The sequence below is a fragment of the Paroedura picta genome, chromosome 2, assembly GCF_049243985.1.
Source record: "Paroedura picta isolate Pp20150507F chromosome 2, Ppicta_v3.0, whole genome shotgun sequence".
NCBI classification, from domain to species: domain Eukaryota; kingdom Metazoa; phylum Chordata; class Lepidosauria; order Squamata; family Gekkonidae; genus Paroedura; species Paroedura picta.
Genome location: NC_135370.1, coordinates 105664076 through 105952433, shown reverse-complemented (window position 1 = coordinate 105952433; position 288358 = coordinate 105664076). Strand labels below are relative to the sequence as shown.

The following is a 288358-nucleotide window of genomic DNA, read 5'->3' as shown; positions in this document are numbered from 1 at the left end:
TGGACGGTTTAAATAAAACATCATAGAACAGTTACATAGAACATATTACAATATAACAGATAACAATCATGACATAACATGCCAATCAGAACAATATTTTAACAGAATATAACATTGACAATCCTGTGATAGGTTCAATTTTTCAGTCTGAGAGGCGGGGGGGGGGGAACCTGTTGATGTTTTAAGTCGGTCGGCCTCAAGCAAATGCCTGGTGGAGGAGCTCCCTTTTACAGGCCCTGCAGAATTGTGGAAGTTCGGGCAGGGCCCTGAACTCTTCAGGAAGCTCGTTCCACCAGGTGGGGGCCAGGACCAAGAAGCTGTGGCCCTTGTTGAGGTCCAGTCTGTTTCTTTGGGGCAAGGGATCTGCAGCCAGTTGGAGGACATGAGTCAGCAGTGTGACTTGGTGGCTAAGAAGGCAAATGGGATTTTGGGCTGTATCAAACGGAGTATAGTGTCCAGATCATGGGAGGTGATGGTACCGCTGTACTCTGCTCTGGTTCAGCCTCTCTTGGAGTACTGTGTTCAGTTTTGGGCACCCCAGTTGAAGAGGGATGTTGACAAACTGGAGCGTGTCCAGAAGAGGGCAACAAAGATGGTGAGGGGTTTGGAGACCAAGACGTATGAAAGGTTAGGGGAGCTTGGTCTGTTTAGCCTAGAAAGGAGACGACTGAGAGGGGATTTCATAACCATCTTCAAGTATTTAAAAGGGTGCCATATGGAGGATGGAGCAGAATTGTTCTCTCTTGCCTGAGAGGGATGGACCAGAACCAATGGGATTAAATTAATTCAAAATAAATTCCCTCTAAACATCAGGAAGAAGTTCCTGACAGTTAGAGCGGATTCTCAGTGGAACAGGCTTCCTCGGGAGGTGGTGGGTTCTCCATCTTTGGAAATCTTTAAGCAGAGGTTAGATAGCCATCTGACGGAGAGGCTGATTCTGTGAAGGCAAAGGGGTGGCAGGTTACAGTAGATGAATGATAGGGATGTGAGTGTCCTGCATAGTGCAGGGGGTTGGACTATATAACCCATGAGGTCCCTTTCAACTCTATTATTCTATGATACTATGATTCTATGCAAGAGCCCTAGCATCACCATGGCTGACACCAGGTGCAGTCCATTGCCAGAGGATGGCAGTTCGGTATGGACATTAAAGTCCCCCAGAATTAGTAGTCTAGAGAACTGTAATGTCCAGGTGGTGGCCACCTCAAGCAGGGTGGGCAGGGCATCTGGAGGTGCATTGGGCATGCAGTACACCAGCCAGATGGCCATACTCTTGGTTGTGCCCCACCCGAGGCAGAGTTGTTTTCTGTCGCTCCAGAAGGTCGGACCAGAACCAGTGGGTTGAAATTAATTCAAAATAATTTTGGCTTAACATCCAAAGTTCTTGACAATTAGAGTGGTTCCTCAGTGGAACAACTGGCTTCCTCAGAAGGTGGTGGGTTCTCCTTCTTTGGAAGTTTTTAAAGCAGAGGCTAGATAGTCATCTGAAAGAAATGCTGATTTTATGAATTTAGGCAGATTGTGAATTTGTGGGCAGAAAGGGATGTGCCAGTGTTTGTCTCTTGTGGCCCTCCCTTGCATATCCAGGAAGTTGATGATCACCACTATAGGATGGTAGGTGAATTTCCTCCAGGCCAGGCTTTTGTTGAAGGAATCACTTGGGCATGAAATTGTGAATGAGCTGGTAGTTGTGAGTTCCTGCATTGTGCAGGGGGTTGGACCAGATGACCCTGGAGGTCTTTTCCGACTCTATGATTCTTTGACTCTATCATGACAATCAAACTGGTATAAGAACAATGCAAGATTGTGGCAGGGGGTTGTTCCATCTTGATAGGACAACTTTTCCCTTCCCAATCCACATACATGAATTATTATTATTTTGTTCTGAATGTACAAATTACAGGGGGGGGGAGTTTCTATGTAACTAAAAAGTATTTCCAGCATTATAACACTTGCAGCTTATCCCAGGTTGCAGACATAAGCAGTTCTGTAATGAAAATGGTGGTTGTGCTGCATTGATTTTTTCCCCCTTTTGTGGGGAGAATGGATCCAATGGGTTACTTGGCTAATTTCCAATAGTTTTCATTAGTTTCCCTTTTACTGAGGCTATTTTACATGAGAATGTACTTAACTTGCATCATATTAATAGGACATGTAATGTTAAGTACGTGCCCTCCCTGCACTGCCAGGCTGTCTGTCTGCCTAGGGAAGAATGGTTGACTCATGTAGGATTACAGAATTAACTGGCTGGGGTTTTATTGCTAATATATGTAGTCCTTATAAACAATACCATATGCAGCACTGCTAAAACATGCAATAATTTAAGAAGCCTGATAGATGAAGACAACGTATCTCATTGAATCACATGAAAGCTTTCAGATGAAACTGAACAATGCAAGAATGGAACAATACCAAGTCAGACACTTTTACCATCACATTAAAATTAATTATTACATTATGAAAACACATATTTTGTGAAAATAAAAATTGAGGCTAAATGTTACCAGGATTAGGATCATTTGCTATGTAAACCTATGGCATAGCCATTGCCTAGGTTATGAGAATGTGCATGCCCTATCCAATATTTGTGCTGGGCAGATACCTGCTGCCAAAACAGCAATTTTATAAATCTGCACATCCAATCAGAAGCCTTGCTTGGGGAAAGGTAGCCCTGACTACTTTCTAAAAAACACTCGACAGGCACGAGAAAAGGTGTTAGCAGGTGCTGTGGCGCCTAAGTGCACCCTGATCTAGACCTATTTCAATCCAGATGCATGGCTGCAAAGGTTACAAACATGTACGATAAACAAAGAATAATCACTGCACATGGACAATCTTTGCATTTTTGATCTTTATTGAAAGACAGATGAGATCAAATCCACTCACATGTTATCAATGTATTGAAACACTCTTTATAAAATGATTAGCCAGACATTGCAGAATTCTTGTCCCTGATTATATGTTTATCAGTGATAGTGGGCCACACTCAAGTGGTGCCTCTGGAAGAAGGCAAACATCTCTCTCAAGTTCAAAGTTCATCTCTTCCAGACATTAATCCTGCCAATCCTCCTATATGGATCAAAAACATGGACTTTACTAAAACCTGACAGAAACAAACTCAAGACCTTCCAAATGAGATGCCTGTGGCAGATTCTGGGTATCTCTCTATGTGATCATAATCGAAATGAGACAATTCAGACAAAAACGTGACAACCAGCCAAAAATTAAAGAACAAATCCAAAAGCGCAGACTGCAATGGTTTGGCCATGTCTGCATAATGAACATTAGCAGACTGCCTCATAAACTCCTCTGGAGAGAATAACCAACTGAATGGAAGAGCCAACAACTTGAGTCCAAGAAAACATGGCTTAAACAGATCAAGGAAGACCTTAGAAACCAGTGATTGACTATCCATATGGCCAAAACTACTGCCACCACTTTCCAAGAGTGGAAACATATTATAAACGGCAAAAAATCCAGCGGCACCTACAGCAGCATATTGGCTGAGAAGACAACCTGCTCCCCCAATCTCCAGCTAAAGGATAAAAAGAAGAAAGAAGAAAACAGGAGAAGTGATACTCTAATAATGTGACATAAGTTTTGCCTAAGAAACATCCTCTTTACAAGGGTAAAATTCCACTGATGAAAGAAGGCTACACTGAAGGCTACTTTGTTCAAGGATGCCCCCAACAAGGAAATGCTCAAAATGACCAGTGCTGCAGCCTTAACCATCACAGCTTTCCTGTCTAACTGAATATTGGGTCTTTGAAAGTGCTTTTTGAGGGGGTGTATATAAGGGCATTTCTATCATGAAAATTAATAGTTTCACCTTAAAACGGATACTATGGTATTATATAGAATTGACTGTTGAGTTAATAGCTCTTTACTGGCTTGAATTTAAGCTATATGTTTAGCCCAAGGGGATTAACAATGCAGAGTTGTGGGAACCTAACATAGACACCAGGCAGCTTTTTTAGACAGGAGAGTGTTCAGAAATACAGCTCTTCCTTGGCAGTCAGAAATAGAACAGTCTAGAATTACTCCACCTCACTCCACATAAAACATACAATAGCCCTCAAACTTGTGTCTCTCTCAAAGGTCACAAAACAACTCAGTGCTCACAAATGATTAATGTTGTACATAACTCAAAAGAGGAGGCACCAACTCATTGTAAAGGTTAAGAAGAGGTCACTTGAAGCAAAGGAGTTGGTAAAAGGATATTGTGTACTAAATTCTTGCACAAAAAGGGAGCAAGATGGAACCTTGCCTTGTAGCTGTGATCATATAAGTCAGAAAAACTCTTTACGGAATTGTGGCCAAAGATTTACTAGCATTCTTTTAGTGAAAGAACTGAGGCCAACAATTGCCAAACAAAGACAGTACATAGCAAGAACAATTCTTCCAAATTATATCAACTTCATTAGCCTCCTAAATTTTACCTACATTGCCTAAGTGAACTGATAGATATTTTATGCAGGCTGCTAACAAATAGACCAAATGTTAAGCTCAGAAAGAAAACTTAAGTAGAAATGAATGTATTATGAACATTGCCAGAATTGTTCAGGCTCCCCAGAAAGAAAGCAAGAGTTCAGGGTGTACACTCAGAAACATATGATAAGGGGAGGGGGGGTCACCATGGACTTCTGAAAACTCAGTATCAGCCTCAAATATTGCAGACTCATACATCTGAAAGAAATCACATCTTAAGATATAATGACATTTTGTGGCATAGGATTTTAAATTTGACCCTCTCACACTCTTAGTAATGAAAGTTTCAGAAGCAACATGTGTCCAATCCCTAACTGTTAACCCTGAAACACACAATAAATGCTTGGAATTTCTAACTACATATGAATTTGTGGTTTTATGCTTTTATATCTATACAGTTATAAGATTTACAGTGAAATATTTTAAATTATTAATGTAACTATTATATTAATACCACATATGTGAATAATTATCCTAATTCTTCAATAATTAGCTGGCAACAAACTACCAGCTCATTTGCTTTGCATCTGAGTTCACAGCAAACCTAGCTAAAGGTACTTGGTGATCCAGAGGTGTGAGGGTGGTTCATTATGACCTTGGAATTCATGCTTCCTTCCACAAAAAAAAAATCCTTTGCTTGGGTTTGTTTGTATTGAACACAAAATTAATTTTCTTAATATTCTCTGTTTAAAGAAATGTTTCTGGAATTTATGACTGAACAAGAGGCTATACCTCAGTGTCCTGCATTGCTCCTTGCCTCTCTCTGGGAGTAACAGAAGTAAAATGAACATGAAACAATAGTTGCAGCTTACAGGACAAATTGTTGTTAAATAAAATATAAACTGTGTGTAACTTAAATTTTAAGTTGTGCAGATCAAGAGAATTCTCTTTTTCTTGGTGCAGAAAAATTATATAGATTCAGATTCAGAGTACCTTTATTGGCATAAAATTGCAAAGCATAAAACGAAAATTTCAAACAGTTTCAGATGTAAAATCTATCGTAAAAGATTTTCATTTAAAATTGCCAGTAAAAACTTTGCTACTTTTATAATAGTTGCTGAGTCCCTCACATTTAGTATCATTTTAATCCAGTGTTTCTCATTAACACAGCTGAATTTCAATTTCTTCAGATAATTAGTTAACGGGCAACAAAATACTTCAAACTTAGGGCACACCAGAAGTATATGGTACAACGTGTCAGGGACACTACATCCATGTAAACAGTATCTCTCCTGAGGAGGGATCTTCAAAAATCTATGTCGGGTGACATTTGAGGGAAAGATGTTTAAGTGAGCTATTAGAAATGCTCTTCTTAACTGGTGTGTCTTCAAAATTTGAAGATACATGGGCATGGATTTGTAAGCTAAGGGAATATCCCAGAAGTGGGGAGAACATACACTGTTGTTAGAGGAGCCCAGAATCTGTGTATCCTGATCTTCTAGTCTCTGTGATATTAGTTTTAGTATCGTCCTTTTGTCTTGCATGCTAAGGGATGAGATGTCCAGACCCATAATTTGAAGTTTCTTTGACATTTTGCCCAACCAGCTGAAAGAATAAGGGTCACTCAAAAGGTTAATTAACTCAATTAACTCAAAGGTTAATTTCACTCAATCATGGTACGTAAAGCCTAGGCCATTTCTTCATGGAGGGATAAAACATGAGTGGCTTCCTGCTGACAAATGTGAGATGGTAAATCTCGCATTTGCAGCTCTCCTCATGGGGAGACCCCTCTCGTGTTTTCCCTCTGCCCTATCAAGGCTTTTTGCCTCCAGATGCTGCTGCACGGGAAAGCAACATGAACTTCTCCTTCTTCTCCTTGGCTTGTCAATCACAGCAAGCCACCAATCACCACACAGCAGGTTTCTTCTAGACTGAAACTTTCTTCCCAGCCGCAGCCCTGAAATTTAATTTTTTTAAGCTACTTCCACGTTGCTATATGGTAATGCCATAACACAGATGCATCTTTAATAAAATAAACACTGCCCTGTTTCTATGGAGAAACACCAGAATGATATAACGTTCCCCCAAACACACACACTTTTTTAGATTTGTATTTTTTTTTTGCACTTAATTTCTGTCTGGGTGGATTTCTGAGATGCAGCCTATTGTTCCTGGAGCCCACGAAGACATTTTGTGCCAATGCCTGGCTTTAAAACAAGCTGCTCAGACCCCTGTATGATCGGCAGAAGGCAGCCAGATCACCCACCCACTCCTCTTTCCCAGCTTATTTCCCACCTCCAGAAGATGTAAACGGGACTGTTGTTGCCTGCTAAAGTTGTGAGAAGGCTGGACAGGTAACTGAAGCCCAAAAATACATTGACTAAAGAGTAATCAAAATGATAATTTGGTCCTTCTGAACTAGAGATCCTGAACTGCTAAGGATGAAGCTCTCTCTTCTAAACAGTCCACAGCCAGACTGGCTGCTTGTGTTTTTTCCTGTACACAAAGGTAATCATCACTTTAAATATGCAGTTTCAACTAAGCAAGGAGAACCATGAGCCCAAGATGTGAAAATTTTATTTCCATGCCATGTTCTTTGGAATGTGTTGGACTCAACTCGAAGGATAATTTATACAAGGAAATCAGTTTCTGAATCCAGATTGCCTTGGCTGGAAAATAATAATACCATTCGTGTTGAACAAGATACCAGGTATATTTAGTAGACATATATTACACGTCTGTATGGGAAATGAACAGTTTCCAAGGAAACTCACCACAAGCACAAATATGTTGTGCCTTGGCCCTTGCTGGGATCATGTTTGAATTATAATGTATTCTACTTTCCTGATACCTTGAAATATTTCACCTTAGTATACTTTCTGCCCACTCTTTCTTCTTCTGTTTTCCCCTCCTGCAGACTCTGGTTCCTCATTTATAAGAACATTCTTTAGTTGACAAAAAGTACTGTATGATGCTTTGGAACAAGTCATTGTGTACCTCAAAGTATGCCAAGGAGCACTAATAGGAGGAAATGTCAGCTCAACAGTGATTTGGAAGTGACATTGTCAGTATGCAACTCGTAACCAGAGAGCAGATCCTTTATTGGAAACATGTTTTCTTCCAGAAATATATTTCATATTTCCTTCACTGCTGTTATAGTTCTCTGTGTGAATTCCTGAAATGACTTCAAGAAATGCTCAAGCCATTTAATGCAAGATCTTCCAGGTACGCCATTGGCATTACAAGTTTTTAACCCTATACAAAGTTACTCTAATCCCATTGATTTCAAAAGATGTAGGCTGAGGTACACTGAATTTTGCTCTCAGAATACTAAAAAACATTCTAAAAATATTTAATCAGCATTAACTACTTTCATACAGGGCCTGTGAACACTTGGCTTCAGTATGATGGCAGCAGCAGGGCTGTGGGTAGTAGTGGTATCCACATGCTCCATCACCATTCACTTATTGCTACTGCTACACTCTCTTTATCCCATCCATCCCCCTTTCCATCTGTCATAGCTGCACAAAAGCACAAATACAGTGGTCAGTGCTAAACCCCTAATGGCCAGCAACCCTCCTTTTATCCTTCCCAGGTAAAAAGGAAACAAATTCCTTGTAAGGCCAAAAAGGGAAGCAGAAAAAGCAGAGCTTAGCTCTACCCCTCTCCTTCTTGGCTGTAGACAGGGTTTCCAGCAAGCCTGTAGGAAAAAAAAAACTGTCTCCTTAATGCAGACTTAAGGTGTGGGGAAATGAGCAGCTGAAGCTCTTCATAAGTGGCAGTGTGCACGTTCGGTCTGCGCCCCTCTTCCCACACAGCCCTCTAGGAGATGTTTATTGGGGGAATAAGAATAGCTGAGTGAGTTTTTCCACCATATTTTCATCTTCTTGATTAATGAATTGTGTTATTTTTATGTCTGCGGTTTTAATGGGGTTTTTAATGGGGGTGGGGGTATTCAGGCACATGTAACCCACCACAAGCCGTCTGGTAGTGGCAGGTAATAAATCAAATTAATAATAATAATAACTTGGAGGTAAATAATATAACCTGGCAAATAATGTCCTGCTAAAGATGCAGGACATATTTTTTCACCAGGCACTGGCAACCTGGTAGAGAATTCATATGGATGCTTTTTCTGCCTCTACCCTGAAGCTTATCCTTGAAAGTAGGGGATTTCCCACACATTGGGCATTATCTTGTGAAGCCTGCTGTATGGCAAAGCGTGAGAAATAATCATGACTCACCAGCACTCCATATCTCTCAAGCTGTCTTGAATGTTTCTGGGCTCTTTTTGCACAACTTGCACTCCTCACTCGCTGCTGGAAATGTGAGAAGAGAGAGCAAGGTGCTTTAGTCTTGTCTTGATATGGCCTGCCTACCACTGTCACCAACCAATCCCCTCCTGGCATGGCTGATTGACAAATGAACTTCCAGAGACCACCGAAGTTTTTAAAAAATAGACTTATTCGTCTAAACGCCTATCTGAATATTCATAGAGGCACAGACAATCACAGCCGAGTCACATGTCCGCCTATTGATTGCTCCAGGTGGTTCTCTATTTTTAAAAAGAACTTCCCATCCTGGGAAGAGGTGAGAGGGATGTGGGTGCAAGGGCAAACATTGGAGGCGGATGTAGTGCTTCTTCACCTCCATACATTTCTTGTGCTGGTGGCCTGCTGGTTGTCCATCAGGTGATACCACTCTTTAAGTTGGTGAATCTACTTTTTGGGATTCACCAACTCGCACGTTAAAATGGCAGATGTAGCGAGCAGTTTGCTGGCCAGACGTGGGAGCTTGGTGACATCATGCATAGCAACTGGAATATAGTGTCTTCAGATGGTAAGCATGACACTAAATTTATGGCATGCAGAAAAGCCCTAAGTTTTCCTTTGATCCAATTTAAAGAGGAATGTCTCAAAGATATTCCCCCCATAAGTTGTGTTGAAAATAAGCATGACATCATGTGAATATTTTAGCTGAAATTGGGTTTCTATGACGACAGATTCAGGTGGTGGGCTGTGTTGATCTGAAGTACCTTTGAGTCCAGTGGCACCTTTAAAACCAACAAAGTTTTATTTGCAATATAAGCATTTGTGTGCAAGTACACTTCTTCAGAGATGATGAAATGAAATTTCCTCAACTATACATATAGGTGGGGTGGAAGTTAATTGCCAGGACTGAGACAGGATTGAGGCAGTTCTCAGAATTTTGTGAATGGTCAATCAGCATAGGAATAAAACTTTGGTGGTCATAAAGGTGCCATTGGACTCAAACTTTGTTCATGAATTTCCATTGTTTTATGTGTATGGGAAAATCCCTGTGTGGAAGCAGCCAACAAGAGAAATCTAACATCCAATGTTCAGAATGTCTCAAAATGTTAGAAGGGTCACAAACTGTTGTTAGAGGAAGGGTTCACATCAAACCATTCCCTTGCTCCAAATCCAATTTTGTATATGCCTAGAGAAAGTTAAGCAGCAAACAGTTCCAGAAGCAGAATTCAGCCAAGTTGGAGGTGAGAATGAGCATTAGAGACTTAAGGTGTTTTGTAATACTTGATTTATTTATAAAATGTACAAGTAGCACACGGGTGAGAGGTAAAGGAGCATTGTTTCAGAGCAGCAAATAATACATCATCTTGGACAGAAGGGCAACCAAGGTTTACTCAAGCAGCAGCAAAAATAGGTCATGCAGAACTTAAAGGATTCCTACTCAAAGTAGGCATCTCAGCAAGATGGGGCTGTCTACTAGGAAAGCAAATGGAGAAACAATCCCATGTGTTTTTACTAAAGTTGTTAATTCACTCTTCACATCTCTCATTCAGGTCATCAATCACGATGTAACCAAAATAGAGCTCAGAGCACAGCTGCTAGCATGCCACTGTAAATGAACCTTCTGCCAATGGAGTCCTGCCCCCGCCAAGTCGGCGTCACAGCAGAGGAAAAAAACTCAGCTTGAAAAATAAACTAATCAGGTACCACAAACCCTCTTCTCCAAAGAAAAAAATGCTACTACCTTTTAACTGTCTGTTGGGATATTAAATACTAAATACTTAGGTAGACCTTGGCCTATGAAGAAATGTGACATGGAAGAGGGGGGCATTAGCCAAGCCCAGCTGCAGGGAATATCTTGGCCTTAGTATAATTTTCTGTCAACAACACATTATTTAAAAACACATTGCAAATATATGAGAAGCCACTGAAGCAACTATACAGTTACTGAAAATGAGAAAGGGAAGGGAAGTTTCTGTACTAGCAATAACGTTTGCATGGATGTGATGTTTGTTATGGGATTTGTCAACTGAGGGGGAGCCATGCAGGACACTGTCCCTGTTTCTATAGCAATAGGCAGAAGACAGGATTTGGGTAGGTTCACATTACTATGCAGGAATGAGAAATTTGACAGTTTCCAAAATTCCTTCTTTTACATGGCTACCTGCTAGAATTGTGAATAACCATGGGGGGGGGAAATAAATTATTGGGCAATCTCTCCCCATCTAAATTCTTTTATTTTATGATACTATTCAAGCCATGAAAAGAAGATCCAAAATCTCCCCATCACTCTTGATTCCCATATCTCTTCTTTGACTAATGGACTAATTATCTTTACTATTCCAGATCTCCTAGAAGCCAATGATCATGCTTGATCAGTATCCTTTTTTAGAATTTACAAAAAAATTCCAGCAAACTTCTAGGAACCCTTTAAAAATGCAGACTCCCCCCTTACTTTGTTTGTAGCCCCATTTCCCTGCCCTATTTGCAGTGTCTACTTAAGAACACTTTCCTGGTGGGGCTACAAACAAAGTAAGGGGGGAGTCTGCATTTTTAAAGGGTTCCCAGTTGCAAACTTAAATGGACTCCGGGGAATGGTAGAGGACAGGAAGGCCTGGAGGATCATTGTCCATGGGGTCACGATGGGTCGGACACGACTTCGCACCTAACAACAACAAAGAAGTAGACCAGAGTAGGATTCTGGCTACTAGGATTCTACAACCATTAACTTTATTATCATACTAGTAATCAAGCCCGCTGCAGGGGAATGCAGCGGGCGCTAGGACCTGACCTTAGTCGTCTGCGGCGGCGGCGGGCTGGTCGGCGGCGGCGAGCTTGTTTCGTTGGCGGCGGGCTGACGCGGCGAGAGGCGCTTTGCGCCTCTGGCCGCGTCAGCCTGCCAGACAGGGAACCCCTGGCAGCCGCGCTTCGCGCGACTGCCGGGGGCTCCCTCAGGCAGCTGCCTGACGCGGCGAGAGGCGCTTCGCGCGACTGCCGGGGGCTCCCTGGGTCGGTGACCTGACACGGCGAGAGGCGCTTCGCGCCTCTCACCGCGTCAGGCCAGGAGGAACTGCGAGCCGCGCTGCGCGCGGCTCGCAGTTCCTGGAGCTGGGAATCAGGGGCTTCCTGGGTCGGCGGCCTGACGCTTCTTCTTCTTCTTCTTCTTCTTCTTCTTCTTCTTCTTCTTCTTCTTCTTCTTCTTCTTCTTCTTCTTCTTCTTCTTTTTCTGTTTTGCACCCCAAAGGAGTTTCAAAGTGACTTACCTTTCCCATCATCTCCCCACAACAGACACCTTGTAAGATAAGTGGGGCTGGGAGAGCTCGGAGAACACTGCTCTGTGAGGACAATAAGAGAAGTATGACTAGTCCAAGATCATCTAGTTGGCTGCATGTGGAGGAAGAAGAAGAAGAAGAGTTGGTTCTTATATTCCACTTTTCTCTACCCGAGGGAGTATCAAAGTTGCTGATAATCCCCTTCCCTTTCCTCCCCGCACAACAGACACCCTCTGAGGTAGGTGAGGCTGAGAGAGCCCTGATATTACTGCTCGGTCAGAACAGTTTTATCAGTGCTGTAGCAAGCCCAAGCTCACCCAGCTGGTTGCATGTGGAGGAGCGTGGAATCAAACCTGGCTCACCTGATATGCATTTCTGCATATTGAAAATATCCAGCACAATGGTGCAAAGCTAAAAAATAACACGCCTCCCGCCATTCCTCACCTCCTGGCTCTCTTGCTTCCCTCTGCCACTTTCTCACACTTCTAATCACTCTGCACCTGTAATGGTGGAGAAGAGGAATGCTATACATGTGCTTCTCTGCCTGTCAGTCACACAAGTCAGCCAATCAGCTCTCTCCCTCTTTTAAAGGGGCCACAAGGCAAGCTAATTTTTTTTTAATCAAACTTCTCTGATTAGATGCCTATGCATATAATCAAAGATGCATAGTGTTTCTTTTTAATGCCACTCCTTTTGTATTCATAAGCCCTGTAGCCCTGTATTGGGGGGGGGTTAGAGAGGCATGCTTCGTGTATTAACTGTAGGGGAAAACGTTTTTTTTTTCTTTGCCTGGACTATTGGTGGATAGAGTTGGTGGATGAGGTGAAGGAGGTGGGGACCCTAGGGGGAAGTGACCATGTCCTCATAGAATTCCTTTTGAGATGGGGAGCCAAGGAAGCTTGTAGCCAGACGCGGATGTTGGATTTTCGTAGGGCAAACTTCAATAAACTCAGAGACATGATGAGTGTCATACCACGGACGAGAATGCTGGAAGGGAAAGGAGCATGTGAAGGGTGGGCGCTACTCAAACAAGAGCTATTGCATGCTCAATCAATGACTATCCCAGAAAGACGAAAACACTGCAGGAGCTCTAAGAAACCTATTTGGATGAACAGAGAACTTCAAGAGGAACTAAGAAAGAAAAGGAAAATGTTCAGGAAATGGAGGGAAGGACACAGCTCTAAAGAAGAGTACCTACAGGTTACTAGGCACTGTAGATCAATCATCAGAAAGGCCAAAGCTGAGAGTGAGCTAAGATTGGCCAGGGAAGTCCATTGTAACAATAAAAGATTTTTCAGTTATGTGAGGAGCAAACGTAAAGTAAAGGAGGCAATAGGCCCACTGTTGGGTGCGGATGGACAAACTCTAACGGAAGATGCAGAGAAAGCAGAAAGGCTTAGGGCCTATTTTACATCTGTTTTTTTCCCACAGGTCAAAGTGTTTAGGCACATCTAGAGATGACCATAGCCAAAGGACAGTGTCTGGGTGGCAGGTTAACATGGATAGAGAGGCTGTCGAGAGGCATTTAGCTGCACTGGATGAGTTCAAATCCCCTGGTCCGGATGAAATGCACCCGAGAGTACTCAAAGAACTTTCCAGGGAACTTGCACAGCCCTTGTCCATCATCTTCGGAACCTCTTTAAGGACTGGAGATGTCCCGGAGGACTGGAAGAGAGCAAATGTTATTCCGATCTTAAAAAAAGGGAGGAAGGATGACCCGGGAAACTACAGACCAGTGAGTCTGACCTCTGTTGTGGGGAAGATAATGGAGCAGATATTAAAGGGAGCGATCTGCAAACATCTGGAGGACAATTTGGTGATCCAAGGAAGTCAGCATGGATTTGTCTCCAACAGGTCCTGCCAGACCAACCTGGTTTCCTTTTTTGACCAAGTAACAGGTTTGCTGGATCAGGGAAATTCGGTTGTTGTCATTTACTTGGATTTTAGTAAAGCTTTTGACAAGGTTCCCCATGATGTTCTGATGGATAAATTGAAGGACTGCAATCTGGATTTTCAGATAGTCAGGTGGATAGGGAATTGGTTAGAGAACCGCACTCAAAGAGTTGTTGTCAATGGTGTTTCATCAGACTGGAGAGAGGTGAGTAGCGGGGTACCTCAGGGCTCGGTGCTTGGCCCGGTACTTTTTAACATATTTATTAATGATCTAGATGAGGGGGTGGAGGGACTACTCATCAAGTTTGCAGATGACACCAAATTGGGAGGACTGGCAAATACTCCGGAAGATAGAGACAGAGTTCAACGAGATCTGAACACAATGGAAAAATGGGCAAATGAGAACAAGATGCAATTTAATAAAGATAAGTGTAAAGTTCTGCATCTGGGTTAGAAAAATGAAAAGCATGCCTACTGGATGGGGGATACGCGTCTAGGTAACACTGTGTGTGAACGAGACCTTGGGGTACTTGTGGATTGTAAACTAAACATGAGCAGGCAGTGTGATGCAGCGGTAAAAAAGGCAAATGCCATTTTGGGCTGTATCAACAGAGGCATCACATCAAAATCACAAGATGTCATAGTCCCATTGTATACGGCACTGGTCAGACCACACTTGGAGTACTGTGTGCAGTTCTGGAGGCCTCACTTCAAGAAGGACGTAGATAAAATTGAAAGGGTACAGAGGAGAGCAACGAGGATGATCTGGGGCCAAGGGACCAAGCCCTATGAAGATAGGTTGAGGGACTTGGGTATGTTCAGCCTGGAGAAAAGGAGGTTGAGAGGGGACATGATAGCCCTCTTTATGTATTTGAAAGGTTGTCACTTGGAGGAGGGCAGGATGCTGTTTCTGTTGGCTGCAGAGGAGAGGACACGCAGTAATGGGTTTAAACTTCAAGTACAACGATATAGGCTAGATATCAGGAAAAAGTTTTTCACAGTCAGAGTAGTTCAGCAGTGGAATAGGCTGCCTAAGGAGGTGGTGAGCTCCCCCTCACTGGAAGTCTTCAAGCAAAGGTTGGATACACACTTTTCTTGGATGCTTTAGGATGCTTTGGGCTAATCCTGCATTGAGCAGGGGGTTGGACTAGATGGCCTGTATGGCCCCTTCCAACTCTATGATTCTATGATTCTATGATTCTATGATTAAATGAGTACTCGTTGCTCCAGGCCCTTAAAAAAAAAAGAAAGCCCATCCCTGGGGTTGGGGAGGTAGGGGCGGGCACTGGAGGTGGAGATAGCACTACATTGACCATGCACAGTTCCTCTTTTTTTTTTTTTTTTTTTTTTTTTTTTTTTTGACAAAATAAATTTTATTCAATCTTTGATTATTGACAATAGTTGTTCATGTTATAATTACATTTCTCATTTTCTCCCTCCCTCACTCCACCCCCACCCTCCACCCTACCTGCCGTTTCCTTATAACTCTTTCAACCATGTACACAGCTTCTTGATCCCGCTCAAGGCTTTATTCTTACTCTCCCTGTTCCCAGTCGACCTCAACCAATGGAAATACTTTGTCCAATTACTATTTATCCTTTCCTTTTTCTCTTCCCATAAGGCCTCCCCTCTTAAACAGATCACAATTTCAGAGCTAACATCCTCATAGAGATACTGAAACCAGCTTTCCCATGTCCACTTTGATTTATCTTTCCATCCCCTAGCAACAGCGGCTTGTATTGCAAGTACCATGGCTTTATATAATTTGAGATCCTTTTTTTCCTTTAAATCGTATCCCAAAATACCTGCAAACAGCATATTTGCTTCTTTCACTATTGTAATTCCTAGAATATTTTCCATTTCCTGAATTATATTTCTCCAATATCCAAAAACTTCGGTACACTCCCACCACATATGTATATAATATCCCTTATCCTTTCCACAGTGCCAACATTTTGGGGTCAGCCCTTTTATCATATACGCCAACTGGGCCGGCGTTCTATACCATTTCCAAATTAACTTTCTAGTCATTTCCTTATATTTGTCTAATTTTATCTGTTTATTTCCCTTTATAATTTTATGTACTACTTGATCAGGCAATTGGATGTCCCTCTGCCATTTTATTTGAATCACACGTCCTATATAATCCTCATCGCTTACCATTAGCTTATATAACACCCCCACTACTCCTTTTTTTGCAGTTTCCATTCTTTGCATAGTCCCCTTCATCCGACTATCCTTAGATAATATCCCTAAGCGTGAGAGTTTACTCATTGCCTCGTATAGTCCGTGGACCCTCAACCAATTCCTTTCCCCCAACAATTCCATACATTTTTCTTTTGATATCATTACTCCCGATTGGTCTAATAAATCCTTTACTCTATTCAACCCTTTCTTTTTTAAATTTTCCCACCATATAGGGTCATCTAGTTCTTGTAGTAATTCTACTGGTATCCATTTCACGAAGTCTGCTGACCATACTCCTTCCCATCTTTTCCAGGCTCTGAGGGCAACCGCCCTCGGCCCTGTTGTTTCTTTAGTTTCTAATGTTAAATTCTTTGTAAACACCCCCCATTTTCCTTTCCCCTTATTTACTTCGTTTTCTATCCTTACCCATTTTCTTTCTCTGTTTATCTCCGCATCCAATAAATGTTTAATTTGAAATGCCTCAAAGTATCTCTCTAAATTTATTAGGCCCCATCCCAACTCCTCTTGTGGAATATAAATTAATTTTTGTTTAAACCTAGCTATTTTGCTTCCAAAAGTCCAATCCCTCAGCTGTCTATTCCATTCCTTAGCTTGTATTCTTGGTACTTCTGATGGGAGTACCTGGTATAAATAGCTAAGCTTTGGAATTAAAAACATTTTAATTGCTCTAATTTTAGTTAATATATTCATTGTTTTAGACTTCCAAGCCTTCATGTTTCTGCGTATCTTCTTCCATATTTCCTGGTAGTTATTTTTTCCTATTTTGTTTATTCTTTTAAAAATTTTTATGCCTAAGTATTTTAACATTTTACATCCCTTTGGTATATCTGTTTCTTTCTCCACTAATATCTGGTCCCCCTTAGGTATGTTAAAATATATAATTTCGGATTTCCCCATATTGACTCCTAACCCTGAATATTGTTCAAAGTCCTTTAATATTATCTTAATTTCCTTGGCTGCTGTTAGTGGATCTTTAAGTATCAGAAGAATATCGTCTGCAAAAAGATTAAGTTTAACCTCTTCCTGACCCACCTTATATCCTTCTATTCTAGGGGAGTTCCTTATTCTATCTGCCAAGATTTCTATAGCCATTACAAATAATAAGGGTGACAATGGACAACCCTGCTTTACCCCCCTTGAGATTGGAAATTCTTTTGATCTGCCTCCATTTATCCATAGTGTTGCGATTCCTTGTTTATAGAGCTCTTTTACAGCTTCCAAGAAGCTCCCTTCTATTCCACTATCCCTTAGTGTTTCCCAGAGAAAATTATGTTCGACGGTATCGAAGGCTTTGAATATATCTAGTTTCAATAGTGCCAATTTTTTTTCTTTATGTTGCTGTTTATGTGCTAGTACATTTAAAATATTCCTTATTGGGTGGAAAATTTGTCTGTTTTTAATAAATCCATACTGGTCCTCCCCTATTATTTTTGGTAATATTTTTTCTAATCTGTTAGCTAAGACCTTGGCGAATATTTTGTAATCTTGATTCATCAAACTAATAGGCCTATATGAGCCAACATCTTTGGGATCCTTAGACTGCTTTAGTATCACCACCATCTCTACCTGTTTCCATGTATTGGGGATGTTTCCGCCTGTCATTATATCGTTAAACAAATATGCCATTTCTGATATTAATATTCCACTCATTTCTTTATAATATTCGGCCGTATATCCATCTGTCCCCGGGGATTTTCCTATTTTTAATTGTCTAATTACCCCTTCTATTTCGGATGCACTTATATCCTTATTAAGGGATTCCTGATCTTCTTTAGTTATTTTTGTGTACCACTTCTCCTTGAGTTGCCCTTTTCCTGAGGACTCATATAAACTTTGGTAATATTTGACAAACGCTTCTCTTATTAGGTGCGAATCCACCAGCTCCTTCTGGCCCTGTCTTATGCTTTTTATTCTCTGTTTGTCTTTTTTCCTCTTTAAATATTTGGCTAATTTCTTTTGTGAGTTTATATTTGATCTATGCCATTCGCTTTTAATTAGGGTTTCCCTTTTCCACACTAATACTGAATCTTGGGAGTCTAAATCATTTTTTAAAATCTGGATTTGTCTTTGCCGTTGTGTGTCAAATTTATTTTGCTGGTGTGCTTGCAGAATTTTTATCTGCCCCAATTTACTTTCAATTTCTTCATCTCTCTGACGTTTTAATAACTTTTCCGTCCAGATTAGGTGTCCCCTCATAACGGCCTTCGCTGCGTCCCACACAATATGGGGCTCCGCCGATCCTATATTTTCTTTAAAATAATATTTTAGCTGTTTCACTATATTTTCCCTGTTTTCTTTTTTACTTAGAACTATGTTTTTGTATCTCCACCTCCCTTCCGATTTTTCCTTTTGTATCGTCAAGTCCACAATAATTGGAGCATGATCCGAGATCAATATTGGCTGTACTCCTGCGTCATTAATCTTCAGTTCCTGTGAATCTGAGATCAAGACATAATCAATGCAAGTATATTTTTTATGTCTCGCGGAAAAAAAGGTTGGTCCCGATTTTTTGCCCATTGCTTCAAACACTTCGATTAGGCCCCATTTCCTGACCTTCAATGCCGAGAGATCCATATTAAAGTCCCCTGCCATAACTATTTCTCCTTCGCTATAAGCCTGTATTCTTTGCAGGATTCCCCGCATGAAACTCTTTGATCCCACATTTGGTGCATACACATTAACCAAAGTAAATATTTTTTTATCTATCTTGCACTTCAAGAAAATATATCTACCTTCCTTATCCACTTTACGCTCCAGTACCTCCAGATTCATATCCCTTTTTGCCAAGATGGCTACCCCCCTTGCCTTTGCCGTTCCCCTTGCCTCTGCCACTACTTCCCAAAGTGGAGAGGAAAGAATTGGTTTAGTATCTTTTCTGGCCTTATGAGTCTCTTGAAGGTATATTAATCCTACCTTTAGTTTCCTAGCCAGAGCTATGAGTCTATATCTTTTCACGTTTGAGGTCAGACCGTTCACATTCAGAGTCAAAAGTTTGACCATGACCCGAACTGTACCTTTTATAGTTGAACAAAGTAACAGCAGTAATCCCCACCCTGTGCAAAGAGTTCGTACACACAGAAAGAACCTTCCTGTTCCCTTTCCACTCTTCTAGGTTCCACTGGTCCTTTCCCTCTCCCCCATCCCTACTTATCTATTTTTATTTATTTTTACTATTGAAACCCAACACTTTCTCCCCCAAAATTAGTATTACAGCTTTGGACTAGTTTGCACTCGACGTTTTTTACCCCTCCCTCCTGAAATGGGAGAGCTGCTGCACTCTTCTTCTATCATTCCCTCCTCTTCTTCCTCTTCTTCTTCGTCAGGGGGCTGAACCCCCAAATCAGCTAGCATTTTTGACGCTTCCTTCTCGTTTCTTGCCATGTATCTTTGTCCGTCTCTGAACACTATCAGAGTAGCCGGATATCCCCAGGAAAAGAGAATGCCTTTTTCCAAAAGTTTTTGAGTCCATGGCTGTAGCCTCTTCCTTTCCTGGAGTGTCTCTGGAGAGAAATCTTGACGTACAATCACTTTCCGGTCTTTATACTGAGGCTCCTTTTTCTTTTTAAGTTCCTTGAAAATTGATGCTGCTTGCTTCTCCCGTGCAAACCTCACTATAATTTCCCTTGGAGTCCCAGAAGCTCTCCTTTCTCTCGCCCGATAGGCTCTTTCTATATCGTTCTCCTGCAGTTCCAAACCTTGGTTTTGCAGCCATTTTAACAGCTCTTTCTCCACCTCTTGCCGTGGGATATCTTCTGAGAAGCCCGTAAATCTCAAGTTTGATCTTCTTGTTCTATCACTCAGTCGCCCCATCTGGGCAGTAAGTTGATTTATCCTTCGGTCATTGTTATCTGCTTTCCTCTTTGCTTCCGCCGCCACCTTTTTTGCCTCTGCCATCTCTGCACCGACAGAATTCACTTCAGCCTGCAGGTTACTAAGGTCCCCTCTTATATTCTGTTCCATTTTAAACAGCATTTCTCCCACTTCCTTTAGGTTTTTCGGTGGATTGAATTGTGCAGGTGTGGCCATTTCCACGCTTGTTATCAGCAGCCTTGAGAGCAAGAGAAGCTAATTAGCAGGCTTTTTAGTCTTCACTTACAGATTCTGAAGTTTTCCTTGGCAGCCGTCCAGATGAGGCTTCCGAAGATAACAAATTTATTTCCCAAAAAGCTGTTTTGTTAATTTGTTGGGTTATAATCTCTTCTGTTGTCGGAGCGGGGAAAAAGGCGACCTCTTCCTTCTACCGCATGCGCAGAACCCCACCATGCACAGTTCCTTGGCATGTTGCTTGCTGGGTGCTTTCCTCCTGCTCGCGCTACATGGCTGGAGGAATCGACTTTATGTGATTTCCCAGCTAGTGCTTAAAAATGGAGGGTGTAGCTGCCAGTTTGCTGCTGGGACATCAAATGTTGGCAACGTCGTGCAAAATGCCTAAAATATGGTGTCTGCAAAAGATAAATATTTCACTACATTTGTTGGGTACAGAATTGCCCTAGAAGTCTGCACTCCTAATCACTACACCAAGCTGGATTGGGGAATCAAACCATATTCTCCAGATTAGACTCCACTATTCTTTAACCACTACACCATGCTGGCTCTTTGTACTGGGGGAGTTTCTGAACGATATTAAAAACCTTACAGATGATCTGGCTTTACAGCTTCTTTTGTGGGAAAAGCTACCTACTGTACTATCAGACACAGAAAGAATGGTTAAAGATTCAGGGAATCAAATAGAAGAATTTACTGACTCCTGGGAACCTTTCTTAGAATTTGTGGAAAGATAATGTTAATATTTCCTAGTGCTTGGATGCTATAAACCATGATTATTTAGAATGTGATTGATTACTAGAAATCAATTCAGTCTTGGGATTTGTTGGGGTTGAATATACTGTTTATCTATTAATTTTATTGTGTTCTGAATGTTGTCATACATATTTCATATATAATCTATTTTCTTTCTGTATTTCTTTCTTATTTTTGAAAATAAAAAGTGTTATAAAAAGATTCGTGAAAGCATGCAATGTTAGGAAATAAGGATGACAGGGGGCTACAGAAAATTCTGTATGTGCAGGGTGAAGATAGTGGAATGACATCCAATGAAAGGAATGACAAAATCAGGTCATATCACCCCTGTCATGAAAGCTGACTTTTTTACACCCAATATCATTTATTTGCAGAGACCTTTACTGAGAATGACTTTGTCCCTCTGACAGCAGAGATCTTTTTGCCTGCAATGGATTACAAAATTTGTAATTGCTTACAGAGATGTTTAAATTCACCCAAAGATGGGTTTCAGTGAAATAACATCAGATTGAATTAAGTTTATTTTCCACAGAACTTGCACCATACCATCAAGTATTACATAAAATTAACCCCCTAAATTTGCGGTTTAATTTAATTAACCAAAACTGTGGAGACAGAAAACCTCAAAGACAGGGGACTTTTCAGCGGTCTAGGTCCAAGTCTCTATCAGTGGTATCCTTTAGGCCAGTGGCAGGAGGTGGTCATCATTTAAATTCACAGGTCCTCTTTTAAAAGAATGGTGTGGCAGGAGAGGAACATGTACTATTCCCACCCTAAGTAATATGTGAACACTGCAATCATGATCATGAAGGTATCTGTCAGCCTTTCATATCATGCTTGCCACTTTTGTCCACGGTGCTATTCTATATATTTGCACTAGTTCCAGTATAAATAGCATAAGAATTTTGTACTCTGATTCTAAAATCGTTTATGTGTATGCTGCCCTCTAAATAAAAAAAAATATTTCTAAGGATTTCCATCAATAGAAAGCCACTTCCTTGCCTCCTTCTGCCTGCTGCAACTCCAGTGCTCCTTGGAATGCTGCTCCTCAGGGTAATGGGCCCCAATAATAAGATGGGGGAGCTGGAGGCCCACAATCAGAGGGGAAAGCTACAAAAAATTTTGTTTTGTTTTAGGGCTGGGAAAAGTCCGTTGGTTACCAATGGAAGTGACGCCTCAGAGGGGAGGGAACAATGTTGGACACAGACCTGAAAAGACAGATTGTCCATATGTCCTCAACTCAGACCATATTCCCTCCCAGTTAAAAAAGTCAGAACCAGATTTTTGAGCATCCCCTTGTTGCAGGCCAACTGAGGAGGCAAGTCAGTTCTGCATCCGAAAAGGGGAATTTCAACGTCAAAATGGAGGAATAACTCAATCCTATGCCAGTAGAAATACCAGCCAAAAACCCAGTGTGGAAATGGTCTCAGTGGCAATTCATGTGCACACAGGAGCTCACATTTTAGACACAGCTCACAGAAATCTTTGTCTGCTAGGGTTGTCACACCAAGACAGATGTTTTGGATGCCCACATAGACACTCCAGGGCCTTAGGACATCTTCTTAACCAGTTTTGTCTTAAGCTGCCTGTTTGAAATAACATACCTCTGTATGTGTTTATTTTTTTTCTTTAAGGTATTACATATTTTCCCCATGAGTAAATGCATAAATGTTTACGTAACTTGAATATCCTATTTTAAATTCTGCTATTGATATTTTAAATAGCTCCATAATATTCTAGGATCAGTCAAAAGAATTTTAAGGGCATTAGAAAGAAGCATTGTGAATTACTGAGAATGTTTTATGATGACCTGTTAAAATATGGCACATTGTTATGAGGGGGGTGGGATGTCAGATCATATCTGAGATATGGATTTCAGTCTGCTTTATAAAAATAGGATCTGTGTTTCCTGAAGTCTGATCTCTCCCAAGTCCGGATATGAAATGTGTAGGATGAAACAGGGAGTCTGTGAACATCCTTCATTTCCATACTCAAGTCAGCGTGAACTAAACCAACTCTACCTCTGTCTTCTCCCCCTTCTCTCACAGACCAACAACGTTTCTTCATTTCCTTCTTGCCTATATGTGGCCTATTACCCATTAGGACCAGATTTAAATTCCAACTAGGGGCAAAGCCTGTTGTATCCAGGAAAACAACGGGCTCTAGAGCTTGGCTGTGGAAAGAGGAAGGGGAGGAGTTGTCCAGTCTGTAAGGGCATGGGGTTGAATGTGTGTGTTGTGTGGGAGGTTGTGGTGGCGTGGTGGCAAATGAGGACATGGGTGTGGAGATATGGGTATCAAGAACCTGTGGTGTGGAATGTTCGTTGAGTGTGGGAGAGGACTGACCTTTGGGAATTGTGGCATAGTGGTTACAGATGAGCTTTCCAGAGCCATGTCCTCAGATATGTGAAGGGAAAATCAGACTGGAGACTCTTCTTAGGGGGAGATTACATGGCAACCAATTCCCCCCAGTTCTGCGTCATTTCCCTTCTTGTGTGAATTAGGCCACAGACACCAAAATGTACCCCTGCCCTAATCCACATGGGGTAGTCACAGCACACAGGTGTCCGTCCTCCTTCTACCACCATTTTTTTTTACTGTTGATAAAATGTTATGTGCCCACATGCTTCTTTCACAGTTGCTCCTTAGCAGAAGAAGAGCTGGATTTTTGTACCCTGCTGTTTACTACCCAAAGGAATCTCAAAGCGGTTTACAAACACCTTTTCCCTTCGCCTCCCCACAATAGACAGCCTGTGAGGGATGTGGGGCTGTGAGAGATCTGAGAGAACTGAGAGAACCGCAGTAACCCATCAGGCTTCAGGTGTCTCAAAGCAATTTCCAATCACCTTCTCTTCCTCTCCCCATAGCAGACTATCCACGAGGGAGGTTGGGTAGAGAGCCTCACTTAGAAGATGGCAGCCCTAAGTGGAGGTCTCTCTGTGCACAGCAGTCTTGACCTTAGTCAGGTTTATGCACACCTAGGTAGTATGGAATTCTAGAACATGAACCTACACCAACCTGGCAATCTTACCTCCTCTCTGTAATGTTTTCTTGACCTGAAATAGGTCAGGGGTGCTAGGTGGCTACAGGGACATTACACACTATTGAGGCCCCACTTCCAGACTTCAAGAAATATGCTCAGACCAGGGACAGCAAACCTCCAGGTGTTGCCTGGAGATCTCCTGAAATTGCTGCTCATCTCCAAACTATAAAGATCATTTCCCCAGGCAAAAGTGGCTTCTTTGGAGGGGTGACTGTGTAGTGTTGTATTCCACTGAGGTTTAGGGATGCCAGGCTCCAGGTGAAGTCTGAGAATCCCCTGGAAGTAAACAGCCAAGCCATGTGTATTTCTTCTGCATGACCCTGCAGATTTGAGGCCTACTGCATAGGGTTGTTGTGCAGATGAAACAGGAGGCAAAGGAACATCTGCAACAGAATCCAGTTTCACCTGCACAACAATCCTGTGTGGTAGGCTTCAAATCTATACAGAATTGCTTGGCTGTTTCTCCCCTCTAGCAGTGAGGCTGGCCAGAGCAGTATTTTAAGTGAGAAGGGGCTTTTCTGTCAGCCAACAGTTAGGCAGAAGGGGAAAGGTTCCTCCCCCAAAAGAAAGCACAAGTAACCCCACAGACTCCTCTGCATTACTCTTGGAAACGCCTCCCTCGTCTCAGTCAGGGGCTATTAGGGGTTCCACAGCAGGCTTGAGGGGAGGGGGGAGGGAAGCCATTCACCAGCCACCTGCCAGCTCTGTGAGGCAGTGTGAGGGCTTCACGGCCTAAGGGGTAAAGGAGGCCCCCCCCCAAGGAAATCGGGGGAAAAAAACTGTGTCCCTGTCAGCAGCCAGGGATAAACTGGCTGTGATCGTGCCAGATTGCCCCAGGCCAGGCTGGGGGCAGGCTGTGTCACGTCCCTATTGGCCCAAAGTCCAGGGGAGGGGCCAGTCCGATTTGTACTTTCCAATTGGTCCAAAAATCAGACTGGCCACACCCACTCTCTGCCCACCTAAGCCTTAGCTTTTTATATTATACAGCTAAGTTGATCCAGATATTATACAGCGAACCTGCTCCAGAAAGTTGGAAACTGCAATCAATGCTAAACACAGTCATACCCTTCTAAGTGTTTGATGGACTTAGAAGGGAGTAATGCTGTTTAGAATGCAAAGTTTACTCTTCAGTATGCAAGAATCTTTGTCTCTAGCAAGAAATATAGAGATCTTAGTGTTTTACCCATTTACTCTAGGGAGTATTCAACTTTCTTTGCACTGAAAGAAAGGTTTTACCTGTTTCGTGGTTTGACCGCGATGTTTATATTCTTCGTTCATTGGCTGAAGCCCTAAGAACAGTCTCCTGAATGAATTGAAAGTTTGAACCAATTTTAGTAGAAAACTCTCATGACTATAATTCTTTTCTGAAACTGTATCTCCATCTGAATGCTGCTTATATCATTCAGGTATTAATAAAGCTTTCCATCCACTCCTTGGCTTATGGAGAAGTTGCTAGCAGATGTTTCTTTATCTACAAACACTTTCTATAAATGATGACGACTATTTTCATTAATTTCCTCGCCATTTCCTCTTTTGGAGTAAACATAGTTTCTAGGAATGTGGTACTATGCAAATACTATTTGCCCTTTAAAATGCTCATGGGATGTTCAGGAGCTGCATAGAACACAAATAAATTGAGGCTTTACATGTTTATAAGTGGAGTGAGGCACATGTGTCATCTGTTTCAGCCCTTAAGAATATATTCACAGGTGATGATCTGAATGTATGTTCGTCCAGAATCTGTCACTTTAGGATGTTTTTGAAGTGATAAAGAGGAATAAAAACATTTTTGAACTGAGTTCATATTATTTGCAGTCAGATGAAGCACAAATTCCAGTTTTAGAATGTTTAGAACATTCTAATCAGAGCCAAACTAGACGAGATGCTGGGAAATATGTTAATGACTCCCTGGAGAGGTTTTGTTGGTAAATAGCAGGTGCAGGGAGACCCAGCTTGGATCTGGGCTGTGGCTAGGGAGGCGGAAGGAAAGAATCCTTTCCTTCTGACCTCAGCATCCTGTTGTTATTTGCTCCATGGTGGAAAATGTATGGAAAGCATACTGGCAACCTGTAGGTTTTCCCTCAGAGGACAAATATAAGGAACTGTAGAGGGCAGTTTGAAGACAGTGAAATAGCTCACTCATGTGCCATGACCCCAGAGGTCACTCCAGTCAATGGAGATGTTTCAACTTTACACCAGCCCTTGCTCTAGAAAAGTCCTACTTTATATACAGAAGAACATTATATGAAGTGAACTCAGACAATCCGTTTAAGGCAGGAGGACTGTGATGTGCAAAGTCTTCTTCATTTGCTGAACAAATTTAACATCCAGCAGCACCATTAAGACCAACAAAGATTTCATGTGCACCTTGATATTGTATCTGAGGAAGTGTGCATGCACATGAAAGCTTATACCTTGAATCAAACTTTGTTGTTCTTAAAAGTGCCACAGGTCATTTGTTCTGCTGCTTCAGACCAACACGGCTACCCACTTGAATCTTTCTTCATTTGCTGTAAAGGTACATACCTCAAGAAATTAAAGCAGAACTTGTGCATAATGACCTCCTCCATTGAACTGAAATGGAAGCCTACTCTTGTACAGATTTTATATGCATGTCACAGTGCCCAAAAGTTTCTGGATCAAGATAAATATATTTGGTGTTTTTTAAATGGAAGAACAAAAATGAGCATGTGCTACTTCTCTCCACCCCACCCTCCAAACACATTTTTTAGATTTCCCATGACACTTCTAATTTTTCAGACTTCTGTCTAAACCAAAATGCATTAAACTTTCCAAACATCTTTTGACTGGTTCAGGCTTGTTCCCATTACTTCACATAATTTCTGCACATATAATATATCAACTTGGTTAAACAAAGATGACATCCAAGGCTAAGAGTCTTGCTTGCAAGTTATTAAAAAGTCATTAATCATTGCTTTGCTTTTTCCTAAGATCTGTCTATAAATAGCTATTCTGTTGACTCAAGTCCAGGCAACAGCCAATAATACAAATTGACACAAATTAATAATGGTAACAACAATATGGTAACAAAGCAAAAATATGGTTCTCCAGAAAATGTATATGTCGCCTTTCCAGAGACCTACCCCAGGCTCTCTCTTTTTTTGTTATAAACACTTGACACAATAAATTATTGTCAACTGTTCTTAATGAGATATTTTTTCTAGAATTAATTCAATTATGCCAATGAATATTTTACAATGTAGGAGACAAATGAGTGCATCGTTGCAAAGCTAATGTAACAAATGGACATCTAATTGCATTTGTATCCCATTATTTCACAAAGGAGTTCAGGTGGCATACATGGTTCTGCCTCTTTCTACTTTATCCCCAGAGCAACCTGTTAGGTAGTATTGCCATCCTTTTCTTAACACTAATCCTTACCTCTTGACTTATGTCCAACTCAACTTTCAAATATTTCATCAGATATTTGCTGAGATAATCATGCAAGCCCTGGTAGAAGGATACTTGCAGAATGAGGGGGCAAGTGGGCAGAAGAAAAAGCAGGAGAAAACCACTTTGCATGATTGAATAATAGCCATGAGAATACAGAGGATACAGTACTTTACCCATTGTGGCCAGGCAGAATATTGAAATCTCTCAACAATAGAGGGTCCAAAGAGAAAATGGATCCTGTTAGACAGGCCCTACCTGTTCTTGGGTTATTATTCTATACAGTTCAGCTCAAACAAGGTGCCTTTGGATACAGCACTCTGTTGTCCTTCCAAACTAGCCTGTAACTTAATCAGTTTTACTCCTTGAAGCTGAAATCTTTCTCATCTCTAACATGCCTTCATCCTAGACACTTTAGTTCAGCCTGGAGAAAAGGAGGTTGAGAGGGGACATGATAGCCCTCTTTAAGTATTTGAAAGGTTGTCACTTGGACGAGGGCAGGATGCTGTTTCCGTTGGCTGCAGAGGAGAGGACACGCAGTAATGGGTTTAAACTACAAGTACAATGATATAGGCTAGATATCAGGGAAAAAATTTCACAGTCAGAGTAGTTCAGCAGTGGAATAGGCTACCTAAGTAGGTGGTGAGCTCCCCCTCACTGGTAGTCTTCAAGCAAAGGTTGGATACACACTTTTCTTGGATGCTTTAGGATGCTTAGGGCTGATCCTGCATTGAGCAGGGGGTTGGACTAGATGGCCTGTATGGCCCCTTCCAACTCTATGATTCTATGATTCTAGTTAGAAAATTTTCCATCATGAAAGTACTTCCTGATTACATCTCTTCTTCAGCTCAGGTGTTTCCTTGTACCAATTGGTAGGCTTACTTCCAATATCCCCTGTAATTTCCCTGCCTCTCTCCCAGCCTGGGGAAAATATCAGAACTGGAAGGGAAGGTGTCATGGCATAGCTTGATCTTGTCAGATCTAGTATGCTAAGCAGGGTAGGTACTTGGAAAGGAGGCCACCAGGAAACACTTTGCAGAAGAAGCCAATGGCAAACCACCTATGCCTTGGAAGTTCCTTGTTGGGGTCATCATAAATCAATCCAAATTGATGGAAATCATGTATATATAGCAGAATTAGCTAGGATCTCCCCCAAAATGCTCAGTTTGGGATTTTGAGTTCTGACATATTATAATCTGAAGGCCGTTGCAATTTGGGGTGATTTCCAGGCCCTACCTGGAGGTTACCTATCAGAGGCACTAGTAGTTTTGACCAGCTTGGTGGTTCTGCAAAGCACTTGATGAGTAGTAGTATGAATAATTGCATGGGCTTCTGAACTAAATATATATGGTGAATATACAAATGACTTTCTAAAGAAAAAAACTATGATCACGACCTGTTGTAATAACAAATACTGTGAGTATTAGGAGGTATAGCAAAACGCCATAAAGTTTACCAGTTGCATTTGTTGTGCTATCTAATCTTGAATATCTCCAAATGAGCCCTGAGCTGCACTAAGAATTTTCCATCTTCCATTGAACTCTCCCCTCAGTCACAGACATATATTTACACAATGAAATCTGAAATGGTACCTCTTCCAGTGATATTGCTAATATCCTTTACTTATTAAGATGGATTCAGGCTATGCCGTTATAGATCTTAAATGGATAAAACATTGCTATATGTCTGCATGCATTTCCAACTTGCAAGAGACTTACACTAGAGAACCACATTTGAATTTTCTACCTCAGACATCAAAATGCTTTGGACTGAGCCTTTCTGTACATATCAACCAAAGCTTGTTGATGGTAATGGATGAATCCAATGGTTTCCTTCCACTGCGAGGAATCTTCTATTAGCGGAAGAACATTTCCACTGAATAGTGGGAGGAAACCATTGGTACTGACACAGCAGTTCTTTTGGTTCAACTTCAGTGGGTTTTGCTTCAGAGCTCTAGTCCTTATAATGTGCTCAACTATAATGATGATTCAAGTGAATGGGAATTTTGTATACAAGATGACAGAGGAGTAAATCATACATCATTTGTATGATTTATTAGAGAATATTAGAAGCAACTGGAAATGGCTAATGAGTTATGAATCTGCTCCAAAATTGTGGGTCCAGCATGTACAGACCTACAAAAATAAAAACAGAAGCATGTGGAAGGTATCAAACTTACAATTTTCAACATGAGCAGCACTAATAGACCTTTTCCATTGCCAGGCACAACCCCTGTAATTCTACAAATTAAGCCAAGCCCCTGGGAACGGTGTGCTTGCAGCTGCTGAACAGATGTGGGGATGAAAAGTGAGGCAGATTCATCCAAGTAAAACTAGATGGTTTTGCAGTTAATAAAATTACCACTAATCTGGTGCTAACTGACTAGAGTCCCTTATAACAAGACCAGGCATTTCTCCTTAAAGCAAAACATAAACAGGGGTAAACTAGCAGGGAAGAAGGACTCATTTCAATTTAACAGTAATTTCTGCATTCTAATTAAGGACATGGTGCTTAACTTCCCTTGACTGAGAAAAGGAAGAAAATCTGTTACAGCAGGGTATCAGAACAGGGTGGAGAGGTAAATGTTAGCACTTGTCAAGAGTCAATTATCTACAAAAGGCCCTAGTGACATATATTAGCCCTGTATATAAAACCAGGAAATGGATAATTTACACAATTATCAAGCACAGGCAGATCCTCTCGTCAATCTGCTAATTTACAATTGGAATAATTCAAAATGTATATCAGAAGTTTGGAAGAAACACAACATCATCCCTTATTAGGACTCAAGTATGGGAAGAAATAGTTCAGTAGTACCTCAGAGTTTTGGGAAACCATATCACATTCTAGACCTAGACAATGTGCTCCTCCTGTCAGGGAATGAGGCTAGGAAAACCAGAAAGAAACCCACATAGAATCATAGACTGACAGAGTTGGAAGGAACCTCCTGGGTCATCTAGTCCAACCCCCCGGACAATGCAGGACACTCACAGTTTGGTGTAGTGGTTAGCAGGGCGGACTTCTAATCTGGCATGCCAGGTTCGATTCTGCACTCCCCCACAAGCAGCCAGCTGGGTGACCTTGGGCTCTCCACGGCACTGATAAAACTGCTCTAACTGAGCAGTGATATCAGGGCTCTCTCAGCCTCACTCATCTCCCAGGGTGTCTGTTGTGGGGAGAGGAAAGGGAAGGTGACTGTAAACTGCTTTGAGCCTCTTTCAGGTAGAGAAAAGTGGCATACAAGAACCAACTCTTCTTCTTCTTCTTTTTCTTCTTCAAACTAATTGCTTATCAATTGTAACCTGGCACCCCCTTGAACCTTCACAGAATCAGCCTTACTGCCAGATGGCTATCCAGCCTATGTTTAGAAATATCCAAAGATGGTGAATCCACCACCTCCTGAGGAAGCCTGTTCCACCAAGAAACCGCTATAACTGTCAGCAACTTCTTCCGGATGTTGAGACGGAATTTCTTTTGAATTAATTTCACCCCATTGGTTATGGTCCATCCCTCTGGGGCAAGAGAGAACAACTGCTCCATCCTCTATATGGCAGCCTTTTAATTACTTGAAGATGGTTATCAGATCCCCTCTCAATCCTCTCCAGGCTAAACAGACCAAGCTCCCTCAACCTTTCCTCATAGGTCTTGGTCTCCAAACTCCTCACCATCTTTTTGCCCTCCTCTGGACATGCTCCAGTTTGTCTAAATCCATCTTCAAATGTGGCTCCCAAAACTGAACAAAGTATACCAAGTGAAGCTGAACCAGAGCAGAGTAAAGCGGTACCATCACCTCCCGTGATCTGGACACGATACTCCATTTGATACAGCCCCAAATCTTCCTCTCCCCCCCCCAATGAAATAGGAAAGTGTTCTGCATGTGGTTAGGGTAGTTCAGAAGGGGGTTGGGGAGCCAAGGCTCTTTCTTTCTTTTCTTGAAGGGGGGGGGAGGAGCCAAGCAGGGAACCTTTTTCTTTTCTTGGTGGGGGGGAAGAGGATTGAAGAAGGCAGAGGAGTAAGAAAAAATCCAAGACCAACAGAAGTTGAGAGAAATTAGGAGCTTCTCCTTTAAGGCAAGCTTGTTACATGGCCACCTTTGGCCAATCAGAGCGTCTTTACCATGGAGGTAATCCAAATCTTGAAATATTGAGCATTAAAAGCACTCTAAGATATTGCACAATAAAGGTAGGGTCACTCCGGATCAATCCTTCTTGCTGCAGAAGAAAAAAAAATCGCCCCAAAACGGAAATCGCATTCTGTATAGACGGCAGGGACTGAATCGACCTGGGATTGGAATAAAAGCTCTGTGCAGTTTACACCCTAGATCCTTTTGGCCCACACTACTGCCAAAACAAGTCTCCCCCATCCTATATTGATGTATATGGTTTTTTCTACCTAAATGCAGAACTTTACATTTGTCCCTATTGCATTTCATTTTATTCAGTTTAGGCCACTTATCAAACCTATCAAGATCATCCACTATTCTGATTCTGTCCCCTGTTGTGTTTGCTACCGCTTCCACTTTAGTATCATCTGCAAATTTAATAAGTACCTCCTCTAATCCCTCAGCCAAATCATTTATTTGGCACAATAATCTCCAAAGTAAGGTTCTTAGGTAGGAGTAAAGTAGCTCGTTATTAAAATAGATTTGTGCATCTTGAACTTCACTCTGCTAGAGAAACTGAGTCACTGTAGTTTTGCTTGATGGAGTCCTTAACTTGAATATTTCACAGGAGCTTTTAGGTAACTTTTTTGGTCTCTAAGAGCTTCCTGCAAATACAGGCCTTTTCTTTCAGCTGTTGAGTTCAGTTTCCAGTTAACTCTAATCAAATCTTTCCTCCCTAGTTCCTTCCCTTGTTAAAAGTGATGTGTATCTCTGCTTCCTGTTGGAAATGGCTGTGATGCTGTGCTAAAACAGCTGGCGTTGTCCCTTTACAAGAGCCTGCATTCCACTGATGGCTGGACAGAGGAATTATATAATGTGTTGCTTGAAAATTTCCCGTTAACAAATGCAAGACAGTTTAATTACTTATTAGCTTACGAATTATGACACTTGGGCTCAGGGGAAATGCACACACAGCAGGAACTTAGGATACTGTTACAAGGCATGATTTGGACCTTGGAGGCCACTGCAGGCACTGTGTGTGGCTCCTGTTGTACGCAGAAAGATTAGGTTGGAAGCAACATTTTTCTTACATCTGCTATCATATATTTTAGGGCACAGAGAGTGTGTCTTGGCTTCGACATAGTCGCCACACCCCATTTCTGCTTCCTCCCCACAGGAACCATAATAACTAGGTTGGCCCTGGACTGACAATGACGCTTAACATATGGTGCAGCTGCTGCAGCCATTACACAGCTGATCACAGCACAGCAAGATGTGCTGAAGGTCACATATGAAATATGTAGCACAATGAGTACAGGAGCGTGTCCTCTGGCAACTCCCCAACCAATTCTATTATAATGATTCTTCTCTCATAAAGTAAAAATTCTGATTCAAATCTGCAACAGAATACAAGAATCAAGCACTGACTTAACATCAGATGGCCTAATTATGAGGAGAGCAGGGGGAGTCATATGTATCCCTCACTCCTCGTGGCCGTATTTGATAGCCAAAAGAATCAGTTTCCTCCACAGAAGTGTGTTTCCTGTTTCACTTCTTTGAAACCCCAAAGAAATCTGGAAGTTGCACTCTGAATATGTTAATAACAACATTCAAAGAACCAAGACTAAAAAAAACACTCCCAAGTCTGTTCTGCCTTTTCCAATTACCTCAGCAGAAAAGAAGGGGAAAGGCAAAATAATTATGGCCTAAATGCAGTTGCCTTATGTTCCAGAACCTGGCTATACTGGCTTGTCAGAAAGTACTAGGTTTTTGCTTTGCAATTTTGTACATGGCCTAAATTTATCACAGGTCCTCAATTAGCTATGACTTCTCCTGTTATTAAAAGTGTTGCAGCAGATGGTCACCAAACTTGAAAAATGGGATATGCTTAAGGTATCATAATCATCCCCCTTCAAGGATCGCTGCCTTGTTGTGGCAAGGGGGCTTGCGTAGCTCAGTGAAGCTATGAGCTATGCCGTGCAGGGCCACCCAAGACGGACAGGTCATAGCTGAGAGCTCTGACAAAAGGTGATCCACTGGAGAAGGAAATGGCAAACCACTCCAGTATCTTTGCCATGAAAACTCTATGGACAGTTCCAAAAGGCAAAACGATATGACGCCGGAAGATGAGCCCCTCAGGTCGGAAGGTGTCCAATATGCTACTGGGGATGAGCAGACGGCTAGTACGAGTAGTGCCAGAATGAATGAAGCGACTGGGCTAAAGCCGAAAGGACGCTCAGTTGTGGAAGTAACTGGTGGTGAAAAGACAGTCCGATGCTGTAAAGATTTTTATTCCATAGGAACCTGGAACGTCAGATCCATGAATCAAGGCAAGCTGGACGTGGTTAAACAAGAAATGACAAGACTGAACATCGACATTTTAGGAATCAGTGAACTAAAATGGACAGGAATGGGTGAATTTAATTCAGATGACCATCAGGTATACTACTGTGGACAAGAATCTCGCAGAAGAAATGGAGTAGCCTTCATAATCAATAAGAGAGTAGAAAAAGCAGTCTTGGGATACAATCCCCAAAATGACAGAATGATCTCAGTTCGAATCCAAGGCAAGCCATTCAACATCACAGTGATCCAGGTCTATGCCCCAACCACTGCTGCTGAAGAGGATGAAGTTGATCAGTTCTATGAAGCCCTACAACACCTTCTAGAAGCAACGCCAAAAAATGATGTGCTTATCATCATGGGGGATTGGAATGCTAAAGTAGGAAGCCAAAAGATAACCGGGATAACAGGCAAGTTTGGCCTTGGAGTACAAAATGAAGCAGGGCACAGGCTGGTAGAATTTTGTCAAGAGAATACAATGGTCATAGCAAACACTCTTTTCCAACAACCCAAGAGACGACTCTACACATGGACATCACCAGACGGTCAACACAGAAATCAGATTGACTATGTGCTCTGCAGCCAAAGATGGAAAAGTTCTATCCAGTCAATAAAAACAAGACCAGGAGCTGATTGTGGTTCAGATCATGAGCTTCTTGTTGCAAAATTTAGGCTTAAATTGAAGAAAGTAGGGAAAACCACTAGGTCACTCAGGTATGAACTAAATCATATCCCCGACGAATATACAGTAGAGGTGACAAATAGATTTAAGGAATTAGATCTGATAGACAGAGTGCCTGAAGAACTATGGACGGAGGTTCGCAACATTGTACAAGAGGTAGCAACTAAAACCATCCCAAAGAAAAAGAAATGCAAGAAATCAAAATGGCTGTCTGAGGAAACTTTACAAATAGCTAAGGAGAGAAGAGAAGTGAAAGGCAAAGGAGAAAGAGAAAGATACACCCAATTGAATGCAGAATTCCAGAGAAAAGCTAGAAGAGATAAGAATGCCTTCTTAAATGAACAGTGCAAACAAATAGAAGAAAACAATAGAATGGGGAGGACCAGAGATCTTTTCAAGAAAATTGGAGATATGAAGAGAACGTTTCATGCAAAGATGGGTGTGATAAGGGACCAAAATGGTAGGGACCTCACAGAAGCAGAAGAGATTAAACAAAGGTGGCAAAATTATACAGAAGAACTATACAAGAGCGAGCTTAACATCCCTGATGACCACAATGGGGTAGTTACTGCCCTGGAGCCAGACATCCTGGAATGTGAAGTCAAATGGGCCTTAGGAAGTCTGAGCAACAATAAAGCTAGTGGTGGTGACAGCATTCCAGTTGAACTATTCAAAATCTTAAAGGACGATGCAGTAAAAGTGCTACACTCAATATGCCAGCAAATTTGGAAAACTCAACAATGGCCACAGGATTGGAAAAGGTCAGTTTACATTCCAATCCCAAAGAAGGGCAATGCCAAAGAATGTTTAAACTACCGCACCATTGCACTAATTTCTCATGCTAGCAAAGTTATGCTCAAAATCCTACACGCTAGGCTCCAGCAATATGTGGACCGAGAACTTCCAGAAGTACAGGCAGGATTTCGAAGAGGCAGAGGAACTAGAGATCAAATTGCCAACATACGCTGGATCATGGAGAAAGCTAGGGAGTTCCAGAAGAACTTCCACTTCTGCTTCATCGACTATGCTAAAGCCTTTGATTGTGTGGAGCACAACAAATTGTGGCAAGTTCTTAAAGAGATGGGAATACCAGAGCATCTTATTTGTCTTTTGAGAAATTTATATGCAGACCAAGAAGCAACAGTGAGAACTGAACATGGAATCACTAACTGGTTCAAAATTGAGAAAGGAGTTCGGCAAGGCTGTATACTGTCGCCTTGCCTATTTAACTTGTATGCAGAGCACATCATGAGAAATGCGGGATTAGAGGAGTCACAAATTGGGATCAAGATTGCGGGGAGAAATATCAACAACCTCAGATATACAGATGATACCACTCTAATGGCAGAAAGTGAAGAGGAACTAAAGAGCCTGTTGATGCGGGTGAAGGAGGAGAGTGCAAAAGTTGGCTTGAAACTCAACATCAAGAAAACAAAGATCATGGCATCCGGCCCTCTCAATTCCTGGCAAATAGATGGGGAAGAAATGGAGATAGTGACAGATTTTATTTTCCTGGGCTCCAAGATCACCTCAGATGGGGACTGCAGCAAAGAAATTAAAAGACGCTTGCTCCTGGGGAGGAAAGCTATGGCAAATCTAGACAGCATCCTAAAAAGCAGAGACATCACCCTGCCAACAAAAGTGCGTTTAGTCAAGGCTATGGTATTCCCAGTTGCAATGTATGGCTGCGAAAGTTGGACCATAAGGAAGGCTGAGCGTCAAAGAATTGAGGCTTTTGAACTCTGGTGCTGGAGAAGACTCTTGCGAGTCCCTTGGACTGCAAGGCGAACAAATCGGTCAGTCCTAGATGAGATCAGCCCTGACTGCTCTTTAGAAGGCCAGATCCTGAAGATGAAACTCAAATACTTTGGCCACCTCATGAGAAGGAAGGACTCCCTGGAGAAGAGCCTAATGCTGGGAGCAATCGAGGGCAAAAGAAGAAGGGGGCGACAGAGAATGAGGTAGCTGGATGGAGTCACTGAAGCAGTAGGTGCAAACTTAAATGGACTCCGGGGAATGGTAGAGGACAGGAAGGCCTGGAGGATCATTGTCCATGGGGTCGCGATGGGTCGGACACGACTTCGCACGTAACAACAACATCATAATCATAAAGTGCATGATTTGCAACAGCGCAATGACTTATAAAATAATGGGGACTGCTGATTTCCCTAAATGGGGACTTTTATATGTGTCAATGAACTGGGAGTCCTACATCTTCCTCAGGTATTTGCATGAAAACTGCTATTTATTTATTTATTTTATTTATTTATTTATCATACTTCTATACCGCCCTCCCCGGAGGCTCAGGGTGGTTTACATTATAACAGAGAACCATACATAAAACAGTCTGTAGAACATGTACATCGATAACCAACAATTGCAACCAAACACAACACAGTATAACAGTAAACAATCGTAATACAAACAGGTCCAGGGCTTGTTGATGGGATTCTGAGGGGGGTGGCTTATTGATTGAATTCTGAGGGGGGGGTGGGGGGGAGCAGGGGCCCTTGGTCGCTGTAGATTACATCTGGTCTCGGCCAAATGCCTGGTGGAGGAGCTCCTTTTTGCAGGCCCTGCGGAACTGTTTAAGCTCCGTCAGGGCCCTGATCTCCTCTGGGAGCTCGTTCCACCAGGTAGGGGCCAGAACAGAGAATGCTCTGGCCCTGGTCGAGACCAGACAGACTTCTTTAGGGCCAGGGATCCTTAGCTGATTGGAGGCAGTAGAGCGTAGAGCTCTTTTGGGGGCATAGGCGGGGAGGCGGTCCCTCAGGTACACTGGGCCCTGACCGCGTATGGCCTTGAAGGTAATTACCAGAACCTTTAGTCTGATCTGGAATTCAACTGGTAACCATTGCAGCTGATGGAGAATAGGCCGGATATGGGACCTCCACGGTGTTGCCGTGAGGATCCTGGCTGCTGCATTTTGAACTAGTTGTAGTTTCCGGATCAGGGCTAAGGGCAGGCCTGCATAAAGCGAGTTACAAAAGTCCAGTCTAGAGGTGACCGTCGCATGGATCACTGTGGCAAGGTGTTCCGGGGCCAGGTAGGGCGCTAGTAGTTTGGCTTGGCGGAGATGGTAGAATGCCAGCCGCGCTACCTTTGTGATCTGGGCCTCCATTGTGAGGGAGGCGTCCAGAATCACACCTAGGTTCCTGGCGGAGTGAGCCGTAGAGAGCTGCACGCCATCCAGGGCAGGCAGGCGCGCTTCCTCGCATGGGCCCTTCCTACCTAGCCACAGGACCTCCGTCTTTGAAGGATTGAGCTTCAGACGACTCTGCTTGAGCCATCTCGTCACTGCTTCCAGACAGCTGGCTAATGTTTCTGGGGGAGAGTCAGGGCGGCCATCCATCAGGAGGAAGAGCTGGGTGTCATCTGCATATTGATGGCAACCCAGCCCAAACTTCCATACCAGTTGTGCGAGAGGGCGCATGAAGATGTTGAATAGGATAGGAGAGAGGACCGCTCCTTGTGGGACTCCACAAGTAAGTTGCTGGCGGCCTGATGTTTTCTCTCCTATTGCAACCCTCTGTCCATGATTCTGGAGGAAGGAGATCAGCCATTGAAGGGCTGTTCCTTGTATTCCAGCATCGATGAGGCGGCGAGCTAGAAGCTCGTGATCGACTGTGTCGAACGCTGCTGAGAGGTCTAATAATATCAGCAGTGCCGACCCGCCTTGATCCAACTGGCGACAGAGGTCATCCGTCAGGGTGACTAGCTCTGTCTCTACCCCATGGCCAGGCCGGAAGCTTGACTGGGATGGGTCTAGGACCAAAGCTTCTTCCAGGTATTCTGTCAGTTGGTTTGCGACTGCCCTTTCTATCATCTTGCCCAGAAACGCTAAGTGCGAGATGGGCCTGTAGTTGTTAGGCTCTTGTGGGTTTAGAGATGTTTTTTTCAACAGTGGACGTACCACAGCCTCTTTCAAACCCTCCGGGAATTCTCCTGTTGTTAGAGATAGGTTTTTTTTTTAATAATTTTATTGTTTATTATTATAAAGCATTTACAGAAAAATTGTGAAGAAAAAGCGACCAGCTGATATGGTTTGCCATCTCTTTTAACATAGATATTCAGTTCCCATCACATATTATTCCTAATCTAGAAGTTTTTACCATTTTTCTTAGCCAAGTGATTGTTAATTCATATGAGAGTATGATCTGTTATAAGAATACATTCTGTTATTATCTTAAATGATATTAGGTCAGTCTCCTTCATAAATTGGCCCTGACCCAAGAATTACTACTGCCGTCTTGTTAATACCTATGAAATATGGTTTGTCCTCCTCTTTTAGCATTCATATTGACATACATATTCAATTCCCATCGCATATTAATCCTGATCTAGGAGTTATTACCATCTTTCTTAACAAAATAGTTGTTGATACATAGGAGGGTATAATCTATTATAAGGATATATTCTATTACTGTCTTAGATGATATAAAGTCAGTTCCCTTCATATATTGGATCTGTCCTAAAGATTACTGCTACTGTCTTTCCCAGGAAGCCAGGAAAATACTTCATTGTTCTACTCATCTTTCGGGTGGACGCAGAAAATGAAATTGTGCTTTTTTCCATAGTAGAGTGTTTCTGATTGTCCTTCTGTCAGGGCCAAAGAAATCTCTTACTTGATTATTGCTTGTAGTCGCCTTTGAGGAGGCTCTGAATCCTTTGTCAATCTGGATCTCTTCCTCTGGTCGCACAGGGATATCTCCTGATAGCTTCCTAGTTGCTGTCGCTTTTGAATAGACTCTTTTTATTTTGCTGATCCAAATCATTTCCTGCTCTGAATAGACTTCCAGGTTTTCGGTGCTTTCCTTCCTTGAATCTGTTTTCCCAGGTTCTTCAAAGGTACTTTGAGTTTTTACATCTCTGGCACTCTCTCCCTCCAGTTGATTAACTTCCAGACATTGAAGTTTCACTTGATTTGTTGTTAGCTGAGCTACGTCATCAGCTGGTCTCTCCGGACCATAGACTCCATCCAAAAGCTCCCCCTTAGTCCCACGAATTTCCTTTTCCAGCTTATTGACTGCTTTCAGTATCTTTGAGTTTCCTTTGCATAACAAATGGAAAAGCTGTGCCTTAGTTAGTTCTTCCATAGTTCTAGGCAGTCACAAACTATAAACAGAAAGTCTCGTGAGGTCTCGCGGGAGCACGAGCGATCCCAAATTATCAGTTTGTCGATCTCCGTATCAAGTCAAATTCCCCCACTGAACTTTCACCAATAAATCTTCAAAACACTCTCTTTGTTTGGTTAATGGGTATAATTAGCTGGGAGTCTCTCACTCGCGAAAGAAGGAATTCGCTTGTGAATTGGTTGAGGGGGAGGGGAGGGAAGAGCTTGTGGGAGAAGAGAGAGAAAAGCCAGAAAGCTTTCAATTCTTACTGTTGCAGATTCCAGCTTCTGTCAGCTTCTGCTCCTGTCGATCTGGTAAATGATGGTCTGGGAAGAATGTAAGGTCAGCTGGTCGTTTCAAGCTTGTAAAGTTGTTTGTGACAAAGACGCCATTGTGACCTTGAGCTCAGGCCGCTATTAATCTGGGGAGTTCGGTATCTCCCCACGGATCTGTAGGACCCTCAGGATGCCGTTCCCGGTTCCTGGGGCGACCGGTGAGCAGATTTGCGTATCTGCTCAGGTCAGCCAGGTGCAGAAGCTCCTGACCCTCGGCATGGCTTAAGAGCTGAACAGAAGTCCAGCTTCCTTATGGCGCCATCTTCAGTCATCCTTGTTAGAGATAGGTTGATTATCTCCCGGAGGGGGCCAATTATCTTTATGCCAGCTGTTTTCAAGAGCCAGGATGGGCAAGGATCTAGTGGGCATGTAGTTGGTCTTGTTGTCGCTAGAATCCTGTCCACTTCGGTCAGCGTGAGTCATCTGAAGTTACTCATAGTTTTCTCCAAAGATGGCCAAGGGGCCTCTAGTTCACTTTTTGTATCTAAGGTTGGAGGGAGGTCGTGGCGGAGTGTCGAGATTTTGTCCGCAAAATGACTCGCAAATGCCTCACAGCTGATGTCCAATTGGCTACTGTTTTGTTGCCCTTCAATCAGGGCAGTGAGGGATCGAACTACCTTAAACAATTGAGCTGGGCGTGAGTCTGCAGATGCGATGGTAGCCGAGTAAAAATTGTGTTTTACTGACTTCACCGCCATCTCATAGGCTTTCATCTGCATTCTATAAGATGTTCTCGAGGCTTCGTCACGAGTCTTCCTCCAAACTCGCTCTAGCCGTCTCAGTTCCCGTTTCTTGTCGCGAAGCTCCTCAGTGTACCAGGGAGCTTGCTTGAGACAGGGCTGGAGAGGGCGTCGGGGAGCTATCTCATCAATGGCAGTCAGCAGTCTGTTATGCCAGTCACTGACCAGGCCATTGAGAGAAGTGCCGGGAGGCATTGGTTCCTGTAGAGCATTCTGGAATCCTATTGGATCCATAAGTCTCCGTGGGCGACCTAAAATTTGCTCAGCGCCCAACTGAGGAGGTGGTGGGAGCCTTAGCCGAGCCTTTAGAGCATAGTGGTCTGACCATGGCACGGCTGTTGTTGTGACCAGATCCACATCCAAACCTGCGCCGAAAATAAGATCCAGGGTGTGACCTGCTTGATGGGTGGGGCCAACAACAAATTGCGAGAGCCCTAGTGTCGCCATGGATGACACTAGGTCCTGTCCAGTTCTAGAGGACAGTAGCTCAGCATGGACGTTAAAGTCCCCCAGGACTAGTAGACTGGAGAACTGTAGCGCCCAGGCCGCCTTTGTTGGGACAAGGCCTAAAAATCCCTATCACTGAGAACATATAAAAGTGATTGCATAGATTTGGAACATTTTTAAGAACTTTCAGAGACACAGAGACTTCCCTGCTTTTGTCCTACAACCTCCACTCAATGTTAGGGCAATTTAGTTTAAGAAGCACTGTTTAGCGCAACGGCTAGACATATTATTGACATGTGTGGCCTCCATTCATTCTTTGAATCCCATTTGATCTATTGTTTATGCTAGCAAGATTCCTTTGGAGAGAGTGAAAAGTTTTCTTTAATGAGCCAACCAATTAGTGTAAATATCTACACTGTAATTTGTTGTGTAATTACAAAGGAAAATATGGAGAAACCCTTCACCTCTTAAACCTAGCATGACACAAAATGAAAAGGAAATGCACATATCATCATGGACTGTGGTTGATCCAAACCAACTAAACTCAGCAAATCTATTTAAATAAAACCTTAGTGAGTCCTAGTGGTCATGAAAATGGGAGGATATCGCCAGTGACAAAAGCCAGATGCTCATGATAGGCATCTATTTATTTATACAGCTCCATTATGCCCCCATTACAACCAGCATCCCTGCTATTATTTTGTGTTTCAGCCACAGCAGAAAAATGCCTTTCAACAAGTCATACCATGTCAATATAGAGATTTCTGTGGCACCAGCCTTCAGAGGGGCATCAACATTCCTGATATGACTAAACGGTGGGATCCATCAAGAGACTGTCTCTCTGCCTCTTTTCTCTGTTGAATCTGTGAAGACCTGAAACATGAGATATCACCCTGTAAAAAAGACCTGCCCATGGGATTCTTCAGTTGATGGACATTTTTCAGTTCTAATCTTCACCAGATTCTTGACAGGATGGAGAAAAGTAAACATATTATTACGCACATTTGAAGGACAAACAAGGATCAGAAAGGAAGCTTCTCATTTGAGCTTTCCACCAAATGCTACACAATCAGATGGTAGATCTGTACATATTTCAGATTTGTAAAGGCATATCAACATCAGGTAAAATAAAATAAATACATTTCTTGTGTATCTACCTAGAAATGGTATGCAAATGGAAAGATGATGAATTTTGCACAAAAGTGGATGGTGCTTGTATAATTACTTTTTCTGATCCAGCTGCTAGGGCTGTAAGTCTGAAGTCCTCTTTAAAAATCAATCAATGATTGTTAGAGAGAGAAGGAAGCTAGCTGGTGTTAAGATGTCCCCTTCTCTCCTCCCTATGTAACAGTTAACTGGTTAAGGGGAGGAGCTTTGGTTCAGTGGAAGAGCTTCTGCAATCCCTGCAATCTTCAGTCAAAAAGGATCAAGCAATTGGGGATGCTCTGAACTACTTGGAAGGTTTATAGACTAACAATATAATAGAAGACTGACAATAAACAACAGACACAAAAAAATCACAAATGGCAGAGCACTTGTTTGCAGTCCCATCCCTGTATTAGCAATATAGTATTATTTATTTAAGGCATTTTTATCCTACCTAAAAGGCACAAGAGGTACACAACAGTAATCTCAAACAATTATCTAAAACACAAAATAAGTCTAGTTAAAAATAAAAAAATCCAAATGTAACCATACAGCAATACAGCAAAGACATTATCATAAGCAGTTAAGTTAAAGCACTTAGCAGGTGGGTTGGATTGGTACTATCTGCAGCTTCTTAATGGTCCTATTACAGAGCACTACATTGAGCCACAGAATACTACTGGCAAGAGAGGGGGAAATCGGAACCATGTCACATCAGACATTAGTACCTTCTTTGTACATACCTTTGGAGAAGGAGGAGTAAGACAGCGGACTCTGGAACACGAGTTCCCTAAAAAGAAATCCACAACCATTCTTCAGCTGCCTCCAGTGTTTACTCTTGCATTTTTAAGTAAAGACTAGGTAGTCATCTGACAGAAATGCTGATTTTATGAACCTGGGCAGATTATGAGTGAATGGGCAGGAAGAGATGTGTCAGTGTTTGTTTCATGTGGCCCCTCCTTAGATACCAAGGGATTTGCTAATTGCTGCTGTGGGTAGGTGAATTTTTGGTGGGGGGCTCACTGGGGCATGAAACCTGGGTCACCATGAGTGGGCAGGATGTTGTGAGTTCCTGCATTGTGCAGGGGATTTGGTAGCTGTGAGTTTCTGCATAGTGCAGGGGGTTGGACTAGATGGCCCTGGAGATTCCTTCCATGATTCTATGAGCCTATGATTCTAAGAACAGGGAGTCTGCACCAGAAGTGGAAGCTGCTACTTAACATGCTGAGACAACTACACAGATCCCACATCAAGTAGGACTTCAAGTAAGGCATGAATTGAGTCATAAATGCTATGCCTGCATCCCACTTTCCTCAGGAGCTTTTCTTTTCTGCTCGTCTTGCAAGAGCCAATAAAGAACAGATATATTCCTGATTAGCTTCGAAGCCTCCTCCATATCAGAGGTTGCATCCAAGAAGTCTGGCCCTTTGTGCACAATAGCTCATTTACTCCTGAGCCCCTACAGAGGTCTGCTAGCAGCGCATAACAAAATATTTCCTCTGCATTCTTCCTGTACTTTTTAAACTCCAGGTGACCCAGAATGAAATCTGCTTTAATGGGGCCTCAGTTAAACAAGTCAACTGAGCCTTTGTTTAACTGGGCAGCAGAATGCAGATTTTTTTTTTTTTTTGTTAAATAAAGAAAAAAAAAACATGTCCTTGTTTTCTCTTTTGAGTTCCAAGCCATATTTTATCATCCTTTGGCTATTGGAAAGAGGAAGTAATTTTTTTATCACCTCTAATCCTCCCATAAGTAGGGAACTCACTAAATATTACTATAGAGGAACGGCCTGCATCCAGGATTTTTAAAGTTCCACTGATGTCAGTGATAGTTTAGTTGCTTAACTCCTCCAGTGACACTGGTGGAACTTCAAAGTGCATGACTTTGGTTAGTTGATGCCCCAAATGGATATTTTATAGTATACAATCTATTCTGTAGCTAGCCCCAAACAAAAGACATAATAAGACATGATAAATCTTTTAGTAAGGCCAACCAAAATAACACAACACAGTGTGCAACTTTCAGGTCATTCAGTACTCTTCACCAGGTTGGGCATTTGAAAGCCAAATTGGTGAGGGGGCAGGGATGTTCCAGGCTATGATCTGCATCTTGGACCTCAATATTTAGTGGGTGCAGAGTGTGGTTAGTGTCAACTTATACCCATGACATCCTGGGAAAAAGGGATGAAGAATGGAAGTAATTCAGTGGACACTATCAATAACCAATAGTTAATCAGTTAACTCTTTCCTATCCAGTGGAATACATGTCCCTTGTCTTGTTGGCAGAGTTTGAATATACAACAGTGGAGCAGAGCACTAGGATGCTTAAACAAATAAAACAGATTTATTTTGGAGAGATACAACTTTGTACAGAAAGAGAGGAGAAAGTCCTAGTAATTTTGACCCTTCTGTTCTGCATTCATTCTGGAGGCAACCAGGAAGTAAGTGTACTCAAAGGAGCAGGAAGTCTCCATTGAGCCAATCAGCACACTAGAGGAGATGATTTGATAAAATATCAGGAAGTTCCTAATCTATGGTAAGTACACATCTCCTCCAATGTCCCCTGTTGTATATTCTACATATGCTTTTTGAAACAGGCACACTAAAGATCCTGCATATTCTTAATGCGTTCTTGTGTGTTTCAAAGATAGACTGATATTAAAGAACACATGTTCATTAGAGACCCTGACAAGTTTGAGAAAACTGCTACTTTATATAATAAAAACATATTGATTTTTTTTTATGGAGCTCAAATATATAAAAGTATAAGAAACAATAAAAACAGCAAGGGAGTGACACAAGTCACACATAGATAAATTAGTTCTGTCCTAACATCCAAAGACCTAACACGTTTCAGCCTATACAGGTCTTCCTCAGAGGCCAGTATTAAGTACACACCATTGTTTTAGCAAAATATACAGATATACATAAAACTAGCAGTAGAGCCCGCTGTCAAAAAAATACAGCGGGCCCTAGGGGAGGGTTTGCTTCCCCTCCCGCCCATGTAGCAAAATGTTCCCCAGGCCCCGGGGCTTGGGGAGCATTTAAAAAGCGGCGTGGATGCTTTAAGACGCTCCCCAAGCCCCAGGGAAGGTGCTCTGCGGCTCCGGGAGCCGCGGAGCGCCTTCCCCGGGGCTTGGACGGCGTTTTAAAGGCGGCGATGATGCTTTAAAACACCGCCCAGTGCCTTCCCCGGGGTTTGGGCGGCGTTTTGAAGGCAGCGTGGATGTTTTAAAACAGTCCCCAAGCCCCGGGGAAGGTCTGGGGAGCCGTTGTCGGGGCAGGGGCCAGGGAGCCTACCTTCGCTCTCGGCGGCCAGCAAAGTAATGGCCGCCAGAATGAAGGGAAGCTCTGGTGGGGGGTGGGGCGGGTTGGGAGGCGCTTCGAGCCTCCCAATTGGTTTTTGGCCGGGCAAGCAGCCAATCAGCAGCCGCACTGCGCGCGACTGCTGATTGGCACCTTGGGGGTGGACTGACTAGCGGAGGGGCCAATCGGGAGGCGCGAAGTGCCTCCCAATTGGGCCCTCCGCTGGTCAGTCCAGGGGAAGGGGCCTATCGGCACCCTTCCTCATCCCGGACAGGGACCGCCTTTGGGGCCCTTACTCTTTTATTTAGTCCGCGGCACCGTGGCGCCGCGGGGCTGTGTTTAAAGATATGTTTTTATATCATTTTGCAATCACCAGGGTGGTAAACCAACTTCCTGTGGATGACAAAATTGTACCAGGGTTAGTACGCAGATTACCAGATTTACAATCTAAAAATATCCAAATGGCTCAATAACAGTGGTTCCTTACTATATTAAAGAGGAGGTCCCTTGCATATCCACTGGATGTCAAATGTTCATATACAGATATAAGGGTATTTCAAGTGTCTGTCTTCAATAACCTATTGAGGAGATGCAACTATGTACGCATATTTTGCAGAGCACAGAATACACTGGCATGCATGATGGAAACCTTGGTCAGGGAGGGTGAAACGGTCACCCTTAAAGAACTAACCCTTGCTGGGTTCTCCATCCTCTATAAATCACAGACTGTGGGGTGGCAATCCTAATCTAGGATAATTACTACTTCAGGACACTCCCTTCACTGTCAATACTAGGATGTGTTGGCCTCAGGTGGAGCACAACAGAGAGCTTAGACATATGAGTGGTATACCATGCACACAACACACCACCAGATGCCATGGAAGCAGAGGCAACCTGGGCATTGCAATTATCCAGACAACTAATCTGAGGGGACTTCAATGTCCATGCCAAGTGGCCTCTGGGAATAGGCTGGACCTGGTGTTGGCCATGGAGATACTAAGGCTCTTGCAATTTGTCACCAGCCCTATCCATCAGGCAGGACCTGATTTTGGCATGGGGGCTGAACGTAGAACTGATGGTGGTTAACACTACACAGTCAGATCACTATGACCTAAAGGCCCAGCTTTGATGGCTTTCAATAGGCAGCTGTGCCAATCTTCCACCAGCACATATACCAAGTTGCTGGGGGGGGGGGCATTCCAAAAATCATTTTGGAAACCTGTTGGATCTATGAGCCTTCTTAGGTGAACATATATCTACTCTCCATAGTTTCTGTATAATCAGCACATCAAGTAACTCATCCTCCAGAAATCTGACAAATCCCTTTTAAAGACATCTATACAAGAAGGATATTTTCCTTTTATATAACCTTGTGATATGTGTTTTATACTGAAAGAAAGCTCAAGGTTACTTAGTGGCTGAGTGGGAGATCTCCATTGCAATCCTAAAACCACTGTCCTTGGAATAAGCAACACTGAAAAGACCTCAGTAGAGTAGATCTGCTTAAGATGTTTATGTTTATTAGATTTATATCCCGCCCCTCCCGACAAGTCAGCTCGGGGCGGCTTACAAATAAAAAGACAAGTAGTCTTTACAATCGTCAATACAATAAAACAGTAAAATCAGTACTCCGCCCCCCAATTAAAACATAAACCTAGACCAATAGTAATAACAAGATGGTGGACAAAACCCAAAAAATAACTCCCCAAACCCCCCACCACCACCCATATCACACCACATAGAGTATGGTGAAACAGCAGTCAGTCAGATGTACTTCTTTGCCATAGGACAGGACCTACAGATTGATTAATCAACCCCAGGATCTCACCCGCCTCAGACAAAAGCCTGGCATAAGAGCTCTATCTTACAGACCCTGTGGAACATTGGTAGCTCCATCAGCACCCTCAGCTCTTCCAGGAGCTCATTCCACCAGGCAGGGTCCAGAGCCAAAAAGTCCCTGGGCCCAGGACATCCTGGGGGCCTGGGACAACCAGGAGGTTCATACCTGCAGAGTGAAGTGCCCTGCGTGGAGCATAGGCAAACAAGCAGTCCCTCAGATAGGCAAGACCTAGGCTGTGTATAGCCTTAAAGGTTGGAACTAATATCTTTAACTTGATCTGGAAACAGACAGGTAACCAGAGCAGTTGATGCAGCACAGGCTGGATATGGGCTCTCCAAGAAGTTTGAGGACCCTCGCACCTGCATTTTGTACCAGCTGTAATTTCCAGGTCAAGGACAAGGGCAGGCCCACGTAGAGCAAGTTACAAAAGTCTAACCTGGAGGTGACTGTTGCATGGATCACTGTAGCCAAGTGGTCCGGGGACAGGTAGGGTGCTAGTAGCTGGGCTTGGCAGATGTGGAAAAATGCCAACTGGGCTACATTCGTGACCTGAGCCTTCATAGAAAGGGAAGCATCAAGAATCATGCCCAAATTCCTAGGGACTGACTGATCCTCCCTCACTGCAACCCTCTGCGACCATTTGTGGAAAAGGAGACCAGCCATTTCAAGGTGATACCCCTACTCCCAGACACGGGAAGGCAGTGGGCCAACAACTCATGTTTGACCATGTCAAACGTAGCTGACGGATCAAGCATAACGAGGATGGCTGACCTGCCCCAGTCCAGTTGGCATCAAATATCATCTACTAGAGCAACCAGCACAGACTCCACCCCATGCCAGGATGGAGGCCAGACTGGTATGGGTCAAAGGCCGAAGTTTCCTCCAAAAATGCTAGGAGTTTTCTGCCACGGCCTGCTCCACTACCTTGCCCAGAAATGCAAGATGCAAGACTGGTCAGTAGTTGGCAAGGTCCCTGATAGTTTCTTTAAGAGAGTATGAGCCACTGCCTACTCAGGGAACTCTCCAATTGTAAGAGAGAGGTTCATAATATCCCTCAAGGGGCCTCCTATCCGCCTGTCACTTGATTTGTGCAGCCAGGATGGGCAGGGATATAGGAGGCAAGTGGTCACTCTCACTGAGCCCAGCAATTTGTCCACTTTGGATAATGAGAGCCGCCTGAAGCCGGTCGGCGCACATGCACAGGTGCACACAGTGGCGCTGGCTGCTTCGCGTGGGAATGGCCACTTCGGATGCCGAAGTGCCTAACCCTAACATGCTCAATTGATCCCCAACTCAGGCCAACACAGTCCACCCCCAGGATCGATGGTGCAGGGAGTGCCATAAAAGGAAGGTCTCCTAGACCAGGATTGCCACCCCTCCCACCTCTACCATGGAGCCAGTGATGATGCATGACCTGGAATTGCATAGGATCAGGACCGGTTCCACCCTAGCCCTCTCTAGGCATTATTATACCAAGTTCTTCCCGTCCGAATGTCATGCTCTAAATTAATTAAATTAATTAAACTTAATTTCCCTGCTGGTTTAACTTTGAAGAGCTGTGAGGGATAGATTACTGAGCCAGTTTCCAGGAGGGTGGCATATAAATTGAATAATAAAATAGTCAAAAGGTGCATCAATTAGTAAGTGGCTGGGTAGGAAGGGACCAAGCAAGGAAGGGTGATTACCTAATCTGGATAGTGTGTCTAGCAATAGCTCACTCCACCAAAAAATCTGGGTGTACCTGAGAGACCGTCTTTCTGGCTATACCCACAAAAGAGCACTACGCTCCAACACCAACCAGCTGGTGATCCCTGGCCCCAAAGATGCACGTCAGTCCTCAACAAAGGCCAGAGCTTTCTCTGTCTTGGCCCCCACCTGATGGAACAAACTCCCTGAAGAGATCAGGGCCCTACCTGAACTTTCACAATTCTGCAGGGCGAGCAAAAGGGAACTCCTCCACCAGGTATTTGCTTGAGTCTGACCAACCCAACAACATCGACCAGTCCCCCTCTAAGACAACCCCCTCGATGACCTGAACCAGCCTGACCTCCCTCAGGGTTTTGTCTGAGTTGTTCTTATTATATTATTGCTAACGAAAGCCATTGAAATTCTGTTAATTTAGAACCACTGTTGGATTATTTTTGATATGTCATTTTATGACTGTTATATGTTTAGGCTGTTCTATGTATTACCCCTGCAATGTTTTATGTGAACCACCCTGAGTTGTGGGGGAGGGCATTATACAAATCTAATAAATCAATAAATAAATGTCAAATTATTTTTTTGTATTTTGGGTTTTAAGGGTCATTGCATTGACCAGCACATAAAGCCCTTTCCCTATCTTTAGCCAAATGTGCTTTAACTTCCTTTCAATAACAAGGCATCGGTTTGGTTGTGAACCCAACCACCAAGAAATGGGAGGTTTTGAGCAACAATTGAATTGCATCTCTAAAATACAGAGCTGCTACAATACTCCTGTCATTGTACTTTTAATGCCAGCTTTGTTTTGTTTTTCTCTCTATGTATAATAATTTTGGTTCCTTCTATTTAGGGGTAAATGGATTCAAAATCCTCGTAGAGGGAGAAAAACAAAAGTTGCCAACATATTTGAAAATGAGAGAGGACCTGGCGCTTTCTAAATTTTCCAGTCTCGATCTCAACCCTGAATCACCACAAACTTTGCAGCTTGTTGGATTTTTCTTGAAATGTGCCTATTCTTAAAAGCCCAACCCCAAGAAAAAAAAATAACTGAAACCAAATGTGATGCCAACCATAACACATAAACGTCTTAAAATATCAGGAAAAATACTGCAGCAATGCCTGACCTTCTGAACCATGTATATGCCTGGGATACTACAAAACCACCTGCATCCATGTCCGTCTCACAAAAAAATCTTGGTTTCCAGACTGACTTAAATCAAGTAGTAAAACTTATCTTGGGTTGTACAATGTGGGGCTGCAAATGAGGAGGTGCTATTTTCTTTTATCCCCTCTGTTTATATCACAAGAACATGCCAGGAAGAAAGCTAAAGTAAAACTTTCTCCCTAGCACACTATGTGCAGGGAAGGATTGTTGGTGAGGGAGCACTCAGTGATGTGATTCTCCATCTTGCTGTCTGGAGCACAGTCTAGGAAAGACTTTTCCCCTTGATTCTGCTGAATGTAATGCCTTCTGGTGCGGAACATATGTCATTCATACAGCACAAAAAATAGGTTCCCCCCCCACACACACACACTCAAACTATATTAAAAAGCAAAGGAACTGGTGGAAGCTTAATTTGTGAATAAAGCCTAGTTTACTTGGGAAAACGTAAGATCTAATTCAGAGCCCTGATTGTAAAACTGCAGGGACTTACTTTAGGTGCCAGACATGACATCACTTCTTGGAATAAATTAAACAGGGGTCACAGTTTATTTATTTACATGGGCAAAAGCAAGCCTCCTCTGCAGGATTACAAGCATCAGGGAAGGGGAGAGCAATTTGGATAAGCCATTCTTCCTGATATTTTCATTTTCAATACACTTATAAAGGGTTAGTTTGCCCTCTTCATTTTTAGAACCATCATTTCAATCCAAATGGTTTTAACTCAGGACAAGAAAGATATATTTCCAGGGGGGACATCACTATGGCAGCAGAACACACTCAAGTCTCCAGTTCCTACATTCTAAGCACGCTGACATGGAAATAGCCCAATGAAAGTGATGGAAATGTAAAGCAGGAAGACCTAGGGTCCAGTAAGGAGGCCACGTCCTGGTTTTCTTTTCTTTATTAAGATTTTTTTTAAAGAAAAATAGATAGATGGAAAAGAAAAAGATTATACATATCTAGTTAAAGATTACTATACACTGTATAATGTAGAAAAAAGATCAAATACAAATAAATAAATAAAATAACAGAATTCTCCATGTTTTCTCTTCATCTAAATCGTAACAATAATTAACACTTAACATGAGTTTACCACTGTTACTAATTTTCATCATTACAGCTTATTTCATTAAATGTCATATTACCTCTATATATTCACCTTAACATATCACATTACTTATAGTCACAAATATTATTATACCATAATTTAAAATATTAATTCATCTTATGTCACATATTAAAAAGGAAACCAAACATTTAAAATGCATTATTCAAATTCCAATTCTTTGTAAGATTATATATTATTTTAAAATATTTCTCACTATAAATCTAACTTGTTTTCATAATTTCAAAGTTGATTTATTTTTCAAATATGACATTAATTTTGCCATTACAGCATACTCAGCCAGTTTATAATTCCAGTCTTCTAAGCTTGAGCGAACATCATTATCCAGTTTGCTGCATACAAAGTTATTGCTATCACTATATATTCAAATATCTCTTCTAAGACTTTTGGTAGTTCATTGGGTAATATTCTTAGTAGCATATTCTTGGCATTCATACGGAAATCTGAATTTTAATACATTTTGCATTTCAATGTATTTCCTTCTAGAACTTTTTTTTTTACAGGTCCACTACCTTGTTTTACAGATCTACCACTACAGAGTCCATCTTGGTGTTTACACAAGCAAAACATTTAGTCTTGCACATAGCCCAATGAATAGGGTTGCCAACCTCCAGATAGGGCCTGAAGTTATTCTAGAATTAGTACTCATTTCCAGATGACAGAGATCAGTTCTCCTGGAGAAAATAGGTGCTTTTGAGGGTGGACTCTACACCCCAGGTTCCACCCCAACATCTGTAGAATTTACAACAGTGTGAAAAAATAAGTACATAGTGCAGTTTTCAGAAACAATATGTACTCTGAATCTTTCTATACTGATAAGAAATTGACTTTAATTATCTTTTTCAAATCAGCCAAATCACTTTCCTCACCTGTCTCCAACAAGTCCTGTCAGACCAACCTGGTTTCCTTTTTTGACCAAGTAACAGGTTTGCCGGATCGTGGAAATCCGATTGATTCGTTTACTTTGATTTTAGTAAAGCTTTTGATAAGGTTCCCCATGATGTTCTGATGCAGTCATCCCCAACCTTTTTATCACCGGGGACCGGTCAACGCTTGACAATTTTACCGAGGCCCGGGGGGGGGGGTAGTCTTTTGCTGAGGGACATCACCACCGCTGCCTGAGCCCCTGCTCCACTTGCTTTCCCACCGGCACCCCTGACTTCCCACCGCCCGCTGGGGGGCGCTGCCAGCAGCAGCTGCGCAGTTCCATGCTGAGAGGGAGCCCCAGCCATGGTGGCCGCTGGTGAGCACCAAAGGTGAGCTGGTGGCAGAGTAGCAGGGCAGCCCTTGAGGCAGCAGCTGGGGAGGAGGATGAGGAGGAGCCGCGGCCTGGTACCGACTGATCCACGGCCCGCAACCGGTCCCCGGACCGGGGGTTGGGGACCACAGTTCTGATGGATAAATTGAAGGACTGCAATCTGGATTTTCAGATAGTTAGGTGGATAGGGAATTGGTTAGAGAACCGCACTCAAAGAGTTGTTGTCAATGGTGTTTCATCAGACTGGAGGGAGGTGAGTAGCGGGGTACCTCAGGGCTCGGTGCTCGGTCCGGTACTTTTTAACATATTTATTAATGATCTAGATGAGGGGGTGGAGGGACTACTCATCAAGTTTTGCAGATGACACCAAATTGGAAGGACTGGCAAATACTCCAGAAGATAGAGACAGAGTTCAACGAGATCTGAACACAATGGAAAAATGGGCAAATGAGAACAAGATGTAATTTAATAAAGATAAGTGTAAAGTTCTGCATCTGGGTCAGAAAAATGAAAAGCATACCTACTGGATGCGGGATACGCTTCTAGGTAACACTGTGTGTAAACAAGACCTTGGGATACTTGTGGATTGTAAACTAAACATGAGCAAGCAATGTGATGTAGCGGTAAAAAAGGCGAATGCCATTTTGGGCTGTAACAACAGGGGCATCACATCAAAATCACAAGATGTCATAGTCCCATTGTATACGGTAGCAATCCCCAACCTGTGGGCCGTGGACCACATGTGGTCCGTCGACTAATTGGAGGTGGGCCGCGAAGGACCCCTTCTCTCCCCCCCCCCGGCCCTTTACAACAAGACACTTTTCGGGTGTCATTGTCTCCCATCACTCCCAGATGGGACTATCTCGTTGCAGAGAAACAAGCTCAGGGTTCCCAATGATTTGTCATTGTCATGAGTTAAAATTTCCATGAAAATAAAATGTTCCTTATGTTCATTGTTGTGGCATGTCTGTATCTTATTTTTAAGGAATGTTTAAACATTACCATAGCAATCAGAGAGCATTAGGGCAGTGGTATCAGGAATCAGGCTGAGCCCAGCCAGTGGAGTCCCAAGTGAAAGCACATCCGAAATCCAACAGCCGATTGCAAATTTCCAAGAAGAGCTTTATTAGGCAAAGTCCACAGACCGCTAAAGCAGGCCAAGATCTTCCTAAGCAAAGATCTTGATAATAACAAAGTACAGGGGGAACAGGTGGGGCAGTTATAGGGCTCACCAGATAGGGGAGGGGGACTCAGAAGGTTTCGGCGGGAGAGTAAAGAGAGGTGACAAAAGAGAGCCTGTTCCCAGGCTGCCAGATGGCCAGGAGCCTTATCGGGAGGTTGGCACGTTGTTGAGACTTTGTTGTCTCCGCAAGGACACTTACAGTAAGATTGATACAAAGGAAGGGAAAGGAAGGGAGTGAAGTTCTCAGAAGACAGGTTTATTGCTTTATGGCCTTGGCCAGAACCGGCCGGGAAAGACACAGGAGTGTGAGAATATGCAGGGTCGGGACAGATCAGGATGGCATGAATTAGGGGATTCATGACAAGTGGTTGAGAGTAGAGGAGTAAACTACCCCCCCACACCGGGCCTCAGTAAAATTGTCAAGCGTTGAGTGGTCCCTGGTGATAAAAAGGTTGGGGACCACTGGTATATGGCACTGGTCAGACCACACCTGGAGTACTGTGTGCAGGTCTGGAGGCCTCACTTCAAGGACGTAGATAAAATTGAAAGGGTACAGAGGAGAGTGACGAGGATGATCTGGGGTCAAGGGACCAAGCCCTATGAAGATAGGTTGAGGGACTTGGGAATGTTCAGCCTGGAGAAAAGGAGGTTGAGAGGGGACATGATAGCCCTCTTTAAGTATTTGAAAGGTTGTCACTTGGAGGAGGGCAGGATGCTATTCCTGTTGGCTGCAGAGGAAAGGACACGCAGTAATGGGTTTAAACTACAAGTACAACGATATAGGCTAGATATCAGGAAAAAGTTTTTCACAAAGTAGTTCAGCAGTGGAATAGGCTGACTAAGGAGGTGGTGAGCTCCCCCTCACTGGAAGTCTTCAAGGAAAGGTTGGATACACACTTTTCTTGGATGCTTTAGGATGCTTAGGGCTGATCCTGCATTGAGCAGGGGGTTGGACTAGATGGCCTCTATGATTCTATGATTCTATCAGCAGTATTTGTGGCGGATGCATCTTTATGGCACATAAAACTGTATCTCCTAAGCAGGATAACACTGGGAAACAAAGCATTCTTGATATGCAGACAGTATAGTATGTGCTGGTAGTATTCACTGCAGGTTGTAATGAGAAAACAATGTAGTATATTATACAGGCCATGTGGATTGCAGTGGTTGCCTGTTCCCTAGCAGTGTACACACTGACTAAAAACCATTCCGTGGATGCCAAAAACATGGCTTCAAGTTGTTGTCAGACATTCAATCGTATTTGACTCTTGGTGATCCCATGGCACAGCTGTTGCCACGATCCCCGATTCCACATTGCTTCCCTCAGCCGTGCAATGGCTTTGTTTATGACTGTTGTTGTCCATGGAACCTGCAGAAACCTTCACCAACACCCAAATTCAAATGAATCGATTCTTCTCTTGTCCGTTTTTTTTTGTCCAACTTTCACAGCCATATGTGGCTACTGGAAATATGATAGATCTAACTAAACTACACTTAGTAGTCAGGCTTATGTCCTTGTTTTTCCATGTTCAGTTCATCTCATCATTGCTGAGCAACCTAGAAGAATTCAACATTTTTTTTCCATGCAGCAATTGCCACTCACATCAATTTGTGATGCAAGAAAAATGAATTATTTTGAACGATGTACGATGAAACAATATGTATGATGAAACTGAATAAACTACCAGGGCCTATGCAATTCAGTGGCTGGAAGTACACCATCTTCTTTTAAGCAAAGTCTGACGCTCCCCATTGATGTGAAACATATGTCACTTCAGCACTATGTTCTCCAATTAATCCACTTGGGCCTTAAGCTTCTGTTGAACAGCCATCTCCTATTTAATCTCTGCAATGACTCCACCAGAATTTAAAGACTGCACCGTTCATCAGATAGAGGTTCTTTTTATTGCTGTCTTCAGGGTTTTCTCATATTTCTTAGCTAATTTCTCAGATCTCTGGCAAGGCAGCATATAAATTCTCTAAATAATATTTTCCTCAGGCCTGTAGCAGAAGCTTAAAAAAATGATGTTCAGTATGTTTTTTGGCTGAAGGCACATGTGTATGAGATAGATTAATTGTTTGAAATGAAATGCAAAAATTAACTTTCAAGGTGGGTGGCCAAGTGCCATGCACAAAGGCCTGAGGCTTTCATCCTCAAAGAAAGGAGGTGTTTTCCCTAACTGCATTTATGTGAAGAGGCCTGGCACACACCCAAATGTTGTACTATGTAAGGAGTCTAATAAAAAAAATTAACTTGCCTCATATTGTCTCAGTTCAGATCTGTCTCTCTCTTTCAGCTCAGCCTGAAAGGGGCATGTAAAATATTTCCAAATGTTGCAGACAAGGTGTCGTACACTGCACCTATATCGACATTTTCATACAAATTACTACTGTAACTTACTTGAGCATATTCAACATTCAATTATCTGTAACTTCTTTTCTCTTTAACAATCTGTTTCTGGAATTTCTCACCAGATATCTTGTACCTCACTAAAGAGACAGACTTTCCACTGATCTGGACCTCAGTCTTTCTCGGTCTCAATACCTAGCCTTGACACGTTGTCCTTCCCTGCCTTCCCCTCCCCACAACTTAATAAAAAATAAGTGCCTGTTTTCAAATACTGAACTTACTCTATTGCATCCATTCATAAAGACTCAGTTCAGAGCACAGTGTAGTTCAATACATTATGGTTGGTATGCTTGTACAAACTTGGGGCACTATATTGGTGAGTTACAGCCCATCAAACCAGGACCTGAAAACATAATCTGAAGTTAGTTTATTTACTACAGTTAACCAATGAGCTCACCTAATCTATGACACTGGGCATACTGGCCTCTTCCTCAGTGCTGCCCTTATACACTTCATGGCTACTGCCTGGTCAGAGCAAAGGCAGTGAAGCCAATTTTTCTCAAGGCAAACCAGGATTGGAGTGATCATCTACAAAACCCAACATTATTCACAATCTGCATCATACCTGAATGTAGCCATTGCCAGCACACTAATTTGTATTTAAACTAAATCCACTTAGACCAAAATATCCCAACTCAGTACATTCACAGCTTTAGCTTAAAGTTTTCCTTCATTTTTCCCCCATAGGGAGACATGTTACCGTTTTGTTTTATTTTGTTAAAAAAAAAATATTTCATTCTGTTACTCCAAAGGCAGATAAGAAGCAAAAGTAATACGATATCAAAACAAGACAAAATCCAGAGGCTAGGACAGTTATAAACCCGATGGACATCAAGTCCTACACAAAAATATGTTTTAATTTTGGTGCCAAAGTTGATCAAATTTAATGCTTAGTAAATATCTGTGAAATGGATGTTTCACTTCGGAAAATAGGAAGGTTCTCAACAGGACCTTCAGTTATCTCAGTTGATAGGCAGGCTAACAGTGGTGCAGACGAGATTTTAAATATCGTGGCCCTAGGCTTTTCAACGCTTTAAAGATTACTGCATAGTAACCAGTGCAGCACTTTCACAACTGACAAAACATGATCGCTGTTACATGAACCAGTTAGCAGTTTACTGCTGCATTTTATACTAGTTTAAGCCTCTGAACCATCTTTAGAAGCCACCTCCTCACACATAAACACACACACATGGAAAACACAACAGTAATCCTGTTAGATGTAATCAGTACATGGATAATGTGGCCTAATCGTGTCACTGAGAGGTCAGTGACCATTGACAAATGCTACAAGGCCTACTAGATATTTAGGTGCCTATCTGAAGATACAGAAACTGCTACACTCGTAAACCTGCTCTAATTTTGTTGGAAAGCTTTTGGTGCACAAATGCAATTGTCAAAATATATTGCCCCCAGTTCTGCTGCGATTGTGAATCTTGTTACAGCTTTGGAAATATTGGCCAGTTTAAATGACATTATTTGAGAGTCAGACCTACGGTTCAATTATTGGTGACTAGTAATCAAGCCCTCTGTACGAAAAATACAGCGGGCGCTAGGTAAGGGAGCCCCCGGCAGTTGCGCGCAGCACGGCTGGCAGGGGCTCCCTTGGCCGGCGGCCTGACGCTTCGCGCCTCTCGACGCATCAGGCCGCCAGCAAGGGAGCAACTGCGAGCCGCGCTCTGTACGGCTCGCAGTTGCTCCCTTGTCGGCAGGGTGGGGATTGGCCCAGCCGATGGTCTGTCCGGAGGAAGGGGCCAATTGGCACCCTTCCTCATCCCAGACAGAGCCCGCCCTAACTCCTCCCACTAAGCCCTTACGGCTTTATTTAGTCCGCGGCGCCGCGGGCTGTGTTAAGATAGTACTAAGCTTAATAGTTAATGTTTTATATTATGCCTTATTCCTGCTTAATAATGTGCAATGTTGCTTTTTTATTTAATTAGAAGTAGGGAAAAAAGACTTCTGCTTTTCTAGATAGATATGGGGAAAACTGGCTAAATTACTTTGTACATTAAAAGTCTATATGAGCAATTTAAAATAATTACATACAACAGAGCTATATTCCCCCTTCTGGGACAAGCTACAACCCTAAATCCAGGGCATATAATTGTCCCTGTTTTTTTCTCTCTCTCTTCCTTACTCTATTAACAAGCTCCTGGTAAATCCGAGGTGCATTGAGTCATGGTTTCTAAAACTTCATCCTTTCTTGATTCATCCTCTTTCTCTTAATCCATCTTCCCCTCCTCCTAAACAGATCTTCTCAAAAAAAGCTGTTACATTTAAAATTTTATCAAGGAATGGTGTTGCATGTCTGTGTAACAACTACACTTTACTACAGCTTTAGAGATTACCATTTACTTCCACAAATTATTAAGATATTAGTTTGGACAAATGGGCAGTCTGTCACACTTCCAGAAAGAATTGTTCACTCAGACCCATTATGCACGGGGGTTTTAGCGCACATTCGGGGTGGAATGGCGGCGACTAAAATCACCGATAACGCACGGAGCCGGCTGCAACCGGCCGCAGCTTCGGTGCATGCCGCCGAAAAAGCCGCGTCAGTGAAACGCAGAAGAAAGCGCAGCTTCCGGGTGACCGGGGCGCAACCAGAAGCGGCGCCCGGATCGCCGCGTGCATAATCGGTTACTCTGGGTTTTGCCGCCGTCGCGCCCCGCCCCGTACATAACCGGTATGCATCGCGTCTTCCCCCTCTGCGTTTTCCATGTGACCCGAAATCGCCGTTTCGGCGGCCGTGCATAATGGGCCTCAGTGGGGCCAGCAGACTCAAACTTGGTTCTATCTAACCAAACAGAGCTCCTGCCCACCACCGCAGAGTCTCAAAATTATAAAATGAAAAATTTAGGACAGAGTTACATGTGATCTGCATCCATGTTTATTGAGAGTTTTAAAAAGATCAGTGACATGCTTCAAAAGGAGAGACTGTTGGAGGGGACCATTTTGTTTTCCCTTTTCTCCATTTGCCTCTCAACCAACCTGCTTTTATCTGCAATGGAAATGCAGGCCTTTTTTTTTTTTACAATCCCCTCCCATTAGTAGTGAAAGCAGCTCAATGGTAGCAACTTTCAGCAGGAAAATAGCATGAGAAAGTGTTGAATAGGCTTGATTGGATTAGGTGAGATAAACATATAGGTAGTGTGTGTGTAAAAATCTGTTGAAATCTGCAAGTTCTGTAGCGTATATGATAGAGTAGCATATGAAGAATATCCTAAGGGGGCGGTGGAGATGTGTATTGAGCATAGTTAGATTAGGAACTTCCTTGAATTTTCAAATACTCTCCTCCAGTGTCCTAATTGGCTCCTTGGAAATTTCCTGCTTCTTTGAGCACACTTTCTCCCTGCTTGCCTCCAAAACAGACAGAATGAATGCAGAGCACCAGTCAGTTAGGACTCTCCCCCTCCTATCTTTCTGTTCAAAGTTATTTCTCTTCAAAATAAAACTACTTTATTCTTTTAAACAGTCTGGTGTTTTGCATTTCTGCCAACAAAATCAGCATTGGTAAAACCTACTTTGCAATTCAATTCTGCAGGATGCAATATCTTGAATTTCATTACCAGTGGTAATTCAGCAGTCTTTCTAGTTTCCCTTTGAAATTCCATTGTAACTGAATGTCTGGGTCTGATTCTGCACTTTGTTTTTTCTGTTGTGGATCCTGCTGAATTCAGATTGTTTTGAACTCAGGATTGGAAAGGATTGGAGACAGCAGAGGAGGGGGAATAAATCCAAGAGACAAATCTCTGCAGAGAGAAATTAGGGCTTTTGGAGTACAGTCAATTTAATGACAAGCTTTGCACCCAGGAATCAGGAAGTCTTTGAACTGACACCCTGGCCAGTCAGTGAACACTGCTTTGCTACAGCATTGGAGGCACAATGCAGCAAGTTAATTTACAGAAAGCAGAGATCTGCACATTATCTTATGCCCATTTTTGAAATATCAAGGCTTATATTCATTTCTGGATATCGTGGGGAACAGGTAGGGTCACTCTGGATCAATCATACATGTTGCAGAGGAAAAATGTAAAGCAACGAAAAACAAAATGGAAATCAAATTCAGTGTAGACAGCAAGGATTTATTAAAACTGGGAGTGAGTAAAAAGCTCTGTGCAGACTATACCCTGGAAGGCTAAAATGTTCCCCACTGTTTTTTTAATGTTGTGGTTTCTAATATCAGACTTATGTCCATTTATTATTTGTGGTAGGGACTGGCCTGTTTGTCCAATGTCAAAGGTGTAAAAGTATCGCTGTCAGGTGGTGGCATAAATTTAATTAAAGGATGAGTAGGAGTATGATCATGAGATGGTATGGCTGATGTTGCTGGGTCCAGTGATGTTTTTGCCAGGATCTATGTGAGAGCAAAGCTGGAATCTTGGTTTGCTGTAGGCCTTGGTACCGGAGTCCATGTTGCTGTAAGTTTATCATTGCAGGTGAGAAGTTGTTTTAAGTTTCCTGTCTTGTAACCCATGCTGATTTCTTCTAAAAGCAAGAAAACCATTGCAATGCCTGTGTGAGGTAACTGTCATTATCCAGCATGGATTGTAGGTCATTAATATGTTGGACTGGCTTAAGTTGTGAATGGTATGTGACAACCAGTGATGTCCCACTGTTGTTTTCTCTAAGTTGGCCTTGTTAGCAAGCTGTCTCTATGAATCATTATCTGGTTGGTGGTGTCATTGGTGGCATCACAGCATCCTCCTCTTAAAACAGCACTAAAATACCGCTACAGCACGAGCATCGCACAAGGTTATCTCAGAAAGGGAAGAAACTAGAGACTCACTTAAAAAAAAAGAAAAGCTGGGAATTGAATCTGTTAAGCCTAATGTTTGTTTGTTTATTTATTTGGATTTTTATACATACATACATACATACATACATACATACATACATACATACATACATACATACATACATACATGTTAAAACATTCTAGAGATATATTGATATTCTGGTGCCCTTAAAAAGAAGAAATCACTAGTCTTTTTTTTGGGGGGGAGGTGGTTTGACCACCACAGTCTAATAATTGAAAAGTGAGATGGAGATGGGTGGCAGTGGGTTGGACAAAGAAGACCCACAGAAAAATTATCCACAAGGGGAAAACTGACTCAAAATTCAATCCAGAAAAAGATAAGTGTTGAGGGAGTCTCAAAAGGAATATAAAAAATTGGGGGGGGGAGGGGATTTGAAAGCTGTGTTAAACAGGGCTGCATTTTAGTCCTGTATCTATTCAGCCTATATATATCCGATCTGGCTGAAAACTTTACGGGAATCCGCTGCCATGCGCCAAGGGTGGGAAGCTCTCCAGTCCCCATCCTTTTGTATGCAGACGATGTGGCCCTCCTTTCCTGTACTAAGGTTGGCCTAAAAGCTCTTCTTCAAGCAATCAAAACCAACTCAAGATTAACTTAACCAAATCTAAAATAGTTGCGTTTTCCAAATCCAGAAAGTTCACCAAGTGGCAAATAAATGAATATTATATTGAGCAAGTCTACCACTTTAAATACTTAGGAGTTCACTTTCACCACATGCTGAAATGGTCCCTACATTGGAAGCAAATGTCCAACTGTACAAATCTCAAGTCAAACACAATTGCTAGGTTCTGTTTTTCCAAGGGAGGTTAAAACCTTCCAGCCGCTATTAAAATTTTCCAAACCATGCTTATTCTGAAACTTTTTCTATGGTCTATCAATATGGGGTATAGACCTCACTGTGGGGCTGCAATCTTTCTTTGCCACCTATTGGGTCTTCCAAAATGCATTTCAGCCTATACAGCAATGGTCCCCAACCTTTTTCTCCCCGGGGACTGGTCAATACTTGACAATTTTACTGAGGCCCGGGGGGGGGGTAGTCTTTTGCCAAGGGATGTCACTGCCGCCGCCTGAGCCCCTGCTTCACTTGCTTTCCCATCGGTGCCCATGACTTCCCGCTGCCCGCTGGGGGGTGCTGCCAGCAGCAGCTACACAGTGCCATGCCGAGGGGGAGAATTTGGTCTATATGGAGCAACAAAAATTTTCATAGCATGTAAAGGTAAAGGTATCCCTTATGCAAGCACTGGGTCATGTCTGACCCTTAGGGTGACACCCTCCAGCATTTTCATGGCAGACTCAATACGGGGTGGTTTGCCAGCGCCTTCCCCAGTCATTACTGTTTTATCCTCCAGCAAGCTGGGTACTCATTTTACCGACCTCGGAACGATGGAAGGCTGAGTCAACCTTGAGCCGGCTGCTGGGATTGAACTCCCTGCCTCATGGGCAGACAGCTTCAGACAGGATTTCTGCTGCCTTACCACTCTGCGCCACAAGAGGCTTAACTAGAACACCTGAATTCAGTATTAGGAATATACTATAATTTTAACAGTGGTTTATGGGGAAAATATACCAAAAAAGTCACTGTTCTGAACTAACAGGTTCAAGAGAAGCCCCCAAGACTTTCATAGATTCACTTTTAGAGTAAGTAAGTTACCTTGGTTTTCAACACCCAATGCCGTTGTGTGACTTTATTTGACATAGAATGCCAAAAAGCCTTTTTCTTGTAGAAATCTATTTCCCAGCAAGGAGGACCCTGGAATATTTTTTGTCTTTAAAATAGTCTTCCTTGAAACTTGTTTTATGCTTGTGAGACTAAACCTCCTACTGATGGCAGTGACTAAAGGTTGCTATGCCAAAATTCCATTTGCTGACAGACTTTGCACGTGCTCTTCAAAGAAACCCGAGTCGGTGAGACACGTCCTGTTCTTTTGTGAGCAGCACAACCATCTTACAGATCAGTTCATAAATCCTCTCATGAGGGAGAACAAGATTCACGATCCCTTGACTATAGTGCACTTTCTCGTATTGGATCATAACTCTCAAGTAACTGAAGCTGTTGCAAAATTCCTCCATAGGATTTTCTTCAAATGAATTGGGATTTGAAATATCTTGACTTTTAACATAAATTATTTTTGATGCCAATAAAGGTACTTTGACTTTGAAAGCTAATGGCAGAAAAATGTGTGCAGAAATCAGCAATATGGGGCCAAAACTGACAGGGGTGGGGGAAACCCACATGGAAATGGACTTAGTGTGAGAAGTTGACATCAATTTAACAGTGCATATCAGCTGATTTTGGCCACCTCATGAGAAGGAAGGACTCCCTGGAGAAGAGCCTAATGCTGGGAGAGATCGAGGGCAAAAGAAGAAGGGGACGACAGAGAATGAGGTGGATGGATGGAGTCACTGAAGCAGTAGGTGCAAACTTAAATGGACTCCGGGGAATGGTAGAGGACAGGAAGGCCTGGAGGATCATTGTCCATGGGGTCGCGATGGGTCGGTGGGTCGATGGGTCGGACACGACTTCGCACATAACAACAACAAATCAGCTGATACTGATAAAGTTCTGTTTTCACTCAGATGTAGCTGGAGTATCTAGGTATATTCCAACATATGGAGTGTACAAAAGAATAGCAATATTTTTCATAAATACAACTATGTACTAATCTGGTAAAAGAATATAAGGGTATCTTTTCAGAGGCAATTGTCAATTAAAGACTAATTAATGCATATATTACTTTTACATTTATGTCAGAAGTGAGGATTATTTACTCAAGTTTTACATGCTGAACTGCACCTTGTGAATGCATCCTACTAGTCACCACTTCATGAAGGCTATTTTCTCCTGAAATGAAAAATACCACTTGACATCAGGTGAGGACTCATCTCCACACACTTTGGTTAGGTAGCATGATGACACCAGCACAAAAGTGCGACACACCTTATATTTTAAATCCTGGAAAGTTTGCCAGTACCACTGATGTCATGGCAGATCACAGCTAGGACAATCCAACAGGAATAAGGGCCAGAGAATGCTCTTTCTCACATTGTAGTAATTTTAGCAGAGCCCAGAATAATTTAATTGCCAAGTTTATCTGTCTCCCAGTAACGCACACAATCAGGATTACAGTTCAGTCAGATTTAAGAGGCCGCTTTAGTTATATCAGCAACCACTTAGGATGTAGTGCAACAGGTCAAGCAGCATCCCTAACACGGCAAACAGAGTAAAATGTTGCCCCTTCCCCATACTGTTTCCAGCTTGGTGTGGTGGTTAAGAGTGGCAGCTTCTAATCTGGCAAGCCAGGTTTGATCTCCCACTCTTCCGCATGTGGCCAGCTGGGTGACCTTGGACTAGTCAGTCCTGATAGAGCTGTTCTCCCAGAATGACCATTGCTCCATATCCATAAGGCCACTGGAGTAAACTCTTGGTGAGAAGAAAAATTGTTGGATGCAACTCTTGACTGGATATCATAGATGTAAAGAAGAGAGATGGGACAGCTTGAAGGCTGCCTTAAGGGAAGCTTGCCCTCAACAGCTTTTTTCTTTGCCTATTTTCACAGGCATTTAATCAGTGCATACATAACTGAGGCCATTTCCACATGAATGCAAACCTCCATTTCATCCGTAAGTAATCAAAAGTTGTAAAACTTTCCACAACTTTTTCCATCACCATTAGATCTGAATTTAGTGCCCTTTTACCCCATTTTCTGATCCCACTTTTCCATGATTTCACCCTCCCCCTATGGATCTGAACTCAAAGTTTTCAATAATTTCAGATTTTTGAATTGCTTTCCACCACCTTCTTGTGTCATCAGTATTGTTTTCACCTCAAAGTTTGTCTCCTAAGCAATCCACAAATTTTAAAAAGCATAATGTGGATCATCGTACAAGATTTTTTCCCATTATAATATGACGTTATAATGTTGTGACAAAATGGGCAGCAAGGTTTCATGTAGCCTTCCCTGTGCAATTACTCATCCATGAAATTCCACTCCTTTCCTTTTTTGAGTGTGTGGGTAGGTTTTGAGGCCACACACCGAATGTGGTTGTTTTTTTACAATATTATAACATTGCTACATATGTCTAACATACATTTAAAAAAATTAAAAGATGAAGTTTGTCACTGTCAAAGTACATGAAGACATTGTTAGGAACTGGCAAATCCAGTTTGACATTTGAGAACCATTTTCTTAGTTGGTGTCTAAGGGGGAACAATGAGATGGTTGCAACTATGCTGTATTCCATAATACATCCAGCTCACTAATGTGCAATGGGCTGAACAGAAGAAAAACAGGATTCCACTGGATGTATTATGGAGGCCAGCTGAACCTCATGTTGGCTGAGGATCTCTAACCTGTGTGTAACTGCAGAGCACAAGGCCCTGCGGTGGGCATAAGGGTTAAACGGTCCCTCATGTACACTGAGCCCAGAATATGGTTGGGCGCTTCGGCATCTGAAGCGGCCGCTTGCACCCGAAGCAGCCAGCACCTGCGTGTGTACACCGGTCAGCACATCGACTCCTATGCCTCCCCCGCCCTGCGGCGCTGGCTGCTTTGGGCGCAAGTGGCCGCTTTGGACACCAAAGCGCCCAACCCTAGCCCAGACCATATATAGTCTTAAAGGTCAGTACCAGAACCTTGAACCTGATCCAGTATTCAACTGGTAACCAATGCAGCTGTCTCAGCACCGGCTGGATATGGGCTATCCAAGGTGTTCCAGTGTTCCTTATTTTGCACCAGCTAAAGCTTCCAGGTCAGGGACAAGGGCAGGCCCACATAGAGCAAATTACAGAATTCTAGGCTGGAGATGACAGTTGCGTGGATCACTGTGGCTTGGTATTCTTGGGACAGATAGGGTGCTTGTAGTGGCCCTTGGTGAAGGTGGGAAAATCCCAGCTGAGTTGCTCTAGTGACCTGAGCCTCCATTGACAAGGAAGATTCCAAGTTAACATGAGATGTTTGATTGCATGCTGACCAGAGTGGGTAGGTGAGCTTCCAAATCTGTCCCCTTCCTACCAAATCACAGGATCCCCTTCCTGGAAGGGTTGAGATTCAGCCAGCTTTTTTTGAGCCAAACTGTCACTGCTTCCAAACAACTGTCGAAATTATTGGGGGGGGGGAGGAGAGATGACACCCATCAGGAGATAGAGCTGGGTGTTCTCAACGTACTGTTAACAACCCAGCCCAAAACTCCAGACAAGTTTGGCCAGAGGGCACATGAAAATGTTGAACAATGTGGGAGAGAGAACTGTGCCCTGTGGCAAAAAGGGGAGATGGTAGGAGAGAGAGGCTGCTCTTCCCCTGTAGCAACTCTGTGTCTGGTCCTGGAGACAGGAGATCAGCCACTGAAGGGCTGTCCCCCAGATTCTGGTCCTACTGAGGCGGAGTACCCATGACTCATGGTCAACAACATCACATGCTGCCAACAGATCTAAGAGCATGAGAAGGGCCGACCCACCTTTATCCAACTGCTGCTGGAGACTATCCATCAGGTGACAAGCACCATCTCCACTCCATGGCCAGGTCGGAAGCCAGACTGGTAGTATGAGTTTCTGAATTCATCCTAGTGCATTGCTCATTAAATCTCACTCTACTGATTGTAACAGTTTACACTGAGCGATTCACTGTGAATCTCAAATATGAAGGTGTACTATAAATATTAGCTTATCATGAGAATGATTCTCTCCCACTGGCAGACAGCTAAGTTGCACAAGTTTCATATGACCAGGCCATTCATATGAACTGTGCTAATCATCAGCAAATTGTATATTTTCTAAAACAGGTGACTTGCTACCTGATTTGCCTTCATCCAGGAATGGAACTCCCTCATAGCTTAGCCCCTATGGGGAGGCAGCCATCGGCCATGAAGGGCCAATAAGGGTCACCTCTCTGTCCCCAACTTTCCACCACCCTTGGAACTGGCCAGGTAGAAGTGGAGCCAGCCCCAGTGAGTAGCTTGGCCCTGGAAGTTGGAGAGGGGAAGGAAACCCGCAGGAACAGGAATGCTGAATTCAAGATCAGGCCCTAGGGGTAGGAGGAAAGGGACAACCAGTTTCCTGGGCCAGCTGCGGCCAAGGTTACCAGGGAGAAGAGCTGCCTTCTCCCCAAACCAGGTGCCGGCCTCCCTGCAGCTTATATGCCTTCAAGGGAGCCGCTAGTCAGTACTCTGTCTCTCCTTGGATGGAGGCAGCCTGCCTGTGCCCCCTTCAGTTCCCAGGAAGCTGTCATTCCAGGAGATGCCCAGGTCCCCCCTGGAGGCTGGCATCCAGCCCACAGAGTGCCCCCTCCCAAGCAGCCCTTTTCTGCAAGGGAACGGGTCTCTGCAGTCTGATGATCTGTCATTCTGGGCGATGCCAAGGTTCCCCCTGAAAGCTGACATCCCTGTACCTCTGTGGTGCACAGGGCCAGACACCTCCCCACCAAAGCAGCCCTGTTCTCCAAGGGGGGGGGGGTGTCTCTGCAGTCTGGAGAGGAGTTGTCATTCCGGGGGACCCCAGGTCCCCTATGGAGGCTGGCATCCCTGCACCTCTGTGGGACACATGGCCACAGAGACCCCTTCTCCTAAGCAGCCCTTTTCTCCTGGGGGACTGATCTCTGTTGTCTGGAGATTAGCAGAAAAATTCCCCCTCCAAAACAGCCATTTTCCTATGGGAAGCTGATCTCTATAGTATGCAGACGAACTCCAATTCCAGGGGCATTTCCTCACCCATTAAATGTAGCATCATACCAGTTGATTGCAAGCTGAATATTCCGACCCCTACACATGATGTCGCCCACGTCCAGCTGACAGCTTGTTGCATCCACCATTTTAAAGCGCTTCTTTGGGAATCACAGAAAGTGGATTCACCAACTAAAAAGTGCTAGCTACAAAAGAGCAACCAGCAGAGGGAAGGTATGGAGGCTCAAATACGCTAAAGTCGCCTGCTTCGTCCTGCCCTCGCACCCACCTCCCTCTCCCTTGTTCCCAGGGACAAGAATTTCTTTTTTTAAATGGTGATGGGCCTGGAACAACGAATAGGCGGACCACACATGTAAGTATGAATAAAAATAACTTTATTCAACAAAGTGTACCTCTCGAAAGTTTTCTCCCCCCCCCCAAAAAAAAACCAGGAACAATATTAATTTTCTAATTTATCAAAGTTCTCATGATCCCATAAGGGGTGGCGTCCAAAAAGCACTATGCATCAACGATTCCATGCATAGGCATTGCAACAGAGAAGTATGAATTAAAAAAAATAAACAAATTAGCGGCCATCTCAGGACCTTTAAACTGTTGGAGAAAGGGGATTGGTTGCCTGAATTGATTGACAGCTCATGGCTCTCTTCTACCTCTTCCAGCAGCAGATGAGGAAGGTAAAATGCACAAAGAGGAGACAGACAAAGGCGAAGCAACAAAAAGGTGAGGAGGGCCTGGGAGGCGCGACATTATTTAGCTCTTTGAAATTCCGCAGGCATGACACTAATTTTACTAATGTGGGGAGATTCCAGAGGTCTCCAGGCTGCACCTGGAGGTTGGTGACCCCTGGGTTAGGAATGTTCATTGAACTTTGGAGGTAGGGTCTCAAGAGTCCCAGGGGTTGTGGTGATGGGAGGAGTAAAAGCCACCCACCAGGCCCATGAGACCCAACATGGCCTCTGCTCTCTCTCCCAGCTGCTTTCTCCAGAAGATCTGGTGCCTGGAGATCAGTTGTTATTCCTGACCATCTTGAAGCCCCCACCTGGAGGCTGGCAACCTAGCTGGCTGCACGTGGAGAAAAGGGAAATCAAATCAGACTCTTGAGATTAGAGCCTGCTACTGTTTAATCACTTCCAACATACTGGATGTCAAGATTGAGTGGAGAGCAGGGGGGGGGAAGGGTCAGCACCCGAGAAAGCCACAGTGCAGGCATCTGTGTGCTAACACCCGTTGTATTGCTGGGCACAAAAGATTTTGCCCCTAGTACTACATAAAAACTGAGGCTGCATGAATCTTCCCTTTGTTCTTCTAATCCCCCCTTCCCGACCCCTCCCCTCCTAAATCTACAAATAACACTAGAAAGCCTGATTATCTTTATGCATTTTAAAAGCCAAAAGCTACACCAATTAAAGCTTCTTTCAGCAAGTGCAATCCTAAAATTAAACTTAAAAACCATGAGATCATGAGCTCCTAGCTCACTGCCCCGCCGACACCGGAATACAGGGAACGGCCCTCAAATGGCTGAATTCCTTCCTCCAGGGCCGTGGACAGAGGGTAGTGAGAGGAGAATATCTAACCAACACCAGCTCACATGTGGAGTCCCACAAGGAGCAGTCCTCGCTCCTGTCTTAAGCGCCCTCTGGCTCAGCTGGTGCAGAGGTTTGGGCTGGGTTGTCACCAATATGCGGATGACACCCAGCTCTTCCTCCTGATGGATAACCACCCTGACTCCCCCCCCCCCCCAGAATCCTTAGCCAGGGATCAGAATCACCTGAAGCTCAACTCTACAAAGACGGAGGTCCTATGGCTGGGTAAGAAGGGACCATGGGAGGAAGCACGTCTGCCCACCCTGGACGGTGTGCAGCTCTCACCAATGCACTCCGCCAGGAACCTGGGCGTGATCCTGGATGCTTCCCTTACAATGGAAGCAGAGGTCACAAAGGTAGTGCGGCTGGCCTTCTACCACCTCTGCCAAGCCAAGCTACTAGCGCCCTACCTGGACCCAGAACATCTAGCCACAGTGATCCATGTGACAGTCACCTCTAGGCTGGACTTCTGCAACTCACTCTACGCAGGCCTACCCTCATCCTTGATCCGGAAACTACAACTGGTGCAGAATGCTGCGCCCAGGATTCTCACTAAAACATCATGGAGATCCCACATCCGGCCAGCACTCCAACAACTTGGCTGGCTCCCAGTTGAATTCCGGATTAAGCTTAAGGTTCTGGTAATCACCTTTAAGGCCATACGCGGTTTGGGCCCAGTGTATTTGAGAGACCGCCTCTCTGCCTATACCCCCAAGAGAGTCTTACGCTCCGCCACCTCTGGCCCCAGAGAACCGCATCGGACCTCAACAAGGGCCAGGGCCTTCTCGGTCTTGGCCCCCACCTGGTGGAACGAGCTCCCTGAGGAGATCAGAGCCCTGCCCGAACTTCCACAGTTCCTGCAAGAGGGAGCTCTTCCACCAGGCATTCGCTTGAGGCCGACCGACTCAGAACACCTGCTGGTCCCCCCCAGACGCCCACCCATGACTCTCCCATTACTGTTAATTGTTATTTATATTATAAATGTGATTTTATAATCTTTTGATGCTTTATTGAAAATTGTTTTGATGTTATAGTCTGAATAATGTTCCATGTAAGTTATATAATGTCCAGTGTAAACAGCCCAGAGCTGCAAAGAAATGGGCGGTATAAAAATCTAACAAACAAACAAACAAACAATACCCTTCATGAGGCAATTATCCTTACTGTACACTGGAGTCTTTGATGAGGTACCTGTCAAATGTGTTTTAAAAATCCTCTCTTCTTTCTGCAGCCTCCTGAGCTCTCTGAAAAGATGATGCTAAGAGTCACAGGAACCTCATGAACCAAATGCATCTGGGAATTGGAAATTACTGTAGAGGAGTGGAATTGAGCAAGGTCATCCCCTCTTTCCCTAATGGAGCCTCCTGTAGAAATAGACAAATCTACCATTGTGCTTTCCAGAGGTTGTAGCCAAGGTGGTTTTTCTGATTTCTACATAAAAGCAACATACATTGATCTCTATGCTACCACTCACAGTAATGCTTTGCTATGCCTTTTATTTCATGCAAGTTATGGTATGGAATGCAGAAGTATTAGTAATTAGCAGCCTTAAGTTCACTTGTGCTTGTCTTCATTGTTCCCAAACAGCCGAACTTGGGTTGAGACTGAAACTCTGCAAATACAAAGACCAGATAGTGAGCTAAGAGAACGAGCACAATTATCCCGACTTAATATATACAGTGATATTTCCAGAATGGATTAAAGTTATATCTGAAAAGTGACCAAACACAACCTACTTAGTCTTAGAAGCATCTCTATGTACTCTGGGAAACTGCTCTGATACAAATAAGACTACATGGCTACTTGGACAGTGGTAATATACTATGCCCATTACCTGATTTCAAACATTCTATTGGTGTACTCATCTACAGTAGAGTATTCAAACAGTTGCAGAAAATTTGATAGTTCATGAGCTACGGAAGAAATTAGGCAGTCACGGAGGTGAAGCTGAGGAAACAGAAGAAAATGCACACACCTCTCTTGTCCTAAACATTATTTTTTAAATCACCTTGTTAGAACGCCATAGAACACAACTGCACGAAGCCTAACATATGCCAGACATTCAAAGTGCTAGGAATATGGTTGACCCACTTATATGGATACCATTAATTGAGTGACAAAAACAACATCACTGAAGACATCACACAGATACAATCAGGCTAAAGGCAGCATAAATAATTGTATAACTGCTCTGAGATTCAAATAAGCTGAACTATCAGACATTAGTTAAGTAATTTCTAGTTTATCAAAGTCCACTATTATACAAGAAACACAAGGAAATGGCAAGGGTGCAATAAACACACAAAAATGAAATAAATAAGGAGCAGATGGATCTCTATGGAATTCCAAACAGATTATGGTTGGTTCAAATATAATGTGATGTACCTTTGAGACCTATATCCCTACTTTCTTGGTACTCTTGAAGAGATAGTTGACTCTTCTATTTTAATCACACGACCAAGAATACAAAAATGTTGCTTGTTATGTTGGACATGTCTGAGATGAAAATAGCAAGCATACTTGTATATAATGTACAGAAAGTTACATATATCTAAATGTTCATTCAGAGAAAAATAATTACAATTCAAACTGAAATTAATACTTGTTTTCAATTTGTGCACAGGGATGTTATTTGCTCTCCCTCAATTTTGGCATGAATCAAATCCATACCCTCTAAACCTCTGTATTTGGAAGAAAATTTCCTAAGAAACTAATAGGTTAATGTGAAAGATTTACTTCTGACATATTTACAGAAGCATATGGATCCCAAAGTACACATATTTCCAAAACAATAACATTAATGTTTTTTCTTGTAATTAATTTGTTTTATTCTATAAAGAAATAAAAAATAGTCATATAAAACAAAATGTCACGTCTATTCTGAGGCTACTAAAATGCATGTTCATTGTTCACTGCAAATAAATGTTTTCAGAATCTCAATTATTTCCACTAGTTTTAAGTAAAAGAAAGCATACATTTGTAATTACTTACTTTTAACAAGCATGTTTAAAATTCAAACACAATATTTAAATTCTCCAGACAAGCCTAGATGACAAGAAAACGTAATACAGGCAAGTTGTAACACAGCTAAATTAGCTATTGTTTATTCTTCAGAGAGCCATACTACAATAAAGGAAGATTTCACAAACAATTTAACAGAGGTAGCATCAGAATCTTCTTCTACTATCACACTCTTCAAATCTGTTAGGCAAGTGCAGTTGGACTTAAGACAGCTCATTTGCACTGATGTCAATGAGACCAAATGGGGAAAAAATTCTTACATTATTGAGAAGTGAACTGCTCTCCTTTTGCTCAGGAAAATAAATTTAACTTTCTATTGTATTGTTTTAACCTTCTAAAGCACAGCTATATCAATGACTAGTATGGGAGCACTAGGCGCTTTGTTCACAAATATATTATCTAAAATCCAGAACACTGAGGAAAGAATAATTTTATTAAGATATGGATCACAATACATATAAAATTACATTTAAATATTAAAGCCACTTATTTTGTCTAAGCTGTCTGATTTAACAAGAGAAAAATCCAAAACATGTCCTTTGTTAACATTAAGAAAACAATTATGCTTACAGATTTTGGCCTTAAAATATATATTAAATTACAATACCATGCTTAATTATAGTAAAATACCTAACAGAACACTGTGCTATCTCTGATTTATGCACAATGATACATTATAAAGTTTATTCTTGGATTTATGAAAAAGCACTGGTGGAGATTTATATGCATGACTTGACATAGGCCTCTTATTTTTCTTCACTAAAACATACTTCTCTTCCTTAGAAGGTAGCACAACGATTGGTTTCCAAGGGATGGGGTTGCAAAAGGCTGGAGCTGGATATGCATTTCCATCTGGATACCCTGAAAAGTTCAGAAAGTGGGCACAGTTAAAAATGGGAAGTTATCTGTTTTGAATTTCATTTAATTGAAATTGATTAACTGTAAGCTATTTATTTGATAACTCTCTTGGATGGTCTAAGTCAGGCTTTCTCAACTTTTTTACTTTTGAGACACCCCTGAAGCATACTTCAGGCTTCAAGAAACCCAGAAGTGGCATAGTTGTGCAGAATACGGTTGGGAAGCATAGCTGTGTACATGCCTATCCGGGGTCCCACCCGTTCCCACTCTTTACAGGCCCGTCATTGGTCATTTGGGGAGGGCAGATATACATGACCATATATGATCATGTCACCTAATAAATAATTAACACGCTAAAATATATTAAAAATTAATTAACTCCTACCCATTTGAGAAACCATCACATGGCCGTCAAGAAACCCCAGGTCTAAGTAAAACAAATGATGCTTTTGTGGAGGAAGTAGGTGGCCACTGGCCCATTCTGGGAGGCAGCCTGGAGGGCATGGGGTCAGACAGCTTTAAAGAGGTTTATGAACTTAATAAAATTTAACATGATAGTATCATGAGAATGATAGCACCATGTCAGGCTACAACACAGATCTGTAATCTTCATAGCTGTTTTTATATTGAATGAACTAAGATTTACTGAAACTCAATCAATCTTATATAGTGTTATACTGTTTTGTATTTTGTACTGGTCATTGACTGAAATAAATGTATCTGCCTATCTAAGATTTACTGGCACTCACCCAAGGCACATATAAAGGAACACATTAAAAATATTCTTTAGCCAATGAGAGACAACCTGACTTCTACATAGTAGTCCATCAAAATATTTAAACTTTGGAATATGTCTATTTCCAAGTTATTTTGTTTCCTTTGGGGTAGCTCTTTACAATCATTTTTTCATAGTACAGTAGGCATTATACATGAGTAATTATTTTTGACTGGGTAGCCGTGTTGGTCTGCAGTAGATATGTGTCCAGTAGCACCTTACAGACAGTAAGATTTTGGGGTATGAGGTTTTTCAAGAGCCAATCCTCTGAAAGTTGAGCTTTGAAAGTCAACATGGTATATGATGACAGAAACATTGACCCCTGAAAGCTTATGCCCCAAGATCTAAGGTGTTACTGGATTCCAGTCTAGCCATTCTTTAGATCTGTTGCACTGTGTTCCGTATGCCACTGTGAATTTTATTTGAATTTCATCTTAACAGTAACAACTTTCTTAATCCATACCAGGTTTCTAGTTCTTTACAGTATGGCCTAATTGTATCTACCACTATCTAAGGTTAAATGAACTCCCCAAACTTGTTGCTTAGATGAATGGAAGATCTTTTTTTTTCAAAGGAACTTTTTTTTCCCTCTACAAAACAAAAATGCTGCAGCTACCCTTATTTAATTATAAAGTAACACAAAAAATTGTAGTTCTTTCAAATAATCCAAACAAACGGTCAACCAAACCTTGAGCTGCATAATGTATACAATAAATTGCTGCCAAGGAGGAAAAAATGTAGCTTAGAAAAAGCAAAAATTAAAAAGTCTTTAAAAGCAAATGCTGTTTGCCTGGATTCTGGGGAGATTTGACATGCTCAACTACAAGTACAAGCTACCAAATAGGGAAGAACTAAAAGGAGACCTTGATTCTTCAACAAAGCAGTGGCCCTCACTGCTGTAGAAATAAAAGTGAGAAGGCAATGCTTCCTGTTATCAGTTCACCAGAACAAAGGCAGTCTTCCAGTTTCAAAGGAGCAGCTACTTTAATAGAGTTAACATTTATAGTTATAAACCCTCATCATTTATAAATGCTGTCAAATGTTACGCAAAATCCACAACTAAATTAAAAACAGAGCTACAGAGAAATTATCCAGATTTTGAAAAAGTTAGTGGAATAATTACAGGATTATTATGTTTGCTACACAAAATCACAGTGTTGAAAGCCAGTTTATTTTCATCATTGTTAAATTATCACTCTTCCTCAAAGAAGCGGAAGCATTCCTTGTTTGCTATACCTAAAATATGACAGCAGGAATTTGCTGCCCTTGCTGTGGCAATTTGCTGTGTCTGGAAAAAGAATTCAACATGCATTTCATCTGGGTGGTCAAAACAAAGTCTGGAATATGTTCCATTGTGTGAACAAAAGTGGGAAGAATATTTTTAATAAATTACTTAGACAAGTGATGGCAGCTGTCAGCAAATAACGATGTCTCAACACAAAGCATGAAAGAAATATGCAGCACCATTTATAATCAGACCAAGCCAAAGAGCAACTGGTTTTCTGTCTGGTATGCTGCTTAGTGTTCATATACTAAAAAGGACAGCAGTCTCCTCCAACTAAACATTTTAGATTAACATTTGTACAACTGTAGTACATTTAAAAAGGAAAAAAAACTAAGGAGGAAATGCAGTGTAAATGACAGGAAAATTTATATTTATTATAAGCCTTTTTAGAAAAGAAATGGTCAGACATCAGCAGACTTGCTTTGTTAAAACTACATCACAATGTTTCTGTCAGGAAAGGGGAGATTAACCCTGCATGTACTGGAAGCCCACTGATTTGAATACGGCTTAAGCATGACGTAATTCATGACGAAAACCAAATATGACATTTAAATTTCAAGATTTAACTTAAAATTTAATGAATGAAAAAGAATATATACACCCAAAATGAAGAGGGTCCCTTGAAAGGTGGCAGGAAATAAATTTACAGTAGAAAAATAGATGCATTTTGGGTGTGAAACACTTCCATTACAAACGTAAAAACACCCATAATAATGAAAACCAGGAGGGTGCTGCGTAGATGGAGTTTTCTTCTTGTGCTTTTGCTACCACCTTCTCGAACAGGCACAAGGACTCCCCAAGAGACTGAAGTAATGACTATATTTATTTTGATATTTGTGAAATTTAGATGGGAGCAAAGATAAATTGCATAAAAGTATCTGAAATGGCACTCTTTCTGCTGAACTTTTTGAGTTTAAATTCTGGGTTTGGAACCCAAGTCGAATTCTGTGAAAACTACAGTATATTACATTTTGTGTTCATGTGTAAGTCATTATTTAGTTTGTGATCTGTTCTACTCATTTTGTATTGATTTGTGTGGATGGTTTTGTTTGCTCCCATCTCAAGCGAGCCTCCTGGTATACTAAGGAGCTCTGTGAGAAGAAACAGGAACTGAGATGACTATAGCAAGTTTAGAAGAAGACTCACGAAGAAGCATCGTATACAATGCAGTTGAAAGTAGTGAATTCAGTAAAACACAACTTTTCCGCAACTTCCATCATGTCTGCTAATGCACGCCCAGCACAATTGTTTAGGATAGTTTGATCTCTCATTGCCCTGGAGGAAGGGTGCCAAAATCAGGTACCAGCTGTGAGGCATCTGAGAGCCATTTCGCAGACAAAATCTTGACACTGCTGTAACCTCCCTCCAACCTTAGACAAACAGAGAGAACTAGAGGTCCCTTGACCATCTCTGGAGAGAATACTAAGTAACCTCAGATGACTCATGCTAACTGATGCTATGGATGCTACAGCAGGGAGGCCAACCATATGCCCACTAGACCCCTACCCATCGAGGATTCTAAAGAAAACTGATGGGAGGAATGGGGGCCCCTCTTTGGGAAATAATCAACTTTTCCTTCTCAACAAGATAATTCCAAGAGCTAAAAGAGGCAGTGGCATACCCATTGCTGAAAAAAAAATCTCTGGACCCGCGAGAGCTACTGACTTGTTGCAAAAATAACTTTTCTGGGGAAGTATCAACATTCTTGGAGCAGACTTCAGCCCTTGGCTTACCTCAGTTGGGTTTCTGGTATGGCCATGGGGTAGAAACAGCGCTATTCACCCTCAATTAATAGCAGGGCTGCTGACAATACAACATTCCAAAACAGGAGTGTAGTAACTATTGCATCTTTTACTTGACATGAATGGGGAGACTGATTATTATGATTTCTATAGGGATATTTTTGTTTTGTTACTATTCACAGCCCTTTACCACTTCTCTGAAGTCTGGAAAGGGCTGTTTAATCCTATCTACCAATGTATCTCTCCTATACAAAATATCCCTCAAAGATGTAACTGATCTGCCAATGAAAAGAAGAAACATACAGTGCCTATATCTAAAATCAGACTTCATAGCACAGGACTGGAATGCAGCAAACATTACATTAATTTTTTAAAAGGCGTCCAAAGGAATCCTTAGTATTACAGGCCTATTCACTTGACAACTGTTCTGGGTAAATCTTCTAACACTGCTCATTGTTTTGGGTAAATCTTCCAACATTGTATATGCCATCAAATGCCAACAATGCCCCTCTGTTCTCTAGGGCAAACAGGTCAAACCCTCTGTCAAAGGATTAATGGACACAGGTCTGACATCAAAAACCACAGAACTGAAAAACCTGTAGGGGAGCATTTCAACCTTCCATTCAATAAGGGACCTGAAAGTAGCTGTTTTATTGCAAAGGAACTTCAAGAACAGGCTAGAAATGGAGATTGCAGAAATGCAAGTTATTACAACACTCCAAACTATGACATAGCCAGGACTAAACAAGGACATAGATTTTTATTATCTCACTATTGATGCTAACCTTGTTTAACTCATGTATCCACATTCCTCACAATTTATTTTGCTTGGGAGAATGTGACTGTAAGGTGCAGGTAGCGATATATAATGGAATTTTGAATTTAACTCCCTGGTCTTGTGATGAGATAGTTGCAGGAATGTTTCACGCTTGGAGGGAGATAGATGGGGCCAACAGCAAATGGTGGAGTGGGAGCTGTTGATCACTGACATACAGTTTTATTTCTCTTATGTTTTTGTGAACTACAACTGAATTCAAGGGGACTGATCGGCTGTTTTGGCAAAGAATTATCATATGGCTGTATTTGGACGTGTGACAGTTTACTAATTTGACTGAATTAACTTTTGCTTTATATTCCCACTGTCATGATGGTAGTTCATAGTCTGAGGAAGAGTGCTTGCACTCAAAACTCATACCTAAAATAAATCTTTATTGGTCTTAAAGATGTTACTGGACTCTGATTTTGTTGCGCTACTTCAGACCAACACATCTACCCATTTGAATGTAAAATGCATGGTTAGTAAGGTTTAGAGATCACTTTTTATCACCATTCAAAGCAGCTACCTGGAATTTCTAATTAACTTTATTCTCAAATATGCCCATTCATGGGAAATTCCAATCCTAAAACTTCTGCAGTCAAGGCCTCAGTGGCCCAGCTGAGACTTCAGCATGGAAATATATACTGAAGTCTGTTAATCAACATTCAAAAATTTCAAAAATAAAAGTTCTCCAATTAAATAAAATTATAGACAAACAAATACACCCTTTGATATGGGTGTAGTTCTTCCAGTCTGTCCATATTAACATGTACAGATGCAATTTCTTATCAAACCCAAGAACATTTAAAATCTCTTTAACATCAATATACTGCATCAGTCAGTCTAGTATAGAAACAAACCGGTAAGTTTCCCATTGGCATAGGCATAGCTAGCTGATGCTGGACGGGGCTTGTTTCTAGTATTCTGCAGCCATTCTTTGAACATCTTCTCCGATTTTTCTTTTTTCTCCTGTAATTCAGCTTCCATCTGTTTTTCTTTTTCCTACCAGGAAAAAAGACAATCTCATCAAAATTTCTGAAAAGATCTCCTCTCTCCAGCACCTTGTTAACGCATTCTAATCTTCTATAATAGATTGTTCTCGCTTGATTTGAACGGGACAGATTTAAGAATGTATAACGCACCTCACTGAACCCAATGGGATATTATAGGTGTCAAGGTGATAGTGAATGGTACAGCGATGCATATGTTTTGACTTCTTCCATTTTTTTGCCAGTGGTACCAAGAATGATCGAATAACAGTCATTTTTACAGCCATCTGTGGCATCAAGGGAGTCAGTACTTTGTTTACTGAGGAGAGCCTTAATTATTTTTCTGTGCCCAGATGTTTATCTGAATATGGTCTAGGGCAGGGGTAGTCAACCTGTGGTCCTCCAGATGTCCATGGACTACAATTCCCATGAGCCTCTGCCAGGCATGATGTATTACTGTGACCTTCAGCCAAATGTAACAGGCATTTTTATACTCATGACTTTATGCTATTTTGGCCCCACATTTATTTATTTAATTTCTATACCACTCTTCCTCGAGGCTCAGGGCAATTTACACCAAACATAAGGATAATAACAGCACAATTCACAACATCAGGTAAACAACAATAATGGTGGTTTCTATAACTGAAGATAACGGTACTATAACATTTTCTATGACAACATTAACTTGCTGTGATCTCACAGATTAGTCAGTTTAGGATTCAGTTCATGGGAGAGGTTTTTAGGGGAACAGCAGATGTTGTTATTTTAGTTGGCCTCAACCAAATGCCTGGCAGAAGAGCTCCATTTTTCAGGCCCTGTGAAATAGTGCTAGCTCTGGCAGGTTCCTGTTGTCTTCAGGTAGTTCATTTTACCAGGTAGTGGCCATGACAGAGAAAGCTCTAGCCCTGGTTGAGGACTGGCATGCTTCTTTGGGGCCAGGGATCACCAGCCAGTTGGAAATGGTGGAATGCAGAGCTCTTTGGGGGGTGTAGGCAGTGAGGTGGTCTGTCAGATACACTGAGCCCAGAACACATATGGCCTTAAAGGTGATTACCAAAACCTTAAGTCTGATCCGGAATTCAATTGAGAGCCAGTGCAGTTGTTGAGCAGTGGGCCAGATGTGGGACTTTTAGGTGTGTGGGATGTCTCTGGATGCCAGCAATTTTTCTGAAACCATATAAAAGTTTTCAATAAATGCATGAATAAATTGAGAAGAGGATAAAATGTACCTTCTCTTCCCTCTTCTTCAACACTTCTTCTGATCTCTTTTTCTTTAGCCATTCTTCATACACCTCTTTTGCTTTTTCCTTTGATTGTGCTTTTTCAAGTTCCTTGGCTGCTTTTTCTGCCATCTCTTCACTGAGCTTAAGTTCCTTCGCTCTCTTTTCCTATATAAAATAGATAAACATTTTAGTAAAATCAGAAGTTTGTTAAAAACATGTTGCAGGAAGGTTCATACTAGCAAACAGTAAGAATAGTGAGAGCAGAATGCTTCTTCCATTTCCTGATAAATCACTGACTAAACACAGAAGGCTATCAAGTATTTTAGAAGTAACTGCAAGGACTGAATTGCAATAATTCATCTGGGGTAACTAGGGGGAGCAAGGAACAGAGAGAATACAGTTCCCTCCACCCACAGGAGGCGGTTATCTGTGAACAGGTGGATACATTGACTCCATTAAAAGAAAAAAAAAGCAAACTAAATAACCACACAAGTGGCCCTGAAAATCAGCATACATTATCTCAAAATGAATTAGACAGATCAGTCCATCAAGATCAGTATTGTCTACTCAGACTGGCAGTGGCTTTCCAGGATCTCATCCTTTTAGGTGAAGATGTCAAGGATTGATCCTTGAACCTTCTGAATGCCAAGCCAAGACTTTTCCACTGATCTACAGCAGATAGCATGACTTTTTCCAGCAACGCACAAACACTGTGTCTTTAGGAAAGGGAAGGTGACTGTAAGCCACTTTGAGACTCATTCGAGTAGAGAAAAGCGGCATATAAGAACCAACTCTTCTTCTTCTTAACAGCTAAGGATTAAAATGCTGCCAAGCATGCCATGCCAGACAGGCAGCAGGGCATTATGCCCACCCACTCTGGTAGCCTGAAGATACAAATGGTCACGTTAGGGCTATTAAATACTGGGTAATGCATCCAGAGTTTTGTTAGGACAAAAGAAAGCTAAGTTATATGGCTTGACCACAAAACAAGTGTTCATCTTCAGTGCCTCATCCATATTGACATACTGCTTTTAAGATATGCTTTGAGTTAACAGGTATTGTTAAAATAGGAGCTTTTATATGATTTCATCCCCACCCCTCTTTTGACAGACATTGGAAATAATTCAAGCATTAGGGTGGGGTTGATACATTTTATGGTTCTGTGTTATAAACCCATGACCATGATAATGTCTATTAATTCAGATCAAAAATAAAATATAAACTTCTGTTACATGTCTCATACATTTATATGCATGGAACAGGCTAGTAGGAGGGGCAGGATATAAAACATTGCAGAGTAGTAGAGCAGGGATACCCTGCTGAACCTGTAAGCACTTTCAGAATTCTGAGAGCACTGAGTAACTACCACATTTCCACCTGCAGCTGTACAACATACAGCTAATTGTATCCATTTGGTGCCTCTTAATAATTGTCAAACAGCCTTGGGGGAAGGAGAGGGGTCGCTTGGGGGAGGAAGAGGGCGGTGCTTCCCAAAGGCCTGGAAGGCCCCGGGTGTGCTTGCCAGGCCCCCAGGAAGCCATCCAGCCATGGGGGGGAGGGGAGGGGGAGGGGAGAGGGAGTGCTTCCCAACGGCCTGGCAAGCGCTCCGTCTCCCCCACCCCCCCATCACTTCCCGGTGGCCTGGAAAGCAGCTGGGATGCTGATGGGGAAAACTCTTTCAAAGCCTGTTCTTATGAACGGGCTTTGAAACTAGTAGTAACTATAAATGTCTACATCCTGCCTTTCTCTGTCAGGCGCAGGGCTGCTTCACAACAATTTAAATCATGTCAATACACTAAGTTATTAAATGAATAGATCAAGCAATTAAAATAATTTAAAAACCACATCCTTATTCAATATGTACCCTTATTGTGGGGGGAACCCAAACATTGTAGGGTTCAGTGGGTTAGCTGGGTTGGATGGGTTCTCAGGTAGGGATGCCAGATGGCCCTGGCAGAACAGCTGAGTCATACAGGTCCTGTGGAACTGTTTTAAATTCCCGCAGGGTCCTAATCTTATTAGTTGATCATCAATTAGGTTCCCTCTGTGATTAAGAAACTGATTTGTTAAGTGATCATTTGCCAATAATTATGGACTGCTTCATGAAAACCATCTACAACGTTTGGTTTCACACTTTCTTGGAAAGGGGCCTTATCCCTAAATTGAAGAAGAGTTGGTTCTTATATGCCACTTTTCCCTACCCGAAGGAGGCTCAAAGCGGCTTACAGTCGCCTTCCTTTTCCTCTCCCCACAACAGACACCCTGTGGGGTGGGTAAGGCTGAGAGAGCTCTGATATCACTGCCAGGTCAGAACAGTTTTATCAGTGCCGTGGCGAGCCCAAGGTCACCCAGCTGGTTGCATGTGGGGGAGTGCAGAAACGAACCTGGCATGTCAGATTAGAAGTCCGCACTCTTAACCACTACACCAAACTGGCACTACACCAAAATATGTCCAAGGAAACCCCAAGCTCAAGCTGAAATACAAAAGAGTGTCAAGCCCTAACAAAATTTATCTCATCCCTCATGCTTGTTTCAGAGGGCTGGTATTAAAATGCTGGACCAAAGTTTGTCTATGATTGTTATGATTAATTCCATATACAATAGTTACCGTATTTGCCGGCGTATAAGACGACTGGGCGTACAAGACAACCCCCCAACATTTCCACTCAAAATATAGTTTGTTACATTACATTACAGTACCTGTCATTGTCACCATTGTATGGCCGCAGCATGACCGCAATGCCTCTGGCCCGCCCCTGCATCTCCCTATGACCGGCACTAGTGTGCAAGTGCGCATGTGCGAGCTCTGCGTAGACACAAGGGGCGGGCCGGAGCACCGCTGCTTCCTGCCGAGCAGAACAGGCCGGTCATGCAAAAAAGGCTGGCACCCCTGTCTCACTGCTGATGCTCACCGCAGCCACGCTGATGACCCGCCGCGGCCGCACTGGATACTGCACGATACTGGATGGTATGTAGAATGAGGTGGGCGGGCATTGGGAGGCCACTATGGGCACTGGGCGGGCATCGGGAGGCCACTATTAGCAGCTATGTCTATCCCAACTGAAATGCACCCGGCGTATAAGACGACCCCCCCACTTGGAGGCATATTTTTCAGGGGGGAAAAGTAGTCTTATACGCCAGCAAATACTGTAAATGTATTTGTTCCAAAAATAATCAACAGTAAACAGGAGAAGTTTGCTTTGCATAATTAGGGACAAGTTGGAGATAAAAATGAATAATTTGTGGTTTCAGTAAGTTTCTGACCTATATAAATAGGCTGGGAATCCACATGATTAGTGTTTTCAGTCTGCTTTGCAGAAGAAAATATCCTCTGAACTTGTCTTTCGAAGAGATAAGATCTGTTCTTTAAATCACATGCAAGTTTACATAACCTTTGCTAACATTAATGACATCAGTACAACCCTGCTATGTTTTAATTCATTCTGTTGGAACTCACTGGGTTCTGCAGAGCCTGCAAAACAGAGCTCTTCCACAAAGCATTTGGTTGAGGCTGGGTAGAAGGCCCGGGGTGATAAGATCAGGCTTATCTGAACCCCAGAGTCAGAACTATGTGTTAGACTATGTCCGTCCCCTCTTAATACTCTGGCTCCTCCTTTTTGACAACAGCAGTGTTGGTAGGCTGCGTTTTACACAAACCAGGCTCAGGGAAGCATTATGTGTAGTGTTATTATATCGCCATTGTTATAGATTGGAACTATGCTATTGATTAACTGAGGTTAGTGTTTTTATTGATTAGAATGTTTTAAAATGTTATGTTTTTATCTGTTATATGTAAACTGCCACAAGCCAGCATTGCTGGGAGTGGCGGTATAAAAATACAATAAATAAATAAAAATACCAGGTATTCTAAGATGAAAGACTAGTGCACTTAGTAGTGAAAGCTGTGGTATTCAGTTACAGATGCTATGTGTATACATGGGCACAGAGATCTGGAGTGATGCATGCAGCCTGATGATCCTATTGGTGTAGTATGCTGAGGGATGCTATAGGTCGAGCAGTGTGTTTTGCAGCTCTTTATGTTTCACCTCCCTTGTTTAAAGGAAAACCACTGGCCATTGGGGGGGGGGAAGCAAAATAATATTCAAATATAGAAAATGAAGTCTTCACCCTTTTCACCTCTTCGTTTTTTTTCCGGACCCATTCCTTGTGTTTCAATTCAGCAACTATTTTTTTCCTTTCAAGTTCCTGTTTTTCCTTTCTTTTCTCCATTTGCATATTTAGCTCCTATTAAAAGGGAAAAATATAGTTGGTTCCTAAACACTAGGGTCAAAAGCAAAGAAAAAAGCTGATTGACAATAAGCACAGACTCAAATACAGTTCTAAATCAAAAGTATTCTTCTTGTAAATGATTTTTTTACCTGCCCATCCCTGAAAGGCATCAACATTTTCTCTGAATAACATTGCTTAGGGGAACAGGGAAAGGTATCCAACAGGAAGTGTGCAGAAATTTTGCTCCTGTCATTTCTATCTGGTGCAAAGTAAATAAACATTTGTGAATTCTGAATATTTATAGGCTACCTATCATCTGAAGAGTCTTAGACACATTCCTAAACACTTCCACAGGACCCTGGGCCTTGTACATTTTATATCCCCATCTGGGTCCTTTGTGTGCTAAATTTTACTTGAAGCAGATTCCATGAATAGTTACTTGGGAGGCACAGAATTTACTCAGGACAGATGTTGAAGAAGGGTTTTCAGAAGGCCCTTTTCATCAACAGTAGGCTCATGTAGTCCACAGTATCCTTGCCACTGTTATTCACAGGTGAGTCAAAGCAAATATTAAAGAGCCAACAAATAGTAATCAGATTTAATGGCCAACAATTTTTTACTTGTCAGTTGTAAAGTCAAACTCCAACAGAAGTCAAGCTGTTAAACATTCATATTTTAAAAGATTTTTTACATCTAAATAACATTGCAATATTTGTAGTAAGGTGCCACCAATAAGCAAATTATGCCCTGTTCTCCTTCTCCCTATCAACTAAGTCTGGTGGGTCTGTGAAAGTCGTTAATTGGTGCTTGAAGAAAGTAATGGGATGGATGAAAGCCAATGATTGAGGCTCAAACCGGAGAAGACTGAAGTGCTGTTAATAACAAAGCTGCTTAAGGACTATGGAGTTAGACTGTCCTGGAAGAGGCTGCACTTTCCCTGTAAGAGCAGATTCAAAGCTTAGAGGTATTAGACTGAAGAGCTGTAGTGGTTAAGAGTGGTGGCCTCTAAACTGGAAAACCAGGTCTGATTCCCCACTCCTCCACATACAGCCAGCTGGGTGACCTTGGGTCAGTCACAGTTCTCTCAGCCTCACCAACCTCACAGCATGTCTATTGTGGGGAGAGGAAGGTAGGCAATTGTAAACTGCTTTGCGATTCCTTCAGGTAGTGAAAAACAGGTTACAAAAACAAACAAATAAACAACAACAAAAAACAGCTCTTCTTTTTCTTTTAGCACTGCATCTTGACCTACATCTGGAGCACCAGATTTCCTCTGCAGCAGGTAGTGCCTCTTGTCAGTTTCGGTTGTTATATCAGCTATAGTTATCGCACTCCAGTTGATTACTGCATCCATATAAGAAAATCCATTCATGAAGATTGTTTCTGAATACCAGATCATCAGGGATCAAGTACTGCACTCAAAATTGACTGAGAAATTTGGAGCAGGCTTTATCATATTCCAAGGAAGTCAGCAAACTTTACTACCAAGAGAATCTATATCACTACGAGTAAGTTTCATCCAATCCAATAGTTTAATATAATTACCTTTACCAGAGCACCCGGAGAAGGCAGTCCTAACTCAGCTATCATGAGAGCTATTAGTGACCCCATTGGTAATACCAAAATTCTTCTAATGAACAGATTTTGGACCTTTTCTAAGATGGCAAACGTATCTTTCCCCCAGCCCCATATTTCTGCTTCATATAGTAGGGAGGAAATCACATTACTGTTGAAAAGTTTGATGGCTGGATCCCCCAAGTGACCTTCCTTTGAAAAAAAGAATTTAACTATAGCCCCCAAACTTCTCAGCTATAGCTGTTCCTCAAAAAAGTGTGATCTGACCAAAGTGATCCATTACATCCAAGACAAGATTACAGTAATGCAGTCTACATAGAAATGGTCCAGAAACGTCACCTTGTTCAAAATGCTGTTAGGGGAAGAATGCAAAGATCATGCCTCCCTTTTTCCTATGAAAAAAGGCTAAGGAGTTTGGGACTTTTCAATTTAGAAAAGAGTCAACTAATGGGGAACATGATGGAGATGTATAGAATTATGCAAGGGATAAAGAGAGTTGATAAACAAAACAGTGCAACCTACCCGAAGGTTTCTTCTCTACAGTGGGCGAAGTCATGTAAACTTAAGGTCATGCATCTGTTTATTCCTGGTAGGGCTATGCAAATGTTTGAGTCCCTCTGTTGGAGAGATCAAAGGCTGACCCCCAGTCATATTCAAGCACTGCTTTGATGGTGTTCTTTCATCTTCCTTTCTTCTTCTTTCTTTTTTGGGGTGGGGGAGGAGGGTGAGTAATAGATGGCTTTGGCCCACTGACAAGAAGAAATCTTTAGGTAGGTTTCAATGTTTCATTCTCCTTCCACGGGGGAAGTCATACAAACTTGGTTATCTATACCAAAGCAACCTTTAGGATCTGGTTCTGATCTTTAAGGCTAAATGGTATTCTTCCACCAGGATATCCAAATGATCAACTTCTTCTGCACTGTGAAACCTACTAGTTAAGATCTATTTCACAACCCCTGCTCTTGGGGCCTTAGCCTTCAGAGGTAGTGGCAGTACTGGTGCCTCAGTTATGTGTTGCCCTTCTCATGAAGCTTGCCTGACAACTATGCCTCTATTTTTTTAGTTGCCAGGTCAAAATCTTTCTGTCCATCTAAGCTTTTAATTAACCAGTCTTTTGAGAACATTTTAGCATACTTTTATTCTGAAGTTTATTTTAAGCAGCTTTGTGATCTATGTTTTTGGGTGTGTATTGCTGGATTTTAATTAATAATGTATAGTAATATAATATAAAGTACATATATACCATCCACATAGAACCAAATTAATGAATCCCCATACTGTAGCTACATAAAAATGCATTTACAACCACTAAAATGTAAAAAAACAATATAATCTGTTTATCAGACTTAATAAGGAAAACATGTATTTTGGTGCCTAATAGCCTGCTGTCAAATGTAAAGAAAATAATCTGAAGTATTCACCTCCAAAGCTTGTGCTTGTAAGCGAGCACGTAGCTCTTTTTCTTTGCAAAGGAACCATTCTTCCCAAGGTGAGAGACTATCTGCCACAGATGACTGATTTTGCTGTGTTTTATTTCTAATGCTCTCGACACTATGGAACAGCAGATAAGTAAATAAGTTTATAAGGATAAATGAAAATTAAAGAATCAAAGCAGTCTCAATAAGAAACATGGACTATAAATAATATAAATAATGTAAATAAAAATAAATTTTCATTATGCAATAACTATGCATTTATTTAAAGTGGGGAAACAATGTGGAAAATATGCCAAAATATTTGCAAATCTGCAAATCAGTACACACAATTTAACCAGACCACAGAACATAGGTTTTCCTGGTTATTTTAGCTGCTTCTTTTTGTCCAAAACCCACAATTTTTAACTTTCTTATTTTCTGTACATAAGCATGCTCTACATGTTCATTGTTTTCAAAGCATTTCAGTGTAATCAGAATCAAATGCTATTTTTACGTGGCATGTATTTGAATGGACTTTTGTCGAATTTATATTTGCAATATCTCAGATTTTGAACACTTCAAAGACTTCAGCACACTTGCTGAATACCCTATCAATATATTTATTTATTTAGATTTAGATTTATATACCGCCCTCCCCGAAGGCTCAGCAGTATATGGCAGTACATTTTTTAAAGGAAAGCTCTCAAACAAGTAAATTGTGCTGTTTTCTAGATTTTAGCAAACGTTTTTCACATCTGAAATTGTCATTGAATATGCAAGTGAAGTTTGCATTCTTATTGCCCTCAGTGATAATGAAAGATGCCAGTTTTTAGTGCTGTCTAGTTTGAAATTTGCCAAAATGCCCTTCCCATTCTTGCTCACCAATCCTAAGCAGTTATACCCTTCCAAGACCAATGAAGTCAACAGGCTTAGAAGGATGAATGTGACTTTGTTTAGAACTGTACTTTTGCTCTCATCTTTCTGTTGTGTTTTGTAGGACAACTTTACAGTAATCACTCAGGGATCTTTTGCTCACCCTCATACCTTGTTTGGTTTGGATTTCTCTTTCCCCACCTATTGCTACAGCGTATTCGCAATGTTCTTTTGTTACAGCAGTGTCTACACATCTGTCCTAGAATGCTGAAGCATGTTATTTTTTCTTTCTCCCTTCCTATTTTGAGCTAAACAGCTAAACAGCAGGCAGAGAACTTTATAATTAACCACATATTGTTTTTGCTGGTAAGCAACAAATCGGTCTGCAAGTGAAGGACAGAGAACATGCGTTGTATACTGGAAACAATCAGACAGGACTATCCTAGCTGCCTCTCTTGTGCTCAAAATGCCAGAGAGAAGACAGAAAGTGCAATTTGGCACTTGGCTATCCAAGACAAGTGGGAGAGCTTTGCGTAAGCTTTGCAGCTAAGCTACACTCTGAATTTGTTTCTAGTTTGTTAACATTCATTTTACTAATTCTGCATAATATAAAACCAATGCATTACTTCAGCAAAGCAAAGAAGATATGCAACTGTAGTTCTTATAGTAAATGGGACAGAAGCAAGTGCTTTATCAATCTTCTGATCTGATTTGTTCAACGGGGTAGCCATGTCAGTCTTAAGCAGCAGAACTAAGTTGGAGTCCAGTTGCACCTTTAAGACCAACAAAGTTTTTATTCAAGGTATAAACTTTTGTGTGCATGCACACATCCTCAGATACAATGAAATGAAAGTTACCTTTCCATACTTACAGGTAAAGCCACCATGTGCCAGCTGTGCTGGGAACAGCAGTATATAAATGTAACAAAATACATAATGTGAACAGTAAATTCATTATGCTGTATGTTAATTTACTGCTCGCACTTTACCTTTGTATGTACTTAAGTCCCATTCCATTGTATCTGAGGAATTGTGCATGTAAATGAAAGCTTAAAACTTGAATAATACTTTGTTCATCTTAAAGGTTCCACTGGTCTCAAAATTTGTTCTCGTGATTTGTTGATGCCTTTATTTAGTAATCAGAATCAATGGAATGTACAAGCACACCCTAGCATGGTTTCCTTATATATTATTGCAGGTTTGGCGTAAAGTTCTACTCAGCCCAGAACACACACTAGTCTAAAAATGTAGGTTTGTTTTTTTTAAGCGAAAAGTCTACTGATGGTGCTAGGGTATAAAACAAACTTCTTGACAAAAACTGACAGCACTGAAAACACTCCTAAATTGGTAAGAATGCTTTTAGCTCTAAAATATTCCAAGAAAATATCCTCTTAAACAATTGTTCCCAACATTTTTATTACCAGGGACCGGTCAATGCTTGACAATTTTACTGAGGCCCGGGGAGGGGGTAGTCTTTTGCCGAGGGATGTCGCTACCGCCTGAGCCCCTGGTCCGCTGGCTTTCCCACCGGTGCCCTTGACTTCCTGCTGCCCACTGGGGGGGGGGGCGCTGGCAGCAGCAGCTGCGCAATGCCACACTGAGGGGGAGCCCCAGCCATGGCAATGTAGCAAAGAAGCAATGTAGAAAGCAATGTCAGCTTTCCCAGTAAACAACCTAGATGTTAATCACAACATCTGAAGTAGAATAATGGCTATACATAAGATTACTTGACCAAATGGAATTACCAAAATCAATAAACACTGAAAATGCTGTAGAAATCACTGGAGCTCTGAACATGCAGGGTAGTTTTCTGGCTAAACCAGAATAAACTGATGGTTTGATTCAGAATAAGCCAGCATCATATAACAGACTGAAAAAGCCAGAGATGCTTAACTAGCTAATTGTTTAAAATTCATAAAAGTGTGTGCAAGGCCACCTTCATTGACAGCTCTCACAGCCTTTCCATTTATCTGCTCTCCTTCCCATCTGCCAGTCCACCTAGTTTTTGTCTGCTTCCCCATCTTCAGCTATATATTTTTTACTTCATTTATACCTCACCTTTCTCCACAATGGAGTCAAAGCATCTCACACTATTCTCCTCTTCATTGTATCCTCCCAATAACCCAGTACGGGGAGTTAGGCTGATAATGTGTAACTGGCTCAAAGTCACCCAGTGGGCTTCCATGGCAGAGTGGTCATTTGAACGTGTCTCTCCCAGGTCCTAGCCTAAAATGCTAACCACTATATTAAACTGGCTTTGTGGGTTGTTTGCTGTTGAACAGTAGCCAGCAGCCAGGCCCATGTGAATCACTAAGGTCATCTGCTAACAAGTTGTCCTGTGGTTGCTGGTGGACTTGGCTATAATGCTCCCTCAGCCCTGGAAAGGGCCCTGCCCCCTCCCCTGACTTTACTGACTGAAACAAATGTTTGAAGGCTTCAGAACTGTAGTTACCCAGCAATTCATTTCTTAAAGCTATAGTTGCTTTTTCAATTATTGAGGCTTTTTTCAGGTTGATAGATTGTTGTCTGATCGTTGTTCCGTTTTCCATATTTAAGTCGCCACCGACTTTACCATGTTGAGAATTAGATATAGTGATGATGATTTTCTTCAGCTCTATGTAGGGCTAATGTTCAAATGTGATGATAGTTTAGATTCTTACACGCTATTTCCTAGTTCTTTTCAGGAATTTATCATTTAAATAAAAGAATCTTTAAATATTGGCTATATAAATAAAAGAGAAACAGCCTCCAGAGTGCAGCCTGTCTGGGTCTGTCCGGCCCTGTAATGTGAGCCAATCTGGGCACTTAGCAAGGCTGGAGGATCCCATATAGGGGCCGGCCCCCGCTGGCCACAGAGGGTGACAGAACCAAGGTGGCGGCACTGGAGGTGGTCCTGTGATGGTGGTGGTACCACTGGCGACAAGAGGCTACAGCCGGGGCCAGGTTGCCGCCTCCTCTGTGCCTTGCCCTCAGGGTGCACTGCGGTGCCAAGCCCTGCTGAGCTCCCATTCCCGAGAGGGAGCCCAGCTTGTGACCGAAAGGAGCAGGTGGAGCCCTCTAGTGCCCATTGCATCCCTGTGTGCAACGGGCTTTACAGCTAGTTAAGATATAATTCAACAATTTTAAGATGAGTTTTTACTACACAGACATCTTCTAAATCCTTGTGTGAATAAAACTTTTTCCCTCAGCTTACCTGGCAGTAGATTCTACAAGTTGCCAAGCCATTTTCATACCCCTTGGAATTCAAGGGCCAAGCTGCACAAATGACTGACAAGTTCCATGACTTTTCCTCTTTTGTTTTAAACGAAAAGCAGATGGAGGAGCTAAGGTTGATGGAACTGTAAAGGCATGTTTAAACTTTCCCTTCAAAGCTATGTGGGCACTTGCAAATGCTCCCTCCTCAAATATCAAAATGCATTGTTCTACAAAGAGAAACACACAGGCACTTATACCTTTCCCTACAAACAGTGAAAAGCAACTAGGGAGGGGCGACTGAGTGGAAAAATACTCCAAATTATTAAGCAACCCCTCAGCTTGCTCTATCCTACTGACTCATGCTGCCTTTGGTTTTTAAAAATCTTGGTGGAAAAAGATTGTTAACAAATATTTTCAATCTAAGTACTAGTTTTGCTATTTGTCAGTGATATGCTGGGCAACAATAGAAAAGAATTTTCAACCAAGATGAGACAAGACCAGAACTTTAGAATTCTAAAATCCATGCATGTAAATATAAAACAAATGACTTCCTTTAGAAATTATATGTAGACAACCCTTAGAACTGTTCAAAGTTTAACTTAGTAGGCAGGTGCTTTGTGACACAGCAAGGCAGGTCCTGGTTTCAATATGCTGCATTACCTAGTACAAGGAGTACAAGTTTTTGGTTTTTTTTTTAGCATGAAGACATCTTTAGAATTCTGATGCAGCATGGCAGGCACAGCCACAAATGCCAGCCACAGCCAGACAAAAAATAGCTGCCAGCACGTGCTATTATGATGATGATATTTATAGACCACCCCTCTCCATAATTGGGTGTGGGACAGTTTACAACATAGTCACACCTTCAGTCATGCTGCGAAGATCCTTGTTCTGTGATAGCAGTGGGTGCCAAAGAAGCATTTTTTAAAAACCTGCCCGGGCAATCAAATTCCCTGTGCCAAATCAGTATGCTTAAGCAACAAAAGCCCTATTTAGCTCTGCTCACTTTCTAAAAATGCTTGGTGGGCACCATGTTGGTGGATGCTTTGGCACCCTCAAGTAAAATGTCAGGGATTCCTGGCCTATTAGTCTTGCTTTAATCTTGAATTAGGTATTACTTGGTGTAACATATATCATGGGGTTCTTTTCAGGATAACAAGGCAAGAATGAAGCATCTGTTGAGCTAAAGAGCACTATGTAAATACATAGCAACATCGGATATTAGGTTTATTGATTTTAACCAGTAAAGTATTTTTAGTTTCTTTAACACTGAAAGTGATAATTGAAAGTCCGTAATTGAAACAGCCAGTCCATTCAGCAGTAGATTTATTTTTTAAAATCCTAAAATGTATAAGAAAAAAGTATAAATTTATGCATTAATTAAATATATTACTAGCCCTGCACACTAGCTGGTTATTTATTTATTTATTTATTTATAGTTATATTTGTTGACCACCACTCCTGGGTCCTGCCAGTTCATGGCAGTTTACATAGAAATGATAAAACCACATAAAACAGATGAAAATATATAATCCCATACAACTGGTGATAAAAACTAGTCCAATTCCCCTCCCTTCTTTCCTTGCACACCCGACCACAGTCACCCACAGCCCCCAACCACCGGGAGGGAATTCCTGTCTAGATGACCAGCAAATAGGGCCTATATAGGGAGAGACCCTGATTTTCCTCAACCAAATGCCTGGTGGAAGAGCTCCATTTTACAGGCCCTGCAGAACTATGACAGTTCCATCAGGGCCCTCAGCTCATCCAGGAGCTCATTCCACCAGGTTGAGGCCAGGACCAAAAAGGCCCTGGTCCTGGTCCTGGTCAAGGCCAGGCATGCCTCCCAGGGATGACCAACAGATTCAAACCCATAGGGCAGAGGGCTCTGCTGGGGACATAGGGAGACAAGCAGTCCCTCAGGTTTGTGGGGCCCCAGCTGCAAATGGCTTTAAAGGTAAGAACCAATACCTTAAATCTAATCTGGAAGCTAACTGGTAACTAGTGGGCCCTTCAAGATGACCTTGTAAGGACCCTAGCAGCTGCATTCTGGACCAATTGCCATTTCTGGGTCAGAGGTAAGGGGAGTCCAGCATAGAGCAAGTTACAGAAATCTAATCTGGAAGTGACTGTTACATGGATCACAGTGGCCAGGTATTCTGGGGTCAGGTAGGGTACTAGTAGCCTCACTTGGGGAAGATGGTAAAACGCCACTTGGGCTACCTTTGTGATCTGAACCTCCATAGATAGGGAGGCATCAAAGATTCCTGGAGGACGGTACAGCCATAAGCTGCACCCCGTCCAGGAAGGATAAACACGCTTCCTGGTTCTGCCCATCCACCCATCCAGAGGGGTTGAGTTTCAGGTGGCTCTGCCTAAGCCATCCAGACGACTATTTCAAAAGTTTAATTCAATAATTTTCCGTTGAAACGCCTATGCAACTAATCATAGATGTATACTGCTTTTTTATTGCCATCCCTTATGGAATCACAAAATCTTGATACTTAAAAAAAAAAATCATGTTCCTGATTTTTTTTGTGGGGGGGGGGGACTTTAGAGAGGTATGCTTTGTGTGACAACTTTGGGGTAATAATTCTTTTTAGCTTTGCCTGAACACTTGTATGCCTATTTGTTGCTCCAGGCAGTTCACTTAAAAAAACAAAAATCCCATCCCGGGAAGAAGGGAGAGGGAATTGGGTGCGAGGGCGGGACATTGGAGGCACAGATAGTGCTTCTTTGCCTCCACACATTTTTTGTTGTTGTCGGTGGCCTGCTGGTTGCTCTCCTCTAGCTGGTGCTTTTTAGGTTGGGGAATCCACTATATGCGATTCCCCAACTAGCGCTTTAATATGGACGATGTAGCCAGTCGTTTGCTGCCTGGACACTGGATGTTGGTGACGTCATGTGGAGCGGCCAGAACATGACTCCCTAAGGATTTTGCTACATTTAATGAGTGCTGAAAAGCTCTGTGTTCCTGATCAAACATTAGAGCAAAGTTTCAGTCCAGTGTTACTTTTAAGACCAATAAACTTCATCAGTCCGTTCATGCACATTGTTGGCTTCAAAGGTACCACTAGATTCAAACTTTGTTCTATTGTTTCAGACCAACATGGCTACCCAAGGGGCTTTAAGATCAAACATGTTTTACAAGTATTACTATCATCATTCTTGAGTTATAAAGTATACTCTCACAAAGAATAAAGTCACTGATGATCAGCTTAGAATATTGGCAGGTTGATAGCCCAACAGGTAAAGAATTTATTTTTACGAATTATTGTGAGTCACTGTTCACTTCTGAAGAACTCATACTCTACCACTAATTTTGTTTGTCTTTAAGGTGATATTGGACTCTTACTCTTTTTTACTGCTACAGACAGTCTAACACCACTAACTCTTCGATCTATTTATAACAGTAAAAAGATTATCATGCAGTAAATGAGCTATGAGGCCATAAGCAGGATTAATATGTAACTCTCCAGTACCTATCCTAATATAATAAAAATATTCAAATTAAACATAACACACCTCAGGGTTTGTTTGTTTTTTTATAACTTCTATAAATAGATTTGAGGGCAAAGGGCAATCAAGTATTATTAAAGGCAATATGGCTATTAGGTGCCAAGTACACCAATTTCATAGCCATGATCCAGTGCTTTAGATTTGTATCCTACATTTCTAACTCAACACAGATGACAACATTCTAAAACAAGTTGGGCTAAGGCAGAGTGATCATCCCAAGGTCATCTAGCAACCTTCTGTGGAAGAATGAGAACTTAAACTTGGTTTGATACTAAGTACTACACAATGCTGGCTCAGTACTGATTTCGCCAGTAATCTATGCTTGCTGTGATGTAACCAAAGTTCTTGCAAATGTAACTGCTAGCTAAACTAATTCAATTAACCCAATAAGACTATTTGTGTATGTGTATATATATAATTGCTTTTTTACATCTGTTGCTCTTTAATATATTTTATTGGTTAAAATCAATAAACCTAAAATCAAATGTTGCTACACATTTATACATTGCTCTTTAGCATAACAAATTTATTTATACAGTTATCTTTAGTGCAACAGATGCTTCATTCTTGTCTTAAAATCCAATGAGAACCCCGTGATATACATTGCACTAAGAAATACCAATTCAAGTCCAAAGCATATTACACATTATATTTTGTACTTAAAAAAGCAGGAACTCATGAAAAGGGAGAATCTCCCTCCTTTTCCCCTATGCTTTTCTCATATTTTCTCCCCTTTGTACCTTCTCCTCTTGCTTTGCTTTCCTTCCCACATACCTTTCTCAATTCCCCACCTGGTATGCTATTTTCCCTTCTTTCCATTCTTCCCTCCCATCACCTGGTAGTTCCAGTGGCTTTTCTTCTTTCGCTTCTTTCCATCTCCCATACTGATCTTCTATCTTCCCTTTCCTGCCCAACCACTTCTGTCCCCCCTGTTCATTTCTAGTTTCAAAATGAAACTGTGGTAACCATTCTGGATTACCTAGGCAACCACAATCCACATCAGTGATGTCTGCAGTTGCCTAGGCAATAAAAATGGCTGACAAGATCTTGTGAGGTCATTTCATAAGATTTCAGCATTTTATCTTATCATCTCATTTTTTTTCAGCAAGCTGGAGGGACACCCAACTTTCTACATCTCTCCTATCTGTACATGATGCCATTGTTCAAGCAATGCTAGATCTATAAGGTCAAGTGCAGAATTGGTTTTTTATTGGTGCAGTGTCTGGACAAGTGTGCAGTGCATTTAGCCAGTGTTTTTACATCAAATGAAACCAATACGTTTTCTGTTATCACATTTGAGCAATCTTTCCACAAAGGATTCCCCAAAGTTGTGTTTATGGATCCTACAACATCAATCAACATTCTTCCTGGTGTATGCTAAGTGTTTTTAGAAAGTGGCAGGGCCACCCTGGGCATACGCAAAACAAGGTGTCTGCTGTTCCATTGGGTATTTCAATGACTGTAGTTTTGCAGCAGCCACCATCACAGTGCAAGGATCTTCACTGTGACTGAAGGTAAATTGTGGAAGTAGTTTTATAGCTGCCTCTGCCTCCTGTAGCAACCATTTTGTGGCACAACTGACCACCTGTGTCAGAATTCCAGGGGTACCCAAAAGGCTCAAAAAAAGTAGGGAACCCCTGCCTTACACATTGTAAGAGGCATATGTACTAAGTACTCAGAGTTCTACTTATTTACAAAATATGAAGAGATTATCAAACCCGGTTATGGGGTTTAATTGGAGTCTCCAAAATTCCGATGCATGTCCCCAAGTGTAGATTAGTGAAGTCAATCTTTTCAGGAAATTATGTTCTACAAATCAATCTCCAAGCAATCCCATGCTATCTAGTGCATAGCATGGTGCACATTCAGTTCCCAATACAGCACACACACAGGCAAAAATTAGAAGTCAGGTTTACAGATCGTGCTGAGGCAGGCCACACATTCTCATGGCCTGTGCTACTCCTGGCTCATCATTCCAGCTATATTCTGTCTGCAGAACACTTCCCAACTAGAAATCTGATAAACTCTTAGCCCCCTCATTTCATCTATTACCCAACAGGCCTCCAACAGCTAGCACAGGGTAGCCTGAAAGGTGAAAGAAAGCACAGCAATTAAGGGGGCGGGGCAGCCACATTACCTATGGTGTTTACTCCTCTGAGAGATGCTCATTCCCCTGCTAGCTGATGTTGAATCTTCCTCTTGCTCCTTGCGGTGTAATCTTGGGAAACTTTGGTGGAAACTTGGGGAGAGGAGGGAGAAAGTAGAAGACTTCCCGGCCCCCTCATCTTCGGAGCTAGCAGGGGAGGGTGGAACGGAACAAGCTGCTCCCCGCCTGCTCTTCGGGGGCAAGGAATTGGGCATGGTGGCGACAAAGATCTGCGAAGAGGAACCAGAGAGTGAACTGCGGCCGTTTCTCAAGGCCACCTCCCCGCGCCCCGTTTTTCCAAAGGGAGCAAGGGGCGGGGGGGCGGGCGGGCGGGCGGCGGGTGGGCTCCCTCTCTGGGCTCGCCTCCCTTGCCCGGCCCACTCACGGCGGCCCTGCCCCCGCCAACGGCTCCAAGGAAAGAGAGGAGGGCAAGTGACCGTTTGCTGTACCTGAGGCCGCCGCTTTGAAAGCCGCAGCGCCCGCTCGGTTCCCAGGCGCCCCTGCGGCCCAGCCGGCTCCACCAATCACCATATGCAATGGGCGCCATGGCAACGAGGACGCCTCCGGCCTCCTACCCGCCGCCTGCCCCAGCGTTTCGCACCCCGCTCTGCTGAGTGGCCAGGCGAGCGAGGGGCCCTTCTTCCAGCTCTCTCTGAGAAGCTGCCCTCTTCTCCCGCTCGTGTTTTCCAGCCAGCCCCCTAACCTTTCCTTTCTCTTCCCCGCCTTCCCCCCTCTTTTTGTCTCGGATGAAATTACCTCAACAATGACGCCCACGCCGTCATAATAGGCGTCTTCCCCCCCCCCCCCCATTCCCCAGGCCAGCAAGAAGGGGGTGAAAGACATCTGTATTCTTTGCTGGGGATCCCGCGAAATTACAACTCATCTCCAGGCCACTGAGAGCGCTTCCCACGGAGAAAAATGGAGGCGTCGGGGAGCGCACTCTTGGGCATTCTATCCCACTGATGTTCCTATCCTCCCTAGGCTCCATCCCAAAATCTCCAGGTCTTCCCCCAGCCTGGATCTGGCAATTCAACCCCCCCCCCCCCAGCTGGTAGCCAAGTGGGGCCTAGCAACCCTAGTTCCCCACTAACATGATTAGTCAAGAGTTGGTGCCACACACTCAGGGAAGTTTCAAGGGTTGTTTATAGAATATAAAATGTATTTTGAGGTTAAAGAATTTTGATTGGTAACAGAATTGATGAACTCTATTTGAAATTCTAGACCCTGACCTATTTTATAAAGGACTCGGTATCTTGTTTGGGGTGGTTGCATCTTTCAGGCATCAAGATGATCATTTTTAATAAAGACTCTGTGCTGTTAGCCGAAAGCCTCAGGCAAATTTATTTCACCTAGAGATGTTCATAGAAAGGGAGGGGCCATCTGAGAGCCTTCAACATAGTCTGACCTCCCCTCTACAAATGAAAAAAATCACCATCCCTCTCCTGAGCCTGCCCCTCCCATTAAATTACAATGTGGGAATATTACAAGCCTTGGTACACAATGCTGATAACAGTGCAACTGGAAATGCCTAAACCAAACTCACCAGAAGCATATTTTGTGTTGATTTAAGAATATAATTCACAGGTGAATTGAATGTATCATGAAACACACCACTGGATCAAAAGCTAGAGAATGAGTTTGTTTGTGGGAAGGAGCTGGTCAATATAGAAAACTGCTTTAAATGTTTTTTCTTTAGGTTGGTAGCTAAGCTGGAACTTTTAATGAGATCGTGAATACAGGCAAACCTATCAAGGGGGAAAGTCAGTAACCCTAGCATCAAGGCTCATTGCGAACACCTTACAAGTACACTAGTACTTCACCTTTTGGGTTTAGAAAAAAATTTTTTAAAGGAACATTTGAAATTCTTGTTGCTTGAAACCAAATTTAACTATGACCACAAAATTGTTTGTGTAGGTTCATTATGAACTACCTCACAACCATTAGCCCACAATAATAGCATAAGCAACAATGCCCTTCAGTATGAATGATCTGCTCAGTGCTGAACCAATTCAACTTGAGTAAGAGATGAATTGAGTGGAATGGTGCATGGAGAGGTTTGTTATACACTTGCCATTTGAATCAATCCATAATATACAAAGCACCTGATGGAAACGGAAAATTAAAAATTTGGGAAGAGTTTTAATGCTACTTCAGGATTTCCCCTGGAAGAGATTGAAAAGAAAAAATAGCCTGAGCTATTTTGTTCCATATTTCTTATAAGATCTAAGGGGGAAATCATGTTGTCTATGCAACAAACACTCTAGACACATCTAGATAAACTCTAGATAAGCAGCTTGTTGCTTACAAACTACATTTAGGGAAGGTGCAACTTGTACTTTTGTTCTTCCCCACATTTTGTCATATCTCCTCACCATTCACATAATTGTTTTATGACCTTAAGATCTGTTTAGTCACTAGGATAAAAATTTGGATATATTGCAGTGAGCTCACCTTAAGACTCATCCTTTTGCTATACACATTCAATTTTCTTATTAAATATAGCTCAACAAATATTTTGACCAGACAATGACTTCCACATCATTATCTTCTAGTTTGAGTCCAGTGGCATTTCCGAGGCCAACAAAGTTCAATTCTGGGTATAAGCAGTAACTGAGGGATTAGCATGTGTAGATGTGCACTCCTGTAGTTACATTGGAACAAATTTCATTAAATGTCACATATAGGTAGAGGAGTTAGATGCCAGGGTCAACATGCATAGAGTCAAGATGCATAAATGACTGCAATAAATATAGCTAAGACTGAAATAACAATGCCCTTCCATTCTCTACATAGGGCAAACCCTACAACCAAAGGATAAATGGACATAAATTTGAGATCGAGAATAACAACATATAACATTTTAGCTTTCCTGAGCACTCAATGGAGGACCTCAGACTAGCTGTTTTATTGCAAAGGAATTTCAGGAACAGACTGGAAAAGGAGATTGCTGAATTACAAGTTATTACAACACTGGTAACAATGGAATCCCCTGGGCTTAACAGAGGTATCTTCTGTTTTTATCTTCTCACTCACTTATACCCAGAAACTATACTTTGGTGGTCTTAAAGGTCCCACTGCACTCACTTCTCACCGCTGTTATTAATTCCTATATTATCTTTATGCCAATTTGCAGCTATTTACATGTCTTACAAAATGTGTTGTTCCAATCTTAGCTGTATTTATTGTTCATTCACTTAGGCATTTTCAACTCTCATTAGCTCTTCCTGGCAACTCCCCCCACCCAATCTACATGCTTATTATAGGTCATTGGTCCATCTACCCAGTATTAACCACCCTGAGTGGCTTAAAGGGTTGAACATGAGACTTTTTGCATAAAAAGCACAATATCAAATATACCTGTACAAGATTGATGTCGGTTGATGTCATTTACTTGGATTTTGGTAAAGCTTTTGATAAGGTTCCCCATGATGTTCTGATGGATAAATTGAAGGACCGCAATCTGGATTTTCAGATAGTTAGGTGGATAGGGAATTGGTTAGAGAACCGCACTCAAAGAGTTGTTTTCAATGGTATTTCATCAGACTGGAGGGAGGTGAGTAGCGGGGTACCTCAGGGCTCGGTGCTCGGTCCGGTACTTTTCAACATATTTATTAATGATCTAGATGAGGGGGTGGAGGGACTACTCATCAAGTTTGCAGATGACACCAAATTGGGAGGACTGGCAAATACTCCGGAAGATAGAGACAGAGTTCAACGAGATCTGAACACAATGGAAAAATGGGCAAATGAGAACAAGATGCAATTTAATAAAGATAAGTGTAAAGTTCTGCATCTGGGTCAGAAAAATGAAAAGCATGCCTACTGGATGGGGGATATGTTTCTAGGTAACACTGTGTGTGAACGAGACCTTGGGGTACTTGTGGATTGTAAACTAAACATGAGCAGGCAGTGTGATGCAGCGGTAAAAAAGGCAAATGCCATTTTGAGCTGTATCAACAGAGGCATCACATCAAAAATACAAGATGTCATAGTCCCATTGTATACGGCACTGGTCAGACCACAACTGGAGTACTGTGTGCAGTTCTGGAGGCCTCACTTCAAGAAGGACGTAGACAAAATTGAAAGGGTACAGAGGAGAGCGACGAGGATGATCTGGGGCCAAGGGACCAAGCCCTATGAAGATAGGCTGAGGGACTTGGGAATGTTCAGCCTGGAGAAAAGGAGGTTGAGAGGGGACATGATAGCCCTCTTTGAAAGGTTGTCATTTAGAGGAGGGCAGGATGCTGTTCCCATTGGCTGCAGAGGAAAGGACACGCAGTAATGGGTTTAAACTTCAAGTACAATGATATAGGCTAGATATCAGGGGGAAAATTTCACAAGAGTAGTTCAGCAGTGGAATAGGCTGCCTAAGGTGGTGGTGAGCTCCCCCTCACTGGCAGTCTTCAAGCAAAGGTTGGATACACACTTTTGTTGGATGTTTTAGGATGCTTTGGGCTGATCCTGCATTGAGCAGGGGGTTGGACTAGATGGCTTGTATGGCCCCTTCCAACTCTATGATTCTATGAGATTAGACTGATTATACAAAAACAGCCCTCCTCAATATGAGCCCTCTCAACAAATGAGCTGTTTATATCTGAAGTCAAGATGGAGTCTATGCCCTGATTACTGCAAAGTCTTCATACTGCTTTCAGATGAATAGATACTAACAATTAAGGCTCTAAAGAAGTGTTCCATTCAAGGCTGGGCTATGGCTCAGGGATGAATGTGTTCTGTATTCAAAAGGTCCTGGCTTAATCTGTGGCATCTCTAATTAAATTTTATCTTCTGTCACATGTAATACCTGCTCCCCCAATTTTGGGGCATTTCATCCAACTATTAACTCCTACCTGCTTATCTCTATCAGTTGATTTCTCATTTGGCTAGGAGGGCCTTCCTTCTTGCCAGAGTCAACTCCTTCCCCTCAATATCCTGGGGAAGATTTCATCAGATTCCCATCTTCAAGACTCATGTCTACATGGTTGTAAAATCCCAGACACACTACCACATATTGTTTTGGAGTGTCCAGTCTTCTCTCCCCAATGATCTTTAATCCAGTCATATTTGAGGGATTTAAATTCCAAAGTGAATTCTAAATCCCTCATCATAAAATTAATGCTTTCATAAAAGGATCCCATTAAACTTGCCAAGGTAGCCGATGCCCTTGGAAGCATGTTTCAAATAAATTACTTGTTTGATAGTGCGGGAACGTACTATTGTCTAATCCATTTTGTTTCTTTGGATTGTGTTTGTGTATGCCAATAAAGGTTTTCCAAGTCTGAGTCTCTAATTAAAAGGACCAGGTAGAAGGTGATGTGAAAGCCCTCTGCCTGAAATTCCTGGGCAGCAGCTGCCAGTCTGAGTAGACAATACTGATTTCAATGGACCAAAGTTCTGATATAAGGCAGCTTCATGTGTTCAGTGTGTTCCAATTTTGTATGTAAACTGCATTGAACTTTGACTCTCAAAAGCTTATAACTGAAAAACCTTGTTGGCTTCTAAGGTTACTGGACTCAAATCTAATATTTCTACTGCAAACGAACACAGATACCACTAGAATTATCTTCAGTGTAAGGAGGAACAGACATATGATGAACAAATGAAAAAAAAATTACCAATCCTAATTCTGTGGGACCAGGCTATTTCCCAAAACTAATTTTATATAGCATAAACTGTATCTCATACCATCACCAGTTCAAAGCTTTATTGCTGGAATATGCATGATTCACTATGCAGACTTCCCCATCATCTTCTCCTGAGACAGCAGGTCCACATGCACAGGACTCCACAGAAATAAAACTGGAAGAAGCTATGTATGGATTAGAGTGAGTATTTAAATATTCTTACAATTATTTTAGCAATTTCAGAAGATCTATGCAGTTATAAAATTGATACCATTCTTACATGCTTTGTATTTAAAATCCCTCACAGAGATAGTCATCTCAACTATCACTTCTGTTTAAGATGCTTAAGTAGAACAAACACACAACATGTAGAATACACTTCTCTCTTGCTGTCATTACCTTTGATTTTACTGTGAATGATTTGGGCTTACAAAAATTACAGTATACAAGAATGATACCATCCCTTATTTTGTACAAGCTAAATATTTTTGATATACAAAGCTTCAGGTTTTTATTACAACAACAATGTACAACCAATGTTTATTTACAATGCAAAAAGTATATAAACCACAATTTTAAACAATCTGCTACTGGTAGCTGCTATATTTCAGGAGGTAGCGTTAAATAACAAAATGCACTGAAGCCACATTTCCCATCATGTATTCTTGTATTCTATCAAATAATTTACAAATGAAGAAATTAATTTTATGCACACTATGTACAATTTAAAATTTCCTAACTGTAATCTAGCTTAAATCTTTTTCTTTCTTTTTTTTGCAAAAAAAAATGATGCTAGAATTACTGGTATGGCAGTAAAACCACTATTTAGTATTTTGTTCAAGAAATATAAGATCTAGCTTAACCATGCACATATAACTTTACACTGTGAGTTCTCAGGCTACAGAGGTATGACAAAGATTAATATCAAATATTATTTTCTCCCTAATTTTCATAAAATTAAGTTAATTTGCCCAGTCTGTAAAATGGCAGGAAAGGAGAAATTATGCTGCAGTGCAAGTTTTCACATTTCTTTTAACATACCAACTAGGAGGCATGTATTCGAATCTACCCGAACCAGTAATTTTGGAGTATATGTTGACTCTCTGAATGTATCCAGGTTTTCTTGGGAAAATGGTGGGGGAAAATCCTGAGAATATCCTGGATATATATTGCTCCTGCCTCTCAGCTGTTTGTCAGGCTTCTACTGCAGCCCCTTTAAAGTTTAAAGGGGCTACTGTAGAAAGCCCAAATATTAGGTGCCCCGGGGGAGCAAACTGTTCCTGTTGGTTCAGTTTAGCTGGGGTGCAGGATGAGCCAGCCCCAGAAGCTGCTGTGGCACAGGGAAAAATCTGCTGACTGTAGCACAGGAGATCCTGGGGTGAGCTTCTCCTGTAGCGTGATTGAGAAGCCAAGCCAGCCTCAGATCAGGCTGGCTTTTTTTTTTTAAAGTATATTTTCTTCTCTGGAATTGGTATCTGGAATTTTTTGAAAATACAAAAAAAATTTCAAGTACAATAGACCCGGACTGAGAAATACCGGATAATATAAATGGACTAATTTTATTCCAGAGCAACTTCATATCCTCAGATCTATTCTATTACTAAGTTGTAGGTTGACTCTGGTGTAAAATTGCCATTTGTGCAATCTGTAATGGAAGAAAAAGACTGTTCAATAGTGTATCCTCACTTTCACTTCCACTAATGCAAGCTCTTGCATAACCAGTTTATAGGTACTACGATATCTAGGGAGTAAAGTACTATGTGTTGCACAGATTTCTTGCACAAGCAGAACTGGATAAAGTCTATTTTTTACTTCTGCTTACACATTGTTGGATCCAAGCCACTATGTAATATGGTCTTACCATATTTCCTTTCTGAAGTATCTTTCTATTACGTCACAACTATTAAAACAGTGTCTTTCACAAGGCAAATTTCTGACTTTTCTACTAACTTTTGCTATCAAACAAGCCTACGCTGCTTTGAACACAAAGAGCAAAAAGCAATACTCAGTGGTCACCAACATTCACAAGAAGCAAAATGGGTGTGGCCGGTGGAGGGGGAAAACAGAGTACAGAACTATTAATTGCTGTGTTAAAAATGCTCTCAGAATGCAGAAGAGAACCCCAATTATGTGATGTGCATATATTCTTCATTTTCTTTACGAGACTAGGTCAGATCCAATATGCGCAGAATTCCATATGTACATTGTTGCCTTCAGTGTACACAAGAAGCACAGAATCACATTTATGGTGAAACTTTATAGGTACTTAGGAAGTGGAACAGTACACATTGAGGCTACAAACCAATATAAGTTTGGTAAACTTGATTTTGTTGTTTCCTAATAAACCCCCAAAGATTTCAAATAGTACTCATATGTTTCCTTCTTACATAACAAAGCATCTAGAATCTCTGCTTTATATACCTTTTACTGGAATAAAAAATTTCTATCCCAATTAAATTGAGCAACAGCTTGAAAAATGAAAAATATAACACATTTTGCCTGTATTTGACTCACATATGTATACGTATGTATACGGGAAGAACACTCCCTTCTTTTTGGCCCTGCAGTAAATTGTCCTGAGATTCAGTCAGAAATGCTATACAAAAGTTAGCAACAAGTTTTTTTTTTCCTTTTAACTATATAAAGTCACATTTAAAAATAACAGCTATCTCTTGTATTGTGCTTAATTGGAAAAGTGGACTGAATTCACTTCACAACCAAAGTAGTAAATTACAGTTAGAGAACAATGTGAAAATGCAGCCTAAGAACATAGACATTATATATATAAAAGTAAAAAACTAGGTTATAAATTTTGGTATTCCAATTATTTACAGTAAGTAAGAGCAACAGTTCTTGCTTTAAATGTATAGTTATTTACTGCCCACATCCCTTGTTTACTGAACGTCAAGTGATGATTGTAAAAGTGCTTCCAGGTAAAAGGACAGAACGGGCATGGTGTAGGAAATGTCCTCCTTTTTAGCGCATGGTTTGCAATACAGCCTTTCAGTCTTTAATCCTTGGGATATTGTAGGCATAACGAACCAAAGGGAAGCCTCTGCTCTGATAGAAACAAGCACGTCCACAGGCCTGTACTTGGTCTGAACTGTCTGATACAAAAGAATCTTCTTCATCTGCATAATCAGAATGGGCAGACTGAGTACCACAATCAGACCAGTAGCCATCCGGCCTTTGGCAAGGCACTACTGTCAAAGCTGGACAACTGTGCGACTTTATTAAGTGCTTACATGGTACAGGCTTGGATATAAGAAGTGATTCACAACAATCACACATTGTAAGGTTACCCTGCAGGTGTGTGTACATGCCACAGTCATAGTAGAAATCCTGTGTCCCACAGCTGCCTTGTGTATTGACAGTGACTGTCCCAGTTCCATTCTTCTTGGTAATATGCCACCGCAGCAATTTCCAGTCTTCCTTGAATTTGGGGTTGAAGAAAACATACAGGACTGGATTCAAACAAGCAGGAAGTGGGAAAAATATCAGAGTGACAGACTTCATGATTTCAGGGCTTATAGAGATTGCAGTGATCAGTGGAGCAAATGAGAAAAATGCAACAGGGCAGAAAAAGATGCAGTTAGTGAAGATCAGCCAAGCAACATGTTTAATCATGCTGGCTTGTGAGTTCTCAGACAGGTCTTCCTTCTCCAAGGTGCAATAAAGTTTGGTATAGATAACAGCCATTAGTAGAAAGGCTAAGGAGTTTAGGAGTACTAGAGTAACTGTGAAGCCTAAGGAAGGAGTTTCTCCAGTGGGAAAAGGCAGACAGAGGGGTGATGCAGAGTACTCCCCTTTATGGAACAGTGGCAAACATCCTGCAACCAACGCACAGAGGATAGCAAAAATGGCAGCAATTTGAAACTTTTTTTGATGATTACTTTTTATCTTCTTCATTATTTCCTGGGCAGACAAGCTTTGCTCAATGGCAGCTAACATGAGGAAAAAAATGGCACTTTCTGAAGAGAATATAGCTAAAAACCCAGCAATTTTGCAGCCATTGCCAGTCTCCCACCAAATCCCAAATTCAGCAAACCGTCCCCAGGAGACTGCATCCAGGAAAGTCAATATGCCAGTGTAGATCCCCATAAGTAAGTTGGATATTGAAATCAAGCCTATAAATAGTTTTGAAGAAGGCAATGAAATGCAAGAAGCAAATATAGTTAATATGACAAGTATGTTGAAAGACAAGGCGACCAAAAAAATAAACCAGACTGTAAGGCGAATCATCCAGCTCCCTAGTAAATATTCACAAGGCTTGAAAGCACCTAATATAAAAGAAAAAAGAAACATGTGTAAGCAATAAGTGACAGAGAACTGTTGGTGTAAATATATTTTCAAAGTACTGTAAAATGTTTGCATTTTCTGAAAACAGGACTAGAGTTCTATTACACAAGGTCAGATAAATGTAAGAGATCTGCAGCTAGAGAAATTTACTGCTTATACACAAAGTGATAAATACCCCAATGATGGCCCACTTGTATAAACACAAGTAAAATAAATCATAGCTACAGCATAGAAACACAAGGACATATATGTACATCCAACCTTAAGAATCTATTTTATTTCTTTTGATTGATTATGGGTATTATAAAAAGGAAATGCTTACTTGTTTTTAGTCTTTAAGATTATTTTTAAACTAGTAATTAAGCCCGCTGTACCTAAAAAACAGCGGGCGCTAGGCATGCCGGGGGCTCCCTTGGTCGGCGGCCTGACGCGGCGAGAGACGCTTCGCGCCTCTCGCCGCGTCAGGCCGTCAGGCAGGGAGCCCCAGCAGACGCGCGACTGCCGGGGTCTCCATTGGCCAGCGGCCTGACGCGGCAAGAGGCGCTTCGCGCCTCTCGCCACGTCAGGCCACCGGCAAAGGAGCAAATGCGAGCTGCGCTCAGCGCAGCTCGCAGTTGCTTCCTTGTTGGCAGGGCGGGAATCAGCCGGGCCAATCGGCAGGCGCTTTGCGCCTGCCGACTGGCCCGGCTGCTGGTCTGTCCGGAGGAAGGGGCCAATCGGCACCCTTCCTCATCCCGGACCGAGCCCGCCCTAAGTCCTCCCACAAAGCCTTTACGGCTTTATTTAGCCCGCGGCGCCATGGGCTGTGTTCAGACTAGATTATTTTAAAACTGGAATCTGCATACTTTCAACCTGTCTTAGACAGTTTTTGTTAATCAAGCCTGGAGGGGTTGCAACTCAGATAATGGGGTCAATAAAAAGCCCTTATCTATGGTTGTTGTAGCAGTATATTTTGCATTTGTATCCTAATTTCTGACTAGGCCCCTCAAGCCAATTCATTGAGTTACCAGAAAAAATCTATTTCATCTGCTCTGTCTGAAAATGGTCTGCTTTTTGGAGCTAAAAAAGACAATCATACCACTTTAAAAAATAACCATCCTTCTGATGATGTGCTGAACCTCTGATTGGCCCCTCACTGGGGGCCATTCCCCCAATAGGGTCCTTGCAGTGCCCCACTGAATGGCTGATTAAAAATAAAGATTAGTATTTCCCATGTGCAACAAAAGATTAATTGGCTCCATTTTTTCTAACTTCATCAACATCTAAATAAATAAATAAATAAATAAATAAATAAATAAATAAATAAGTAAGTAAGTAAGTAAGTAAGTAAGTTCCATGGGTTGAACAAATGAACACAGAGAATTTTAGAATTCTCAAAGGAAACAGAAAATAATTGTAGAATTCTCAAAGGAATTCTATAGTTTCCCTGCAACCAAAAAAATCCAAGGCATCTAATGTAATGAGTTTAAACTTCAAGTACAATGATATAGGCTAGATATCAGGAAAAAAATGTTCACAGTCAGAGTAGCTCAGCCGTGGAATAGGCTGCCTAAGGAGGTGGTGAGCTCCCCCTCACTGGCAGTCTTCAAGCAAAGGTTGGATACACACTTTTCTTGGATGCTTTAGGATGCTTAGGGCTAATCCTGTGTTGAGCAGGGGGTTGGACTAGATGGCCTGTATGGCCCCTTCCAACTCTATGATTCTATGAATGTCTGTAAATCATTTTATTGAATTGTAAACAAATTTACTAATTTTGCCTATTGCATAGTATATTTCTATAAGTAGTCTCCTCAACTATGTAATCACTTATTATATTCAAAACAAGGTGACAAGCTTGAAAAATACAAGTGATTGTCTCCTGAGCTAAAGCCTGAATGGTATTGCTACCATGAACAATCTCAGCTTTCAGAGTAACACTACACAGTCAGGTCTATTATAGCCAAATTCAGTGTGGGTTAAACAGCTTTAGTTCAATTACCATGAATTGGTGTGCCTTGACTCACATGGCATTTCAAGCAGGAAATCAGGAAACTACTTGCATCTCAAATTTTATAACATTAAGGCTTCACATCTCTCTCAGAGATGGGGGGGGGAGGATGGGCAGCACTGGCTCATATAACCCTCCATAGCACAGAAACTACTTTGCACCTGCCCCCAAAGACATGCTAGCTGTAGCCCTCAGCTGGAATTCAGAGACAGCAGGAACTGGAGTGCCCAAACAAGCTAGTCATGTAAAAAAAATACCACAAGGCTTGAGGCAGGAGGCATGTAAGCAACTGCTAACACAGTTCAAGGTACAAAAGCTGGCTCATACACAACTTTTCCCCCTTGCAGGCAGTTGTGGGTGATACAGAAGCTTTCACTAAATGATAGGCCTGCCGCAGGAACATGAAGACTAAGTTAAATCAATTAACATGATGATACCAAGTGGAAGAAGCCAGATGAGAGCCAGCTACAATACCTGTTAGCACTTTATAGGTGGAAGGACTCCCATACATCTTTAAATAATACTAACCTTAGAAGCAGCATTAACACTTTTAAACCCAACTCTCCTGTAATAGCCCATAGAAACTGTCACACAATACTCATTTCAGACTCCACAACCCAGTCCCAGTTTTGCATCACTGCATCAATTAATGAAAGCTGGACTTCTCATCAGATTTGTGGATTCTGTTCACTATCCAATCAATAAAAAATGTTGCTGGAGTATTAGTTCGTGAACCTATTTACCTGTTGCGGGAGTACAGTGTATTATTGTCTGACCAAGTTCTTCATTATCATCATTGATTAGGTCATCTGCTGCGCCTAAATAAAAATGGCAGAAGATGAAACCTGAAGAAACACTAAAATATTAAATTACTAGGGGCAAAGCCCGTTGTATCCAGGAATATAATGGGCACTAGAACTTGGTGGTGGGAAGTCGAAGGGGAGGAGCTGTCCAGTCTGTAAGGGCATGGGGTTGAATGTGTGTGTTGTGTGGGAGGTTGTGGTAGCATGGTGGCAAATGAGGGCATGGGTGTGGAGATATGGGTGTCAAGAACCTGTGGTATAGAATGTTCGTTGAATGTGGGAGAGGACTGACCTTTGGGAATCGTGGCATAGTGGTTACAGATGAGCTTTCCAGAGCCATGTCTTCTGATATGTGAAGGGAAAATCAGATTGGAAAGTCTTCTTAGGGGGAGATTACATGCCAACCAATTCCTCCCAGTTCTGCATTCAACATCATTTCCCTTCTTGTCCCCCTGCCCTAATACACATGGGGTAGTCACAGTACACAGGTGTCCACCCTGCTTCTTCTGTCTCCATTTTTTTACTGTTGATAAAATGTCACGTGCCCAAATGCTTCTTTCATGGTTGCTCCTTAGAAGACGAAGAGCTGGATTTTTGTACCCTGCTGTTTACAACCCAAAGGAGCCTCAAAGTGGTTTACAAACACTTTTTCCCTTCGTCTCCCCACAACAGACAACCTGTGAGGGATGTGGGAGGTCTGAGAGAACTGGGAATGGGTCACAGTCACCCATCAGGCCTCAGGTGTCTCAAAGCAATTTCTAGTCACCTTCCCTTTCTCTCCCCATAGCAGACTCTCCGTGAGGGAGGTGGGGTAGAGAGCCTCACTTGGAAGATGGCAACCCTAAGAGGAGGTCTCTCTGTGCATAGCAGTCTTAACCTTAATCAGGTTTGTGCACACCTAGGTAGTGTGGAATTCCAGAAGATGAACCTACACCAATCTGGCAACCTTAACTCCTCTCTGCAATGTTTTCTTGACCTGAAATAGGTCAGGGGAAGCTAGATAGCTGCGGGGGCATTACACTTTTGAGGCCCCGTTTTCAGACTTCAAGGAATATGTTCAAACCAGGGACAGGCAACTTCCAGGTGGGGCCTGGAATTGCTGCTTGTCTCCAGACTATACAGACCAGCTCCGCAGGCAAAAATGCCTACTTTGGAGGGGTGACTGTGTAGCATTGTATCCCCCTGAGGTTTAGGGATGCCAGCCTCCAGGTGGGGTCCGAGAATCCCTGGAAGTACAGCTCATCTATAGGCAGTTAGGCTGAAGGGAAAGCTCTCTCCCCTCACATGCATCCCTTCAAAAAGAATGCATGTGGCTCCAGAATCCATTTGGTTGCTTGGCTGGTGATATCTGCCCTTCAGAAGCCTAAGGCCTACTGCAGTCCCTGTTGTTGTCTGCAAGGCCAAGTCGTCGCCTAATAAAAGTGGATCACCTAGTTCCCCCCAAAGTCTCACTGTCTACTTTCCTGTAAATCTATCTACACTTGAAATTCTGGGCCACTTATGCCTTTGAGTTCATAGATTTTATTTACCAGGCGAAGCTTGAAAAAAGTCACTTCAGTTCCCACATCTCTCCAACCATTTACTTGTTCATTATGTACAGTTTCAGGCTGTAAATATTCGTTATTTAGATCGTTCTGATCTGTTGGTAAGGGCTGGCCAAAATCCATAGCCCAGGAGGGACACACTCGCAACCACTCCACCCCAACCACAGTCTGTGAACCTCTACCATCCTTTCTAGATCACTGCTCATCTCTAGATTATAATGATCAGCTCTGCAGGCAAAAATGGCTACTTTGGAGGCCGGACTCTGAGGCATTATACGATTTTAAGGCCTTCCTCCAAATCTCCAGGAATTTCTCCAACCCAGGGGTAGCCAACCTCCAGGTGGGACCTGGAGAGCTCCTGGAATTACAGCTCATCTGCAGAGTATAAAGATCAGCTCCCCAGGCAGAAAGGGCTGCTGTTGGACAGTGTTGAGGAGAAGAAACATTTAAGGCCTCCCACGCAGGTTGTTGTGGAGTTGAAAAACTTGAGGCCTACTGCACAGGATTGCTGTGCAGATGAAACAGGAGGCAAAAGAACCTCTGCGACAGCTTCTAGTCTCACCTGCACAACAACCCTGTGTGGTACATCTCAAATCTGCAGAGAGTTGCTTGGCTGTTTCTTCCCTCCAGCAGCATGGCCAGCCACAGCAGTATTTTAAGTGAGAAGAGGCTTTTCTTTGGCCTCCCTGTCAGACAACTGTTTGGCAGAAGGGGAAAGCTTTCCCCCCTCAAAAGGAAGGCCCTCACCCATGCCCTCAGATTCCCCTGCATTGCTCTTGGAAACGCCTCCCTCCCCTCAGTCAGGGGCTGTCAGAGGCTCCTTCGCAGCAGGCCTGAAGGGAGGGGGAGGGAGTGCACTCACCAGCCTCCTGCCAGCACTGTCAGTGTTCTGAGGCAAGTTACAGTTGGACATGCCTGGCTGACAATTTCATCTTCTGACCTGCCTGGCTGACAATTTCATTTATCAAATGGTGGATGAACCCACAAGAGGTTCAGCCATACTGGATCTAATACTGACCAACAGGCAAGAGTTGGTGGATGAGGTGAAGGAGGTGGGGACCCTAGGGGGAAGTGACTATGTCCTCATAGAATTCCTTTTGAGATGGGGGGGGGGCAAGGAAGCTTGTAGCCAGATGCAGATGTTGGATTGTTGGAAAGAGCAACAATAGTAGCTGGTTGTTAGTTGAACTAAATGAGTTCAATGATGAAATAGGTCCCAGTGGGGAAGCCATATTAGCTTAATGTAGCAAAAGTCCAATGGCACCTTAAACATGTATATTTATTCCAATATAAGCTGTCATGAGACCATATCTTGAGACACAATGGAAGGAAGAAAACCCTTTACCTGGCTTTTACAGGAAATTGCAAAAGGGGAAGAGTAGGGAAGCTTAGTAGAATAAATCAGGTAAGATTCTTTATGTGCAGACTTGAACCTTAGATACTCTAATGAGTGATGGTGGAAAGTCTGACTTCTCTTACATGTGGTGAAGAAGTACAATAAAATAGAAAGGTCACTAATTAAGAAAGGGCAGCATAAAAATGGAATAAATAGTAATAATTGAATAATGAGAAAATGGACTAATATCACTACTGTACATGTTAAGATCTGCATATCATCACCATCACCCAAGCCTAACTTGCTGCTACAGCTGCAGAATAAATTTGCGAATTTTGGGATAAAGTTTGAGAGCAGTGTTCTGTTGGACCATTACATGTTTGTGTTGGGGGGGAGGGTTTGTAATTTTATTGGAATGTTTTCTAATCTAATATGAGATACCACAGACCTTGACTAGGAAATGGGGTGTGGCACTATGTCATGACTCTACAGTCATGCTGGCTAACTGAAGGTTAAGCTGACAACATGGTGAAAGTTTCCTTTAGCAGGGTGCTGCCAGGTAAGCTGAGAAAAGGCGAGATGGAGAACAGAGAGAAAACTCTGAAACAAGGATTTGCGATGCCAAACTAGGACTGAATAATCACCTACAGACCAAAGTCTACTTTGACAAATTAACCATGGCTAGAATAAGCATACTTTTGCATTATTTCTGAAAGGAGTCAGTGAGTAAGTATTATGTGGAAGGATTCAAAATGGCATTATGTAACAGATTTCCCCCACAACTCATCCTTCGTATCACATGAAAAGCAGCCATGTTCTCAATTCCAAGTATGCCTGGAAGAAGCTTACATTTGTGTAAATGGCTGTGTGTCTTTTCAGAACACTTTTTTTAGTTAGGCACTTACCACGGTCATGAGTAACTGACAGACTTTGTTCTTGGTGGTTGGAATCTTCAGTATTCAAGTTTAAATAAGAATCACAGCCCCAGAATGCACAGCACTGGTAGGCGTATGGAACAGACAGTGATCTGAAAATTTAAAGAAACCGCAGGACGTCATAATTAACAACTTTTCTGATTTTTTTTAAGTAGCATTATCTCTGAAAGTTAGAACTTGCTTTTCCTTCTCAAATAATAAAGACTCTAGCAATGAGATTTCCTAAAAACCTAGTAAGAGAAGGTGAGAATATCTAAACAACTACATTGTGAACTTGGATCCTGAGATTAAAAAAAATAATTCTTTGGTTACAGACCAAGTGTATGTTAAAGCACTGCCATATTAATACAAAAAAAGTTATAAGCAATCATGTTATTACCTGTACGCACAAAAATGAACACTCATCAAGTTGTCTGGAGAGTAACACTGTTGCGCAAGTGAATTCCCATGCAAGTACTAAGTACACACCTGTCATTCTCATTGTTTGCTTTGTTTATATGAAATCTCTCATGCTGCAAGGCTGGATTTCCTGCTCTGCACCCTTCCCTTAAATCACTCCAGGACATGCCAGAAAGTCTCATTCATCCAGAAGAAGGGGCCAAACACATTTTTATTCTATTTATATCCCACCATATGGCCATAAAAAGGCCCCCAGGGTGCATTACAGTTCTAAAAGTTTCTCTATGTTGTGCTGATGTGTGTGTGTGTAAAATTTAATTGGGAGGGGGGTTACCTAGTTGAAAAGTTTATGACTATTTGCCATGGTTTTAGGGTTGTAAAATAACCATAAACAACTAAGTAACGCATACCGTAATTAAAACTAAGAGCCACATCACAATGCAGAAAACTCAGATATCAGCTTAACCCAGAATCCACCATATTCTACAAATGCCTTTGGGAATAAAAATCTTGACTAATTCCTGTAAAGTTAGGATGGAGAAGGCATGGTGGACAAAGAAAGAGCAACTTCTTAGTTCTATCAACCTTAGTCAAGGAGAGTAAGATTTCTTCCCAAATTTACGTGTACAGGAGACTTCGACGTGAATTGCTTGCCACAGAACATCACCAAAAGGCATACTTTTGTTTGGTAAATATGATCTTTTTATATCTTCATTTATATCCAATATTTGTTCCTGAAGTCAAAAACCTTTGGTGTATAATGTATTTCAAGGTTAAATATTTACCAAAGCTTCACAAAATCCCTAGAAACAAATGATGTTGCTAATTATCATTCAGTCTCTGATCTTCCATTTCTAGGCAAAGTGATTTTGTAGTAGAGTAGTACTAGCAGACCAACTCCAGGACTTCCTAGATAAACTCAGAGGCCCTAGCCCATTCAGTCTGGGTTCAGGCTATGCTACAGGACAGAGATGGCTCTACTGGTTTTAGCTGATCATCTCCACCTGACAAAGGTCATGTTGCAGAATATGTAAAGGAATCCCCTGTGCAAGCACCGGGTCCTGTCTGACCCTTGGGGTGATGCCCTCTAGCGTTTTCATGGCAGACTCAATACGGGGTGATTTGCCAGTGCCTTCCCCAGTCATTACTGTTTATATGTAAACGGTATATGTAGTGAACATCAAAGGCAGACTATAAATATAATAACAACAACTAATAATCTGTTGTGATGTCTGAATGTATGGTCCTTACCAAACTGAGATCTTTCCCTGTAACCAACATTCTCAACTATGGTTTAATTCTGGTTTAGAATCACAACTACTGTGGGAAGGGGAAACAGACCACAATTTGTTAAGGTGCCTTTATCAAGACATTACAAGGCAGTGAGATTTCATATTATATGGAACAGGCTAATGGCCTAAACTGGGAACATATTTTCAAGTGCAAATATGAATACTTCTTACAGAAGGGCATAGCTTCAACTCTTAAGACAAGGACTGAAGAGTTGGCTAGGATAAGTTGGAGGAATATTATAAAACTACAAGGCGCAAGGACAGGAATGAGCTTTTCAGCATGTACACATTGGCTTATCCTCTATCCACTTAGCAAACCAAAAACCACAACAGAAGCTAAACTACAACCTCTGGAGAAAGGGTGTTCTAGCGAGAGCCAGTTTGGTGTAGTGGTTAGGAGTGCGGACTTCTAATCTGGCATGCCCAGTTCGATTCTGCACTCCCCCACATGCAGCCAGCTGGGTGACCCTGGGCTCACCACGGCACTGATAAAACTGTTCTGACCAAGCAGTGACATCAGGGCTCTCTCAGCCTCACCCACCTCACAGGGTGTTTGTTGTGGGGAGAGGAATGGGAAGGTGACTGTAAGATGCTTAGAACCTCCTTCGGGTAGAGAAAAGCAGCATATAAGAGCCAACTCTTCTTCTTCTTCTAGGTCTGGCAAAGAGATTTCTCTGTCCTACAAGTAAAACCTAAAGTGCCATAGTACCTTTAGATGCTAGTCTTCAATATGGCAGGTAAATTTATCTGATTCACACATTATAGCATGGTGCTACAATTACTACCTGCTACTACAAGAACAAACTGCCAAGAAATTAACAATTTGAACTGAATTAATATGCATTTTGGAAATTAAGTTCATTCCACATAAATGCCTCTGTATATTTAAAGTACAAGATCTTCAATTTAGGTACTTACCGAAGCTTCACAAAATCTTTTGCTGTCAAGGCTTCTCTCAGTTCAGTGTTGCCTACAAGTTTAAGCTGGTTTAACCCACTCAGGCCTTCAGTGGGAAATGAAGTCAACGCATTGAAACTTAAGTCTCTAACAATATTGGTGAAAGAAAAGAAATATAACAGAAATACTTAGGTAAAACTGCAGAAATTAAATACTTGAATGTGTGAATATGTAAAATGGAGCTGTAGTCATTCCATTTGCTGGATGACTGGAATCCTCTGCTGTCCTGATGGAGCATTCCAGTCAGTTTCGTCACTGCTAATACGATCTGGACTGCACCCTTCCTCAAAGGAGTTTAGGACAGCAAATGATGGATTATCTTGCTTTATCCTCAAAACCATTCTGTGAAGTAATTTAGATTTCAGAGATGGTGAGTTGTCTAAGGCCTTTCTCTCAGTCTCAAGGTTAAACAGGGATTTGAAACTGGGTAACCTCTGCTCTCCCAGTTCTATCCATTACATTAGGCTATTTTCTACATGTTCCTATTGCCAGCAGAGCTGTATGACTCAGAGCTAACCACTATCTTTCACAGGAAAATCTAAAACACAGCTGTTTGCCCCTCCATGCCTGCAAGTCCCCAGGAACATGGCTACTGTCAACCAAACCTAACTGTTACTGCTAGTCTGTCAAAGCATAACAGCCCAATGCAGTTGTTTAACCAAAGGAGTCACCAAGTGGTATGTGGGGGTGTACAGGGAGGGGTCTAATACTAGGAGAACCAGACACAGAAGTATTTCCCATGTCTAAAGATCACAAAGACATTAAAGGTAATATCTTGGAATGTACTATGGAAGCTGCTACAGAAAAGCAGGATTAAAAACTTCATGTCCCCTAGAATCACAGAGTTGGAAGGTTCCTCCATAGTCACCTAGTCCAACCCCCTGCAGAATGCACCCTCATCTCCTGGTTCCATGCAAATGTGGGAGATATAAAACATTTTTGAAAAGATGTGCATTCCCTTAATGCATGGACAGAAGCATTCATCTCACTGTGTGGGGTTACACCCATTTCCTCATCTAGAAGTGAAAGAACAGAATGTCTTGTTTCACATTATTTTGGGGTGGACATCATTTCTCCACTAAAGTACAGCAAGCATGTAACAGGATTGTGTTTTGCTTTTCTATGTCCACACTGGGTGTCGTTTTTAAAAAAAAATGGAATTCAAGGAAACAGGAACAAAAACTTTGAGAGGGAAAATGCTACTATGAAAGAACTGGAAAGCTTTTCAGCGCTAAATGGCATACTTACAGATTGGTAATAGCATCAAGCGACGTAAATGCTGCCTCGTAGATCCGGTGGACCAAATTTCTGCTGAGATCACTGCAATTTTAAGAAATACCATTGTGTTAGTGATTTACATTGACACTTTTAAGTGACCATTGTTTGTAGCTCAGTTATTCCATTATGATTCAGGTCACACTAAGCTTGTGACAAGCATGTAACTAACTTGCAGCTTAACTGTGTTTCCAATGTCATCATGACAATTTTCTCTAAACAATGTCTGTTGTGGAAATCAGAGTGAATGCCACACCATTTGGTGTGGGCTCTAAGGCTCTATTTCCTTTCTTTGCCATACGACAGCACTTTGCCTGCACTGGATTAGAACAGACTTTTGAAACTTGTGTAAGGGTTTACACAACAGCTTTCAGCAGAATACAGACAACTGTGACAACTGTGACAAAGAAAAGAATGTAAAGAGTTCGTTACACCTTATTTATTCTTTATTTATTGTATTTATATACTGCCCTCCCCTGAGGCTCAGGGCGGTTTACGTAAAAATGCAGAAAATAGTACATGGAACTCAGATTTTCACATATCAATAACATTAACATTAAACTATAACAGAGGTAACAGAATATAATGCTGCAAACAGGTCCAGACCAGAACGTATGGGTGGATTTCTGGGAAGGAGGATGTCAGGATCAGTCAATTAAAGCTTTCTTCTTATAGAAGTTTTGGTTGTGAGTTTTGTCAGCGCTTGACAGTGGGTACAGGGGCCCTATAGATGTTGCTGGACACCTGGGCCTATTTTGCACTTTCAATGCACTTTAGAAGCAGATTTTCCTCTTCTGCACAGGGCAATCCAGCTGCCAAAGCATATTGAAAGTGCATTATCTACTGGTTGCACAATGGGCCCTGGTCTCAACCAAATGCCTAGTGGAAGACCTCCCTTTTGCAGGCCCTGTGGAACTGTGATAGCTCAGACAGGGCCCTGATCTCCTCTGGGAGCTTGTTCGACTAGATGGGGGCCAGGACAGAGAAGGCCCTGGTTGAGGCCAGGTGGGCTTCTTTAGGGCCAGGGATCATTAGCCGGTTGTTGTTGGTGGTCCCTAAGGTACACTGGGCCCTAAAGATGATTATCAGAACCTTTAGCCTGATCCGGAATTCAACTGGCAAGCACTGCAGTTGATGGAGAATGGGCCAAATGTGGGTCCTCCATGGTATTGCTGTGAGGACCCTGGGCGCTGTGTTTTGGACCAGCTGCGGGATCTTTCGGCATTCCGCAGGGCCTGCAAAACGGAGCTCTTCCGTCAGGTCCATGGTTGAGGCTGGGGTCGGCGAGGTACACCGATGGCTCCCCCCTAGGCTTCTTGTACATCATTGACCTCCTTCTTCTCCGCCCTCCCCCTAGCAATGGGGGTAGGAAGGGGATCTTTTTTGCTGCCGCCATGTTGTGATGGATTTTAAGTCTTTTAATGGGAGTTTTAATGGGGTTTTTAAGACATTGTGACCCGCCACGAGCCGCTTAGGGAGTGGCGGGAAATAAATTGAAAAATAAATGAATGAATGAATGAATGAATGAATGAATGAATGAATGAATGAATGAATGAATTTCCGGATCATAGCCAAGGGCAGGACAGTATAGAGCGAGTTACAGAAGTCCAGTCTAGAGGTGACCATTGCATGGATCACCGTGGCTTGGCAGAGGTGGTAAAATATCTGCTGCACTACTTTTGTGACCTGGGCTTCCACTATGAGGGTGGAAGAGCAAGAGTTGAAATGGGTTCTCCCTCACCCTTTTGTGTTCAGTTACTTCTGCAAGACACATCACATTAGCACAAGGATAAGGTTCCATCCAACCCTACTGAATCTCGGGAACACAGAGGTTTTGAAAGCATATGCAACTGGCTTAGCAGAACTACAGATTAGTAGTTTTAGTGTGCTATGCTTGCCGTACATTGTCTTATGCTGATACACATATAAGGAGCCTGATTAGTTAGGCAAAATTCACTTCCTCAGCTACTCTTTTAGAAGGCATAGCACATATGGATTTTGTATAATTTTCAATCCACTACTTTTATTTCCTGACTAAGAATATAATAGGGTGGGTGTTGGCTCCCAACCCGTCTGCACTCACAGCTTGCACACGTGCCAAAGCCTAATGACCTTTGTTGACACAGGAATGTTTAGAATCAACAATGGCTATTATTTTGTAAGCCACTCTGAGTACCTTCACTGCAGAAGAATGGCAGTCAAAACATAAAACCATCTTTAATCCACAGAAGACATATGTGCAGATTGTTGATATGCATAAGACGAACTGGGACTCCTCTCTCTAGGCAGTCAACAATGGCAGTCTACCATCCTCTGAAAAGCCCATCAGAAAGCAGCAGTGATTTTCTCAATACAGCTAGCATTTAGATGTATTAGGTGTTGCATCGATATTTTCTTAGGGTTTCAGCTACCTGGTCAGATTTCAGACTTCATTCCAGGCCATTATTATTATTATTATTGTTATTGTTGTATTTATATCCCGCCTTCCCCTGAAGGCTCAAGGCGGTTTACATAACCCCATCCCCTAAAAACCATAAGGTAACAATAAGTTCCAATAAATTTACAATAGTTGGTGATCAATTGGGCCACAGTGGCAACAATGATGGCTTAGTCTAACTCATTTAGTGTCCGCATCCTCAACTATAGGAGTGGGGTTGACACTCTCTACCGCCAGTTTGTGGGGGGGGGGGGCTGATCTTTTCCACCCGGCCTCAACTATAAGCCTGGCGGAAGAGCTCCGTCTTACAGGCCCTGCGGAATGCTGGTAATTCCCACAAGGCCCTCAGCTCTTCCAGGAGGTCATTCCACCAGGTTGGGACTAGGACTGAGAAGGCCCTGGCCCTGGTCGAGGCCAGGCGGGCTTCCTTGGGGCCGGGAATGACCAATAGGTTAGCGCCCGCAGAGCGTAGAGCCCTGCGGGGGATATAGGGCGAGAGGCAGTCCCTCATATAAGCTCTCTGCCTGGCCAAACCCTGGTCCAAACAAGGATATACATAGGGGAAAAAACCATATACATTGTTTAAATATGGTTTTCCCCCAAGCAAATGTGGATGTGCACATCTCAATATATGCACACTTATAAGTAAGGGAGATATTTATATAGAGAGATAATATAGTTATTTTCAGTGTTCCCAGATTTAAAATTAATAATATAAAACTATAGTTTGAAGGGTTGATCCAGAACATTGATTGTATGTAATGTCCTAGGAGGCAGTGAAATCCATACTGCAACCTGGCATCCTTTGTTCCTAATTAGGACTCCTGCCAAAAAAACTAAAGTACCTCATAAAAAAGTATAAATATTTTAAATGTATCTGTTTTCTTGGCCATTATCTTGTCTCTCTTCCTTCATCATCATAAATTACCTTTTCCTTTTTCTGCCATTATAGGATGAATTTGTATTAATTTTCCTCCTACATCAATTCACTCAGGAACCATTTAATTTTAATAATTTATATGCTGTTTTCCAGTACATGGTCAGAGCAGCAAACAAAATAGATCAAACTCACCCTCCCCAGGTCCCACCCCCAAATCTGGAGTTAGCAACCCTATCTCCTTCCCACCCAACAGCTAACCTACCTTTATCTACCCCCTTAAGCTTTCCTTCTCTCTCCAGCAGCCTCTGCCTAGGAAAACTGTAGCCCACTTGTGTAATATCACAGAAACCCACCCCATTCTTTCCTTCTCAGCCCTTCACCGACTTACATGTTATCTGCCTCCCAACTTTAGCTCTTATTATTTATTTACTTCACGTATAATACTACACATTCCACCATGATGGGGATCCAAGTATTATTCTCCTGTCCTTCTTTTTATTTGCACAACAACACTGTTAGGTAGGTTATTCTGACTTGCCCAAAATCACTCAGTGGGATTCCACAGCAAGACATGGATTTGAACGTGGGTCTTGCAAACTCTGCTCTGAAGTTCTAAATGTGACACCATACTGGCTTTGAAAGGGTGACTGCTGTTGAACAGTAGTAAACAGCCAGGCCTATTTGAATCTTGCAAACTAGTTGGTATCAAATCAATCAGAGGTTGCTGCCAGGCCTATGGCTACCAACCTCCAGGTGAGACCTGGAGATCTCCCAGAATTATATCTGAACTCCTGACAGAGATCTATCCCTCTAGAGAAAATGGCTGCTTGGGAGGGTGAACTCTATGGCATTATGTATGACTGAGGGGCCTTCCCTCTGAAAATTGTGCCCTCCTCAGATTTCACTGCAAAATCTCCAGCATTTCTCAAACTGGAACTGACAACCCTAGTCAATCCTGGCCAAAGTCCTCCCTCAGACCAAAAGAGCCCTGGAAAGGGCCCTGTCCCCTCTCCCTCTGCCTTTTACTGAAACCCAGCCTAGAATACTGTTGTTGCCTAGCAACGGCCACTGAGAACATCCCTTGGTTAAAGCTACAGACATTCTTATTGCCATTGTCATGTATTTAAACCTCCCGGTTTTTTTTTTTTGTTTTTTTTTTAGATTTAATATTTTTCTGCAAGCTGAGGGCCCTTTTCAGGTTTGTAGAAAGTTCTGTATTGCCTAGTCACAGCCAGTAACTGAATTTAAGATTTCCCAGCTTTGTTAGTCGAATATAAGATTATGTATCATAATCATAGTCTTGTTGAAGATTTTCCCCCTTAAGTGACAAGGTGGGGTAAAAGCTAAAAAATTAACCTAATTAATTTTTGTCTACCAACTTTTAAACACAAGCCAATTTTTGACACTTCATGAATTCAAAATCTTCCTGCTCCATCCTGCTTGGTATAAAGGTTTGGCACACATTAGTGTTTGGATGTGTAATGTGTTTAAGTGCTGGCTGGGAATGCCACAGTGAGCAGGAAATACCTGAAGGGGGTGCTGGTACAGGGAGGGAAAAATAAAAAGCAAAACAGAGAGGTTGATCTGGAAATAGCCCAATAAAGCAGCCATTCTACAGATGACTCCTTTGGTTTGATTAAATGTATCTATGCTGAAAATACTGAACATGGCTGTGGCTTTCAATGTTTCTTTTAGATTAACAAATTTATAAGGAAAATATACTTACAGGGTACGTAGAGAAGTCAGACCCCGGAAAACATCTGCTTTGATTTCCTCAATTGCATTATGCTGCAAATATCTGCAATGTGATATAGACATTTCAGACATCACATTACATTTCTCATTGTATTAGTCTGTTGTACCAGATTAAAGCCCTACATCAACTGTGATAACTATTGAAGGAGTCAAAACAAAAACAGTCTGAGAGAAGGCATTCAAACATTTTGAGGTAAAGTTGAGGTAAGGCCAAGCTCAAATAAGATGGCAAGAATCATCACAGAAAGCATATGAAAGTATCAGTTAAATAACACCTAAGTGCACCACTTATAAACTACAACTAAGAGCTGTACACACATTCAGATGACAGATGGTAACAGGACAATTAAGAGAGAAGGACTACAGCCACAGAACACCAGGATCTAAATGTTGTATCAGGCAAGTACCAAGAGAGCCAAAGATGACATAAGACTGAGGTTAAAATTAGAAGGCATATACAATTAGGAGTGATGGTTGGCTGATGGTAGACTGAGCAGCAATAAGGACAGAAGAGGATTTGAAAGTCACCACTGGTCCAGAATAAGAACCTCACAATAAGCACAATCACAAAATATTAGCTTGGAGTAGGAGTAGACAAACTCTGGTGTCTCTTAGTTTTGAAGCACAGATACAGGGATGGGGATGAGATTCATTTCTTTGGGGGGGGTGTATTTTTTTTAAACTTACATTTCTTCCAAAGAACTGCAGCCTTTAAAATTTGGAAGATGTTCTATGCTGTTGTAAGATAAGTCCCTGGAAAGGCAAGGAGAAAAGAAAAAAATTGTTAATGTTACTGTTTTCTAGGAAGATTACTGATTCTAATCCAGACTTATAAATAAAAGTACATCCCTCTCACACCCCAATCTATTTTTGCCTTCAGTTTTCTCCAAGAAATAGAAACATTCACAGCTGCAAGCAGTTGTGGCTCCATGTGGCTTGGCATGCAGATGGTCCCAGTTTCAATCCCCAGCAATTGTAGTTCAATCAGTCTTTCTCAACCTTTTCACCATTGAGAAACCACTGATATTGTTATTCAGGCTTTGAGAAAGCCCAGAAGTCACATGTCACCAGAAGTGACATTTCCCAGACACTGACACTGAATGTGACATCACCAAGCCACTCCTACACCACAGAAATATTTTCAGATGATTTATGAACAGAATCATACACTCTGAACTGGCTACCAGTTTGCTCTTCTTCACCAAAGGGGGCCTGTCATGAGACCCCGCAGAAACAGGGCCTGGGCAGGCCTATGTCATTCAATCACCACCACCCTCCTACTCCAGAAGTAGTGCCGGGGCAAACCTATGCTGCTCCATCACCCCACCAGTTAAGTTAAAATAAGAGTGTTTACCTCTCTGGACTCCAGTCACTACCATGTGCCTTGACCAGCAAGAATTTATTTGGCCAGGGCCCTTCCCCTTCCAACTACTTCCAGGTCCATAATTGGCCATTTAGGGAGGAAGGCAGGTCAACTTGATCATACATGGATACATTTATTTTAAAAAAATTATAAAAAAATTAATTAACTCCCACTTAATCGCCGAAACTCTTCTGGGGTAACTACGTTGAGAACGCTTGGATCAGGTATTAGATGATGTGGAAAAACTTGGAAATTATGGAGAGTCACTGCCTGTTAGAGTACACAATACTGACCTTGATGGTTTGATCATTAATCTTACTTTTTAACAGACATATTTGTCCCTCTGGATTTCCAGTTTTGTTTGTCTGTCCTAGGGTTCCCCTGGGGATCGTGGAACGATCCAGGGAGCAGTGAGAAATTTTGGGGCAGTAGAGGGAACAGCAGTCTGACTGTTATTGCTGTGGCTGTGTTTTCCTAGCAAGAGATGTTCCAGGGTGGCATGCCATTGCTTGCCACTGGGTAGTAGGTCTATGTGCTTATGTGGGGGAGCACTAGGGATGTAGCCTGGGAGCCAAGGATGCAGCAGCTTGAAAAAGTTTGGGAACCACTGGTCTATCCTCTTTCATTGTACAGGTGAATTACTTTTTATAAAAAGTGAAAATTGGAAATTCAGAGGAACCAGAAGACAGTTCATCTTAACACCGCCCGCGGTGTTAATGCTATAGTGATAGGTAATTTGCTTCTTAAAAAAATAAAAATAAAATATTCCCCTGAAGGAGGGACATAAGAGCTGCAGTGGGGCTGAGGAAGGAAAATGGCACTGATGAGATAACAAAGGTGCACATTTTTATCCGCACAGGCTACAAATGTGCTTTGACTGTCATTTTTCCAAAAACGAGAATACCAAACAAGTTACAGGAAAGGCTGCAACTAAGCAGGAGGAAATATAGGTAATTAAGGGATGTTGACATGTGAGTGCTTCAAAAAACTCAGCCTGGCTTATATGTCAAACTAGAAATCTCTGTTAGAAGCAGCCATTTTTTACAAAAAACAATGGTAGGTCAACGTTCTAAAAATGCTCTTTCCACTTGCAATTGATGTCTCCCCTTGCATGTAAAGCAATGTTGTAGAAGATACAATTTTAACTGTTCTTATTTGCAAAGGTAACAAATGGGAGGAAGTTATGAAAAGCAAAGGATGCTGCTAACATCTTGGGTGGTTCAGATTTTGATAGGTGATGAAACCTTCTAACAGAAGTACAGAATTGCATAACTGTTGCAGACTAGGGAAAGAAGTAGGAAATGTTCAACAAAAAAGACATATTCCAGAGGTCATCAGCACATTAACCAGGTGTTTCCATTTCAAGTTTCCTGGATGGTGTTTCCTGCAGCACAGAGCAACATGGACCATTCCAAGAACATTAACTTGTTGAAAGGAAAAGTATCATGGTGGAAATGACTTGCTTGCTTATTATTTTAAACTGACATGATTTCTGAAACTGGCTAAGCAGGTAATGTGCTCTTTAGATCCCAGGGAAAAGCCAAAGTGACACATCACCCAAAACAGCGTTTTGTCCCTTCTTATAATCACATTGTATGTTCTGTTTCAAATATTTTTCTTTATAGAACAAGAAGAACAAGAAAGTTTCTACTTACAAAGTTCGAAGCATCTTTTGCTCCTGGCAGAGATCAATGGGAATGCTGTTAATTTTGGTGCCTGTAAAAGTCCTGTTTTATAAAACATAGGCATTCTAGTAAATATAGATAGCACTGCATTAGCAGAAACAGAATTTATCAAATCTAGAATGCTGGGAATCCCTTGGACAGAGCAAAGGATCCTTTCTAATTTAAAATCTACAATGTTTATTATCATTATTATACTGTTGTTATTGTTACTGTTGTTACCATAGTACTATAAACTGAGTTAACTGTATTGTTCCCGTTTCATGTAAACTGCCCTGAGCCTTTGGGGAGGGTGGCATATAAATAAATAAATAATAAAAGGTGTGCCTTTAAACTGATTCTGTAGGAGTGTAGACTTGTCAGAATCTAAAACTGTTATAGGACATTTATTTAAATGAACATTTGAACCAATTTCCCTCCTCAGCTTTAGCCAAAACAATGAACATATTTCACAGCAGCAGAAAGAACCACCTCTTCCCATCTTCCCTTTACATAACTTACTAAATTCAGGGATAAAAGATGAAGATAACAATATCAGATCTTGCAATCATACAACAAAAATATTTGTCATTTTTAACAATTCTTCCCTAGAAAGTATTTATCATTTTTCACTAGAAGAAAATGCAAGGTACTCACAGACTCTCCAGATTAATGGTCCCTGTTAAGTTAGGAAATGACTGTACCATGCTGGCTCCACGAATGACCCTACAAAAGAAAAAGAAAAACAGAAATCAAGTAGGCATTACTGGCCAAAAGACAGACAAGTGTTAGAGAAAGGAGTTTTTCATAAGAGGTCTACAGTGATCTGATTCTTAATTTTTTCCGCTGTGATTTACATATGCCAGACTTTAAGGATATTTGGATCACACCTTGAAGTATAAACATGCATAATAAAAAATACTGCAAAATATGAAAGATTGTTTAATGTGTTTATTTGCTGAGGATCTTTAATAGTTGGATTCTTGCTAGTATGCTAATACTCCACAGATAATACTGGAGTTCATTTCGAGGATAGCTTCAACCCACACCCCTTGAAGTTCCGGAGCGGAATAAATAAAAGAGTAAGCCCTAAGGGGGAGGAGAAAGCGACTCCTGATTGGGCCCTCCAAGTGTCACTCCAGGGCCAAGCAGCCAAGGGGGAGCCGCGCTCCCATTGACTGCTTGGCCCAGCCTCGCCTTGCCCACCCGGGGACTCACCGCACATGAGGAGAAGCACCTTCCCCGACGGTGAGTACTCCCGGTGGCTTCCCCTTGCCCTCGTGAAAGGAGCAGGGACGCTGCGTCGCAGACGCCTGGTCCCTACTGCTTTCCTGCCTGGGGTCCCTTCCCACTGGCCATTCGACACCGCCACTTCCCCGCACCCAGACACACACACACACACAGCCTCTCCAGCCAAAACCCCCTGGCCGCCCCCCCTTGCCCCGCCGCCGCTTCCCAGCGAACACAGACACACAGGTACGCACACGCACACACAAAACCCCTTGGCCGCCCCCCCTCACCCCGCGGATCGGAGTTTACAGGGGATCCTTACTGGCTAAGAAGAAGAAGAAGAAGAAGAAGAGTTGGTTCTTATATGCCGCTTTTCCCTACCCGAAGGAGGCTCAAAGCGGCTTACAGTCGCCTTCACATTCCTCTCCCCACAACAGACACCCTGTGGGGTGGGTGAGGCTGAGAGAGCCCTGATATCACTGCTCGGTCAGAACAATTTTATCAGTGCCGTGGCGAGCCCAAGGTCACCCAGCTGGATGCATGTGGGGAGCGCAGAATCGAACCCGGCTCGCCAGATTAGAAGTCCGCACTCCTAACCACTACACCAAACTGGCTCTCTAAGGCAGATGAGCTTCAGGCAGTAGGTTTGGAAATAAACTATTACATACTTGTACTTTGGTGTGTCCATCATATGGTTGAATCCTAACTTATTACAGTGCAGATTCCAAGAAGGGAGATCCTATCACTTTCTTTTTGAAAAATAGCAGGTGTATGAGAATCCACTTTGGCTCACAACTGTGGTATGAGAAGAAACCCAGTTTACACCTATATTGCCAGTTTGGTATAGTGGTTAAGAGCAGTGGCCTCTAATCTTGAGAATCTGGCTTGATTCCCCACTCCTCTACATATAGCCAGTTGGGTGATGTGGACCAGTCACAATTCTGTCAGAGCCCTCTCAGCCCCATCTACCTCACAGGGTGTCTGTTGTAAGGAAGGGAAGGTTTTAATAAATATGGTAAATACATCACTTTGAGACTCCCTTGGGTAGTAAAATGTGGGGTATAAAAACAGATCTTTTTCTTTTATTGACACCATTTTCTCTAACTGAAAGAGCACTGTGAAATTTGTATTGGTCCTACTGGGATAGTCATAAAGATAGCCATCTCAGTATGTGCATCCTTCTTCCATCAGGGTAAACAATAATATGGAAGGGGTATTTCAGGTTGGGAAAATGGTGTATGTGTGTGGAGGGGAGAGAAACTTACTCCCCTTCCTTTGCCCTAAAGTTCCAATCTAAATATTTTAACATCTGTATATTATGTAAATGGAGAGCAAAAGGAACTCACATGAAGGACACATTCCACCCCATTTATCCCTGCTTCCTCCTGAAGTTTCTTTCTGCTCCTCCCCCCACTGCCTTTTACCTTATTTACTTTCTTCCCTGCTGCCTCCTTTCTTACTCACACCACCACCAATGGTTCCCCAGCAATGGCATCTCAGTCCTCTCTCCATCACCTCCTCTTTTCTCTGGCCCTTTCACAGTCACTGCCTTGCTCCTTAGCAATGGCAGCTGTGATTTGCCCTCCTGACTGGTTTCCTGACTTGCCTCTGCCAGAGATACAGTGCTGCAGTTTTTGTAAGTATGGGGTTGCTAATCAACCCTTTATATGAGATTTGCGATCTCATTCCATAGCATTGTAAGATCTCAATTTTCCATCACTATAAGGTAAGGTTTTTAAACTTCTACAAATTACCCTTGGTTATTTTTTAAAAGATGGATTTTTGTAGAAACCTGAAAGCTGTCCCAAGTTGTAGGAAGAGGGCAAGAAGCCAATGCAGAAAGGAAAAGCAAGAAAGATGGAGTGGGGGAGCAAGCTTCAGGAGTTGGCAACAGGCATGTGCATGGGGAAAACATTCGGACCATTTTGGTTTTGGCAGGAATGAATTTGGGCTGAATCTGAATAATCTGACCCACTGTTCACTGGTTTGGATTTGGCCAAATTGACTGAACCAAATCGGAAGCAGTCTAAATTATTTTCCCCTGCACATGCCTCCCCCCACAAATTCCAAGGCAGTGGAGGGCATCTTCGCTGCCTGAGGAAGCGGGGGGAGGTATTTAAAGAGCACATCAAGCAACTGATCATAACACATCAGCTCCTTGGCACACTTTCTTCGCTCCTCCAGACCCTTCCTTTAAACTGCCTGAATCATGGCCATATTGCTGAATTGCAATTAACCCACTGCTGATTCAGCCCATCTAAAGTGCAGGGATGGGTTATTCAGCTCAAATAGATCCAAAAAGTATCCGAATCAGCATTGATTTGGGTAATTTTTGGCTTAACTTAAACCAAATCACTTATCTCCAGTTGACAACAGGTTGTCTACCAGGGTAAGGGTTCTGGAAGATGTCTAGGAAGCAGTCCCCTGATATTTTCCCCCTTTTACCTCATTATTGGCGCAGATGCTATCCATGTGGCTCATATAAGCTGCGTTTATCTGAGTGTCCTCTTATCTTACAATGCTTGATTTTAAATGTGCAATAATGTTTATAATACTTATATAAACAATTGTCTGGACACTATTTAATCACAATTCATGTATTCAAGGAGCTCTCTTGTTTTGCTTTGTTTTTTCCTGGTTTTACATGATTGTTGTTACCTGCCACAAACCACTTGTGGGAGTGGCAGGATATAAATTAAATAATATAATAATAAATAAAATACAAGTTACTCCTCCATAATAACTGCACTATGACAACCAAGTCAACAAAAAAACCTGGAGCCATGCTTCAGCTCTCTTCAAGAACTAAGTACGCATAGTTATGGAAACATAACAAACCTGCAGCCCTACCTAAGCAAATATATGTGTTTAAGAGTTGGTGTCAGGCATGACTAGCACAGTTATAAGTTTTTATAAATACATCATTGATTAGCTACAGTACAAAAATATTTTAGACTTTAATAAAAACACTTACAGCGAATGCAGATCGGATAAGTTCTGAAAAGCCGAGTTCCCAACAAAGGACAAAGGATTATCATACAGATGTCTGAAAAACAAAAATTAATGACGTCTCAGTTCGCAGAATTATTTTTAGATCCATTAATCCAGAAGCGTGAGTACATTTTACAAAAACTTACATAGTTCTTAGAAGTGGATTTCCAACAAATGCACTGTCAGGGATCATGGAGATATAATTACTGTGAAATCCTCTTTAGGAAAAAGAAAAGATGGGAAAATACTATTGTTAAATGCAATATATAATAGAGTGTCAAATCCTATGAAAATTTAACTGTTGCCACAACCCACAGGAATTTTGGGAAAGGGCATTATGAACTATTTAATATACCAGTTGCTAATCGCCTCTGTGGGATGATAGGTGACTTTCCCCTACACCAGGCTGGATTCTGGAGAATTTTGGTAGGGGATCACTTGGGCATGGAATTGAAGTCACTGTGGGTGGGCAGGTAATTGTGAGTGTCCTGCATTGTGCAGGGAGTTGGACTAAATGACCCTGAAGGTCTCTTCCAACTCTATGAGTCTAATCAAAGGGCACCATTATATACCTATAGTAGCTCAGAAAGGCCCAACGAAATAGCCCGAGCTAAAGGAGTGGGAGAGGGGCAATATTCAGCTAGAGAGAACACTCCTGGCTGCCCCCACCCCAGTTTCCTGCCACTTAGTAAGTCAGTGGGATGAAATGGTAGAGGCTTGTTGGTGTTGCACCAATGCACAACACCATTTCTGGGCAAAAATCACAAGTGACTTAATTGTACCAGACAGGCTGCCGGCTATGAATGCCATACCCAGCCTGGGCACCAATACCTCATACTAGATTTGGGCTTCTTTTTAATTGGAAAACTAGGTGGGCTACCGCTTACATGTTTTTCATAAGCAAGTAATTTAGAGACTGAATGTTTAGAAAAAAATCAAAAAGAAAATTTTGGCACTGTAACAAGTAGGTCTGTAGTTCACATTTGATTAATTTGCTTTTAGTGTATGTAAAATTGATGCCATAGGAAAACTAGGCACATTAAGGCACTATAGAAATAACTGACTCCAGTTAATGTTATTCACTCTCAACACCACAATTGATCAAGAGATGGCGAATTAGGGAACGATACTACACAGGTCTACTCAGAATCCTAGTCTTGACTGTACTGTTAAAAATAGAATTGTGTTCCATGGAGGACAAATACAACACCAAAACTGCTCAGTCAAGATTTAAAAAATCTAAATTAGTTATCTATAAATGTTAAGAGATTTTTCTCCCAAATAAAATTATGCCCTCTTTAATTAGGATCCTGCATAGGACAACAGTTCAATCTAGACAAAGTACATACCTAAGTTAATTGATTAGAAAAAGCCAAAATGGAAAGAGTACAATCATAGCTTTATCAGGAACAGGCAAAAATAATATAACAAAAAGGCTTGAAAGCTTGATCAAGGTTTTGTGATTTATAATTAGTTCTCATAAATTTTAAATCACCAAATAATATTGCTTAATATTCCTAAATCCCTCCTGTATTGTCACTACATAGGAAAAAAAGTGATAAAAGCATCCAGTAGTACTTACAACTCCTTTAGGCTTGGAAGAGTTTTTATGGCTTTAGGAAACTCTACCATGCTGTTATAGTTTAAATCCCTGAAAAGAACAATGCACTGCTTAGTAATAATGCTGTTTTTCGACAGCAAAAAAAGTGTGAGCAAAAATTCAACATACAGTTTAAAACATAATTAGTTAGAATTTTTAAAAAAAGAACTTAGATCAACACCAGAGATTATGCCAGAAGAAATACATGTTCACATTTTACAGAATTGGGTCCTATAAACATAGGTAAAAAGGTGCTCGAGGATGCCACTCTTGAGCTTTCCTCTTCACTCAGCACATCTGTGAATCCAAAAAATTCCTCTTGAGAGCAAGGGGATTTCCATAGACAAAATGCCACAGGAGCTGCAGCAAAACTGAAGGGAGTAAAATTGGGCCTCCTCTAGAGCTAGTGGAAAGCAGATTCCACTGAATTAGCTCCACTATTATTTTCAAGAGTCACAGAGGGCTGCTAGGGAAAGTGAGCTGATATATTTATTGTTTAGCAGAGTTACACAGAAAGCTTATAAAAAACACTGAAGAATCCAATTTTCACCCATTATATGGAACACATTCCACATAATGGGTACAGTGGCAGCAGGCCCAGGGGTGTGTGTGTGTGTGGGGGGGGGAAGACATGTCTAATGGCTAGCAGCCATTTAAACCTAAGAACTGATGGGCACACCTGCCCTGCTGTTAGGCTGAAATAGCTGTCAGCCATTTCACCGGTTTATTTTGCTTCTTTCTACTTGGAATGGATGCAGTCAAGGCCTGGTGCTTTTCTGCTCTTGATGTCCTTCAGTGCCTTGGAAATCTCATCACCATCTAAATTCTCACAGCTCACAGTCTTCAACGCAGATGCATTTCAAAGGCCTATTATGCACGGCCGCCGTAATGGTAGTTGGCAGTTGCATGGAAAACAAGGAGGAGGAAGAAGCGAGGCAAACCGCAAATGCACGGGACGGAACACAATGGTGGCAAAACCCGAAGCAGCGGCCGACGAGGCGGCGATGCAGAGCAAACAGGAAGGGAGGTGAGCGCGGTGCTGACCGAGACTGGGCCGCCAAGCAGGGCGGCCATGGCACGCACCGGCCCTACCGGCGGAACTGAAGGGCACGGAAGGGGAGAGAGCAAGCACACCCAGAAGCCCTGTACATCACGGACCTCCCTGATTATGCACGCGGCCACTCCAGCGCAACTTCTGGTTGCGCCCTGGTCACCCAGGAAGCTCCACTTTCTTCCGCGTTTCACTAACGCGGCTTTTTTGGCAGCCTAAGTCGACTTTGCAGCTGGCTGCTGCCAGCGCCATGCATTATTGGTAATTTCCTCCGCCGCTCTTCCACCCCGAATGCGGACCTTCCCCTCCGTGCACAAGAGGCCAAAATCTGGAGTCCTTTTTTTTTTAAAATCCTGATTGTAAAATCTCAGTCCTTTGGAGCTCTGGACAGGGATACTAGTCGGGCAGCTACATGTTTTGACGCTACCTCAGATTTCATCCGAGGACAGGTGGACTAGTTTTTTCAACATGGTCCAGGCTTTCCTTCTTGCATGCCTGAAATTGAAATCTGCAGTTACTTCTGTCCACTTCTGTCTGTGTGCAGCACTGAGTTCATGGAATAGTTCATCTGCTACTTTCAGTCTTTGCTGTCAGGGAAATTCTGATACAGCATTTTCTAGCAGTGAGCTTCTAGGGAATGGGAAAATCCAACTCTGTAAGCACCTTGAACTCATCATTTGTAGGATCTAACCCACAGTATTTAAAATATATTGTTTATCTTATATTAATTATTTTTGTAGATACATATATATAAACCTCTTCAACTATGTAGGTCTTATTCACACTTGCTATTAACACCTAGTTACCACCATCTCCCTGACAGCGATCAAAGTGTGAACTTTGTGTTTCTATGTTTTCTTACTAAACAATTCATGAACATATTGTCCAGTTACTCAGCAGGCCTAGGCACAACCTACTTCACAAGACTTTTGATTGTGGAGCACACAGTATATTGGGGTCAGAATTCCCCCTATATTCTATAATACTGTCTACATCCAATCAGTCTCTTACCCCTTAATGTATTACTGCACAGGGTCAAAAATATCTTTCCTTTTATACCTTTCTCTTGCTGCCTGTTCTTCTTTGTATCTCTCCTCACCTATCACTTTTGTGTTAGGAGAAACCAGGAAAGGAATCAAAAAGCAGCTCAGTTGAACAAGTGACACAAATGCAAGTGGAGTCCTTTGAAATCAATTCTGCAGCTGCTACACAAGTTCTACCCACAAAGAATGATTTGGGAAAGAAAGGCAAATCATGTTGTGACAAGAACATTCAACAACAAAACATCTATATATGTAAGTAAATGTAGTTAATCACCATAACTATAAAGCTAACTAAAATCTGTAAGTCTTAATTGTAAATTTAATTTGATAGCATCAATTCTTTTGCATATGCTCTATCCAATTTGTTGTTGTTATTGTTGTTACGTGCGAAGTCGTGTCCGACCCATCGCGACCCCATGGACAAATCTATCCAATTAGAGATCCCCAAAGGAGGAATACTTACAAAGTTTCTAAATTGTTTAAGCCATCGAAACAATGATGTCCCAATGTTTTTATTTTGTTGTTATGGAGATGCCTGGGGAAAAAAAATAAATTTAGAAACGATCATTTTGCACAAGCTAAATTTCCAATGTTTGCTTAATAAAATGTACAATAATTCATATAGCATATCCAAGGCTAGTGCTCACATCTCATTTTACCACTGAACTAGAAAAGCACTTGTTCAGCACAGGAACTGGCAAACTAACTGGGTCAACCCCCCCCCCTTTCTTACATATAATGAAGGAACCCTCTGCGAGCTGAAATAACTTGTCCTCATATTATGACCAAAGCAATGATTGTTTCCTGTTTTAAAAATGGACACAACCACACCCTTGCCTACTATCTATATCTTAACGATGCCTTACTGACAAGCACAGACATTCTTTCTCCAAACCTGCTACAAATATCCATTTATCAGATATTAGAGATTGAACCTGCAAAGAAGATGCTCTGTCACTGAGCCATGGCCCTTCTATAATCACAGCTTGAATTTAACATGCATTTACTTAGAACTGCTCTGCTCTTCTTCCAAGCTTATCACCATAACCCTTTTCTAATTTGACGCTGCTTGAAATGATAAAAAAGGCCTACTTTCTATTTCTCTATTACTCTAGCTCCGGAAGCTTCCAGCGTTCCGCAGACTCTGCAAAACGGAGCTCTTCCACCAGGTCTAAGGTTGAGGCCAGCGTGGCAAGGAAGATCTGTATGGCCCCCCTTCCAGGATAGAGTGATGTGTATGGTGGCTGCGGGTTCCATCTGCCCCCTCTTTCCACCACCCTCTATGAGATTCTTATTGGGGGAATAGATAGTGTTTCTGAATTGCTTTTCCGTCGTATCTTTTTGTATTGTGATTATTGGATCTATGCAGTTTTTATGTCTGGGGTTTTAATGGGAGTTTTATTGGGGATTTTATTTAGACTGTTGTAACCTGCCACAGGCCATCTGGGAGTGACAGGTAATAAACTGAAATATAATAATAATAATAATAATAATAATAATAATAATAATAATAATAATAATAATAATAATAATAATAATAATAATAATAATAATAATAATAATACCTCTGCAGGCCAGGACAAGAAGGCCTTCAATGCTTCAATCCCTTGAATGTTATACAGACTTGGTGAAAGCAAATAAGCCAATGTATAGGCACAAATGATACAGTAACTTTGTTATATTCACGATTAGTATTTTACAGTTATTTTTGTACAGACAAATAACATAATAAAGCACAACAAAAATATATGTTCAATGCACTATTAACACAAAAATGTCCTTCAAAAAAAGTTCTTGTAAACAGAGCCAAAGGCCATAAAGATAATGCAATCTTCCCATAACTCCTGACAGTAGTTGGGCCTGTCCATTTCCCAGGTGCGTCTTCTGGGGTGATCGGGAAACAGCTACATAGCAGTGTAATAAACAATGAAATGGTACACTGATTTCCATTGAAACAATTTACAATGTTTTACAAAAAGTTTTTCATAAGATTTACCCGTCTTTGAATTCTTTTAAATAAAATGTGTAGGCAAAAGGTTGGTTCCAAGCTGCCATAATCCAAAGAGTAAGACTAATAAAGCAAAAGGAAATAAGGGATTTTAAAACTTTTTATACTTTGGCATAGTAAATATTTTTAGCTCCCCTTAACTACCTATGAGGCTTAAGAGTTTTAAAAAGCATACTTATAAACATTTCCTTGCTTTGCTGCAGCTGGTATTTGATTGTCACATTGAGAACACATTAAAAGAATTCAGAGACAAGTGGTAAATATTATGTAAAACCTAGCAGTATTTTTGTAAAACACTGTAAATTGTTTTAATTGGAATTAATCTACCATTTCATTATTTATTGCACTGCTATGTAACTGTTTCCTGATCCTCCTAGAAGAAGCACCTGAGAAACTGGTGGGCCCAACTACTGTCAGGAGTAATGGGAGGATTGTAGTATCTTTAAGGCCCTTGGCTCTGTTTACAAGCACTTTTTTCAAAAACATTTTTGTGTTAATAGTGCAGTGAACAGATACTTAGGTTGTACTTTATTATGCTACTAGATATTAAGCCCGCTGTGGGCAAAATACAGCGGGCCCTAGCATGATGGATGGGTAGAGGGATGGGGTGAAGGAATGAGGAAAAGGAGAAAGAGAGACAGAAAGACAGAAAGAAAGGGAGGAAGATAGAGACAGAAGAAGAGGGAGAGAAACAGGTAGCCAGAAAGAGGCAGATGGAAGAGAGGGAAGAAGGGAGAAAGGGAAAAACAAAAGGAATGCTGGGAGGAAGGGAAGGAGAAAGGGAATGCTGGGAGGAAGGGAAGGAGAAAGGGAATGCTGGGAGGAAGGGAAGGAGAAAGGGAATGCTGGGAGGAAGGGAGGAACAGAGTAAGGTAGGTGGCCTTGGGACCTTCTGCTGGGCCCAGGGGCAGGCTCGGCTGCCCCAGGGCCCGGCAGAAGGCTCGGGACGGGGGCGGCGGACTTTGCGGCCTACTGCCGGGCCCAGGGGCAGGCTCGGCTGCCCCAGGGCCCGGCAGAAGGCTCGGGACGGGGGAGGCGGGCTTTGCGGCCTACTGCCGGGCCCAGGGGCAGGCTCGGCTGCCCCAGGGCCCGGCAGAAGGCTCGGGACGGGGGCGGCGGGCTTTGCGGCCTACTGCCGGGCCCAGGGGCAGGCTCGGCTGCCCCAGGGCCCGGCAGAAGGCTCGGGACGGGGGCGGCGGGCTTTGCGGCCTACTGCCGGGCCCAGGGGCAGGCTCGGCTGCCCCAGGGCCCGGCAGAAGGCTCGGGACGGGGGCGGCGGGCTTTGCGGCCTACTGCCGGGCCCAGGGGCAGGCTCGGCTGCCCCAGGGCCCGGCAGAAGGCTCGGGACGGGGGCGGCGGGCTTTGCGGCCTACTGCCGGGCCCAGGGGCAGGCTCGGCTGCCCCAGGGCCCGGCAGAAGGCTCGGGACGGGGGCGGCGGGCTTTGCGGCCTACTGCCGGGCCCAGGGGCAGGCTCGGCTGCCCCAGGGCCCGGCAGAAGGCTCGGGACGGGGGCGGCGGGCTTTGCGGCCTACTGCCGGGCCTAGGAGCAGGCTCGGCTGCCCCAGGGCCCGGCAGAAGGCTCGGGACTTTGGGAGTGGGCTTTGTGTCCTTTTGGCGGGCCCAAGGGCAGGTGAGCCTGCCCCAGGGCCCGGCAGAAGGCTCCCTGGGCGAGGGGAAGCCGGCCGGAGGACTTACCGCTGGGGAAGGCTTCTTCCTCTGAGCGACAACTCCCCGGCCGGCCCAGGCGAGGCTGGGCCAACCAGCTGCTTGGCCCTCGAGTGACACTCGGAGGGCCCAATCACGGCTCCTGATTGGGCCCTCCGAGTTTTTATCCCGGACAGGGCCCGCCCTAACTCCTCCCCACTTGCCCTTACTCCTTTATTCCTCCCGCTCCTCCGGAGCGGGGGGAGGGTTAAAGATTTGTCTGTGAAAAATTAACTAAAAATTAATTGTGAATATAAGAGAATTTACTATATCCTTTGTGCCTATATGTTGGGTTATTCACTTTCACTTTGCATATTTTGTCCATTGTATTTTCTTTTGCTATGTTACAGACTTGGGCAAGATAAATATTCAGCTCCTAGGAGACTACATGAATTGTTCTCACATCATGTATGTGCCAACAATGAACAGTTTGAGGGGAGGCTATATTTCAAGGCAGCCTTCTCATGCCAACAGGTGTTTGGTACTGTCAAAACTGATTTTGGCAGCATCTTCTTCAACAATAACATTCTCACTCGCAGCAGTGTAAGCGCACCGCTCTGCTATGCCTGACAATCTCAATCAAAAGCACATTCACACATTTCAACTACACTTGTGGCATGTTTTCTACTCTGAAAGCCCTGTGTAAACCTAATTATGAACTATCTAATGAGATACAAGTGGCAAAGACTTACAGTACAACGAGGCTTGAAAGGTTGGTAAATGCAAAGTCAGGGATGTTGGTGATTTTATTGAGAGCCAACGTTAAGGCTTGCAGGGATGGAAGGTTGCTTAGTGGAACAACCGGGACTTCAGTCAAGCTGTTATCATCTAGCCACAGGTGGCGCAGTTGAACTAGGCCCTCAAAACTGTCTTCTGGAACAGCAGTAATGTGGTTAGCATCTAAGCGCCTAAAAAGAAACAATATGGTTATCAACATATATGAAACCCACTCTTGGCGAGGGGGGGGGGAGTAAATAAATCATCAGAAAGGTTGGCATTTGAAAACCGCAGAAGGATCTGTAGGAACTGAGAAGTTAAATGAACAACTTTGTAACTCAAAAGAAAAGCAGTTAACTTACATATACAAGGCATGCTGGCAATCAGCTGGTGTGCTCATGCTCTAACACACCTAGAAATTACAAACAGGCTCTTGTATAACTATTATTACATAGTTATATTTATATTTATTTATATTTAAGTACATGCTATTGGAAGGGCTCCTCCAGTAACGATTTACCTTTCCCCCACAGGATGCAAGGTCCTAACCAGGCAGCTCGATACACCCAGAGTATGCAAGGGATGCAGTTGCCCAGGGGGCAGAATAACCTTAGAGTCAGCATAGGCTAAATACTTTCTTTGGTGAAATGTAATCGTAAACTGACTTTCAGTATTAGAACTAATACAAATTACAGACCTGTAAAAAATTATAAACAGGTTAACAATTTGGCAATCTCCACTATCATTTCCCCTTTTTCAATTCTATAAAATCTCAGACTTTTTCTCACTCTCCTCTTTAACTATATTCCACAATATTCCGTGTTTCTTGGTGCACATTCAGTTATCTTTAGGCCACGGGGGGGAGGGGGATACTGTCTTTTTCTTTTTGAATCACTTAAAAAGCAGAATTTCCCTGTTTTTTTTGTGATCCCTCAACATTTGCAAACCCTTACTTCTTCCTCAGCTGTCTTGGTTTTGTTGCTGTCACAATTAGTATGGAAGGGTCAGATCTAAAACTACTGTCATCATATGTTTTCTACAAATGCACAACAATGAGAAAATTATTTCCTTGTTATATGTTAATTATATTTTATGAACATTATTCTTATGGCAGTATCATAAAAGATCACGGTCTACTTGTTATGCTACATGTTAGTTTTTTTATATCAAAGGTAACAATAAATATGACTATAAGAATCAGAAATCATCACATTTCAGTGATTAAGATTCAAGTCCATTCAAGTTTCCCTTCCTGATTTTTTATAATAAATTCATTTTTATTAAGGCTACCACATTCCTGATCCTTTTGAAGCAGTTCATTCTTCATGGTGGATTTTTTCATGCAGTTGCCGCATATATCCCTGCCAGTTACTGAACTCTATGTCATCATAGAGAGCCAGTTTGGTGCATGCCGGGTTCGATTCTGCACTCCCCCACATGCAGCCAGCTGGGTGACCTTTGTTTCGCTATGGCACTGATAAAGCTGTTCTGACCGAGCAGTGATACCAGGGCTCTCTCAGCCACCGCCGCCTCCTACTTCCTCCTCCTCCTTCCACAACACTTGGCTTCAAAAAATTCCTAACAGCAATCCTATAGCTTCCATTGATAACTCATATCCCATGATATATTTGATCAACTCAAGGTTCTAACTATCACTTACCCAGCCCTTAATAAAATCAGAGTCCAGTAGCACCTTTAAGACCAACAAAGGTGCTACTGGACTCTGATTTTAGTGTGCTACTTGAGACCAACACGGCTACCCATTTGAATCTAGGCCTGACTAGCACTGGGCCCACGTTATTGTAGGACTGCCTCTCCTTCTATGTTCTGTTCTAACAGCTTTGTTCATCAGAGCAAAGCCTTCTGAAGTTGCTACCCTGTAATGAGGTAAAATCAGCAGCTGGTGGGTTGCACATTAAGCAGCAATCTGCCTGGGGCTATTAGGAAGGTCCCCATATTTTTTAGCATTTTACAAATGTGCAGAACAAGATCATGATGGGGGGGGGGGGCTTGAAGAGAGAGAACAGCTGCAATTTAATGGATCCATTTGGGAGATGACTACTACTAGAGATACCCAAGCAGGAGACTATCTCACTTCCTCTTTCCCTTTCCTAAGTTCCTATAACGTCTCCCATTTTCCTGCTTTCATCTCTCCTTTTTTACCAATGCGATCTTTTTTGCTTCCCTCCCTTCATCTTCAGTTTTCCCTCTGCTGTCAGGCTCTACCGGGGCAAACTATGGCCCAGTTGTGCAGTACCTTTCACTGGGCTGGGCCCAGTTGCACAATAGGCAACCTGGAAGGTTTGTGAGAGGCATGCCATTTTTTTCCTGTACCTACCTTCCCACACTATTTCCTCTTTCCTTCCTGCTGGCAATCACCGTATCCTCACCTTTCCTACATCTTCCTACCATTTATCCTCCCCACCCTTCATCTATATTTATTATTTATTTACTTCATCTATATGCTGACTTCCTCCAGAACAAGGATCCAGAGAAGATTACATCATTGCTTGTGCAATGTAGGAATGAAACATGCCCCTCTTCACACTGGAGGAAATACTAATATGGATTATTGCACTAATTCATGGATTTCCATTTCTTCACTTCAAGGAAAAATAGGAAGCTCATTTACTTGTTCTCAAAATCAGGGCAACATGTGCTGCTGTGAAAGAGACTTAAGTCATACTTTATATTTTAAAATTCTCTCCACATGAAATATGTACACAACGCAACAAAGGGGAGAAAGCCTAGGTTAAATCTTCTTGCAGAGTTAATGTATTTAGCGTGCTTCTTAGCTTAAGTATTTTACCACAGCCCTAGAACCAGTAGTAACATTTTGTATTTTTATTCAATATACGCTGATTAAGAAGTTTGCATTTAGTTGAACTCAGCATTGACAGAAATTTGCTCCAAATAAAGTCAACAGTAGGAACAGGCTTGCTTTTAAACAGTCTGCTAGAAAGGTTGTTCATAATAAATGCCACAGACAATACATTTTGTCTTGTAAAGCAGCCAAAACCAGAAATCATCAATGATTATGGTCAAGCTGCAGGCACAAGTCCAGGGAGACATACACAGTCTATCCACAGATCCGTGATCCTCTAGTCCTTGAGGGGTATATGGAGCTATAAACTTTTCTGGCAGGACCTTGCACCTACAAAAGCTGCATTTATCCCCCTCCCGTTCATCTCTATTACCTTTTCTGGCAGGACCCTGCACCTGCAAAAGTTACACAACAGGAAGGAATTAAAAGCTACAGTAAAGACTGGCAAGTATGAGAAAGCTACTGATCTGTAGCTCGGTCATATAGCTTTCAGAAGCAAGGGAAGTTTGACCCCAAAAGATAGCAACACTAGCCCAGTATAAAGGTTTTGCCCTGCCCCAAACCCTTTTACTGGGTCTTAACTTTATGGTGGTGGTGATGGTGATGGTGGTAGTAGTAGTAATAGAAGAAGAGGTTCTTACATGCCGCTTTGCTCAACCAGAAGGAGTTTGAAGCGGCTTACAATTGCCTTCCCTTTCCTCTCCTCACAACAGACACCCTGTGAGGTAGGTGAGGCTTAGAGAGCCCTGATATTACTGCTCAGTCAGAAAATCTCTATCAGTGCTGTGGCAAGCCCAAGGTCACCCAGCTGGCTGCATGTGGAGGAGTGCGGAATCAAACCCGGCTTGCCAGATTAGAAGCCACCACTCTTAAACACTACACCATGCTGGCTCTACTACCCATTGTTTCCTCATGTACCTTACTTTGTCCCAATTCTTTCAGCTACCTGTGCTCCCAAATAACATACTCTACTGAGCAGTACTCAATTCTCCTTTCTACCTCTCTCCTTGCTTAAAATAAGTCACTCCTGCTACTTTCGGGGTTTTGCCAACTCATCTCCCAGCCCTTTGCTTATTTTCTTCTCCATCTACCCTTTCCTCCAGTTCCCACTGTCTCAGACCATTTTCTTTGGGGGCCCTGCTTCTGGGCTTCTTGATACTTAGTATCAACATTGACAGCACCGCTTCAAGTGCCTCAGGGCCTGATTAGAAAAAACAGTTTGTGGCAGTGATTAAGACTCTGCTTCCTGTTGGCTGCACTGATAGAATACCAGGCACTATGTGGAACCAGCAATGATAAACAATCAACCCCACTATGCTGAAGCCTTCCTGCCGCTGCACTACACATGAAAGACAATTTAGCAGTCCCACACTGTTACAGAGGGGAAAGAAGACCAGCAGCAATGAGAAAGTAAAACAGCAATTAAAGCAGCAAAAATAAGGTTATTCACAAAAAGGGAGAGTACGCTGCACACTATTTCCTTCAGAAGATGGCTTCTGTCCAATTTAATAAGAGCTAAGTACATGGTCAAATACTACCTGTATTTTGCAAACATATGTACCAATTAATGCCTCCCCTCAAACTTGGAACAGGTTGTACTGCCCATCTAATCTCCCACACAAAGGACATAATTAGACCCGAGCCATTCCACTGCTGAGCTGACTGAGGAAGATTTTAGTTGTGATAATTCTTCTAGAGAAGGAGAGATTTCTACCCAGGCACTGACAGCCAAAAATTTTAAAAAGTAATGACATCTGCATATCCTATGCCCTGTGGTCAAAGGTGTGTATGTTCTCATTTGTTAATGTTGTTTGGCACATATTGGCACTGGAACATTAAGGTAAATTAAATGTTTAGTGATAACAGCCTGCTTGTTTCAAGGAAGCCACCACCCTCCTCCTCCCACATGTTCAAGTTCACACATCATTGTGAGCAGTGATATAATAATTTTTCTAAGCAAGAACTTCTTGTATAGATGCCGTTCCAAAAAGCATATAGTAGACCCTCACCATTCACAGAGGAGCCACTCCTGGGACCACCGTGAATGACAAAATCCATGCTCACTGGGAGGCAACCAGACTGCGGACTGTGAAATAGTTAAATTGCAAGACACAAACCTGCAAATGGAAAGGGCCTACTATACCTACACAAATTGACCTGCCTTTTTCTCCCACAGATTATACATATTTCTTTTAAAAAGCCACAAATAAATAACAAAGCCAGGACAACAACAAAAGAAATATTTATCAATATGATATACTGGTACCATATTGAGAAGAGAAAATAAGAGTACATGCTTTCTTGGTATGTTCATGAAACGCATTTCGTAACATTGAAGCCACTGCTATGAAAGCCCAAGAACCAGTGGCATCAATTTTTAGATGCTTGGAAGACGGCATGGAAAGAAGGCACTGATGATCAAACTTGTGATATGTGTTACACTAGGATTGACAGTCCACCTAGTACACTATTAAAGGCTTTCAGGATAAAAGCCAGCACCATGAACTGAGTACAGAAAATAATTTGAAACCAATGCAGTAATTTCAGTAGGCACAATGCAACTCTGAACAGTCAACAAAATCTGAAAGCATATGAATCTAGTAAAGAAAGGAAGACATATTTTAGAGACAATAAAAGCCAACACTACTGTGAAATTAAAGGATGGAGGGGAATTTACCGATATTAACAAGCAGCATAGTAAACAAATAATATTTTCTCATAGTTTGAGATGGCAGATGAACTGGGCCGGATGAAATGCACCCAAGAGTGCTCAAAGAACTTTCCGGAGAACTTGCAGAACCCTTGTCCATCATCTTCGGGACCTCTTTAAGGACTGGAGATGTCCCGGACGACTGGAAGAGAGCAAATGTTATTCCGATCTTCAAAAAAGGGAGGAAGGATGGCCCGGGAAACTACAGACCAGTGAGTCTGACCTCTGTTGTGGGGAAGATAATGGAGCAGATATTAAAGGGAGCGATCTACAAACATCTGGAGGACAATGTGGTGATCCAAGGAAGTCAGCATGGATTTGTCTCCAACAGGTCCTGTCAGACCAACCTGGTTTTCTTTTTTGACCAAGTAACAGGTTTGCTGGATCATGGAAATTCGGTTGATGCCCGCGCATCGGGCCGCACCCGCGGGCCGCGTCCGCGCATTGCGCAAATGTGCCATGCACGGCCGAATCGCAGCCCGGCCCTGATTCCCTCTCCCCGCCCTCCCGCAGTAAGAAGCTTCCCGGTCCGCAAGCTTGCGGCCTGGGAAGTTTTTTACTGCGGGGGGGGGGGACGGGGAGAGGGAGCCGAGGCCCGGCGCCATGGCCTTCGCGGCCCGGCATCGAGCCGCGGCCTGCAGGTTGGGGACCACTGGATTAGAGAACCGCACTCAAAGAGTTGTTGTCAATGGTGTTTTATCAGACTGGAGGGAGGTGAGTAGCGGGGTACCTCAGGGCTCGGTGCTCGGTCTGGTACTTTTTAACATATTTATGATCTAGATGAGGGGGTGGAGGGACTACTCATCAGATTTACAGATGACACCAAATTGGGAGGACTGGCAAATACTCTGGAAGATAGAAACAGAGTTCAACGAGATCTGAACACAATGGAAAAATGGGCAAATGAGAACAAGATGCAATTTAATAAAGATAAGTGTAAAGTTTTGCATCTGGGTCATAAAAATAAAAAGCATGCCTACTGGATGGGGGATACGCTTCTAGGTAACACTGTGTGTGAACGAGACCTTGGGGTACTTGTGGATTGTAAACTAAACATGAGCAGGCAGTGTGATGCAGCGGTAAAAAAGGCAAATGCCATTTTGGGCTGTATCAACAGGGGCATCACATCAAAATCACAAGATGTCATAGTCCCATTGTATACGGCACTGGTCAGACCGCACCTGGAGTACTGTGTGCAGTTCTGGAGGCCTCACTTCAAGAAGGACGTAGATAAAATTGAAAGGGTACAGAGGAGAGCGATGAAGATGATCTGGGGCCAAGGGACCAAGCCCTATGAAGATAGGTTGAGGGACTTGGGAATGTTCATCCTGGAGAAAAGGAGGCTGAGAGGGGACATGATAGCCCTCTTTAAGTATTTGAAAGGTTGTCACTTGGAGGAGGGCAGGATGCTGTTTCCGTTGGCTGCAGAGGAGAGGACACGCAGTAATGGGTTTAAACTACAAGTACAACGATATGGGCTAGATATTAGGAAAAAAGTTTTCACAGTCAGAGTAGTTCAGCAGTAGAATAGGCTGCCTAAGGAGGTGGTGAGTTCCCCCTCACTTGCAGTCTTCAAGCAAAGGTTGGATACACACTTTTCTTGGATGCTTTAGGATGCTTAGGGCTGATCCTGCATAGAGCAGGGGGTTGGACTAGATGGCCTGCATGGCCCCTTCCAACTCTATGGTTCTATGATTCTATGCTTCTAATATCTGCTTTTACTATCCATTAAAGTATATACATGTTCCTTATGGCATGCATATGAAACTGTCATAATTCCAGCTTTCATAATTCCCCATGGAATTACTTTAAAAAAATCCAATTTCGATTCTGATCTATACATTTATATGTGGATAGCAAATTTCCATTTTTATTAATACTTCACTCTCACATCAGGTCAAACAAGCAAAACAAGGTAATGGCAGCACCAACAAAAACATACATCAAATTTCTTTGAAAATCATGAGGCATTAAATCAAAATCTAAGTAACATGAGTTTGCAGAATTAGTTGACTGCGGCCATAAGTATATGCTAGGGTTACACATCAATTAAAATTAATTTATAATTGCATATCTGGGGTTTGGGGGGCTTCCAAGATAATTTATTTTGTGGTAGGGGACTACTGTTTCAGAACCCAAATCTGTGTTGTTTTGGAAACAGAGAAACCATATTTTCAAAGGGGAAGGGACATGAAGGTTACCTTATGGTCTCCCCCCCCCCAAAGTAAAAGTACCTTCCTTTGCACATCCCTCTGCCTTATATTCTCTTCTATAAGGTATGCTGCTATATGTGTGTACGAAAACAAATGCCAAGAATGCCAATTGAGATCAATGGGAGAGGTCTAAAGGCCCAATGGACAAAATGGGAGCCATGAATACCAACTGACTTGCATATACTCCAAGGAAATATAATAAAGGTCTGAGTCCAGTGGCACCTTTAAGATGAACAAAGTATAATTCTGGGTTTAAGCTTTCATGTGTATGCACACTTCATCAGATGTGCAGGCACAAGAAAGCTTAGAAGTAAAACTTTGCTGGTCTTAAATGTGCTGCTGGCCTCAAACTTTGTTCTGTTGCTTCAGACCAACATGGAATCTCTATCTCCATTGAAATCTGTTGTAGCACACAAAACTTGCAATGAAAATGTGAAAAGGGTTTAAAGAAACCTGCCCTGGACTTGGAATGGCAGCCTCCAGCATGAAATGATGGTCACTGGGACTGGAACCGGTGCTTTGCAGGCTCTCATTGCAGTCCCAGTTTATATGGTCTTGGGGACCAATATTCCAGGTCCTAGGCATAGATCCCATTCCACTCTAGGGGCTTTCATTGTGGGCCTGGGGCAGGGAGAAAGCATGATGTACTGGTTAACAGTGGCAGCCTCTAATCTGCTGAGCCAGATTTGATTTCCCAGCCTGCCACATGCAGACAGCTGGGTGACCTTGGGCTAGTCTTAGTTCTGTCAGAGCAGCTCTCTCAGCCCCACCTACTTCACAGGGTATCTGTTGTAGAGAAAAGAAGAGAGAGCAATTGTAATCTGCTTTGAGGGTAGTAAAAAGCGAGGTATAAAAACCAATGCTACTTCTTCATATTCATTGCAACTTTTATATACTGTAATGTATTCCAACGGAGCCCATGCAAGTCAATTGGCATTCATGACTCCCATTATATCAAATGGGCCTTCAGGCAGCAATGCTCTCTCATTCTTCCCAAAAGACATTCTTATAATTTATTTTAGTATATCCCTTCCTTCACAGAACTCCCTCCTTCCCCATCCATCTAGTCTTTGAGGGCTTTTAATGGAAGCTTGAATACCTGATTTCCAACCAAATTACACCAAAATTGCAGCAGTGTGGATGTTGCAGTTCCTTTACAGCAACAATTCTCAACTGGCATAACACCACGACCCAAACTGAGGTGGCAGCGGGGGTAATGCACACACGCGCAGGGGTGGCGTATGCATGCTGGTGAGCTCGCAAGCGCACAACAATCTGGAAGGGGCGTTGAGGCGGACCGTGTCATGGCTCTGCCGCCACTGGCTACCGCCGGTCGCCGTCACTACACACTGCCACCCGCCACCTGCTGCCACCCGCTGCCACCAACTTCTCCTGGTGACCCCATGGAAGGGGCCAGGTGAGCCCATTTGCGGTCGGGACCCCAAGGATGAGAACCACTGCTTTACAGAATTCCCAAGTGTGGATCAAATTGGACCAAGAAAACTACAGGTCCCTGACAAGCCATCTCCATCCCCTAAAAAAGCAGCATGTGAGGGAGAACAGCAACCCTGTGGCATGCCTTCAGTATTCTGTGCTCCTCCTTGCAAGAATCTGATTTGAAAGGAGAAATAGCATTGCCTATAAAATCAGTGACATGATGAAAAAGTGGATGCTGCTTTTCTGGCTCACACGAAAACTCTCCCCACTTCTGAAATATGGACTGTTTCGAAGAGGGAAGTTTTCTTACAGCAGCAAACCTGATTTTCTATTACTTCTCAAGGAAATCAAGATACCAACCTGAACCAGCCATTCATTTCATTTATATCTTTACTAGATATTAATCCCGCTGTACAAAAAATACAGCGGGTGCTAGAGGGGTGGGTGGATGGATGGATGATGGATAGAAGGAAGGAAGGAAGAAAGGCAGGAAGACAAAAAGAGAGCAAGCGAGAGGGAGAGAAAGAGGCAGAGACAGAGAGACAGATAGGAGAGAGAGAAATTGAGGGAGGGAGGGAGGGAGGCAGGCAGGAAGGAAGGTGCCATGAAAGGGGAAGGGGCAGGATTGGAAGGAAGGGGAGAAAGGGTTCGCTGGGCAGGTGGGGGGGGGCGAGTCACAAGGGGGAAGAGTTTGAGGTCGAGAAGGGTGGGTGCCTGGGTGTTTGGGGGTGGGGAAGCGGCGGCGGCAGAGCACGGGATTGAGTAGCGAGAGGGGGGAAGAGTTGGGGGTTGAGAAGGGTGGGTGTCTACCTGCCTTGTTGGCGGGCAGCTGCGTAATGGCAGCTGTCGGCTGAAGGCGGCGCAGCTTGGGGGGTGGGCGGGTTGGGAGGCATTTCAAGCGGTCGGCCCAATCGGCTGGTGCTTTGCGCTAGCCGATTGTGCCCTCCACTTGTCAGTCCGGGGGGAAGGGACCAACCGGGGGAAAGGGGCCCTCCCCCACTAATGCTTTTATTTATACCGCTCCCGCGGAGCAGTGTAAAGATAAATTAATTTATATACCACTCCTCTTGGACTTGCCCTCTCAGGGTAGTTAACAGCAAAGTCGGAACCATCTGAACACCGCCCGTGGCGCCACGGGCGCCACGGACTAAATAAAAGAGTAAGGCGTTCTGGGGCGGGATGTGTCCGGGATGAGGAAGGGTCCGGATTGGACCCTTCCTCATGACAGACAATCGGAGGGAACAATCGGCAGGCGCGAAGCGCCTGCCGATTGCTCCCTCTGATTCCCAGCCCCAGCAACTGCGAGCCGCGCGCAGCGCGGCTCGCAGTTGCTCCTGGCCTGACGCCCGAGGGAACCCACGCAGGCCGCAGCCCCCGCGCACCACCCCCTCGCCCCCAACTTACAATGGTCTCCGCCGTCCTCGCAGCCGCTCCCGGTTCCAGGAAGAAACAGTCCACCAGCGGCCCTGCCAGCAAGCGGCCCGATGTGCGGGCGCGGCTCGCGGGCGCGGCCCGGGCGCGGCTCGCGGGCGCGGCCCGGGCGCGGCTCGCGGGCGCGGCCCGGGCGCGGCTCGCGGGTGCGGCCCGGGCGCGGCTCGCGGGCGCGCCTCGCGGGCGCGGCTCGCGGGCGCGGCCCGGGCGCGGCTCGCGGGCGCGGCCCGGGCGCGGCTCGCGGGCGCGGCCCGGGCGCGGCTCGCGGGCGCGGCCCGGGCGCGGCTCGCGGGCGCGGCCCGGGCGCGGCCCGTGCCGGTCCCCAGCCTCAGAAAGGTTGGGGACCACTACTTAGGCAGAGAGCCGCCGCCCGACAAGGTCAGTTTCTAGCGCCCGCTGTATTCGGCATACAGCGGGCTTAATTACTAGTATCTTTATACAGCTGTAGCTGTATAAATATAAAAGGCTAAGGCCTAAGTGGGCAGAGAATGGCTGGGGCCCTCACCAGGATAGACCAGAGTTCCAGCCAGTTGGAAACCAAGGTTCCGACTGGGCCAAAGTTCTGACAGGGCCCACCTACCCAGCCCAGCCAGGGGCCATTTGGAGACATCGCTGAAAATCTGCTCCTGTCCACCACAGGGAGAGGAGGTCAATAGGGCTGCGAAGGGGGATAAGAACAGAGGCTTGGACAGGCTGTGCCAGCCCTTTTCGCCCCAAGGCTGTCTTAACTGTCATGTCCAACTGTAAATTGCCTCAGAATCCTGACAGAGCTGGCAGGAGGCTGCAGAGTGCTCCCCCTCCCCCTCCCCCTCCCTCCCTTCAGGCCTGCTGCGAAGGAGCCTCTGACAGGCCCTGACTGAGGGGAGGAAGGTGTTTCCAAGAGCAACGCAGGGGAGTCTGAGGGCGTTCCTTTTGAGGGGGGGGGAATTTTCCCCTTCTGCCAAACAGTTGGCTGACAGGGAGGCCACAGAAAAGCCCCTTCTCACTTAAAATGCTGCTCTGGCTGGGGGTTAGACACAGCCAAGCCATGTATATTTCTTCTTTGCAACGCTCTGCAGATTTGAGGCCTACTGCATAGCGTTATTCTGCAGACGAAACTGGATGCTGTTTAGGAGGTTCTTTTGTCTACTGTTTCATCTGCACAACAACTCTGTGCAGTGGGCCTCAAGTCTTTCGATTCAACAACAACCTGTGTGGGAGGCCTTAAATGTTTCTTCTCTACCACAACCCTGTCCAAAGTAGCCCTTTCTGCCTGGGGAGCTGATCTTTATACTCTGCAGACTCTCACAATTAGAAAGATGAGAAGGTGGTGGGTGATTGGGGGGGAAGGGGAAGAGAGGCCCGATTAGTTGTTTTTGAGAGTTTCCTGACTGATGTCAACCAAAGGCCCAGTGGAAGAACTCAAGCTTGCAGGTCTTGTGGAACTTACTAAGGGGAACTTAGTAAGGGGAGTTCATTCTACCAGGTGGGGCCTATGGCCAAGAAAGCCTTGGCCCTGGACGAGGCCAGATGTACTTCTTTTGGGCCAGGGCTCCTCAGTGGTTGGTGTAGAGCAGGGGTAGTCAAACTGCAGCCCTCCAGATGTCCATGGACTACAATTCCCAGGAGCCCCTGGGGGCTCCTGGGAATTGTAGTCCATGGACATCTGGAAGGCCGCAGTTTGACTACCCCTGGTGTAGACAGAGGAGAGCTCTCTGGGAAATGTATTCATGTATATTTTTGCTCAACAGTTTTGTTATGCACGCTCTAGTACATACCCACACTCACTGAAAAAGAATCAGACAGAAAAGTAAGAGAATACACAGACATGAAACTAAAGGCTATACGATCAGTTACAACTTTTCAGAAGTGAAGGATATGTGAAGAAAGTAAGTAATTTTTGTAAGGCATATAATGGGATACAAGGAAGGATGCTGAATGTGTATGTGGGCTGAGGGGCATTGAGAGGCATAATAGGAATACCTTCTGCTCTTTGTGGTGGATTGCAATCAACAGTACTATGCCATGTGGTTTTTTTCATTCTAAAGCCATTTATTTCAGTAAGGTTATACTACAGAATATCTGCACAGTATTGCACTATCAATCTCTTTTGCTTTTTACTATAGTATTCACACAGTTCAGGAAATCCAGCAGCATTAGTCTAGCAGTGAATTCTGGATATTGAAACAAGTAGACATCTCAGTGTGTGCCTTTGACATAAGCCACTTTGAGAGAACTGGAGTCTGGAGTGAACTCTGTTCTTTTCAAGTGCTACTTCAAAACCCACAAGGAAATCACTTGAATGGTTGCAAAGTAGCTGTTAGATCTCAGAGGGAACCACTGATAAGGCAGATATAGTAACAACAGGTTTATGACTATGACAACAAATCCACTGTAAGTTAACAAGCATATTGAGAAGAGAGGGTGATTAAAATGTAGCATTCACTGACAGAGGATGTAGTGATGGCCAGGTTTAAAAGGGGATTACAGAGATTTGTGGAAGATAATCAATGGCTACTAGCCAGGGTGACTAAGGGGAACCTCTACATGCAGAAGCACTAAACCTTTGAATCCCAAAGTCAGGAGACAACATCAGTTAAAGTCTCAGCCTCTACACTGCTCTTGACCCTCCAGAAGAACAGTTGCCAACTGTGTCAGACAGGATGCTGGACTAAATGGGCCACTGATCTGATCCAGAAGGCCATAGTGGTATAGTCCAAGATGGTGCAGGGGGGAAATACCATGTAAAATGTTAAATTGGAATGAAGCTTCCAAGAATCTAGTGCACCTGGAAAATGCCATTTGAAGCAAACACAATGTGTACACTCCACTTAGAATATAACTGGATGATTTAAGCCATAAAAAGACCAATATGCTATTGATTAATTCTATAAACAGCTTCTATTTATCCACCTACCTAAATGTTTGTGTAATGACTAATCTGGTACACATGGTAATTGTAAACTCTTTGGAAATATGAGGGACGCATGTCAAGCTTTCATTCAATTGACAGTGAAATCAGAGCCTCCTCAAAGGGCAGAATAAAACAGGAATACAATGACACACCTTAAAGACTAAAAGGTCCAGCACAAGCTTTCATGCGTCAGAGATTACTTCATCAGAAACACAGGGCAAAGGGCAGAATGCTAAAAGATAATTCTACTTTTTTCAACATTAACCAGAAAGGGGGGCAAATTGATATATTTATATTGTTACAAAACTACTTCACAGATTACATTTGTAAGATACGAGGGGCCATTTGCCAATTCTGTCTGTAAAATCGTTATAAAACACAATATGGATTGGTTAAATATGTGTCTACAGCTATAGCTACTACCTGTGCTAAACAAGCGCTACCTTCAATAAATCTGACAGGGAGTTTAACTACAGGAGAGGTCAGCTTCTTTCATCACCTAAACCATTCTTCCCTTTTTGAACCTGGGGGGGGGAATAGAAAAGTAGGTGGGGGAAGGCTTCCTCCAATGAAAGCACTCTGGTAGGTTGATCTGCCAACATAAACATTTTGGAGTAGATAAATCTGGTTTGCAACGTCATTTCACAGATTATATTACAAATCATTAATTAGGCTTCCCTGTTTGTTATTAGGAAGTTACTCTAAAGTGTGGCTAAATAAAAAGGTATGCCACTGGTATCATATTACCTAGTTTTTGCTAACATTTTAGCAGCTCTGATGAAGTGAACACACCTTTCAAATAATTTAAGGGAGTATTTAAAAGCAGACTTTCATTACAAAACTTTTTAAAACTATTTGTAAAAAGAGCTCATAGAGGTATGAAAAGTGCCCTGAAAATATCTGCTGTTTTTTAAGCCACCTGTGTTTAAGTCAAAGGCAATGAAAAGACAGCAAATTATTATGAATCTTGTTCTGAACAAGAGAAATCCATTTGGTCACCATGAAAGACAACCTCTAAAACTTCCTTCACGTTAAGTCAGGAATACAACCAAACCAGCTGCTAGGTAATGTTTAAACTTGAAGATTTTGGACTGACATAACTACATAAATCATTTTAATACAGCCACAATCTTCTTGCATTTTATTTGTGTTTTTTGCTTTAGATAACGATCACACATCTCATAGATCTTCAAAGCATTTTTCTCTGGAAGAAATTTTTACTCAAAGGTCAACTTCTCCTAATATAGCATAGATACATCAAAGAGTTTTATGTTGTTTTTCGACTAATCCTTTAGGCTGTGTAGAATGATTACCTCTGAAATTTCTCCAGATATAAAGTGCTCAAGATCAGGTTGCCAAGACAATATTTGTTGCCAAATGGACCAGCATTCATGTACTGGTAAACTCTTGGCTGGACTGCTGTAATACACTTAAGTAAAGCTCCTAAGATCTTTATTTAGAGCAGAATAAGTCAGCATAAATGCAGAAAGATTCCCAAAGATTTCCAAATTTTCTCCTCTACTAAAGCAGCCCATAAGGTAACCTGGCTGGTTAATCAAAATCACAGATATCACAAAGGAAATTACATTTTCTTTTTACAAGATGATAAGCTATGTCTGAACTACTAATCAGGGTTGGAATCTACACTACCATGAACAGAGCTCCAAAACAACTTCAAAAAGTCACTCATGCAAGCTGGGAAACATTAGGGAACAATATTAGACCAATGGGGTGGGATGGAGGCTGCAGCCAAAATAGGGAATATCAGCAGAAATCTTCTCCCTCCATATGAACTCTTCCATGATTTGAATAACGGAAATATTTCTACAATTGCCCTCTCTGGCACTAGTCTACCCTTTCCCACATGGGCACCCAAGTCTGGAACAGTTTTCTGGATGATGGGGAGGCAAAACTGGGGCACAGAAGACAGGAAAAATCAGCTCCATAAATTCATTCCTTTTGCATCAGTATAGGATTCAATCTAATTGTATACCTATTTTATACTCTCTCTCTCTCTCTCTCTCTCTCTCTCTCTCTCTCTCTCTGTATGTGTGTGTGTGTGTGTGTATACACACACACACATACAGAGATACACACACACACAAAAATAAAATAAAGAGAAAAAATAAGATCTGTAGCAATCCTATGCTGGATGCCCCATACCTGTATTTCATACACTATAAGCTTTTCTATTAATGTAGTATGTAAGAATGGTACACATTTGTAAAGAGTACAAGCAATACCTATTAAAACAAATATGTTTTAATTGCATGTGCTGTGTTGTCAAATTTGTTACAGCTGCAGAAGGCAGACATATCTGCCTTCAAAAATCAGAAACCAGACAGATGCAGGCACTAACAATTTACAAAAGAACTTACAATGATTGTAGTCCACTTAGTCCCCTGATAGCTTCATTAGGAACAGTTTTCAGCTGGTTGTTCTGCAGAGTGCTGTAAAGGAACATCAACAGTATAAACAGAGTTGGAAGACTCTCTTGGTCGCAAACACATACTACTATACACACCCTATTTCCTTCTGCATACTGCAATTCTAAATGAAATGACTGCAATTCAAAAACCATTTAAACAATTTAAATATTGTTAAATACAAAATTCAATTTAAACCACTTAAACAAACAACAATTGGTGGGCCTAAAAGTATTGTTTCAGGTATGCTAGACAAAACACAAAAATCATCTAATGCTAGCAAAGGACAAAGATATAAGGAGACAGATGAATATCTCTGAGGAGGAAGTTTCAAAGTTTTGTTACCACAATGAAAAAGGCCCTTTCTCAGGTCACCACCTGGGCAACTGAAGTAGAGCCTCCGAGGATAACTGGAGTGAGTGGGTAGGCTCATATGAGAGAAGGAAGTCCTTTATGTTGGTCCCAGCTCATATAGGGCTTTAAAGATCTATGCGAACATGATAAGGTAAAGGTAAAGGTATCCCCTGTGCAAGCACCGAGTCATGTCTGACCCTTGGGGTGACGCCCTCCAGCGTTTTCATGGCAGACTCAATACGGGGTGGTTTGCCAGTGCCTTCCCCAGTCATTACTGCGAACATGATAAATAGAGCCTAAAACTAAACTGGAAAACAGTAGAAGTAAAATAAGACTGGAGTGCTATGGCTCCTTTGACCAAATCCAGTCAACACTCTGGCGTCAACATTCTGTACCAATAGTAGCTTCCAGATAGTTTTCGAGGGCAGATTCACATAAAGCACACTGTAATAATTTAATTTAGATGTTATCACTATGGCGGTAAGATCTTTTCTGTCTAGGAAGGGCTACAGCAGGATCACCAACCATAGCTGCTGAAAGGCAGCCTGGCCACCGCTGCCCTGTGTATCTATTTATCCAGCAGGAGGCCCAGGGTCCAGGAGCATTCTCCAGCTACAAACCTATTCCTTTAAGGAGATTACAATTGCATCCAAACAGGGGATAACCTGGGTCAGACCTCCCCCCCCCCCCACCACCACCACCAGTAGCACCTATACTTTGTCAGGATTAAGTTTCAGCTTGTTAGGAATCAGTCATTCCAAATCTGCCTCCAGGCTCCTGTTCACAATTTCCACAGTCTCCCAGGGATCTGCTGGCAGTGCAAGGTAGAACTGGGTGTCATCTGCATACTGCTGGCAGATCAGCCCAGATCTCCAGGTGACTCCTTCCAGCAATTTTACATAGATGTTACATAGATATAATATCTTCCTCTCTCTACTTACCCCATTCCAAGAACCTAACACAAAGATGTGTCAGGATTTTTAAGTGGGAAGAAGTGCACTCTAATGTCTACAGAGTAATACACTGATCCAAAGGCTCTAATGTCCAATCCAGAATTTGAGACATGTATGGAAAACCCCTTGGCTTAATAGATACCTGCCATTGAGAAAGAACCATGCTGAGTCTACTCTGTACAACCTCTTTGTGAACAGTTAACTGCTGCAGTAAGAGCCTGGTCAGTTTTAGTTTGTCTTCAGATATGAAGGTGGTCAGAGCCTGAGTGTCCCTGCAGTGTTGACAAAGTTACAGGGGCCCGGCTCTGTTTAATCCTGGTGGCCAGCAGGCCCACCACACACATTCCTGTCAGCCCTAGGGCATGAGGGGGGGGGGAGGAGAATCACACAGGCTATTATGCATTAATTTTCTTGTACACTGAGCAGTTTTCATTTTCTTCCAGTTCAAATTGACAGTGCTTTATGTACAGCCTTTGTATCAAACACCTGAATTTCAATTAAATGCAGCAATAAGCATTTTAACGTAACTGTAGAGATATTCTACCTTTCCTCTGTTAATTACTTTTAAAAAACAGTTTTAATGAAGTTTTTCATCTTACTAAGGACAGTCCAGAAATTCAGAACCCTCACCACTGTAAGCTGTATGTACTTACAGTGTGAGTGAATATGCTGACTGAGCAGGAAAGGGCAGAACTATCCAGTGAAGCTCTGAAATCTGATTACTTACAGAACTTTGAGTTCCTTCAACCCAGACAAGGCCTTCGGATGAATAAATGCAAGGTCGTTGCCAGCCAGCCGTCTGGAAAAGATTGTAAAAACAACAATAATAATGGACTGCAAAAATAAAGCACATTTCCAATTGTTTAACAGATTAAATCATCAGTACATCCAAATGTTGAAGTAACTGACACACTCCAAATGAGATTATGCAGCATTTATGCTTTACATGTATTAGTACTCGTTCAAGTTGCATGTATTTAAGAATCCATAATGAATGGAGTTATCAGTCTACGTTTGCGAGCAATACTCAAACCGCAAATATCAAACCTCATTCACGTTATGAGTTGTAACTGATGTAATTGACACTACACATGCAGTTTGCAATTCATGATGTTCACAACCTTTATTGGGGTGAGGGAAGAAATGATAGGTTGTAGCATAAAGCTCTGACTTCCTATCTAGTCTTGCATGAAGGCAGAACACACTGTGCCTATAAAAAGGCCACCTTTAAATACATCACCGTGTCCCCAGGACCGTTTACGCACTGGAGGTTTCATGCTGGGCTGCAGGCTGGAGTTTTAGTTGTGGCAGGTTGGCCCACCTCTTCCTGCACCTACATGGAGGAGCATTTTACCTGGTGCACCTCATCTGCCCCGATTTGTACTCCTGCACGGGAGTTGGGGCAGTGAAGTCCCCAGTGCATAAAGGGTCCAGGAGATGCTTCTCTCTGCCATTCCAAATACTTCAACTTCTGGGAGATTTCTTAACTTGTTTTGCCACATAATTCCATTGTCACCCTTTTCCAATATATTTGGAAAATTGTTCTTGCTACAGTGTTCTTCCTATATATGTGAACATTATGCAGTTGATCTCAATTATTTTCACATTCAGAACTACAACTGCGTAAGAGCTATTGATTTAAATAAGACTGTATGTACCTAAATTTGAACTGCAAGCAAACTGTCTGATGGATAGAAAGGTGTTTTCCAAACCAGAAAGGCAAACTGTCCCTGCACAGCCTGATACCTGAACAGAAACAGCTTTGAAAGAGCTACCATTCATGTTTTCCGTGTACTCTGCTCAAACACTTCTTTACTGCAAGTCATTGTTATACGGTTCAACTCCAGTCAACTACTAATACTTTTGACACTTGATGTTTTTATTAAGCAAGAGATAAGGAAATGGTGAACACCTGGTAATCTGTGACTGCCAACAAGAAGAGATCATTTTCAGCCATATTATTTGCTTCCTTGTTTGGTTTCATACCTTGGTTAGGATGTGAAAATGGATTACAGAATGCATCAGAAAATGATACAGTGGAAATGTTTATACAGAATAAGTACTCTGCTTTAAAACTGAAAAAAGTAACTGTTCCAGTGCCATATGTTACTGCTGTAGAGGCACAGAAAGTAATACTATAAGAGGACATGGAAGCCCAGACTTCCAAATACAACCCCAAAATTAGTTACCCTAAACTAAATAAGAGTTCACGGTGTTAAGCTAGGGCTAACTTTATTTAAAGATGATCAGCAACATGACATATTGACATATTCTTCCCACAAATCATTGCAAAATATCTTAAATCTTGGGTAGTCTTCAATGCTCATTGCCTCTTGTAGTCTTCTACACGCAAGCAAACCAACCAAGGCTTTGCTTTTTATTGTCTACGTATCATAAGACATGCCAAGACAGACCCACATCACTATTCATCCATGCCAGTTGAAACCGGGGCTAAATGAAGAGAGCTCCCCCCTCCCATCAAATTCCTCAAGCCAGTCAGCTCCAAAAAATTGCTTTGGAAAACATCCCTGACATATAGGAGATCTAATAATGCTTGTCAATTTACTCTACAGTTTAAACAAAATGGTATTATACCTGCTAAAACCAACTATATATCCAGTCTGATATATTGGGACTTGGCAGCTTGCTGTCAGGGTAGATGGGGTCTAGCTGCAGCTCCTTCATCTGGTGAGGATTAGCTCCCAATGCAGGCTCTCTGGATGAGGGCTGCCCCCCCCCCCCGGCTTATGGCTATTTCAGCAGAGTCCTGAGGCAAGGCTCTCTATGGGGTCAAGGCGTGCTTTACCCTGCCTGTCTCCTGTTTCAGTTCGCCATAGCAAAACTCTGTTCCTGAGATTCTTCACTCTTCAACCACTGGCTTGCCTGATGTTTCCGATCTGGCTCTTCGATCTCCAGTTTGTCTGATGCAACTCGGATGCCTCATTTTACTTTAGTGTTGGGGATTAATTGGTTGGAGTGACACAATCCCCAGGTTAATTGGGAGAAGCAGGAGGTCTGCTTTACTTGGGAGTGCCATCACAGTGCCCATGTGCAGGATCTCGTGGACTGGGAAGGATACGGGGGGGGGGGGCTGGAGGACCCGTCTTGGGAACCAGCTGCTGGTTAACAACTTCCACCACCAGTACCCTGACAAGCCAGGACTTGACCCTACAAAGGGCGGCCCTGGGGAAGATAGGGTCACGCCCACTCCAGCTGCACCTTCAGAGTTGGCACCACAGGGCGCCCGTCCAGAATAGGTACCCAACCCGCTTCCGGAAGAGGCGCCATCGGAAGAGGTACCTTTAGACCAGCCTGATGACGAGCAGCCTGGGCTCAGCCAGGTGGATACCCAGCCCCACTATATCAAACCATTAGCCAAGGGAGCTACGAGGCAGGAGGACTCACCAGAGAAGTAGCTTTGGAGACTGATGGTAAAGGCCCCAGAAAACCCTGAACAGCAGTGTTGAAGAAGGCAATCTACCTGACAGCTGTCAGAAGACCAGCATGCTTGACAGCTTGCTGTGAGGGTAAATGGGGGGCCAGCTGCAGCTCCTTCCTCTGACAAGGATTAGCTCCAGCTGCAGGCTCTCTGGCTGAGGGCTGTCCTACCCAGCTTCTGGCTATTTCAGCAGAGCCTACCAGAATATGTGTTCCACATAAAAAAATCATTGAAAATGTCAGGAGTTAATAGCAAAGGAGCTGGCATCAGAGGATCAGGGAGGACAAATAGGATTTCTGACTAAGTAGAACTGTGCAACAGAGCTGCTTAAATCAGACTGAAAATAGTACATTTGTAACATGTTGTTAGTTGCAAAGTCGTGTTCGACCCATCGCGACCGCATAGACAATGATCCTCCAGGCCTTCCAGTCCTCTACCATTCCCCGGAGTCCATTTAAATTTGTACCGACTGCTTCAGTGACTCCAAACAGCCACCTCATTCTCTGTCATCCCCTTCTTCTTTTGCCCTCAATCGCTCCCAGCTTTATGCTCTTCTCCAGGGAGTCCTTCCTTCTCATGAGGCAGCCAAAGTATTTCAGTTTCATCTTCAGGATCTGGTCTTCTAAGGAGCAGTTAGGGCTGATCTCCTCTAGGTCCAACTTTCTCAGCCATACATTGCAACTGGGAAGACCATAACCTTGACTGGTCGCACTTTAGTTGGCAGGGTGATGTCTCTGCTTTTTAGGATGCTGTCTAGATTTGCCATAGCTTTCCTCCCCTGGAGCAAGCGTCTTTTAATTTCATTGCTGCAGTCCCCATCTGCAGTGGTCTTGGAGCCCAGGAAAATAAAATCTGTCACTACCTCAATTTCTTCCCCATCTATTTGCCAGAGACTGAGAGGGCCGGATGCCATGATCTTCGTTTTCTTGATGTTGAGTTTCAAGCCAACTTTTGCACTATCCTCTTTTACCCGCATCAATAGGCTCTTTAGTTCCTCTTCGCTGTCTGCCATTAGAGTGGCATCATCTACATATCTGAGGTTGTGATATTTCTCCCTGCAATCTTAATCCCAATTTGTGACTCATCAAACCTCGCCTTTCTCATGATCAGTCGCATACAAGTTAAATAGGCAAAGCGACAGTATACAGCCTTGCCGAACTCCTTTCTAAATTTTGAACTAATCAGTGATTCCATGCCCGGTTCTCACTGTTGCTTCTTAATTTGCATATAGGTTTCTCAAGAGACAAATAAGATGCTCTGGTATTCCCATCTCTTTAAGAACTTGCCACAATTTGTTGTGCTCCACACAATCAAAGGCTTTAGCATAGTCAATGAAGCAGAAATAGATGTTTTTCTGGAACTCCCTAGCTTTCTCCATGATCCAGCGTATGTTGGAAAATTTGATCTCTAGTTCCTCTGCCTCTTCGAAATCCTGCCTGTACTTCTGGAAGTTCTCGGTCCACATATTGCTAGAGCCTAGCTTGTAGGATTTTGAGCATAACTTTGCTAGCATGAGAAATGAGTGCAATGGTGTGGTAGCTTGAACATTCATTGGCATTGCCCTTCTTTGGGATTGGAATGTAAACTGACCTTTTCCAGTCCTGGGGCCACTGTTGAGTTTTCCAAATTTGCTGGCATATTGAGTGTAGGACTTTTACTGCATCGTCTTTTAAGATTTTGAATAGTTCAACTGGAATGCTGTCACCTCCACTAGCTTGATTGTTGTTCAGACTTCCCAAGGCCCATTTGACTTCATATTCCAGATGTCTGGCTCCAGGTCAGTGACTACCCCATCATGGTTATCAGGGATATTAAGCTCATATAGTTCTTCTGTATAATTCTGCCACCTTTTTAAAATCTCTTCTGCTCTTTTAGGTCCCTACCATTTTGGTCCTTTGTATCTGAAGGATCCCAATTGTAGGAATGGTTCCTCAGATCAAAAATTCAGTAGACATGAAATGCTGCAACTTACATCTTATTTTCCTCAGTGTTTTATTCATATCATAAATTTAAGTTTTATTGTTTTGATTAACCCAGTGGGCTGCGTGTCTAAGCAAAAGAAACACAACACACAATTTATTATATCACTCTGTTTCCCTCTCTATGTATATGATATAAATAAATGGTGGCAGGAGTGATAGGAATTGTCCATGTACCTTTTAACTGCCAAAACAACCATGGGGAGTCTGTTCAAGCACTTGAAAAGCACCGATTGTCTGGTAAGAAACTGGATTAAAGCACATAAGCAAGGTAGATGAGAATTTTGCACAAGGGGAAAGGGACTCAGTGATCAAATATAATAAAATTGTTTGTGAATTCAGATTCTAGCAACATATTCAAGGGGGAGCATTCTTTTTAATTAAGAAAGGCAGGGATCGAGTCACACATACATCAGTAGCCTTGAACCTATAGGAAAGAGCAAGATATAGACCATTTATGCACTGGAGGTTTCATGCTGTGCTGCAGGCTGGAGTTATAGTCGTGGCAGGTTGCCCCACCTCTTCCTACACCTACATGGGGGATCATTGGGCCTTGTGCACCTCATCCGCCTCTCTCTCTCTCTCTCTCTCTCTCTCTCTCTCTCTCTCTCTCATGTATACACACACAAAATCTGGGTTGTTTTTGTAACTACCATTCTAAATATTATGCAAGTAAACCTTTTTACATGATTCAGCAAAATGGACCATGTTTTGAACTTGGGTTTATCAGAAAATATTATAGTTTAAACAAACTTCTAGAACACTTTAAGGCTGATTTGTTTTTGAAATAAGCTGAGCAGAACAGTTCCAGGCAATATCACTAAACATACCTAAGTGTGTGAGAGAAACAGGAAACTACTATGTAAAAGAAAAGACTTGTGTGACTTTAGACAAGGAATATAGAACCTACCTCAAGCCACTACTATTTATTCAATTCAGTTCATTGCAACCAACTAACATAAAAACAGCAATCCATAACATTTCTGTTTTGCTCCAATCTGGCAGTGTCCCAGGAAACAGGATACAACTGGCCAAATGTACAAAGGTTTTTCTAGTCAGTTTCCCAAACATATAATCTTTTTAACAGTTGGCTCTGAAAGGAAGTCTCCCCAGTAGGAAAATACCCTAACAGCATTCTAAGCATAACCATGTGGGTTGGTCCTCTGTTGGGGTTTTGGGAGGAGTGGTATATTGTCTCTGGGAGATCTGTAGGGTCAGACCTGAAGAAGAAACAAAGGCCTGAGAGAAAAAGGAGTTTGGGGAGGGGGAGAGGGCTTTCTGAGGAAAATGTTTGCTTGTTGTTGTTTGTTTGCCGCCCTCCCCTGAGGCTCAGGGCAGTTAACATAGAACTTAGAGAACAGGGAACAGTACAGGTAACCTAATAGTTGTTAACGGTAACAATACAGTGATGACAATAGAATGGAATACGGGAACAGTAGAACAATGGTGAGAACAGTAATTTAACTACAGTGTACTGACAGCCCCGTGGATTGGACAAATCGGCGATGGTTTTCATGGGTGGAAGACTCAGGGGCAAATGGAAGGTGATTTGTTCAGACTGACCTCAACCAAATGCCTGGCGGAGGAGGTCCCTTTTGCAGGCCCTGCAGAATTGTTCAAATGTCCCCCTAATCCCTTATGGTCCTGGCTGTCTATTATGGTGATCTTTGGAGGCCCTGCTTCAGATGCGCCTGCCTTGTAAGATTATAAACTCTCCCCAGGGAGATTCATTTATTCCTATTTTCCCCTCAGAAATCCCTTTCTTCATTATTAGCTATCATTTTAGCAGTCAAACTCAATTTGCCAAGTTAGCTGTTTTCACAGACATAAAGAAAACTGTCTACCTTTCTGTGTAGAGTTCTCAAAGATTATTTTCCCCCTCAATGTGCATAGCCTCTGAGCAATGTTTGTTTCTACCTATTTTGAGCACTCAAGCAATTTAAATTACATGTACTGTGCCTGACAACCACTAAGATACTAGTGTGAAACTACTATGCTAGCCTGTCTCACTTTTTTTTACTGTTGAGAAACCACTGAAACATTTTTCAGGTTTTGAAAAACTTCAGAAGTAACGCAATTGTGCAGAATATGGCTAGGAAGCACCCAGGGCCTCTCTAGGTCCATAATTGGCCATGGGGGGGGGGGCTTAACATGACCATATATTGTCATATCACTAGATAAATATTTAACAACTTAAAAAATATATAACAAATTAACTGACAGAGCTTAAACAGCTCCACAGGGCCTGCAAAAAGGAGCTCTTCCACCAGGCATTTGGCCGAGACCAGACATAATCAACAGCGACCAAAGGGCCCCTGCTCCCCCCCGCCCCCACTCAGAATTCCATCAATAAGCCCTGGACCTGTTTGTACTGCTATATTGTTATACTGTTATATTGTGCTGTTATCTGGTTACAATTATTAGTTATCAGTATAAGGTTATTACATGTTTTTATAGACTATTTTATGTATTGTTCCTTGTTATGATGTAAACCGCCCTGAGCCTCCGGGGAGGGCGGTATATAAGTATGATAAATAAGTAAATAAATAAATAAACTCCCACCATTTGAGAAATCCTTCTAGGTTTTCACAGAACCCTAGTTGAGAAAGCCTGTACTATGCCATCACTGTAACATTTCATTATTAATAACTCAAATTAGCATTGTTCATTTATTTAGAATATTGGTTAAGATACCAATATTCTAAACCACCCAGAGCTGCAAATAAATGGGCGGTATAGAAATTAATTAATTAATTAAATAAATAAATAAGAAAGCCAGAATTAGACGATCAAAGCCATGTTTTCCTCGGTGGTAGAAGTACTAGAAATTTAATTTGTCATCACTTCTTGAAATATACTTTTGTAATATCGGTCTATTCGTTTTAACATTTTAATGTATAATTCACAACACATCAAGCAGCAGTAAAATCCATAGAACTCCAGTATGAAGAATGGTATCAGAAGAAGTATGCATGAACATGAAGATAAATTTTGCCGGTCTTAAATATGCCACTGGACTCAAACTTTGTTCAGAAGTAGATACTGTTATGTTTCATGATAGAAAACACTAATTGCATGAAGTTACAGATTAACATAATGGGTTAAGCTATTTTATCATGCTTTTGTTGAATGAATGCCTAAATAACCACAATTGGCACTAACTTTAGTTTCTTTGTTAAATCGTATCTTCTTGTCTAAAACAGGGGGGGGGGATTATTCATTCAAATTTCCAAGTGTACTGTTCCAGTATTCCTGGGTCCCCAGCCTTTTTCAGCCTGCAGCCACCCTTGGATTTCTGACACAGGGTGGTAGGTACAAGAAGAAAATGGCTGCACAGTAGCTTTGGCTTTCATTGAATACTTGGCAAATCATGCCCACCTGATTCAGTTTTTATTAACACTGAATGTTAGATCAGTTTAGATCATGAAAACATAAATAGTTGTACACTGCCTCTAGGTACATCCTGCATCCTAACAAAAGGTTCAACCGGTGATGGCGTACTCAAGACTACAACGTACAAAGTAGCACATGCAAAAACACTGTAGAAATGCTTGTCATACAGGTAAAAAAGCTGCTCAGACATGATGCCTTATTCATACTGCAAATGAAAAACATCCAGTAAGAGGATCAACTTATATGTAAATAAATAATATGATTGTTGTAGTTTCCACTGTCAATCACTTTATTTTCAAATTTTACTGCATCTTTGATACAAGCCACAATGTCATAGTGTCAAAGCCTCCCATAGCACAAGAAGGTTTAGGATGGTCAAGAGCAAAAAATACTGGGGAGTGAATCCTCACTGCCCAGGTAACAAGCCACCACCAGCCTCTCTAAGCTCAACTGAGAGACTGAGGGACACTTGGAAGTTGAGTTCCACCCACAATTACTTGGCTGCTGCAGCCAAAATAGGCCAAGGCTTACACGGAAGCCCCAAACCACTACCACTGAAGTATAATTAATGGGGTTAATTAAAACATGCAAAAGTATACAAATATAGAGGCAGTACAAAACAGGGAATAAAATAATAAAACTCAATAGAATCCTAGAATACTTATTCAAGGCTTCAGTCCTCTGACTCAGATGTTACCTGGTCAGACCAAAGGTACAAAGTCTAGACAGAATTCCAAAATTCAAGAAGCAGCTGTTCAGCTGCACAAAGCCCAAGATAAAGTTAAAAAGATGGCCAGAAAGCAGGTCTGAAGGAAGGTCCAAACTAGAATGGCCAGACTGCCCACAGCTGGCCTCATCCTGTTTGGCAAATCAGGTGTGTTGCTAAGCACATGATCATGTATTTCTGCAGCTAGCATGTACAGCCAAGCAATTAGCCTAGCACCACACAGCTAGTTGCTATAGGAGAGCCTTCAAACAGTTACCTCTTGGCTGAGTGAAGTTGCCAAGTAGGAAACAAAGCAGTCCAGATAAACCCTTCCCTATCACAAGCCCTTTTTCTGCCTTTTTTTTTAGCACAGGGAGGGCACTCCCTAACCCAGCTATTATCTGAAGTGGTGCAGACCAGGAACAGCTGTATTACATGGCAATCTGAAACTGGCTTCTATTTCAGCTAGCCTAATTACTTCTTTGGGCCAACAGATACATATACATACAGGGAAAGTTCATTGTTTTCTCAATCAAGCACCGTATAATTATTTTAACAGCGCTCAATGCCAACTGCCTTGCAGACAATGACAGAATATCTTTGGACTCATACATTGTTTTTTTCCTCCTCATTCTGACATGCTGCCAAACCTTCAAGAGTCCTTTTGTATGTTCTGAATCACATGGTGACCTCTTACATCAACACATGGTCTTCTCCCATAGCATTTGTGAACTCTGCAGCTGTATAAATATATCTTCTATAGATAAGTGAAAGCTTACAAAAACATTTTTAATACATCCAGTATTTGAGGAGGGCCATTGTACCTTGCAGGAATGACCACACTAGAATTTTCCTTATTTCTATTTATAAGCCACGTAAAGACCTTTTTAGATCATTGGTAGCAGTCTCCTGGCTAAATCCAACATATCAGCCAACTACAGGGGGCTTTACGCACCGGGATCTTTGTAGCAAATTGGTCACTGAATGAAAAATCGCCATTTAAAATAGTGGAATTCGTCGTTATGCATACCTGCCTTTGTAGTGGAATCCAGTTGCTTTTTGTAGCGTTTCCCACAGGCTTCCGGTCTCGGCAGAAATCGCTAGAAAGGAAGCGCTATTGCCAAGCTCGTCCCGCCCCTGGCCGTCAAGCAGCCAATGGGCAGCCGTTAGCATGCTCCCAAACAGCCCCTTTCCCTTTAAGAAAGGTTTTTTTAAAAAAAACAGACCCATTGTAACGAATCTGTGTAGATTCGTTGCAACGGAGAGACCCATCCAGCTGCCTAATGTGTTTGAGCTGTTGTTTGATCGTTGCCACGCTGCCTCCGAGTGAAAAAAAAAAATCCCCCCCCTCTCACGGCCCGATTTTCGGATGGATGAATGTGTAAAAATTAATGGGAAAATACATCAGCAAACGGGCTTTTCTGTGGTTTGTGCTTAGTGACTAAAGGGGAAGGACTGAAGCCAGGGAAGCCTCTAAACAGAAAGAGGCTCGCTGGTGCGTTTATCCCCACTCGCTCGGAGAAAAAAAAATGGCGATCGCTTCGCCGGAAGATCAGAGAAGAGAGCCAGGGGGAGGGACTTTGTAAAAACCGCAACAATGTTAACGCACAGGTCTTTTTCGCTAGTGTTGCAGATTGGTTGCAGGAGTGTATCGCTTTCCGGAGGGTGAATCCACTTTTGGGGATTTCCCTGAAAGCGCTACAAGGAAGCGCTTTTTGCAGATTGGTTTCAGGTGTGTGGCAGATTGTCGACGACGTCGTGCGTTATGGCAAATCAATAGTGTTTTCAATTGGCAACCATTGTGCGATTTTGAAGGCGTGCAAAAAGCCCCCAGGTTTTGGTCTGCAGTCCGAAGCATACGTGTACACAGAAAGTCTACAGTCTTTGTGGGTTCACAACTGCAGGCTGCATCAAACTGAGGCAAATCTATGGGCCGTCATACTAGAAAGAAGTTGGATCTGAACCATGCATCCTCCCAGTTACTAGAGCATGACCATTCATTTTGATGAAGAGAGGAGAGCTTAAACAAGACCAGAGGATTTAATGCACAGGGTATGGGATTCTTCTTCGTTAACTGGACCAGGGCAGGCCTCTAGTAGCTATGCCTGCCATAGTGAAGTGGAGGTATCTCTTATGGAGCCTACCTTTGTTAATGTAGTACTATACAACTTTTCAAATTACATAGCTTTTATTCATAATTTGCACATGCCTGCATGAAAAATACTGGTCCAATACCAGCAATAGTTTGTTTGTTTATTTATATTTATATACTTCCCTCCCCCGAAGGCTCAGGGCAGTTTACAGGGAACAGTAAACAGATACAGATAACATGGGGTAACACATGTGACAACAGCAATAACTACAACAACAATAATCCCAACATGATAACAACAATAATATGATAGAACTGCAAAGGAGCCTCAGCTCAACTCTTACTGGGACCCAGTGATTTAGGCAGATTAGTGGCAGTTGTACTAGGAGGGGGGGGGGGGGTTGGGGGCTAACTGGAAGTGTTGGCTTGGGTTGACCTCAACCAAATGCCTGGTGGAGGAGCTCCCTTTTGCAGGCCCTGCAGAACTGCTTAAAGCCATTTTAAATCACTTAATTATTTTTATTATCTTTAGAATGTATCAATCATTGTTTGTACAAAACTACAAACACTTTGTAAAGGAGGTAAAGAAAATATAGGCATTCAGTATTTCTAGTTTCCATATCACATTCAAGCTGGTGTGTATTCATGTTAACCTTCTATAGTGAACAGACTTTATCAAATGTTATAGCAAAACCGCTGGGGGTCTCTCATTCCTTTTAGAATTTGACCAATGTCATTTCAGCCATTTGTAGATTACTTCCAGATGAAAATCCACTGTAGAAGAATCTGAGAAATCTCTCTACATTTATAAATATTCAAAAATGTTTAGGGACACCTTACAAAAAGTCTGAAGTTACTAAAGGCAAAGCAGAAGTGGGAGTCATAGATACATCCTGATTTTCTGCCATGTGTAAGCTAAAACGATATGACTTCTCTTGCAATAATCAGCAGTCTCTATCAAGTCACTAATCACCTATCCAAAACACCACAGAGGAATTTAAAAATATAGTTATAGTGAATGTCAAATAAGCAAATCTGCATTAATGTTACAATAAGTAATTTACGTTAATGGATTCAGGCAAGACAAGATTTCTATTTACTATATTTTAATCCCACCCTTTCTTTAAAGATGTGGCTCAGCGGTAAAGCCTCTGCTTCACACACAGGAGGTCCCAGGTTCAATCCTCAGCAGCTCCAGCTAAAAGGACCAGGCAACAGATGATGTGAAAGACCTCTGCCTGTGAGCTGATGTCAGTCAGAGTAGACAAGACTAACATGGATGGACCAAGGGTCTGATTCAGTATAAAGCTACTTCAGATCAGGACACCTTCCATTTTACATTCATAGCCCTGTGAGGCAGGTTAGACTGTGCTACCAACAGCCAATTACCATACCAACTAAATGGCATCTCTGTTAACAAAGGCAATGCATCTGATTATCGGATGCTAGTGACAGTCACCAGGATATAATTTATTATGACCTGAAAGTTTATCTGGCTAATTTCTACTGCTAAAAACAGAGCTTTAAACTAGCATGATCTGATAAAGCTGGATAATTCTTACAATCATTGTGCTATTAAAAATATTTCTAAAGAGATTATGAAAGAGAAAAAACCTGGGAGGTGGCAGAAGACAAACAAACGGCTCTGACAAAGAATGAAGACACTCATCGCAAAAAGGATTTTGTCAACAAGTATGTGAATACAAGTTTGTTTCTAATTTTGCAGCCAGAAGACAGCCCAATCCAAAAATGGCATGTCATTACAAAAACAATAGGTGGGAGGGAAATAACCACAGAGTAGCACCCATTTGCAATTCAGTTGCAGTAAGAGTTGTTCAGTGTTTTGAGTTTTGTAAATTCTTGGCAGGCTTTGTAACTTGCACCCATGCAAGTCTGCACTGCAGTGTCCTGAAGCATCTACCCACTGCCAGTTGCTCCGGTTCTGAGGCTAGATGAGAATGTTGTGATTTACCAGTCTTTTATGTATTATGCAGATAATGGTTCAGGCTCAACAAAACCTTCTCTATAAATGAACATTACAACAACTTTCCTTGAGGCTCTTGTTCTTGGGTGGAGCATTTAAAAAAATCAGATACAGTTTGGACTGAGGAGGTTGGCGATGATGAATAGTTAGTTTATGTGCTTCTAGAGATTTCAGATTCTTCCTTCCCAATTCCCATGCTGGAGAGCTACTGCTTACTGGGTATATTTGGTGTGCTTTTTGATTTCCTCAGTACATAAAACAGTATGCATCTCTTTTCATCCAAGTGTTCACATGAGCTATACTTCTGGAACTAGAGGCAACACATCTTAAATTCTTTATTTTGTACCAAAAAGAGTAGACATATGTTAGCCTATTAACAGGTTTAAAGAAATAGAACTGCGGTAATATCAAGCTCAAACAGCTCAAAGAAGAAATGTGAGCAATACATTACTGTTCTGGATTTCTTAGAAGCCATGAGGAGACTAAAGCTGTTAATTTTCCCCCTCCTTTCCATTACACTTTGCAATATGATAGTTTGTGTCTTGTGCAATGAAGTACATAATGGCTAAGGGTTCTGTTTATGACACATCCCAAAATTTATGGACATTGCACAAAGATTACACTCCCACCTACTTTGGTTTTATTGGTTCATTACTTACATGGAAAAGTATGAATCCCAGGAACTCAAAATATTTTTATTGTAGGTATATAAGTTACAAGGTAAGGGAAGGAAGCAGGTATCCTAGGCAAAAAACAGGCACATATTTCTACTTCCTGAGCTGCATACTGATACTGGTAAAGATCAGAGTTGGAACAACTAGATCTCTAATAAAATCCTGACTAGTAAGTGAGAGTCCTGAGAGACGATACCTGAGAAAAGCTAGCCTTGTAGAAACTATGGGATTATATCCTGTTAGATCAATAGTTATAAGAATATTAATTGTCACTGTTTTCTATAGTTGTTAAGCGGAATCATAACCAGCATGTATTCTGGCCTAAAGTTGCCAACATTCACCCAGAAGTAGGAATGTGCACCTCAGCTCGGCTAAGCCACCTTGGAGATTAATGGAGCTGCGGAGATCTCTGAAGTGGCGCGGAGAGCAGGGGCAGCGCCCATAGTGACATGCCAGCAGGTGGCTGCACACAGGCGCAGAGCCTCTGTGCCTGCGTGTGGCCACCGGCTGGTGCACCACCACCAGCACCACCCCTGATCGCTGCGCCATGGTGCTGGCCCCCTCTGTCCTGCCTCAGAGATCTTCGCAGCTCCACTGATCTCTGAGGCAGCCGAGGCGCATATCCCTACCCAGAAGGCACCATTGTGAACAAGCAGAGACGGCACGTACACTACGTGCTTCATGGAATCCAGCAGCAGTAACACAAAGCAGTCCATTAGGTTCTAGGGAGACTAATCACTGTTCCTTCATATTGTAGCTGTTACCAACTTAAGGTAAAAGATGTGCCCATCCAAGGGCAATTCCCATGCGAATGATTTTCGAAGTAATGTTCTGATGCCACTGCTGACACCAGAGTGAGAGTTCTATTGATCTATCAGAGCAGAATCCTAACAATGGATCTTGTATCTAAGCAACTTAATACCATTCTAAATATTTAGCAACTGTGCATGTACTAATTAATGATGGATACTGTAAAAGTATGGGAATGCAAAGTATTAAAACTTTTTCTCCAACTCTGGGAGGGCTCCAAAGTTGTTTAATCCATATATAAATATATTTTTTTTAATTAGCAGGGCCACCACTTGTTCCACCATCGCTAGGCCAACAAAAATTTTGTTAAATACAGATGACATGGTCCTTTATTCTCAGACCAAAACCAGCCTAAGGAGGTTATTGAACCAATTAGGTACATAGTAATATCAAAAATAAGAGTCATAAAATTCTATTTTTATCCTGCCCTTCCAGTGCTCAGGGCAGGTTACAACCTTAAAAATATATACAAACTTAAAACATTCTCATTTTTGCCAGTCATGCCTCAAAATGGGGAAGGTTTGGCCAGAGCAGATCTTCCATTTCTTCTTCTTCCCCTAGCAGTGAGCTCAGCTACTATGATGAATGTTAATTTTGGCCTCGACCATAAGCCTGGCAGAATAGCTCCATCTTGCAGTCCCTGCACGGTTGATTTAGGGCCCACAGGGCCCTGATTTGGGAGCTCATTCTACCAGGCTGGGGCCAGAGCCAAAAAGGCCCTGGTTGAGGCCAACTTCACCTCTTCTGGCCAGGGTCCCTGAGCATGTGTTGTTATGAAGATCTCAATGCTCTTGGGGGTTATAAGGGAAAAGATGGTCCCACAGATATACTGGTCCCAGACCATTAGGGGCTTTAAAGGTTAGAACTAGCACTAGAACATGATTCGGTCACCAATCTGGAACCAGTGCAGATGACTGTCAGGACTCGCACAACTGCATTTTGAGCCAGCTGGAATTTCTAGAGCAATCTCAAGGGCAGTTCTGAATAGAGCGAGTTGCAAAACTCTAGTTTAGAGGTGACCATCGTGTGGATCACACTGGCTAGGTCCAGTTGGGAGTGGTATTGTGCAAGCTGTCTTGCCTGACGCAGATGGAAAAATGCCAGGATGGTCTCCATTATTAATAAAGGATCCAGAGTCATGTTCAGACTCTTGACAGTAGGTACTGATGTTAATTGTAACCTGTCAGATGCTAGGAGTTGTATCATCTGTGACTACAAGCCTGCCCAGCCAGCTTGGTGTAGTGCCAGTTTGGTGTAGTGGTTAGGAGTGCGGACGTCTAATCTGCCATGCCAGGTCCGATTCTGCGCTCCCCCACATGCAACCAGCTGGGTGACCTTGGGCTCATCACGGCACTGATAAAACTGTTCTGACCGAGCAGTGATATCAGGGCTCTCTCAGCCTCACCCACCCCACAGGGTGTCTGTTGTGGAGAGAGGAAAGGGAAAGTGACTGTAAGCCGCTTTGAGACTCCTTCGGGTAGGGAAAAGCATCATATAAGAACCAACTCTTTTTCTTCTTCATTTATAAGCAAGTTCATCCCTCACCTCCTTTATGAGGTAGAAATTTGGAGATGGGATGAGGATATTATTGTTTCTTTGGAAACAGTATAAAGTATTTCTTAAGGCGCATTCCGATGCTCCAGCTGCTTTGATAAGGATTGAAGTAGGTCTCTCTTCTATTAGGGCATAGGTATATTTAGCTATTTTAAAGCACTGTAAAAGATTTAAGGCTATGGACTCTAATTTGTTAAGTCAAAAACAATTCAATCTATTGTTACTAAAAGACTCTGACAATTTTGTCCAGTTAAAGCAGCCTTTTTCAACATTTTTACTGTTGAGAAACCCCTGAAACATTAATTCTTCAGGCTTCAAGAAACCCCAGAAGTGGTGTGATTGGGAAGCATAGCTGTGTACACCTCCACCTGGGGCTTCTCCCCTTCCCACTCCCTCCAGGTATATCAATGGCCATGGGGGGGGGGGTCAACGTGACAATATGGTCATATCACAATAAATGTTTAACACATTTAAAATATTATTTTTAATATATTAACTGCCACCCATTAAGGAAACCCTTCCAGGGCTATCAAGAAACCACAGAGTTTCATGAAACCCTCTTGAGAAAGCCTGATTTAGAGAAAAAGCTGTCTGGACCCAATCTATTTCATCCTAACAGCAAGTTTTAATAAGGTCATCACCACATATAGTGACATGTTTAAGCGCCGTAGAAAAACAATGCAAATTTCAAAGTAAAATATCACAAAAAGTAGATCAGACTCATCGGTTTATATAGCTATTTGAGCTTAAAAAGTATGTTTAAGTTTTAAAAGCAATATTTATGAAAATTAGGCTTTTTCGTTAAGAGCATTGTAATTGCCATTTGTGAGATAGGCATAGGAAAGTGCTTTAGGATGCTTAGGGCTAATCCTGCGTTGAGCAGGGGGTTGGACTAGATGGCCCCTTCCAACTCTATGATTCTATGATTCTATGATTCTAAGTTTGGGGGGGGGGGTTGTTTTGTTTTTGCCATCAAGTCACAGCTGGTTTATGGCAACCCCCAGTGGGATTTCCAAGGAATTTTTCTGTCATTGCCTGCCTCCATGTCACAACCTTGATATTCCTTGGTAAAAATGATTAAACTAGGGGGTCCCACATTTTTAATGAGTATACAGTGTCGCACTGTTGTTAACAGTGATACGGAAAGTGACCAGGCACAGGGATAGATCCCACAGATCCATTCTGCCAGCAGCTGTGCTTTTCTCCAGCACCAAGAGCCTTCTTCCAATGCATCAGCCTTCTGCTGGAAGAAAAGTGCTGCTGCTGGCAGAATGGATTTATAGTAAATAGAGAAACAGGCTCCAGGGTGGAGCCTGTCCAGGTCTGTCTGGGCCTGGAATACGCGTCAATCCAGGTGCCCAGCAAAGCCTAGAGTACTGCCCCCCCCCCAGCCGTGTGTGGTTTGCCCGTCCTCACACCCACACACATGCTGGCCACAGAGGGTGACGAAGCTGCCACCTCTGGAGGACGCAGCCCTGCAGCGGCAGTGCACACAGTTGCAATATGCGGGCCCAGCCTGCCGCCTATTGTGGGGCTTGCCACCAAGGAGGGCAGCAGAACGGCAGAGACCCCTGCCGGCCCCCCTTCCACCAAGACAGAGGGAGCCCAGCTCACAACAGCAAACATCTGTTGGGACAGCACGGGCACCAGCAGGGGCAGCACCAACCTGGAGGGGGGCTCTAGTGCTCGCTGCATCCCTGTGTGCAACAAGCTTTACGGCTAGTAAATACATAAAAATATTAAGTGGCACTATACCCTACCAAAGTTGTGCATGATACAAGATCTGCCAGATGTGCACAAGGTGAGAAAGTTACACCATGGAATGAGACTCGGGGAGGTGTCCTGGAATCTGCTATTGTGGGATGTGACTGCACACACTTTAAAAAAACTCAATGTTGTCATAAGAGAATAAGAGAGTTATTAGGTGTTGCCACTCCTTTTATTAAATACCTGATGTGTCAGATTTAGTCTGTGTGAGATGTTACCTTGAAGTTCTAACATTTAACCAGGAGCAGTGACACACCAGATTTAAAATACTGACACCAAAGTGCTATTTTTTGCATTGTTTTAACATACTTAATTTTTATTTGCTACCACCTGTATATAGCCACTAGCTTATTCTACCTACCTTTTACCTAAGCAAATATTTAAAACACATTGTCACTACTTATGTTATCTCATCACCCCTCAACACATACACACACAAAGACACTCCAGTCTTCCAAGCTGTTGTACAAAATTTACTTTGGAAGCAATGATGACTGAGGCAACAAGGGAAAAGACAGTTTCACTCTCCTTGCTCCTCCAAATTCTAGTTACTCAGAAACAGCATTTGTACTGGATTTTACCACAGACTTGCCTAAAATGACCATTAGATTTTCTTGCTCTGCTTCTGAGCCAAGCATTCAATTTCTAAGCACCAGAAATCAGATTTTAAAAAAAATATAGGACTTCTAATGCTATGTCACCTTAAAAGGACATCAGTCAGCAAATTTATGTCATTAACTAGAGCAGCTGTCCCAGGAGCAAGGATGGAGTCCCTGGAAAACATTTCAATAAAACTCATACAGCTGGTTTCAGAGAAATAAGGAAAAGCTGTAGATGACATACAAAGAACGATAAAAAAGAAGTCAATGCGTCCTAATCCAATAATATACATTTATGTGATGGTAAGCCATTTGAACTCTCCTTCTTCTCTTCCAGTTTATAATTCACAACCTCTTTCTTATAAATGTGTGCTGCAGTAGGGATGTCAGGCCTACTGATACAGTATGGGCCTCCCAGCAATTCTCCTTGATGTTTGCTGGCGCCTCAGCAACCAGTGAAAGAATCAGGGAGGAGGAAAGATCTGATGTACAGTGTTGTGCCAGTGCACCTGCGTCATTTCTAGTTTAAACTTGAAGTGACCCAGGATAGAAAACCATAGAGTTTTTTGCCCAAAGGACAGAGCATTCCTAGCAACATGCTGACATCACCGACACAGGAAGTTAAATCGCTCTACACTGGCCTGCCCTCGCCCCTGACCCGGAAATTACAGCTGGTGCAAAGTGCAGCTGCTAGGGTCCTCACAGGTACATCTCGGAGGGCCTATATCTAGCCTGTACTGAGGCTGCTGCACTGGTTGCCAGTTGCAGCCCGGATCAGTTTCAAGTTTTTGGTTTTGACCTTTAAGGCCCTTTGTGGTCTGGGACCCACGTATCTGTGGGGCTGCTTGTTTTATGGCCCCCCGGGGTCTTTGTGCTCTGCAGATACCAATCTGTTGGTCATTCCCAGCCCCAGAGAAGCCCATCCGGCCTCGACCAGGGCCGAGGCCTTTTCGGTCCTGGCCCCCACCTGATAGAATGAGCTTCCGGAAGAGCTACGGGCCCTGCTGGAGTTTTCAGCATTCTGCTAGGCTTGCAAGACGAAGCTGTTCCGCCAGGTTTATGGATGAAGTCAGTTTCTCAGGGTATAGATCTGGTGCCTCCCCCCCAAGGAGGACACCCGCTACCAATTTTTTGTCATCTCTGGTGGCAACCAGTTATTGCATCACTGCCCCCCCCCCAGATGGGTGCACCGTTTAGGATGGGATTATTTTTACCGCCATGTTGCTATTTATTACATTATCAGGATGCATTTGATGAACAAGAGGAGGCTGTTGTTTGGGGACAAACTAGATCAGTGGTCCGCAACCTTCTCAAGGCTGCGGACCGGCAGCGGCAGAGAGGGCGATCGCCCGGCCACGCACGCAGCGCATGCGCGGCCACAAACGTGTATGCATGGCCTGGCCGCTCATGCGTGGGAGTGCCGCGCATGTGTGTTTGCAGCCGCGCATGGCGCAAACGCGCATACGTGGTCCTGCTTCCCTCTCCCCCCTCCCCACAAAAAGAAGCTTGCCGGGCCGCAAGCTAATCAGCCACTTTTGTGGCCGATTTGCTTGCAGCCTGGAAAGTTTCTTACTGGGGGGAGCAGGGAGAGGGAGCCGCGGCCAGGTGCCAGGGCCTTCACGGCCCGGTGGTTGGGGACCACCGAACTAGATGACCCTAAGATTGTCTAGCTGCCAGGTAAGAGATGTTCTGGTTTGCCATTGCTTGCCTCCATGTCATGACTCTGGTATTCCTTGGAGATGGCCGTTCCTAGTGCTAGCAAGGGCCAACCCTTCTTAGCTTCCAGAACTAACTAACTAACTAACTAACTAACTAACTAACTAACTAACTAACTAACTAACTAACTAACTAACTAACTAACTAACTTTCTATCTATCTTTCTATCTATCTATCTTTCTATCTATCTATCTTTCTATCTTTCTATCTTTCTATCTTTCTATCTATCTATCTATCTATCTATCTATCTATCTATCTATCTATCTATCTATCTATCTATCTATCTATCTATCTATCTATCTATCTATCTATCTATCTATCTATCTATCTATCTATCTATCTAATCTAATCTAATCTAATCTAATCTAATCTAATCTAATCTAATCTATCTATCTCCCACCATTCCCGGCCAGTTGGCTCGAGATCTGACAGGATCAGGCTTTGACAGGGCTATTCAGGTTGGGGACTGTCTGTGTTATGTTCAGAAGCCAAACTGGGCCCTGTCATGGCTAAAAACATTAGCTCCCCAATGTTTACAGAAAAGCACACCATTGGGTTGAGGAAACTGACCCAAGTTGTGTCACAGGTAACATGTAGTTTGATCTTTCATGCAGGTCTCAGATTCAGTCCCCAGTATTAGCATTTAAAAGGATCAGATGATGTGAAAGATGTCCATCTGCAACCCTGAAGAATCACTGCCTAGCAGAAGAGACTTAGCTCTGATGCAATGATCATCTCATTCTATATGTAGCAGCTTCATTAGTTTGTGAGAAGATCAGCCATATCAGAAAAGCTTTATAGCTCCCCTATGTCCATTTGTTTGCAAAAAGAACACCATTGTGTTGAGGAAACTGACCCAAGTCATGTCACAGGTGACATGTAGTTTGACCTTTCATGCAGCACGTTTCAGGTTCAGTCCCCAGTACTGGCATTTAAAAGGATTAGGTGATGTGAAAGGTGCCCATCTGCGACCCTGAAGAATCAGTGCCTAGCAGAGCTTCATATGTTTGTGAGAAAATCAGATCCATCAGAAAAGCTTTATACTAATTGCCACATGAATGAGGAAATACCTGCACAAACCTGTCCCACAAACCTTCAATTTATTTTGAAACGCATTCTGATACCTCTTTCCCCTCCTCACTCTTCAAATTATATCTGCTCCAATTTAGGCAGGGGGAACACAGTTAACAGCCGCATTTTATAGAACACGCATAATCAGTCACTGGTAGCTTTATTCAAACCAGTTGTAATAGAAGAGTCCCCATATTACCTTTGGATAACAATTGTAATTAGACTATGTCATCACATAATTAAAATAATTTCTATTTTTAAAAGCCCCATGTATGTGATACTGTGGCTTGGAAGCACATACCAGAATATTTTTACCACTATTGGGTGCAATGCCTCCTTTGTTTGCAGTTTATTCTCACACCTATTTTTACATGCACATTTAGCCATCTCCACTCATTCTGTTTATGGAAAAGACAGGTTAAATTAATACTCACAGCTCTTCAAGGTAAGGGAAATTCCTGAACGCATCCTCTGGTAACCTTGTGATATTGTTCATACTGATATCCCTAGAGAGAGTGGGGAAAAACACACAGAAGTGTGATCAAATATGCTGATCAAGGAGTTTTGCTCTATATGAGTAGAAGAAAACCCTAAGTAGTCATCTAGTAGGTTTACATGTCAACCATGGTGTATGCATTAAAAGGTAGACCCATCATAAAGAAAAAATGGTCTCAAGGGGAAAGCTTGTTCATCATAAAAACCAAGTCTGCCATATACATATGTAAGTCATCAAAAGTACTGCTAGAATATCTATAGCAGCAAAAAGATGGGGCTGAAAGCATACCAGATGTGCAGAATAAACAGAAGTGCACAAGAAACTATTTGTGATATAAATTAAACCAACACCCTCTGCCAGCAAGATCACCACCTTAGAAAAATCTGAGTTTCCAGCCTTTGAGGATTTAGCAAAGGAATCTGGATCACCCTCACTGAGCACCAGCTGGAAGAGGGGGGAGGGGGAAAGACACCCTGTCACCTCTTTCTCTGCTTCTGCCGTCATTCCAACCACACTATTTTATCCCAGCCTCATAGCTCTGCTACCTAGCAATTTCCTTCCTGTTTCTTGACATCTTTAAACACACACACTTCAGAGTGTATGCCTGCTCACATGAGCAGCCTCCTACCTTCCCTCCCTTATGGCAGTTGCTTGTGGGCCAGATAAGAGCCCTGGATGGGCCGTTTCCAGCCACTGGGGCATAAGTTTTACACACCTGACCTGAATCATCTGATTTGGGAAGCCTGGGATTGGCACTACCCTGAACAAGACAATGCAGTCCTCAAGAAGTTACACTGGATTTTCTTCAAAGAATTACTATCACCTTAAACGTCCAGACCCAATAATAGAAATCAATTTTATTTAGTCAAGAGCAAAAATAAAGTGACATTGTGTGATTTAATTTGCGTTGTCTGCTTTGAGAATGACAATTTAGAGCAGTGGTTCCCAAACTTATCTGGCCTACCGCTCCCTTTCCAGAAAAAATATTACTCAGCCCCCTGGAAATTATTATTTTTTTAATTTTAAGTTATTCATCGCCCCCAAATGCACCTGTGGCCCATCACCGCCCCCTGGATCGCTGCAGCACCCACCAGGGGGCGGTAGCACCCACTTTGGGAATTACTGATTTAGAGCATAATCAAGGTATAGTCAGTTTCTCAAATTCTATATGCATGGACAAAATAAGTTAAGAACCTACACAGCCTGGGATAAGTTCTTTAATTTTAAGCTTTTTTGCCTGTATCACCTCTGGCAAAGACAATTTTAACATGCAGAAAGTACAAGTCAATTGTACAATGTATAGTTAAGCAATTAGTAAAAATGTATAATGCTCCACTTTCAGATGCAACAGCAAACTACTGCTTGCCAGCATGTCAACAAGCCCAGAAGAAGCTTCAGATTTCATCATGGGATCTCCCCTGCCCACAACATTAATGACTTCCTGATTTTCACTCAACTGCCATTTGCCATTTCATCCCAACTGTCAAACTAGGTTGTTCTTCCATAAGGATAGATTCAAATGGGTAGCCACATTGGTATGAAGTAGCACAACAAAATCAGAATCCAGTAGCACCTTTAAGACCAACAAAGACTTATTCAAGGCATGAGCTTTCGAGTGCAAGCACTCTTCCTCAGTCTAAGAACTGACCATCATGACAGTGGTAGTGATGGTAGTTCATAGTCTGAGGAAGAGTGCTTGCACTCAAAAGCTCACGTCTTGAATAAATCTTTGTTGGTCTTAAAGATGCTACTGGACTCTGATTAGATTGTTCTTGTTGAGGTTTGTTACCACTTTGGAAGTTCTGTTTGTTCAGTAAACATAATGGATAGTTTGGCAATTTGAATATAGTGGCAAACTACCAAAAAAAAAAGTCCACAGGAAGGTGAACTATATGGCTGCTCTGTCCTCTCACAAAGCTGTAACATCTTGGATGGCAGTCTTGAAAAATGTGTTCTCAGTCACATAGGTACTTCACACTCTACTTGTATTGTAGTGCTTGTAATGTTCTTGTATTTCTACTTGCTTTAAGTGCGACCACCCAGCATTGATAGCACACTGACAGCCTCCCCACCCACACACCAGTATATAAAGGAATGCATTGAGACTTGACATCAGGTTTTTTTAAAGGCAAGTAAGGGTTCTGGGACAGCTGACAAGAACAGCAGGAACATGCCTCAGCTCTACCACAGTCATAGTTTTCTGCAAAACCTATAAAAAGTCCTCAAGCTAAGAATTTTAAGGAGATTTCTGTTTCAGTCCATGAACAAATGCAGACAAGTGCTTACATGATAGGTATGTAGAGCAATTTGTTTCTTCTCAGTTTGCAGCAGGTAATAAGCACAACTTGCGGAATATGTCCCTTATAAATTATTTAACAGATGGCATCTTTAGAGCAGTTATGGAGAAACTTATGATCCAGAATATTGTAACTATGTTTGCTGGCTAAGGATATGGGTGATTCTGATCTGTTATGCTAATTTCTGTAGGTGACTGGCCCCTTGCAGACACCATACCCCAAAAAGAGAAACTGAGGAGATAGCACTTCAGCAGAAATCCTGCAATGCAAATGCACCATTCTGAGGACTGTCTATTTATAAATATAAATATAAATATAAATATAAATATAAATATAAATATAAATATAAATATAAATATAAATATAAATATAAATATATATATATATAAATATATATATATATATATATATATAAATATAAATATAAATATATATATATATAAATATAAATATAAATATAAATATAAATATAAATATATATATATATATATATATATATATATATATATATATATATATATATATATATATATATATATATATATATATATATATATATATATATATAAATAAATGAGAAGGTATTGCACTCATTTCACATGCTAGCAAAGTTATGCTCAAAATTTTACAAGCTAGGCTCCAGCAATATGTGGACCGAGACCTTCCAGAAGTACAGGCAGGATTTCGAAGAGGCAGAGGAACTAGAGATCAAATTGCCAACAGTGATAACAGAACATGGAATCACTGATTGGTTCAAAACTGAGAAAGGAGTTCCGCAAGGCTGTATACTGTCACCTTGCCTATTTAACTTGTATGCGGAGCACATCATGAGAAAGGCGGGATTAGAGAAGTCACAAATTGGGATCAAGATTGCAGGGAGAAATATCAACAACCTCAGATATGCAGATGATACCACTCTAATGGCAGAAAGTGAAGAGGAACTAAAGAGCCTGTTGATACGGGTGAAGGAGGAGAGTGCAAAAGTTGGCTTGAAACTCAACATCAAGAAAACAAAGATCATGGCATCCGGCCCTCTCAATTCCTGGCAAATAGATGGGGAAGAAATGGAGATAGTGACAGGTTTTATTTTCCTGGGCTCCAAGATCACTGCAGATGGAAACTGCAACAAAGAAATTAAAAGACGCTTGCTCCTGGGGAGGAAAGCTATGGCAAATCTAGACAGTATCCTAAAAAGCAAAGACATCACCCTGCCAACAAAAGTGCGTCTAGTCAAGGCTATGATATTCCCAGTTGCAATGTATGGCTGCGAACATTGGACCATAAGGAAGGCCGAGCATAAAAGAACTGAGGCTTTTGAACTCTGGTGCTGGAGAAGACTCTTGCGAGTCCCTTGGACTGCAAGGCGAACAAACCGATCAGTCCTAGAGGAGATCAGCCCTGACTGCTCCTTAGAAGGCCAGATCCTGAAGATGAAACTCAAATACTTTGGCCACCTTATGAGAAGGAAGGACTCCCTGGAGAAGAGCCTAATGCTGGGAGCAATCAAGGGCAAAAGAAGAAGGGGACAACAGAGAATGAGGTGGCTGGATGGAGTCACTGAAGCATTAGGTGCAAACTTAAATGGACTCCGGGGAATGGTAGAGGACAGGAAGGCCTGGAGGATCATTGTCCATGGGGTCTCGATCGGTCAGACACGACTTCGCACCTAACAACAACAAAATATATGAAGGTGGGGATGGCTGGCTTTGCAGCCACCTCAAGCCCCCCTCCCCACAGCAGCTAGGCTCGCCTCCCCCCCCCAGCTCCCAGCTGCCAGCTGGCCAGCCATGGCATGGCAGGCCAGCACCTGCCCAGGCCACGCAGCTGGCCAAGCACGCAGCTTGGAGACCCACAGGCAGGCCGACAGGTGGCGATCTTTCACATCACAGCCCCCCACGCCCCCCATGCCACCAAGGAGTTGGGACTCATTGCATGCCTGATTGGCTGTCCATACAACCATCAGCCAATCAGATAGGCTGTCCCGCCCCTGGCCACATCCTCCAACTTTTTCCACATGGAAAAAGTGCCAGTCTGCTCTACTGCACTGATGTCTAATGGTGAGCGAGTTGGAGGAAAGGATGGGGGGCCTGAGACCATGGTCAGGGAGAGGGTGATCACCCAGCCAGCAGCTGTGCCCCAGAAGTTAGAGGGGGCCAGTCCTGACTTTCACTGCGTGGGAGGGGGAACAGGACCGCTGCCACCCAAGTTGTCACTTAGTCATATGGATCACAGTGGCTAGGTCGTCTAGATAAAGGTAGGTAGAGCACTAGTAGCTTCACTTAGCAAAGTGCAAGAATGCCAGTTGAGCTACCTTTAAAACCTGCACCTCCATCATTAGGGAGGCATCAAGGATTACAGCAATGCTGAACACCACTTTGGGTTCGGGAGGCAAATTTCCTCCAGGCCAGACTGGCCAGGGATGCTGGGTTGGAGGGGCATCACCTGAGTATGGAACTGGGGTCACTGTAGGTGGGCAGGTAGTTGTGAGTTTCCTGCATTGTGTGTGGGCTGGATTAGATGACCATGGAGGCCCCATCCAACTCTATGATTCTAAGTCATGAAAGAAGGCAGGTAGAAGACATGCCAACAGATTTCACAGAGGGTCAGAGCAGGGTCTTTGCACTGCTGACACAATACTAGGACATTGTACTTTTCTTACCCTGTTTTTTTTTTTTTAATTCTGGTAGTGCTAATGAAGTCAGGTGTGTGGGGGGGTAGGGTTTCCCCAACATGTACAAAGTAGTTCATCAACAAAATGCAGTGGCATCATGACAGGGAAGCACCTTTGTTTACTGGTTTATAATAAAGCAATTTGTTATATGTTTGTTTTTGAAGAAGGAATGGGCTGTTCATGATTTGTGCATGAATACAGAATAACAATGTAGAAATGGGGGGAGGGGAAGAGACACATACAAGTTGGTTGAAATATGGAAATTGTCCAGTATGAAAGCAGTCCAGCTTGCAATTTATGAAGAGTCCATGGAGGAACATGTTTCATTCTGTCTAGTATTTACAATTATTTATTTTCCTAAGAATGAGTACACTATTCAGTTTCAAAGAAAGCCACTATCAGCTTAGCACTTTGATTTTTATAGCCTCCTTCAAGGGCATCAATTGTCAATAGCAGAAAGATTACAAGTGGTACAATTCAAGGTAAGAATGAGGAATGCAGTTTACAATACTTGCTATCCTTGGGTGCCTTTGCTGAGGAAACTTGTTGGTAGAAGATAATTTTGATAAATGATTCAGAACATCCAAGAACATTAATAGGAGCCTATGTACATTGTGTGTGCAATTCCACATATGCAGACATTAAAGCTGCATGATAGAAGTTGTCCTGTTTTATATGCTGGTTTTGTTCTCTGTATCCCCCTCCACCAGGAATTTATTTGACCAATGTATGATAAATAATAGCTTTACAAAGTTTTAAGTCTAGTAACATCTTTAACATCAATCAAGTTTTGTTCAAGGTGTAAGCTTTTGTGTTCACACACTTTCCTTCAACACTCCCAGTTGACCTCTCAGAGAGCTCCTCAGAACTGCTGGTGTCTTGTCTCCTCCGGACTGACTTTGACTTCTTCCTCTTTCTACCCTCCCCCTCTGTTTTCCTCCACCTCCAATAAAATGTGTCCAATGTCAACTAGACATTTACTTCACAAGAGGGGTTACATAGATTGGTGACATTACATGACTAACGATTCTGCCTCATGCCAAAATGAGTACCATTCAGCATGATAGCAGTGCTGTCATTGTACAAAGTCAGGTCAACTCAAGGACATGTGGGCAACTGCCAGCCTTAGGCCTAAAATAAAGAACCAAATGAACTGGTTCACTAACTTGTATCATTCATTAGTATGTTTATACTGTACATAAAACGCAGATATAGGAACTTCTGCCAATGACAAGGTGGTCTTTCTTGCATAGATAAGCATAAAACGTTAGGCATAAGAAATGTGCATTGACTGCAAATGAATCACTCCACTTCTTGCATTTCTCAATTTACTGTGACTGTATGCTTTCATTCAACCAAGCCAGATCCCTTCTTTAAATTCATACACTCTCAGTGTTTAAATTAATATGTATGCATTCATAAGGTGAAATACAGAGGTCCCTCGTTAATCATAAAATAGTAAGTATACCTGAAAGCCACATTTTATTTTTTCCTCTATGACTTCACAAAATAATATTGTTGGAACAAGATTTTATATGCAAATCTCCATGGAAAGTTGTTTCACATATGCAACTTAAGCAGTGACTTTTTAAAACCTCATAGTACTTTTGGTCTGTCTCTCACACAGGAGCCAGTTCAGTCTAGACCAGAATGCAGCTTTTGTTAATGGAACAGAAATGTCTTTTGCACTAATTTTAAGAAAGTCATTGTCAAAAACCAATATGTCAAAGAACACTACAGAACCAACAGGCCATTTATATTACAAATTTTAGATACAAAGGAAACTATATATACAAATGTAAAATTAAGTCAGATACAGGTAACAGATCCATAATGGGATGGGGAGCTATAAGCACATCAAAAATTCAGAAGAAAACAAATTTTACTGTGAATATTGAATCACAGAACCAGGTCACACAGGGAAATTTAGATTTGTAGGACAGAAAATCAGTTGACTTACAATATAAGATGTGTGGGAGTTGTAAAGGTTACTGGTGAGGAAAATGCATTTCAGGAAGCTCTAGCACTCGTATTCTTGGATACAACGGGCTTTGCCCCTAGTTTAGAATAAATGACTACGAGCTGAAAGAACAGTTTCAAGCATCGTTGACATTTTCTAATGAAAATATATTGATCTAAGTCAGCTCGAATGGCCACGGTTAAGATGAACTTGTTGCCTAACTTTAACTTTTTATTCCAAATGTTACCAATAGAGATCCAGGAGAAAATGCTGAGAAAATGGCAATCAGTGATTAATAAATTTATCTGGAGTGGAAAAAGGCCAAGAGTTGCTTTTAAAATACTTCAAGATGTGAAGGAGAGAGGAGGTCAAGGTGTTCCTAATCTAAAATTATACAAAGATGCAGCAGCACTTACATATATAGTGGACTGGATACGGGAACCGCAATCCAGAGAACTGGTATTTAAAAGAAAAGCCATAGGTAACAGCTTCCATGAAAGACTATGGCCAGCAGGAAAACAAAAACAAAAAGCAATATCAAATACCTGGATTAGTGGACTTTTGAATGTATGGTCAAGATACAATAAGACACCATCAATACTGAAATCGCCAATTGAAGCATATTTTGGCAAAGCTCAACAGAAAAGACTGACTTGTCTCCAGTACAAAGACTTAATATTAAAAACCGGCAAGTTTAAGGATATGCAAACAATAAAGAAAGAAGGAGTAGAAATTCAATGGTTAGAGTACAACCAATTATTATCTAGATTTAAAGCAGAGTTTCAGCAACCGTTAAATCCAGAGGCTCCAATACCAGAATTTGAAAACTTGGTAATCCAAGATAAGCCTCACTTGCAGGGCCAAATATACAAACTGTTATTAAGGTATGAGACGGAAATGGAACGGGTTAAGCCATGTATGATTAAATGGATGCAAAATATTGAGATAAATGTGACAATGGAACAATGGGAACTAGCTTGGTCTAGAACAGTAGTCCCCAACCCGCGGGCTGTGGCCCGGTGCCAGGCCGCGAAGGCATTGGCGCCGGGCCGCGGCTCCCTCTCCCCGCCCCCCCTGCAGTAAAAAACTTCCCAGGAAGTTTCTTACTGCAGGAGGGGGGGAGGGAATCAGGGCCGCGCCCGTGCATTGTGCATGCGCGGCTAGGCCGCGTATGCGCACATGCACCATGAGCAACCGAAATCGCGCATGTACGGCACTTTCACGCATGCGCGCATGCGCGAAAGTGCCGCACACGTGTGATTTCGGCCGCGCCCTGCCGGTCCCCAGCCTCTAAAAGGTTGGGGACCACTGGTCTAGAATACCTAAGTATACTAATAGTCAAATACTTAAAGAAAACTGGTATAAAATGTTTTACAGGTGGTATGTGACACCAAAAGTGATTGCCAAAATTGTTAAAAATCATGATAACAAATGCTGGAAATGTGGTGATAAACTAGGTTCTTTTTTCATATGTGGTGGAAAAAGTTTATAAGTTCTGGGCAAAAATACACACCATTGTGCAGAAAATGTGGGGTCTTAGATTTCCTATGAAAGCTGAATTATGTTACTAAGTATACTTCTGCAGTGCCTCCCAGCTCATACCCAAAGTTTATTCTTCTATGCGACGACGGCAGCAAGACTAGTACTGGCCAAGAAATGGAAAACGTAAGAACTACCTTCGATAGAAGACTGGTTGAACAAACTAGCGGACTTTGCTAAGATGGCCAAGCTGACACTGATAGTTAATGGAAAAACAGAAGAGGCATTTCAAGAACAATGGGGCCCTTATCTGAATTACTTAAGAAAATAAACTAAAAGGGGACTGAAACGGGGAATTAAGTGTATCAAATGAAGAGCATAACCTATCTTTCTCTGTATTAACAATGTATACTATTGGTTCTGTTTTTTCTTTAGCTTTGGAAAATAAGAAAAATTCTGTGTGTGTGTGTGTATATACACACACACACACACACACACATATACATATTGATCTAGTCTTTTGGCAAGCTGATACAAAACTTGTTCCTCCAGCTAATTTAGGGTTGCCAGCTCTGGTCTGGGAAATATCTAGAGACCTGGGTGGTGGAACCTGTGGAGGGCAGAAGGTGGGGTATAACACCATAAAGTCCACCTTCCAAAATGGCCATTTTCTGGTGTTAAGGAGATTTCTAGTCACCAGCTGGAGGTTGGCAACCTCAGGCAAATTTAAGTTTGGCAACTCTGCTTTATCCTATCACTTCAGAGCAACAACAGATTAGTTCTACTGACCATTCAGCTATGAGGGGTTAAGAGAGATCAATAACATTCTAGTCTACATGAATCCAGTACTACTAATGTCGTACTATGCTTCATTTGGTACTATGCTATACAGAAGAAAATTACCATCTCATCTGAAGGAAATACAGACCTCTAAAAGTATTGACTTGATTTTAGCCATCTGACCTATGCAATCCCCACCAACCCAAATTAAGTTTGACAGCAAGCCTAGGCAGTATTTTATGGTAACATAGCTTCCCAAGAAATAAACACACATCCAAGAAGAACTTAACAGTTACTTTTAAATAACTGCTTTTCTGAATGACATACACTGGAGGGAGGGGGAACTTTGTTACTTTTATTAAACTTTATTTAACTGTATATTCAACCCTAGAGTAGCGATCCCCAACCAGTGGGCTGCGGACCACATGTGGTCCTTCGACTAATTGGAGGTGGGCCCCGAAGGACGCCTTCTACCCCCCCCCCCGCCGGCCCTTTACTTCATCCCCCCGGCCCTTTACAACACTTCGGGTGTCACTGTCTACCATCACTCCCAGATGGGACTATCTCGTTGCAGAGAAACAAGCTCAGCGTTCCCATTGATTTGTCATTGTCATGAGTTAAAATTTCCATGAAAATAAAATGTTCCTTATGTTCATTGTTGTAGCGTTTCTGTATCTTATTTTGAAGGAATGTTTAAACATTACCATAGCGATCAGAGAGCGTTAGGGCAGTGGTTGAGAGTAGAGGAGTAAACTACCCCCGCCACCGGGCCTCAGCAAAAGGCGGTGAGTGGTCCCCGGCGTTGAGTGGTCCCCGGTGATAAAAAGGTTGGGGACCACTGACCTACAGCAAAGTGATAAGGCTCAGTCTCAAAATTAAATCAGCCTTGCACTAAAGATTTCTCTAGAGCAACAGTAGCCAAGGCAACTAGTCTTATCCATCACTAGAAACAACAATAACTATTGTGAAAATCAGCCAATAAAAGATGCAGAAATTCAAACCAACTAGAACCACCTACCTAACAAGCTGCAGTCATTTGGGCAGCATAGAAAAAGCAGCCTCCATTCACTCGGAGGACCTGTCATTTTGAGCCAGCATGAAAGAGCAGACAAAATGACCCCTCTGAATGCATGTTATGGAGAATCTAGTTCTAGAGCCCCAAATCAGCATCTGCCACATATTTTTGGGTCAGTGAAAAAGAATGAAGCACATAATAAATGAAAAAGTATGAGCTAGTGAACAAGAACTGTCTCAGATTCATTCTTTGGGGAAATAAGACAAGAAAGGATTATAACACACTGCTTTACATAGTAAAGAATTACATAATTGATTAAACAAACTAAAGTACATTCTTAGTTGCCCTAGTTCTAAAGTTAACTTGATTGAAAAGGTACTACCAAGACTGACTATGTTCCAGAAGGCTCCGCAGAACAGGAAGAGCCATATGTTTAGAAAAGCACACATAGTATCTAAAATTATTTTAGTTTTACTTATACAGTGTAGTCCTGAGTCCAACCATCTTCCTTCTCCAGTGTTTCATCTTTCATGACTAGACAGAGTATATAAGCAGAGCAAGCCAGAAACGTAACCTTGATGGGGGACAAAGAGTCAAGATGCTCTTTGGCTTTGATAGCTTATTGACCGTTTATGCACTGGAGGTTTCATGCTGGGTTGCAGGCTGGAGTTTTAGTCGTGGCAGGTGGCCCCACCTCTTCCTGCACCCACACAGGGGAGCATTTGGCCCAGTGCACCTCATCTGCCCCCTATTTGTGTTCCTGCACGAGAGCTGGGGCAGTAAAGTGCCCAGTGCATAAACGGTCATTGTGGCACTGCTCAGCCTGTCTTGCTATTGCAAGCACCAACTATTGCTTCCTTAAAACAGGACTTCAAAAAGTTTTGACTATGCTGGGTTCATGAATGGGCAGTGAGACAAAAGGCAAATGGCCTGTGGTACTTCATCATAGACATAAAGCTTTTTGTAAAACGTTTTTTAAATAAAATTAACTGGTGGTAAATTGTCAATAAGTGTCACAGTCACATTGTCAAACAACTTACTTCAATAGTTTCTAAGTCTAGCATGAAGCACTACTCACCATCTATGCTGCATCATAGGGCTGGCATTTATCACCAAGACAGCCCTCTAAACGGTGCCTGTCATTCTCTACAACCACCTATTACTGGTGCCTCTCACCAAGCTGTCCTATAGATTTTCACCAACACCGCCAAAACACATGAAATTCCATTTGTAGTGTGTAGTGGTACATTGCATTAAGCATTCCTGTCTGTACTCTGTGAACTATAATATTAAAGAGGTAGTGGGAAGAGATATAAATAGGGAACTGGGCATGGAAAGATCCTTAGTTTGCAGTACATGTTAATTTGGAAACAGCATCCTGCTCCCTCATTCTCCAAAACCCCAAATAAGTCCACACTGGAGTGGAAAATATTTGTAAGGATGTGACTTACTGATTATGAGGCCATTAAGACACCAAGGGGTTAAGCACTATTGTTTCAAACAATCTGCCATCTACCCATTATGGTCATGAAGACATTACTAAAAGAAGATCTATGCCTTTGTAAAAAGAATTTAAAAATCAAGAGATTCACCATTTTACACTTTTCCAGGTTAATCAAGCAAATGGGGGGGGGGGGTAGGGTGTTAATAAAGACGTGCAGGAACCAAGGCAGGCTATAGCAAGCTCTAGCAAAGCTGCTGATACCAAAATTGCCAGGCAAGACTGGGACTATGTATGAAGTGTAATTATATACAGCTGGCACCAGGGCCAAAGTCCTATGGTTATTTACAGGTGAACTTAATCCATCATCCAGCAAAGTCACATGATGGATCATGATCATCACAAGTCTTGTGTACAGAGCAGCCAATCGGGCAGCCATCAGAGCAGAGCCTCCATCAGGCTTCTCCTTTGCTCCAGGGACTCTGGGGATGCCCAGGGAACCCCTGGTTTCACTGATGGGCTCTGCTGAGGCCCCTACGAGCCCTTTGGTTTTCAGTTCCAATGGCTTCAGCTGGTGGCCTCAGGTCCCCATACTTGTAGGGTCTGGGGTTGTGATCTCTACAAGGATAGCTACCATGACCCCCTTGTCCTGCAAGAGAAACTGGCCAAGCTATATACGCTTTTAAAAAAAATAAGGAGGGGAGAGGGGATGAGCTGGAGAGGAGGCAGGTAGTAGTAGGGGGGATTAATAGAAGACTCCAATCCCAAGGTTCCTCATTAGATAACTGAAAATTGCCTTCCAAGCAAGGGGGTGGGTGGGTGGGGAATCACAGTTTTTGAAGATTCACAAACCACAGCACAAACAAGGCTTGCATTTGGATCTACTCCATAAGAGACAGCTTTTTGTGTAAAATATTTGTTATTCCCTAGGACTTTAAGAATGTTAAATTAGAATTTTACTTGACTGCAGAAAGAGTCAGGGATAGGGTAGTAACAAAGTATTTCTGAACATATGGCCAGAGTAACTTCTCATGATTACCGGAAGAACAGGAAGAGAAAGAGGAGGAGGTTCTTATATGCCATGTGCCAGAATTGTCTCTTCCCTTACACAGCAAGCCGCTTTTCTCTACTCGAAGGAGTCTCAAAACGGCTTACAGTCACCTTCCAATTCCTCTCCCCAAAACAGACACCCTGTGAGGTGGGTGAGGCTGAGAGAGCCCTGATCTTACTGCTCGGTCAGAACAGCTTTATCAGCGCTGTGGAGAGCCCAAGGTTATCCAGCTGGTTGCATGTGGGGGAGTGTAGAATCAAACCCAACTCGCCAGATTAGAAGTCTGCGCTCCTAACAACTACACCAAGCTGGCTGTCTCATAAGACATGAGAAAGCATCTACAGAGAACCTACCCTGCAGTGTTTTAGAGTAAAACCTCACAACTTGGAAGTGTCTTTGTAAGATTAGACATTGTCAGATGCTCAGATTATATTTAGAAATTGTCATGCCCTTGCCCCAGCAGCAGAAATGATGGCATATACTTGAAATACAGTAAGCAGTCAAAAAACTTGAAAGCACAGAGAGAGAACAACAGGTCTTGAAATGATCACGCAGACAGCAAGACAAGCATATTCTACAGGACCCAGCAATATTCAGGTCCAGAAGAGTTTCTGTCTGTGGCATTACTATCCATTGGAATTGTCTTGTTGTTTTGTATTCCAACCACTGGCCTCCAGTAATGCAATAAATCAGTGCCTAAATACCCTCCCCCCCCCCAGTTAAAGCACTACGGTGCCCAACAGGCATACTTTATTTTTCCCCATGCAACTGCAGTGGGCTCTTGAGTTTCATATACTGGTTGGCTACTGGCAACAGCCAGCTCTCTGTTCACATTGTGGCATTTCTTCATTTTACTGAGAAAGAACCCGGCCTAGATAGCCCAAGATAAAATAATATTCAGCTTTATTTTAAACAGTGGAACTTATTTTTAAAATATCTGTAGAGAAACAAGTTCAGCAATATTAAAATCTGCTTTGTATTTCATGTACTTCCAAACTGGAGCAGTCTAATACATATCAGTGAAACAGCTTAAAATATGTAGCTTGATAAACTGCTAAGCATACAATTTAGCTTAACTAAAGATAAAAGGTAGGTATCCCCTGTGCAAGCACTGAGTCATGTCTGACCCTTGGGGTGATGCCCTCTAGCATTTTCATGGCAGACTCAATATGGGGTGGTTTGCCAGTGCCTTCCCCAGTCATTACCATTTACCCCCCAGCAAGCTGGGTACTCATTTTACCGACCTCAGAAGGATGGAAGGCTGAGTCAACCTGGAGCTGGCTGCTGGGATTGAACTCCCAGCCTCATGGACAGACAGCTTCAGACAGGATTTCTGCTGCCTTACCACTCTGCGCCACAAGAGGCTTAACTAGAACACCTGAATTCAGTATTAGGAATATACTATAATTTTAACAGTGGTTTATGGGGAAAATATACCAAAAAAGTCACTGTTCTGAACTAACAGGTTCAAGAGAAGCCCCCAAGACTTTCATAGATTCACTTTTAGAGTAAGTAAGTTACCTTGGTTTTCAACACCCAATGCCGTTGTGTGACTTTATTTGACATAGAATGCCAAAAAGCCTTTTTCTTGTAGACACATCTAATTTGAATCCCAAGTGTCAGCAAGAGCTACAAGGTTAGGGGGGGGGGGCAGGGAGGGTTGGCAGCTTTCAGAAACTGAGCTGAAGCCATGCTTTGAGGTTGTAGTACAGGGAGTGCAAATTTTTATTGTGTGATTTATTGGGTTTTAATAACTACTACTGTTCAAAACAAAAGAAGTCTGATTGTCCTGATATGGATGGGCAGGCTAGCCTGATCTAATCATATTTATTTATTGTATTCATATACTGCCCTCCCCGAAGGCTCAGGGTGGTTTACATGAAACAAGAAACGACACAGGTAACTCTATTTATAGTAATAACAAGGTGATAACAACAATAACATTAATGAACGGTGGCAACTGCAAACAGTAGAAACTGCTCAACTCATACTGAGGCCCAGTGGGTTGGGCAGATTTGTACTAGTCGTCATAGGAGGGAGGCTTGGGGGCCAATGGGAAGTGGTGGTTCTGGTCTACCTCAACCAAATGCCAAGCGGCGGAGCTCCCTTTTGCAGGCCCTGCGGAACTGTTCAAGTTCCATCAGGGCCCTGATCTCCTCTGGGTGCTTGTCCCACCAGGTGGGGGCCAGGATGAAGAAAGCTCTGGCCCTGGTTGAGATCAAGCAGGCTTCCTTGGGGCCAGGGACCACCAGAAGGTTGGAGGTGGTACAGTGCAAAGCTTTGGGAGGTGTAGGCAGAGAGGTGATCCCTCAGGTATACTGGGCCCAGACCACGTGTGGCCTTAAAGGTGATAACCAAAACCTTAAGCCTGATCTGGAAGCTAAGCAGGGTTGGCCCTGGTTAATACTTAGATGAGAGACAGAGACAAGCTATGGCAAATCATTTATATTCATTTCTTGCTTTGAAACCCTATGGGTGGGGGTCACTGTACGTCAACTGCAACTTTACAGGAATGTCCACCAACAAGTATTGATTCCTTGAATATCTGATTTGCTGGTGAATAGGCTGGTTGCCAGCTCAGGTTTGAGAATTCCTAGAGACAGGGGGCAGTCCCTAGGATGGTCAGTTTGGGGGAGGGAAGATAGTACAGCAGGGATGTGTTTGCACTCAGAAGCTGCCACTTCTTCCAGAGAGGAATAAGCCTCTGCAATCTGGTGGTTTTGGGACAACTTCAGGTCGCCATTTGATGTGGGGTAACCTACAGAGCCAACTAAGATACATACAGGTAAGAACTCAAGCAACTGGCCCAACTCACTGCCACCACTTGTGCTCATAAGATTACAGCCATCACCTTCTGTTTCACCGGATGTGCAAAACAGAAATGTTCAGGAAGAGAATTAGAACTGTAGTAGAATTGATCAATTCAGGACATCACTTTTATAATGGAACTAGCTTCAAAGCCCGTTCCTAAGACCGGGTCCTGAATGGGTCCCCTCCCCTGGCCAGGCAGCTTAAGGTGGCCCTATTCCAACTTGGATAGCCCACCCCCTAGGCTGTTTCAGAAATATATAGAGGAACAACAATGGATAAGGATAGGATTGCAGTCTACACCAATTGTACGTATTACTTTTTTTTGCAATACCATATACCTTATTAATTCCCTTTTTGCATTATGGTTTGTCATGACTTAGACAGTTTTTCTGCTTTCTAGATAACTTATGCTTATTATTTCTCTCTTTTGCTATCTACCTTGAATCTCACTGATAAAGGAAAAAGGTTTGTTTCTACAAAAGCAAGCAAACGTTTTACCACTTTTCAAATTATTTTCAGTCATATGTCATGCCATTCTGCTTTGCTTTCCACTGCAATGCCTGTGGTCGTTTTGGGACAAGGTAACCAGTTCCAATGTACACCTATTCATGTCAATCAAGTCACCATCAATAACTTCTAACAACTGTTCTATGATAGAATTTATTTGGAATTAGTATGTGTGCTATTAACCAATCACAGCCTTGTTAAGATTACATGTTAACAGAAACAGGGACTCGTTTTTGTACAAAATGCCTCCCCATCTGCACATAGACATGTTTTTTATCCACTTTACATGTAAAGCTCTAACCATCTTTAACCCGCTCCTAGTGGAGCGGAGTAAGGGCACCTAAGGAGGGCAAAGCGACAAGGACCCTGACCAGGATGACCTGTAAGCTCATGTGTGTGTGTTTGTTTTTAATACGTCCCTCAAAAAACAGAAGTAGCTTGCCGACTGCTACACTAGTGGCTTCCCCCCCTTATATTTTAAGGGCAAAGTGAAATTATTTGCATTGTTAAAATTAATCATCACTGAATTTCTAGGGGGGAAACATCCTTGCATTCCCCTCCAGAGTGTAGTCTACATGGAACTTTTATTCCAATCCCAGGTCGATTCAGTCCCTGCCATCCCCACTGAATGTGATTTCCATTTTGATTTTGTCCAACTTAAATTTCCCCTCTGCAACAAGCATGATTGATCCGGAGTGACCCTACCTTTATCCTGCAATATCCTAGAGTGGTTTTAACCCTCAATATTTAAAGAATCGGATTGAGAAAGCATGAGAAAGCATGTGGAGCAATGGCTGCTTCAAATTTATTGCTGACTCCGTGATAGATAAGCCCTGATTGGCCAAGGCTGCCCAGGTGACTTAAAGGGGAAGCCCCTAATTTCCCTCAGCAGAAGCTCCCAGAAGCCCTAAGTTCTGGTGGTAGAGATTTGCCTTTTGTTTGTTTTTTCTCCCTTCTCTGCTGTTTCCAATCCTCTCCCCCCCCCCAACCTTCAAAAAAAGAAAAATGCTCCGGCTGTGATTGGCTCCCCCCTCCCCTTCTGAACTCCCCGAACCACGTGTAGAACACTTTTCTGTGTCAAGGGGCGGGGGGAGAGGAAGACCAGAGTTCAAATCGATATGGATTCAGGAAGATCCACAATGGAATAAACAAAGTAAATGCAGATTCAATCCAAGTCATTTTCTCCATGTGGTTCAGAGGCTAAAAGTAACAATTACTTGGTCTTTGCAAAACAATCATGCAAAACAATCTGTTGATACCAATGTAGGTTTCTCAACTTTTAATTTGTAATTATGTATCTTACTTTATCTGGATATCTATCCTGCCTTGTCATACTTCCTACACATTAAAGTATAACCTTCCTCTCACACATTTGACAAATTCACTGAGATGCATTGGCTTATGCAAAAATCTCAAATATGTAGCCTATAGTCATGCTGATTATTTTTTCCTGCAGATTCTCCTGCAAAACAAGCTTTCCATCTGCACTCTTGATCCAAAGCAACTACACCACTTAGCTTAAGCAAAGTGTATAAAATCACTGGAACACTTCTAAAAGGACCACGGAGCATTTTTATGAAGAACTGAATATCCTTTCAAAACACACCTCGTGAAGACTTGAAATGCCTAAAGAAGGTTGTATGGATCAAATGTGTTTAGAATTTGGTATGGATTTTCTTTAAATGGCTTGTATTGTTTACATTCAGTATCTTCACCTATTTAATATATTAATCAAGGTAAGTGATGCTCACTTTGCAAATTTCACAGAACCACATTCACAATTACCATCAAGCAAAAGAGCCACATCATTACCATATGCCCCATTTGCCACCCCAATTACACACATGCAATAATATAACTATTTAACATAAATGTAACTAACTGCCAGATAATTTCTGATCATTTAGATTTGTCTCTCCCTCCATTGAACTTCAGCCAGACTTTTTTGCTTGGAATAAGGGCTTTTCTTTCTCTCTGCCTTCTTATTCTCTCCTCCACACAAGACATAGCAGCTTAAGTGAGACAGAGGCTGCCAAGGCTCTTGGAGGGACAGCAGAGTAAAACCCCCGCCATACTGCTTTCAAGCCCTTTCTTAATAAACTTTAGCACAGAATTTATCTTTTACCATTTCTGTACATTTAAGTCAAAAATTGTATTTCAGATAGCAAATAGGAATCCATTAACTTTTCCAGGTTAGTCACTGATAGTTCAAATCTTTAGGGTTGCTAATATCCTGGTGGTGTCTGGAGCTTTCCCAGAATTACAACTGATTATTGAACTATAGAAATCAGTTCTCCTGAAGGAAATGGCAGCTTCAGAAAGTAGACTATGGAATAACATCCCCACTAAGTACCCTCATCTCCTCAAATTCTGCCCTCCCCCAAGCTTCACTCCTAAATTTCCAGGAGTTGCAAACCTAGATTTCACCAGTGTATTTTTAAAATTGGGATTTTTTTCAATACAATCTGAATCACTTTACATTATCTCACATTGTACCCCAGTCTTCACCCTCAGAAGCAGTAATTTTATTTTACCTCAAAACTAAACCCACAAAAATTATATCATCAGATTCAGCATAGACATGTTCAAGTCCATGTGAATCAACATATATATCCATTTGTACTAAATATGAAAAAGATAAAAATTGAAAAGATAAATATTACAAATCTCAAGACAATCCATTTTGCAGGAGTTGAAAGTACACTCTCCCTTTACCAAAATTCTTGCCAATTTTCATTTGTGGCTCAGAAGGTGCTAACTAGCACAATAATACAGGGCTATTCCACAGACGAGAACATTTGGGTTGACACTAACAAGCAGCAAATGTACACAGGAAGTACAAAGTTATGGCATCAATCATTATGTGTGCATGCATGCACAAAGTTCCTTTTAACCGAAATGCTACTTGCCAATGGAGCTAAAATACTCGCTGTGATATCAGCTCCCTGGGACAAGTGCTGAAAACTTGAGACTGTCTTAGCCAAGGCCAAACTGTCAGCTAACAGGTGTGCTAAATTATCTGTAGTTCAATATAATTTGCGTGGAGACTTGAGATTATTTTGAGGAAAGAAAGGTGCCAAAACTAAGTGGAAAATTTCTATCCATTGATTATGCATGGAAAAACCTTGAAATTAAGCCAGGTCATTAGGGAAGGAAAAACAACACTTGCATTTATACATTTGAGGTTTGGGGCTTGTGCCAATATGTCTGAAAAAATTCACTGGCATAGGGAGTCTTTATTCCCATACTAAATTTGAAACTTGAGGCCCCATTCTTAAAAATTCATACACACTCATAGGTAGTTGGGCCATTATCGTCAAATGTAATGCACTATTAATACCGTCAAATGTGATACACTATTATAGAGAAACTATTAAACTATATTATATATTGCAAATTCTGTTAATGGCTCCTGAAGTAGAATTAAGATGCCCTGGAACAGCTTCATGGCTAACACAGAGGCCAAGAACTCCTGAGTCCCACAAGATAAGATGGCCTCTGCCTCAATACATATGCTAAGTACCTTAAATTCAGATCTGAGATGAATTCATGTAGGGATACTAAAGTAACAGATATCTCAGGGCAGATTAAATGCTCACAATTATAATTCTGACTGACATAGTACAGAAGGAGGTGTTCATAATATTTCAGGGTCAAAAGATTGAAAAAGGCTGCTCTAGAAGATCTTTCTCTTTTCCTTGGCCTGAATGGGAGTCTTTGCCTACTTCCCAAACTTCCTTACCAACTTTCCCCCAGTTTTTCTATCTGTGTTAAACTTAATTCTGAAACTGTCAGTATTAGAGTCTTCTCAGAGCTGAAATCAGACTGAGTTCTCCTCCACATCCAGTTCAGAAGTCTCTCAGTTCACAGTCCTTTAACTTCTGTATGGCATTTCTAAGCTTTTAAAAAGTTCAGTCCATCACAGCTCCTTAAGCAGTTCTGTTGTTGTTGTTTTACTACAAGGCAAACACTCATGAAGTAACTGCAAGATAATTTTAGGCACAGCTAAGTAAAAAAAGGAATATAGAAAAAGGTTACTAGCTAAGTGAACTTATAGTATTTGGATAGTTGGTCCAGTCTCAATGGGTACCTGATTGCTGAATCCACACAGCTACACCAGCAACCAAAGAACATTTCACTCATGCTCTGGAATTCAGATGCAACCCACAAGAGCCTCTCCTCGTCTCATTAATTCCGTGCATCATTTACCACATCCTGTTTCATCTTCCCTTACTGATACACCTTGATCTCTCAGATAAAATTGCAACTCCCTTTGCAGACTCCCTCTCACATGGGCTCATGAGACACTGGCCAGTCTGAGTGACAAGTCCAGGACTCAAGCCTATGAAAGTATAGTCAATCAAGACCCTCCAATCATACCCTCCAATCAAGAGGTATTAAGACAAAGAGAAAAACACACCTATCATGTGAAGTCTTTGGGGCTCCATCTCAGCCATCTTAATTGTCAAAAAATCTGCTCATTTGCCTGTCATCCCACAACTAGTTTATGGCTAAATCCTGGATAGCACATGATATCCCATGAATTGGGTATTCAGCAGCAACTCCAAACTTGCAAGTGTAGTAGAAAGGAAGTACATTCAAACAATTCCAAAATTGCAGCAAATCTATATTTTGAATAAAATATACTGTACCATCTACTTACAATCAGAACTCTCCATCAGAGATGCCCAAAGGAGAACATCTAGGATGACCTGGAATAAAATGACTGGACAGCTGCCTAAACAATGCAGTAGGACTAGGATTACATAATTAAAAAAAAATGTGAGCAACAAACTACCAAAGGCATTATACTATAAGCCAGTGGTCCCCAACCTTTTTATCACCGGGGACCACTCAACGCTTGACAATTTTACTGAGGCCTGGTAGGGGGGAGTAGTTTACTCCTCTACTCTCAACCACTGCCCTAACGCTCTCTGACTCTCGTTGCTATGGTAATGTTTAAATATGCCTTCAAAATAAGATACAGACACGCCACAGCAATGAACATAAGGAACATTTTATTTTCATGGAAATTTTAACTCATGACAATGACAAATCAATGGGAACCATGAGCTTGTTTCTCTGCAACAAGATAGTCCCATCTGGGAGTGATGGGAGACAATGACACCCGAAGTGTGTTGTAAAGGGCCGGGGGGGGGGGGGTGAAGTAAAGGGCTGGGGGTGGGGGGTAGAAGGCGTCCTTCGGGGCCCACCTCCAATTAGTCGACGGACCACATGTGGTCTGCGGCCCACAGGTTGGGGATTGCTACTATAAGCAACTGAGATAAATTCACATGCTAGTCACGTTGGTCTGAAGCATCAGAACAAAATCTGTGTAGTATCTTTAAAACCAACAAAGTTTTATTCACGATATAAGCATTTGTGTGCATGCACACTTCTTCAGATACACTGAAATGGGAATTACCAGTCTATAGATATAAGCAGAAGATCAGAAGCTATTTGCAGTGACATACAACATAATGAAGTTGTTTAATACAGTGGTCCCCAACCTTTTTATCACCGGGGACCGGTCAACACTTAATGAGGCCTGGGGTGGGGGGTAGTCTTTTGCTGAGTGACATTGCTGCCGCCACCTGAGCCCCTGCTCCACTTGCTTTCCCACCGGCACTACTGATTTCTTGCCGCCCACTGGGGGGTGCTGCCAGCAGCTGCTGCGCAGTCACGCCGAGGGGGAGCCCCAGCCATGGCAGCCGCTGGAGAGGTGAGCTGGTGGCAGAGTGGCAGGGCAGCCCCCGAGGCAGCAGCCAGGGAGGATGACGAGGAGGAGCTGCGGCCCGGTACCGACTGATCCATGGACCGGTCCTGGTCTCCAGACCAGGGGTTGGGGACCACGGGTTTAACAGATGCAAGAGCCAAACAGGAACAAGCTTAGTTTACACAGTCACCATTTGTTTGGATTTAATTTTGGAAAAAAACATAGTGAAGCAACTAAATGTATCAAAACTGGAGACCGATGTGTAAATGTGCCCTTCGTAACTGTGGAATGCTGAGAGAAATTAACTGAGAAGTTGTTACACTCCACCTGTCTCCTCTCAAGCATGGAGGTAACTAACATCCCTTTCTTTAAGGAGGAGTGATTGGTTGTACAACCTAATTTAAGATGGATTGCCCAACAGAACCCACAAAGAAGCTGATCCCATGGGGAGTGCTCTCACAGCAGTTTCCACTGGAGCTCACTTCGGCAGTTCAGTCAAACAGATCAAAAGAGCCTCATTTGAGCCTGCACGGTGAGCACCTCCTTGGCTGTTTTGCAAGCTGTCTCTACAGTCCCTTAAAAAACCCTTTTTAAAGGGATTGCAGAAGAAAGCCCAAAGCCAACTGAGTGTTAGGAGAAATCTGCTGTAGCCCTCAACTAGTGTTCTACGTTTGCCCGTAATTCCTGAATATATCTGGGATTTTTGATCTGGGTAGACTCAGATGCACACACCTACTTTAGACTTTCCCATACAAGAGCAGACCATATAGCAGATTTTTCTCATCCCTCCCTCCCATTTGGCTCTTTCAGTCTTCCATTGGTCCTGACTAGCTGTTTGCTGCTCTGCACAAACATCAAACAAGAGTAAAGGTGGTTAGAGACTGGTGGAAAGGGGAAGGACATTTGCCTCTTCACCAGAGAAAAACGTCCAGAGCCAACTTAAGTGCAGTTCACTAAAATAAATATGGCTTTGGGGATAATCACTACATGGTTCCAAGCAGTAAGATCATTTAACTCAAAGTAGAGGTCATTTTGCAGGCTAAATGAATGTAGAAGATGCATTGAACTGATTTGCTTCACCAAAAAATAATGCTGGAATAAGTACGAACCCCATGACTCTTATCTGAATAAGTGAACTGCACCCCACCAAAACTGGGAAACACAGTATCCGTAGGATAGAAGCTGGTAAGCTCTGAATTAGTCTTTCCTCACTGCAAGGTCCCATGGGTGGGAAGGGGGTGCAGAGGAAAACCCATGAGTGAACTAGAGAAAATCATAAAGCCAAATTTTCATCACAAATCTTGCCCTGTTCATAGTTCACAAACTGAAGTTCAAACGCTTGAAATTTCATGAACCTTAAAGGGTCCACAAAAGACAGCCTGAAAGAACCGAGCAGCAAAAATCAGGCTACTCCCTGTTGCTCAGCTGTTTTTCAAATCCTGTTTTTTTAGAGACTGTGATTTCTTTCCATGGAGTTTACAGGGTCATGGAGCCACAAACCATGAGCTAATCTGGCTCACAAACTAACCTCCAAGTTAGGTTCATGGTTTGGCACTGAACCATAAACCAACATGAACAACAGTTTTCCAGTTTATGCCTGTCCCTAATAATATCTACTGTATACACAGGAATTTTCTAATACAATAGATTTTGATATACACATCTTCATACAACCCAATGAGTTAAAGCTTATCTTGAAACATCTCACTAATTTCATAAAACTCTTTCTCAGTAATTTTTTTTAAGTTCTTCCACAAACTATTGATTTTTTTCCACTAGGAAAAGCTAGCAGGTCCTTAGGGAAGGCCCTCAAAATTATTCTATTATTTTGGGCCTTCACACTTCTCTATGCCAAAACACTCTGAAGAGAAGCCAAACAAAACAATGAACTCTAAACCTTTGCAGCCCATATTAGGCATCTGATCAGAAAATTCCAGCTGTCTTACAGCATCACATTTCTGAGAACTCCTGACTATTTCTTGCTGACAAAGCTAGTCAACTCTGACAAAGTAAGCCATGTGAATATATGTAGGAAGAAGGATGGTCCTTGTATAAAAGTAGGAAGATTGATCCTCTCAAACATGGGATATCAGAGGAGGACTTCCATGCAATAAAGCCATGGAAGTAAAATATTCTGTTATTTTGAAATATATCTTATTGTCTTCACTGTTACAATTCTGCATACTAAAAATTTACCAAGGCACAAACAATCTTCAGGAAATAATGAGAATTATTTGACATTCAGAATATAGTACGATAAACTGTATTATATTTAACATGCTTAGAGACAGAACTTTTTCTACAATATCCTCAATATAAAACATTGTCAATAATTTTTAACAGGAAAACAGAAGACTGTTATACAGATCCACTCCTGTTTCAGCTAACTAGCTAAGCAGCTCCAAGTATTTTAATTTTCCTTCAGTTTCATAAAGTTTATTTTGGTTCTCTTCTTGGCCACACCCAATATTTAGAAAGCAACATGAGATCTGCAAGCTGAACTAAGCCTGGCATTCGGAAAGCTAATATTTAAAAAGTACATAAAACCAAAACAAAATTGGAACATAAATATAGCCTTAGATACAAGTCAGCCAACAAGATGAGTGTATCTAAAGCATTACATTAATAGACCTACAATAAAATGCTTCTACTAAAGCTACAAATTACACCCAATAAAGACTGCATTCAACAACACATTAACAATACAGATTACATTTTTAAAAAACCAAATAGGATTTTGAAAAAGGTGCATACAGTTTTTTATGAAATTTTTAGCATATGTCAAAATGACTTAATACAGCGGTCTGCAAGCTTCCGCTTGCTGCAGACCGCTGCAGCGTAGTGGGCGGAGAGGGCGGTCCAGGGGCCCGCGCACGCGCGGCAGCCCCAGCGCAAACGCGCATGAGTGGACTGCCGCGCACGCGCGTTTGCGCTCAGCAGGGGCGCAAACGCGCGTGCACAGCAGTCCGCGCATGTGCCGCCACCATGTCGGCGGCCGCAGCTTCCCCTCCCAGCCCCTCCGGGCCGCAAGCAAATCGGCCGCTAAAGCGGCCGATTAGCTTGCGGCTCGGCAAGCTTCTCTTGCCTCCCCTCCCGAAGCGAGAAGCTTGCCGGGCCACGAGCTAATCGGCTGCTTTGGCGGCCGATTTGCTTGCGGCCTGGCGAGCTTCTCGCTTCGGGGGGGAGGGAAGAAGGAGCCATGGCCCGGTGCCGAGGCCTTTGTGGCCCGGCGCCAGGCCACGGCTCGCAGGTTGGGGACCACTGACTTAATGAACAAAATGAAGAAAATCCATGATAAAACAGAAAACTGAGACTGAGAATACATGAAAATCTTGCCACAGAAAAGCCAGCATCCTTGGCTCTGCATCTGTGGAGTAGGCATAGTATTAGAAGTTATGGAGTTTAAAAACAAAGTCAAGGCAGATCACACTGTGTAGCACAAAAAAGAAACCTCATGGGTCACCTAGTCCAACCCCCAGCACTATGCAGGACACTCACATCCCAATCGCTCATCTACTGTAACCTGCCACCGCTTTGCCTTCAAAGAATCAGCCTCTCCGTCAGATGGCTATCTAGCCTCTGTTTTAAAATTTCCAAATATGGAGAGCCCATCACCTCCCGAGGAAGCCTGTTCCACTAAGAAACCGCTCGAACTGTCAGGAACTTCTTCCAGATGTTTAGATGGAATTTCTTTTGAATTAATTTCATCCCATTTGTTCTAGTCTGTCCCTCTGGGGCAAGAGAGAACAATTCTGCTCCATCCTCCATATGGCACCCTTTTAAATACTTGAAGATGGTTATCAGATCCCCTCTCAGTCGTCTCCTCTCCAGGCTAAACAGACCAAGCTCCCCCAACCTTTGTTCATACGTCTTGGTCTCCAAACCCCTCACCATCATTATTGCCCTCCTCTGGGCACGTTCCAGTTTGTCAACATCCCTCTTCAACTGGGGTGCCCAAAACTGAACACAGTACTCCAAGTGAGGCCGAACCAGAGCAGAGCAAAGCGGTACCATCACCTCCCATGATCTGGACACGATACTCCGTTTGACACAGCCCAAGCTTGTAATACGGGCCTCTTGTGGCGCAGAGTGGTAAGGCAGCCGTCTGAAAGCTTTGCCCATGAGGCTGGGAGTTCAATCCCAGGAGCCGGCTCAAGGTTGACTCAGCCTTCCATCCTCCCGAGGTCGGTAAAATGAGTACCCAGCTTGCTGGGGGGTAAACGGTAATGACTGGGGAAGACACTGGCAAACCACCCCGTATTGAGTCTGCCATGAAAACGCTGGAGGGCGTCACCCCAAGGGTCAGACATGACTCGGTGCTTGCACAGGGGATACCTTTACCTTTACCTTTAAGCTTGTAGAAGTTGGTACTGTGCCCCAAGGTCAGCATTTTCGCCTGTTATCTGGTCTGGATTGTCTCCCAGCCTGACAACTGCTGGGGGGTGGGGGGGGAATGGTGTCTGAGGGGGTTGGTACAGGGCCTGGGAAAGGCAGGAGAATTCTGGTGGATAAGAACTGTTGCTTGGCTGTACTGTCCAGATTTGGCTATGTGAGTCCTGGGAGATCTGCTCTGAATAAACAATTCAACTTTCTTCAAAGTGTGGTTCTTATTTCAAGCCTGTCATGCTGGAGATCTTGCCAGCGCTCACCCCACCCTGGGTGAGCCCACTGAGGCCTTGAGAGGCCATGGCGGGCCTTTTGGAGGTTGGGGGGAGGAGGGGAGTCCCCACCAGGGCTCCCCCCCACACACCTCAAAAAGACCCGCCACAGCCTCGCCAGGCCTTGGCAGGCCTGTCCAGGGCAGAGGTGGGGAGGGAAGGATTTTTAAGTACAAAGGGCTTTTTTGCTAGTATTTTATAATTTGCTGCAGTCATTAATAATTTTTTTGCAAAATAAAGAACACCCTTAAAAAAGTGCTTGAGCAATAATACTATGTGTCATGCTGTTTGCTTTAAATGTACAGATCTGATTTATAAGTATATCCATGTGATGAATATAATTTAGACTATGAGTTCTGCTCCCCTCATGATTGTGTGGATCTGGAGAGGGGAAAGAGTCAAGTCTCACATTTGATAGAAAGGGCAGAAAAATTGTTAAGTATCTATATAAACGCAACTATATATTCTTAACAATCAGTAAAATAAAGGGGATTGCAAAGCTCTTACCTCACACAAAATTTCTTCCCTGCCCATCCATTATTAACAAGGGCACACATTATGTCTACTGCAATGCACATAAGGTAATGTATAACCTACTCCTTGAGGGATAATCAACAGATGAACAGACAAGTCTGCACTGGCCTACAAAATTTACTATAGGTACAAGTAAAAAGGAGAGTGAAAGCACTGTCAGTAATAAAATCATGTTATCCAAATACAAATAGGTTGAAAAAAATGTCATTCCTCTCATGGCACCAACACCTCCCCGCACACACACACACACACACACACAGAACCAAACAAATTTGTGGTAGAAAACCCTTGGTTGCCCTTGGTTAAATGAGTCTACAGCTACCCAATGGAAAGGATTGCCAATAATTGGCTTCTTTCACCTCTGTTAACCATGAACAAAAGTGTCATTCAGTATCAAAATGGACAAAATGCACCAATGAATGGTCAGCTAGCTGAGCCAATGGGGTGGAATAACAATAACCCTGCAGCGTTCTCCTTTCCCCTTTGTTGGAGCTTTCAAAGGCCTTAATTAAGACCTACACAAAACATCCCCCACTGGCTTCTTTCAATGAGGTATTACATGCCTGTTTTCTTGTATTCAAAAGAAAAAAGGAGCCTAAATTTTTGAAACACATTAACTGATACACACAATTTTTGTGCATTTGCAACTGGAATACTGTTACATTTTAACTGTGGAAACCATTGGCAAGATTGTAGGGGGATCTTCAAGTTCATTATACCTTTTTATTTAAAGCAGTGCTGATCCCTACACCCAACATATACAATCACACAACTTGGGGAGAACAGTCACAATAAGAGGAATCTGTTATGTCAGTTTATATCAACTAAAATAAAGAGGTAAAGGACAAAATATATGAAAGATTAGCCTTACAGTTCACAAGAGGGGGAAAGGACAGGCAAGAGACTACTCAGCAAAGCAAACAATTTACTAGCACTGACATGGGGGGGTCATGTAAGTAGCACAGAATCTCAACACATTCTGGCTTCTAGAATTTTACAGTTATACACAAAAGGAACACTGACAGCATTAATAAATAGACAGTCATGCAGATTCAATGTTCTTTGGGTCTAAACTATACGCTTTCTAAAAAGTTGATGAAAAGTATCATATTAATATTTATACATTACTATAATTCACAAGTATATGCTTACATACAAGGGGACACTTATAATTGCGAACAAATATTTATCAGGTACAGTAATTGTGCCCTTCCTCCAAGGACCTTAAGACAGTGCACATGGTATTTCTTCCACCCCATTTTATCTCCACAACCAATCAACAACCCCACCCCTGCAAGATAGGTTAGGCCAGCCTTTTTCAACTTTTTGACCATGGAGGAACCCCTGGCATATCTTTCAGACACTGAAGAACCCCTGGAAGTGGTGACATTCCTGTTCAGAGAAGTGGGCACAGAAGTAAGATGCAGGAGTCTACCAATCAATTAATCAATAGATCATTTACTGCAGTGGTCCCCAACCCCCGGTCCAGGGACCGCTACCAGTCCGTAGATCAGTTGCTACCGGGCCTCCTCATCCTTCTCTCCGGCTGCTGCCTTGGGGGCTGCCCTGCCACTCTGCTGCCGGCTCACCTTTGGTGTTCTCCTGCAGCCACCATGGCTGGGGCTCCCCCTCAGCATGGCACTGCGCAGCTGCTGCTGGCAGCGCCCCCCCCCCAGCAGGCGGCGGGAAGTCAGGGGCGCTGGCAGGAAAGCAAGTGGAGCAGGGGCTCAGGCGGTGGCGACATTCCTCATTCCTCGGCAAAAGACTACCCCTCCCCCGGGCCTCAGTAAAATTGTCAAGCATTGACAGGTCCCTGGTGATAAAAAGGTTGTGGACCACTGATTTACTGGGTCCATTGTGAAGAAAGGGCCTAGACCTGTAGGGCGACAGGGAAAGTGGGTTCCAGTGACATCTAATGATGTCAGTGGCCAACTAAAGTTCTGAGAAAGGCCACATAACCCCTGGGGTGCTGTCATGCAACCAAATCCCTGGATTAGGCTGAGAGATTGCAACCAGCCAAAAATCATCCAGTAAACCTCCATGGCATTGTGGGATTTGAACCCAGGCCTACTTATTTCAAACAGATCTCCTCACCTGGTACTTGTGCTCACAAAGAATTTAAGCAGCTTCTATATGAATCATAAATGATACAGAAGCTTTTGTCTGAGTCCAGTAGCACCTTACCGACGAACAAGATTTTCAGGGTATAAACTTTTGAAAGTTAAAACTCCTGTTGCAGTCCAACACAGCAGCCCTGTGAAACTATACAGTTAATAGTATTTTTTTTAATCTTCGTGCTATAAGCTAAAGAGCCAAAACAGGATAAACTTGTGTCAGACGAGAAGGCCAACACATAAAACCACAGCGAAAAGACGTTCAAGTGAACTCAAAGCAATATATCGAGGTTTCCTAAAGTGCATGTTTCTCCCCTAATGGATCACATCAGGAGCAGATTAGAATTCTCACAATATACCCAAGAAGTACTTTGAATGAACAGATATGCTGTTGAAAGTCAAATGCCATGGGAGGTTGTTTTTTTTTTTTTGGTAAATCACAGCTCCTCTTGGAGAAATTTTGAATACTTCCTGAAGAAACTGTTCTTGAGTATTTCCTGAAAAAACAGGGCAGTCATTCATACTGTACCAAAATACTTTTCTAATACAATCTATATCAAGGTCTTCTTTTGCTAATACTACATACTCCATAGACTTGAATATCTGCCAGGTATCTGATGATAGAAGCTTTGACTCTCAGAAGCGTATACCTCCAAAATCTTGTTGGTCTCTAAGGTCCCATCCAAGGCTTTTCTACGGCAGATCAATGTGGCCACCCCAGCAAAACTATACTTGATGGTTCAATTATTTATCCTATTTTCTTCTTCCTTCAACTGATTTGTGTCAGTTATTTTCTGTGAACAATAATTTGGAGTTACATATATTATTTCACACATGCATTTTTGCAAGATCTGGGAGATACTGTTACGCCTCTCCCTTCGTCATTTAATTACCTGACCTAATCCCCCATTACTTTGGGTAGAATAATTTCACTTAGTTCACCGATACAAAAGTCCTCCACAAGGAGGAAAAAGAAACTCTATCGTGATAGTGTGTAACTGTAAAGCTATTACAGCCATTATGATGGCCCAGGGACAGTTGAACCAATACAATAATCCCACATGTAGGCAAGTGAGAAAGTCTAACTCTGAATGTTCAGTGTCTCTAGAGATTCCCCACTTCACCAGATTTCAGAAACACTTTTCATGGCCCTTTCCACAGTTGTCTGTTTTCTCTGGGTCTCCATCGTATTGGCCTTTGGAGGTCGACTTCGCTTTTGCGCCTGGGCATCCACACATGGAGTTACCAAATGGCAATACTGAGGATTTGATTTCTTTTCAGGCTGTGCACATTAACTTTGGAGACATGTGCTCCCGTATTTTTTTCGGAGACATGGGGCAGGTAGCTCTGCCCCCTTTCTTTTTTTTATCTTCTTTTTGCACGCACAATAACACACATTCAATTTAATGTATTTGTGATTTCTTTGTATCTGAAGAAGTGTGAATAAAACTTTCAATAAAACTTTGTTGGTCTTTAAGGTGCCACTGGGCTCTACATTTGTACTTTAAAAGCTGAAATGGCACGGGGAGAGGGAGCCTGTTCAGAAAGAAGGTTAAAAAAAGGGGGGGAGGGAGAAAACAATGCCTTTTCAAATACTTTCAGAGAAGCACTCAGTGGCAGGGGGGGAATTGTCTGGGACAAACCAGCAGGGGAAAGTGAGCTGGGTCTGCCCGGCTGTCACTTAAATACAAACAGGAGTCTTTTTTTCCAGGCCGGGAACCAGTGCTGTCAACCTGGAGATCCCATGAGGGTCTGCAGCCCAAATCAAGGGCAAGATGGCATTTGGGACGGCAGACAGATCAAATGCCAGCCCTTACAAGCCCAACTGATTTGATGAATGGTGGGAAGCAGCAAGCCCTCAGGTTGAAGGGGGCTTGCTTACTGGTATGCCTGCTGCTGGCTTTCTTTTTGGGAAGCATTTCTGGTCTTCAAATCCAGATTAGGAAGAATTTAGAAGAAAACTGGAAACAAAAGAAATTATATTGTGATTCAAAGCAGATAATTACAGCGATAATTGGTTTTTCAGAGGCACACAGCCACGCCCCCTTCCATTTTCCTCTTTTTTTCTTTGCGCGCAAGCAATAACACATGTTCAATTTAACGTATTTGTGATATTTTTGTATCTGAGGAACTTTGAATAAAACTTTGAATAAAAAATTGTTGGTCTTTAAGGTGCTACTGGACTCATTAACTAAATCAATGAACACTTTGGGTGAAATTAATTTGGGGGGATTGGAGGGGTCCCTAAATTCTGAACATAGATTAGATAGTCACCATTTGAGCTTAGCTGTTAGAGAGATAAGGGGGTGTCTTTCCCTCGTGGTCACGTTAATTCTCAGCAACGATTGTGCATCCTAGCACAAACACACACAAAAATGGTGGCAAAGAGAGACGGGGATAAAACAAGAGGCAGAGGAGGTAGGTGGACTCGCAAGTCAGCAAAAGAGGGCAGGGGAAAAAAATGGAAAGCCACTTCCAATGCCAACCACATGCATTAGATTAGCGTGAATTGCCTCCCTCAAGAGGGGAGGCAATTTGCAGTTTTCCAGAACTCCAAAAAACTGTGCGATGGCAACATTTCCTCTGGATCTGCACCTGAGGTACCCAAATTTTGTGTGGAATCAGGAAAATTGTACGCAACCAAAGGAGTGCTGCTACACAGTTTTAGGTCACTGTGGAATCACCCCTTGTCTATGTTCTTGCATCTTCCAATTGGCCCCTCACCAGGACAGACAGCAGTTCTAGCCAGTCGGGTGAGGGCCCAATCAGAAGGCACAAAGCGCCTTCCGATTGGGCCCTCACCAGCACAAGCCAGAGCTCTGAGCAGAAGCCGAACCGACCGCCGTAAGTACACAGTCAGTCTGGCCGCTCAGCTTGCCGCCGCAGAGGGAGCCCTGGGGAAGCCATGACCTTGCCGAAGTGAAATGGCCATTCTTGGTAAAAGATGGAGAGACACAAAAAAACTACAGTTGTTCCCTGTCTATTCCATATAAATTGCTTAAATGATTGGTATTACAGACCAAGCGTGCAGAGTAGAAAAATACAAGGTTACATATAACAGTTTCAGGTTTAGCATGGTTCAAATAATACTGTAATGCAAAACTAGAAAGGTCACAGCCAAAGACATGGCTACTTCAAATCAACTTGAACTTAAAATTTTCTTTCCCTTTTGTTTTCAGACCATATACAAGACAGATAAAAGACAAAGCTTCTTTTGAGCATCATAACCACGTGAACATGGGGGATGGGACTGATTCTTTTAGAACATGGTCCAGATTGGTGTTAGAAAGAAACTGATCATTTGGTTATATTGGCCTAACATCTCCAGTATAAATCACATATAACAGATCTTACATGGCTAGTGATACCATGCAGGAGAAGCCTTCATCCAAGTAGTTCAGCCAGGGAACCCTCTACTTGCCCCATTACAGAGAAGCTCAGCCAACTGCTGACATGAGGTTTTGTCACTGGACGCTTTTGTTCATTTCTCCATAGGTACTTTGAAATTATACATACGCATCAGAATTCGGTTACAATCTAATCTAACTTCTGCACATAATGCTCACTGATTCCAGGAGAACTGACCCATGTGCCTATTGACCAAATAGCATCTTCAAAATAGTAGTTTTTCAAAACACTGTATCAATCTTCCTTGTATTCAAAGCTCATCTACAAACTTTCAAAATAAGAAATGCATTTAAATACCTTAATTATTACCTTAATTATTAAAAACCTTAATTATTACCTTATTAAATACCTTAATTATTAAATGCAACTTTGATGGTATTCATAATAAATTCAAGGCACTTGCAGAGTTGCATGCTGCAGTTCATCTAGAATTTCGGCAGCTGAAGTGAACTCAACAATATTGGTATTTAGTGGCTCCATTCACATTTATGAAGACAAAGTTTGCTTCAGAGATATGCCAACTGTGAGTCAACTAACGACAAACTGTCATTGATGTATAATCCACAGCAGACGGAAAGCACCATCACAGGGAGATTTCCAAAAATGGATCAAACTTTAAAACATTAAAACACAAGTATATCTTTTATAGATGCAATACCCAGACTATAGGGGAAAATATGCAGACACTATCACCTGTTCAGAAGCAGATCCTTTCTGTTTTGTCCTTAAACATATGTCAGAGCAAAGCTATGTGGCTCACAGATCTGTGTCTGTAGTCTAAGTTATATATTATGATGTTACTATGACACCACAATATTTTAAAGCTATTTTTAAAATATGTTTTTTTCATTACATTGGAAGTAACTTTACATACTGAATTCCCTGTGGCTTTCTTATTACTTACATGTCTTCCTTTCAGATGTTTTTTTTAATTGCTACTTCACAGCCAACTAAGCAGATCAGAATGCATTCCTTTTGTTAGATGAAAATGGAAATAGCAGATATGATCATCATATGCATACACCACTGTAGAAGTCTCAGTATTCAGGAGTGTTAAATTACGTGTTACTTCCACAAAAGTTAACAACTGATGTGTGATCTAAGCACAAGGGAAACATCACATCAGCTGATTTACCATGTAGACCAGGGGTAGTCAACCTGTGGTCCTCCAGATATCCATGGACTACAATTCCCATGAGCCCCTGCCAGCATTTGCTGGCAGGGGCTCATGGGAATTGTAGTCCATGGACATCTGGAGGACCACAGGTTGACTACCCCTGATGTAGACCACAGGACATCTCAGCAAGTCTTCATTATTCCAATCAGACATTAATATGGTTAATGAACCATAGCATAACCCACATAAGTATGATTTAGAACAGGGGTAATGCTGGCAGGGGCTTCTGGGAATTGTAGTCCATAGACATCTGGAGGGCCGTAGTTTGACTACCCCCGATTTAGAAGTTTAGTCAATGACGCCAACAATAGAAGTATGAGGTTTTTAGCAGACAGCTTCAGACAGTTTCATAATCAGAACAAAGTTAGTAAAGGAGCTTTATCACAGTCCATCAAGCATTGGCCCTTATTCATAACTAAACTCCCACTGCTGTTTAATCCAATAATTGTTTGGGTTGTAAAAGCGACAAGATATCACCAACTTCTGCTAAGTGCTTACATGTTAACTGAAGTTAATTTGCACTGCTGGGTCATTTATTAAATGTTAACTCACATACGTATTACTGTCACCAACAATACACTCTCGCAAAGTGCAAAACACAAGGTCAGCCCATTGAGAACATGGCAAGCAACAACTTTAATCTTCGTGTTCCAATAAAATGGGTTCTTTTACATGCATTTTAGCTGATACATTAGTCTAAAAAAAAGAATTGATTCCTCACAACAGCTATCATAATCATAGCTATGATCATACACAGAATAACCAGATTAGAATGCTATCCCACTCAAGCACACACCAAATGGAAGCTACTTTTATCATTTTAAAAATGAAAAGCTATTAGTATCAAGTGCACAAAGTATTAACAAATTCCTGCTAGATTATCAAATTGAGTGACATATCTTAGATGGATTCAGGTAGGTAGCTGTGTTGGTCTGAAGCAGCAGAATAAAGTTTTTGAGTTTAGTGGCACTTTTAAAACTAAAAGAGTTTCATTCAACGTATAAGCTTTTGTGTACAAGCACACATCTTCACATACCTCAGATGTTACAATATGAGTTAGATCCTGACAATTCCCCCCCCTCAGTCTTAGTTACCCTACTTATTACCCATAAGGTATAACCATTTCCCATTCACAACAGAATGGGTGGTGTTCATTAAAGGAAACCTTTCCTTCTTCACTAGAAGAGCTGGCTGGATCCAGCTAGAGTAACCCAAGAGAGTACTTGTTCGTTACCTTTACTGGCATTCCATAGCAATACATTACAACATATTAGTGAGAAAAAAATCAAAACAACTGAAGATATATATAAACAACAACGAGGCAATAACAGTAAAATATGCTTTAAAAGTTTAGTTCTAACTTTTAGAACTTCCACCAGAAATTTTGCAACCATGGACATTATTTCAAGTGAATAATAATTTAACAAGTATTGAAATGCACTTAACCTTATTTACAAATCCTTTAGAATATAATAAAGGGAGAACAAATTCTTTATGAGAAACCTCACGAAGCTAGCAGTCTAGGATGAAGTATTGGGTTGAATCTGGTAAGTTTACAGAATATAAACATAAGCTCTCCTGAAATGCGACCTTCTGATATCTCCTGGCTTCCAAGAAAATAACAGAGAGTACAAGCAACCTACCTACTGCTGCTGAGGTTTGTACAAGAAGTACCAAACTTGGAGTAACTTGATCCCATTTTTAACCTCTAAGTACAAAATACTTATGTGCCTTTTCCTATTTGTGTCCACACAATCATATTCTCCTTGCATGGTCGTTATTGTATTTTCCTTGTTTTTTTACTGCATTCTCTGTCCTGGCCCCCACCTGGTAGAATGAGCTTCCGGAGGAGATCAGGGCCCTGACGGAGCTAAAACATTTCTGCAGGGCTTGCAAAGGGGAGCTCTTCCGCCAGGCATTTGGCTGAGACCAGGCGTAACCAACAACATCTGCAGGGCCCCTGCTCCCTCCCTCCCAGAAATCCATAAATGCGTTCTGCTCCTGGACCTGTCTGCACTATTACCATTGTTACAATTATCAGTTAATTATATTAATGTTATGGTTATCGATATGTTATGGATTGTTTCTTGTATTGTTTTCTAGGTTTTATGTAAGCCGGCCTGAGCCTCCAGGGAGAGCAGTATATAAACAAACAAACAAACAAACAAACAAACGTTTTCCGAACACCCTGTACACATTACTACATTCCTGGGAATTTTTTTAGATATACAACCTACCTTAACAGTATATTAATTGTGAGCACTGTAATATGACTGAATGGCTGTGATCATTGGGCAGTACTTCTGACATCCGAGACAAGAGTTTTGCACCCCACACATAATTATTCTTTAAGGCTAATTTTTCTTCTAATTTTTTAGAGGCTGTCTGCCAACTTCCCAAAATTCAGAAATGTAAATAAGGCTGTTTTTTTACTTGTAGCATCTCTCAAGCAGGGCTTTCTTTTTTAAAAATAAAAATCTTCAGAGAGCCCCTTTGAAGCCTAGTCCAATGCCACCTCCCACCTATATTAACATTGTTTTAGTCTCCTCTCATTAAAGAATTCTGAAGCCCTGAGTCAGGCCTCCTAAAGATTTTAAATAAATAAATAATCTGATATTTTACTGTAGGCATTTCCCAGAAGACTTCTGAGAGGTAGAGGGAATAATTTACATTTATACAATGGAGGTTTTCATCGGGCTGCAGGCTGGAGTTTTAGTCATGGCAGGTCACTAAAACTTCACCCACATGGGGGATCATTTGACCCGGTACACCTCATCCGCCCTCTGATTTGTGTTCTTGCATGGACGCTGGGGCAGTGAAGTTCCCAGTGCATAAACAGTCTATCATGCTCACATTTTAAACAAGAATGCATGTCCCAGTTTCTCCAAGACACTGAAAAGGGTCACATTCTTGTAAGGTTTGTATTATTTTTCTTGCTGTAGTAGAGTATGGAGTGCTACCACATTTTTGTGGCCACAAACTTAGGGCACAATTTTCCCATTTCTAAACATGACAAAATATCATATGCTTAAAATACTTCTGCATTCATGCTTTAAAAAATACTGAATGTCTAACACGTTTCTGGAAAACCCTGTGTGGAAAACCTCGGAGTTGACACTAGAGCTCATGGTGAAGTAAAAAATAAATGGCTAACTTCAAAGAATTTAAGGTTTTATTAAAAGCTAGGAAATAAAGGAAAGCTAAGGGTTGTAAAAACCCTTTCTACAAATCTAGAATATATATGGACATCTACACTTTCTAGTATATTCTACTCAAAAGGCCTTGGCCGATTTCCTCTTCTATACAGTCCTTTCAGTATGCAGTCATAAAAATTCTACATGAAAGATATTCCACATAAGAGTGAGTGTAGTTTCTCCAGGTCTAAGCAGAACATACATATATATAGCAGGAGCTCAAAGAGCTGATCTACAGTGATCTCCCCCACCCCCCGCATCGCAACTTAAAACATAGTAGCATTTATTTATTTCAGCTAAACATACATCTTCATTTAGGATGAAAGTCAATTTGATAGTAAAGGTTTTTTTAAAAAAGAAATCAATTCACTTTACTCAGTGGTAATTAGCAAGCAAGTATAACAATTTGCATATCGTAGAACAGCAGATATTTCCAACTGACATTTGACCCAATTTAACTGAGCATAGCATTTTGAGTGGCCTTGCATTGAAAAGATAAGCCTTTTCTGTTGGAAAATTATGGACCTGAGCACTCTTGAAAGCTAAAGGAAGATAACTAGTATGAAAGAAGTAAACCAAATGGAACATAGTAATTATGGTTTTACTATACATAGAATGGAGGAGAAAGAAAAACTAAGCAAACAAACACGGGCAGGCTCTGTACAGCTACATGAAAACTGTTTGCTTGATATGCCTCTGAAAAACAAAAGAATACAAAAGAGCAATCAAAGCATTGCAACCCCATCAGAAAGACATGGGATTATTTTCCTCCAAATTAAACAAACTCCCAAAGCATAATTGCCAACATTGTAGTAACTACCACCATATCCATAGTCAATAATCTTGAAGTGAACCAGTTTTCATAAGGTGCCAATTCCCTTCTTGGAAAATGAAGCTCGTTAAAAAACTCTCATAGCACAAAGCTTACTTACATTCAGTATGGCCTCTGCCATGTCAGACTCCCTCATTTCGTGTTCAGATGCCCATTCATCATCAGCCAATATATTTTGACTCAATGGGGATCAAATCCATTAATACTCAGAGCATGTAGTTACTTCCACTAACCAGTAGCCCGATTTCTTGGCTGCTGCCCCTCACCTGAATGCAATGCAAAAATGGCAAAGAAACCACAAGCATGACATACTGGATAACTGAAGCTGAAGATCCAACACAAGGGAAAAATGAAAGTCAAGTAACAAAATTCTTCGCCCCTGATAAAACAGTACACCATATGAATAAAAAGGTGGCTGCTTTTTTAACACAATTTCATTGTGTTTGCATAGTCAACTTGGTAGACATTGCGCATGTTGCAATAGCAAAGTCACAGTCGCTGCACACTACTGAAAGCAGATGACTTGCCAAATCAGACATTCTACAAAGTATCTGAACTACACAGCTATGAGCTTCAAAAAGGGGCTTTGAATGTCACATTAAATTGTCTTCCTCACCATACCAATACCAGGACTTCTAATTCAGATATACTTGGAAAACATCTTCTCCAATCCTTCTTTGCTTTCCCACTACCCTTTTTCATTCAGTTCCCTCTATCAATATTATTGCCATATTACTGAATCTAAAACAAATCAAATTCTTTAAAATCAATCTTCAATAATCCTTGCCCTGACCATCTAAGGCCAATGGTAATATTTTCTGGGCAATCTGACCAAAGGTTTTGGGGGTTGGCTGCTATGCCTCCCACCTACATGGCCTTAAGTGACTAATGCAGGTATGTGAAATCAGATAAAGTGCTTGAAATTGTTATTGGCTAGGAATCATGTCAAATATGTGGAAGAATCTATTCATGGATTCAAAATATAGTAATCTTCCTTCCTTATAACCGTCATTTAACCTTACAACTGTCATGTTCTATTACTCCCATAACTAAGATGGGCAGAGAGGAAAGAAGCACACTGTTCCCAAAATGCATGCTAGACATTTTCAAAGATCGGCATGCAATTTGGACAGTTCACACATCACAAACCTACCCTTCATAGGCTTACCCTTCATAGGCCATAGGCTTAGTTATCCCCTCCTGCCTCTACTTCCTAATTTTCTCCAACCATAGTTTGCCACAGCATTCATCTTCACAGGTGACAAGTTCTTCTTTCAAACCATGGTTTACAGGGCTGCTTCAAATAACCTGAACCAAACATCACAGATTCAGGTTCAAATGACACACTTGTATTAATTTAAATATATATATTTTTTCCAAATGCAGAAACATGGCAGATATCTACTTTCTCAATGGAGCCTCAAGTCACAAGAGTAGCTAGGCAAACATTTTTCCATCTTCACCAAGCCAAGCTACTAGTTCCCTATCTGGTCCCTGAACACCTGGCCACAGTGATCCACACAACGGTCACCTCGAGACTAGACTACTGGAAAGCGCTCTACCCGGGCTTGCCCAGGAAATTACAACTGGTTTAAAATGCTACCGCACAGGTCCTCACTAGTCACTAAGACACTGTGGAGGGCCCATATTATACCAGTCTTGTGGCTGCTATACTGGCTCTGAGTAAAGTTCCAGGTTTGCTTCAAAGTTTAGGTCTTAACCTTTAAGACCAGAGGCAGTCTAGGACCAGGGTATCTGAGAGACTGCCTATCTGAATACGTCCCCCAGAAGGTGCCTTGTCCAGCATCTACAAATCATCTGATAGCCCCCAGCCCCAGAGAAGTCTGACTGGCCTCGATCAGGGCCAGGGCTTTTCCAGTCATAGCCCCAACCCGGTGGAATGAGCTCCCCCAAAATATCAGGGCCCTAAATGAATTATCACATTTCCATATGGCCTGCAAGATGGAACTCTTCCACTGAGACTATGGTTGATGCCAGCTTGGACAGGCAAACATAGCAACTGTAGGGCCTCTGCTGGGGGCAGGTCACACAGCCCCCCATCTAATTATGAGCTGGAAATCGGGACTATTATGTCACCAATTGTTCAGTTGTTTTTAACTGTCCTAGCTGTTCTAATCTTAATTGTTATTTATACCTACTGACTGTTGTGACCTGCCCCAAGATGGCAGGGATGATATGGTCAGGTTATAAATTCAATTATATTATCTTATATCCGTGGTTCCTCTTAATATTTATGAAACCGGCCAGGGGGTGGAGCTAATCCGGGGTGTCCAAGTTGGAATAGGGCCAATCTGGGTGTGGGTGGCTACACCCTGATTGGTCCAGCCCCTACACCTCCCGCCCTCCGTGCCCGGCTGGTTGCTACTCCGCACGCCTCTCCACAGACATGCCTGCCTACCGAGGCGAGGGCATCTGTGACACTCCACAGGAGCACCAGTGCCTCCCACCGCGCCAATGATGAGCTGACTCAGGAGGCCCTACTACACATTCTGTGGTGCCGGCGCATGCCACCAGCCCCTGCTGCCACTGGCGATGAGTGGCCAGCAGTCGTCACCGCCACCTCTGAATACCCCCCCCCCACAATCCCTGCCACTAGCACCCACTTCGTTAACACTCTAGCAGCCTGGGAGAGTACTCCGAAACTTATGCTGCATTTCGTGGGTAGACTCCCCTGTCTGCCACCAGGAAATCCATTCCTCCACAGTATGCTGCAACAGATGCGGGCATAGGTGTCTGTGGCCTTGGCTGCAAAGCGCCCCCGTGCTCATTTGCAAACCACCGCCAATAAATAGTCTCTCTTTTGCTGAGCTCTCCTTCCCTTGTTCCGTTGACAGGCATCTCACCGCCTTGCCTCTCCGCGCTCCCATGACCGCTGCTACGACAGCTCCTGCCTTGACCTTCTATGGACAAGAGAGCCAGGGCGGCAGCTTCACCTCTCTCCCTGCAAGTCATCACTACTCACCGGGAGACAGGACTGCACCCATCGCTGGTGGCGCCGGTGATCAAGGATGAAGAGATAGGGGCCAAGGGCGCCCGGGGCACCCCACGTGGCCACGCGGGGCTGCGGTTTGGGGACATGAGACTGAGATATCCCTGAAGCTAGACACTCCTTCGAGCTTCCATCCCCTAGGTGGGCCCTACCAATCCTCTGGGATTCCAGCTCCTCACCAGGCTGCAAGGACAACTTCACCTACACACATTGTTTTTGAGGCTGGCCTCTGTGCAACTATGCCCCAATAAGCCCTCCCCCCTCCATCCATACCCCCCGTCGAAAATGCTTCCCAATCTGCAACTACCCCCTCTTCTCCCGTATCCAAGTCCAACCTGGCGATCCCATGCCATTCCACCTCATCTCCAGCCGACAGAGATCAGCTCCCCTGAAGGAAGGGGCTGCTTGGGGGGGGGGAGACTGAGGGATGCCAGCCTCCATGTCAGACCTGGGGATACCATGCCATTCCACCTCATCTCCAGCCGACAGAGATCAGCTCCCCTGGAGGAAGGGGCTGCTTGGGGGGGGGAGACTGAGGGATGCCAGCCTCCATGTCAGACCTGGGGATACCATGCCATTCCACCTCATCTCCAGCTGACAGAGATCAGCTCCCCTGGAGGACAGGGGAGCTGGGGGGGGCTGAGACATGCCAGCCTCCAGGTTGGACCTGGAAATCCCATTCTATTCCACCTCATCTTCAGCTGGCAGAGATCAGTTCTGCTGGAGGAAGAGGCTGCTGGGGGGAGAGGACTGAGGGATGCCACCTCGTCTCCAGCTGACAGAGATCAGCTCCCCTGGGGGGGAGACACTCTAGGGCAGTGGTCCCCAACCCCCGGTCTGGGGACCAGTAGCGGTCCATGGACCAGTCGGTACCGGGCTGTAGCTCCTCCTTGTCCTCCCAGCTGCTGCCTTGGGGGCTGCCTTGCCACTCTGCCGCCGGCTCACCTTTGGTGCTCTCCAGTGGCCACCATGGCTGGGGCTCGCCCTCGGCATGGCACTGTGCAGCTGCTGCTGACAGTGCCCCATAGAGGGCAGCGAGAAGTCAGGGGCGCCAGCGGGAAAGCAACTGGAGCAGGGGCTCAGGCGGCGGCAGTGACAACATCCCTCGACTACCCCGACCCCCCGGGTCTCAGTACAATTGTCAAGCGTTGACCGGTCCCCAGTGATAAAAAGATTGGGGACCACTGCTCTAGGGCATTGTGCCCTGCTGAGTTCCTTTGCCTCCCCAGGAGGATGCAATGGAGGAAGAGATTTTTGTTGTAAATTGCTTTGGAGACCCATTAGGAAGACATGTTTTTGTTGTTGTTGTTGCAGACTAACACACTGAGTTCTCCACAAAGAACTGCAAAGCTCCTCTTATAGTAACACAAATACCTGAGGCAATGCTTTATATGTTGAAGTATATCACAACGGGTCTTTCTTAAAAGTCAACTGGAATTTCTTACATTTTTATACCACTCTTTCTCTAAGAAGCTCAGGGTGGCACATTTAGTTCTCACAGAGACTGACCCAAGATCACAGAATGAGTTTAATGGCAAGCAAGAACCCTAGGTCTGCCAATCTTAGTCCAAAATTCTCACCACTACACACACTGTTGATTAATATATGGCTGACTCAGTATAGGGTACAGTTCTTAATAGGCTGATATTATTCAATAATGTTCTTCAAAAAAGCAATGGTCACAGTATTACAAGTTGAGTGCAGCTCCTAAACGAGATCTCATTATAGCCTTTTACTATTAAACCATCCCTGAGAGATGGGGCACACCCAACATACTATTACGCAAGATATTATTAGGTTTGTGGCAAGACTTGTTTGGCATGGCAATTTTCTAATGCAGACATTTTAAGATGCTACCCCCTTGAAGAGGAGTTATCACCTCAAGACATTAACATACTTTTAGTTCTCCCATTTCATCTAAAATGCATAAGTGAGTCTCTACCACTATGCTTTATTATTTTCTACCAACATTATATTGAATAGGTATGTACATTTTGAGTATTCTTGCCGAGACTAGCTACAAAAGAAAGTCTTTTGGAAAGGGATATTCTAACACTAACACTCATCTGACCCCTCTATGCATGTTTCATACATGTGGAATTCCTAGTTATCATTCAGTCCTGTTTCAACTAGTTCATATGTCACCTAAGCCTGTTATATATTCTCACTCACTTTATGCAACCCTATCTAAATCCTCTTTGGCTTCACACACCTGGATTTCTATTAATGTTAATCCTTCCACCTTCTCTAGAGCTTTAGGCATCACAACTTAGATGCATAATCCATTTCAAAATTAATAACCGATTCCTTTTGCCTGTTTCAAGTCTCCTCCGCTGACATTTTTCACATACCAGCTAAGCACCTCAGAAACAAAACTATACTTCTAATATCCCTCCCCCCTGCCCATTACATAGGCCTCCTAACTCCTTGAGTAGCCATTGGTCAAAGTCCTGCAGGTCTTCGCTGTTTAGTATTGTCAGCAGAAGCAGGAATATTGTAAGAAATTCTTCAGAGTGTTATGAATACCTCCATAGTCTGTCCCAGATGTGATGAAACACTAAAACAACATACCATAAAACTCCACACCCTTGAAATCCTAAAGTGTCATACACACCTTGGTTTTATGGCATTTCATTGTTACAACAGCTTTGAAAGTTTTTCAAACATGTGTTTTTCAAAACCAAGGACTCCAAGCCTAGCCCTTGTAACTGACATGATCACCATCTCCTGACCCCCAAATGAACACCATTATTCAACAAGCTTCAATCTCACAGAAGCAAAATGTATGCATTTACCTTAACCAACCCATGCCTTTGCTAGTTGACTGCATTCTGTAGACTGTGGTTTTGTTCCTCTGACAAGGACAAGGCACTTTTAAGCCCTCACCCCTACCCCAAAGATCTCTACAGATCCTTCTCTCCCCAAAAAGAACAGGATGAGAAAGCAAACAGCTGAAGTGTATTGGCATACAGGCTACACACTATATTCAAGGCAGTTCATTGGTGGAATCAGTTGCCCAGGGATGTTGAGGGTTCTCCCTCTTTGGAAATACATAAAGGTAGCATGGACATTTTTTGTCTGGGAACTTCAAGCCATCCTGCACGGTAAAGGTGGTTGGAAAGGTTCCAGTTTTGTAATTCTGTTTCTAATATTTTAAATACTACCCCCCTTTCAATTTCTGGCGTTTAGAGAAGGAAACAGGAAATGTACACGAGAAATCAGGAGCCATGCTCCATACTCAGTAGTTCAAAACTAGAAATTGGAATTTATAGTTCAGGTTAATACATGCTTATGTCGAGACTGAAGGAGGCTGTTCCCATCAAACAGAGAGAGAGAGAGAGAGAGAGAGAGAGTGAGTGCATAGGACTGCTGCCCAAAAGACCCTGTCCTTGCACCATTTCATGAATCCAGACTTTGCCTCAACTCCTCGGACACCTGCTCATTCTGCAGGCATTGATTGGATAATGCACTGTCTACGTGTTTTTGCAGCAGGATTTTCCTGTGCAAAACAGAAAAATCTGCTTCTAAAGTGCATTATCCAACCTGTGCAGAATGAGCTGGAATAGTCGCTTCACATCTGAAATCCCACATCCCCCAAGTCTTTCAAAAGGATTTTCGGCAGCCCTTGCTACCTTTTCACCACCCGTCCACGGGACGGAGGCACTGACAGCCCGATCCTAGGCAGGACTGCAGGGAAGCCAGCCCCTCCGCGTTCTGCGGGGCTGATGCCCGGGTTTCCAGAAGCCGCCCGTGGCTTACGGCTGTCCACTGAGTCGGGAGTGAGCCCCGCGGAGCGAAGACAGCGCCGAAACCCCGCAGGCTGGTGAGGGTTGCCCGCCCTACACCCAGGTAAATTCCGCGAGCAGGCCAGGGGAAGAGGGACGGAGAGAGCCGCCCTGGGCTTCGGCGATCTCGCAGGCCACACCAGAAGGCGCGCGGACCGGGGGAGAACGCCATGCGGAGAACCTGTTTGGCAAGGTGAGCGCCAGGAGGGCGCCCGGGAAGCGCAGCCACCCTCCCCTCCCCTCCCCCGGCAAGGCCCCGGCGAGGACTTACAGGGAGTGGGTGAAAGCGCTGAGTCCTTCGGGCACGGCCGGGAGCCCTCGCCCGGAGCAGTCGACTCCGCCGTCCCCATCGCAGCTGCAGGAAGCCGGGCATGGAGGAAGAGACGCGCCGCCGCTGGGCCCAACCGAGCTCCCGAAGCCCCAGACGAAGGCGCCGAGCAGAGCCAGGCAGCGCATCGCGAGCGCCAGTCCGGGCTTGCGAGAGCAGCGAAAGGCTGGCTTGGGAGCCCCAGGCGGGGCCGGCTGCACTCCCCTCGAGGCGGAGGAACCAAGCGCCCCCCCCCCCTCTTCGCGGGCCCCTCGGCTGAGCCGAGTCCTTGTGCGGGCGGCTGTGGCTGCCTCCCTTCCCACCTCAGCGCCGAGCGTCGGCGAAGCGAGGCTTTCCCCTCCTCCGCTTCCTCCTCCTCCTCCTCCCCCCCTCCGCAAAATCCCCCCGCACGAGGAGCCGACGCTTCAGCGGCAGCAGCTCTCCTTCCTGCCTGCCTGCTCCATGGAAAGGCGGCAGCTCCTCGCCAATCAGCTCCGCGAGCAGGTAATAACGTGCCCCGCCGGGTCTGCCTCTGCCATTGCAGCCGCCAGGCTCCCGGGGTGCGTGGCTCCAGACCTCTAGCTAGCAAATTAACCCTTCAGCCATCCCAGCTCGCGCTGACTCGCCAGGACGATGCCGCGTTGCTTTTGCCTTCTAGGGCTGCGCCACAGTATCGGGGACGGCGCTGAAGCAATCCCCGAACGCAGCTCTGGGCAAATCAAGGAGGTGCTTATGCTAATGAGGCCGCTTGGCATTGGCGCGGCAGGAATCTCAGCCTGCAAAATATGCAAATTGACCCACACACACGCTTTAAAAAAAAGTGGAACTCAGACAACAGCCAACGGTAGAAAAGAGCCGAGCCTTCGCCGGTATTGGAGACGGTGGGTGGGCGTGTCAATAGGCGATGAGCGACAAGAGGGGCGGCTCGAGCTGTTCTAGACGGAGGGAGCGCCTCACAACAGAATGCCTCTTCTGAGGCGGCAGAGCTTCTTGCTGGGAGGCAACTTGAGGTGTCACCTGGGGCCCACTGCTGTTGCATGCATCTAGCGAAGCCACCCACATTCGAAGAGGAACCAGTGACAGAGAGGCCTGGAACAATATCTCTTGTCCTTATTAAAGAAAAGACGAATTGGGGGGAAAATACCAAACTTAAAACCATTGGCATGACGATAAAGTATAGGCTGAGCAGTATAAATTGGACACATAAATCCTACTGAAGGGAGTGGGACCAGAGTCAGTCACAGTTAACTAACTTTGTCTCATTGTTTGTTTGTTTGCTTTGCAGAAGGCATTGGGAAGTCAAACTAAGACGATATACTATTTTATTCAATAGGTCTTACTCCCAGGAAAGTGATTTTAGCATTACAACCATAAGCGTAGCTAACTTCCATTGTGCTTTGGGGCAGCTGAGTAGGTAGTAAAAGTGCAAGACAAACAATATTGCTCATGCAAAAATTGCTCACAGAAAATACTTGTGCAGCACCTAGGGATGTCAGGCCCCAGATCAAATCTGGGGATGCTCCGATTTTACAGCTCACCTCCAGGCAACAGAGATCTATTCCCCTGGAGAAAAATGGCTGCTTCAGAGGGTGGATTGCATAGTATTATGCTCCACTCCTGACTGCATCCCCAAAGTCTCCAGGTATTTCCCAACCAAGAGCTGGCATAGCGGCACCCCATAGTAGGAGGCTGTCCCCAGCATAAACCTGCTTCTCTTAAACAGAGCTGTTCTGTTTAGCAAATAATGAAACTGGGATCTTGGCCTCAGTCAAGCTGCTCATTCTAGAATATCACAAAAGCAACACCTGAGAAGTTTCTTTTAGGATTCTCACATCTATTCCTACAACTAGGATGTACCACCCCCCCAAAAAAAATTGCACTGCTGAGAGATCTGGGATGTTGTTTAGGGTTGATTTTATACATACTAGTTCCCCCCCCCCCCACAAAAACAAGGACTTTTGGACATCAGGTGGGTGGGTCACTGTGTTGGTCTGAAGTAGCGAAATAGTTTGAGTCCAGTAGCATCTTTAAGACCAACAAAGTTTTTTCCCCCATCCTTTATTCTTGAAGGTGTCACTGGACACAAACTTTGTTTTGTACATCAGTTATATTCCAAGCATTGAGCCTTTGATGGAAAAAGCCGATGGTTTGGGACAGCATCGCTCTGTGGAATTAGTGGCCTAGATTTTCTTTAAAAACAAAACCAACATTTTTGCGCCTCATGGTGACTTTGGCATTGACATCACATAGCAGATACATGTAGAACATTCTTGTGAACAGATTCAAGCTGTCCAGCAACCAAATATCAACAAAGAGCCTTTTTGTAACCTTGCTGAGGTAAGAATGATGAGGCAGCCAGAAGCTTATTTAACCATTCTGGGAAGATTTTCATCATAAGGTGCCAAGTGCAGAGCTTTTCAGAAGATGACTTGTGGGAGTCATCCCAAAGACAATTCGGTTTGTACAACACCAGCACATGTATCTTCACATTTTTCAGAGCTGCTTAGATAACATACAAAATTCTTACAATTGGAGAAGTAGTTATTGATGATGAAATATCTGTTACATTATCCAAGACAGAAATGCTAATAGTACTTGAGCTGCTTATAGTTGGAATTTTATGCACAATTTAGTTTTATCAATTATATTATTTTTAATGCTTCTGTGCAAGCAGTCTCTAGAGCAGCGGTCCGCAAGCTTGCGCTTGCCGCGGACCGCTGCAGTGTAGTTGGGGGAGAGGGTGGTCCGGGGGCCCGCGCACGCGCGGCAGCCCCAGGGCAAATGCACATGTGCGGACTGCTGCACACGCGCGTTTGTGCAGCAGTCCGCGCATGCACGTTTGCGCCGCCGCCATGCCGGCGGTCGTGGCTTCCCCTCCCGACCCCTCCGGGCCGCAAGCAAATCAGCTCGACAAGCTTCTCTTCCCTCCTCTCCCGAAGCGAGAAGCTCGCCGGGCCGCAAGCTAATCGGCCACTTTGGCGGCCGATTTGCTTGCGGCCCGGCGAGCTTCTCGCTTCGGGAGGGGAGGGGAGAGAAGCTTGCCAGGCCGCGAGCTAATCGGCCACTTTGGCGGCCACTTTGGCGGCCGCCACTTTGGCGGCCGATTTGCTTGCGGCCTGGCGAGCTTCTCGCTTGGGGGGGTGGGTGGGGGGGTGGGAAAAAGGAGCCGCGGCCCGGCGCCGGGTTGGGGACCACTGCTCTAGAGCATTTTGGCAAAGAGGTTTGCTTAATAATTGATTGAATAAATAAAAATATTCAATTTGAATCCTGCTTTGTTTTGTAAATAGAGCCTCCCATATTGAGTCTGCCATGAAAACGCTAGAGGGCATCACCCCAAGGGTCAGACATGACCCGGTGCTTGCACAGGGGATACCTTTACCTTTACCTTGTTTTGTAAGAACTTATATTATATAGAACTGAGAATTTTTAAAAAGGAAAAGAAATGCTACACCTGAAACCACAGTTGACATAATCAGTGTAATCTATTATTATAAAAATATGATAATGTTTGGGGTTTATCTTGTACTTCAGTAAACCTTAAATATTATCATATAATAACAGTTCATACTGTTGCCAAATATGTTTTTGCAGACTAGGAAAAGATAACATGTTCAATTCTCCTGTTTCGATCAATGGGACCTTAGAGTCCCATTTGAGTTTATGCATATGGTTTGCACCTGAATAAGAAATATTCTTTTATGACTTATTGGAAACTGATAGATTGGTTGATGAAATGTTTCTGATCATTATTAAATAGAATAAGAAAGATACACCAAACTTCTCTTTTGGTGTGTTTCATTAATTTTTGCTATTCTTTGATTTTTGCAACTAGTACTATGTTACAGTTAATTATATTATTAAACCTTTTTCTTTACAGTGTCAGTGAAAGTTATCATTAGAGCTGGAAACAATTTAAGTACTTTGGGTTGACTGGAGATGCAGCAATACCAGCAGATCACAGAGCAGATATCTGTCTCTGAAAAAGTCAGCTTTGACTCTCATGACTTGATCATGAAAATATTCCATTCACTCTAGGAATCTCTAGAAACTCTATTACCACAAAGTTTCCAGGAATTCCTAGAGAGGCATGGCTTCGCTTCTGGATTTTCCCCAGAAGAAATATTGTGCTGTTGCTGAACAACATCCCAGGTTGCCCTAAAGATCTGTATCTCTCTGGAGCACTTAAAATGGTGCGGTCCAGTGTGTCAGTGTTTTCTTAATAAATATATATGGGGCATTTTTACCACAATATGTTAACTCGGCTTGGGGTTAAAAAATACCCCAATGACAAAATGCCTATTTCTGAGGTTGTTATGTACCCTGGCTGTTTTTTAATTACAGAAAGCAAACTATAAGTGGTAACTGGTTATACTTTGGCAACATAGTTTGCTATTATGCAAATGATAATGTTCTAAAATACCAAAGTTGTACAGCATTGTGCATTGTGCCGAAGTACGTACAACTGGGGAACAAATTCACCCTGGGGGTTATTTCCAAGGTCAACAAGAAGTTATGTCCATTTTGAATATTTGTTATTTTAATATTCATTATTCAAATATCAAAACTGAATTGTCTTCCTAAGTGTATAATAGTGTTTCAGAATAAATGCATCATTCCATCATATGTAGTATACTTGCCAGAAAGCAAAGAAATATTAGATTATGAGTCACAATGAGATGCAAACAATATCAGAAGTTAAATTTGCACTGGACCCAACATTTCTATTATTAAATATGGTACCAAATAATATTAAAATGTATAGTGAACTTGTTACATATATAGTAGGTTAAATATATGGTAACAGCTGCTAGGATTCTCCACCGCACACACAAGCACACACACACCACATGAGGCAGAGTATATGATGTACTATTTTTATGTAAATATTTTATTATTTCACACTTAAAAGCACCACACAACACAAAAATAATGTCTTAGTAAACTAAACACATTTTATACATAAATGTCCATAACATGAATTTATTTTACTTCTTTATGTTTCAATTTATATCCCACCGCTCCCAGCAAGCTGGCTCTCAGGGGGTCACACTAAAACCCCCAATAAAATATACAATATAATCCCATTAAAATGCCCATTTAAAAAAAACACCTATTGCAGCGACAATACCAAATCCCATAAAGCTAGCTATCATCCTTTCTCAAAGGGGACCCCCCGCGCCAACTATTGCCCACAGCAATGGTCAGCTAGTAGGGAATTCCAAATTCAGATCTTCTCCTCTGCCAGCGTGGTATCAGTTGATTATGAGTCCCATTGGGTCCAATCTTTCCATTTATTTTTCATCAGGCCTAGTGTCAAAAGAATGACAGATCTTTATGGACTGTTTCACAAAAGCCCCTTAACAGTCCTGGGCCTAGTCTGCATATACAATAGATAATGCACTTTCAATGTGCTTTCGCGGCTGGATTTTCCTGAAGAGGAAAATATACTTCTAAAGTGCATTGAAAGTGCATTATCTCATGTGTGCAGACTAGGCCCTGATTCACCATCTTCTCTTGTCAACTCAGTCAATAAATTAGGTAAGCAAATGTCAATGTTTAATTAAAACTGTAGCTGAGCACATAGATAAGTCAAATCTGTCCTTCAGCCTTCATGAAGAAAAAAGTCACCATCTCATTGACTTCAGTGGAACAGTTAAGCATATGCTTAACTTTCTCTCAATAACTTGGTCTAGATTGTGCCAACAAAGTCACAAGCATGTTCAACCTTTGTCTATTGAAAAGCAAGCTAAAACATAATTATCTTCTTTAAACAGAAGATTGGGTAAATCTGCTGAAATTATACTCTAAATTAAATAATAAACCACGTTAATCCCCTTAAATAGCTGGACTGGATGACTGGCTGTGAAGAGACAGCAAGAAATACTAAAATGATGCTACATCATACAAGGAAACATAAGTGATAAGCCAGACATATGATGACTGCTAAGCTATTATTATTTGTAAGGGGAAAAATGTTTGGGCAAGTCTCAACACTGTTTATGTGATAGTTCTCAACAACAGTTTGACAACTTTGAAAAAGAATTCTTAAGATCCTGTCAGTAGAAGCTATTCCTCAGGTTTTGAATGTAACTTTTAAAATATTTCAGAAGACATTTTCACTGTAGAAAGCAAAGAAAGCATTGCTGAATTTGGACACCATGGGAAGGGGGGGGAAATCAAGGGGAAAAATGACAAAAATTTGCAAATGGAAGTCTTCTCCTACCACAACCTCTACAGCAACAAACCACTTCCTGGCGTATGTCAAAGCTTAGCTTTAAAATGTTCATTTATTTGGGCTCAGTGGCAGTGTAAATGTCCCACTGCAAGCAGTTTACAGACTTTAAGGGACTAAATATAGGATGCATTCATTTTTCTGAGAACTTGTTGATACAGGTAAGAAGAGACTGATTATATCCAAGGGTTTACATTATTAATAGTGAAATCTTATGCAGCTACTCTAGACTAAACCCACCCATTTAATTGGTCTACAATTCTTTCTTAAAGAGCTCTTTAGATGCTTCTTATCATCACCTCCCATGCAGGCCAAGTATGAGATCTTGTACAATTTCAAATTAATATTTTCAAGATTTAAAAAGGATTATATGTGTCCCTTGCTTTTGAACATTCACACATTAATACTGGACAGTTAAAGCCTAGTAGAGTGTCCCATTAAGTCCACTTTCCGTTCCTTGAGTACTGCTACTCACTGAATTGAATTAGTATTTTTAAATGCTGCTCTCTCTTTCCATCCCTTTCCAGTCCCCTTTTTCTTATGTATCTATTTCAAGAGGAAAACGATCCACACTTGCTAGTGCTAACTCTATACTGATCAAGACTTTTGGTTGCTGCTGAGGACCTTAGGAAGGGCTAAGGAAAGTACAAGCTGGGACATTTTGCACTGCATCAAGCCAAGTATGATCTGAAGAAGAGATATGAATGGTGGACAAGAATGGACTTCAATGCCCCTACTCTCTGTTTGCTCCTTATAGATAAAACACCTGGCACAAATGGAAGCTAGTGCTCACATGTTTATATTCCCATTTAAGTTGTATTTCTGCTTCCCATTCTCTGCTGGAAATGCTCCCATTTTAATAGCACAACAGCTATTATCTATGAGAGCCATCCATTAATTGCCATACTCCCATTAAGTCAAAATCCATGGGTTGCACATCTTTTGCAGCTCTTGGCCACCACTACCACACAAAGGTATTTCCAATGCTTTCCATGTGGCTGCTGTAAAATAAAAATTCAACCCATAGAGGTTTTGGAGCATAATGTTACTGTATGTATCAACTTCAGCTCTCCTCCTCCCCTTGAAGGGGCAACACGCTGCACCGACAGGTTAGCCCATAGGGAAACACCTAGAGTCATGTTCAGCATGGGTTGTTCTAATAGTTTAGCTTTGACACTGACCAGGGCAAGTGCCCAATTTCTATAAAAAGTATTTCTGTCTGGGAACACAGATGCACATGCACCATACAATTTTGTTATCTAAAGCACATGGAACATCAGGTAGAGTCTTAATAACCTCACAGGCAATCTTAACATTGACTTTAGTAAACATAACAAAAAAATTTTTTTTTGAACTGCAGAGAACTGTAAATGTTTCTTTACTGGAAATTCAAATATCACTAAAGCGTAAAGTTCAGAGTGATCAGTGCTAAAGCCTATTAAGTTACACTGGGTTAAAAATAAGGGCTCTGGCTGGGTCTGAAGCCAAAGCTGGGGTGAAGCCAAGCAAGTAAACAGGAGATAGGGATCAGTGCAGGAGCAACGGGCTGGCTGTACAGTCCATGTCCAAGAGTCACAGAGTATCACAAACTAGTAAAGCATCATGTACTGAATGCCAAAGAACGGTGCCAAAGACTAGGTTAAGTAGTCAAGTGAATAGCCCAAAAGCTTGAGCCTGGCTGAGAAGGTAATATCGGTAAGAAGGAAAGCACCACCAAATGCAAATCTTCTTCCTTGACTACTATTACATTACCCAGTACTTCCTGCTTCCTGCCACTACAGCTCCACAAATAGATCTACGCCCCACCTCCAGTTATGAGTATTGCATCTACCTCCTTCCCAACCTCTAATAGCGGGAGGTGGCAAGGGGCTTCCGCCATGTTGGGGATTATGTTTTAATTGGGGTTTTTGATAGGGTTTTTATGACTTGTAAACTGACTCGGGAGTGGCAGGAATAATAATAATAATAATCCTGCAAATGTGCTTGCCAAAAGTTGCCAATTCCATGAACTTGTGACCTCTGTCTTTTTAAAATGAATTTCTTAAACAATTTGTTAGCTACCTTTTTACATTGTGGTTGAGACCAGGCATAACCAACAACAAATTAAAGGCCCCTGCTCCCCCCCCCCAGAACTCCACCAGAGCGCTCTGGACCTGTTGTGCCATTGCACTGTTACATTGTTGTACTGTTATATTGTTATACTGTTACAACTACTGTTATTAATATTATTGTATGATTATTAACAAAGATTGTTTAATGTATGGTTCATAAGTTCAATGTAAATCGCCCTGAGCCTCCAGGGAGGGCAATATATAAATATAATAAATAAATAAACAAACTCATGGCAGCTTTTAAATAAAACAATGATTAATAAAAAACATATAAAAGACCACAAGTTATATTTTCAATTAGTTTTTTTATCATGTGTAGCTTCTCAACAGAAGCAAGAGGGAGGAATCACTTTTGTGTCGTGCTTCATACATTAGGGGCTTAATGTCAGTGGCAGGAAGAGAGAACAGAGGAAGAGATGCTGGGTAGGAAGGAAGGGAGCGGAAGTCCTTGGAAGCTCAGATGGCGAAAAGGAATCAGAAGCATAATAGCTGGAAGAAGGAGCACAAGTAGCTGGTGGACTTAGGGCAAAACTAGGCATTGGGAGGAAAAAGAGAAATGTTCACAGCAATTTGATAGAGGCACAGTTCATTTTATTCATGAAAAGTGTTGCTTAGATTCTCTGGTTGTTAAGTGACATGACTGATGTGATTGTAATGTACTTGGATACTTATGGTATTCAAATATTTACATTTATGGTATTCAGATATTTACATTTTTTTATCCAGTGAGAGAAACACTGTAACCTCCTGCAACACAACTAGGATGGCATTTTTAAGGAATTACAGCCAAGATATCCTGTCTGCCAAATTGCAGGCAATGAGGGCTGTTTTACAGCCTTTAAGAGTGTCCCATGTACGGTGATGCGTTTTCCCTTGTTATTACTAGGATCAGATGTAGGTGGAAACCAGGTACTACTTTTAAACAAAAACAACACAAAGTGCCATATCCAACCATGCACACAAATGCTACTCCAGGTTAATTCGTTTCATTTTATTACTTTCAGACTATGCCTGGCTTAACTTGCTTCCTGGTATTGGTTGACGCACCAGTGGGCTTAAATGAGCACAGGGAGATAAAGCTTGAGTTTTAATATCCTCCCCCCATGTGGTTTTCTGGAAGTGACTGTTGGAGCTGCATTTAGTTCAGCATTCCTTGCAAGAATATCAGTGGGCCTGGAGCCAGTCACAGGAAATCAGCAAGTGATCCACTGGTGCACAGAGCATGTGTTCATTATTTAAACCCTGTAAAGAAAGAAAGAATTTTAAGGCCGGTGTTGTGTTCAATTTGTTATTCACTGCTGCTTTCCTAAACCAGAACATATCAGACATGTGGACATGCCTCTGGATGGACTGGAAAGTTAAAATGGCCTTGGAACAAGCCAGACTGAGTAGCCATTATTTAAATGGTCAGCCTGCTTCTCAGAACCTCCCAGTAATCTCAGTTGATTAAATGCATGCTGTGAAGTAAGTCAAGTTATGGAGAAGCCTTCTTATCACTGAGTTCTGAGTAGCAGGACACACCGGTAGGGATGCCACCCTCCAGGAGGGACCTGGGGATCCCCCAGAATTACAGCTCATCTCCAAATTACAGAGATCCATTATCCTGGAGAAAATGGCTGTTTTAGATGGTGGAATCTATGCCATTGCACCAAACAGAAGTTCCTATCCCCCCCAGGCTCCATTCCCAAATCCCCTGGCATTTCCCATCTCCTGCTGATAACTAAGAAGAATCTGGCAGCCCTCCTTACTGACCATGTTCATAATGTACTGCTAAGATTATACGTTTTCTCCTTCAGTATTTAAACACTTTCAGTTCTAGAAAGCTTGGAGGAACACATAGGCCAGATTTACAGGGGAGGGAATCTTGTGGATTACAGAGCAACGGCTATCTAACTATCAACATCCATGAAATGCCCTATTTAAAACATCATAAATTTGAGTCCCTCAGAAGGCAAGATAAAGCATGTATGCATAAATTACATTTTTATACTGCCCTCCCTTGTGGCTCAGGGCGCTTTACAGCATAGGGCAGTGTACAATTTCCATTATAATATGAAATACAGTACACCAAAAATTAAACTCAGTGAATGTTATCTTCTATATTATAAAACATTTAAACTATTAAGCTGTTAATGTGTAACTATTGCTTAACAGATTGGCCAGATTGGGAATTGCTTTGCAATGAATCTAGGGGGTGTATCTGATGGGGAGGGGGGTTCTGGAGGACCTGGTAGACGCTATCAGCTCATTGGCCACAACCTAAAGCTTGGCAGAAGAGCTCTGTTTGACCCTGCAGAACTGTGTTAGCATTAACTGGTTCAAAGAGTAAGGTGGGCTAGTGAGTTATTCTCCTAAATGATTTGTTTCTTCTTTTGGTTCCCCAGTTTCAGTCACAATATGTTCAAGATCCTGGAATGTGAATATATTTATTTCATTTATAACCTGCCTTTGTCACTGAGAGGCAGATTGTAAAGTAAAGGAAGAGATAAAAAAAGGTAATCACATAAGACATCTGATCTGATGAACCATCAATAAGACTAGGAATAAAAATTCAAAGACAATATGGTAAATGATAACAACAAACAGCTTAAAGCAAGATATGATCAATGCAGAATATTGGCTTTCTTTTTGAGCAATGATCCTTCCTCTGCTTTGCCCACTCAAATTACTTTTCTAGGGTAACCCTTGATAAAAGAAAACAGACACGTACAGGAATTCTCTTGTCCAATCCAGACCTTTCCAAGTGTGATCTGTCTCTCCGCCACCCCATTTATTATTTATTATACCCTGCACTATATCCCCAAAAGGGGACTCAAGGATGGTCACAAAAAATCAACACAAAAACAACAAATCTCCATTCTGAAATGGCTTGAACAATGTGCAGTAGCACTTTAGCAGCACCTAGTGGTGATCCAAGGAAGTCAGCATGGATTTGTCTCCAACAGGTCCTGTCAGACCAACCTGGTTTCCTTTTTTGACCAAGTGACAGGTTTGCTGGATCGTGGAAATTCGGTTGATGTCGTTTACTTGGATTTTAGTAAAGCTTTTGATAAGGTTCCCCATGATGTTCTGATGGATAAATTGAAGGACTGCAATCTGGATTTTCAGATAGTTAGGTGGATAGGGAATTGGTTAGAGAACCGCACTCAAAGAGTTGTTTTCAATGGTGTTTCATCAGACTGGAGAGAGGTGAGTAGCGGGGTACCTCAGGGCTTGGTGCTCGGTCCGGTACTTTTAAACTTATTTTTTAATGATCTAGATGAGGGGGTGGAGGGACTACACATCAAGTTTGCAGATGACATCAAATTGGGAGGACTGGCAAATACTCCGGAAGATAGAGACAGAGTTCAATGAGATCTGAACACAATGGAAAAATGGGCAAATGAGAACAAGATGCAATTTAATAAAGATAAGTGTAAGTTCTGCATCTGGGTCAGAAAAATGAAAAGCATGCCTACTGGATGGGGGATACGCTTCTAGGTAACATTGTGTGTGAACGAGACCTTGGGGTACTTGTGGATTGTAAACTAAACATGAGCAGGCAGTGTGATGCAGCGGTAAAAAAGGCAAATGCCATTTTGGGCTGTATCAACAGGGGCATCACATCAAAATCACAAGATGTCATAGTCCCATTGTATACGGCACTGGTCAGACCACACCTGGAGTACTGTGTTCTGGAGGCCTCACTTCAAGAAGATTGCAGATAAAATTGAAAGGGTACAGAGGAGAGCGATGAGGATTGTATTTTAGGCACCAGGTGAAGACACTTTTCAAGATGTTCCCAGGCCTCTGATGACAGATCATTCTGCTTGGATGGTTCTACTATGCATATTGTTTTATTGTGCAAATAGCATTTATTGTTTATTCTCTTTGCTGCTACCTTTTACAGCTGTGATGTTATGCTATTGGGTTCAAAGAAATAATGCTGTTTTAACTGAGATATATATCTTCAGTAAAGAATACATCCCAATGTGCAGAATTTTCATTGATTTCATTTACTGTACTTCCAAGTATTTATATACTAATTGCATTCTTTGGTGTATATTTGGTTGTTGTCATACTGTTGCAGGAATTCTCCCATAAGGTAGCCGGTGGTCCTTGTAGTCAGTCCTCATATCCAAGTCCCACCATTACCTTTACTGTGTGAAGTGGAGAGCAAGACAGCAATTACTCAGTGGCATTTCTGGGTTTTTTAAAATGTACAATGCAGAAGCCACTTCCCTTATTTTGGCCCCTGATATTCATGAGTCTGGAGGCACAGGAACAAATAAGTGATTTATTACTAGTTGTCAGACATGCTGACTCCATATCCAAGGTGAAACTGAGCCCTGATTAGATAAGTAAAAGCACCGGCTTCCATCTCTTTAGTAGCCAAGGCTGTTAATGCCTCCATGTCCACAAGCATTCTGAAAAGGGTCGTCTTTTACAATCAGCTCTACGAGAAGTAGGTCCATGTCTGGTACCACAACTAGTGTTCTTGGTTACAACTTCTTCCAATTAGTTTTTGATTCTGTGCCAACTTTGGAACCAATCCCAATGTTTCTGTAACATTGTTTTCTTTGTTCTGTGGGTGACTCCATTTGTTAGAAAAGGTGTGTGATTAAATAGGGTTGCCAGCCCCCAGATCTCCTATTATCGTTGATCTCCAGACTGCCAAAACTACCCTGGAGAAAATGGCTGCTTTGGAGACTGGACTCTATGGTATTGTATCCTGCTGAAGCCCTTTCCCTCTCCAAACCCCACCTTTCCCCAGTTACACTCCCCAAATCTCCAGGTGTTTCTCAACCCAAAGCTGGCATCCCTAATCTTATTATTTATTTATTTCCCACCAATCCTGAGGCCAGCTTGTGATGGGTTACAACGTCTAATAAAAATCCCATTAAAAGCCCATTAAAACGGACCACAAAAACACCGTAACAGATGCACGGTGGAATACCTTCAACCCCCCCCCCCCATCCCTACCTCTGGAGAGGAGGAAAGAGGTCAAGATCACAATAAAGGAAGGAAGATCCAGTCTGTCAGCATTTGGAGATGTGAGATCCTTCATTTGTGTCCTCCACCCTTGCCTGTCCTAGCTGAATAAGGTTCCCAACGGGCTGACTCAGTGGATGAGTCAGGCAGTTAATACTTTTCTAATGGGAGGTTCTGTACCTCTGGCCTTAAAACATGCCATTGTAAGATTACTTTTCAAAAAGAAAGCATTGGAATGTAGAGAATTAAAAATTATCTGTCAGGATCTTTTTAGAACAATGTGCTCATGAGAGTGGTAGCATCTCAACTCTGGGTGTTTCTGGGTTATCTAGACAATCTCGTACTTTTTCTTTTACTTCAGGTCTAGGTATAGAGCTGAAATAACTTTAGCTACCACAGAAAGAAATCTTACACTTATCTGTCACTGAGTGTGTCCTTAGTGGTTCTCTTAGATCTTTCATAAATATTATTTTAAAAGCTTTTTGTATACCTTGCCTTACCTGTTTATGAGATACTACAGAGCTACATCTTGTCTCCCAAGCTGTTTAAATACATGGAAACACAGGACAAAGCCTCCTAGAGTGAAATCAGGACACAGAGAACACTCAGCCCTACCTCTCCTGCCCATCTCATTCCAGGGATACACGGGACATCCTGAACTTGTTGAGTATAATCACTGGAGAGCTGGAAATAGGTAAACAAGCTGAAACAAAATCCAGACAAAACTTAAGCGCTGGAAAGCTGATTCAGAAACAGATATACAATCTCCTCTGGACTGGGTTATACTCACTCCATCAGATCAGCTTTGCAATTTGAGTCCCTCGTTGCTGTTTGCTAAGCAGATTGCAGTGCAGGTAGGTAGGCCATCTTTTAAACATGTAGCTATGCAGATTTGAAAACATGGTACATGCTATATGTGAATTTACAAAATTCCCAAAAACTTTAACTGAACAGGACCCAGTGTGAACATCGGCTCCTCCAACTTGTTCCCCAGCCCGATTAAAAATACTGGCTTTGAAAGCATACCTCCACTTAGGAACAAAGTACTCCCCCCCCCCCATGAACCTACCCCAAACCTGAGACTGGCATACAGTACCATAGCTTAAGCTTCCAGTGTCAGAAACCAGCTTGGTGGGCACTTAGCTGTGGTGTTTTTTTAGGTTTTTTAAAGTCTCTCCTTTGTGCTAAGGGGGGAATACTACTGGGGGAAGTGACCATGTCCTCATAGAATTCCTTTTGAGATGGGGAGGCAAGGAAGCTTGTAGCCAGACGTGGATGTTAGATTTTCGAAGGGCAAACTGTAATAAACTCATGGTATGAGTGTCATACCATGACGAGAATGCTGGAAGGGAAGGGAGCATGTGAAGGGTGGGCACTACTCAAACAAGAGCTATTGCATGCTCAATTAATGACTATCCCAGAAAGACGAAAACACTGCAGGAGCTCTAAGAAGCCTATTTGGATGAACAGAGAACTTCAAGAGGAACTAAGAAAGAAAAGGGAAATGGAGGGAAGGACAGAGCTCTAAAGAAGAGTACCTACAGGCACTGTAGATCAATAATCAGAAAGGCCAAAGCTGAGAATGAGCTAAGATTGGCCAGGGAAGCCCACTGTAACAAGAAAAGATTTTTCAGTTATGTGAGGAGCAAACGTAAAGTAAAGGAGGCAATAGGCCCACTGTTGGGTGCGGATGGACAAACTCTAACGGAGGATGCAGAGAAAGTAGAAAGGTTCAGCGCCTATTTTACATCTGTTTTTTTCCCACAGGTCAAATAGTTTAGGTACATCTAGAGGGCAGTAGCCAAGAGATAGTGTCTGGGTGGCTGGTTGACATGGATAGAGAGGTTGTCAAGAGGCATTTAGCTGCACTGGATGAGTTCAAATCCCCTAGGCCGGATGAAATGCACCCGAGAGTGCTCAAAGAACTTTCCGGAGAATTTGCACAGCCCTTGTCCATCATCTTTGGGACCTCTTTAAGGACTGGAGATGTCCTGGAGGATTGGAAGAGAGCAAACGTTATTCCGATCTTCAAAAAAGGGAGGAAGGATGACCCGGGAAACTACAGACCAGTGAGTCTGACCTCTGTTGAGGGTAAGATAATACAGCAGATATTAAAGGAAGCGATCTGCAAACATCTGGAGGACAATTTGGTGATCCAAGAAAGTCAGCATGGATTTGTCTTCAACAGGTCCTGTCTGACCAACCTGTTTTCCTTTTTTGACCAAGTATCAGGTTCGCTGGATCATGGAAATTCAGTTGCTTGTACATCTCCTGGGGGTGAGGCTTTGTTTCTTTCCTGCAGAGGTGTTTACATTACAATCATTTGGGAGGGGGGTGATACTTTAAAGACATAACCAATTTTTGCAATTGAGAAGAGCAGGAAAGATTGCTGGGCACAAAGAGAAACAGTGATAGTAACAACCTGTCAGTGTTAACTTCATATACTCAAGTATTCGATAATGTTGGGCAAAGTGAGGTATCAGGACAATTGCACTGCTTCCTCAAGTAGTACAGCATTTAAAAGGGCAGTCCTGAGTAACAAGGGAAAGGCTTTCCTTTTATAGTATCCCAGGCAGAGCTGGTGAAAGGGGGTTGAATACAGGTCAGACAGGGATAGAACCAGAGATCTTATAAAAGGAAAGGCACCAGGAAGAAACAGAGTGAGTTGAGATTGAGAGGGGGGGCACAGTAGGGAACCATTCTGGGAAAGGAAGAGGACCTAAGTGCTTTCCCAATTCTGAAGCCAGTGGACTGGATACCCTCATTGGGGCAGAACAGTACAAGGTTGGGAGCCCATACTGGGGGTGGGGGAGCCTCACACATGCAAACATAAAGTGTACAAAGTATTCGATAACGTTGGGCAAAGTGAGGTGTCAGATCAACTGCACTGCTTCCTCAAGTAGTACAGCATTTGGCTTATCCACTTTAGCAGAGATCTTCCTGCAGGACTGGTATTATGTTTCAGCATGTCAGTACAATGGGATACCACTGCACTTTCTTCTGGCAACTCATTTAATTACCGTAAACGTTGCAAAACAAAGCACGCCTTGATGGGGCTATGTATTTTGTGGGATTACCTTCACACTATATTCTGCAAGTGAGAAACACCTGCATAATGCTTGAAAAATCGTGCAACAGATGTAATAAAACAATAAGGAACTATGGAAAACTCACATCAAGAAATAAGAAATTCTTTATTTTTATGTTCCTAAAAAAAAGATCAAAGACCTGTTGAGCAGCAGTAAGGACATGAAGTCTACACACAATATTATCTATCTTTAATCTGTGCTGGTAATTAAATTATTGCATATGTAGACACATCAATACAATATAGTCACTGCACCCGTTCAGTAGTATTCATTTATTTGCTTTCCACCTATTCTAACTTGAACACACTGGCGTTCAGCCTTGTCTCTGGATTCCATTTAGAAGCCTCCAATTTGAGCAACTGAGAAAACGATGAGATCTGCAGCCAGGTGATTCTGGAAATTGCTTTGGACTCTAAAATGTGGTTTAAACCCACCCATTGCTTTTGATTTTAGCTCAAAAGGGTTTGGGAACAACAGGCCTTCCAATTCCAAAAGCCCATGTTAAGATATCTCAAAAGCGTTTTCCTAAAGCAGCTCTGGCTACTTCATGCTAATTCTTTTTAGCTTCATAAAATACATTGCAAGCCAAGAATATCAGGTGAACTAACGTTCTTGATTCCTATTGCTATCTTTAAGATAGAAAGTTTCAACACAAATCTAGTATTATACAATTAAATTAAAATATTTCATGATGGGCCCGACTACCTATTTTACTCTCAATATTTTACATACGAACAGTTTCATAAAAATATAGTTGAAAATATGATTCTACCAGTTGCTTTCTGCAGCAGGCTGTACACTTAGATCATGCAATTCAGTGCTCAATCTTATCCAAATGAGAAAATATTCACACCCTTGTAGGGTTTCAGTCACTAAAATCCCACTGTCACAGGTGCATGATGTCATAATGATTTTTTACAACAAGACCTCAAGATATGCATAATCTTTATGCTGTCATTAAAAAAACCCCAATGCTACCCTTCGACCTTTCATACGCCACATTTCCGACTGCAGGTAGTTCTAGTCAGAGAAGGGACATGGTCGCTGTAGCTGCATGCTGACATCTAGTGGACCATCAGGCTAATGCTAAATATACCAAACCAGTTCAACCAAGGAAAACTCTTTTAGCTCCACAATCAGTAATTTATATCTGACACTGGGAGTGAAATAGGAGATAAAAGGGTATTTACTATTACTGTGGGTATAAAGCATTAAAAAAATTGCAGCCTTGTGCTAACATTTTTCTCTAAATTAAAGGAACTGGTATTACAAAGTAAGAAAACTGGGATGCTCACATTTTGATGTAAGCAGCAGACAGAAATTTTAGCACAGAGGACAATGTTGACATAAGACCGTGGCATGCCCCACAACAATTCTTTGGCTAGTTATGCTAAGCTTCAGCTTACAAAGCAAGCATTAAGCTAAAGAATTTGTAAACACACTCACAACTATGGAAGCAGCAATATATATCACATACATTTATTAGCAGAAGCAAAAAAAGGTCTTTGATAACTTTGACCTTATAAAGCAAAAGTGGGTCCCCTTCTATTGTGATAGATCCAGATCTAGCTGCTGTTGTAAAGTAGGAGGTACACTGCAGAAGAACAGGAAAGGGAGGACATAGGCAAAGGAGCTTTTCCAGCCCTGCAGTTTTGAGGTAGAGCACTCAGGGACATGAAGCAATTCTGCAGCTCATGAAAAGCAGGTTGTAGGGATAACATCACTTTTTAGGTTGGCACTTGCCAAACACAATCCATGACCATTTATTTTTCCAGCTTGCCTGTAAAAGGAACTCCCCATAGATGAACTTTGAATCTTTGCCTCCAGAAGGAAGTAGCATACTACAGGAACAAAGTCTCAAAAGACTTCATGCATATCCCTGTTCTCTCTTAGCACACAATCAAAGCCACTGCAATGGCTTTGGAACAGTATTTGTACGCTCTGTAGATAAAAGAAGTAAGAACTGTTCTGAGTTAAAAAAAACAATATGCAAAGTACTGCAATGATATTAATACACAGTGGCACTGCTCACTGTTTTCTTGAAAAAAGAATAGCATTTTTGCTCTGTTAATATGGTTAAAAATAATTCTGAAATGTTTTTGCTTTTCCATTTCACTGCGGGAATACCAAACAAGCATGCAGCTTTTATGCTCTGGGAAGGAATAGCAAACCACAGATAAACCTGTTTGGTAGAGGTTCTACAAGCAAACATATCTAAAAATAGTTAACTTACAGAAGGAGGACATATAGATTGTGTTTTCTCTCCATAGCCTGAATGGTTTGCCTTACTGAATATAAATACAGATGTTTTCCAATTTCACCAGGTGCTCTGTGAATAGTACAAAACTATATAAATTATAGGAATGATCTGCAGCTGGATTTTAGCAGGTCAATTAAAACACTGCTATAAGAGACTGCAGGTTATAAATTACTTACAAAAAGAAGTATCAAAGTGTCCAAGATGCTATTGAGTTTACAAAATTATGATTTAGAACATGCATAGAAATTTGTTCATCAAAAGTAAAAATCCCATACTTAACTACAGTTATGAATCGCTGTGTAAAGGACACACATTTAGTGCCAAAAAGATTAAGACAGGCTGTAAATCTGTATCCAAAATAAAGATTTTATGTTTTAAACAATGCCAAATGGAAAAAAGTTACTAGAAAAACAGATATTGCTAATGCTGAAAATAGCTTATAAAATGTACTTTTAAAAGTCTACAAATTTGATTGTTACAGGTTTGAATTTTAAAAAGATCTATCAGACCACAGACGGAGAAATGCCTAGGTAAACTTTTCTTTTCAGGAAGCATTAGAGTGTGCTAGAAAAAGAGATCTGTAAAAGATGGACGCATTAATAAAATTAACATTTTTTTTAGTACCAGATGATATTTCCATGGGCACATCAGATAAGCAAAGGTCATGCTTCTACTTAAGTCATAAGCACCATATTAATTCTGTTGCCTGCGTTTTGCTGATCTCATTTTTTCAAATCGTGACTCCATCTCTTCCAAGACTTTGGGTGTGTATCGTACAACCAGCTTAACTTTCCCTTGAGCCGCTTTCAGCAGTTCTACAGCTTTCTCGTGATGTTCCCCTTCAACACTCTGGAAAGAACACACATACACAAAGACAATCCTATTAGTAAATAACAAAGGCTTCTCATATTCCAGTATCTCTATTATTCATAACAATGACCCTAAAGCAGATTTTAAATGCTTAGTACCGTATATGTACCAAATACATTAACAAGCAAACTTTTCTGTTTGCTTTACCAAGTAGTCAACAGTTTTCACATTAAAAAAGACAATTAAGATAAAATTGCAGTTAGCCTGTTTCGGTCAATACCGTAACTTCATAATTAAGAAACATGCCACCACAGGCAGGCTAAAAAGGTCACTGAACAACAAACCTACTGTTGTACACACAGAATTTGGCCTGCAAAGACCTGGCTGAACTCAAAGCTTACACAATGTTACGTGTCATTGGGTTCGTCCTTACAAAGACAGATAACATGGATTATGTCCTTAGCTTTTGGGTTCTACTTCTGAATCAATGTGGCTGTAAACAACTTGAGCTCACTGCAACCACTCCCTCTTGGCCTAGCCTACTTCACAAGATGTTTAAAAGGATGAAATGAGAAAACAGGCATTTTGCCTTGAAGTCCCTGGGAAAAAGGAAGGGCACAAATGTTACAGAAAAACAAGAATAACCTTTATCAGATGATTAATTCTATAATTGTATCCCAATTTGGACTGAGGGCATGAGGTTCTCTGCTGCATCATTTCCCCAGTTCTCTGCAGAATTAACACATTATTTGGGGGGGGGGGGAGATCTTAAAACTGTACTGATGGGTCCTGTTGAGAAAAACCTCCTTATCTTCAGACTGCTCTTCTCTCTGGTTTTGCTTTATTGTCTTGACCTAGAGCTCATGTGTTCCCTTTCTTTGCCTCTTGAATGTTTAACCCTTTGTCTATCTGACATACTGGAGTCTGTTCCCCTGCCTCCCTGTTATATTTAAACAAGTCTGTCTCCTCATTGCTTCAGCTGTTGGTTGGGATCCTGTGGAAATTTTAATTCAAAAATGTAAATACCACCTCTCCACAGGCCTGATCAAGGCAGCTCACAGAATAGGGGGGGGGGGAATACAAAAAAGTCATAAAAACACAAGATTATCAATATTCTAAAACAAACCCTTTTTAGCACAGATAACTACTACTTCCGGAGTATTTGCCAGTCCTCCCAATTTGGTGCATTGTATTTTAATGGACATTTTGTTCTCCTCGCAGCACTTGGTTGATAGGGAGGATATAAGTCTTCAATACATTTCTGTCTCTTGACTTTATCTGTCCCTGGCCAGTTGGTCTAGCAACCTAAAGTCCATAATGGAAAACAGTAACCAGACAGATGGATGAGCCTAAGGGTGCCTAAGGAAAGGGGAATTGGGGGAATGCTGAAGTGCTGTGTGGAAGATTGGTCAGCTGAGTTTTTGGCTAGCTGAGATGCTGTGACAAAGTTCTTCCAATTGCCAGAGGGAGTCCAAAGACAGGAGGTATATGTCCAAATGGTATCATGTCAGAAGAACTGACACAGGAGGTGATGGTACCACTGTACTCTGCTCTGGTTCGGCCTCACTTGGAGTACTGTGTTCAGTTTTAGACACCCCAGTTGAAGAGGGATGTAGACAAACTGGAATGTGTCCAGAGGAGGGCAACAAAGATGGTGAGGGGTTTGTAGACCAAGACGTATGAAGAAAGGTTGGGGGAGCTTGGTCTGTTTAGCCTAGAGAGGAGGGGATCTGATAACCATCTTCAAGTATTTAAAAGGGTGCCATATGGAGGATGGAGCAGAATTGTTTTCTCTTGCCCTAGAGGGACAGACCAGAACAAATGGGATGAAATTAATTCAAAAGAAATTCCATCTAAGCATCCAGAAGAAGTTTCTGACAGTTAGACCAGTTTCTCAGTGAACAGGCTTCCTCGGGAGGTGGTGGGTTCTCCATCTTTGGAAATTTTTTAACAGAGGCTAGATAGCCATCTGATGGAGAGGCTGATTCTGTGAAGGCAAAGGGGTGGCAGGTTACAGTAGATGAGTGATTGGGATGTGAGTGTCCTGCATAGTGCTGGGGGTTGGACTAGATGACCCATGAGGCCCCTTCCAACTCTATGATTCTATGATTCTAACTGCTTCAGGGGTAAGCTGTTCTGTAGAGATGACATCGCATACTGCAGTGCTAGACTGTGTTGGGGGGCCTGTTTCCATCTCCCAGCCAGTACATACTTCATTGATATTAAGACCAATGCCCAGAATATGGGGAGTGATTTTTAAAGTTATTTAGTATACCGCCATTTTGTACTTGTATTTATACCTGTTTAAATTGTTTTATTGGGGGTATTTTTAAACTGATATTGCTTTTTTGTTTTTGTGAACCGCCGCAAGCCAGTTCTGAGAGCGGCGTTATAGAAATAGAATAATAAATAAATAAATACAGTGTTCAAGGACACACAATCAAAATCAGCCTTCCAGAAAATCTTGCCTAGAGTCTTGGCCTTGATTAGGGGAACCAGAGATGCAGTGAATAAACAAAACTCCAGGCACAGGGAGGCATGCATGAGGCCAGCCTATTTCATTCTCACATGAACCCAGGCAGTGACAGCAGGCTGGGAAGGGGGGTGGGGAGGATGAGCCACAGGGAAGGACTTGAGGAAAGAATATGGAGAAATGAACTCCTGCAGTGTTCTCATTTAAAGTTGTGTAGCACCCAAATTATCTTTGCTCCTAGCTGGCATAGTCTCCCTTTAATAACAAGCACAAACTCTGCTGGTTTTCGTGTTCCTCCCTCTCCCCCTCAGGCGTGGAGTGTAACTGAAGCCTTCCTGATTTTGGAAGCTTCGGCTCCAACTTGTTTGATCAGACACTTGCATGTAGATTGCACGGCAAGCCAGAGTTAAATGTAAGGGGTCCAAACAGGAAAAAGGAAGCATGCAGGCAGAACAAGCAGCAGACTTTGTACCAGTTGTGAACAAAAGTCTGTCTGTTCATGATATTTGCATACTGCTTTTGCTAGTATTAAGTTTACAATCACAGGATCTAATTCTCCTCAGAATGTGCAAGTGACTTGCCTTAATTCAGAATATTTCCTCATGAAATACAAATGTGCTGTTAAGCACTAGTGAATCGATATATGCATGTAAGAGTAAAAACACATCCCAGAACTAACTTTTAACCTGTTTCTTTACAAATAATTGCACCTCATTTTTCCTGCTCCAAGACCAAACAAACAGTGCCCCCAAGCGGTCAGAAGTAGCTACTACAAGTGGAAGTTAAATTCCGTCCCTACCACTCCGTTTACAGAAAGAAGCTGGTCTCCACGCTTCAATCCCCCGTGTCTATCAGCAATACCACCTGGGATAATTCGGGATATATAGATTGGAGAATTTTGCTCTTTGCCTCCCATGATGTTGAATCCAAGCCCTTCTTCTGTTTTTGGCAGCTCAACAACTCTGGGATGGGAATGACCTTCACTGGCAGCAAAGGCTGCTACAGTGGCCTGTAAAATAGAAAAGCCCTTAATTTTTTTTTTCCAAACACTTCACATTGTTCATTTTAACTCCAACCATTTTGAAATAAATCTGTTTGTTTTGGCAGACTTTATGTTAATCTTATGGTTGCTTTTTAGGAGATGTTTTGTACTCTGACTCAATTATCCAGACAAAACCACACACAGACACACACACTCAAGATGCCTGCACCAAGGGGAGTGATTGTTCCCCTTGGCGTGCAGCCTGAAAGCAAAGACTACAATTAACACACACATGTGCTCTTCATTAAACACAATACCATATATTTTTAACTTTGGCACAAGAACCCAAATATAAAATGGTTTACAGAAAGCAGTCCTAAATGGGAGGGCTCTGAACAGTACTGTGGATTACTGTAATAGTAAACAACAGAACACACTAAAGATTCTTGGATCTTCCATCTAACAAAGTTTGCTCTGACTCAGAAAACATATGCTGTAATAAATTTCATTCATCTACCAGGTGTCTCTGGGCTTTTTAAAAATTGTGCAGTAATAGGCTAATCCAGCTTTCCCCCTGAAATCACTGCTCAAGACTAGCAGTATGCCCTTCATTCCCTTCAAAATCCTTAGGAACCATGAAGAGACAGGCACTCTTACGTAACTCAGCTTCTGACAAATTTATCAGCACTTTCGTCCTCCCTATTTTTGCCTTTCAGGGATATCAGCTTCTAAAAATACACTAAGAGCCAAACTACACATATGTCTGAACTGTGACCACTGATGCCATTCTAGAGAAGGATTTGGCCATTTAAAAATGCTGCAAGAGCCCAATCCTGGTAGAGTCCATGGTACAACGAGTTACAATCCAACCCAACCACTCTATTTGCAGAAAGAAGCTGGTCTCCATACATCAATCTCTTGTGTCTATCAGCGATACCACTTGGGATAATTTGGGAGATTTTTCCATATATAGTTCCACTGGGGAAACTTTGGCTCAGAGATCCTTTCCATCCTCCATTTAGAATTCTACAGTTCTTTCCATTCTTTGTTCTGCATTAATCCCAGGATTCTGATCTCCACTCCCCATTATTTTTCTAAATAACAGGTAAGTTTTGCTATCTCTGCTAAGAAGGATAGCAACATCTATCCTAATTTGAAGCTGTCACAGGCCAGACTGTTTTCATCAAGCTACCTGGACTATCTAAGCTTCCTGTCATTAGCTTGAACAGAGTTCTCACCTTGGCTGTTGCATTAGCTCGTACTTCCGGGCTACTGCTGATGTCCACAGTTTCATACACATGTTCGTAGACCTTTAGAAAACAAAACTGCTTTGAGTTCAAAATATGTGAGGCTAGTATTGCAATCCTCAGCAGAGTTACACTGTTCTAAGCCCCTTCATTTCAACAAATTTAGAAAGGGGTAATTCAGTTTAGGATGGCACTGTAAAGCTGTCAAAAAGCTAAGTAAATGGTGAATTAAGCACTGTTTTGAGATTAACCAACCTGTCGCAGCTGAACTTCTTTCTGCTCAGTAGCTATTACATTGATGCAGTATGCCCTTCCTCTTCAGGGAGAAAAGTGGGATATTAATATCTAAATAAATATATGTACGTGGCCTGCTTGTGTTATTTTAAGTGAGGAAGCACCTTGTGCTACGTGTATTTTGAAATAAAACTTACCTCCCTCACTGCATTGCAGAACTCACTTTGAAGGACTCTTTGCAAAGCTTGCAATTTTTGTGGTGGTACTTCTCCACTCCTTTGTAGCTTTTCCAGCAACTCAATAGCCCGACAAATGTCTGGAGAAAGATAAAAAGGGGACATAATATGAATGATTACATTTTGCTACCCAAACTCTATGGGTTTCGGTGAAGGAACTTTAGTATTCCGAACACTACAAATGGCATTGCACCTAGACTTTCCTTTCACAGAACACTCCAGTACCTTTTGCCTCCCTCAATTTTATTTCTTTCAGTGAGGCCTGAACAGAGCACCACAAAGCCTTAAGTGCAATTTTCCTCGAATTAGGGTGTGTCTTCTAGTCAGTTCTTTACCCAGCTCTAATTATTTGCACTCCCTCTCAAATCTGCCCTCTTGTTAAGTGGTGGAAATCTAATCTATTCCCATTATTTTATTTATTTAATTAAATTTATATACCGCCCTCGTCTGAGGCTCAGGGCGGTTTACATGGAACATGAAGTAACGGTACTTCAAACTCATTTTTTTACTTATTGAATAGAACAAACAAGAATGGTAATGCTAATAGTAACAATGGTATAACAATTTTACAGAACGATAATCAAACAGGTCCACGGTTGTCCACGTCAGGTGCATAGATTCCTGGGAGGGAAGTTCAGGGGGCCCAGAAGGTGTTGTGGGTTCCAGTCAACCTCAACCAAAAGCCTGGCAGAGGAACTCCCTTTTGCAAGCCCTGCAGAACTGTTTTAATTCCATTACAGTCCTGATCTCTTCTGTTGGTTATTTTCATCAGGAGCCCATTTGAAAGTTGGCATGATTTGAAAGCTCTAAACAGAGAAAGGATTGGGCTAGTGGGCTCATCAATTTCCCCAAGATGATCATCAAACTGGCACCCATTATGTGGTGTCCTTCACAATGCTGATTAAGTTTACTTCCAAGCCAGACACACAGTTTTTAAGTTTTCTTCAAGAGTTTTACTACTATAGCATTAAAACATTATTTCTACCGAGTTTTCTATTGAATTCCCAGCTTTCATTTCCTCAATAAAGGAAGTTTCTAGAGCCTGAAAATATCTGAATAGCCTGAAAAGGGGGAGAGGGGCTCAAAAACTTTTTTTCAAAAATGAAAGCTGAAGATTCAGAAAACCTGACACATGGAATGCTGTGTGACACTCCACTGTAAATTCCTCTAGTCACCTGTAGATTCCTCAAGGGAAACATGACCATGCGAGACTGAGCTGGAAAAACTGTGCAAAGGTGGGTGGGATCTAGAAGATCTGAACTTTCTCATCCATATGGGTACTATCCTGACTTTGCTACAGTTCCTCCCAAAACACAGCAGCAAAGCAAAATTTCAGGAAAGACTGGAAAACTCATGAGATGAACTGAAGCACTTCCAAGGTTTTTTTAGGGGACCTGCTTTCCAACAGCTTCCAATCTATTGTAAGTGGCTAAAGTTCACAACTTTCAGTCTTCTGCTGATGGATCCAAGGAGCAAAAGAAATTATTCAAATATATTCTGCTGTCAGGTCTCATACGCCTAAACAATCTTTCTGGACTGGATACCCTCCCAGCCCATAGGTTTTAACATATTACTGGGTAGCAGCTGATGATGCCTATCCTAACCTCACTATATTAATAGGGGCAACCCACATGTCTTGGGCAGGTTGATAAGATCAACCACTGATGTCCTACTCTGCGTACCCAGATTAAATTAAGTGAGATTAGTTACCATAATGTAAGTTGTAAGACTTTCATTCAAAGAGTTACCACAGTATGTGCTGGAATTTGCCACTGCTCTTATCTTCCAGAGCTGGAAATAGGCTTATGGTTAGACAAATGGCTTGGTGAGAGGAATACACAATAGAACTCTGACTTCTGCTGTATTCCATAGTCAGAATCTATCACAGGATCCAGCATCTAGTTAGCAAGCAATTGTCAAAGGCTTTGCCACTGGGCATGGAAATCATTAAGTCTTCTGTTGTTACTTCTGTTATCCATCAAAAGAACTGAGCAAAAAATAATAAATCCCAACGCTTAGGCTTTGAAGATTAGAAATCCAAACACAGAGGCTTTGCATGACAAGGAACAGAGCCAGCAGCTGAGCCCAAGTGTCAGCCTGGCATACTCTTGCAAGTACTGTTTAATTCGCCTTGAGTGACTGAGGAACAAAGAATAAGATGATGTCCAAAATAAATATGAAAGTTACTGCAAGTTATCATAATGACTCCCAGGAGGTAAGAAAATAATAAATAAAGATTTTGACCCTAAATGGCTTTGGACCAGGTATCCGAGGGACCACCTTTGCACATGAATACTTGGCAGGTTTATAAGATCAGCCACTGGTGGCCTATTCTATGCATGAAATGAAAAGAGATTCATGAGCAGGCATGGCAGAGCTCTTTCAGTAGTCTCTCCCCCTGCCCTCAATTTTAGAACTTCCCGCTCCAGAAACCTGACCGGCACTTTCACTCTTGGCTTTCTAGAGACCTGTAAATACATTACTTTTGTGGAGGGCCTTTTGTGGAAGTTGAATTCACATTGTATCCTGCTGATTTTTAAACTGCTGCTGTTTTTAGGTTATATTTTTCACATTTAATTTTCTTTTCAATTTATGAACTGCCCTGAACACCATTTTGACAGAGGATGAGAAAAACATGTATCCTTGCAAATGTTAAACAAGACTATAACTGTTAATTTATTAAGACTTAGATATTACATTACAGCACTTTCTACCAGCCATAGACAAAAGTACTTCCATAAAAGAAAATGATCAGGATTTAAGCTATCCTGCCCATGTCCTCACAACTATACGGTGAATATTCTGCAGTGTTAAACATGTGGGGAAACATCTGTCATTTCTTGTTATCATTGAAGCCTGCCTACTACAAGATGTTGAGGCAACTTTACAAGAGCTTAATCGGGCAAGAAGTTAAGGTTAAGTCTGAGATCAGCAGAGCTTCTCTGGGGGCATTCAGGTCTTCAGGAGGAAGCATCTGCCATAGCATTTTTAATTATTTAGGTTATTTGCATGCTTCCTTTTAACCCTTTCTGGAGCCCCAAAAGGATTAATAACAGTAATTAAAATAATATTAAAGTCTCATTTTTATTTTATCTGAAGAATGGGTTTATATAGGAAAAGGTGCCACCCAGTCCTGAGTCAGATCATTGGCCTTGCTGAACAGAAGTGCCTTGAGTTTTCTGCAGAAGGCCAGTAGTAATGGTTGCAGCTTCTCCTCCTGGGGCACAATTTCCAGATTGAGGGGCAGAACTGGAAAATGCCATCTGTTATATGCCCCCCCCCCTGCTATTATTTCCTCAGGGAACAAGGGTCCCTCACTCGTTAATCTCTGGGCCCAAAGAAATTGCTGTTGAAAAAAGCAGCCCTTCTGGTACTTTTGACCCATGCTATTTTGGGACTGGAAGGCCAACTCTAGCACCTTTAACAGAGTCTAGAAATGAACTAGAAGCCAATGTAGTATAGAAGAATAGGTGCTGTATATTTGTTCTGAAAGGATCCAGTAAGACTCTAATTGCTGTGTTTATATTGGCTGAAGCATCATCAAGAACCACCCTTCAAGATCACATTACGTCTTATTCTAGTCTCATTTCATTTTATCTTATTCAGGGCATGGCTAAGGCAAGGGATGTCTGTAGGGCTTGATATTTCACATACAAGAGATTCCAAGGATACCACTGCCACTTTTATCCACGTTTGACAGAAGTAAATTAAATGGTCCATCTAGGGTGTGTTGGCCAAGCCAGAAATTTTACACAAGTGGCAATGCTAAGGCTACAGATCCATCAAGCAGTATGGCTGATTCTGTCTGGCCTCATTCAGTAGCTAATAAAGTGGTCAGTTAATTCTTTTTTAATTTTAATTCTTTTTAATTTTTAATTTTTCCATTTTAATTCTTTGAGGCATTTAAGAATGCATATTATAAACACAAAACAAATTCACACTTGAAAAATTGCATAATTTCATTCACATTCAAGTTGTTTGGACTCATGAACAAAACAAAAACAAATTTGGTCTGCTGCTGTTGATAGGATTGTCACATGTAGAGCTGACAATTAGCCTCTTGGATCCCAGCCTCATGGCTGGTTAAATTCTGCTGTGAACTATTATTAATTTCTCTTTCTCCCAGAGTTGCTTTCCTAGGTCCGCACAGTTAGGCCCAATCTCAAGAAATCACCCATTCGATCCAAAATCAATATCAAATCTTCCTTATCTTGGGAAGGTGACTGAGAGCACAGTGCGGAACAGCTTCAGGAGTTCCTGGATGAGACATCAACACTCAACCCCTTCCAGTCTGGCTTCAGGACCAGGTTTGGAACTGAGACAGTGATAGTAGCCTCTGCCATCAATTGGATAAAGGTGTGTTTGGGGGGGGGGGGAGAGGAGCTTGCTGATGATAACTTAGCAGCATTTGACACAGCTGATCATTTGATACTGGATGACCGCCTGGCTTCACTGGGGGTTTGTGAGACTGTCTTTGCATAGTTCCTTTAATTCCTCCAGGGTGCCATTAGATGATAGCAGCTTGAGAGTGGGGTTCTGCAATATGTGATTCTCTCTCCCCAATATTATTTCATATATATATATATATGCACCCACTATCAGAGATCAACTAAAAGAAGCAGTCAGAGGCAGGGGTGCATGACGAAGACTTTCCTATATAATTGCCGAGAGTCGGACACGACTGAACAGATAGCATCATAATCATCATCATCAGAGATCTTTAGGAGGTTTGGATTGGATGCTACCAATACATAGATGACACCCAGCTCTTTCTCCTGCTGGATAAACAGCGGACTCTACACTGACAGATTGGACCCACTACCCTGAGGTTGTGATTGGCTGGTTGAAATTAAATCCATCTAAAGTAGAGGTCATCTGGCTAGGAAGGTCTGGACCTCCAGGGAGCCTTCAGCCGACAGCTGTTGACGAGGTCCAACTTTCATTAGTAGATTCTATCAATAGCGTACAGGTATGGTTTGACTTCTCCTTGTCCTAGGATAAGCAGGTGTCAGCAGTGGCAAGGATAGTGTTTTTCCTATCTGCCAAGCCCACCAACTCTCTCTATATCTGCCCCATTCTAACCCAGCCACAGTAATTCATACTATGGTCACCTCCTGCTTAGACTACTGTAATGTCCTTGATGGTATTCCAGAAACTACAGGCAGTCTGGAATGCACCAGCAAAACTGACAACTGGCTCTCTTTGGAGAGATTGTATTTATCTTGTCTTGAAACAGCTGGACTGGTTGCCAATTGCATTATCGATCAAATTCAAGATACTAGTGTTGATTTTTAAAACCCTATACCAGGGGTAGTCAAACTGCGGCCCTCCAGATGTCCATGGACTACAGTTCCCAGGAGCCCCTGCCAGCAAATGCTGGCAGGGGCTTCTGGGAATTGTAGTCCATGGACATCCGGAGGGCCACAGTTTGACTACCCCTGCCCTAAACAGTCTGGAACCTCTCCTGACATAATTCCCTTCCCCAAATCTGGATTCTACAACTCGTAACCTGCTTACAGGACATTCTCTTGGCATCCACCAGGGTGATGGCCTTCTTTCTGGTGGCCCTGTCCTGGTGGAACAAGCTGTCAAATGATATGCAGACCCTGTGGGATTTAGCTCCACAAGGCCTGCAAAACAGAGCTCTTCTGCTTGGTGTATTTATTTGTTTCACTGTTTTCCCCAGAGGGGAAATGGGTTGCAATAAGACCAATTACATTAATGCACCATAATAAATACGTCCCCAGAAAAAAACAGTGCTGTTACTGCTTGACCGTTTGCACCTCATATTAGGATAACTCAGCAGGAAAGAGGGGAGAGGTGTTTATGATACTGAACATGAATGCATCGTTTCATTCACTGAACTAGAGTTTGAGAAAAATATATGCTTTCATTACATAAATGTGAGATAAGAGAACAGCACCACAGGCCACATGCGTTCCTACATGAAAGACTTCTGCCTTAGATCCTGGACAGCTGTTGCCAGTCAAGACAATGTAGCTGTGGACTGGACAGACCAATGATCTCATCCAGCTCTAGGTAGCTTCACATGTTCATAAACTAAAATATTTAATTCAGAAGATTAGAAAAATCTCAAGCTACCACAAATTTAATGTCAGAGCTTGCAAATGCATAAACTTAAAATCTGCATAGTACTAAATTCAAGCAGCACGTACATCATATATTCACCACTATATATTAGTTTCTCCATTCATCTGTTCTTTGACTCCCGGAGTATTTATCAGAAAGCCATCGTATGCTTGATTTGAAGTTCATTGTTTTAAATCCAGATTTGGAGTCAAGCATTCAAAGTTATTAGAGGCATAATTAATTTGTTTCAAGATAGTCAACTGATTGGAAAGGCTTTACTGCTGTTCTTTAGTCTTCTCATGCACACCCACTCTGGACAACAAAGGGCTCCACAAGCCCTGGCAAGGCAGCCAAGGGAGAAGGAGGGGGGTTGTTTTGAAAGAAGTGCACAGAAAGGAGGGAGACAAATTAGGGACTGTGGACAGGGGAACCACGTGTAGATTACAAAATCAGGGACTTGAAAGGGGGCATACAGGACATCTAGTCCAACCCCCTGCTCAATGCAGGATCAGCCTAAGGCATCCAGGCGAAGTATCTGTCCAGTCACTACTTGAAGACTGCCAGTGAGGGGGAGCTCACCACTTCCTTAGGCAGCCAATTTTACTGCTGAACTAGAGGACTCCCCCCGCCCCCCAAAGCTGGTACTTCAGCGCATGTTTACAGACTAGTAAGGCCTTCCTCCTTGCATGCTGAGGCTCCTCCAGTGCTAGGAGTTGAGTGGGCATGAAGGACGCGGCGAAGAGTCTGGGAAGTTGGGTGACGGCTCAAGGGACCCCACCCAAGGCCAAGAGGAGGGCCGGGCACTGGAGCCGCCCGCCGAGCGATGGGATGTGGCTTGCCCTGCCACGCCGGCCAGGCACCTCTTGCGCTGGGCTCGCCAGACAGGCGCGGCGCGGCGCACCCCACCCCACTCCAGTGGTGCCGGGCAAGGAGCGAGCCCTTTCGCCAGCCCCACTGGCCATGCCCCGCTCTCCCGCTGCCCAGCACTCGCCCGCCGTCACCTCTCTCCAGCCGCACAGGCTCCCCCAGCGCCGCCATCTTCCCTCCCGCTCAGCTGCTCGCGGGGAAGTGACGCCCGGCCGGGGCGGAGCCACGCAGGGAAACGCAGTCTGGGCGCCCCCTCTGGGCCTCCGTTCTCCCCCGTGTAGGGAAGTGCCTGTTGCAGGGCTCAACCTCGGCCAGATCTGGGCAGGCGAGGCAGCAAAGCCAGCCATTCCCCTCGCCCCCGAGGCACCCTTCGCCCTGGGAAGCGCTCACGACGTCTCGCTTCGCTCTGGGAAGTGCGCTCAGGCCGCCTCGGCAAGGTGGCGTGCGTTTCCTGGGGTGTGAGAGCAAAGTGCTCACGCCACCTCGGCACGGTTCCCCGGGGCGAGGGGGAATAGCCAGCCACCCCCAGGCTTTCCCGGGGCAAAGGAGCAAGGCCAGCCACCCCCCCCCCCTCGGGTCCCTTCGCTCTGCGAAGCGCTCACTGAAGTGGTGTGTGCAGTTCCCGGGTGAGGAGGCAAAGCCAGGCACCCTCTCTCTCCCCCCCCCCCCCCGTCACCCTTCACTCTGGGAAGTGCTCAAGCCACCTCATTTCCTGGGGCAAAGCCAGCCACCCCTTGTGAAGCATTCACTGAGGCAGTGTGTGCGGTTCCTGGTTTGAGGGGACAAAGCCAGCCACCCCCACCTCCCACTGCTCCCTTTGCCCCGGGAAGCACTCACACCACTTCAGCGAGGTCTTCCCCACAAAATTGATATTCTTCCTCCTGGAGGGATGCTCATTGGGTGGAAACAACTGAAATGGCTGGTCCTGTACATGTTTCATTCAGTGACCCACGCAAGAGTCACCTCCAGGCTAGATTTCTGTAGTTCGATCTCCACGGGCCTACCCTTGACCTAGAAGTTGCAACTGGTTCAAAATGCAGCTGCTAGGGTCCTCACCAGTACATCTTGGAGGTCCCATACTCAACCAGTGGTATTCTGGATCAAATTCAAGGTTTTGGTTTTGACCTTTAAGGCCCTTTGTGGTCTGGGCCCCACATACCTGAGGGACCACTTATCTCTCTGTGTCCCCTCCCCCATAGGGCTCTTTGCTCTGTGGGTACAAATCAATTGGTGATCCCTAACCCACATGAGGTTTGCCTGGTCTTGGCCAGGGCTAGAGCCTTTTTGGCCCTAGCCTCTACTTGGTGGAATGAGCTCCCGGGAAAGCTGAGGGTCCTGTTGGACCTATTACAGTTCCTCAGGGCCTGCAAGATAGAGCTCTTTCACCAGGTATTTAGTCAGGGCTACGGCTGGAAGATCCTGGGCTTCCCCTTTCCCTCTTGTATTTGAAAGAACCACACACTTCACATATTCATCCTGCTGGAGTGCAGGGCCTGCTGCTGGGTAGGCTGGGAGTTACAGGGGAAATGTGCTTATTCTCCACTGTAATCTTGTTGAGGTATTGTGTAATTTGGGCTTTTAAAAAATATTTAGGGCTTTTATAACTGTTACGTGTACTTGACGGGATTGTAACCCACCACGCCAGCTTGGCTGGGAGCAGCAGTCTAGAAATCTAAATATGAAACAAGTAAACTTATTTATTTAATAAGGAAGTGATTGTGAGAGACCAAGTCTCTTGGAGGGATGGTAAGAAACAAATTAAAACAAAAAAAAAAGGGTATTTCATCATGAAGGTGTTTTTCATTCTGTAGACCCACCCGAGTTCTTTATCCTGTGGGGTTTATGATCAGTCTGCTTGGATCCTCTGAATGGCAGAGGCATGGGATCTGATGTGGGGGAGGCAGTGGAAGGGAACAGGTTGATTTCATGTCTTTTGCTGGTGTTATATTGTGCTCCTTTCAAGGGCAGGAAACTGGCCTGAGGATGCTTTGTATCCTAAATTCTGCCCCTCTCCCACTATGGGTCCAGTGCTACCCAGTATCATTGCACTCTGAAATTAAAATTACAGAGGTTTGACATCACTGCAGTATCACAGAGATGTTTGCAGGTGTATCTTCTATATACAGTGGCATGGGAGATGTGATCTCAAGCAGGATTTTGTTTTATCATTCAGGCTCAAAAAATGTTGGTAAAAAGGTTGAAAGCTGTCTCCATGAAATTTATTTTAGTAGGATGATGATCCAGATGCCACATGTAAACGTAAGAAGCCATGCTGAATTTAAACCAAAGGTCTGTTTTTCTCTATCCTGTTTCCCACAGGGGCCAACCAGATGACCTTCAGGAAGTCCAGAAACCAGAGAAAAAGTCAATAGACCTCTGTTGCAAGAGGAGGTACCCGTTACCAATCATAAACTCTTTATTAAATGGTATTTAAAAGCTATCATAACTTGTGGTCATCACTGTATGTTGTGCCAGCAAATTCCACATTTTTTTCTTTCCTGAAATCTACTGATCAATTTCAGTGGGCTGCCTTGAATTATTTTATTGTGAGGGAAGAAAAAGTTCTTTTATCAGTACACAAGGTTGTGCTGACATAAATATGCTGTTGACATTTTAAGTATCCTTCAAGATCAAGTCCCTTACTCCTGTAGTTGTGAGGGTTGCCAGCCTTTCTATACTGCAAGCCAGAATAAACTTCTAGAGGTGAAGATTTTCCCACTAATGCAAGAAACTTTCTTCCCATAAGGAGACTGGGGTTCTGTGTAATATGTGCAAGTACCTTAGAATTTTTTAAAACACATGTTAGTGTGGTAAACTTAAACTGCTGTCAAAATCCAGTTTCAACTGGCTTTCTGTGTCTGCAGTCTCCAGCACTAAAACTAAGGAATTAAAAATAGAAAAGCAAATAATCAAACTTATGATTATCTAAGGCTGCAATCGTATATAATTGAGATGCGTTTCTGAGATATGGATAAAGATGTCCTTTACCAAGATGGAATCCATCCCATCCAAGCATGCCACAGGATGTACATACTGCCTGTAGCCCTGGCACATATGGCTTTCCCTGTGTGCCTGCTGGCTGCATGTGTGATGTGCTGTTTGTGTGTACTTCATCTGCCATCAATTTAATCTAAGTGTGGGGTGAGTCCATTTTGTGCTGTTAAAGTGATCAAAGAATCGGGTGCAAGCAGGACAAACCCATTGCATGCCATTGCTTTTTACAGAAATGGGTGTGGAGTGGAGTCTGTCTGCAGGGCACGTACTTGTGTGTTGTTAATTTTATATAAAACTTTGCTTTGAAAGCAAATGGTTCAGTTTAATAAAGGACACAACCAAGATGCCCCAAACTAGCCCTTTTACTTAGAGGGAATCCCTGTTTCTGGGATTCATCTTTTCATTCCCTCTCATGTGATGAGGGATTCATCTATGTGCATTTCAATGAGACATTCGACAGTTAAGGAATTTGTGTCAGTGAACAAAGTCAAATCACAAACACATTTTTAGTCACAAATGGTTGAGGCTGAAAGCACTATAGACTGTTTCAGTAATCTAATCCAGATGTGTATAATTCATAATGTGGCATAAATAAACTACTGGCTTCGTTTGATAATGGCCATGTCATTTGGGGCAACCAGAAGCTGCTGCTTCAGTACATGGAACTAGGCTGACCATTTATATCCTATCATCATGTAAGCTCTTGACCCTAATCCACAAACCACCAAAGCCTGAATTCTTTCCTGCTGCCTCCCTATGCAGGTGAACCAAGGCTCTGTTCTCATGAGCACCACAGCATTCTCACAGCATCAGCCCCTGGCAAGGCACGTGTGCTTTCTACGTGGGTTGAGCAGATTTTTATGAAATGCCACTTCCAACGTAGTTGAAGTGTAGCTACATGGGTCCTGAGGTATTTAAAAAACTGATCCACTTGACTGCTGCATTATAGGCCGGCATGGATAAGATTTACTATGTGCATACATGCTCCAAGGTGGTTGTGAGGTTAGGCTATATAATGAAAATGTATATGAGAGGAACCATATGAAATGTTACTCAGCCACGTGCTCAACTTGTGGCTGACCCTACATTGGCCGTACCACTGCTGGGCAGCTTTGCGGTTGCATTCTACACTGTTGGGGCTAGAAGCGGACACAAGGATTAATTAAAAATGTGGCTGCTAAATAGAAATGTTCAGGGAGGGGAGTCATTTTAAAAAAGAAATTAGAACTGTAGTGGAATGGAACAGTCCCAGGGGGCACCTTTATATTGGAATAGGATTGCAGTCCACGGCAATGATTATTGCAGGATCACCTGCTTCTACTACATTGTTTTATGCCTTGTAATCCACCTTCTGTATAGTATCTCTTGCTGTAGATAGTTTGTTCTTTGCTTTGTTTGTTAATTGTATTGTTAATTGCCATGGAGATGCCTCTGATTGCCCTGCTTTCTATTCAGTTATCTGCCTTGAATCCCAGTGAGAAAGGTGAACTACAAAATAAATAAAATATACTGTGTAATCTTGCCCATAATCTTGCCCATTAGTTTTTTTTAAAGAGGCTATGAGCCACTTGGCAGGAGGTAGTAATTATCTTCAAAGCTACCGTTGGGCCTCCAAAAATGTTATGTAAACCTTTCATAGGTTTTCTGTTGGCATCATGGAGGAATCTCCTGCCTCTATCAAAAGCTCCCACTGTTGGAGAAACAGTTGTAGGATTTTTTTACACTGTACTCAGATTTGCCAGAATGTAACCACCTGCTTGCTGTTACAGAGAAGTGAAAATCTGGACAAGTTGTTTAGGTCTGAGTTGTTTCATGAGTATCTTTTGTAGGCTGAAATTAGTGCTTTACTTTTTCAGTACATGTGTCTTTAGTTCAACATTTGCCCAGTTTTCAATACAATGACTCCCTGACTCAATCCATGTTTGTCACCCCCCCCCCCAGGATGTTGTGCATATGTTGAACATCATTCACAAGACCAGTGTATCCAATGGGGAGAATTTGTAATACTATAGAATGTTAAAAAATGGTTATAAATAATTGTCTTTGGTTTCTTGCTTACATCCATACCCATTGCAGAGGTTAGAATCAGCATTTATCTTGCTTATATGCTGTGCAAGATTGTTAACACCCTTTGGCAGAGGGCAGAGTTTGCACACGCTTTGAAAAGTTTTTAGAATTTGTTAGGTTTAGAAGGCAACTTGGCTTCCTGCCACATGGCAAATGTCCGTACTAATATACATCACAGAAACAGCCTCATGATTAATCCTGTTCAAAGACTGGTTTCCACGTAAGAAGAACCCGGCATGTTGTTATATGTCACAGAAGGCTTCACTTGATTAATTTTGCACACAGAGATTGACTGGCACAAGCTCATTTAAAGAGTTTTCACATTCACTTCTGGCAAGTGTGGGAGTGCACAGCGGACATATGGAAGGACCTTTTTGCGCTTCAGCTTTTGGAATCTATGTCATTATGATGCTTTTCTCCCTTCTGTGCACATAAAAATGTGATTGATATGATAAATGTGACTGGTATGATAATACTGACACAGATGAGCTTGCTTATTCCTTGGAGAAGGTTCCAAGAGGAGTTTAGATGGTAATACCAATTAACCTTCACTTTCAACAGTGTAGTTTGTTAACTTTTTATTTATAGCCTAAGACTTGTGTGTATGCCAACAGATAATTTAAGCTGGTGCCCCTCCTCACTCATGTTGAAGCAAGATATTGTGAAATTAAAGCATCATTTCTAGAGCCTCCTTTTTCTTGAGAACCTCAACAGCATGCTGTTAATACGTTGTTTCCCATCATTCGCTGTTTTCTGGTTGTATTTCCTCAAGACAGCCATGCGATATGAGCCAGTAGAACAGGGGTATAGCCATGCGATAGAACAGGGGTAGCCAGACTGTGGCTCTCTAGATGCCTATGGAATACAATTACCGTGAACCCCTGCCAGCCACAGTTTGGCCACCCCTAGCATAGGAGGTTAAAGTGTAAGACTAGTTGGAATCCTCATTCTGCCATGGAAGCTTGCTGGATGACCTTGGGCTAGTCACACTCTTGACCACCTACCTCACAGGGGTTTTGTGAAGATAAAAGGGAGGGGAGAGAATGTTGTAAGCCTCTTTGGGTTTCCATTGGAGAGAAAAGAAAATATATATGAATTGGTTGACCTGATCATTTGAGCTTTTCTCACCTACTGGTCAACCACATGGGCACTTTTCAGACATTTAGTACAGATGTATGGGATTATTTCACCACTACACAGCAGCATAAGTATACACTTGTCCTCACCTGCAAGGGTGTTCCCCTTTTCAGTGTAAGAACCTATTCAGTATTTGAAAGTTGTTAACCTGCTTTCATCCCCTGTAAGCTTTATTTTTTCTAGGTTTGCATATCTGGTAAATCCTATAATTCTCCATGGAATCCTTTCCAAATCTCTATAACATTTTGGAACTGTGGTGTCAAATTCTAAACAAGATGCTCAAAATGAGTTTTCTCCAGCGCTGTTACTTCCAAGCCAGCAGAATTGAACTTCTGGTAACAGAACATCAAATGTCACTGACTGTTTAAATTGCAGTATCACATTCTTGACTTGTGTTCTCATCTCAGGCCAGAGTACATTTGACACAGAAGTTCCAGACTTCAGCCTTTCTCAACTTTTTTACTGTTGAGGAACCACTGAAACATTCTTCAGGCTTCAAGAAACCCCAGAAGTGATGTGATTGTGCAGAATATGGTTGGAAAGCATAGCTGTGTACATGCTCTTCTGGGGTCCCTCCCCTTCTCACCCACCCCCCTCCAAAGCTCATCTTTGACCATTTTAGGAGGGAAGGGCAGGTCAACATGACCACATATGGTCATATTGCCCAATAAATGTTTAACAAATTTAAAAATGTAAAAACTATTTAACTCCCACCCATTCAGGAAATCCTGGTTGAGAAAGCTTGCAATACTTAGTGTTAAAAAGAACTCAGGGCTCTGCTAATTTGAGGAGAGCAGGATGGTTTAGTGACTCTTCTCCCTGGTCCCCTGGGCTGCTTTAATTCTTGATGTGGAAAAGAAGGTACAATACAGTTTCTACCCCACCACAGGGATTAAAGCAACAGGAAGGGGGCATTTTTGATCAAGGAAATGGCACTAGACAGCAGTCATTCTCAGTGCTTTGGGCCTGATTCAAATTAGGCTTCCCTGGGACTGTTTTTCAGGGACAAGTAAAAGGATGAAAATTCAGTCAAGAAATTCCTACATCACATGAAGTTTGGCCCTCAGAATAACGACTCAATAACACGTTGACACTCATATGGTAGTCTTGGTTCTCAGGCTTAATATTCTACATTTTTCTTTCCTCATTTATCTTTTGTTACTGTATGGTGAGCTCTTCTGTTTAGGCAGATAATTTTGAATCAAGAAGGGGGTGGCCAGCTGGTAGTCTGTGGGTCATATCCACCCCTGGCCTTTAGCAGACCTTAATTTGGGTCAAGATGTGGGCTTTGCATATAATTTTCTAAAGACATGCTAATGTTTTTACCACTGATTACTTTGAAGAGGTTGGCTATCTCAGAGCTAATTTGGAAATTAAACTACTCATGTATGACCTATGATTCAATAAGAAAACAAGAATAAGCAGCTTCTTTGTGGTAAACATTTCTTTGTGCCTTTGGTCAAGTTCTGTTCTCCTGCACCAGCTCAGAGTCCCGTTCTATTAGAATACATTCTTTCTGGTTATTGAAATTGTGCATTGTGTGTGCATTGTGAAATTGTTTCAGTATGTTAAGTTATACAAGGATGAAGTGTTTACTGGGCAAGGTAAACTGTGATCTAACCCTGCAGAGACTGTTTGGCATACATCTTTGTGGACCAGAACCCACTTCTTTACTTGAAGAATATGGATGGTGTGGCTTTCATTGCAAGCAAACAAGCAGTGGAAAGCTTGTTGATGATTAATGACTGAATCATGACAGTTCAAATTTGTGCCTAGCCAATAAATATCACAGCTATCCAATTATGTGCTCCAACAACTGATGCAGCAGAGATGGAAATTGAAGATTTCTATACTGCCATTCAAGACACCTTAAAACAAGTACCCAAGAAAGATGTTATTTACATAATGGGTGACTTTAATGCAAAAGTTGGCACACAAGCAGAAAGAGACATTACTGGAAACTTTGGACTTGGGGACAGGAATGATACAGGTGAGTGTTTAATTTAAAGAAGAAGAAGAGGAATTGGTTCTTATATGCTGCTTTTCTCTACCCGAAGGAGGCTCAAAGCAGCCTACAGTTGCCTTCCCTTTCCTCTCCCCACAACAGACACCCTGTGAGGTGGGTGAGGCTGAGAGAGCCCTGATATCACTGCCCAGTCAGAACAGTTTTATCAGTGCCGTGGCGAGCCCAAGGTCATCCAGCTGGCTGCATGTGGTGGAGTGCAGAATCGAACCCGGCATGCCAGATTAGAAGTCCACACTCCTAACCACTACACCAAACTGGCTCTCCCAAAGCTGATTTTCATGAAAAAGGTGTCTGAAATGGTTGCATAAGAAAACCCAAGAACCTTTAGCTGTTACTATCCTGGTGCTTCTTTCCTACGTTTTGCAAATGCAGTTCTGGTGCTTGTGAAGACTGGTAGAGGGTAGGCCTGGATGTGTAGTGTCTCCAACTTCCACTGTTTCATGTGTTCTCTCTTCTTCTTTCTAACCAATGTCAGAAGAACCAATGGGGTATGATGCTGTTCTCTGGACAATATTGTCTAACTGTAGCCCTGGAGTGCTGTGTGGTAAATTTACAATTACTGGGAGCATAAGCTTTAAGATGGATACAATCTATAAATTGTCTGGTGAATATTCATTTGATCGGACTGAATGCTTGTACAAAGTTAGTCAAACTCTATCTTTTGCAGTGTCTTATCTGATGGAAATCTGTGTTCATATATTTATAGGATATGAGGCAGCTATTTCTTCGCAAGTCTGCATTTAGAGTGTTAAAAAAAACTATGATGGCTCATTTATCTTTCTCCCATTCTGCCCTAGCATTTTAATGTGTCTTCTCTCACATTTACACTACAGGATATCCAGTTTCCATTGCTTAAGATGTTCAGTAATTTGGTAGCAGAAGCATCACATGTGCACATGCTACATTGCCTGATGACCAATATGACATTTAGTTTTTCCCTCCTAAATGCCAAAAGCAATTATAGCACATAAGTTTAATTTCTCTCCAGTGTGTATTTGACTAATGAATTCTGAGTTTCCCAGTTCAATACTGTTTTCATTTATACAACTTGTTAACAAAAAGTAAATACATTAAAGCTAAACTGTATTATTTATTTTGGTTTACCTAGAAAAGGAGAGCTAGCACTAAATGCATGCATCTATTTAAAATATTGAGGATTTCAGCTTTTAAAATGTACTAGTCCTCAATGATGTAAGAAAAAACTGGAAAAATTGTGTGGGCATTACAGTATTGTAGCATAAGAATCTTGCTAAAGCTTTCAGCAAACGCTTCAGGAAAGTACTACAATACAGCACTGTAGATACATTCTTGACAATCATAGTAAGGATCACTAGATTAATTTAAGATAAAGGCAGATACGCACGTTTAAAGGTAAGATTATCTGGGTGGCAAGGCATATATCTCATATTGGGCATGGATAAAGAGGTAACCTGGTGGTTATCTACCCTGCAAGGATACATCAATTTATTATTATTATTTAATACACTTATGCCGGACCTTTCCCCCAAAGCCGCTTATATTGTTATTTATCTTCCATATAATTCTCATAGGCCTGCAAGAGAGGTTCGTTAGACTGAGAGACTGTCGCAACTAGCTGTTTTGAAATGATAACCATCAAGAAAAACTAAATTTTATTTGTTATTGTTTCATCAAAACTATGCATCTAGTTGGAGAAATACATGTATATGGCCCAGCATTCAGGGGTTGCTCCTATGTCCAGTTTCTTTCCAAGCAGTACAAGAAGAGAATCTCTTACTGAACTTAAGGGATAACAAAAAATTAAAAAGTGACCCTGGGCTGTAAATTACAGCCATGAACATAGAGATGAACTTTGTAGCCTGCTTGAACACAGCCTATTGTTGCACCTTATGGAAACTGCTCATATATATTGCACTGAAGAACCCTCACTCCAATGAAAGTATTTGCCTGATGACACCTACTGGGAGTTGCAGCCCCAAATGTATAAGCTCCTGCTTATCTTTTTCAGTGTTCAGCCTTGCTTAACACTCTCAAGGGTGTGATGCTGTTTCTCATAGCCCACTCACATGTGTTCTGACTTATCCATTGTGAAACCTGCTCTAACTTGTATTCATTCCAAGATGCAATAAAAATGCATGATCCCTTTTTGAGTAGAATATTAGAAGTATTAACTCACGTCAGAGAGGCCTGACCTGACATTTTGGTGGTTGCTAATTTTTATTATCCTTTTTTTAAAAAAATGAAAAGGTTATGTTTCTGTAGCTCCATCTGCTCAGTTCTTCTTGATTTCCAAGTGATTTGCCACCTCTAAAATAAGGACTTTGAATGGCTAAAGAATGTAGATTAATTTGTGTTTGCCATAATATTGCAAAGCACTTGAGTAGGTTTCCCAATAAAAGATATATAATATAATGTAATGAATAAAGTAATTTTGAGTCTGATGTCTAAATAATGGATCAAATAAAAGGGAATAACCTGTATATTAATACATACCAACCATACTTAATATTTTCTATATTTTTTCCTGAGATGCTACAGTGAGAGACGGTATATAAGCTGAATGAATAAATAAATATAGTTCAAATAATTTACTGATACTTATGCAAGAGACAGATTTCATTTCCACACATCAGAGACTGTCTTATAGATCACTGATGCAGTGAAATAAAAGCCTTTTAATGGAATTGTGCGTAGAAACAAATAGTTGATTCAAATAACTCCGCTTTTATGCACGGAAAGTGATGAACAATAAATAACTAATGGATATAAGTTCAGCATCATTGGAGGGGGCTGCCATTCAGGAGTTTTTATAATGTTACTATTTTTTATAAACATCTCTCAATGTTAAATGTTGGGCAGGGGGTTTGCAAAATTAGGATATAGGTATTCCATTACAATTTTGTAGTATCTTTCTTTAAGACTCCAATTCCATTCATAATTATTTTGTTCAATTTAACTCCTTGAGACTTGCTTTTGAAGCAGATCCACCAAGTCAATGAACAGCAGTGGTAATCATTTATCCTCCCTCCAAGCATTTTGACTTGACCTGGGTGGTTCAGGCTAGCCTAATCTCATCAGATCTTGGAAGCTAAGCAGAGTTAGTGCTGGTTAGTAATTGGAGAGGAGTCCACCAAGAAAGGCAAAGGTATCTACAGAGAAGTAGGCAATGGCAAACCATCTTTCTTTGTCTCTTGCCTTGGAAAACCTATTGGGTCACCATAAGTCAGCTGTGGCTTGATGGCATTTTTACCACCAGCAGGCAGTCATTTTTAAATCCAAGGAAACTGATTCTTGGGCTCTTAGAATCTGCATGAAATAATAGCCAAGTAGGTTGGTGGAATGCACTGGGAAATGGAAAGGAAGGAGCTGCATTGTCAGAAGAGGCAGGAAGGGCAATATTATCATCTTTGTTTATTGCAGTGTACTGGTCTGTGTGGATCCCACAATCTTGGGAAATGACTTCCCCAAGGTTAAACATAACTGCTTGGTGGAGAAGGGAGCTGGAAAGATAAATGATCATGGTGTGAACAGATTCTTAGATCTGCCTTTATTTATCATTGCAAAATTTATGGCTCACCTTTTTCTCCATGCAAAACAAAAAGGGAACCTGTGAAAACAAGTTCAGAACCCGAAGGCTTAACAAAAAATATTAAAATTAGAATACAAACATTTATTGTTTAGTGCACATTAAGGTTAAAAACAGCATTACAATATAAGAATCTCTACAATATTGCCTGTAAAATCTGAGTGGTTGCACATAGTATGACCATAGTATGCCTCAACGGCGAAGAGCGAGACAGTTCTCTCAACGGCGAAGAGTGAGACAGTTCTCTCAACGGCGAAGAGCGAGACAGTTCTCTCAACGGCGAAGAGCGAGACAGTTCTCTCAACGGCGAAGAGCGAGACAGTTCTCTCAACGGCGAAGAGCGAGACAGTTCTCTCAACGGCGAAGAGCGAGACAGTTCTCTCAACGGTGAAGAGCGAGACAGTTCTCGGGGCCTTTGGAGCTCCAGAATAGATTTCAGGCCCTTGCAGAGGAGGTGCAAGGGTCAACAAGGGAAGAGGTCCCAACAAGGCAAGGGTCAACAAGGGAAGAAAGTCCAAGACAAAGGGAAGAGGCCATGGGGACAGAAGGAAATGGAGTTGAGAGGGGGAAAAAAAAGGAGAGTACTGGTAATTGGAGACTCCCTGCTAAGAGGAATGGATCGCCATGTGGCTGGGCCCGACCCCCTAACCCGAGAGGTGTGTTGCTTGCCAGGGGCGAAAATTAAAGATGTTTCAGAACGGCTGCCCAAACTCCTCAAATCTACGGATCGCTACCCATTTGTGATGGTCCATGTGGGAACGAATGACATGTCCCTAAATACCATCGCTCCTATTAAAAAAGACTATCAAGATCTGGGGAGGAAGCTCAAGCAAATGGGGGCACAAGTGGTATTCTCATCAATCTTGCCTGTCAAGGGAAGAGGAATGCGTCGGGAGAGGAAGATAATGGAGGTGAATCACTGGCTGCGTAGTTGGTGCTGGCAGGAGAGATTTGGTTTCTGGGACCATGGGATAGGCTTTCTTGAGGAAGGCCTACTAGCACCTGATGGACTGCACTTATCGAAACTGGGGAAGAATGTGTTTGGCAGGAACCTGGGGAGATTCTTCAGGAGAGCCACTAGGGGAAGGAGACGATCAACATAGGGAGTGTATGGAAGGAAAACGATCGGAGGCAGCCCAACCGGTAAGGCCAGCTCATAGGGAACCAAAAGTAAAAGGATTCAGATGTCTTTATACTAACGCCCGAAGCATGGGCAATAAAAAGGAAGAGCTGGAACTTCTCATACTGATGGAAAGGTATGATCTAGTAGGCATCACAGAAACTTGGAATGGTGGAATGGTTCTCATGACTGGAATGTAATGGTGGATGGATATGAACTGTTCAGAAAAAACAGAATAGATCGAAGGTGGAGGAGTGGCACTGTATGTGAGGAAAGGGCTTACCTGTCAGGAAATTCTAGTGAAGGAGAGCATATCTACAGTGGAAAGCATCTGGGTGAAAATAAGAGAGGGGAAAACAAACAGTGTGGTGGTTGGTGTCTGCTACCGACTGCCTGACCAACGAGAGGATGTGGATGCTGCACTTTGTGAGCAGCTTGGGAAAATATCCAAGCGGCAGGACCTTGTCATCATGGGTGACTTCAATTTCCCAGATGTGTGCTGGGAAACAAACTCTGCGAAGCGTCCTCAGTCATGCAAGTTTCTGACCTGCCTGGCTGACAATTTCATTTATCAAATGGTAGATGAACCCACAAGAGGTTCAGCCATACTGGACTTAATACTGACCAACAGGCAAGAGTTGGTGGATGAGGTGAAGGAGGTGGGGACCCTAGGGGGAAGTGACCATGTCCTCATAGAATTCCTTTTGAGATGGGGAGCCAAGGAAGCTTGTAGCCAGATGCGGATGTTAGATTTTCGTAAGGCAAACTTTAATAAACTCAGAGATATGATGAGTGTCATACCATGGACGAGAATGCTGGAAGGGAAGGGAGCATGTGAAGGGTGGGCGCTGCTCAAACAAGAGCTATTGCATGCTCAATCAATGACTATCCCAGAAAGACGAAAACACTGCAGGAGCTCTAAGAAACCTATTTGGATGAACAGAGAACTTCAAGAGGAACTAAGAAAGAAAAGGAAAATGTTCAGGAAATGGAGGGAAGGACACAGCTCTAAAGAAGAGTACCTACAGGTTACTAGGCACTGTAGATCAATAATCAGAAAGGCCAAAGCTGAGAGTGAGCTAAGATTGGCCAGGGAAGCCCATTGTAACAAGAAAAGATTTTTCAGTTATGTGAGGAGCAAACGTAAAGTAAAGGAGGCAATAGGCCCACTGTTGGGTGCGGATGGACAAACTCTAACGGAAGATGCAGAGAAAGCAGAAAGGCTTAGTGCCTATTTTACATCTGTTTTTTCCCACAGGTCAAAGTGTTTAGGCACATCTAGAGATGGCCATAGCCAAAGGACAGTGTCTGGGTGGCAGGTTGACATGGATAGAGAGGTTGTCGGAGGCATTTAGCTGCACTGGATGAGTTCAAATCCCCTGGTCCGGATGAAATGCACCCGAGAGTACTCAAAGAACTTTCCAGAGAACTTGCACAGCCCTTGTCCATCATCTTCGGAACCTCTTTAAGGACTGGAGATGTCCCGGAGGACTGGAAGAGAGCAAATGTTATTCCGATCTTCAAAAAATGGAGGAAGGATGACCTGGGAAACTACAGACCAGTGAGTCTGACCTCTGTTGTGGGGAAGATAATGGAGCAGATATTAAAGGGAGTGATCTGCAAACATCTGGAGGACAATTTGGTGATCCAAGGAAGTCAGCATGGATTTGTCTCCAACAGGTCCTGCCAGACCAACCTGGTTTCCTTTTTTGACCAAGTAACAGGTTTGCTGGATCAGGGAAATTCGGTTGATGTCATTTACTTGGATTTTAGTAAAGCTTTTGACAAGGTTCCCCATTATGTTCTGATGGATAAATTGAAGGACTGCAATCTGGATTTTCAGATAGTCAGGTGGATAGGGAATTGGTTAGAGAACCGCACTCAAAGAGTTGTTGTCAATGGTGTTTCATCAGACTGGAGAGAGGTGAGTAGCGGGGTACCTCAGGGCTTGGTGCTTGGCCTGGTACTTTTTAACATATTTATTAATGATCTAGATGAGGGGGTGGAGGGACTACTCATCAAGTTTGCAGATGACACCAAATTGGGAGGACTGGCAAATACTCCGGAAGATAGAGATCTGAACACAATGGAAAAATGGGCAAATGAGAACAAGATACAATTTAATAAAGATAAGTGTAAAGTTCTGCATCTGGGTCAGAAAAATGAAAAGCATGCCTACTGGATACAATTTAATAAAGATAAGTGTAAAGTTCTGCATCTGGGTCAGAAAAATGAAAAGCATGCCCACTGGATGGGGGATACGCTTCTAGGTAACACTGTGTGTGAACGAGACCTTGGGGTACTTGTGGATTGTAAACTAAACGAGCAGGCAGTGTGATGCAGCGGTAAAAAAGGCAAATGCCATTTTGGGCTGTATCAACAGAGGCATCACATCAAAATCACAAGATGTCATAGTCCCATTGTATACGGCACTGGTCAGACCACACTTGGAGTACTGTGTGCAGTTTTGGAGGCCTCACTTCAAGAAGGATGTAGATAAAATTGAAAGGGTACAGAGGAGAACGACGAGGATGACCTGGGGCCAAGGGACCAAGCCCTATGAAGATAGGTTGAGGGACTTGGGAATGTTCAGCCTGGAGAAAAGGAGGTTGATAGCCCTCTTTAAGTATTTGAAAGGTTGTCACTTGGAGGAGGGCAGGATGCTGTTTCTGTTGGCTGCAGAGGAGAGGACACGCAGTAATGGGTTTAAACTTCAAGTACAACGATATAGGCTAGATATCAGGAAAAAGTTTTTCACAGTCAGAGTAGTTCAGCAGTGGAATATGCTGCCTAAGGAGGTGGTGAGCTCCCCCTCACTGGAAGTCTTCAAGCAAAGGTTGGATACACACTTTTCTTGGATGCTTTAGGATGCTTAGGGCTAATCCTGCGTTGAGCAGGGGGTTGGACTAGATGGCCTGTATGGCCCCTTCCAACTCTATGATTCTATGATTCATATACCAAACGTGTTTCAACCAAAGGAATTTCATTAGTGGTCAAATAAATTATAACATATATACACATATAATATTTTAATATTACAATAAGGCTGGTTGGTGGCATAAGAACCACAAAATTTGAAGCTCCTAGTAATTAATAATAATGAATCCAGATGCAAAGCTCCCAATAAAGTATCAAAAAGGTCAAAAAACACCACTCTATCCAAGGCATCGTACTTCTAGATCTTTTGGGCATGTTTGACGTGGTCAGCCACGAGTTCTTGGTCCACCACTTCACTGGAACTGGGATCAGGAGGACTGTGCTACAATGGCTGGTCTCCTTTCTCTGGAACCAGTCATTGAGAGTTGCTGTGGGGGATGAGTTATCGGATCCTGTGGGGCTCCCTTGTGGGGTCCCGCAGGGTGCAGTCCCCCCCCCCACATTGTTCAACATCTATGTGCACCCTCCAGCCCACCTGGTCTGGAGTTATGGGCTGGGCTGACACCAATATGCGGAAGACACACAGCTCTATCTCCTGATGGAGGGCCGACGAGACTCCCCCCCCCGGGAAACACTTGCCAGATGTTTGGAAGCAGTGGCTGGATGGCTCATACAGAGATGCCTGAAACTCGACCCCTCCAAGACAGAGGTCCTGTGGATGGGGAGATGAGGGCCAGACCAGGAAGCATGCCTCCTGGGGGTGATCTTCAATGCCCCTCTTTTCATGGAGGCCCAGGTTACACCTCTTGTCTGCCTATGCCCCCTGCAGGGCACTCCGCTCTGCGGGTATGAATCTGCTGGTCGTCCCGGATCCCCAGGACATTCGCCTAGCCTTGACCAGGGCTTTTTCGACCCTGGACCCACCCTGGTGGAATGAGCTCCCAGAATAGCAGAGGGCCCTACTGGAGTTACCAGCTTTCCACAGGACCTGAAAGATGGAGCTCTTCCGCCAGGCGTATGGTTCTTCTATTTTATTCTTTTATTGTAAACCGCCACGAATCTTTGAGAGCGGCAGTATACAAGTCAAAATATAAATAAATAAACAAACAAATAAATAAGGCCAAGATTCGATCCTGTGTGTGCATTCTCATGTCAATCCAAAAGAAAATGATTACCTTTTTCTCCATACAGGGATATTCAAAGAAGCTTAGGATCAGCACAAACCTAAAATAGGTACAATAGGTACTATGAAAAACAACAGCAGCCTAATAGCCGTTGGTTCTAAATCCCCAGATACAATAGCAATAACATTATCTTGCATAGAATCATAGAATCAGAGTTGGAAGGTACCTCATGGTTCATCTAGTCCAACCCCCTACACTATGCAGGACACTCACATCCCTATCGCTCATCTACTGTAACCTGCCATCCCCTTGAGCCTTCACAGAATCAGCCTGTCAGATGGCTATGTAGCATCTGTTTAAAAATTTCCAAAGATGGAGAACCCACCAGCTCTCGAGGAAGCCTGTTCCACTGAGAAACCACTTTGTCAGGAACTTCTTCCTGATGTTAAACAGAATTTATTTTGAATTCATTTCATCCCATTGGTTCTGGTCTGTCCCTCCGGGGCAAGAGAGAACAACTCTGCTCCATCCTCCATATGGCACCCTTTTAAATAGTTGAAGATGGTATCAAATCTCCTCTCAGTCATCTCCTCTAAGCTAAACAAACCAAGCTCCCCTAACCTTTCTTCATACATCTTGGTCTCCAAACCCCTCACCATCTTTGTTGCCCTCCTCTGGACACGCTGCAGTTTGTCTACATCCCTTTTCAACTGGGGTGCCCAGAACTGAACACAGTACTCCAAGTGAGGCCGAACCAGGGCAGAGTACAGCTGTACCATCACCTCCCATGATCTGGACACTATACTCTGTTTGATACAGTCCAAAATCCCATTTGCCTTCTTAGCCACCAAGTCACACTGCTGACTCATGTTCCATGCATGATCTAATAAGACTCCTAGATCCTTTTAGCACATGCTACTGCCAAGATAAGTCTCTCCCATCTTGTATTTGGGTTTTCCTACCTAAATGCAGAACTTTATATTTACAATTTGCAATGGCTCCTCTAAATAGTACTACTTTGCAATGTTTCCTAAAAACTGCCAACTCCTAATCTAATCTGGTAGGCTGTTCCACACTATTGATGAAATTAGTGCCTGACCTCTAACATGACCCCAGCCAGCCAACTAAGTGGAGGACTGCCAGGGGCCTGACTCAAGGAAGGCCAGGAGAGGACAGTGGCCAAGAACAACCAAAAGAAAATATGAGAGCCAGGCAGCAGCAGGTCATAGTTAGAAGGAAATGCCATCCCTGGAGTTGGGGAAGTCCAGGATGGGAGAGGAAGAAAGGCTTTGCTGCTCCACCCAAGACAATGATGGCAGAAGACATCAAGGAGACCAGTACAATGAAGCTCCTGATATACATATGGACTGTATGTATAGCTGATGGAGTGTGATGCAGGGTTGGAGACCAATCAGCAAGTAACCTCTAGAATTATCCAGCCCCCTCTCCTGGTGATAATGGTTAGAATTGCCAGAAGGCAGCTTTCAGCCCTGCTAAATAGCAGAAGCTCATTCTCAATTATTTGTACTTGATTGACCTCTCTCTCTGCCAGGTGGCAGCCATTTCCTGCTTACACTGCCCCATAGATCATTGCCCAGTAGTCTGAGTTCTGGTAACATATTAGGGCCAGATGAAAGAGGTCGAGCTCACTCGGGTTGAATTCCTGCTGTTCCCAGTGCTCCTTTGTCCTTGTGCTTCAAATTGCCACTGTGGGCTGCACCATCTTACTAATCCTCACAAGGCTTTGCTCAAGAGGGGTTCTGGGATTCTGATGACCCACAGGAAGAGAGGTAGCAGGACAGAGGGACAGTCCTGCCTGACCACACTTCTGGGTTACCAACCTGGATGTCCAAGAAAACAATGAGTTCCTGGAGTTAGAAGAAGAAGAAGATGAGTTGGTTCTTATATGCCACTTTTCACTACCCGAAGGAGGCTCAAAGTGGCTTACAGTCACCTTCCCATTCCTCTCCCCACAACAGACACCCTGTGAGGTGGGTGAGGCTTAGAGGCTGCCCAGTCAGAACAGTTTTATCAGTGCCGTGGCGAGCCCAAGGTCACGCAGCTGGTTGCATGTGGGAGAGCGCAGAATCGAACCTGGCATGCCAGATTAGAAGTCCGCACTCCTAACCACTACACCAAACTGGCTCTCCACAATGCTGTGGTGGGTGAATGAGAGGTCTGTGACGAATACTGGAACCCATGTCTCCTGTGAATAATTCAGAAGGAAAGGGCATGAGATAGGATGACCTTCTGCCAGGGGAGCTTAGTCTAGTAGCTGGTAATGTCTATCACTATTAGCAGGAGTTTTTCCTCTTTGCCTACAACTGTACTTGGGACACTTGTCAAAAATCACTCTGATACATATATTTGGCTTCTTCTTCTTCCCTCAATAGGCCAAGATGTGTGGGAGATTTACTGCTCATGCCCACCTTGCTATCAGGTCATGACCAGACAACCTTTCAATAGGATAGCCATGGACATGGTCCCAGACTCCATTCAGTTGTTGTTTGTGTTGATGGATTACTCTACCTGTTACCCTGAGGCCATCTGGTTGTGCAACATGCAGATAGCAAATGTAGTTCAAGTACTACTTTGCTTCTTTCCTGTATTGGGACTGATCATAGAGATACTTGACAGAAGCACTTCCTTTACAGTATTCTGTCAAATGCTGGGGAAGTGGCAACTCTTCACATCTGTGGTCTAGTGGAACAATTTAGGTAGATGTTGATGATGTTGCTGAAACTAGTACAGCCAGGTCAGTGGACCCTTTAATTAGACCCCCTGCTGTTTGCAGTATGGAAGCCCTCTCCCCCACTTTGCCTTACACTGGCTTCATACTGTTTGAATTCCTATACAGGTGAAAATCCCTGGGGATCATAGATGTGGTGAAAGCCCGATGGGTAACCCCAAAAGCATAGGAAAGATTGTCCATACCAGAATATATGAGGTGTCTTTACTAATGGTTGCAAGTAGCTGAGGAAGAAGCTGCCCAAAACCTTAGGGAAGCCTAAAAAGTTAAAAAAGAGCAATATGTCCAAGTTTCCTAGGCTAAGCCCCTAACAGTAGGGGGCAAGGTGCTAGAGAACCACCAGATGCTGTCCTGGGATCCCAATGATCCATGGCAAGGGCTCCTGCTTTGTCACCAAAAACATAGGGCCTTTCTCATATGAGTCCAATGAGAACTGCATCATCACCAAAGGAATCAGCTCCATGTTAAATGACCTTAGAGTGCTGGGAGCTGATAAATTATGCAAATGGAGGAGAAGAATTAGCAACAAGTATTATGGACTGGTTAAATAAATTGACAGAGTATGGAACAATGGCAAAACATATGTATTTGACACATAACAAATCAGCATGGGAATTCAGAAGAAAATAGACCAATATTAGACGATATTGAACAGTAAAATTTAAGAAGAAAAGAAGAAAGTGTTTTTTGAACTGTATATGTAAATGACAGGGATAATGCACTATGTGGTTTGTAACTCACGGTGATGTATAAGAATACAATATGTATTGTTAGATGTAAGCTTCATGAACATGTCTTTTCTAAATAGATTTGTTGTATATTTTCTTAAACTTAAAAATACTGCTTCTAAAGTTAAGAATGGTGGGAGCAGGAAGCTACAGAGTGCCATCGAGCAGAAGTGCAGGCCAATGGTAGCCTCAGTTCCTACTATCTTCTTTTGTACGATTATGTCAGCCATCACTCAAGTTATACATAATGAAAAAAATGAAATTGTTAAAAATAATTCTCTTCCTTTTCTCAATCATAAACCAAAAGAGAGACTACATCTAAGAAATCAGAAGCAGATTGAGAGTGGGAAGGGCAGCCATGAAGGAGCAAGAAAAGATTCTTAAGTGTAAGGAAGTGTCTCTGGTGACTAAGATTAAGATAATTTTTTGCCATAGGATTCCACATTTTTATGTATGTGTATGAAAGACAATAAAGAAAGCAGATTCCCTTGAAATACAGTGTTGATTGAGAGTTTTATGGATACCATGGATTGACAGAAAGACAACTAAATGGGTCCTAGGTCAAATCAAGCCTGAACTCACTCTAGAGAAGCTAAAATGACTAAACTGAGACCATTGATCTTCAGTCACATTTTGAGAAGACAAGAGTCATTGGAACAGACAGTAATGTTGGAAAAACCCAAATGGCTGAGACAGGAATTGAAGTTTCACAGGAAGAGCTGGTTAAATTTTATGTTTTTTAGGTTGAAAAGTCTTGACCATTAAAAAGAAAATGAAAATAATCTTGTAAATGGTTGCACCATGAAATGATGTATGTCCAGGGAGCATTTAAATTTTACAGCACGGTTTCTGAGAGGAAAGCCTAGACTACTTTTAACTGAAAAAATTGTTACTTGTATAATCAAGGATGGTGCAATTTTAACTTACTCCTCTGTCCAATTTAACAAAGAATTACTAGAAAGGAAGGAAAACTGTTCAGGCATTTTTGGAGTGCTTGTCAGTAGGATTTTGTTCTTAAATTTTGATCTTGCTGTTCCTTCATGGAGTCCCTCCCCATTCATCTACATGTTAACCTTATGAGGTGGGTTAGGAAGAAAGTCAACAACTAGTCTCCATGGTTGTAGCCCAGCCGTCTTTCCGCTATGCAGTACTAGGCCTCCAGTAATACAGGAATTCTTTTTAGTCTGAGTTATGTGTTAAGTAATCTGCTGTTAGCTATTATCTTAGTAGGAGTCATTGATAGTGGGGTAGGTGCCTTCTTCTTCCACTGGAACTTTAAAAAGTAACTTCCTAAATACACTCCACCGTGAATCCGCTAATTATGGTTTCTTTTTGCTTGATCTAAGTTAGACATTGCTCTGTGGAGGTGATAAGACATCCAGTCTGGGTTACTGATCATATGGAAGATGCTCTAGAAATGTCATTTTTCACAACCAGTGTTTACCCATCAAGCAGTGCTAAACCAAAAGTGAAATAAATTGGCAATCCTATCTCTACTCTAACCTTTCTCAACTACTTCCATTCTCAACTTCCCAATTTAAGGTCTTCAATAAACATAGACAGATGCCTATCTGTTGTCTTGAAAATCTCTATGCTGCTGACATATCCACTGAAGAGGAATGGAGATGAGAAATAGGTCTATAATTTTAGGAACCAACTCAACCTAATTACCAGACTAATTACCAATCTTCTGCAAAGTATAAATACCTGGGAGAAGGGGAGGAAGATGGTTTAGGTTCCTTTGATTTCTCATTGGGGAGAAAAGATGAGAATAAATAGCTAATCTAAATAAAAATTAAAGTAAATGTACTTTGTTAACCAGACAGGGAGCTGATTTTAGTTGAATATTGGTATTAATATTAAAATTTTGGGTTCAACATGAGCATATTTTAAATGTTTCTTTACAGGAATGTTTAGGGTGGTGCTGTAATTCCTTCTGTATTTTACATAGTTCATCAAATAATTCAGCTCAATAAAAAACTTCCTAAAGTTCTTAGCAGAGCCTCTTGTGGCACAGAGTGGTAAGGCAGCAGTCATGCAGTCTGAAAGCTCTGCCCATGAGGCTGGGAGTTCAATCCCAGCAGCCGGCTCAAGGTTGACTCAGCCTTCCATCTTTCCTTAGCTGAATGGTTGAGTGGGATCTGTGAATTATGGCCCCAACCAATATGTATAAATTATATCCTTTTTGGAGACCAATTCTTATGTTATGTCCCTAAAGTCACCACTCTTCGCTATCATTAAGTTCTGTACTCAGAGTGTATTCTCAGAAAAAGCTATAATTTATACATATTGGTTGGAGCCATAATTCACAGATCCCACTCAGCCATTCAGCTACACATTACAGAGAGTGCTATATAGTGTATTATTATAATTTTGACCACTGAGGAAGACCCGGAAGGGTCGAAACGCATTTGGTCCTATGTGTTGTTAGTTCGGTATAGTTTTTAAGAAGTTTTTATTCTGTTTTTAACTGTGCATTGTGCACTATAATAAATAATTAATAAGTTTTACATTATTTTTATTGTTCAGCTCAACTTTTGAGTTCCTACCTGTTAAGGTTGGGTTTTGTTCCTTTTTTGGTTTAGCGAAGGCACTGGTAAACCACCCAGTATTGAGTCTGCCATGAAAACGCTAGAGGGTGTCACCCCAAGGTTGGACATGACTCGGTGCTTGCACAGGGGATACCTTTACCTTTAAAGTTCTTAGCATTTGAAAAGGCGTGAAAAAAAGAGAAGCTCATTCAAAATAATTACTAGAAAAATAAACATTAGACCCAGATTTGTAAGAACATTTATTAAATCAGTATCGCTACCTTTCTCCTACTCTATAAAATGCCATGATTAAGAAGTTCATTGAGTCATCCTGCCATCCTGGGATCAGTCTGAAGGAGGATAGTGTATATATAACCAAAATCCAGGAGGTATGCTGTTACAACTCACCACTAAAATTATTCTTGTACATAGACTGAGTGACTTTCAAAAGAAGTTTGTGAGATGAATGTAAGGAGAAATTTTGAAGAAAAAAATGCCTCTTGAGGGTATGCATAAGGACTGGTACATAGAAGTTGCTTTATGCAACCAAGCCTTGATCAGGTATTTGCATTTTCTTAGATGTTTCATAATGTGCAAGGTTCTTATTGAAGGTTTACACTTTTATTAATGCTAGTAGGCACTGAATAAAGCTGTGCTGTTCATACATTATTCTATTGATAAATTCCCTAAAACTGGATGTGAAACGTGTATCTTTTTCAGGACCAAAAATACCACAAGGTTTATAACTTATATTGACATTCAGGAGGCAGCAAATATAAATGGTATCTCTCAACAAAGGCTGCTTAATCTTAATACATATTCTTGTCAGACAGATCATTCCATGAAGTATCATTCCTGGAGTCAGATGGTATCCTTTATTCAAAGACTTTCACCTATTATTTTGTGTGAGTAATGGAACACCTGCTGGCCATTAGAAGATGCAGATACAGACTTCTTTTGCTCGAGGCAAGTCTGGCCATGCCAAAAAGAAAGGGATGGGGTCTTTGCCAAAACTTTTTTTTCTGTACTCACACTGTGTACACCTTCACATGAAAGCATGCATGATGAGAGTTACCTGTGGGTTGGTCTGCCAAATAAAATATGACCAATGATTGTTAAGAAAGAAGAACAATCCCTCTCAGAAACTTGCCCTTCAACAAAGGAAAGCTCAGTAGTCTATATTCTTTACTATTCACCCCACCTAACACTATTTCTTTCATAAAGGCATGTCTGAAATCACATTGATTTAGGCAGGAATATGTCTACCAGTCAAAAGCTTTGGCTCCTGATCAAAGTACATAGTTATTCTAAGAACCCTAATAAAAACAGCTTTTTAAATAAGAGGACAAAGGACATCCTTAACACCTGCAAAGTCATTTGAAATCGAAATAATGAGACCTCCCCCTCCATTTTGCAACCACAGTATATATGAGATCTGAATTCTATTTGCTGAGCAGCTATGTTGTCTTCAAACTGAGCCTTTTCAATATCTTTCTGGAGACTCTGCTTATTAGTACAAAATATATGGTAAAAAAGACAAATGGGATTTGGGGCTGTATTAAAAGAAGAATAGAGTCCAGATAGAGCAAGGTACCGCTTTACTGTGCTCTGGTTAGACCTCACTTGGAGTACTGTGTTCAGGTCTGAGCTCCACAATTGAAGAAGGATTTAGACAGACTGGAGCGCATCCAGAGGAGGGCAAGGAATATGATGATGGGTTTGGAGACCAAGTCTTATGAGGAAGGGTTGAGGCCAGAGTTTAGTCTATTTAGCCTGGAGAGAAGATAACTGAAAGGTGAAATGATAGCCATCTTCCAGTGCTTGAAAGGATGTCATCCAGAGGATGGAGCAGAGCTGTTTTCTGTTGCCCCAGAGGATTGGACCAGAACCAATGGGTTGAAATTAATTCAAATGAACTTTCAGCTAAACATCCAGAAAAAGTTCTTGACAGAACAGTTCCTCAGTGGAATAGGCTTCCTTGGGAGGTGGTGAGTTCTCTTTCTTTGCAAGTTTTTAAGCAGAGGCTAGATAGTCATCTGACAGAACTGCCTACTCTGTGAACTTAGTCAGATAGAGTGGGTGGGCAGGAAGGGTTGTGTCAGTGCATGGCTCTGTGACCCTTTCTTGTGTGCCCAGGGAAATGCCGATTTCTGCTTTGGGGTCAGAAGGTGAATTTCCTCCAGACCAGGCTGGCCAGGGATTCTGGTGTGTGTCTGGGGGGGGGGTATCATCTGGGCATGGAATTGTGCTCACTGTGGGGGGGCAGGTAGTTGTGAGTTTCCTGCATTGTGCAGGGGGTTGGAGTAGATGACCCTGGAGGTACCTTTCAGCTCTCTGATTCTGAAATATTTCCTGTAGCACATTCATTTTGTACATAGCTGGATGTTTGCAGCAGCAAGATATATTTAAGTCTTGATATGAAAACAGAAGACGTTTATTTGAAGACGTAAATGTTATAAGGCTACTGAAGGCAAAAAGCATTGGCAAAAAGCATTACCAGGATATTCTATTCTTCTGCAATCTCTGTCCTCCGCAAACCCTTCCTTACCCTCCAGGAATTTCCCAAAGTGGAGTTGGCAGTTCCCAGGCACCAGTCATCCTACTTGTAATTTGGGTAGACAGGTGTACCGGTTAATTTTGAGAATAGACTGTCGCCATCTTGCTTCCCTCCTTTGGACCCTTTATCTCTTTAAAGTACTGAAATTATCTAGTGTTGACTCTGCTTATTAATACAAAATATGTGGTAAAAACATGAGAAGGAGATCTAGTAATATAGGCTGTCAACTGCCACTGAACAAGGCTTAGTTTTACAGCAATCATTTTATTTATGCAGCTGTTAGCCTTTTAATTCAAACATTTTGAGTAAGGCCATAACCTTGTTGTGATGTACAGGCTCCATCCCATCCCCTTGCTAATTGACATTTGTTTATGGTTGTCTCTCTGAAGGGTACTCCTCCCCTCTCCTGATTCCCAGGCCGATTTGTTTCTCGTTTGAACTTTAGTTGCCTGCAAGATAATGTCAAAAGCAATCAGGGCAGAAACAAGCTTTGCGTTATGCTTTGCATAAAAGATCATCTCTGCTGAACATTCTGCATGGGAACCTTGATGCAGCACCAAGAAGGAGGTAACAAACAAAAGCATTCCACAACACAGAGCATGTGCTGCCGCTTATCTCCTCTGTCATCTGACAGCTTCAACATGTGCAAGAACTAAAAGAGGAGCAACTGCCAAATGTCATTTGCCCACTAGAGGACTGTTGTTAGCTGGACAAAAATAGAGTCCAATAGCACCTTTAAGACCAGCAAAGGTTAATGCATGCACTTGAAAGCTCACACCTTGAATAAATCTTTGTTGGACTTAAAGGTATTATTGGACTCTATTTTTGTTGTGCTACTTTAGACTAACACAGCTACCCACTTGAATCTGTTGTTAGTTGGATCTGCTAACACCTGCATGGCATGGAATAGGGTCTACATTAGGCCTGTAGGACTTTCAGAAAGTCATCGTGGTGTAGTGGTTAAAAGCAGGCTTACTCAACCAGGGTTTTGTGAAATATTGAGGTTTCTTGACGGCCCTGGGGTTTCTTGACAGCCCTGGAACTGTTTCCTGAATGGGTGGGAGTTAATTCTTTATATATATATATATATAAAATTTGATAAACATTTATTGGGTGATATAACCATATATGATCATGTCAAACTGCCCCTTTCCCCAAATGGCCAGTGATGGACCTGGAGGGGTGAGAAGGGGATGGGCCCCACGTGGGTGTGTACACAGCTATGCTTCCCAACTATATACTGTGCGATCATTCCACCTCTGGAATTTCTCAAAGGATGAAGAATACTTCAGGGCTTTCTAGATGGTAAAAAAATTGAGAAGGTCTGGGTTAAAGAGTAGCAGCCTCTAATCTGGAGAGCTGGGTTTTATTCCCCACTCCTCCACATGTAGCTAGCTGGGTGACCTTGGCCTAGTCACAGTCCTCATAGAGTTCTTCTCACAGATCAGTCCTCCTCAGAGCTTTTTCAGCCCCACCTGCCTCAGAGGGTGTCTGTTGTGAGGAGAAGAAGGGAGAGATGTTTGTATGCAGCTTTGGGATGCCTTCAGGTACTGAAAAGCAGGGTATAAACAAACAGCTCTTATTCTTCTTGTGACCAATCCAGCTAAACACAGCCCCCCTCCCCCTATGTATGATAGCCCTCTGGGGCCTTGATAACCTTTGCTGCTTGCCTCAGAGCTGATTGATATGTTAGAAAATTTATGTGGCAGACATGGACTGTCAGCAGATATGTACCTGGAGTTCTGTGCTGGGAACCCATTTTTCAGTCATGTAGGACTTTATCTGACCTGGGAATCAGGGAGAGGGTTCATAAAGCCTTCTTCATGCTCCATTTTCTTGACCTGAAATGGCCTCAGTTTGCTGCTATTTGCATGACAGGGGGAATGTGCATATATCCATCAGTACCAGAAAGTTTCTCCCAGCAAACAGCAGCTCCTAGGGGCTTTTTCAGGTAAGGAAAACAGTGTGTATGTACGTGTGCATGTGCATGCATGTGTGTTGCTTTGGAAGGCAGACTCTATGATATTATGTCCTTTCAAATCTCAGTCCTGCCCTCCCATGCTGAACCCCCAAATATCCAGGAAGTTACCAACCTGGAACTGGCAACACTGAAAGCACCACAGATCCTGTTCTGAATTGGGCCCCACAATAGAAGTGAGGCACTGCTCTGATCCAAAATCCTAACAGGGGTCATGTATCCACCATGGGGACTTTGTAACATGTTAATTGTGCCTGGGATCGCAAAACCAAGAATATTGTTAAATCATTGACAGTCCCGTCCCCCCATAAGCTGATGGCTGATTTTTTTTTTTTGTATGTCTCAAGTTGTATTGATCAACTCTAGGTGCATGATTGCTCTGTCTGTGTCTAAGAATGTGAGGGCCTAACCATGTACAATATTTTATTTATCGTATTTGCCGGCGTATAAGACAACTAGGCGTATAAGACGATCCCCCAACATTTCCACTCAAAATATAGAGTTTGTTACATTACATTACAGTACCTGTCATTGTCACCATTGTACAGCCGCAGCACAACCCAGTGCAACCACAGCGCCTCCGGGCCACCCCTGCATCTCCCTGTGACCGGCACTAGTGCGCATGTGTGAGCTCTGCATAGACAAGGGGCAGCTGCCTGATTGTGAGTGATGTATATTTGAATATCCCAGATACATAAACACAACAGAAATATCTTCAGTCATGCTAAAATATGAAAGACTAGCCAGAAAGCCCATTGCATAAGGGAATGCAATGGGCGCTAGAGAGGGGCATGAACTGGCATGGTACTTGCAGTGACTGGGTACTTCTGGAGGGCGGCCACCTCAAGGTGTGGGCTCCCAGCCAGCAGCAGCAGTGGGCAGCACTGGCAATGGGCGACTTGGTGCTCTAGGAGGGTGGCAGATGCAGGGCCAAGCAGAGCTTGCAGCAGCTGGCTCAGCAGCTCAGGAGGTTGGGTGCTCAGAGCCCTGGCCTCCCTTTTGTGTCTGGGGCTGGGTTGAGCAGAGGGCCAGCCAGGGTGCTGCAGTTCCACTCACCTTCACGCCCAGGCTATGTCTGGGCACGAGGCTCCTGGAGCACCACATGGCTATATGCTGCCCTTTCCATCCACACCCAGCAGCAGCCAGGATGAAGGTGCCTTGGCCAGGAAGCCAAGCCTGAATCACAAATTGCAGAACAGAATCAAAGTCCAGTCCGGGACTTAACACTTGCTGTGGCAGCCAAAGTCCGAGGGAGAACCAGAGGGGGAGTCCAGGGATGAGCCAAAGTCAGAAACCTGAGAAGCAGAGTCCATAACCAAAACAAGAGTCCAGATACCAGGGGCGTAGTCCAAAAACCATTTGCAGAAGTCAGGGCGATCGGAGGTCAGTTTAACTAGAGTTCCGCTGGAGCAGAGCCACAAACCAGAGTTGCAGTATGGGAGGGTTTCTGCAAAGACTGTATCCATGCTGAGGAGCTGTTTCTAGTGTGCCTAAAAGCAGCCTAGCTAAGGAGTTAATTGGCTGCACCTGGGGAATCACTCAACGTCCCTAGAAGCAGCCTCAGCTATTTTGACAGCGAGCCTGAAGCCAGGCACTTCTCCACCACTCTGTGAAATCCGATCTCCTGCAATGCCTCCTGCACTCAGGTGAGCTGTCTGGGCTGGTGTGTGGTGCTGGTAAGGTCAGGGTTGAGTCTGTGGAAAAGACTAGCTCATCTCTGTTACTCTCTGCTGGACCCTCTGTGAAATCAGAGGACTCTCTCTGTTCTTCCTGCTCTGACTGCCGGGAAGGCAGCACAGCTGATTGATTCACAGTGCCTGGCTCTGGATGCTGTGGCAACGCCTTGGAGGCTAGAGGTGACAGTGGAGGAAAACACTGGGGTGTGACAGGCACCCTGATTGGCCCACTGAGCATGTCCAGCCAGAAACAGAGGCTGGACACAGGAAAGAGAATCCGGACACACACCGGACACGATCCGCCCAGGAGGGCTCTTCAGAAATATTATAGCAACTAAGTGTTAATGATGTATATACAAAATGGGACAAAGAACAGCTTAGTCAACATAGATGTCTGAAATTCATTCAATATCACAAGTATTATTCCTGCCCTAATAAATATTTGGGGTCTAATATTGCTTTGTGAGTCCAGGAGCCTTACAGAAGACAGACCATAAAATAAGGCAGTTGCTTATTGTAAACAACATACAGTAGAAAGGTATGTAGTCAAAACTGAGAAAGGAACAGGATGTACCACTGGTCCTTATAGTACATGCAAATAGTAACCTAGGTGATATGAAAAATAAACCACAAACCCACATTAGTCCAATTGACCTATGCTATATTTAGTCTTAACTTTGAATCGATTCCTAAGCCACATATCCTACAAAAGAGAAGTAGATTTGTACAGCTTCAGACAGCCCTGCAGAAGTTGCATTCTGACAAACCAAATGTAGTGCAGGCATAGCAGCCCATCATATGCTTGAAAATTAGCCTAGTTTTGCTATATGTCCAGGACAGCAAAAACAGAGATGGTTTGTCAGTCACTTGGCAGTCTATGGACAACTGATGAACTGTTCTGGTGTTTGAAGAGTCACAAATTGCATAAGAGTTAAGAGCTAAGTATAACAGCATTTTAAAGCACAACAAAACTTCCAGGACATAAGCTTAATCAAATCTGGAGCTTTGACTCACAAAATCATATACCAGCCTTTCTCAACTTTTTTTTACCATTGAGAAGTCCCTGAAACATTCTTCAGGCTTCAAGAAACCCCAAAAGTGGTGCAAGTGTGCAGAATATGGTTGGAAAGCTCATGCTCACCCAGGGCCCCTCCTCTTTCCACCCCCTCCAGTCCCATCATTGGCTATTTTGGAAGCGGGAGGCAGGATGCCATGACAATATATGGTCATATTATCTGATAAATTTTAATTTTCCCCATTCGGGAAACCTTTCCAGGGCTGTCAAGAAACCCCAGAGTTTCATGATATCCTGGTTGAGAAAGCCTTGGCTTACACCCTGGAAATCATCTTGGTCTTTAAGATGCTACTGTACTTAACTCTTGCTCTTCTACTGCAGACCAACTAGGCTACTCACCTGAAACATGGTGCTGCTGCCTTGGGGGCTGCCCTGCCACTCTGCTGCCGGTTCATCTTTGGTGCTCTCCAGTGGCCGCCATGGCTGGGGCTCCCCCTCGGAGTGGCACTGTGCAGCTGCAACTGGCAGTGCCTTCCAGCAGGTAGCAGGAAGTCAGGGGCGCCTGTGAGAAAGCAAGCAGAGCAGGGGCTCAGGCGGCAGTGGTGATGTCCCTCAGCAAAAGACTACTGCCCCCCCCCCCGGGCCTCAGTAATATTGTCAAGCATTGACTGGTCCCCGGTGATAAAAACGTTTGGGACCACTGTTCTACACAACCAATTTGGCTGAGATCACTGCTTGTTTACACATAAGAATAAAACCCACTTTCACACAGAATTAGGTCCAGTCTCGGGTTGTCCCACGCCTGGCCTAAATTATGCACTCAGTTGGCCTGCAGGAAGGGAACACAGAGAAAACGGCATTCCCTTTTTTACCGTGGGACACAACAAGGTGTAAGTCAGTGTTAGGCCATGCGTAAGTGAAAGCTCAGGCCATCTTGGCAAGCTTTCTCTGCCCTTGCAACAACCCCACCAACCCTGAGCAACCCTGCTACCTTACTCATTCGGCTGCCTCTTTTCTGTCAATAACTCCTTCTAAAAACTTGAAAAAATGCTTCCCATGGCTCTGTGGCACTACAGTACTGTAGCGCTGCAAGTAGCATCCCCCCATTCTTTCTAAAAAGCATGGAAAAAATGTTCCCCATGGCTCTGCCACCAGGAGCATTTTAATTTCTTTATTGTATCACAATAACATTGTTATTTTATTTTTTAAAACTATTTTGGGCTTGGAGGAAGGTTCTCAAATGCCACAATATGGCACAGGAAGGTGATAGGAAGTTGTGCCACGTGACAATGATTGACAAACCAAAAGCAAGAGGAAGAAGAAGAGCTGGTTCTTATATGCCATTTTTCTCTACCCGAAGAAGTCTCAAAGCGGCTTACAGACACCTTCCCTTTTCTCTCCCCAGAATGGTGGGGTAGGTGAGGCTGAGAGAGCTCTGATGTTACTGCTCAGTCCGAACAGTTTTATCAGTACTGTGGCAAACCCAAGGTCACCCAGCTGGCTGCATGTGGAAGAGTGCAGAACTGAACATGGCTTGCCAGATTAGAAGTCTGTACTCCTAACCACTAGACCTAGCTGGCTCAATACCCCCAGCAGGTTTCCACTTCCTGTACACCAGCTACCTCGTGCAGGAGCAAAAATCTAGAACGGACGGAAAGGGGGAAGCAGTCAAGGGAAAAATAGTGACAATTATCCCAAGGGAAAACAGCATGGCATAACTGCTGGGAGAACCCTCTGGGGTCTTCCGCACTCGATCAAAATAGCACAATGGTTACAAATTGAAATCACTACTGTTTTGCTGTTATGCACAACATCGTTGACAATCTGCAACACTCCTGAAACCGATCCGCAAAAAGCGCTTCGTTGTAGCGCTTTCAGGGAAATCCCAAAAAGTAGATTCACCCTCCGGAAAGTGCTACACTCTTGCAACCAATCTGCAACACTAGCGGGAAAGTTCTGTGCGTTACCATTGTTGCGGTTTCTGCAGAGTCCCTCCCCCTAGCTCTCTCCTCTGATCTTCCGGCGAAGCGATCGCCATTTTTTTTTCTTGGAGCGAGCGGAGATCAACGCACCGGCGAGCCTCCGTTTACCCAGCGAGGCTTCCCTGGCTGCAGTCCCTCCCCAGAGCTGTTTTAAGTCATAAAGCACGAAGCAACACAAAGCCCCGTTTGCTGGTTTATTTTCCCTTTATTTTTCACTGTATTTTCGGCCGAAAATCGCGCCCATGCGGGGGGGGGGTGTTATTTTTTTTTCACTCGGGGGGAGCGTGGCAACGATGAAATGGCAGCTCAAACACCACCTGCTAGCTAGATGGGTCTCTCCGTTGCAATGAATCAACGCAGATTCGTTGCAACGTTTGTGTGTGTGTGTGTGTGTGTTTTTAAACCTTCCTTAAAGGGAAAGGGGCTTTTTGGGAGCATGATAACGGCCGCCCATTGGCTGCTTGACGGCCAGGGGCGGGACAAAGCTCGGCAATATCACTTCCTGGCTAGCGATTTTTGCCGAGACCGGAAACCTGTGGGAAACGGTAGAAACGCAACTGGATTCCACTACACAGCCAGGTATGCATAATGACGAATTCCACTATTTAAAATGGCGTTTTTTCATTCCGCAACCAATTTGCTATATAGATCCTGGTGCAGAATGGCCCTCTGTGTGGTAAACGCCATACACAACAGATTTACTTAGGGCCATTCCGCACGACTTAAATGTAGCAGAAGTCTTACCTTGGTAAACGCTACTACTTCAATGTTTGGCATGATGTCACACACAATCTGCAACACTCCTGCAACAATCCCGCAAAAATCGCTTCGTTGTAGCACTTTTCGGGGAATCGAGAAAAGTGGATTCCCCCTGAAAAAAACGCTACACTTCTGAGCACAAGCTGCAACACATCAGCAAACGACATGTACATTCTCAATGTAGCCCCTGAACTTCCGGAGAAGCGATTGCCATTTTCCCCCCCTTAGACCGGGGAAAGCAACGAATGACCGAGGCTTCTCCGGCTAAAGTCCCTCCACAGAAGTGCTTAACAGTGAAACAAAGCTCCCTACTGCAAGTGTGACTAAAATTCCCGAGCACAATACAGCCCCTTGTTTGACACTGCCCATAATTTCGGCCACAAATTGCGCCCAATGGGGGGGGGGGATTTTTTTTTTTTTACTTGAGGAGCATGTAAACGATTAAGGGCCAGCTCCTACGCCAGCAAAAAAGGTCTTTCCGAAACTATTGAACAGAGATTCGTTGCAACTGGTGCGTTTGCGTTTAAAAAAAAAACAGTTCTTAAAGGGAAAGGGTTTTTTCGGGAGCATGAACACAACAGCCCATTGGCTGTTTCATTTGATTGACAGTCAGGGGTGGGAAGAAGCGCAGAAAAATCTCGCTTCCTTTGTTGTGATTCCAGCAAGACTGGAAACTTGTGGGGAATGAATAAAATGCTACTGGGACTTCAATATTCCACTAAAATTAAAGGTATGCGGAATGACTAAATTCCACTATTTAATATAGCATTTCTACTTTCTGAAAACATTTGGCAATATTGGTCCTTGTGCGGAAAGCCCCCTAGTCTACCCCATGTTTTGTAAAAAAAACATGTGCACAAGCATGTATGGGCCTGAGAATTAAATCATCAATATAAAAATATATTTTGTGTACTCGATTTCTTCTTTTTGATTATTGTTTAACCACTGATATTCAAAGGATATGCACTCTACTACTCTGTTGGTTTTTGAGAATTATCAATACTGTGTGGAAGTATTCTTTCTTTCTTTCTTTCTTTCTTTCTTTCTTTCTTTCTTTCTTTCTTTCTTTCTTTCTTTCTTTCTTTCTTTCTTTCTTTCTTTCTTTCTTTCTTTCTTTCTTTCCCTGAAAAAGAATGAGGAGCAGTAGATACTCTTTTCTGCCAGGACAGTAAACTGACTTTCATCAACCTCTAGAATCCTCCAAAGTCTGGTCACTCCTCTATTTTTTTATACTGGTTGACGTTTGGTGGTGTGGAGCCAACTTTTCCAGGCCTGAGAGGCTGATCATTCCTCAGCAAGTGGCTGGCACGCCTCTTATCTTTACTGAGCTTTGCTAATTTAGACAGACATAAACAAAGAATGACCTACTAGGCCTTTCTTCATGCATTTTCATATGGGGAGGGGGAATATGTCAGACAGTTGGGTGGAAGGCTAAAAATGTATACTGATGACTGAGGAGTGCAGGCCTTTGCAATGAATACCTTTTGAGACTTAATAAACATTACTTTGAGAGATGAAGTATGTGTGGGGATTTAGCTTTGTTAAAGTTATTCTTTATTGACATTTGTTATCCTTTCTTTTCTTGCAAATGGGAAGAATTCCTATTGCTATCAAATCTATTGAGACCCATCTTTTTGGCCTCATAATAGGGAAACAGAAGTAGACCTACAGTGGATCTTGGAATGAACTCTGAAGCGTTTAATTTGATTATTTGAATTTTAAAAAATATATAATTTTGAAGCTTGCCTTTAT

General features: G+C 42.6%; 3 protein-coding genes across 8 annotated transcripts; all 3 read right to left on the bottom strand.

Annotated features, from left to right (window-relative positions):
* Positions 1-70776: 70776 nt before the first annotated feature.
* CCDC34 (coiled-coil domain containing 34) lies at positions 70777-97562 on the bottom strand. Of its 6 annotated transcripts, XM_077321985.1 has the most exons (8): positions 96954-97332; positions 87237-87366; positions 84139-84255; positions 80017-80175; positions 78656-78797; positions 73089-73179; positions 72289-72342; positions 70777-70909 (listed from the first exon to the last, which is right to left on the bottom strand). In XM_077321985.1, the coding sequence occupies exons 1-7, from the start codon at positions 97175-97177 to the stop codon at positions 72324-72326; spliced, it is 882 nt and encodes a 293-aa protein (XP_077178100.1). In that variant the 5' UTR covers positions 97178-97332; the 3' UTR covers positions 70777-70909; positions 72289-72323. The 6 variants fall into 6 exon arrangements, with proteins under 6 accessions (XP_077178100.1, XP_077178099.1, XP_077178102.1 ...); XM_077321984.1 differs by lacking the exon at positions 72289-72342; XM_077321982.1 differs by lacking the exons at positions 70777-70909; positions 72289-72342 and adding an exon at positions 97412-97562 and having other exon boundaries at positions 72364-73179; positions 96954-97192.
* Positions 97563-102648: 5086 nt separating this feature from the next.
* Positions 102649-222465, bottom strand: LGR4 (leucine rich repeat containing G protein-coupled receptor 4). The gene is made up of 18 exons (XM_077321980.1): positions 222084-222465; positions 177311-177382; positions 155820-155891; positions 153738-153809; positions 137827-138042; positions 133885-133956; positions 131310-131378; positions 129874-129945; positions 129711-129782; positions 126164-126232; positions 125501-125572; positions 123170-123235; positions 122454-122525; positions 117384-117455; positions 116097-116222; positions 113458-113579; positions 109613-109687; positions 102649-106863 (listed from the first exon to the last, which is right to left on the bottom strand). Exons 1-18 carry the CDS (start codon positions 222266-222268, stop codon positions 105587-105589), a joined length of 2853 nt encoding a protein of 950 aa, XP_077178095.1. The 5' UTR covers positions 222269-222465; the 3' UTR covers positions 102649-105586.
* Positions 222466-238608: 16143 nt separating this feature from the next.
* LIN7C (lin-7 cell polarity scaffold C) lies at positions 238609-254012 on the bottom strand. Its single transcript, XM_077321979.1, has 5 exons — positions 253856-254012; positions 246726-246844; positions 246286-246357; positions 244865-245074; positions 238609-241631 (listed from the first exon to the last, which is right to left on the bottom strand). Exons 1-5 carry the CDS (start codon positions 253890-253892, stop codon positions 241476-241478), a joined length of 594 nt encoding a protein of 197 aa, XP_077178094.1. The 5' UTR covers positions 253893-254012; the 3' UTR covers positions 238609-241475.
* Between the last annotated feature and the right edge of the window lie 34346 nt (positions 254013-288358).

Bases quoted from the DNA above. Each gene is read 5' to 3' on its own strand.
- LIN7C (XM_077321979.1), bottom strand. From the start codon at position 253,892: ATGGCGGCGCTGGGGGAGCCTGTGCGGCTGGAGAGAG. The intron at 246,358-246,725 runs GTAAGTTTTATT...TGTTTTCTAAAG, and splicing joins TCTGCAATGCAGTGAGGGAG to GTCTACGAACATGTGTATGA. The intron at 241,632-244,864 runs GTAGGGACGGAA...TGTTCTTTCCAG, and splicing joins TTCTTTCTGTAAACGGAGTG to AGTGTTGAAGGGGAACATCA.
- CCDC34 (XM_077321982.1), bottom strand. From the start codon at position 97,177: ATGCCCAATTCCTTGCCCCCGAAGAGCAGGCGGGGAGCAGCTTGTTCC. The intron at 87,367-96,953 runs GTAATGTGGCTG...GCTGTTCCATAG, and splicing joins CAGAGGAGTAAACACCATAG to TGTCGAGAGCATTAGAAATA. The intron at 80,176-84,138 runs GTGAAGACTTCA...TATTTTATATAG, and splicing joins AAAACGAAGAGGTGAAAAGG to GAAAAGAGAGCGAAGGAACT.
- LGR4 (XM_077321980.1), bottom strand. From the start codon at position 222,268: ATGCGCTGCCTGGCTCTGCTCGGCGCCTTCGTCTGGGGCTTCGGGAGC. The intron at 116,223-117,383 runs GTAAGTATGCCA...CAATATTGTTAG, and splicing joins CTTGATGCTATTACCAATCT to AGACTTAAGTTTCAATGCGT. The intron at 106,864-109,612 runs GTAAATAGGTTC...CTTTTATATTAG, and splicing joins ACACTGTACTCCCGCAACAG to GTGCTTTCAAGCCTTGTGAA.